The 288,358-nt window shown below is 44.4% G+C and overlaps 1 protein-coding gene across 1 annotated transcript; it reads left to right on the top strand.

Annotated features, from left to right (window-relative positions):
* Positions 1-137,683: 137,683 nt before the first annotated feature.
* On the top strand, positions 137,684-245,668 carry ZNF804A (zinc finger protein 804A). Its single transcript, XM_008146582.3, has 4 exons — positions 137,684-137,794; positions 232,086-232,229; positions 241,524-241,654; positions 242,467-245,668. The coding sequence occupies exons 1-4, from the start codon at positions 137,684-137,686 to the stop codon at positions 245,666-245,668; spliced, it is 3,588 nt and encodes a 1,195-aa protein (XP_008144804.2).
* The last annotated feature ends 42,690 nt before the right edge of the window (positions 245,669-288,358 follow it).

Below are 288,358 nucleotides of genomic sequence, written 5' to 3'. Positions count from 1 at the left end.
TTCCTAGGTTCCTCTGTTCTCCTTAGAATTGCTGCTGGATTGTGGAGTCCATAAATCTAGCCTTCAGTTTTCTAAAATATATTTTAATGATTCATATGTACTTATATGTACTGATTTCTGAGCAGGCTCTTTAGTTAGATCCTTACGTTTACGAGTTTAATCTCAGAGGCCTGTTTTCAACCATTTTTTGACCTTTTGTTTTTTTCTTTGTGAATTTTGGCAATTATACGTATTACCCCTCAAATTATTTCCTTTTCACATAGCAGCGTTTGGGGGGAAACTCAATTTCTGTAGACACGTCTTCTCCGTTGTTTTAAATGTTCTTCAGACTTTTCCCATAGTCCCTCAGTACTTAATTGTCTTCAAGTGGGTTTGGTACCCTTCTTCAGGAGTTGGAGTCTCTTAAATCTGGTTTACTCTTTGGTTTTCTGTTAGGATTTCTATTTGAAGTCCTAAAATGAAGGTTACCTGTAATGTAGTGTGTTTTCTTAGCCAAAATAAGCATCTCTTATCACTTACAGTGAGTATCAATTTTTGTTTAAAGAGCTCTGCTCCTGAAGATTGCATGGGGTATGTGTGGGCATGGGGGTGTGGGTGGTATGGGAATGTGGGTGTTATGGGGTATGTGTGGGAATGGAGGTGTGTGTGGGAATGGAAATGTGTGTGGTATGGGGGGGTGGCATGGTGGGTATGTGGGCATGGGTGTGTGTGTGGGAATGCAGGTGTGTGTGAGAATGGAGGTGTGTGTGGTATGGGGGTGTGAGAATTAAATGGAATTGTGTAGCCCAGTGGGTGTGGCTTGGGCTTGAGCGTTGACCTATGAACCAGGAGGTCACAGTTTGATTCCTGGTCAGGGCACAGGGCCCAGTTGTGGACTCGATCCCAGTGTGGGGTGTGCAGGAGGCAGCCCATCCATGATTCTCTCTCATCATTGTTATTTATATATCTCTCTCCCTCTCCCTTCTTCTTTGAAATAAAAAATAGTAAAAAAAATTTTTTTTAAATGTAATGTGCATGGGACTTAACCCATAAATACTGAAAACATATTTTTGTTATTGTAGATGTAGTTCTTGTGACCATCATATTACATGCTAATATAGGCACAGGGAAAATATTTGTTTCACATACTGCCCTTCAGTAACTGGAGAACAAGTTCTTAGAACACACCTGAAAACAGTACAATCCCAACTGTTAAGTAGCTGCAACCTAAATGATCTAACTTTGGCAAACAACGTAATATTAAGATGTGTTTGAACACATTCACTTTTTGTAAAGAACACTTAACCAGGAAGTTACGTATGATATGGTATGGACATACACCTTAAATTTTTTTGTTTTTTTTTTGTTTTTTTTTGGAACAAAGGTAAGAAAGCAGTCTTTGGTAATGAGAGTTTTTATTCAATAGTCTTTTTTTTTTCTTATTAAAAATAACTTCCATTTGGGGGAGGTTCAGCTTTTGGTTTCATTCTTTTCAGACAGTGTCTGAAGTTTTCATTTTTAAAAGGATATCGATTCCAGGGAAATATATTTTTCTTCCAGGCACTCCGAATGTTTGCTCTTGGTGTATGATTCATATTAATTTTTACTGGAGGCAGAAGCAATAACCAAAGAAGGCATTAGAGAGAAGAAGTCAGCTCAATCTCTATTTTTAGTCTGAACTGCAGCTGTAATGGGGAAAAAAGAAACATAGAAAGAAATGTAACTTGGAAACATTAATGATTAAGCTTCTGAATCTATTTTTTATGCAAAGTACTTTTAGTTAATTGAGCTGATCTTGTCTGTCAACATCTATGCATATAGGAGGTAGGAGAGAACCTAAATTAACTCATCCAAAAATCATCGCTTTTACTAGTTTTATTTCTACTTATGTGAAAGACTGGTAAAAGCAAATGACCATACTAAATAGTGTATGTAAAAAGCCTACCAACAACTGTTCTATATCCCTGCACTTTTTTTTACAGGATAATTGAAGTATAATTTACATTCAATTTAAAAGTCACCAATTTTAAATTTACAGTCCAATGACTTTCAGGAGATTCATAAGGTTGAACAACTATAATCATAACTCTGTTTTAGAATCATTGAATCGATCCTCCAAAGTGTCCTGCCAACCCTTGACTTGAATCTCCAATCCCACCTCCAGCTCCAGAGAAACATTATCTGCTATTGATTTTTAATTGAGCCCTTTTATCAGGTAGGAAGCTTTCATCATGAATGGACGCTGGGCATTGTAAAATGCCTGTTCTCTGTCTATCAAGATTATCATATGGTTTCTGTCTTTATCCTTGAATGTGATGCATTATATTCATTTACTTTTGAGTATTAATGAAAATCGAATTTCTGGGGTAAACTCAGTCGTGATGTGTAATCCCTTCTGTATACGTTTGGATTTTGTTGTCTAGTATTTTGTATACAGTTCTTGCCTCTATGTTTATGAGGAAACTTCTTCGGTTTTATTCTGCTGGGATAATATTTTATCAGGCTTTGGCATCGGGTCATAATGCCTCAATAGGGAGTTGGGATATTTTCTCCCCCTCTCTATTTTCTGGTTGAAAATCATGTCTATGAATTGTATCACTTCTTTTTTAAGTATTTGATAGATTTTACCAGTGAAGGCTTAGGTACCACAACTTGACTTTGTAGTAAGAGTTTGAACGACTCACTGAATTCTGGCTGATGCTAGATATTTATTTGTATTTTTATTTTATCTTGAGTCAGTTTGGGGATTTCCTGTGCATCTTCCTAAGAGTTCGCCTCGTTCACACAGGTTATTATATGTGTTGGCCTCAAGTTGTTCATGATTTTCCCTATGGTTCTTTTCCTTTGCATACAATCAGTAGGGACATCTCTTTTTTCTGATTTTGGTAATTTACTTTTTCATTTTGCCTTGTTCTTTGACTACATGTTCATGAATTTGTAGAAATAACAACTTTTTTAATTTTTTAATTTTCTTTCATTGGTTTCCTATCTGATCTATATTTCCCGCCTTTGTAATTTTTTATATTTTCTTAACTGTTATTTTTGTAACTTCCTAACTTTAGCACAGATTACTGGTTCTTGTCTTTTCTTTCTGAGTGTAAGCATTAAGCTATGACATTTTTCTGTAAATGTTGCCTGAGCTGCGTGTATCCTATGTGTTCAGTTGCAATTTAATTTTTCTGAGCTTCTTTTATCACTCCTCTTATGGTTTCTTTTTTGGCTCAAGATATTTAGAAGTATGCTGCTTAATTTTTACAATTTTGATTTCCATATTTGTTTGTTGTTGATTTATAACTTAATTCCATTGTGTTCAGAGAACATACTTTGTTTAACTTTAACATTTAAAAAATGTATTGAAAGTTGTGAAGGCTTATCATATGGTCTATCCCAGAGAATGTTTTAGGTGCACTTGAAAAGAATGTGTATCCTCTTACTGTTATTTGGAATTTATAATATAGGTCCATTCAGTCAACTTAGTTAATAATGTTGTTTAAGTTTCCCATATTCTACTGGTTTTCTAAATTAAATTTCTGTCATATTCATCACATTATTTGGGAGTGCTGTTGTCTCATTGTCATTAATAAATATCTGTCTTTGTATGTCAGAATATTCTTGTCTTAAGGTCTATATTGTCTGATATTAATACATCCACCCACTTCTTTATTCTTTTCGTTTGGGGAAATTGAAAAGGATTTTGTTTTATTTCTAAATTAAATGGATGGACTGCTGTTGGTTAATACAGGTGTTAGGTGTACATTGCAGAACACATCACCTGCCTGCTGCACTGCGCACCCTCCACCCAAGTTGCTTCCTGCCCCAGTTCCTGTTCTTCCTGATGGGAGTGTGTGTCTTGTCTTCTCTCTGCTTGGACTCAACCTACTTTTACACTGAAATTAGGTTGCTTTTCTGTTTTACAGTAGAGAGTTACATCTTGACCTTTTTATGTAGTCTGACAATCTCTGTCTTATTGGGGGTATTTAGAACATTTACATCCAAGATATATGATAATTTTTACAGTAAGGTTTGCCTTTTTACTCCCATCCTACACGACTCACATCTTTTTTATTCCCTTTTCTTTTATTCCATTTACTGCTTTGTTTTGTGCTAAGCAAATATTTTTAGTATACCACTTAGTTTCCTCTCTTGAGCTTTTAACTATATCTTTGAGCATTTTTTAGTAGTTCATCCAGGAATGGCAATGTGTGTCTTTGATTTAGTTATAGTTTTTAGGTTGATATTCTCTCAATTCTGGTAGCTCTTTTTTGTCCTTATTTCTTTATACTGTTGCTTCATGTATATTGCATCTAAGCATGTTAAAAGCCCAATATTGTTGTGCTACATAATTTTTAAACAATTAAACTTTAAACAATTGTGTTGTCAAAGCAAATTAAGAAATGAAAGCACGCATATATTTTGGGTTGTCTTTGGCATGTTTAATAAATTATGGTTCAAAACTGGTCATTTCAGATACTATATTAGAGCAGCTTTGGATTCTGTTTTATTTTTCTGAGGGTTGCCTTGACTTAAACTATAAAATTATCTCCTTCATAATATTCTGTCACTAACATCTCTGTTCGGTTTTAATAACATTTTTACTTTTAGTCCTAGTTTTCATAAGTTGACACCAGTATCTGTGTGTTTAGTGGTAAACGAATGGTTTGGGAAAATTTAGATAAGACATCTCGTGTCTTAGCTCGGGATACTATAACAAGTGACATAGATGGAGTGTCGCAAACATAGAGACTCATTTCTCACCTTCTGCGGGCTGGGAGCCTCCTTGCTATTCCCTCTTTCTCCTCTTGTGATGATGCTAATCCTATGATGCGGCTCCACTCATGGCCTCATGTCACCCTCATTACCCGCCGAAGTTCCCATCTTCAAATACCACCTCATGGGGATTAGCGCTTCAACATACGAGCTTTGGAGGGACACTCAGTCCATAGTTTCGAGGCTTTCATCCTCTGTCCACTCATCTGTATGAACAGGAAGACATTGATTCAGCGTTGCAACCAGTTCTCAAGTCTCCGTCAGCTCTCTTTATTTAACCAGAATCTCAGTTTCATGCCATGTATGGATAATGGAAGGCAGTTGGGGACATAGGGGACGTTTATTTTAGAACTCCCATGGTGCTCCCATTTCTAGGATCTCTGCATTCCATCTGTAGTTGTTTGGCTGTTTGTCTTGACGTGGAGCAATTGAGCCCCCAGAGCCTGGGTCACCAGCCCCTCTTCTCAGATCACTGCCTCCACCCCCGGGGACGGCTGCTGGTTCACAACCCGCCATGGACTGGGGAGCTGCAGGGTTCCCGGTGAGGACTGCGAGCGAGGAGACTGGGGGTGATGGGCCCAAGAAATAAGGACGCAGAATTCATTCCTGCCTCATGCTGTCACCATCTTTCAAGAGAGAATACTCTGTATTTTTTTTTTTTTTTTGGCCAATCTTTGTTTAAATTCCATAGAAATGGCTATTTTTGACAAGAGCCAAAGTCCATGACGGCATAGGCTGTTCAATAGTGGTCACATACTGTTGTCAAGTTCGCAATGAACCAGAGGCTTGAATCCTAAGGGAAGTAACTCTTAACACAGAGGTAACCTAGGGTCGGGACTCCTGAGAGCTATTACCCTCCTGAGCAACAACAGCAAGGACTCGTTTTGCGGGTAAGTTAAATAGTTATTTGAGGTGACATCAAAATCACCAATGGGTTCACCAGTAAGACAGCTACAAGCAGTATGTGTCAACAAAAATAACTGTAAATTGAATTAGAAAAAAGACTAGACTTTATTATCTAATTAACATAAAAATGAATGTAAATTATTATAATAAGAATGTAAATTCTTACACCGCCATTTATAAGTATAAGGAATTAATTTTAATGATAAAATTTGAAAAACATTTTTGTGAGTTTCAAGTAAAACTACAAAAATCTTAAAAGCTATGCAATTTTAGAGTAGGTGTGGTCTAAGGAAATGAATTAAAAATAATTTTGTAGCAAAAAAACAAAAAAAAACAAAATTAAGGCATTTTTGGTGTTGGTCTCAGCTTGCTTTGAATTAATGCAATGCTGGGGGAAAAGGGATAGAGAGGGTCCAGTGTCTGATGGTTGAGGGAAACGTGGAAGCAGATCAGAGAAAGTCAGTTCTCAGATAAATAATTTACAAGTAAGCTAACTGAAAATATTCAATTTGTCTAATGATCAAAACTTGTCTAAATTGATCAAAACTTTTTATAAAATCCTATTGAGCGTGGCTCCCTGGAGCGTTTTGTGAAACTATAAGACAGTTATAAGCCAATTTTTGGTTAAGACTGATGTACAGTTATTTTGTTGATCATAGTTTGAAGTTAAATCAGACCAAACATCATGTGAACATACGTTTCTCAAAGGAGAGAAGTCACGTTTCCTTAGATGCTGGTTTGGGCAAAGCAGGTGGGCAGTAAGATGAATTTAAGTAGCTGGCTCTCACTCACTCAGTTAAGTGGGATCCATGTTTGCAAGTAAAGTCAGAATTAGCCTAATTACCCCAAAGTATTTTTAAATGGTGTGGTCGTGGCTAGACTGGGACAAAGGAGACCTGGAATAAGCCACAGCTCTGATCATCGGGAACTCTATTTCTCAGCCTTTTATTTGATTTCATTACACCTTAGTTCCCTCATCTATAGACTGTGAATAAGAGTACTTACCTTTGGGATTTTTGTAGCCATTATTGGAATAATGTATTTCGTTCACAAGCTATATTTTCGGGGTTAGTAACTGGTTCACTTTTCCCCTGTTCCCACTAAGAATCCAGCACTATGACAGGGTAGCCCAGTATTTAGCGAGAGGACATATTCCGTTATTAGAAATGCCCAAGGAAGACAAACGAAGTGATCAACAGGCTGCACAGAGTGGCTGGACTTACGGAAAATCCACTTGTACGGAACCGCTTAGACCTGGGATGGAGTTACAGTGATTGACGGTGTGTAAGCAGCTACATGATCCCAGTGCAGGCAGGGGCGTGTCCAACAGACCTCAGCAGGGCGGGTGCACAAAGCCTTTAATGTGAGACTTATTTTACTGACTGGCTGATTGGGGTCCTTCCTTGGCTCCTGGGTAGTTTAGGGCGGCATCAAAACTGCATTAGATCTCTTTAATGTTAAATTATGTGAGGCGATTGAACTGGACAGAAAATGATTGTAAAGACATTGTTATTCACACCTAAGGTTTGTTAAAAACGGATCTATATGTAGCGTTTAAGGAAGGTGCTTGGCACAAAACCAATTCATACTCAATACACTTTAGTTCTCTGTGGTTACTTTAAAGATTCCTATTATCATTCCTCTCTCATGGACGTGTGGGATGATAGGAAAGAGCTGAGGTGACACAGCCAATTCCGATGACCAATTAACGTGACATAAGCTTTTGCTTCCATGGCCTTAGTTCTTTCTCTCTGTCCCTCTCCCCTCCTCTCTGAAATCAATAAAAAAAATATATTAAATAGACTTGCTGCCCGCACTAACATGCAAATGCGTGCACACATAGACAGTCACACAGAGGGAGAAAGTGCTGTATTTGGCCTCCCTTTCTAGTGGAAGAAGGTTTGATCATATGGGAGCAACATTACAGTTATCCATGAAATGAAGTAGAGGGTTGTTGATTATGCTGTGAATCTGATAAATACAAAAATTCAAACCTGATAACCTAATCATTTAAGAAAATAAAACGCCCGGGACAGAGGACTGACATACCTGCCGGTACACCTGGCAGTGTGAAAAGGGCCTCAATGTCTGTCTAACCAGCGTGAGGGAGAGTCTTGGAACCCATTTTCTCCCCACACGGTCGATTACTCGTCAGCACAGACACGCATGCAAAGCTTAGTAACGAGCTGGCAATGGGAGCATAAAAGCTATGGCCCTAACGGTTTTTGAAATCTATTGATGAGGAAGCAGACATACTTGTGTTTTAGAACTGACAGGTAAAACATCACTTTCGGCAGCCACCTCAAGCAACATCAATCAGCCTGGCAAAATGTACTTGGGCTTCATGAAGAATGCAAAAACTATGATTTAAATAAAATAATATATTTGCCACTTATTCTTTCACATAACAGATATTGAGCTATCAATCATGCGGATTTAAACCATAAGTAGTTTTAATTAACCCAGGTTCATGATTCTTTTTAAAGAAAATTCTTCTTAATAAAAGGATGAAGAGATACATATCAATATTTGATTCATTATCTCAGTTTACTGGGGTTTATTTTTTATTAAGTACTATTTGCTTGTCCATTAGGGTAATCTTTATTAAGTATTTTACTGTTTATATTTTATTATTTCTCAACCAATTATATCACCTACATAACACCTGTTCCCCAAAACAAGTCTTATTATCAATTCAGTCGGATGAAAAAGAAATTGCAGTCTAGAAGTGCTGGGATGTTGGAGTAAGATAAATAAGGGTTGGATTTATGCCTTGCTCAGTTACTATCTCTATACTGGTAAAATGACTTAACTTTCCCATCCTCAGTTTTCTCATCTTGAAAATGAGGATGATAACATCATCTCCCTCGGAGGGTTGTAAGAATGATAAAATGTAGTGTCCAGAAAGAACCTGCCCTTGTCTGTAAACAGTAAGCGTAAAATAAACAATTGCTGCTGTCATCATTCTAAAGTTTATGTCGTTATCATATCTGAATATCTGACATTTCATACCAACCGTAAGTCCAAGAGAAGGCAGAGCACTGCCTTTGCTCCCGGCTTTATTCACAAGGTAGGCACACTGTTTTCTTTCACAACACATTAATATTTCACATGAATGTCTCTAGAGATAAGTTTTGATAACAAATAAATATGGCTCTGCGACATATGAAATGTACTGGACAGATTTACCTGTTCCAAGTTTTGTAGTATTAATTATTGGTCGCCTCCAATATGCTGTGTCCAAAATATATTTTATAAAGATTTATAAACCTTTGGAATATTGAATACCTCTCCCAATTAAAGCTGTGATGCATTAGATGAGCATGAGTAATAATCATAAAGATTGAGTTGTGTTGCAAAATGAAAGGGCTTAGCATTATTAGAAAAGTAGTTTGTGAAATTTTTGTCACACTTAAGCTGTTAGCTTTCTCCATTCCTGTAGAGAATTGTCATTAAGGACTTAGTATTCTCTATTATTAACAACAACAACAAAAAAAATTGGCTGTTATGGCAGAAATGCATTGTTCATGAAAAGTATCCATTTCTATATACAGAAATACATTTAGAAATAGATAGATACATACATATGAATCTCTCTTACATATCTGTTGTCTTAATAAGGAGATACGTTTATTGAACAAATTCTTGTTGAGTTTCTTTTTAAATCTAAGATCTTATAATCCTATATAATAAAACCCTAATATGCAAATTGACCAAATGGTGGAACGACCAGTCGCTATGACGCGCACTGACCACCAGGGGGCAGTCGCTCAATGCAGGAGCTACCCCCTGGTGGTCACTGCACTCCCACAGGGGGAGTACCTCTCAGAGGTGGTGGCAGGAGCCTTTTCCACCTCCGCTGCAGGTGGGCGATAAGGAGCAAGGGGTCCTGGACTGTGAGAGAGATATCTGATGGAAGGTGGACATCCCCCAAGGGGTCCCGGACTGCTTGAGGGTGCAGGCCTGGCTGAGGGACTCTCCCCCCACCCCCACCCAGTGCATGAATTTTGTGCTCTGGGCCTCTAGTGCAATATAAAAAGGGAGCTGATAGCTCAGCTGATGTCTCTTTCTTTTCAGATTTAACCCATTGGAATAATAACTATCAAAGTATGTATACAATTTTTGGACACCCTGCATATGATTAATTCCAAACATTCTGTGCAAGAAACTGTTAAAACACTAAGCTAAGGTGCATTTCTCCAGAAAGCACGCCATTGCTCAGGAGCTAGAAGACTGGCAGGTCATCTTATTGAATCAGGACGGGTTCTGGCTTGAGGGGTTCTTGCTCTGGTTCCTGCTTCCTCCTAAGCACAGCTGCGAAGGGTCCTCAAGGTAGCGGGTCACCTGGTGGGACTGAATCTGTAGAGACAATGGTTACTTTGGGCCCTGGCCGGTTTGGCTCAGTGGATAGAGCATTGGCCTGTGGCCGAAGGGTCCTGGGTTCAATTCTGGTCAGGGCACAATCATGGGTTGCAGGCTCCTCCCCAGTAGGGGGTGTGCAGGAGGCAGCCTATCCATGATTCTCTCTCATCATTGATGTTTCTGTCTCTCCCTCTCCCTTCCTCTCTGAAATAAATTTAAAATATATACACTGAGTGGCCAGGTTATTATGACCACCTGACATTTGTAGGCAAATGAGCCGTACACAGCATCGTATGGGATATGGAAGCCGAAGGCCTGTTTGAACACCTTTGCTGTCTGCAGTTACCAAGATAAAATGTCTCCAATTCACACAGGAACACAAGGATTGGACAGTGGAGCATTGGAAAAAAGTCATGTAGTCCGATGAATCACGTTTCCAGTTGCATCATGCAGATGGCAGAGTGAGAATTTGATGGAAACAGCATGAAATCATGCACCCCACATGCATGAGTACAACCCTTCAAGCTGGTGGGGTCAGTGTTATGGTTTGGGACATGTTTTCCTGGCATGATTTGGGCCCTTTAATTCGTGTGGAACAACGTCTGAATAGCACAACATACCCAAGTATCATTGCTGATCAAGTTTATCCTATCATGTTGATGGCGTATCCCAATGGAGATGGCTTCTTCCAACAAGACAATGTGCCATGCCACGGTGCTCGTATTGTGCAGGAGTGGTTTCAAGGACATGAGGGAGACTTTACCTTGCTTAGGTGGCCCCCACAATCACCAGATCTCAATCCAATTGAGCGTTTGTGGGACGAAGTTAAAAGAGCCATCAGGCAGCTGGTTCCACGACCATCAAATCTCACATACTAGACAGTGCTATTCATCAGGCATGGTGTCAGATTCCTCGCATCACCTTTCAACATCTCATGGAGTCAAGGCCAAGAAGAATCACCACAGTATTGAAGGCAAAAGGTGGCCCAATGAAGTACTGATCTTATATTTATCAAGGCTTTAAAATTTGGTGGTCATAATAATCTGGCCTCTCAGTTATATATACTAGAGGCCTGGTGCACAAAATTCGTGTATGGGGGGGGTGTTCCTCAGCCCGGCCTGCACCCTCTCCAATCCGGGACCCCTCAGGGGATGTCCGACTACTTCTTGCAATCCGGGACTGCTGGCTCCTAACCGCCTGCCTGCCTGCCTGCCTGATTGCCCCTAAGCCCTCTGCCTGCCTGCCTGATTGCCCCTAACTGCTCTCCTGCTGGCCTGATTGCCCCTAACCACCTCTGCCTCGCCCCGCACCCAGGACCCAGGCTTCTCTCCCTCTGGCCGGGCGCAGGCACCCAGGATCCGGGCTGGCTTTACCCGGGCTGGTCACATCCACAGGCAACCAGGGGCAGGCAGCTTCACCCTAAGCACAGCTGCGAAGGGTCCTCAAGGCTGCTGGTCACCTGGTGGCATTGAATCAGGCACCCAGGACTGTGGGGTGGGCGGCTTGTCTCTCTCCCAGACCACAGCCTGGCTGGTCCCCATTCCTCTCTCCCCACTGTTGAGTATCTGAGCTATTACAGCATGAGGGCATGAGGTTGTGAGGGCATGATGACCATTTGCATATTAGCTCTTTATTATCCTACCTTATAATAGATAAATATGCAAATTGACCGCACCTTTGCTATGCCCAAGCCACGCCCACCAACCAAACCACGCCCACCAACCAATCAGGATGAGTATGCAAATTACCCAACAAAGATGGCGGCTAATTTGCATATCAAGACAGCGTAGAAAGAAGCCAAGAGCTGCAGAAGGGAGCAAAGCTGCGGAGAAGCAAGCAAGCTGGGGGGAGGAGAAGGGAGGAGCGGAGGCGGGGCTGGGGGAGAAGGAAGGAGAGCGGGGCGGGCTGGTGGAGAAGGCGGGCCGGGGGACAAGGGAGGAGCGGAGGCGGGGCGGGGTAGAGTGCAGCAGGAAACCCTATTGCAGGGTTTTTCCTGCAACGGGAACGCTAGTATAGGATATTTATAAAACATACACAACAACAACAACAACAACAACAACAACACATTGGCTTCTTTGGGTTCACGCCAGTCCCGGAAATACCCCTTGAAGCCTCAGAGGCAGGACTGGTGTTTCCTGCTGCTCGAGTGGAACTGGAGCTCCAGGCCTCTCTTGCTCTCCAGGCTGTTTTGCAGGAAGAGTGGCTGAGGTGCCCTCCGAGCCCACGTGATTATTTGCATCTTAGGTCACAGAATGCGAATGCATAAGGGTTGGCAATCACCCTGACATCACCACAGGCAACGTGCTAAGTGGAATCCTGTGATTTTCTTTTCTCCGAGTTGGTTGCATACTTTGTGCTTTTGCACATAGAACTCTCACTTCTGCCTCTCCCGCCAGCGAACACCGAGCCGCTCTTTCCCAGGGGCCTGGTCCCCAGCTCAGTGCCTGGATGGCCCCGAGGAGACGCTTCAGAAGCCAGTGTTGACCGTGCGTGCCCCCCTCCTCCGAGGATCCAGTCCATTCTGCTTATTGTCTTAGCGGACACCTCCCAGCGGTTCCGTTTGCTTGCCTGGTGGGTTGGTTTTGTATTTTACTGAGACTGTTGTTCTCTCTGGGAGGGTTGCCCTGACACATGGTCATCTTTTATTGCCAGAGACAATTCAGCTTTAAATCTCGCCTTTTACATTGGTCATCAGATCTCTAGTCCACCTTTTTCCAGAGAAATCACTATCGTGGTGTGATGTAGCTCTGCTAGACAGACAATTGGGCATTTAGTCTAAATGTTTTATGGGGTTTTTTTTAATATATTTTATTGATTTTTTACAGAGAGGAAGGGAGAGGGATAGAGAGCTAGAAACATCGATGAGAGAGAATCATCGACCAGCTGCCTCCTGCACACCCCCTACCAGGGATGTGCCCGCAGCCAATGTACATGCCCTTGACCGGAATCGAACCTGGGATCTTTCAGTCCGCAGACCGACGCTCTATCCACTGAGCCAAACCGGTTTCGGCATAGTCTAAATGTTTTAATCCTTTTAAGTTTCATAGTTAAATTCTATAGAGCACGTATTGATACAGTTCTATATTTGTGTTGTTAAATAATCTAATATCATGGTTTTGTCTGATATAAAGCAGATGAATTTTATAGAAAAATAATACTATATACAATTTTAAGTTAGTAGATTTCATCTTATATTTATCAAGGCTTTAAAATTTGGGGGCCTCCTTTTATCCGTACCTTTTATATTTTCCTCCATTTCATTGGTCCAGTTTCTTCATAGAATTTAGGGAAAGAGCTTCCGAACTTGCAGAGTCATTTCCACTCTGTTTCCGCCGAACTTAAAACCACCTCTTACTTCAGAGCACGGACGGGCTTGGGAATGTATCATAACCTTTAGCACGGCTTCCTGCCTGCCGAGGGCCGCTGCTCCGGAGGGAAAGTTGGAGCGCTGAGCAGGGGGCGGGTTGGCTGTGAAAGGAGGTGCCTCTGCAGACCCCAGGACATCAGACACTGCGTCTGTGGGGTCTAACCTGATCCCCGTAATGGAGAAAGTCACGGAAAGGCACCTCCCGCCTCATATGCTTTTCTCATCTTCCGACCTCACTTTTCCCCTGAAACAGAAGAGCATAGAATTTCAGCTGAAGGAGATGTCTTGACTCACTGAGAATGAGTCCAAGTGAATAAGTGTCATGGGAGCTTGGCAGAGGCAGTGCCGATAATGGTTAAGAGCTGGCTGTGAGGTGTGCTGCTTAAATCAAAACCCTCGGTTGGCAACCTGCTCACTCCAGTAACTTAACCAACTTTCCCTCTGAACCTGAACATTCTTCTCTCTGAAGTGGGCATGCAGCAACCTCCGCCCACCAGGTTTTCTACTGTCTAAGCAGGTGAAGTCCTGAACACACCCCTGGCAGGTGATGCACTCTAAGTGGAGGTCAGACCCCATGCCATCTCGTCCTCGATGCCGGGTGCTGGGCACTGCAGGGTAAGTGCAGTGACAGACATCCCCAGTTCTCACAGCCTTCAAGATCCTCTCGCAGGCTCAACTCTTCCTACTTCTGTCCCCAGTCGAGAGCCTTGTTAGCTTTCACTCACATCTCCCCGTCGCTTTGTTTAGTTATCCAGTCAATAGAGGTAACGTTCGGTTTTGCTCACAGATGCCGTCTATTAAAACTCCGCTTTCTCTGTGCTGACGCACTGATCTCAATCATCTTGTCAGACGTCAGGCACGGCCTCGACAGGTGGCCACAGCGCTTCACAAGTTTGAAATAAACCCCATTATTTCTTAGCCAGCCTGGGGTTCTGGCGCTTATAGGCAAGTAGGAGAATCACTTTAAAACTGTCCCCATTTCTTTTTTGCTTCCCCTTTACCTCCTACCTCTGAAGTCATTTCATAAACCACATGTACTACCTGAGCCTCCAACAAAACCAAAAATAGCCAAATAAAGACATAAAAAGTGTAACTGTGACGATCACTTAGATTTATATCCCAGAGCAACTTAAAATTAGTGGGGCACAAAGAAGACGCCTGAGTCTGATTAAAGGAAGAATTGGGGGCCAGTATTTGTTTTAACAAATTTGTAATAACAAATGTTAAGATTCTATTTTAACATTTTGCTTCCTTAGAATTTAATGTATTATTGCAAGTCCAGTATAAAAAGGGTTGTTTTTCTTTTAATCTTTATATTTTCTGACAACTTAATTATGGTAATATTAAGTGTTTGGAAGAAATAATCAACAAATTATAATTTCATTTACCTGTCAAATGGATCCGTTCCTTTATTGGGGGTGTTTAATTATAACGACCAGGCCTAGAGCACAGGCTGCTGGCTGCACGTAGGCGATGCCATTACAGTAGGAGTCCTCTGTGGTCTTTGTGAAACTCGTGATAATTACTCACAACTTTGATGTTGTTGTGTGTGTTTTTAATGAATTGCTTTTGCCCATTCTATTGCTTTCTGAGTTAACACATAATTTACAGGAGTTCATCCTACAACTATTTTTCTGGAAACATAATCTAATTACTAGTGCATTTTATTTCTCCAGTGACCGTTTAACGCACACACCTTGACTGAATCGATTGTTCACATTGGCAACTGTTTCAGATCAATACGTGAGTCGCCTCAGTTTCTTCTTGTGGTTAAATGGCTTTATCACTCGTATGTTTTTGGACATATTGATGAGAAGATGTCCCCTATAGGTAATAAAATATAAAGAACATATTGATGGAGAGATTTAATCTTTTTGAAATAGTCAATGGGTTAAGCTCAATTCTCTGAGAAGTATCCTGGATATTATTAATTATTATTGCAGGGGTCAAATTTTCTTTAATTTTACATGAAATCCCTTATAATGTATATATTGTCAGACAAGAGGGCACTTGACTCTTTGTGGTATCTGAAAATATTCCCTTAAATATCTGCATTTCTAGCAAGTTGACAAAGCAGAGAACAAACCTGAAAAAATGAACCCTTAAGTCAGTTGCTATCTCGGGCTATTCTGACCACTCCAGTGACGTTTTGGTTAATATGGTGTAAGGTCCTCTCATCTAGACTGGATCTGCCCAAAGTGAATGTGGACGTGAGTCACTGGGGGGTTAAATGCAAAGAGCAGTTCCTAATTTAGGTCTGAAGTGGGACCTGAAAGTTGTATTCCTAACAAGTTCTTCAATGACACTGGTGTTGCTGGCCTGTGGGCATGGCTGGCCTGTGGGCATGGCTGGCCTGTGGGCATGGCTGGCCTATGAACATGGCTGGCCTGTGGCCATTGCTGGCCTGTGGGCATCCCCGGCCTGTAGTCATGGCTGGCCTGTGGGCATGGCTGGCCTGTGGGCATGGCTGGCCTATGAACATGGCTGGCCTGTAGTCATGGCTGGCCTGTGGGCATCACTGGCCTGTGGGCATGGCTGGCCTATGAACATGGCTGGCCTGTAGTCATGGCTGGCCTGTGGGCATCACTGGCCTGTGGGCATGGCTGGCCTATGAACATGGCTGGCCTGTAGTCATGGCTGGCCTGTGGGCATGGCTGGCCTCTGGGCATGGCTGGACTATGAACATGGCTGGCCTGTGGCCATTGCTGGCCTGTGGGCATTGCTGGCCTGTGGCATTGCATCTCAGAACCACATGGGGCAGCTCGTGGAGGCCAAGGCTGCTCTAAAAATCTGCCGTGACCTGATGGGCAGCTAAGGGCTGAGGGACGGTCCTGGAGCAGGGCCATGATTTAAAACAGTTCACAGAGCTTCCGAGATCTGATGACTAAACTGGTAAGAGTTCATCTCCTCGGCTCTGGGGCCTGGGACTAAGAAGCCTGCAATGGCTGTTGTGCGAGGAAGAGTCCCTCTAAGCACAAGTGCAGTCTGGAATGAAAACCCACTTTGGGCAAATAATACATTTAATTGAGACAAACGGACCCTCAGGATCAAGTCGCTAATGCTCATTGTCCCTTCTCCGTCGTTAGCAGGCGTCGGGGGCGGATCGGTCTGAGGAGCACATGAGCATTGTGTGGTAATAACGGCACTAACTCTGAGTATTTCTCGAAACCGTTTGCATAATGTTCCTGTGCCGAGTCTCATCATCTCCTCCGAGTGCAGTTTCTGACGGTGGCTCCTCAGTATGAGCCTCCGCGTGGTTATGACCCAGATAGTGTAAATGGATTCTCTCCCTGTGGACCCCGTTAGCAATCATGGTTTTCAGAGCCCAGCGGGAAAGGTGTGTGCTGGTGGTAGAATCAAAGTCATTACATACCAACACACAAAGACAAACAAAAACAAATGAAAAACCAACCAGCGCATCATTAGTCACCTCGGAAAACCTGCTGCAAGCATGTTTAGTTCAAGTTTTCCAACCTTTTGTTTGTTTTTATACAGAAAGTTTATCTATGTTTACAAATTCTGCCCTTGACAATGTGAATAGACAGATGCTAATTCTGTCTTCCATATAAATTCCTCTCCCTTTCTTTTCTTTTTTTTTTTTAAAGAATGTATTTTTATTGATCTCAGAGAGGAAGGGAGAGGGAGATAGAAACATCCATGATGAGAGAGAATCATGGACCGGCTGCCTCCCGCACGCCCCACACTGGGGATGGAGCCCAGAACCTGGGCATGTGCCCTGACCAGGAATCGAACCCTGACCTCCTGTCCATAAGTTGATGCTCAACCCCGAGCCACATCGGCTGGGTTCTCCTTCTTTTAAACCATATTTACCATTAGCATCTGTGCTCACTCCAGGGGTGGTCCTGGTTGCCCTGACTCGGGTCAGAGAACCCACAAGTGCTATCTAGCATCACTGTGTTCACAGACTCTGGTGAGAAGAGGTCAGAGCACCGTCTAGAAGGAAAAAGTCTTTCAATAGATGACATTGGGGTCAGGGGAGGAGACAGGTCGGTCTCAGGTGGGCAGGCTGGTGGCACACTCCACCCAGGAAGGTGCAGGCTGGGCAGGTCCCAGATCACGCTGGTGCCCAGGGACCGTGTGCGGGAAACCCTGCAGGTAGAGGACCTGCTTTGCCAAGTGTTCAGGCAAAGGAAACCTGGGATCTGCCAGCGAGAAAGGAGCAGGCAGAGCAGCGGGAGGGAGCCGGCCTTCCATGAACAGAGAGCGAGAGCTGGTGAGTGAGGCAGAGATGGCTGGTCCTGAGACCAGGAGCTGAGCTGCAGGGGCTGCTGGCCGCAGGCTCCTGAGGAGACTTGAAAGCAAGACATTAGTGAAGCACTTGAGAGAGATATCTGTTCGCAAACACTCTTTTTTCAAAACAGTAATCAGAACAATTTCTTCTAATCTACTAGGCTCTTCTATCTTTTATCCAAAGGTGTGATTTGAAGAGGGAAAAAGATTATACAGTCTCAAAAGGCCATGTGCACATTTTAGACACTTGTTTTACGAAAATAGATTCTCAAACCAAAAAAAAAAAAAAAAAGGAAATATAGGGTGAGACTCTTCTTTCCGTTTGATGGTTTCCCCTGGGGGCCCTGGGGGCCCTGGGGCAGCGTTTGTGTGTTGGGGGGTCTCTCAGCCTGGGCCACAAGGCCGGACAACCCAGGCTCGCAGGAGCTGCCTTCCTTTCTGATGTGTTTCCTCACTCAGCAAGATGCCGCCTCGCTCAAGGAAGAACCTGCCTCACGGCGGTCTGTCTCGGGCACAGACACCTGGTGGGAAAGGCAGAGCACCCATGCCAGCTGATGCCAACGTTAGGGAATCGTAAGGCTTTCGGGCTGGCTCATGACTTGAGGGTTTTCCTAGTCTGGTACCAACAGGCCTCTCCGGTCTGACCACTGGTTATTCATTTAACTAATTCAGCAACGCCCAGTGCTCCTGCCCAAACAAAAGGGACCTTTAGCCCTGTGGCCATTTATGGTGAACATACATGTCGTACCCCACAGCTGGGAAGAAGTTGTGCCCTGTACCCTGCCGTGAACAGAACTCCCAACACCAAACATGAGAAACCTTGGCTTCTTATCACTCCGCTAAAATGGCACCTTGGGTTTAATCACGGGGTGCTGACTCCCCAACAAAATCACATTCATCTCTGAGGTTCAGTTGCTAACACCTAAGGAGAGAGAATGCCATTTGTGGCAAATCCTGTGAGGAAGTTCCTGTTTGCCCAGCATGACTGCAGCTACACTATTGATGGTATTGTGTTTCTTGCCTTTTACCCAACAAGTGTAGATTTTTAAGAAATTATTTGGCAAGTCAATTTCCTCTTGCAAGTTTCTTTATACATGCTTTGTTGTTTCTGATAAAGTTATCGCTGCAGAAGAAGATTCTCATTTTTTCTCTCCTTTCTTCATTTGTGGATGTTTCCATAAGATATTTGCCCAATAGGAAGATTGTCTCATTTAACTCCAATTTAAATGGTTATTGCGCGATTGGCTCTCAAAGTAATTGCTTAAAAAACATTTTTATCGTCAATGTAATGAAAATATCCCCTTTCCTGAATATCATCCAACAATGGCTGCTGTCCTTTTCCTGTTTCTTTGTAAGAAATGATACATCAGTTGTACTTTCAATTAACTAAGCAGTGTGAAATTAAGCATCTTTTGTCATGTTTTGAACTATTGGATTTATGTTTCTCTAAATTGCCTAGTAATCAGCTTTTTCACTTTTTCTAAGTTCTTTGTCTTTTTAAAAATTATCTTTATTGTTGAAAATATTACAGATATCCCCTTTGTTTTATCTTCCCACTAACCCCCTCCACCCCACACCCAGGCCTTCACCAGACGATTGTCTTGTCCATGGGCTGTGCATATATGCATATAAGTTCCCCAGTGAATTTCCCCTACCCCTGCCTTCCAGGGAGACACTTTAGAGAGGAAATTTAGCGGGTCCCACATCAGCCCTGCCACTAAGGATGGTCTCAAGGGTACAAGTGAAATGCTGTCCCCCTTTCCGGTTCCCCTCACCCTCATCTCTGTTCCCAGGGGCATAATCCACATCCACTTTCCTGAAATGCTGAGCCATTATCAGACCTCAAGCAGGTCTGTGTTGCTGCCATTGTCCACATACAGTAGACGCTGGAAAAGTAGGACCACTATGTGCCTGCAGATCCACTGGGTGCTACCAGTCCTGCCGACCCCCATATAAGATAGCGGTCTGACCTCCTTTAATGAGGGGGCAGTTTTCTCCGCCAAGAGGGGCCTTTCTGTCTTGCCTGCTGGCTTCTTGGCATGAGGAGCCTGAAGGACTCATGTCGCTGTTTCGTCTTCAGTTCATAAGACTCTTGCTAGTTCTCTCAGCCGACGTGTTTCTGCTGGAGCAGCCGGAATCTCGAACTCCGCAGAGCCCAGGGTTGCAAGAGCAGAAACGTAAATTCTCCCAAGTAGGTCACTGGTTGTGACGGTTGGGTCAGCAGAACCACTCTTGTATCCATGGTTTGATGGAGGTTCCCGACCTACTGGGGATTCAGCATGCTGGAAGCTTCTTAATCACAGGGCAGACTGCTGTGTCCTGGAGAACGGTGCTGCACCTCACCAGCGTCCCTCAGCAGAGCATTCCATTAACTGTATCGTTCATGCATGCTTGGTGTTACACTAGTATGTGAGGTAAAAGGGAGTTGGGTCTCTTACCCGATGCTGTGTGCAGTCCTGCCTTAAACATTTTATATGCCCTCCGAGACGGACAATCTCTGACAGGCATTCACCTGTGATTCAAACATTTTCACACTAGGTTCCACCCCCCCTGTGCCCACGCACATGTCATTTCCCCTAGATCTCCCTACCTCCAAGCTTCCATCTTTCACTTCCTGCTTCCTGGTCAAGCTGATTGCCTCCGTCCATCACTGAGCATATATTCCAGCTACTTCTCTTCCTACTTGAGGTGGGCCACCTGGTAAAATACTTCAGGTTCTGTTCATTCAGTGAATTTCACTTCACTGATCTCCTCCAAGGCCAGCGCTGAGTAGGGATCAGGGCAGCTATCAGAGATGTCTGCTTTGCACCCACATGCAGTGTTCACTCTCTGTGAAATGCCCTGGCTGTCCTCTTGACTTGTCTGGTCCTAACTGGCCTCCCACTGTGTGCCTGGCTGTGGGAGATGAGAGGTGCTGGCTCTCTGGTGGTGCCGGCGTGGGGTCCGGGCTCCTTGCTATGGCACTTGCTGCTCTCTCTGATCCTCCAGCTATGCAGAGATGGCAGGTCTGGTTAACAAAGGTATTATTCTTTTAAGAATTCATACCAATTGACTGCAACAGAGCTTCCGCCCCCTGGAGAGAGGACCTTGTATACCCATCTACGTCTTTGCCCAGAACAACGTGGTTGTATTAAAAGCAGACAAAAATAAAGGAAAGCAAAAGCCTCACAGGTAACGTGGAGTAGAAAATGGAGAACAGCTGAGTCTCTAAATGGGTGAGAAGGTGCATGGGAAGGAAGAAAACTCTCAAATCATTCTCCCGGGGCCATGCTGTCCATTGTGCCTCTCACTGAAAATCCTGTGTCCTCTCATGCCGTTCCCACTCACTTAAATCAATTTTTTTTTTTCCTTTAAGTTTCCTGCTACGTAACCCTGGGTGGTATTTAAGACCAGTAGACTTTTATTTATATTTTCAAAGCAAACCTAAGCCTTTCAAGCAGCAGAAAGAGCATGAATAAACTGGGAACGTGGCATTTTGTGCCTTTCAGACCTCTAAAGGCTGATAAACAGAAAGCCAAGCATAAACTGTATGACTCTTCTGATCAGAAAGAGAATCAGGGCAGAAGAGAGTTACTATCCAAAAAGGCATCTCTGTTCTTTTAAAATTCTTTAGAGACTCAACACAACCTCTTTCTCACCACAGGAAAGCAGCCTGGTCATATAAACTCCATTTTGTAAATATTCGTAAACTACATTTTTATTATAAACTAGAGGCCTGGTGCATGAAAATTCATGCACTGGAGGGGGGGTCCCTCAGCCCGGCCTGCCTCCTCTCACAGTCTGGGAGCCCTCAGGGGCGGGAGGCGACCTGGCAATCAGGGGAAGGCGACACCTCCATCACACCTCTGCTGCTGCCACTGCTGGCAGTGCAAGCCTCGGCCGGCCCTGGTTACCTGAGCCTCGGGCAGCCCTGGGCAGCTGGGCAGCTGCCATCTGAGGCTTGCCTGTGCCTCGGGCCAGCCCTGGGTGCCTGGGGGGCTGAGGAGACTGGGGGACTCCGGTGGCAGGTGTGTGGAGTGGCCGGACCCGCCTGGGGGCGGGCCTGGCCGTGCCACACCTGCCACCATGGCGGGGCTGAGGGGACTGGGCGCCGCCATCTTGTGGCTGTGGGTGCTGACATCTTTGTGAGGGTGTGGTGGTCAATTAGCATATTCCCTCTTTATTTGATAGGATTATATAAATACTGCATTGGAATGACAGCAACTCTTTTCTTTTTTACCTTGTTAAGGTTCAGGACTGCATGGGGAGTTGGATATGAGTGGAGGTGAGAAATGTTGCAATTGGATGAGAACATGAATACTTCTAACTCAGGAAGGGGCAGCTACATTGGTGTGGAAGCCAAAGGAAACACCTTGCAGAAGGGACCTTTCCTCCAATTGAAAGTCACTTAAAAACATTTCTTCCGCTGTGGGCTATGGTTTGCTCCCTGGAACAGTACTTTTAATAATAACATATTTTATATTAGAAATATTTTGCCTTTCTGGTTAATTCCAGGGCCATAGGGAATTTTTGAATGGACACGTACCAGAGTTTATCTTAGAAGTGCTTCCTAGTTAGAGTTACAATAATCCTCAGCTAGAACGCTGTCAGGGGGCTTTGTGCTCACCAAGAGACTTGCTACAGTAAATAGTTTGAGAATTATCTGTGTCTTGCAGATGCTCGTAAGCCACAGAGAAAATTATCTAATGGGGAATTTCTATCCCATCAAGGATTGAGCAGCTGCAAGACTGGATTGCATGACTGACCACTGACAGAGGCAAAATCCACGCAAAAGCACATCTGTGTGTGACCATTGGCCAACACCCAGGGTCAGTGCATTTCAACAAGGTCGCATCCCTGGGGGTTGTGTGTTCCATGTGACAGACAGCTGAGGGGCCCAGGTGGAGGGAAAGATAAAGACAGAATGAATATCTAAGTTTGGGGAGCATTCTTGAATTGGATCTCTGGCATGTTGGACTAAATGGCTTACCTATTGATCGAGTCAATTATTTCTCAGAAAAATAATCCTTTCTGTTTTTTTCAGAGATTGCTCAAGTTTTAGCAAAGAAAATAATGTGCCCACTCTTAAAGAGGACAGAGAATATTTTCCAAAACTCTATTAAATCTATGTTTTCCCAACTGTGGCCCTTCCTTATAATTAGGGAGTACCGGGTTTTCCACATAATAAAAAATATGCTTTCATTAAAATGGTTGCATATATATTTGAAGACTTAAAAGCATATAACATACACAACAAAACAACTCTTTGTGGTATTTAAGTTAAGATCATCTTGAGAACACTTCGTTTTAAATATGGGAAATTCCAACATAAAACCGACACTGACTTATTTTATGGTGCTGAGACGCAAGGCCACGCCATGGGAAGGGGGACTACAGATAATGCTGTAACATATTTCATGTACTTGACAAGTTACAGTGCAGGAGCCATCACTTACTCATTAGTTTTCACTCTAGTCATTGTTTTATGATTTCATGCAATTAGCTAAAATAGTGTTTTACCATCTTTAAAACCAACTCAGGCATGATAAAAAATATACTGTACAGCACATTCAAGGTCTTATCTCAGGGCGTCAGAAACTCGTGGGAGGAGGAGGAGGAGAGGTGAGGAATAACAGCCTAGAGAAATATGCAATGCAAATTGGAAATTTAATCTGAGCCTAATAAATCAATTAAGTGAGGCAATGTATCAAAGAGAAAAGTGTATTTCCTTCATAAAAGATGAACATGTGTTCCTGATTTTATAAATTCTGCCTTAAACAAGTTTTGTTTCCATTAGTTCCTTTGTTGGCATTATTTTATCCCAAACACAAATATTTGTTTTTATTTTAACGTAATCTTCCATTTATTTTTCATTGATTTGATTAGGTTCTTTCCACTTTGGTCCAAATTACAGAAAATCAGGGCCACGTTCTGCTCCTGGGAGGCACATTCGTGCTGTCACTTCATTGTGCGGTATTTCTCCGTCATCCTTTCAGGAAGATGGGTGCATGTATCAGTCAGGGTCCCAACAGAAGACAGCACCCTCAGTGTGGAATATTAGACGAGAGTTTATTGTTGGATGCGAGTTATTAGATGATCTTTTATTGTCAGGGACCATTTATAGAGGTGTGACCTCAGGGGACCTGAGAGAAAGATCACCCAGAGCTGGTGCTTTCTGGTTCGTCCCCACCCCTACGCCTAGAGGAAAGATTGTCCGAAACTGGAGAGACCTGTGCAGAAAAGGCCACTGTGGTGAACCAATCATTCCGTTCATAAAGCCAGCCCATGGGGACACCACAGGAAGAACAAGATAAATGCAGTGACTTCATTCTCTTTCAGTCTTTCTTCAATCTTCCTTCATTTATTTAATCTCCTTTCTGATCTTTCTCTTAACTTCTTAAGAAAAATTATTCAGTCCTGGCAGGCATGGCTCAGTGGTTGAGCATCGACCTCTGGACCAGGAGGTCCTGAGTTCCATTCCCAGTCAGGGCACATGCCCGGTTGCAGGCTGGATCCCCAGTGTGAGACGTGCAGGAGGCAGCCAATCAATGATTCTCTCTCATCATTGATGTTTCTGTCTCTCTCTCTCTCTCCCTTCCTCTCTGAAATCAATAAAAATATATTTTTGAAAAAGAAAAATTATTCAAAACATAAGAATAAAGCAAGAGAAAGACTGTTGATCTTTTAAATATCATATAGGGGTATTATTTAACAAGCCCTTCAAAGAACTATTTCTTTCTCTAGGATTGCAGATTAGTCTCTGACCTTGCTATGTATTATTAATTACAGGCTGGGACTTTTTGAACTTCCATGTGAAGTTGCAGGTTTTAGTCTTGTAGAAATCAAATTATTTCTGTCTGGTGGAAAAGATCACCTACATTGTATGGCCCTGTAGGACATCCTCATTGACTTTCACTTTAATTAATGAGTTGAAAAATATCATTGAAACCTTTTCAATCTATTGTGTATGAGTCTCACTTTTAACTGGACCTATTGAGAAGTCAGAGGACACCCGAGACTTGTTAATGAAATCCATGCAAGTCAGCTTGGGGCAAAAAAGGAAAGTGGAGAAGGACAGATCATAAATCTCACGGAGCCAATGGAAGGTGTTCTACCCAATTAGAATCTGTGACCTTCTATGGTATCTAATTTCTTTCCCAATATGACTAGTCAAATAATGAGCACATTTTAAATCACTGTGGATATACATGTGTTTTGTTTGTTTGCTTGTTTGTTTGTTTGACCAATGAGGACACTATTGTGCAAAGAAGTCATGGTACAAACCACTAAAGCCCTATGGGACACATATGTGCTAATTGAGGTGGATATAAAATTCTAGATCCAAAGAAGTTTTACTTCACAATTTTTTCATATTATTTATTTTCTTTCTTTATTTCAGTGTCCCTGTTGTGAAGTCTGATCAAATAGATTGTTATTTTTGTAGTGAATACACACTCTCAGACATTTTTTCATTTTCTTCTTGCCTTCTAATGCATTTATATAAGATGCATTGTACACGTTATAGACCTAAAGTTTTAAATTTTGCCTCTCAATTTGGAATTTTATTACTTATTTCATCTGTAGTCAGTCATGATTCTGTTAACTAAGTATTTCGTCCTACCCTCACCTTTTTTCTTCTGTTATAAAGTTACAATTTATTTTTACTCCAGTTCTTTGTATTTATTAATTCCTCTCTTGTCTTTTCTGCCATCTTATTATTCTGTACTGGCTTCTGTTTCCCTAGCGTGGAGTTGGGGGAAAGTGTTGGTCTTTGTTGGTCCACTTGCCCTGCTCTCCGTCCCACAGTGGAAACGACTATGCCTGGCATGTAGATCCGCTCCCTGTCATTCTTGCCAAACTCGTGGCACCTGGCTCTGTTAATTATGAATAAGTTCAGTGACTCCCATCTCCAGTATCCAGGTGAGCCGTGCTTTTCCTCTGATGCGTCACTAACGTGGATTAAGGCTCTAGCTTGCTATTACTCACTAGCTTGTCAGGTTGTTTGGTGTGGGCCTTGAGGTATATGAATATGATTTCTTATTAGAGGTTATTAATTGTTGATAATATTGGAAACATGTGTATTACATAGTAACATACATATTTACTTTGTTATATTTATGACTTGGAAGGGCATGGCTGTAGGTTGCCCATAGAGACGGAGAGGCCTGCATCGCAGTGTGACCGCGAGGACTCCCTTTGCTCCATTCACTGTGGCGCACTCTCCGCCCAGGACGGTGAAGAAGGCAGCATGCATTTTGCTTGCATCCCCACCGTTGTTTTTCGGAAAGGTTTACTTTAAGGCCCTTCGATGGTCTGTCCCACTTGCTCATGTGGGTCTCCTGGTGGGTCTGTGATGCTTTCAATGCCTGTGCACAGTTCAGAGGAGCAGTGAGCACCCCTGCCCCACCTTCACTCCTGGGGACACAGCGTCTCAGGTCTCACAACGCCATCCTTTGAATCATTTGGACCAGACAACATATTGAATTACACAAATATAAATTATTATATTTATGCCCGTGGCCAACCACAGTCCGAAAATATTAAATGAAAAATTCCAGAAATATAGAATTCATAAGTTTTAAATGGAAACAAATCATTATAATCTTTACCCCGATTAGCGGTTCTTTAACATCTACACCCCAGGAAAGGAACCAGAAGAACAGTTGAGTTTTAGTTAATGAGCCGATTTTAAATAGTTGAGGACGGTAGCAGTTTTCCGTAAAGGTGGCAGACTTCCTGTTTCTGCACTGATGGTGTCAGTGTGGATGTGTACAGCATACTATGTATAGGAAAGACTTATTGAAGCAAAGAAATAAATATCAAAGTCAAATTTCCAGAGCTTCATTCACTTATTTATTCGGTCAGTTTCTCAGGTAACATTCATTGAAGTTCGACTATAAAAACAGAGTACTCTCTCTTTTTTAAATATTAGAAACATTCACATTTAAATAAAATGAAATATGAAAATATATGTTTAGCATCTACTACGTAACCAGAAGTTTGGCTTGCATGCTGATTTTTAAAAGGCACTGAGAAATAGTCTTTAAAGTGAAGGAGGTTATCCTGTTTTGGAGAAATATGAAAGAGATGACCCAGGTGGGGAGGATGTGGCCAATGTCAGTCTTTCTTTGTCAGTTTGTAGAGGTTGTTTTGTGAGGAGATGCGATGACATGATGAATTTGGCGGTGTCGCTCTCCGTTTCACATGGAAGGGTACGTGGTGTGGCGTTTTCCTTTTATAATTCTTCTACAAACATTCATATTTTTGCTTTATTAAACAGCAAAGGAACTCTGCTGAAGGCACTGGAGGGGCACTCGGCGCTTGAGCAGCGGGACGTGGTTTGACTCCAGTCCCGTGCCCTTTCAGAAACAAAATGTCAGGGATCTTTTCATTTCTCTCTTTTATTCCCATTGAAGGCAATCGGTAGTCATGACTCGATGACTGTGTGCGTGGGAAGGGCTGTAATCATATGCCTCAGTATTAAGTGATTGCTAAAGTGAAAAAAAAGAACACTCCGTTTCTGTCCCTTTAAATAGTGGTACAAGCTTAACTAGGTTCCTACCTAATCAACAGGAAAATTAGCTTCCCCCCACGAGGTATTAAGCAGAGACGCTGCAAGCTGTTTGCCTGAGATTAAAATGCGGGCGAGCAATCCCGCCTGCGTGACGGCCAAGGACACCTTCTTCCTGGTCGTCGCTGAGACTGTGGCTGCCCTCGCCTGCAGGAGACCGTTCAGGTTTCCATAGTCCACATCGTCCCGCCAATGGCCATTGTGCTTTTACTTTGATTCTTTGCTTAATGTGTGTGTGTATGGGTGTGGTGGGGGGGGGGGGGTATAAAATATACTCGATGCGCTGTGAGTCAGAATTAGACTTACTACTCTACACATTTGAAGACACAGTTTCAAAGAGGGACCCACTCCTGGTTCGCTGCCTGAGACAGCACATGGGTCTCTCCTTATAGGTGGGGACTGGGAAGGGGAAGAGGTGGAACCCGAATTAGGATTTCCTTTTGCGGGGGGTGCAGATGTTGGAGGGTTGACTGGAACTTCTGCTTCTGGGTTTGCAATTGTTTAAAAATCGATAGCAAGCCACCTCTCTTCCTCGTCTGCAAGTGCTTCTAGGATAAAACCACACGGCAAAGAGCAGTTGCTAACTTTAAACTCACGTTCAAGCTGCCATGCAGGGAAGTCTGTTACATCAGGGCTGCCTGCCCTGCTTTTAAACGTCTGTGGTCACAGATCCTTCGACTGTTCCTGTACTGTGTTGACCATTCTTCTCTGTCTTTTTCTGTAACTGCTATTCAAAACTTTATTCTTAACGAATTTTGTTTTCCAGCATATCCCAGGAAGCATTCAGCTACACGCTCCCCAGTGGCGCTGATGTACCCAAACGTGCCTCTCCTCCTCTTATTGTGTCAACAACCTGAAAACCGTTCCACTTATAGATCTCGCTCTCGTTCCAAGATGATCATATTTTAAAATAAATTTCATGCATTCCCTGCCCAACTTGGTTTTATTCTCCAGTTGTCCCAATTAGTTCATTGGTAAATTATTAAAACTTAGAGGTGTTGGCATCCTTTCTCCCTTTCTTTCCTCTCATCTTTCCATGCAGTCCTCTTGGAGAAGAGTACATGATGCTTTTCCTACAGGCATCTCTTGGGTGGGACTTGCGTCTGGGCTGCTGTAAGTACTGATTATACTGACTACTCCCTCTCCAAATCCTCCTTCTCATCTTCACAGCTCCCCCATGTTCTACGTGCTCCCTGATAACATGTTCTTAGGCCAAAGTATCTGAAACCACCTGAAAAATATATTTTTTTTCTTCGTAAGCTTTACCATATCACTTCCTTTTTGAAGATGTAATCAAACCTCCCTATTCCTGGATTCCTGCCTTTTTCTATTACTGGACCCCAGCTACACAAGATACGTTTCGAGGTAATCTCATCCCCCCTGATCTTCAGCCCTTCCACCTACATGCTACCCGCCTGCCTTCTCAGGCGTGTGCTGCTGTACTGGGTCCGTGCTCTATCTGAGTATTCATGGCACATCTGTCTGTGATCCCGTCCAAGTCTTCGGGCTCCGTGACAGGGAACCCAGTCTTTCCACTTGGGTTGGGGTTAGGATTAGGGTTAGGGTCTCAGCTGATAGGGCGTTTCACACCCCTATCACCATGCTTGCTTCATGGATTATTGGGTTTGCTCCTTCCCAGATTGCCTGGTGTGTTAACATGTATTACTTAATACCTGATTCATGATTTCAAATAGGAATTTGCAAAGTATAAAACCGGGTTGAAATATTTACCACCAGAGAATGCCATTTTTTCCCTGACTAAAAATAGTATACTGTGTTCCTATATAAAGACAGACATAGTTACGTTAAGGAGATTCTAACTAAAAGTCTAGATATTCAGTGAGCAATATTGACAGATAATATTGCATTTCCTGATTAGCTTGGTTGCCTTGCTTTGACTCTGAGGCTAACTGCATTTTATTCCTGACATATGATTATTATTAAACAAGCTGTAGACCTGGGATGACAGAATTGTATCGTTTAACAAATTGATGAGGTTATTGAAGGCCTTTTAACTACCTTTTTCCCTTCCATCAAAATAATGTCATTTTCATAATAACTATTAAGTGTACATTACACTGAGGATCAACAAATTTCAATTTTATATCAAATATTTGAATGTCTCTTTAAAGTCTTCTTAGCTGAAAGGTAGCAGATATATTCCCTCCTGCAAGTCACTATCTTTCAAACTGTATTTGCACATTTTCCGTATTAGTCAAAGCCATTTTCTGCCGTAGCCTGTAATCACTGCTTAGCACACTTAGAGAGAGAGCTGTGACCACATGATTTATCTGAAAGCAAGCCTGATTCTTTTCAAGAAAAACACGGCCTCGGAATTTACACAGAGAGCCTTTGCATCTCATTGCGCGCTGGTGAAATAATGAAGCCATTCTTCTCCAACCACTAACTTAAAAATGATAAATTGCCAGGTAGGTTTTTGCAATGTGACAACTTTGAAAAATATGGACTTGGTAATTCAAAGTATATAATATTAAATCATGTACCTCTTTATTGTTGGGTGTTATAGTTTTATTATTATTATTATTATTATTATGCCCAAAGATAAATGGAAGGAAAGGTAGAATTCTACAGATACATTTTCCTTGAATTTGGAGAGGATTATCTTATATTTAATATATGTAAATCAGAGAACACTCAGGCAATGGGCAAATAATTTTTTTTCTAGAAGTAGTTTGTTCAATAATTTTTAAACTTCATAGTTGTCTAAGATTAGCTTAATGGACACAAAAACAAATCTCTCGGGGTGTTTCTTTGTTTACTTATTTTATATGAGATGCCCAATAATCATTTGACACAACCGCCTAGTAATTCATTATCTCCTTCCCATTGTTTAGTTTGCAGTTAAAGTCTACAATAATATGGACTTACATGTAACACACTGGGAGTGATTCAGAGAAATTTAATTTTAGTTAGAAATATTTTAGACAATTAAAAATATGGATACTAACAATTTTGGCGAAATAGATACAGGAAGCCTAAAAGTACCTCATAGAGTAGTTTTGAAGGTTAGTAGAAGGGTAGCTATCTTAAGTAACTATTACACACTGTTAATCCCAAAACTCCAACATACACACATATATACACACTCACATAGTATAATAAGCCGATGAATCACACTTAACCAATTATTTACCTCTTGAAGGCAGATAGCCAACTTGACAGAGTCTTTTTTTTAAATATATTTTTATTGATTTCAGAGAGGAAAGGAGAGGGAGAGAGAGATAAAAACATCAATGATGAGAGAGAATCACTTATTGGCTGCCTCCTGCACGCCCTACACTGGGGATTAAGCCCACAACCTGGGCATGTGCCCTGACCTGGAATCGAACAGTGACCTCCTTATTCATCGGTTGATGCTCAAACACAGAGCCACACTGGCCGGGCTTGACCAAGTCCTAATATTGTCTCAGCAGAAGGTTAATGTGAGAAATTTGTGGATATTTAGGATCTAGCTTTGCGTGGCTTAGTGGGTGTTTCACTGCATGATCTGACCTCATTTGGGCAAATTGTATAAATTCCAGGTTGGAGGAGCCGGAAGCAAATTTAAATAAGTAAAGAGTCACTTAGTAAGCATATGTTTTGCTCAGTTGAGGGAACTAGTGTCTGAGTAGAAGGCTAATATGAACTGTCATTTTCGAAAATTTAATTTTAGAAAATTGCTGACACAATAAAAGTAACTGGTTTACAGAAGTACGTGAATAAAAATATTTTGGATCAAATAGTAATCAGGTTAAAGTAGGTGGTCTTGGTTCTTAGTCCTGATTATTAAGCCAGAAATTTAATGCTTAGTATAGAATGTTTATTTCTTGGTCAGCCATTTGGGGCATAGTTCAGGCTGAACTGGAAGGTAGGTCATTATATCAGGAGGCTTCAAAAACTAGGAAAGGCCTGGAATTTTACCTCAATTGCCATTTTAAATATTCTATTAACCAATACTGTCTTAGTAAAAAGAAAGAGTCAGTTTTTAGGATTTGGCCTCTCTGTAGTTCTCTAAAACAACCACCTCTCATGATTTGAACAGTGGGAGTTTGAAAGAGCAGAGGTTAACCCTTCACCTCTTATCGCACAACCTGAAGTCAGAATATTTGACCATAGCCCATGCCGTGTGGTGCCAAGTTTCATACTTCCTCTCTAACTGAAATAGTTGTAAGACAGAACAAGCTAAGTCCCATGCTAATGCCGATAAAACTCTTTTTACTTCGGATAATCTGAAATCAGGTCCAAGATTCATGTACAATTAAATGGTTAAATGTGTTTGTGGTAAAGGCGCGGGTGGGGAGTCATGAAGATTGTTGACAACTGATCGTGGTTATGAAGGTTTCTCAAAAGAACATTTCAAGATGCAAGTTGTAACAAATCACAATAATGTATGAGTCCAGTCCAACACTCACAGTTGTGGATATTCCAAAGTCCTTGTCAACCGGTTAATGCTAATTTACGTCATTTGAAATCACTCGTGTCTTTTTTGGTCATAGCTCATATACTGTGGAGTAGATAAAATATTTATTAGATATACATTCCAGGAATACTTTCAAATTGAAGATGCTACTTATAGTAAAGCACTTTCAGATGGTAAGAAATGTAAAGTGGTAAATTTCATACTCTTACACTTGCATTTAGTTTTAAATTAAAATTCTACTTGGTGAATTATAGTAAGATCAGAATCATGAACCAAAGAAGGTAGAATTGATGTGATTATTGTATATGCTTCAGCATTTCTTTCTTACACATTCTGTATTTCTCGTCACTGGCAGAACTTCCGATTTTTAAAATATATTTTCTCTGTAATTGCTGCTTTTGAGCTTAACCTTCTACTGATGAATGATCTAATTATGAAAAGACAGAATCACTGACTTCAGGGAGAAATGTTCATTTGCAGACACCACGCAAAGACAAATGAACGCCCAGCAAAAGTCTTTTTCTGAGGATGCTCAGAATCCAGGGGATAAACTTACACTTGTCAGGAAGCCCAACGTGGGCAATCTACCATTTGGCAATCTACCTTTTGGTAAGATGCTATCATTTTTACTTTCATTGATGTTTTAGAAAGCATTTTTCAGGTACTTAAATTTTTTCATTACTATTTTTTGCATCAGGAATTAACAATCAGTTCTTCTATCTATTTGTAGGTTTCTATGTGAAACTTCTTAGTAATTTACTTTTTATTCATTATCCAGCAGTAATTTTTAAAATTATTTTATCAGTTTGTACTTCATGCCATTGAATAGTAACAGAAATTAGTAGCTAAAACAGAAATGTAAGAATAGGTCAAACATATCAACAGTGAGGTAAAAACAGTAATAAGATGGCATTTCTAGTTTTAAATTAGTTTTATTTTCATGATAAAATCAGAGATGGGAACAAGAAAATTGTGAGATACATGTGAGTTTCAGAGAGTTAAATGGATAAGAAAACTAGTTTGATTTTAGAAAACATAAATAAATGTGCTTGCTTTAGAATTTCATCAAAAAACATAATGAGCCCAGCTGAGTGGCTCACTTGGATGAGTGTTGTCCCGAACACCAAAAAGGTTGTGGGTTCAGCTCCCTATCAGGGCCCTGTGCCTGGGTTGCGGGTTCATAACAAGTCAGGTGAGTTGGGAGGCAACTGATGTATGTGTCTCTCTTTCTCTCCCTTCCTCTTTCTCTAAAATCAACAAAAAATCCTCAGGTGAGGATTTAAAAAATAATAATAAGCCCAGCCAGTGTGGCTCAGTGTTTGAGCCTCAACCTATGACCTAGGAGGTCACAGTTCAATTCCCGGTCAGGTCAGGACACATGGCCAGGTTTCGGGCTCAATCTCCAGTAGGGGGTGTGCAGGAGGCAGCCAATCCATGATTCTCATCATTGATGCTTCTATCGCTTCTCCCTCTCCCTCTCTGAAATCAATTCAAATACATTTAAATACTAATAATAATGAATATATTCTAAAGAAACTTATCATTTTTTAAAAAAAATCACCAAGTGATCATGGAAGATGGCACAGTAGGAAGTTCTAGAAATAAATGCCACCTTTGAAACAACTAGTGAGCTGGCAAGAGCTGTTTTATTTGACCATTTAGGAGCTCTGGAGTCTAGCCAATGCTTAGAATGTCCAAGGGAGAACTTGATTTAAAAAAGAGCAGGCGAATTTCAGGGAATCTTGGCATTTCACGTCGTGTCCACAGTGCCCTGCCCCTTCCCCATGGCAGGTGGCAGTAGGGAAGATGGCCAGTTTCCTAGTGCAGTTACTGATGCCGGGATGGGCAATCGGACCTGGTCCTTCAAAAATTGGGATGTGTTTCTGATCTCACTGGGAGTTTATTGAGAGATCAGCATTGGAAGATTCTGTACAAAGAATTTAGAGAGAGAAAACACTTTTTTCCCTCATTTATTGGATTCAGGCACTCACGGAAATCTCTGTGAGGTCACTGACTGGTGTGGACATGATGGAGCGTACAGCCGAGAAAGCAGCCGTGCAGGATCGTTTGCAGAAGTCACTGAATGCATAGACGACTGCAGCCCTCAGCAAGCAACAGCTACATCCAGGGAGGAGAGAGGGTCTTATTTCTAGAAGTTCCACATTGCAGTGTTCAATGTGCAAAGTTCTCCAAAAAAGTTATAAAGCATAGAGAGAAAAAGTATGGCTTATTTATAAGAAAAATTAAATAAAAAGAAGCCATCCCTGAAGAAGCTCAGGAATTGGACTTGTTGGACAAAGACTTTAACTGCCTTAAATATGCTCGAAGCGTCGAAAGACAAAATTAAAAACAATTAGAAGAATGGTGCTACACACATAGGGAATGCCAATAAAAAGATGAAAATTTTGTTAAGTTGGATAGATTCCTTGTGAGACATACACCACCAGTGTTATCTTAAAAAAGAAATATATCACCTGAACAACCCTATATTTATTAAAGAAAATCAATCTGTATTAAAATATTTTCTATTAAAAACACTCTTAGTAGAGATGTTTTTTCCTAATGAATTTTACCAAATGTATAAGGAATAAATAATAGAGATTACGTAATATTTGTCCACAAGAATTAGGGTGAGAAAATGTCCCACCACTAGCTTTATGGGACCAGTGTTATCAAAACAAGAACATTATAAAAATATAAAAGTAGAGAAAAATATACTTATGACATCAATTCAAAATGTCCTAATGGCCAATATCAGAAAAAATCTAGTAATAGATATAATAATCAGTCATGACCAAATGGTTTTATCCAATGAATATAAGTTTGGTATGTATTTGAAAAATTAATCATTATAAAACACCACATTTCTATCCTTAAGAAACAACATACAATCATCTCAATAGATGCAGATAAAACGTTTCACAAATTTAAAGAATCATTTATAACCAAACTCTTAGCACTGTAAGAATGCTAAAAAATTTCCTTGACCTGCTTAAAGGCATTTATGAAAAACATATTATTAAATTATCTATAAATACATATATATAAAAGGCTAAGTGGCCGGCCGACTGGCCAGTAGCTATGACACGTAATAACCACCAGGGGGCGGATGCTCAACACAGGAACTGCCGAGCAACAGCAACTTTGCAGAGTGCCCTCTCACACTCCGGGACCCCTTGGGGGATGTCAGAGAGCCGGTTTCAACCCCATCCCCACAGACCAGGCCGAGGGACCCCACCTGGCGGAGGGACCCCGCTCACTCCACAGATGCCCTGTGAGCCCCGGCACCACCCCAGGTGCAGCCAGGCAGGGAGGGACCCTGGGAGGTTGGCTCCAGGGTGTGTCAGGCCCGACTCGCCCAGTCCTGACCTCCGGACCACCTTCTAAGTAATTTCCTTTCCATGTGTATGAATCCATGCACCGGGCCTCTTGTATTTATATAATAGCAAAAGACTAAAGTATTTCCACCTGAAGTTGTAGAAAAGCCAGGATGCCCATTCTCCTTACCCCTAACTCAACAGAGCAATTCGGTGACCAGGCATCATGGCATCTGTATTTTACCTGGAAGTTTGGAATATGGAAAGAGGGTTCTGGTTGACATGGGTGAGGAGGTATTCGCTTATGTTCTTATGAATCGAGGAGTTGAAAACATTTTTGTGGTTGCCACGTGTCTTTATTTTATCATGTAGAGCCACCGTAGTAATAGAGGAGACTTAGTGAACCGTTGCCATTTTTCTGCAAAAGTTGTTTGTTAATTTGGGAAATTCATAGCCTAACTCAGCTGTCAGCTGCCAGGACTTGTTTACTTTCCCATCAGACAATGATGAGAGTTTGTAAATATCCTCAGACAGTTCTTTGTTTATTTATGGAAACAATAGATGCATATAAATTGTTCAAATTAAATGGACAATTTGACAGAACACTGTACGTTTTTATTTATAATTTGTAGAAAACCCAATATTCTTTGCTAGTAATTTACTAAAAATGTAACCACATAAAACCACAGATTTATTACCATCTTTCTGGCCAAACTCCTGTGTAACGTAATGAAGATGTAACTTGGAATAGCATTTAGGAGGCGTGACCTGTGGTCGTGCACTGGACTTGAGGTGTGGCCTTTAGTGTGTCATTCCTGGGCTCCTCTGCAATGGACTCCAGTGGCATTTCCTAGGCGTCAGAGGGCTGATTCCGGAATCATCACGCTTCTTCACAAACGGTCAACAATCATGGAGCACTTCATGAGTTGATCCTTATTTTAAAGACTCAAAAATTAATCATCTTTTAATAAAAAGAATACATTTGTTACTCCTCTTTAATACAATGCAAATATGGGAACAATTTTTTTCCCAAAATGTAACAAAGCATGAAGCCCATCTATATATATAAAAGCCAAGCGACTGAACGGTGGAATGACCAGAACGACCAGCATGACCGGTGGCTATGACATGCCTGCAGCCGCCAACTGGCCCTGATCAGCCCCTCCCGCCATCACTGAAGTGTGACCTTCAGTGATTCTAAGTAAGCAAACGCTCTCCAGCCTTCATAGACCAGGAACCTGAATGACGAGTGATCAGGAGGAAAACTGCTCATGGTCTGGACCATCAGTCAGGTGTCCAGGAGAGGTGCCCAGCACAACCACCATCTTCCTGCATTCTCTCTCCACTGCATACTACCAAGAGGGAAGCCACATCACACCACGGCCTCTCTTTAGAGCAGCGGTTGCCAACCGGTGGTCCGCGGACTGCTGGTGGTCCATGAAGTCTGAAAGGTTGGACCGCTGCTTTAGAGGGTTTGCCATCAGGGAACTAAACCGCATTACCTGTCTAGGGAGAGGCTTAGAAACGGAAGCTGTAAGTGTTTCTGACACTAAAGCTAAAGAGCCTTTGCAGCGTCAACTCATTTGAAAGCCAACAGCAAACGTGAATACACCCTACAAAGGTCTTTGAACCTAATAACTACCCGTCAGCCCTGCCCTCAATCGCCCCCACCCCGATCGGGGGGTGGGGGGGGCAGACCGCCGGGCCCCACCCGTGCATGAATTTGTGTATCAGGCTTCTAATGTTCTTTATAATCAACTATGATTTTATGCATATCAAGAATATGCGTATGCAATTGTTAATGTTTAAAAATTAGCATCAAAATGTGAATCCCACATTCATTCAGGGAAGTGGAGACAATCAGGAGACAGATAAATATGATAAGCAAGCACTAATTTGCTTGGATTTGTAGTCTGAAAGATAATAGCAATTATCCCACCACTATTAGTAATAGACAACCTAATCCTGGGAGCAGTGGAGGGTGAATGAGGCCTGGCTGGGATGTCATGGAGAGATTATCAGGAGGCTGTTTCATTGAGGCAGAGGATTTAAGCAGAAACATAAATTGAGGTAATGAACAAGAAAGAGAAATGTAAGAAATATGTAGGCAATGGGATCGAGAGAACTTTGCCCCCAAAGATGAACAGATTGAATCTTGAAGACACTGTGCCACGTGAGATAATTCTGTCCCAAAAACAAGCACCGTGTGATTCCACTTCCATCAGGTTTCTACATTCCTATTGACAGAGGTAGAAAGGTGCTTGTCAGCGGTTAGCATGTGGGGGAATGTGGAGTTAGTGTTTTAAGGGTACAGTTTCAGTTCCAGAATATAAAAAGATTTGGATATGGAGTGGGTGATGGTTGTACAACAATATGAATGTATATAACATCAATAAACTGTACATTTAAAATCATTAGGCTGGTGAATTTTATCTGCATTTCACCACAATAAAAATATGGATAAATAGAATCAAATGGAATAGAAATACTTCATATGGAGTTTTTTTTTTAATTGGAATAATCCATTTATCCAATTAACAAGTCTTTATTTAATATTTAGTGAATAATTTAGTTTCAGGGGACAGAGTGCATTTTTGAGGCCATATGTAAGAATGGAAAAACACATAGAAAGGTAAGGAGATGGAGACAGAGAAGTTGCTTCCTGAGGACAGCTTGATCTCTGAAGTTCAAGGGAAATTATTTCTTGCTCTTAGGAGAAAAAAAGTTAAGCATAGAAAAGTCTATAAATTAAATGTGACTACTTATTACAGCAAGTAATAATACTTTTATAAATAAAGTGGTAAGTAACCAGATTAAAAAGTTAAGGCCATCAAAAGCAATTGCATTAGATTTCTTTTTTTTTGTTGGGGGGTGGGGGGGGGGTCCCTCACTTAAAACTGGGAGAGTCCAGGGCTCTGTCTGGAAGAGATGTCCTAGAAGACGTTGATAAGAAAAGTTTCCCCGTCCCCTCCGAGAGAGCCAGAAAGAATGATGACGAGTGAAGAACAATAGTATAGGAAGGACAGGAGGTGGGAGATGAGCAGAGACCCATAATGCTGGTGGGGAGCGAATGAGCTAAGTGACCTGACACTGTGGCAGAGCTGTAACGGGAGAAAACTCGGGGCTGGCCAGAAGCAGCGATTTCTCGTGTCCGGTGGCTCGGTATGGGACTTGAAGCCTGTCGCCAGCTGCGAGGCTCTCTGGCAGTTGGATGAGCTCTGCCCAGATGGCTGTGATGGCTGCCACTCACGCCTCAGGGTAGAGAAGGAAGATGAAGCTTTGAGACCTTGATGAAAAGGGTAAAATGTGGTAAAGCGAACCAGAGGAGATGCTCTGGGGACTAATGGTTAATTTTATGTATCAGCTTCTCTTGGCAATGGCACCCGGTTTCTGGTCAGACACCAGTCTCCAGGCTGCCATGCAGCACTTTATTTTAGATGTGATTAACATCTTAATCAGCTTACTTTAAATATAAACAGATTACCTTCATAATACGGGTGGGTTTGTCCAATCAATCCAAGGCCTGAACCTCTAGGCAGCCTGCTTCAGGCCAGAAATTACAAAATTGACTGTAGCCTGCTGGACTTGTTGGGGTCCTCAAAAGCTTGTGAGCTAATTCCTTAAGTCTCTTTCTCTGTTTCTCTCTCTCCTCTCCCCCCCCCCCGCCCCCCCCTGCCCCGCCAGTGTGTATGTGTGTACGCATGTGCACAGGAGTCTGGAATCCCCCATTGAAATAACCGAACATTAAACATTGTCAAAGATCCAACATCCTCCTCATTTCCACTTTACAAGCCATCCTATAAGGAGGCCTCTGAGCTTCCTATCAGTTTTTGGACTTAAAAGCTCCAAGTTCACAAACTGTTTTTATGTGTGAAATAAATTCTTACTAACTTCTATTTTAGTGACTGGTGGTTTTAATTTTGCTATTTCTGGATTTATGATACTATCTTAAAAATTACTGTAACTTTTACCTTAATGTTAATAGTGATATAACAGGGAGTGCTTAGCATATAAAAGGATTAATCAACCATTTAATTGACAATTATATAAACCAAGTTGCATTTATATTTTACTAGTACCCAGTGCACAGATTCCCACACATTGAAAGGAAATTAATTAGAAGGTGGCTGATGGGGCAGGACTGGGCGAGACAGGCCAGACATGCCCTGGAGCCAACTTCCTGTGGTCCCTCCCCAGCATCTGCAGAATGAGCGGGGTCCCTCCAGCAGGTGGGACCCCTCTGCCTATCCTGTGGGATTCAGGCCAAAACCAGCTCTCTGACATCCCGTGAGGGGTCCCAGGGTGCGAGAGGGCACTCTGCAAAGCTGCTGTGGTACAGGGTGTGGCACACAAACGCACGTGTGCAGTAAACCAGATTCGGGACTGACAGTGCCCCAGCAACAACATAAACCAGGGGAGTCGCATGGCCCTTCGAGGAATCGGGCTCCGTCCTCTCTGATTTTGGGGTGCGTTACCCAAGAACCACTGCTGCCAAGGCACTGCAGCTCAGCAGCTCCTGCGTTGAGTGTCTGCCCCCTGGTGGTCAGTGCGCATCATAGTGACTGGTCGGATGGTAGGAGGGACACTTAGCATATTAGCCTTATATATAGAGAGATCACTTTGTTGTAAGTTGAGGAACAATTTAGAATGAATGAAGAAATGTTCTACCTTTGAAAAAATATGGCTTTCAGAATATGTTCACGTCTACTCAGCTTTTCCTTTGATTTTGTTCTGGTTTCCTCTCCCAGGATGTCTCCTCCTGTGATCTATTTCTGTTGCCCTTTGGGGAAAGCAACATGACCAAGGGAGAAGGTAGACCAAAGTCAGGACTCGAGGATGTCAGATCCATTGTGTCCTGAGATGAGTCTCACACGCTCTGAGCCTCAGTTAGTTATTTTGTCCATGAAATGTCTCAATCTTGTTATGGACCGAGTTGTGTTCCCCTAACATGTATAGGTTGAAACCCTCACTCCCAGTGTGACTCTATTTGGAGGCAGTGCCTTTAGGGAGGTCATTGAGGTTAAAAGAGGATATGAGTGGGTTCTGATCCCATAGGACCACCCAAAACAGCGAGGAGCCCCAGCGTTTGTGTGCGTAGGGAAAGGCCACTGCACACCAAGGACAGAGGCCGCAGGAGATATACGCTGCTAGCACCTTGATCTTGGACTTGCCGCCTCGAGAACTCCGTGAAATCAATGTCCATCGCTCACGCCCCCCAGTTATGGGCTCTCTTATGCAGCCCTCGCCAACTAGGAGCAATTCCTCAGGTGTGTCTACTCAGGAAAGGGTTTCTCCATTAGGGAAGCCCTAAATCTAAGACCACCTAGAGACAGAGATGAACACATCAGCAGTTTCACACAAGCAGTAAGAGAAACATATTTTTAAAAATTTAATATGGAGCTACTATTATTCCCATTAAAATGTTTTAATCAGAAGATGCACATGTCATTTCATTTCAGCTGTGAGGTTTTAAAAAAATATTTCAAACTACAATCATGTTTCGTATTCAAGGTTTTTCTCCTAGCCCAGTGGTCAGCAAACTCATCAGTCAACAGAGCCAAATATCAACAGTACAACGATTGAAATTTCTTTTGAGAGCCAAATTTTTTAAACTTAAACTTCTTCAACGCCACTTCTTCAAAATAGTCTCGCCCAGGCCGTGGTATTTTGTGGAAGAGCCACACTCAGGGGGCCAAAGAGCCGCATGTGGCTCTCAAGCCGCAGTTTGCAGACCACGGCCCTAGACCATTGGAACCATCGCATTGCATCTAGATCATGCACCGGGTGCTGACAATGTTACAAATGAGCTCAGGGGAAATTTCCTTTGGAACGAGATGGTTGCAAGTTAGTGCAAGAGCAAGGAGATTATTGATTCCAAGTTAAAAAGCATATGCAGCACATTAAATGCAGACGAAGATGCAAGAATCCATGCCGTCGCCTCCACATTGAGGGAACTAATTAGAGGCATGAGTTTACAGTCAGAATAAACACTAAAATCATGCTCATTTGTCTCTGAATGGGGAGTAATGGCTTGTAGGAACCTCATGGGCGGGATCCCGATCTCCGTTTCCCGGACTTTCATGTGGTGCAACACACACCTTCCGAGAGGAAGGTCTGAACGAAGCTGCTATTTCAGCATCTCGGTGCTTTGGGGACAATGACCTAAGTGACAAATAGAGGGAACAGCCCAGTGGCTTCCGCTAGTGAGGCCGGAGCTGGTAGCATATCTAGACCCTCACTTAGCTCAGGTGCCGCTCGGTCCAAAGGGAAGCCACCATTCAGGCGAGAAGTGGAATTCATTCATTCATTCATTCATCTTTATTGTTGAAAGTATTACAGATGGCCCCTTTGTTTGTTGGTAGTTTTTCCATTGACCCCCTCCATCCCCTACCCACTTCTCCCAGGCCTTCACCACACTATTGTCTGTGTCCATGGGTTATGCATATTCGCATATCAACTCCTGGTTAATCTGTCCCCTCCCACTCTCCACCCCTTCTTTCCCTCTGAAATGCATCAATCTGTTCCATGCTTCCATGTCTCTGGTCTATTTTGTTCATCAGTTTACTTTGTTCATTAGATTCCACATGAGTGAGATCATGTATTTTTTTTTCACTGACTGGCTTATTTCACTTAGCGTGATACTCTCCAGATCCCTCCATGCTGTTGCAAATGATAAGAATTCCTTCTTTTTTTACAGTTGCATAGTGTTCCATTGTGTAAATGTACCACTGCTTTTTATCCACTCATCTACTGATGGGCACCTGGGCTGTTTCCAGATCTTAGCTATTGTAACTTGTGCTGCTATGAATAAAGGGGTGCATACATTCTTTCTGATTGGTGTTTTTGGTCTCTTTGGATATATTCCCAGAAGTGGGATCACTGGGTCAAATGGGAGTTCCATTTTTAATTTTTTGAGGAAACTCCATAGTGTTTTCCATAATGGCTGCACCACACATCTTCAAAAACACAAGAGATGAATTTTAAATGATCTCAAGTTTCAGGGGAAGTTTGAATGAGAAGACTTTAGTTGGAGTAGCATAGAAAGATAAGTAAAACCATATGATAAGGAGTGTAAAATGATCAAACTTCAAGCATATAAAATAAATCTAAACTCAAGACATTTGTAGCCAACCATAAAGTATAAGGCATATGTTTAGTAACTGTCAGAAGTAGAAGTTAATAAATGTAGAAATTGGTTAATAATTGATTAATAATACAAACTATTTCTCGGTACCATGCAACTCCTGCAAATCCATGCTAATTTGTGACTAGAACTACAAATTGAGTCATCAATAGAAACAGATTCTGTCTGCCATTGAGAAATAATACTTGGTAATGCAAGAAACCATTACATTCTTGCTGAGAATTTGACAATTTAATTAATTTGTCTTCTCATTTACTCAACTCTGCTGCTCAAATCATCTTTCCTTGCATTCCTAAGTTCTGCCTGTTTCAGCATCAGCAAGGACACAGCCCAAAACTGCCCCAGCAACTGAACCCTGTTTCCATGGATACAGGACAAGAGGTGGGAGAAGGTACCAGGGAGGCTGGGGTGCTGGTCAGAGAAGAAGTTGAGGATTACAGGTAGTTTGTGCTGTTCTGAGTACCAGAGCAGAAGCAACAGATGGTCTAATAAATGATACATTTAATTTTTGTGTTTTTGTGATATTGAAAGCCCTACAAAGATGCCAGGGTAGGGGCCTTTCATGTATGCATCTACCATATGATTCTGTGAATTATCACCAGTTATTATTGCAATAGGGTTATTATTTTGTCAACGATGCACCAGTCGTGACTGACATACATCCTGTGTTCTGCAATTTCCTGTCCTGTCACTGAGGGAACAGAACAAATCAGAATGTGGACGTCCAAGCCCAGTTAATAGCATAGCTCTGGCTTTATCTGATTTAGAAAAGGGACTTTTCTTCAAGCTTCCTTTTCTTTGTTTCGTTGTTAAATGATGCTGGTCAAAACTTCTGAAAAATGGCTAGAATCCATCATAGAACACAACTTGAAGAGAATAAATTGAAATGCAAAGAGTAAAATGCATCAAAGAAAATGTCAACTATATATTCATATTGTGTATGATTTTTTCAAAATATTGCATTTATTACTTTAAAACTTTTATAATAGTCAGTTTTTGATGTTGCAGGATTTAGACATAAATTTTAATTACAGCTTGAATAGATAGCACAAGGTATTTAATCACTTATCTCTCCAAGCAGCTCTTCTTTCCTAGTTCTTTGAATGAAATTGACATTCGAATCTGAATAAAAACCATTTTCTCAGCTATTTCCATTATGCTTTGATTTGCTAGGAACCAGTTTTAAATGTAGGTAAGGGAACAAGGTCTAAGTTAACTGAAATTTGTTTAAAGCAAGAAAAAAAAGAAAACAATGTATTACTTATTCATATGAGAATCTGTCAGAAATCAAAAGAAACGCTTAGCTTTTATTGTTTAACTTTTAACTATAGATAGATCCTCAAAAGACTTATTTGAAATCGAGTTTGCTATCTCAATAAATGCTTATAAAAACTGAGGGAACCTTGCAAACAACATGCTTGGGAGCTGTAGCAACAGGACCTAATTAGAAAGAGCCCAAACCCGTGTAAGGGCACTTAGCTAATGAGAGTCTAGTTAATTCTAAAATCCTAAACAATAAAGAGCTAATATGCTAATTAGACCAAACAGCAGAACGACCGTCCGGATGACCTTTCTGGTGAAGCAGGGGCTGTGAGAGCTGGCGAGGGCCGGCCGGGGCTCTGAGGACTGGCCGAGGCAGCCGGGGCTGCGAGGGCTGATCCCGTTGCAGAATTTCGTGCATCGGGCCTCTAGTACATAATAAGGCCACTGATGAATCAGTAAATAACATCTTTCACACACATTGTTATAGCAAATGGTATTTTCAGAGTGAGACTTGAGAATACGGTGAAAAGGGCATAAGAAAATATCTTCTCATGGAAAAGGATCGTCCCTAAGAAAATATTCTTGGCCTATTTCATAATCCAATTTTTTACTGAGTTGTGGATTCTTTGTATGTTTTGATATGAACCTGTTGTTTGACATGTGGTTTGCAAACACGTTCACCCATTCTACAGTCTGCCTTTTGTTTACTTATCATTAAAGTTGTCGGGGTGACGTTGGTTAATAAGGTTACCTAGGTTTCAGGTGGGCATTTCTCTGATACATGATCTGTATGCTACCTTGTGTGCCCACCACGCACAGTCAGATCATCTTCCCTCACCATGTACAATGTTTGACCCCCTTTACCCTTTACTTCTGACCCCCATCCCTCTTCTCTGGTAACCACCACCCTGATGTCTGTGTCTATGCATTTCTGTGTGTTCATTTCTTTCTCTCAGTTTTGTATCCCACATAGGAGTGAAGTCACATGGTTCTGAGCTTTTTCTGTCTGACATATTTGACTTAGCATGATATTCTCAAGGCCCATCCATGTGGTTGCAAATGCCTCTATTTCATCCTTCCTTATGGATGAGTAGTACTCCATTGTGTGTATGTACATCTTCTTGATCCAGCCCTCTATTGTGGGGCACTTTGGTTGTTTCCATGTTTGGGCCATCTACACTAATAAAAGAGAAATATGCAAATTGACTGTACATCCATGACACCCATCAGCCAATCAGGAGCAAGCATGCAAATTGGCCCAACAAAGATGGTGGGTTAATTTGCATACACAGGTGCAAAGCAGCTGGGCAGGGTGGGACGCCTGCTATGAGAGGGAGGGCAGGGGGCGGAGGGAGCTACAGGATAGGCACTCCGCCGGGAGCAAGGACTTGCAGGCTCCCAGGCAGCCGGGAGCAAAGCCAGGGGAAGGAAGGCCTAGTCTTGCACAAATCTTGCAACGGGCCTCTAGTTGTAAATAATGCTGCAATGAACATAGGGGTCCATATACTTTTGCGAATAAATATTTTAATTTTTCGGGTAGATATGCAGATGAGGAGTTGCTGGCATTCTATATAGTTGTAGTCATTCTATTCTTATTTCTGAGGGGCCTCCATACTGTTTTCCACGGTGGTTCTCCCAGTCGACATTCCCTCCAGCAGTGAACGAGGGCTCCTTCTTCTTCACAACTTCCCAACCCTGTCGTCACTTGCCTAGTTGATGATAGCAGTTCTGGCAGGTGGGTGGTGGTGTCTCACTGTAGTTCTGATCTGCATTTCCCTAATAGCTAGAGACGTTGAGCATCTTTTCATAATCTGTTGTCCATTTGTAGGTCTTCTTGAGAGAAGCGTATGTTCAGGTCCGCTGCCTGTTCTTTATTTGGTTATTTGTGTGGTGTTGAGTTGTAGGAGTTCCTTACGTGTTTTAAATACTAACCCCTTGTTGGAGCTGTTGTTTGCAAATATCTCCTCCCAGTCAGCTGGTTGCCTTTTGGTTTTGTTGGCAGCTTCTTTTCCTGGGCAGACGCGTTTAAGTTTGCTATTGTCCCATTCATTTATTTTTGCCTTTACTTATTTTGCCTTTTGCCTTATTTTGTAAAATCTTCTCTAAGTCCAAGGTCTAAAAGTTTAGTGCCTATGTTTGTTTCTTCCTGTGAAATGTATTGTTCCAGGTCTTACATTTAAGTCTTTGAGACATTTTGAGCGAATCTGTGCATGGGGACAAACAGCAGTAGGTTCATTCTTTTGCATGTGACTCTCTAATTGCCCGGCACCATCTATTGCAGAGGCCTTCTTTCTACATTGTATGCTTTAGCTTTGGCAAAAATCACTTGCCCATAGACACGTGGGTTTATTCCTGGGCTCTCACTTCCATTCTATTGGTCTGTGTGTCTGCTTTTCTGCCAGTTTCATGCTGTTTTGCTTATTGTTGCTTTTTGAAGTCATAGCCCGTGACACCTCCAGCTTTGTTCTTTCTTCTCAGGATTGTTTTGCTCTTTGGGGTCTTTTGTGGTTCCATACAAATCTAATAAATTTTGTTCTATTTATTTTTTAAAATGTCATTGGGATTTGGATGGGCATTGCATTTAATATATATATTGACCAAAGCCTTTTATTTTTAGTTATTTTATTATTATTATGTGCAGAAGCTTCTTAATTTGATTTAGTCCCGGTTGATTTTAGTTTTAATGCTTGTGGCGTTTATGTGTGTGTGTGTGTCACATATAAAAAATCATTGCCAAGACCAATGTCAGGGAGCTACTTCCCTATGTTCTTTCCCAGGAGGGTTATGGTATTGGGTCCTATGTTTTAGTCTCTCATTCATGTGAATTTAACTTTTGTGAATGATATAATATGGGTGTCCAATTTCATTTTCCTACATATGATTTTCCAGTTTTCCCAGCACCTTTTATTGCATTGAATGCCCTTGGCTTCCTTGTTAAATATAAGTTGACCATAAATGAGGGGGGGGGGGCATTTCCTATGGTATTACTGTTAGACACAAAGGAATTGATTTGAAAATGATTAATATGGGTTTATTTCTGTCATATGTTAACAGTGTTCAACCCCTACATATAAGTAGTCATAAAATGATCACATTATTTAAAAAATAAAATTGTCAAATATGTCTATGGAAACCAGCCTAGGTTTACTTAGAGTCTCATCTCATATTGGAACAAAAGTTGATAGGAAGAGAGTTTATTGATAAAAAGCTGGGGGTTGAGAGAGGGATAGTACAATATGAAGGGATACTACTTTCTATTCACATGATTTCCTTATTTTTAATGTGAATAAATAATTAAAACTAAATCAGTATAACTAAGTGCCTTGATCCCCAGGCATGTTTCTCTGGGAAGAATTCAATTAGTTTAAATTATAACAAAAGCAAAATCACTGTAGTTGTGTTTCAAGAAAGGCTGTGATACTAACCATCTTTTTAATATCACTAATTAGAATATTATCTCAGAGATATTCATTTAAATGCATTAAAATTTTTAAACAAGCTTTTATTACAGTTATAAAACATCCCATTGTACTGTTACTCTTTTAGAGGAAGATAAAATTCTAAAGAAAAAAATAACTTTTGCTGATACATTGTTTTATCAAACTTTTATAATTTGAACAAATTTACAGGCATTGATATCTTCAAATGATTTATTTCATTAAAAATTATAAACTTTGTTTACTGATTCACTGAAATAAACTTTAAAATTTAGTGTTAGCAACTCTTAAGCACAAAATAGAACAAAGTGTATTTTTATAATAAATTGCTGAGAGCCATGAGCATGCTAAGCAACATTAGTATCTCGTATTAGCTCTGCGTGTATTTGTTTGAACATCCACCTGAAGGGGCCATATGGCCTGTGCATTAGCCATACATTTATTGGTGGTAAGAATCTCAAAAGGAAACGGGATTATACCTGCCTTTTCTACAAGTTAACATGTTTATATTCGAGATGTGTATTCTGCAAATAAAGCCATTTTGTGGTACACGTGGAGGTGTTTTGTCAAAATAGCGCTCTAACCCTATGTCTGGTTGTGCCGCTACTGGCTGCGCTGATGCTCCCCGGTGTTGTGTGTGGAGACAGAGGCGGGTTTCCGTCTCCTGACAGGGCGCTGGCTCTGGCAGTAAACTATCCACTAGGCCAGTGGTTGGCAAACTCACTAGTCAGCAGAGCCAAATATCAACAGTACAACGATTGAAATTTCTTTTGAGAGCCAAATTTTTTAAACTTAAACTTCTTCTAACGCCACTTCTTCAACATAGACTCGCCCAGGCCGTGGTATTTTGTGGGAGAGCCACGCTCAAGGGGCCAAAGAGCCGCATGTGGCTCTCGAGCTGCAGTTTGCCGGACCACGGCACTAGGCTGTTGGGTTTGTCTTTGGTTTGTACCCTGAGGACTAAGGATGGTGATGTATTGCTCTCCCAGCCAGATGTGAACTTGGGGTGGGGGTGGGGAGGGATGTACTGGGTGCTGAGATACTCCCAGACCATTCACTCACTTTGCCTCCAGGGGTAGTCCCAGGAGACCTACGTGCACTGTCTCAACCCCCTCAGCTGCTTTAACAGAGATCGTAGACTATGCCCCTTATAAGTAACAAAACCCTCTCTCTCATAATTGGGGGGACTGGGAGTTCAAGGTTAGGTTTGGTGTCTTATGAGAGCCTACTCGCTAGACAACAGTTTCCACTGTAACTTCACAAGGTGGGAGGACCAAGCTCTCTGGGGCCTCTCTTTTTTTAAAATATATATATTATTTCAGAGAGGAAAAGAGAGGGAGAGAGAGAGGAAACATCAATGGTGAGAGAGAATCATTGATCAGCTGCCCCTGCACACCACCTACTGGGGATGGAGCCCAAAACCGGGGCATGTGCCCTGACCGGGAATTTATCCCTGACCTCCTGGTTCATAGGTCGATGCTCCACCACTGAGCCACGCCAGACCGGCTGAGGTAGGATTATTAACATGTAAATTCGGAGGGGACACAAACAGTCAGTCTATAGCAGGTACTAGTAAAGCATGGAGTGTAAGTGCTGTTAGCTGCTGGTAACATCCAAAGTCTGAGCTGGAGAATTTGTAAGCAGAGCTGCTGAGCCCAACAGGAAGGAATGCGATGTCCTGAGAACTCCATCCTTTTTAAGACCAGAGACCAGAGTCTGGGCTGTCAGACCCAGTTCACGGGAATGTGGATGGGGGGCCTCCCCTCCCAGGGCCTCTGCCCCTGCCCCCATCTTGCCAATTCTGGCAAATGCACTTTCCCATTTATCTCTCTGTATAGTTGGTTCTCTGCCACAGGAAACATGAAATACTTCTGTCTGGGTGAGAAAACTTAGAGAATGTGAGTCTAATACTTTTAAGAATATTGAAATATTTGTCTTCACATTTCTATCCAGATTTATAAAATATGCCCTGCCGGCATGGCTCAGTGGTTGAGCATTGACCTATGAACCAGCAGGTCATGGTTCGATTACGTTTCAAGGCACATGCCTGGGTTGTGGGCTCGATCCCCAGTGGGGGGCGTGCAGGAGTCATCTGATCCATGATTCTGTCTCATCATTGATGTTTCTATCTCTCCCTTCCTCTCTGAAATCAATTTTTAAAAAATTATAAAATAGAGGAAATCTGGCTTCTAAAATTCTCTGTGTTGCCTGAGGAACCCCTTTAATGTGGACTAGTCTCCCATTACAATGTTCCTCAGGGAAGCTAATGGGAAGAGACTTACTGTACAGTGAGGAACGGAAGAATCTGTGCTCTGTGGTCCATCTGTACTCGCCCAGACATCAGCCTTTGTCCAGCACTAAGATACCAGGGATGCCAAGGGAATTGCTGAGGGCCTAGCTTCTAAAGGTGCTCTAATGGGTGTTTCCTGTCACATAAACATTGTGCCCTAATAGGTAAGGCTTTCTTTATAATGAGCTTTTCACATGGAGAAAGCAAAATCACTCATCTAAAAGCAGCAGAGTGACTTAAGAGAGAACTACAAAGCTGAAGCAGCTGGAAGTAGGGATTGCAAGTGAATGTGCTAGGTAGGAACATAATGTTTTCAATGAAAATGTAATTTAAATAATTCTAAAATGGCATGAAAATTCCACATGGCTTTTTGCCCACTTCTATGAGTTAGGACCAGTCAATGTATTCATTTTTTAATACCATTTCAAAAGTGTATAGCTTTATTTTGATTAATTTACCATCCATATGAAAACTATTTCTTAAATTCATTTTATTTAGAAGCTTGCTGATAAAAAATACTCAAATTTATACAGAATTTGTAGCAGTAGTCCATTGAGCATCTGTGTACTTCTCTGTACATTTACCAATTTTCATCATTTTGCCACATTTAGTATCATCATCTATCTCCTTCCACTTATCTCTGATATTTTTTCCTCTTGGCTGAATGTTTAAGAGTAAATTACAGACATCATGATCCATTATCTATAATAATAAAAGCATAATATGCTAATTAGACTGGATGTCCTTCCGGACGACCTTCCGGATGAAGCTGGGGCTGCGAGGGAAGCCCAGGTCCCAAGTGCCTGCTGGCAGCCAAAAGGAAGCCCGGGTCCCGGGTGCCAGAGGGAAGCCGGTGCTGGCAGCTGGGGGAAGGAAGGCCTACTCTTGCACGAATTTCATGCATTGGGTCTCTAGTTCCTTAATAATTCAGCATGAATCTCCTAAGAACAAGGACATTTTCTGACATGTCCATAGTGCAATTAACAGACTCAGGAACTTTAACATTGATCTAGTAATTATATCTAGTGCACTGAACATACTCTAATTTGGCCAATTGTCCCAATAGTGTCTTTTAAACTGCTTTTTCAAGTGAGAATCCAATCCAGGATAATGCATTTTATTACTTGCGTGTCTTTTTAGCAGCCTTTATCCATGAACAATTCCTCAGATTTTCTTTGTATCTCATGACACCTATATTTTTAGTAGAGTGTATGGATTTATCTTATTGCTTTAGCACAATTAGTCTAGACTGTGTATTTTTGGCTAGAATTCTATGTAAGTAATATTTTGTCCTTCCAAATACAACACATTAGGGAGAGATAATGTCAATGACTTCTATTCTTTATGTGTTAATTGGACATATTCAATCAAGGTGGCATCTCTCAGACAAATATCATTAATAGCATGTTTGGAGCTATTTTGAGGTGATGTAAATATTACCTCTTCCCCATAAAATCATAACTGATATTTCCACAGTTACAGAAAATTCTTGCCTGAATCAAGAATGTGAAAATGGTTGCATTGAGATTTTTAAAATCTGTTATTCACATACATGCTTCTGTTTATTTATTAATATATTTAAATAATCACTATAAATTTATATTCAGTAGGATACAACCCACTGTATTTGCTATACTATTTTAACTTGAAATTGTGCCAAAATTGGCCAGTGGGAACAACTTTAAGCTGACTTCTCCCCCTTTCTCCTCGTATTTTTTTTTTTTTACTATTTTCTTACTTTCTGGAATAAAATAATATATTTCTTTAAGTTCCAGGCTTATTCTGTTCTTTCCCTGTGCCAGCCTTAGAATCAACATTTCTTTCAAATTCCCAGTTTCATTAAGTGGGGGATGAGTTTTAAAAAGTAAGATATGATTGCTAGATGTGTTCATTCCTATTGGTTGGCACTGCACTTGGATTCCTTTAATAAAGAGAACTGTGGGCATGCAGGTTTGTAGGAAGGTAGGCAGCTAGATATAGATAGATGATAATAGATAGATGATAGATATAGATAGGTATAGATAGATAATAGATTATAGATTGATGATAGCTTATAGATAGGTAGATGATAGTTTTTATGCAATAATGAGTTTATATTGATATATCTAATTCAAAACCAACACCACACGTTTCATCCTCATCTTATCCATTCTGTTCTGTATTTATATCATGCCCTTCCCATAACATGAATATTGCTCTTCTTAATGTCAATATACTTACTTATTTGCTTAATTCCACAATATGCATGACCCTCCTATGCAGGAAAAAGCCAAATGCAGGCTCATACTGCCAGCCTCGAAAAGACCAGCTCGCAAGGCTTGCCCTTGGCTAGCATCTGTGAACGTGGGCTTTGGAGTTCCCACACCGCCGGCTGATAAGAGTTGCTCGCTGCGCCTGAAGTGTTTGTACAACAATATTATCCATACGGAACACCAACGTCCTTTCTCAGAGTCTGGAATTTTGGTGCATGCCGGGCACATGGTGCCTATGTGACCAGGCCCAATACCATCATGGGTGATAATTATGTCTGAGTTTTCCCACTTCACACGGTTGTCACAACTCCTTGCTGTGTACTTAAGCATGTCCTGTGTGATTCCATGGGGAGAGTAACCTTGGGAGGCTGTTCTTGGTTTCCCAGACTTTGCCCCATTCTCTTTTTCTCTTTGCCGATTTTTCTCTGTATTCTTTTGCTGTTAAATTGTAGCCCTGAGTACAACAATATGCTGAATGCTGTGAGTCCCACTAGGGGATCATTTAACCTAGAAATAGAATTGGGGACCTCCAATACACCTACAAACAGGAAACCTCTAAGTGGAGAGAAATAATTACAATTCTTGCCCCAGCCAGTGTTATTCAGTGGTAAGAGTGCCGAAGGGTCAAGGGTTCCATCCCTGGTCAAGGGCATGAACCTGGGTTGCAGGTTCGATCACCAGCTCCGGTCAGGGTGTCTGTGGGAGGCAACCAATCAATATCTCTCTCACATCCATGTTTCTCTCTCTCTCTCTATTTCCCTTCCACTCTCCAAAAATCAATGGGAAAATATCCTTGGGTGAAGATTAACAACAGCAACAACAAACAAAAACTAGTTGCAATTCTTTTGGTCTTTAGATGGAAGCTACATAATCAAAAACTAATTTTTCTTTCTATTATTTTATTATTTTAAATTATTGTAGATTTATAGAAATGAAAAAAAAATAATAAGAGAGCTCCATGTAGGCATTGCCAAGTTTCCTCCAATAGATATAGAAGAAGAAAATTGGCATGAGCATAATGTGTGTGTACAGTTCTCTGCCATTTTATCACATGTAGATCCATGTAACTACTGCAAAAATGAACATTCAGAAGGATTCTCTCATGAAGCTCTATTTCAGGTCGCTCATTTGTAGTCACATCTGACCCTTCCTTACCACCATCACTGGTGACAGTGATCTATTTTCATCTCTATAATTTGTCATAATAAGAATGGCATATAAATGGATTCATGCAGTATGTGACCTTTGGAGATAGTTTTTTTTTACACTGAGTAATTCTGATAAAATTAATCAAGTCACTGCCTAAGTCAATAACCCATTCCCTTTTTTAAACTAAAAAAAAATTATTTTTAGAGCAGTTTTTAGGTCCAAAGCAAAAATGAGCAAAATACAGAGTTTCTGTCTACTTCAAATGTACAACCTCCCCTGTTATCAACATGCCCCACCAGATGGTGCTTTATTCTGTCATTGTAAGAATGTTCAAACCTGTAGAAAATTTCTATTTAAATTTTTTATTACAAGTTTATTTTCTTTTAAATAAAACAACCAAAATAAAAACAAAACAAAACACCATGATATGCCAGTAAGCAAGTTCTCACAGCTGAGAAAAATGCTTCTTAGACTGGGTTTTGCAGCTTGCTTTGTGCACTTGGGACAGAGGAGGGAATGGAGGAAAGATGGTGTGAATGGGGAGGAAGCAAGGTGGGGTGGATGGTTTCTCTGCGGAGGGGTCTGAAAAGAGGCGTTTCAATCGGGACCTGGAAACAGTGGACAGGACTTGCTTAAGACAAAGATACATCTTTTGCTAAAGAAGTGATATCCCGCCACGTGGCCACACACCAGCCAGGGATTTATGATCAGGCCACCCTGTGAGGTCAATTTCTGTAGAAATCTGACCTATGACTAGTTAGAAGAGTCTATTTACTCGTGCAGTGTTTGGGGACTTTTGCAGCCATTTTCCTGTTATTGATTTGTAGTGTAAATAAATGTGTATCGTTTGTAAGCCATGCAATCCATGGTATTTTTGTTACAGCGGCACAAATGGACTTAGACAGTAGCCAAGCAGATGTCTGAGAACAGTCCTGAAAGAGGGAACAGAAAAGGCAAAGTCTGCAAGGGGCAATGTACCTGCTTTATGAGATACAACAAGCAGGCTAATGTGCTTGGAGCAGGGAAAGCAGAGTCCAATGTAGATAGAACAGCAGATCAAGGGAAAACCAGATTATGTAGGTCCTCGGAGGGCATTTTAAGAACATTTACTTTTTAAAACATATATATTTTTATTGATTTCAGAGAGGAAGGAAGAGGGGGAGAGAGAGAGAAACATCAATGATGAGAGAGAATCATTGATAAGCTGCCTCCTGCAAGCCCCTCACTGGGGATCGAGCCCACAATCTGGGCCTGTGCCCTTGACCAGAATCAAACCTGGGACCTTTCAGTTCGCAGGCCAACACTCTATCCACTGAGCCAAACCGGTTAGGGCAGAACATTCGCTTTTGGTTGTGAATGAAATTGGAAGTCAATTCAGGGTTGTGAGCAGAGAGGTAGCAAGATAAATTTAGATTTAAAAGGATCACTCTGCCCACTATTGAGACTGGATTATGTGTGGACGGGGTGAGGGTAGACAGAGGGAAAAAGAGAAATGTGTTTGAATGCTTGAACTAACACAGGTAAGAGGAGAGAGGATGTGGTCAGAAACTGGATGTATTTCAAAGGCAGGCGAACAGGATGTTTGATAGGTTGGGTGTGTGGAGGGAGATCAGTCAGTATGATTGGGAGGTTTTTAGGAGACAAGGGAGAACAGAATGTGAAGGACAAGGAAGTGACCCGTGTCGGATGCTGGGGGCTGAGGTTAGAAGGTAGGATGAGGACTGTGAACTGATCATAGTCTTATGCTGCCCAACGTTAATACTTACTGTTTTAAACTATTCTAGTTGGAAAAAAGTATTTTAAGCATACTTACTAATTTGAGAATATTTTATCATGCCAAAAAACACACTTGTAGAAAGAAAATATTTTTAGTGACATATTCTGCACAGACAGAATTGTTTTTGAGTCGTCCCCCCTGAAATCCAAAACCTTCAGTAAAGACCAAAGATGAGTAATGTCTAGAGTCACTGACTTCTACTTACGGTAGAAAATATAAATTACATAGTTATTTCTAATAAGACCCTTGCTTGGATTTGGTAGCAAAATATTTATTGTTTTATTAAATATAACATATGGTACATTATGTCTTGTTTTTATAATAAACACATAACTTTCAAACTAAATTTCATGGCTGTAATTCAATACCTTTTTTTGTCCTCAGCAAAAAACACCTCAGCAAAAAAAAAAAAAAAAAAATGTAAAATTGGAATCAAGTTATGCATAGGGAAATATCTTCCTATTAATACTTTTAAAGTAAACTTTTAATAAAGGTCAACTAGAGCATGAGATAAATATAATTCGAGTGGAGTCACTAAATCAATAATATTTCAATGCAAAAAGTAATAATTAGAGGGAATTTTAATGTAATACTCAATCAGGAGAAAGACTTCTTATTTGGGGAACTGGAATACACACATTTAAAATAAGATTTAAAAATACATCAAATGATGGATGGATAATTATGAAAAATGTAGTTATATTTGAATGCATACATTATACATACTGCAGGTGCGAGATTCAGACTCCACTGGAATCATTAAAATAACGTTTCTTTTCTGAGGTTTAGAAAAGGTTATTAAATTTGACAAAAATGTTTACCATACAAAGAACAGTCTGAAACTTGGAAGTACAAGTACATCTCACTCTTTTTGAAGAACAGGTGTGGTTTCCATGTGGCCAGCACACTCAGGAGCCCTGTGACCTTCTGTCCTCTCACCCACATGAAGGTCACGGGCCATGACTCCTGCCAGGCCCTGCCCGTGGGGATTTAGGGTCAGATCGCCCGGGAGGTAATTTTCCTTAGTTGGAAACTATCCTCTCATGTTACAAGGGACTGGTTAATAGTCACGAAATTATAGTAACGTCTCACCCCTCTGTCATAAAAAGCAATGTGACTTCATTTTAGTATAGTTGTTTTAAATATATTTTTATTGATTTCAGAGAGGAAGGGAGAGGGAGAGAGAGATAGAAACATCCATGATGAGAGAGAATCATTGATCAGCTGCCTCCTGCACACCCCCCACTGGGGATGGAGCCTGCAACCTGGGCCTGTGCCCTTGACTGGGATTCAAACCCTGACCTCCTGGTTCATAGGTCGCTGCTCAACCACTGAGCCACGCTGGCTGGGCAAAAATCATTGTGATTTTAGATGAGAGAAGAAAAACTAAAGGGTAATTTATTTTATTTATTATTTATGTATTTATTTGTTTACTAGATGAATGTATTAGGATGACATCCGTTAATAAAATTAAGCAGGTTTCGGGTGTACAGTTCTGCAGCGCATCCTCTATGTAGTGTACTGTTGTCCACCACCCAAGTCAAGTCACTTCGTCACCATTTACCCTCCGTGACCCTCTTCTACCTCCCCACCCCTCCCTCTGCAATGGCGCTCCTGTCTTCTGTGTCCATGAGTCTTTCTTCTTTTCGTTTGCTTCCTCCCTCCCCCTCTCCGCCGGCCCTCAGCCCTCCCCTCCCACAGCCGGCTCTGCTCTCTGCAGCTCCAGGCCTCCTGCAGTTGGTGTGTGTGTTTGTTCATTAGCTCTCACATGTAAGTGAGATCATAGTCCTGTGTGCTCTACGGGCTTATCTCACTCAGCGCTGCATCCCTCAGAAGAGTGTTTCGGTCCCCAGTGGCTCATGTTCTTGCAGAACAAACGTTATTGTTAGAAAGCACGGTCTGCCTAAGGAACACCCAGACCTGAGAGTGTGTATGGCCATGTGTCTGTGCCGGACGGACCGCACGCCAGGAGGCAGGTCTCCCCAGCTCCCGGGAGTGGCCGGTGGCACCTCGTTGGCTTCCTTGCGTTTGGGGTGAAGGAGGGAACGTGAAGAGAACCACGTGGAGGTGGGCGAGAGCAGGGCAAGGACGGGATCGCAGCACAGTTATCAAGGTTATTTGCGCTTCTGGCGGCGGCTGCCCTTCCCCGGGGTGGGGAAAAAGGGTATTTAAAAGGTTTGTAACTTTGCCGTAGATGGGTTGGCTCAGTGGATAGAGCATAGGCCTGTGAACTGAATGGTCCCAGGTTCGATTCCGGTCAAGGGCACATGCCCGGGTTGTGGGCTTGATCCCCAGTGGGGGACTTGCAGGAGGCAACCGATCGATGATTCTCTCTCATCATGGATGTTTCTATCTCTCTCTCCCTCTTCCTTCCTCTCTGAAATCAATAAAAACATATTTTTAAAAAGGAATAAATAAAAAAGGTATGCAACTTAGAACAGTCCACAGGGCTTGCTTAAGGCAGAGAGAAACTTTTCCTGAGAAGGCTACAGGCCTGAGGCGGGATTACTTGCCGTGACCTGCCTGCCTCGTTAGGGATTTAGGAGCTGATTGCCCTGAGAGCTGAGTGTCACTTAGATTTATGTCCTTTTGCATCTACAGATTTTACGCTTGCTGTGTTTATGCTGAATTTTTGGAAAGAAGTTCTTGTTTTAAGGCTTTTCTATTAGGACCTAGCCTTGGTTTTCTCCTGGTCAAAAGTTTGTTAGATTTTTAATTTTTTAAAATATCCTTAGTGCCTTCTATTAGTCCACACTGTTTTTCTCTTTGCAGAACAATCTTTTAAGTGATAACTTATGTCCAGGCCAGTGTAATAGGAGAATGCGTTGTATTCACCTTATAAAATTGCCCATGTTCTTATGTGAAGGTGGTAGGCAATGCTCCGTGTTTCTGTCAGTCAGCAGAGTGTAGGCCTGGCTGGTGTGGCTCAGTGTTTAGAGCGTTGGCTCTCAAACCAAAGGGTGTCAGGTTTGATTCCCAGTCAAGGGCATGTACCTGGGTTGCAGGTTTGATCCCAGGCCTGGTCGATCCCAGGCCTGGGAGGCAGCCAATCACTGTGTCTCACTCACATGGATGTTTCTCTCTCTCTCTCTCTCCTTTCCCTCTCCCTTCCTCCTTCCATCCCGTCCACTCTCTCGAAAAATCAATGGAAAAATATACTTGGGTAAGAATAAACAATAAAAATAAAGATAGCAGAGTATAAATCACATGCTTGAGATTACTATATGTGTTTGAACATATACACATATATACACATATATTTACATGTATATGTGCTTGTATGTATGTCTACTAGTATATATGTATATAATGTACACACATATGTACTCATAAATATGTACTAAGTACATTAGTTGTGTTATATATATATGTATTATATAGAAGTATATGTATATATAATCATAGGTAATGTTCTTACACAGTCCTCAGACTCCATTTTTTATAGCAATAATATATCATCATTTCTTTAATTGACAATATAGATTAGTATCTACTATGGGCTGGGACCTCGTTGTTAAATACATATTTATTACAAGTGTGATTAATGTCTAATTAATGGATTATTTCACCATTCCTATTTGTGCAAATGCAGGTCTATAATATTGAGATATATTCCTATTTCTATTACTATTTGTGTTACAATCATTTATCTGCTGGAACATTTTGTATGTGTGGACTACTAGGTCCTTGCTTATAACATCTTATTTCTTTCTCCATAAATGTTTCAGATGAAAATATTAGAAATATATATATATATATATATATAAATGTACACACACACACACATAAATGTGTATATAGAGAGAGAGACATTAAAGAATTACTGGAGTAGTTCAGCACATTCCTGCTTCAGCAATTTTATTTGAGTCTTTTTTTATATTTGTTGTTTACAGCAACTCTGGATGGAATGTAAATTTTCCCACAGGTTCTTAAAATAGATGTGTTTAAAAAATTCTCCGGAGGAACACGAGTTGAATAAGAAGACGTTTTCCTTTTATAAAGCCTCTTTAGCATATTTTTTCTTGGGGCAGTTCAGGCAGACGAAATAATTTTGACACAAATAAAAGCTACTTAAATTGTAATTTCAAAAGACGTCTTGCAATAGGTATGTCTCCTCTTGAGAAGAATTGATGTGTGTGTAGGATGAAAACTCATTCCCAAAAGATAATTGGAGCATTCTTTTAATCTGTGAGGTGACTCATAGTAATCTGAAAGTGCTTTAATTTTAAAAATGAGGGGAATAAAAAAAATAATGCAAGTGAATTTGAAAAGCAAATGGTAGAATGAGCCGCCAATAGAACTCTCTCTAAAAGTTTTGTTCTGAAAATATGTCTTACTGTGGCCTCTAATATTAGTATTTCTAGTCTCTAAAAGATATAAATAGTCCCTAAAAGATGTCAACAGTTTCTCCACTGTGATATGAAACTTTAAACAAGGAAACATTCTTGGTTTAAAGGTAAATGGACTATGGACTGTATGTTTTAACTCAGTTGCCATAACAAAAGGCCATAGACCCGGTGACAATAATGGAGATGTATTATCTCAGGTTCTGGAGGCTGAGACTAAGAACAAGGTGCAGAGCTGTGGGTTTCTGGTGAGAACGCCCTCAGGGCTGGTCTCTCTGGGGGGGGGGGGGGGGGGGGGGGGAGGGGGGCGGGGAGGACAAGAGAAAGCATGCTCCCTGGTCCCTGGTGTCTCTCCTCCTGAGGGCACTGAGGGCCTGGGGGGCCTTTCTCTAGGAACTTAGCTGAGTCAGTGATCTCCAGAGGCCCCGCCCCTCTGTGCCAGGGGGCTCAGACCTACAACCTGGGAGTGTCCGGGGCACCATTGAACCTTTAGTACATCATTTATGAAAGGGAAAATAACATTGCAACAATAATTTTAAATCTACATAAAAGTAACTAAAGCTCATAGTGAATATTTTGGAAAATAAATTTAAAAAGTGAAAATAAGCCCTGTATAACTTTATCCCCCAAAGAGAACTACTGTTGATATCAATCTGTATATAAATTATACAGTTGTAGGAAAAAAATAAAAAATGCCCAAAATGCCAGTAGTTGATTGGATACTTTCTGGCTGATGGGCCCCTGCGGTAGCTGGATAAATGTGTATGTATGTGTGTTTGTGAGACTGTGTGTGTGTGTGTGTGTGTGTGTGTGTGTGTGTGTGCGCGCGCGCGCGCGCACAAACGTAATTCCTGAAAGGATAATTAATAAATTGGATTTTGTCAACATTGAGCCTAAGAATTCCTTGCCTAGCTGTAGGTCCTGAATATTCTTCTTCTTGTCTTAGACGTTTTGTAATTTTACACTTCACATTTGTCTGTGATTTATTTAAGGTGTTTTTTGGTATAAGATGTTTGGTTTAGATTGAGGTTCATTCTTTAGCCAATGAATGTCCAGTTGCTCCAGAACTAATTGCTGAGAATGTTGTTATTTCTCTATTAAATTACTTTTGCTTCTTTGTCAACAGCAGTTGGAGAAGTAAAATGCTTAGATATAAATTTACTAAAAAAAGTATTGGATCTATATGTTAAAAACTTAAAACACTGATGACAGATATAGAAAAACAAAATTAATGTGGAAGATATTCTGGGTTATCAATGAGAAGACTCAATATTATTAAATGCCAATTCTTTTGAGTTTGCACAATATATTTAATGCAATCCCAATGAAAACCCCAAAAAGCTATTCTGGAGATCTTGACAAACTGATCCTAACATTTATTTTTTGGGGGGAAAACAAGACAAAATGAAACAAAGGAACTAGAATAGCAAGACACTACTGGGGAAGAACAAAGTTCAAGGACTCACATACACAATTTTAAGACTTACTCAAAAGCTATAGTAATAAAAACAGTACAATATTGGCAAGAGAATAGACACATAAATCAGTGGAATGGGATAGAATAGAGAGCCTTGAAATAGACTCACATAAAATAGTCAAGTGATTTTTAACAAAGGCACAAAGGCAATTTAATGGAGAGAGGGTAGTATTTTCAACAAGTGGTGCTAAGGCAATTAGATTTTCATGTACAGAACATGAGCCTAGATTGTCTTCTCATGCATTGCACAAAAATGAACTCAACATGTATTACAGACTTGGTGTGTGTGTGTGAGTGTGTGAGTGTATGTGTGTGTGAGAGAGAGAGGGAGTTGAAGAGAACACACACACACACACACACACACACAATAAAATAAAATTAAAAAGGAAGAAAAGAAACAAAGAACATGGGCAATGAAGAGGAAATAATTGCAAAATGGTCAATATTAATCCAACTATGTTGATAATCATTTTAAACATCAGTGGTCTAAATAGATTGATTAAAAGACAGGGATTCTCAAAGTAAATTAAAAAATAACAAAATGCAAAACTAGGTTATGTATAAGAAACTCACTTTATGTGCCAAGATGCAGACGGATTAAAAAGCAGGGAAAGTACCAGGCGAACACTATTCATAAAAGAGTCAGAATAGCTCTCGTAATTTCATACGAATCTCACTTCCGAGCCGGGGAAGTAATCAGGGGTAAGAGAGGCGTTGCTTAACCAAAAGGTGCCCGTTTTCCAAGAAGATTCAACAGTTCTCAGTGTACGTGCCCAACAACAGATAAATGCTCTCCTATCATTGGCGTCTTCAACACCCTCTATGGGTATTTCATTGACCCAGTGATTGACAGATATCTGAAAACCAGTAAACAACATCATCAGTCACCTGGGCCCATTTCTAGTTATAGGACATTGTATTCATGCTTTTTCCCAGTGCTTAGAACAGTTAGCAAGTGCACTAGTTTGCTGGTGAGGCCGTTAAAGAAAAAGTACCACAGCGGCTTACTTAAACAGCCTACAGTTCCTTTCTCAACGATCCGGAGGCCCGAAGTCCCCGATCGCTGTCTCAGCAGCTCTTTCTCCTGCTGTCTGAGAGGGAGGCTCTGTTGGGGGCACTGTTCTAGCTTCTGGTGGTGGCCGGTGACCTTGGGCGTCTCTGGGTTTCCTCACTCTGGCCTTTGTCTTTATCTTCATGCCACAATCCCCCATGTGTCTGTCTGTCTCCAGTTCCTCCTCAGGACACCAGGCCTCTGGGGTAGCAAGGTACCTTACGTCTTAGCCCGGCCAGTGTGGCTCAGTGGTTGAGCATCAACCTATGAACCAGAGGTCACGGGTTTGATTCCGCTCAGGGCGCATGCCCGGGTTGTGGATTCCATCCCCAGTGTGGGCCGATCAATGATTCTCTCTCATCACTGATGTTTCTCTCTCTCTCTCTTTCTCTCTCCTTTCCTCTCTGAAATGACTAAAAAATAAAAATAAAAAATTATACCTTACATCTTAGGCTCTAGTTTAGGTGAATCTCGGGATCAAGTCGGCTTTGAAATGACTGATTCATACCGTGTGAACGTTTTAAAGATTATAATGTGGGTTCTAAAGTATTTTCCTAAAGCATAACTGTTTATCTACTCACCATTCACATTACAGGGCATCTTACACTCTGAAAGATTATTGTTTCCCAATATTAAAGCCCTTTGTTAAGGTCATGTAACTGATATGCAATAAGCTGACATATTTAGATTATATGATTTTATTAGTTTTGACATATATAAGCCCATGAAATTAAATAGTGAATATAAAATCACATATTCAATGAAATGTTTTCACATGTGAAATATGGATGTATATGTGACATGGCAGCATGATTTATGACTGTATTATTTTTATTTGTTCTGTGTACGCCTTCCAATCTTTTTAGAGATTTGATTCTTTGCCCAGGAGATGTACAAACCCCAAAGCAAGAGCTAAAAAACATCATGCTTTCTTTCTATATAAATGATCATGAAAAAGTCTACATTGGTGGTCTCTTGTGAAATGTGGGTGTGACATGTGGGTTTTGTTTCTTTTTGGTAGTGAAGTGTTGTATTTAGTTATTTTTATTTTAAAAATGTGAACACGTATGAATTCTTCACAGTTTTTACTTCTGAAGGTCTTATACTCGCTGCATCCCACAACAAGGTCCCTTCTGAAAGATGTTTGAGTTTCCAACCCCTGAGGTCGAGGTAGGGACTGGGAAGTGAGGGAAAGGGGAGAGGGAGAGGGAGAGGGAAAGGGAGAGGGAGAGGGAGAGGGGGAGGGAGAGGGAGAGGAAGAGGGAAAGGGAGAGGGAGAGGGGGAGGGGGAGGGAGGGGGAGAGGAGGAAGGGGAGGGGGAGACCGAGAGGAGGGGAGTTAAAGGGGCTGCTGGTCTGTGGGTTGCACAGAATGCTCTCTGTGACCTGATGTGGATCACTCTTCAGGAAGGAGCATGTTTCTGTGGCGGCTGAAAGAGAACAGCGTTTGGGGATGGGGGCATGCTGCTTCCTAGACTGGATCTCAGACACGAGCCCTCAGTCTAGGGAAGGTTTCCTAGAGAGCATTTAGCATCAGGCCCTGGACACACTGGTCACGAGGGGTCTGCCGACTCGGCAGTGGTCAGCGCATCGGACAGTGGTCAGTGCATCGGGCTGTGGTCAGTGCATCGGGCAGTGGTCAGCGTATCGGGCAGTGGTCAGCGCATCGGGCAGTGGTCAGCACATCGGACAGTGGTCAGTGCATCGGGCAGTGGTCAGCGCATCGGGCAGTGGTCAGCGCATCGGGCAGTGGTCAGCACATCGGGCAGTGGTCAGCACATCAGGCAGTGGTCAGCACATCGGGCAGTGGTCAGCGCATCGGGCAGTGGTCAGCACATCAGGCAGTGGTCAGCGCATCGGGCAGTGGTCAGCGCATCGGGCAGTGGTCAGCGCATCGGGCTGTGGTCAGTGCATCGGGCAGTGGTCAGCGCATCGGGCAGTGGTCAGCGCATCGGGCTGTGGTCAATGCATCGGGCAGTGGTCAGCGCATCGGGCAGTGGTCAGCGCATCGGGCAGAAGTCAGCGCATCGGGCAGTGGTCAGTGCATCGGGCAGTGGTCAGCGCATCGGGCAGTGGTCAGCGCATCGGGCAGTGGTCAGCGCATCGGGCAGAAGTCAGCGCATTGGGCAGTGGTCAGCGCATCGGGCAGTGGTCAGCGCATCGGGCAGTGCTCAGAGCATCGGGCAGTGGTCAGAGCATCGGGCAGTGGTCAGTGCATCGGGCAGTGGTCAGTGCATCGGGCAGTGGTCAGCGCATCGGGCAGTGGTCAGCGCATCGGGCAGTGGTCAGCGCATCGGGCAGTGGTCAGCGCATCGGGCAGTGGTCAGCGTATCGGGCAGTGGTCAGTGCATCGGGCAGTGGTCAGCGCATCGGGCTGTGGTCAGTGCATCGGGCAGTGGTCAGCGCATAGGGCAGTGGTCAGCGCATCGGGCAGTGGTCAGAGCATCGGGCAGTGGTCAGCGCATCGGGCAGTGGTCAGCACATCAGGCAGTGGTCAGCGCATCGGGCAGTGGTCAGCGCATCGGGCAGTGGTCATACAGAATTGAAGATGAGAGGCTATTACTTTCCAAACTCCTGGTGTGATGGGAAAACGAAAGAAAGAAGCATTATTCTACATAAAGTTTGAGATGGTTGGCTCTACCAACCTAGAGAATGAAAACTATTTGATGTGCAAAACTAAAATAAAAATTTGTTCACTTCTTATAATCTGACTTTTACAGAAATATTATATACGATATATAATCGGATATTTATACATGTATAGAGAGAAGGCTATAAATACATAGGTCTATTATATATACCTGCATGTGTGAATATAAATATCCGTTCTTTTCATGGAGACGGTATTATTCATATTATATGTGTATATGTATATACATATGCATACATATACATATACACATACAAAAACAAACATTCACTCTCAGGATTGGAATTTTGTGGAGAAGACAAAGAAAAGGACTTTTAAATGTTACCATAGTCTTCTGCATTGCTGTACGTAAGGTAATGAGCCCTTCACTTTGTTATAAATATTAAATAGTATTTCAATAAATGAAATCATTATGACGTTGCCTGCCCCCCTTCTGCCCCCCTCCTGCCCCCGCCTGACCACGTCCTGACCACGTCCTGCGAGCAGGCGCTGTGTTGGGAGCAGCTGCTTCCCTCATGCATCCGTGGCCACGTGGCTCCCTGGTTCCCGTGGCATCAGCCTCAATGCACACATTGAAATGGCAAGTGATAGCCTTGAAATGTGATAAAATGACCATAAATAAGAATATGACAGAGACAAACCTCATGTCAGTTAATTATATCTTCCTTTGAAGAAGGGAATGCATCCCTGGCCGCTGTGGCTCAGTGGATAGAGCGTCGGCCTGCGGACTGAAGGGTCCCCAGTTCGATTCCAGTCAAGGACATGTACCTCAATGTGTCTCTCTCACATCCATGTTTCTCTCTGTCTCGCCCCCTCCCTTCCACTCTCTCTAAAAATCCATGGGGAAGTATCCTGGGTGAGGATTAACAACAACAAAAAGGCACCAGGAGGCGGGCAGCGAGTGCCGTCCCGGGGACGGGGCTCCCGCTCTGAGGCAGCTCGGTCCCCGGTCCCCGTGGGAGTGGGAGCTCTAACGGTTAGTGGGGCCCAGGCCTTGGTTTTTAAGTGGAATCGGCCTCTGGATCGTTACCATCCACGGGAATTTTGTTTGTCTTCTAACGCACACACTGGACTCTAATCCTCCTGGGGCACATCAGATGTTGAATGCACCTCCATATTCCTTAAGTCTTGCCTTAAATCATTGAAGCATCTCATCCTTTCTCTGTGTTTCCTCGTGTCACACGGCTCCCAGGCCTTTTACTCTCAAGGCCAATCTTATGTTTTATGGATACGGATGAGCAGCAGCCTTTAAAATGATGGCAAGGTAACATAAATGAGCCATTCCTCATTTAATTGGGCCACAGAAGAGTACTGTGGAGCTAATGACTATTTAGATCTTTGAACATTATTTTTCTGCTGATCCTGCTTCTTACTAAGTTAGGTTTAGTTTTTACAAGCATATACCACTTTCAAAATCATATACCGCTGAAACATTCCCTTTTTGGTTGTTTTGTTTCCTGTTAATAGATGTCTGTCATACCTTCTAGCTTTGTAGGTGTTTCTTTGAGTATAACTAAATAGCTCAACTCTTGTCCTCGTTAATCTCAAATAACACGCTTGCCACATGGATCCAGCTTCCGAGCGTAAGCACGATCCATCCTTCAGAAGCCTGATTCTGCTGAGTCACACAATGGCTTTCTAGCTAGCTTACAATTCTGAGTGATTCGTCATTGAAGTAAAAATGCCTCTAAAAATTGAGTTTCTGGGCTCCTATTTAGTGAGTATAATCTCACACAGCCATCCTGGTCTTTAAACCCCATCTGCTCTGGTTGATCCGCGTTTGTGTTATGCTTATTATCTTTTTTTTTTTTTTTCAGTATCACTTCTGTTCCATCTAAGCGATTGATTCAGATTTTTTATTTTAATTGGATGAGACTAAGGAAAGAGTTCATCAATACACTTCTAAAAAATGTATAGAAAAACGTGTTTTGAGAGTCATCATAATTATGTCAGCATCTGTGTAGTTTCTCATACACGCTAGTCAACCCCGAACTGTCCTCAAAGGCCGTGGTGAGGAAGAGTGCAGTTAGACTCATTCCTTAAGCTGAATTCCTCTAAAATGGATATTTAATACATTTAACAAGGCAGGTATTTTTGGTATAGTTATACCTCATTCACTCATGCCAAGTCCCCATATAATTAGATCATCCTTTTGTTTTCAGAAACTGTGTTTTAATGCCATCTGAAATTTTGCCAAAATGTATACTTGCATATATAAACATTTATATACACAGAAGATGAACAAACAAAAGATCACAAATAATGAATGGAAATGACTGGAGTGTGGGATTAGTATTTAACCGCCCATCTTCAATTGCTCAGCTGCTGGTGAAGTTCTAGTCCCAGGCGCTTGGCTGGGTGTTCACCTCCGCCCTTGCTTTCTTCGTCTCATCTTGGCTATAGGTCCTCCGAAACAAAGTAAATGCTCACCTTTGTTTTCTCGATACGGATAAACCAATGTCAGGCCGCTTATCTCAAGTCATTCAGAGAATATATTATAACATCCTTGCTGTTTTCCTGCATAGCAGTGAAGAACAGCAAACACATCCTTAGATGCATTGCCTTACTACATAGGGGGCGGGCAGAGAAACTTCTTCAAGAACAAAGCCTTGCAGAAGTGCCTACCCTCATGAAGGCAGATAATTTACCTGGAGGCCATGGGGTCGAGGGGTGAAGTGAAAGGAGTTGTGTTCTGTAGCATGAGCCACATGGGAGCCACAATCACAGTTCAGTTCCCGGCTTTAGAATCTGTCAGTGTTGGGTCTATTGCATGGCCTCAGAGATCCCAAAGCCTCAGAAAGCGTTCTCACTGAATTGTCATTAAACCCTGAGGTGTAAAAATAAGAAGCAAGGAAGAGCATACTGAGTGGAATACACTTTTTCTCTGCAGAAGCTCAGATTTCCTTTACTCTGATTAGACGTCATATCACACTAAGAAATGACCTCAACAGGCATTCAAGACCTGACTATAAGAGCTAAAACTGTGACATTTTTAGAAGAACATGGGTGTAAATGTTCATGACCATGGGTTTTCGGCAATGCCTTTCTAGATATAACACCAAAAGTATAAGACATAAAAAAAATAGATAAACTGGATTTCACAGAAATTAAAAAGCTTTGTCCTTCAAAAATAACTATAAAAAATGTGAAAAGATAACACATAAAAGGGGAGAAAAATCTATATGGAATATATCTGATAAAGGACTTGAATTGGAACTGTATAAAGAATAATAAAAAGACCAATTAAAAATGGGCAAAGGCTTGGAATAAATATTTCTCCAAAGAACATATAGAAATGGTCAGAAAGCACTTGAAAAGATGCTCAACATCATTAGTTATTTTTAAAAAATCAAATTAAAACCACAATGAGATATTACTTCAAACCTGATAGCATGTTTATCCTATAATAAACACACACACACACACACACACACAAAAACAAAAAAAACAAACAAACAAAAAAACTCAGAAAATAACAAGGGTTATGCAGAGAACCCAAACCTTCATACGCCACTGGTGGGTGTGTAAAACAGTGCCACCTTGCTAGATATAATCTGGCAACATTTTTAATAAGTTACACAAAAATGTACACTATGACCCAGAAATTATCTTCCCCCCAAAAAAACTATAAACATAACTCTGCATAAAGATCTGTATGCAAATGCCTATAACAGCAGTTATTCAAAATAGTGAACACAATCGAAATGTCTTCTGCTTTACACAGACAAATGTTACCCTGACGACCACATAAGTGTGATTTCTTTCCAGAAAAGGACCAGGAAAGACCAGGACTTCCTGACAGAAAGTAGCCTGACAACCGTCAGTCCCACAATCCCCGGGTTGTGAAGGGTGGGCTGCAGGGGGCATGGAGGCCTTTCTGAAACGATGACATGAACTAAAACCGGATTGTGATGATAGTTGCGTAACTTTAAATTTACTAAAAATCTTAACTTACACCCTTACAACAGAGGGAGTTTATGGCATGTAATTATACCTTAATAAGATTGTTTTAAAAATTCACATCTTCAACATATTGAGAGCTTTCTTAAATCATGAATGCCGTACTGGGAAATGTGGCAGTCAGAATGAATGAAATATTACCTGCAGATAGCCAATGTTACATGCATACAGCCAATATGCATATAAAAATATTAAATCTCAGTTAAGTAAACTAAAACACAGTTTATTGTATTTTACTTTATATATGCTCTTCTGTCAGATATTTATAAGACTGAGGGGACAAAACTCTAGTGCAGGGGCTGGCAAACTTTTTCTACAAAAGAAAATGGGAAGTAACTGGGACATCGTAAACAGAATGCATGTAATACACAGTCTGGCCATACCTACTGTGACGGAGCAGAAGCAATATTGGAGCAGAGGCGTGTTGCTGGTTCCGGAAGGCAGTTCTTTACAACAAGGGGTGGGGCCAGGTGGGGCCAGGGACCGAGTTTGTGGCACTGACCTCACTAAACTAACGTATGCGGGGTTATAGTCGATGTTCTTTCTGCAGGAAAATTAGCCAAACTTCAAACTTTCTATTTGCCTCTTTTTAATACATAAATTTTAGTTTTAGGTTTTTGTCCTGAGGGAAAACAGAGCAATCTAATACATCTAATTTGTGTTGATTACAAAAATACATACATACAATGAAAATCTATACAGCTAAATGTATATGTAAGCAAATTGACATTTATTGGCATGAAGATATACGAAACATATATTAAAGGAAAAGATACAGTTGCATAGATAATAATGATTTCATTTTGTGTAATCACATGTCTACATGTCTGTGCATGATTTAGGGGCGAATCTAGGAATCTATACTTCCAAATTTTAACGGTATTCTATTTGTTGGTATAATTACTGATAATTAAGTGTTTAAAATATTTTATTTCCCATATTACTTATTTTTCTATAGTGAACATATAGGCCAATGCTTACAAAGAAGTATTAAAATATAAATCTGTATTGGCACATCTTTAATAATTTAAAAACATGAAAAATCTCTTAATGATTTTGAAGTTTTACTTATTTAAATTTCTAGTTAATTAAACTTTTAAAATACTATATCTCTACAAAAAAAGTACCTATCAACTACATAAAATAAAGTGAATAACAAATTAGTTCAAAATCAGTTAATTAAATATTCAAATCCATGTCTCCAGTTGAAATATGACTTATTAGAAGCAATCAATTTTTAATGCAATTTTAAAAGCCCTTTTGGTTGACTCTTTGTAAAAATTGACCTGGATCACTAAGTCCAAGTCTTTTAATTATAGCAACAAACGCGTTTCTGCTACATATTATTCTGCACAATCATTTATTAATTTCCCCCACTATCTTTCAAATGTCATTTGAACTGCTACAGAAGCTGTAGAGTCTAAATCATTTTAATTGCTAAATTTCCTTCTCAGGACTACTTAAAAATAGAAAGGCAATTTAGGTAATTAATCTGTCAGTGAGGAAACAACATCGATAAAAGCCTTGATTAGCTAGAAGGCACCTTATCACACACTTCAGTTAACTATAATTTTGAAAACATAAGTTGAGGAGGAAAAAGTAAAGGGCAAATTTTAGATTTGGTAGCAAAGCAAACAAACAAAATTCCTAAAATCAAAATCAAAGCTTTGGAAAACCATGTGCTCCTCCCCCTCCCCCCTCCCCCGCCCTTAAAAGCAAAGCTCATCATTTAAACCCGTTTTACTTCCTTTCCCAAGAAAGAGAGGAAGGTCACCTTCCCTTCTCCTTCCTCGGCTACTGTCCCAGGTTAACATCCACTTCCTGGCTTTGGTGCTTGCTTTTTTAATTTTTATTTTACTTTTTATTTTTTATTTCAGAGAGGAAGCGGGAGAGAGAGAGAGAAACATCAATGATGAGAGAGAATCATTGATTGGCTGCCTCCTGCACACCCTCCTCTGGGGATCGAGCCCACAACCTGGGCATGTGCCCTGACCGGGATTTGAACTGTGACCTCCTGGTTCATAGGTCAATGCTCACCCACTGAGCCACACCATCTGGGCGTGGCTTTGAGGCTCTTCATCCCATGATGGAGTTTAGGAACTATACCAGGTGCAGAGCATGGCATTGTTTCTTTTATTATTTTCTCCTTTCACTTGTCAACCTAAATAAAGAGGTAAACTGAGGCGAGCTCAAATCCCAGAAATTGCGTTTATTTGGGAATAGCAGAGGGCTTGCCGTTTGGGAAATACATCCTGTATCAAGCTTCAGGCGAGCCTGCTGAGGGTTTGGGGTGGACTTATTCAGGGGCAAGGGGTGCAGAGAGGGGGGAAGCTCAGCCAGAGGTCAAGCGGCCAGAGGTCAACCGGCAGGATGCTCGCTAGTCGGGAGATGAGTCTTGGTCTTCGGTGCAGCAGGCGTTTATGGGAAATCAGGTTATAAGTTTCATGCTCTGAGACTGTGTAGGTGAGATTCTCCATTCCATATCCTGCAATTCTATTTTGTTTTATTTTTAAATGTATCTTTATTGTTAAAACTATCACAGATATCCTCCTTATTCCCCCATTGACCCCCTCCCCAGGCCCTCACCACCCTGTTGTCTGTGTCCATGGGTCATACATGCATACAAATTCTTCAGTTGATCTCTTCCCACCCTCCCTCCCTCCCCGCCTTCCCTCTGAGATTCCATGCTTTTAATTTTCACTCACTCATCGGAGCTGGTCTGGCACTCGCTTTTCCTGTGCACACAGCCTTTCCATGTTTTATTCCTTAGAATGCTCTTTTCTGACCCAATCCTCAGCCTGGTGAACTCCTGTTCCTTCGGATCCTATAGAAGGACACTCACCTCTTTGATCTCATGCTCTCAGAGACTCCCCAACGCTTCCTCATCTCTCTCCTTCATAGCACCTGACAGAGGAACAGTTTGCATCTGTGTTGTGGTTATTTGGTCAATGCTTTTCTCTCCCATCTCATTGCTACCTCCACTAGAAATGGAGCGGTGTCTGTTTTTGCCGTTGCTTTTCCACAATGTATAAAAATTAGGGTTGCCCTATTCAGCTCAGTGATTAGAGCATCAGCCCGTGGACTGAAGGGTCTCGGGTTTGATTCCAGTCAAGGGCACTTTGCCTGGGTTGCAGCTCGAACTCCACCTCCATCGGGGGGCGGGGGAGCATGTGGGAGGCAGCCAATAGATGTGTCTCTCACACCACTGTTTTTCTCTGTCTTCTCCCCCTCCCTCCCACTCTCTAACAGTCAACGGAAAGATAATATCCTCAGGTGAGGATTAACAGCAACAACAACAACAACAAAAAACATATTTAAATAAATAAATAAACAGCGTTGCCTGATTTAACGGATGAGAACTAATTTTACAGGTTGCCTGGTTAATTTGGAATTCAGGAAAAGAATAAATAACAGTGCTTTTATGTAACATGTCTTCAGTGTTGCCGGAGACACATATGTACCAGAAAATCATTTGTCAGAAATTGATTTAGCGGCTGGCCTGTGGCATCTGGCCAACCTGCTGGACGTGGAGCACGTGCGGTCTGGGTGGATGTGCTCCCAGGACAGGGACACGCAGGCCGGCGCAGGGTCTGCTTCCCTCCTCGGGCGTCGGTGTGGCCGTCACCCGGGCCTGTTTCCTCGCCGTCATGGCTTCACACCTGCGTGGTTTCAGAAGCTCCCGTCTAGTGAAGTCTATTTGTTTCTCTGTGACCGTCCTCCTGGGGAGGCCTACGCTCTCTGCTTGCTTTCCACCATCGCCCTCCCCGCCCATCGCGCCGCCCTCCCCGTTCCAGCCTGTCCCTAGCAAGGCCGTCCATGCACTCGGCAGTGTGTGCCCAAACACGTGGCCCATGCCCGGTTCAGAGGACTCCTCAATGTTTATGACTCGAGAAATATGAAAGGAGGAGAGGAATTTTGTAGTCAAAATTAGAAATGATAGAAGTGCTAGTGTTTTAATTTCATTTCTTACTGAATTTAGCATGCACAAGAATGTTGTGACCTTCGAAAACATTGTGCATGAAGGATCATAGTCTTTCATAAATTCTGAAAAGCAGGCAAAAAATAAACACGTTATTTTAGTTTTTACAGTAAAATTTAAATTGGGTGTGGGGTATGGATGGATTTGCTTTATGTTGTGGAATGAAGTCTTTAAAAACCAGAGGGTCTATGAACATCTTCAAGGCCTGTGTCTACAGGTCCAAGCTTGAGAAATTTCAGGAAACTCGTACAAAATAAAGTTCACGAAAATATTTGGGAGGAAAGGTTATGAGCTCTGGTTATGAGTGCGGCCATTCATTGATGCCTTAAAGCAAATGGAACATTTTCATCTCCTGATATAAAATGTCCACTGAATTCTAGTTTTTCTAACTGGATCGCTACTGTCTTTTGTGCCGGAGTAGATTACCAATGGCCTGGCCTCCCATTCCAGTTTTATAAAACAGGCCTTTTGTTTGTTTTTTGCTTATTTTTCTACTTAGGTCCAAAAATGCTGTTCCTGAAACTCTGTCCATTACTGAAATATTTAAATAATACTGAATATCTGCATATAAGCTCTGCTTTCTCAACTATGCTTCCTTCACAAACTTGTGGTAGGCACTTGATGAGTATTTAATCAATGAACAAAGAATATATTTTAATATTAAATTAGTAAGGCAAGATTGATTTATTTTCTTGGTTTAAGTTGAATTTATTGGGGTGACATTGGTTGATAGGATCATAGAGGTTTCAGCTGTGGGTTTCTATGTTACACGATCTGTATATTGCATTGTGTGCCCACCACCCAAAGTCAACCTCCTCCCAAGATGGGCCTCTACGATCTATTGTTTTAACTCGGTGCTTGGAAACCAGCAACATGACTGCAGTTACCGCTTCCCACCTATGGTGGGCTCTCCAGGTGTTGTGCTCTGCCTGCCAAGGTGGGTGGCCCTCAAGGAAACAGCTGCCTACAGGTCACCCTCTGAGTGTGAGCCCCACACCGCCACGCGGGCCCGGTTCCCGATCCTCCTGTCTATACTGAGATGGGTCGCGTCTGGTTGTGTCTCAAGATGTGTCACATTCCGTGGAACTGCAAAAGCATGAACGAAGCCAGAAGACAGTAGGCGATAGGAAGTGTCCATCACGGGAGAATAAATACAGCAGGGTCACTTACATGAGGCATCCAAGAATGGTAGCCCCCACGGCTGGAGGTGGGGGGGGGGGGATGGGAAGTTGCTCATCAATGAGCACAGGTTTCAGTTATGCACAATGAGTAAGTTGTAGAGACCCGCTGTACAAACGGTGCCTATACTCAACCACACTGTACTGTCCACGTAACACCTGCTAAGAAGAGAGATCTCAGTTCAGGTGTTACCACCACAATAAAATCAGATTAAAAAACAAACCTGTAGGTAAACTGACTCTAAAGAGAAAGAGATAATAATTACCCAAATCAGAAAAGAAAAAGGAGCCACCAGCACATCACATCGGTAGGAAAGGAAAAATGCTGTATCACTGCAGGTTACTCAGTTGTTGGAAAGAAACGGTGTGTGTGAACCTCATTCCAATCTGGTCACCAGCTTAGACACAGAGGACAAGTGACGGGGAAGACCCTGCTGTCGCTCTGCGTGTGCTGCATTCTCACGTGTGTCACTTGGAATTCCAGTTTTAGGAAGAGGGTGTCTGTCTCCCCCGTTCACTTCCTCTCAGAGTCAACACACACTCGCAGATGGGTAATGTGCTTGCAGGCAGCTGGGTCATCTATCATCCGGCATCGGGGAGACTCTATATGTAACCAAACATCTGCATTTGCAAAGTAGAGCTGAAAGCTTTCCAAAAAAAAATCCTCCAAGCCCAATTCCCTGCCAATTGAACATCTGAAAAATGTAGGAAAGGTAATCATAAAAACAGCCAGTGGGTTTTTGAGCTTAAAGGGCCCTTAGAGAGAAGGGTTTTCCAACCTGGTAACTTCACAGATGGAGAAACGGAGTGGAGAGGAGTGAAACGTCTCACTTAGCTCCACACACAGAGTCACTGATAAAGGGAGTCGGGAAGGAGTGTCTGTTGCCAGGGCCTGGTCGCCGCCGTGCCGCCCCCTGGCCTGGTCCATTCATTAAATTCAGGGGACATTGTGGATCGGAGACAGAGAGGCTGCCTCTAAGTGTAATACCCAAGTTCTGATCGTTTTTAACCATTTCTGTAATCAGATTGGAGAAATGGCAGAAAAAAATGCTCTCTCAGAGAACCCGGAGAATGCTGTCTCCTGAAGGAAATGCTATCGGATCAGGATAACAAGATCTTTATGAAATGAATGTTTCCATTTGCAGAATTAAATATTTAGAGCTTCCCAGAAATGTGTTGGCGCGAGTTCACGTTGGAATATTTCCTTTCCAGTTTCATATCCTAAGCCATGAGGGCCTGTGGCAGAGGGGTTCCCTGAGCCGTCCCTGGGCACGAGGGTAGATCATTTTCTAAATGACAGAAGCCATGAGGGGTTTTGATAGCTACAGGGTCGATGCGGTTCTAGGCGGCTGATGAATCCTCTTCCCGTGACGGGGCGGCTTACTGATACAGCACGGTGATGGGGGGCCACGGGGGACCCGGGGTAGGTACAGGGGGGAAGGGCTGACAGGAGGACGGTGCATCTGGTTACGGTTCTTTTGTTCCAGTGGTTCCGCACAGGGCATTCCCGTGCGGGGCCTTACTGACCAAAAGGCCCAATGGCCAGCTTGGGCTTGTGCCCAGGATGCTAGAAGCCTTGCCTTGCGGACACAGCCCCGCCCCGAGATCCGCCCCACAGCCTGCCTCCCCCACACTTGGCATGTTTCATGGACTGTTCATGTTGGGGAAACAGGTTTATGAATAGCTAAGGCTGGAACTTTAATCGTAAGTATAAAGTCTTGCTGAATAATTTTAATGCTCAGTACATTTTCCAGTAATGTCATTAGCATATAGATTTTTTTAAAAGAGTCTACCGTTCAGGGGAGAGAATGAGCCGTTTTTCATTTCGGAGAATTGTTTCTTGTGATATTTGGGTGCCCCGTTCTTCTAACTGTTCCACCCACACGTACGGCCATGGCATTTACCGTGGCTCTCCACGCAGATACGAGCATCTGACTCCTTCGATAGTTCTACTGGTGCAGCCATCCTCAAGGTTTTGTCTAAAAAATGTGTTATTTTGTTATAAATTCTTCTTTTTACTTCACCTTTATATTACATTTAGGGCATAGTATTGTTGTGTGTGTGTGTGTGTGTGTGTGTGTATGTTTGACAAGTATGTAGTCATAATTCTGGATTTAATTCAGAATAATCAAGGAGAATTAGAAAATATTTGTTTAAAAAATGGAGTGTTGCCGAAACCAGTTTGGCTCAGTGGATAGAGTGTCGGCCTGCGGACTGAAAGGTCCCAGGTTCGATTCCGGTCAAGGGCATGTACCTTGGTTGCGGGCACATCCCCGGTAGGGGGCGTGCAGGAGGCAGCTGGTCGGTGTTTCTCTCTCATCGATGTTTCTAACTCTCTATCCCTCTCCCTTCCTCTCTGTAAAAAATCAATAAAATATATTTTTAAAAAAGGAGTGTTTGCCCAGACAGCATGGCGCAGTGGTTGAGCATTTGACTATGAACCAGGAGGTCACAGTTCGATTCCCGGTCAGGCACATGCCCGGGTTGTGGTCTCCATCACTGATGTTTCTATCTCTCCCTCTCCCTTCCTTTCTGAAATCAATTACAATATATTTTTAAAAAATAAAACAAAAACGGGGTGTTGTGTGTGACTGTGGGAGCCCCTGCTGTGGTCACTGCCCTGAAGAACGAAAGGTGTGAGTGTCAGGCAGCTCAGGAGCCACCAGCAGCAGGAGATGCTGCTCTGGACCAGGTCTCGCCAAATGCAGGCGGAGGCCACGCGGGTGACGGGGGGTGGAACCTGGGCACGTGGACGGCATTGGAGCTGCTGCCCTGTCACATGGCTCAACCACCCTCTCCAGCAAGCTGTGGCTCTATCGTGTGTTTGTTTATCTTGCTGAACACATGGATGCGTCCCCAAAATACCACCAAAGGGAGGTCTCGGGGGCCCAGAGTGCTTGAAACTACCAACCGCTCCCAGGATCGCCTGTTTCAGAAGCTGCCTCCCACTGTGACCCACCTCAGGCAGCATGTGTTCAATGCCTTTCCAGGCAGAGCATCTGTTCAATGCCTTTCCAGACACGGGGTTGTGCTGGGCCGTGTCAGCTCGAGAGGCCCCGGGGCCCAAGGCCGTCAGTGCATCTCTCTAACGTCTTCCCTCCCAGGGGGATCGATGCTAAGGCACTGCCTCATGAACGTGCTGCCCAATCCACTCAGACTCAGGATCTGCTGCTCCGAGAACCAAACTTGAAATAAAGTGTTAGCCTGTTATGACAATCTATCCATATAAAAGCCTAATATGCAAATTGTCCTCGCAGGAGTTCAACCAGGAGGCTGATCACTCGCTATGATGTGCACTGACCACCAGGGAGTGGCGTGGAATGAAGGAAGGCCCCGGCCAGCAGCCTGCAGTCAGGGAAGGGAGGCCCTGGCCAGCAGCTGGATGGCCCGATAGGCCCTGATTGCTGGCCAGGCCTAGAGACCCTTCCCGTTCACCAATTTTGTGCACCGGGCCTCTAGTTTTAACATAAAGAGTTAGCCTTTCATGATAATTTTAACATTCCGTGTGAGCCTATCATGATAACTGTAACATACAGTGTTAGCCTTTTATGATGATTTTAACACAAAGAGTTAGCCTTTCATGATGATTTCAACATAAAGTGTTAGCTTTTCATGACAATTTTAATATGAAGTGTTAGCCTGTCATCATAATTTTAACATAAAGAGTTAGCCCATCATGACAGTTTTAAAGGGGGACTGGCGATGTGAAATCTTACGTGAACTCCCCTGATTTTTAACTGGTGCAGTTCATTACACACTCTCTGCGTCAGCACTCTGTGGGCTGCATCAGGTCCCGGTTACAAAAACCACCCTATGGGATCAGGGTCAGGCAGCATCCGTCTCCCGAGCCAGCGTGGAGCACGGCTGCTGAGAGGAGGGCCCTGAGGCTGCACGTCTGCGGCTCCTCAGGCCAAACGCCCCGAATCGAAGGCTGTGCAGCTGCCTGGCACGAGGCCCCGGCACATCCCTGTCCTGACACTGCAGTTGGCAGCCGGTGAAATGAGATGGAAAGAAAAACCCATTCCAGTGTCAGAACGCCAGCCAACCAAACCGAGTCTGGCACGGTGTGCTGCCAAAACCACGTTCTCAACAGGAGGAGAACCCGCATGTCCCTCCGGGTTCATTCATGCTCTTGGCCTCCTCGCCAGGCTCCTCGGTCAACGGTAAACCCTTCCCGCTGGACAACGGCTCAGCAACATCGGGATGAAGGAGCTGATGGTCTTCTCAGTCCGGAAAACATGCAACAATGATGGCGTCCTAGACCTCAAAATAGGTCTGCGTAAACACAAAATGAAAAAATCAAGGGAAACGCTTCACTGGCTAAAATATACATATTACAGACACGGTCATAAACCTGTACTTAAGTCAGAACAAGTTGCTTGGTAATTAGTCAGTTGACACAATTTGAAAGAAATAGTTCTAATTAATTTTTGATTCAGAGAACAAGTAAAAGTGTGGTGACAGGATGCCCAGAACATGGGGCTGAGAGCATTTCTGTCACAGAGTGAGGGACGCAGCCAGAGTAGAAATCAGGCCCAGTGCGTGCATCAGCCTTTCATTGTGTTCTTTTAATAAAAATAACGGAGAGATCCACAGAAAAGAAAAGAAGACATTTAAAAATATATAATTTTTTAGCTTCAATAGCTTCTTTTTTTTCTTAATTGATTAAGGTAATATATATGTATCCTTATCCCCCTATTACCCCCCCACCCCCCCACTCACGCCCTCACCCCCCTATTGTCTGCGTTATGCTTGTATGCATGCATACAAGTCCTTTGGTTGATCTCTCCCCTTCCCCCCACCCTCCCCTACCTTTCCTCTGAGGTTTGACGGTCTGATCAATGCTTCTCTGTCTCTGGATCTGTTTTTGTTCATCAGTTTATGTTCATTATATTCCACAAATGAGTGAGATCACGTGATATTTATCTTTCTCTGACTGGCTTATTTCGCTTAGCATAATGCTCTCCAGTTCCATCCATGCTGTTGCAAATGGTAAGAATTCATTTTTTTACTGTAGTGTAGTATTCCATTGTGTAGATGTACCACAGTTTTTAATCCACTCATCTGCTAATGGGCACTTAGGCTGTTTCCAAATCTTAGCTATTATAAATTGTGCCGCTATGAACATAGGGGTGCATATGTCCTTTCTGATTGGTGTTTCTGTTTTCTTGGGATATATTCCTAGAAGTGGGATCACTGGGTCAAATGGAAGTTCCATTTTTAGTTTTTTAAGGAAACGCCATACTGTTCTCCACAGTGGCTGCACCAGTCTGCGTTCCCACCAGCAGTGCATGAGGGTTCCTTTTTCTCCTCATCCTCGCCAGCACTTATCATTTGTTGATTTGTTGATGATAGCCATTCTGACAGGTGTGAGGTGGTACTGCATTGTCGTTTTGATTTTCATCTCTCAGATGATTAGTGCCTTTGAGCATGTTTTCATATGTCTCTTGGCCTTCTGTATGTCCTCTTTTGAAAAGTATCTATTTAGGTCCATTGCCCATTTTTTGATTGGGTTGTTTAATTTCCTTTTGTTAAGTTGTATAAGTTCCCTGTAAATGTTGGAGATTAAACCCTTATTGGGCCCTAACCGGTTTGGTTCAGTGGATAGAGCGTCGGTCTGCGGACTCAAGGGTCCCAGGTTTGATTCCAGTCAAGGGCATGTACCTTGGTTGCGGGCACATCCCCAGTAGGGAGTGTGCAGCAGGCAGCTGATCGATTGTTTCTCTCTCATCAATGTTTCTAACTCTCTATCCCTCTCCTTTCCTCTCTATAAAAAATCAATAAAATATATTTAAAAAAAAAAAAACCCTTATTGGTGATGACATTGGCAAACATGTTCTCCCATGCAGTGGGCTTTCTTGTTGTTTTGTTGATGGTTTCTTTTGCTGTGAAAAAGCTTTTTATTTTGATGTAGTCCCATTTGTTTATTTTCTCTTTAGTTTCCATTGCCTTGGAACTGGGTAGGTGAAGAAATTGCTTCGTCATATGTCTGAGATTTTGCTGCCTGTGGATTCCTCTAATATTTTTATGGTTTCCCGTCTTATGTTTAAGTCCTTTATCCATTTTGAGTTTATTTTTGTGTATGGTGTAAGTTGGTGGTCTAGTTTCATTTTTTTGCATGTATCTATCCAATTTCCCCAACACTATTTATATGAATAGCTTCTTTGAATAAATTAAACACTCATATAATACCTTGAGTAACATGTGTGTGTGTGTGTGTAAGAATGTACTTATTTGTATGTGTACATATGTATATACAGAGTTTCCCAACAATGTGTACACACTTTAACAGCTGACAGCTCAATTTTGAAAAAGAAATGTATTTTAATAAACACTACCTTTATAATTATTCAAAGTATGTGTATAAATTTTTGGGGACACCTTATATTTGCACACATATTTGTACAAGTATATATACATATATATATGTGTGTGTGTGTGTGTGTGTGTGTATGTATATATATATATATATATATATATATATGGATACACACATATATTAGAAAACATGAATATAGTGGGGAGCTGAACTTAATCTAAGGCACATTGAAGGATGTGAAATGTGACTAAACATATGTTCTAATTACACTGTCAGAAGCAACTGAGTCGCTGATAAAGATTGATGACCAGAACGTGAGAGTAAGCCTGGCATAAAGTTATGAAAACCAGGATCTCAGTGTAACTACCTGACACAAATACCTGCTATTTCACTAGACTTGAGATGATGGATGTTAGCTATAGCTTTCATTAAATGGAGCTAAAGATCCCTGTAGTTTTGTAGCTCCTTGTTGGCGACCTGCACCCATTCAGGGTGGCTCTGTAAATTAGCTAAATTCTATACCAGCTAATGATAGAGTTTAAAACAAATGGGCTCAGAGTGCATTTCCCGAATAGGATTTTGTGGAATCATGTATTGTTTTCTTTGAAGTGCCGAGAAAGCGAGAGTCTGGGCTCTGGGTGGAGGATTAGACTTTGTATGGTGGTGCGAGTGCAAGCGGGAAGCGATTAGACACAACTCAGGGATGCATTTTGCCGGTAGCCAGACAGATGAATCCTGGTTTCTGCTATCGCCAAACTCCCATGAAGCAAGCAGTAGATGTTTCAGGAAGAAGGTGCTTAGAAGACCTGTGTTAAGTGTTTTGGGTGGTATATTTTGATTTGCATAGGAAAGTCTGACCAAACAATAAATCAATCAGTTTTTAGTGATTCAGCACTTACCAAGTTCCGGGTAGTGTCCTTGTTATGAAATCACGCTGGCCTGGAAACAAGCAATTAATTAGCCACCTATCCAGGCCACTCTCGGCAGCCTGGCTACATTTATTCTATGCATATTTTTGTATTGCCCATGCCACTATATAGCATTGCTCTGGATCAGGGTGTCTTAAAATCAGTGTCACCTACAATAAATCATAACTTTAACAAATCATTTTTTGAGAGGCTCATCTAGATTTTAGCAAAGCAATAAATATTCTTTGTCTCTTTGTGTGAATGAGTTTTATATAACTTTGCAAATTTTCAGAGTCAGAATTTATACTATCAATATATTTCCAGGGATATAAAAAACTGTACTTTGGGAAGAAGAAAAAACTGTATTTGTACAAGTTTGACATGTCTGACAGTAGCTGAGAGACTCGGGGCCTCGAGAGAAATTATTTAACATTAAACTAATTGAAGGTTTTATTTCAGTGGCACTCTCAGAAGAGTGTTGCAAGAAATTAAAATTCAGGTTTTTTAAAAGGAGAAATGGCTTAAGGCAAATAGTTTTCATTTTTAACCATTGCACCATAACTGAATCATGGGAAATAGAACACTTTCTTTTCTAGGAGTGACCTACAGTTAATACAAACATTTCTTCAACGTGTGCTCAGAGTTGATACTTTTGTCCCTTGTTTATTTATAGTTGTATTAAAATTCTGTGTTGTGCTTTTTTAATCTTTATTCTAAAACACTTAATATGTCTGCCAGCTATAGGTAATCCTATGTCATTTTTTAAAATGGGAAATATTTATTTGGCTAGACATAAAGTATACATTTATATGTATGTAAAAATTCGACAAAAATACAAGAAATATGTTTCTCAAACAAAAACTTTTTAAAAAACCCACAGAATTCATCAAATAACAATTACGTATTGTGATCTAAAATAAAAATAGGATCATTAATGATGTTATTTAAAAATCATGAAATATCTTTAGTAATTTTAATTTTTATGTATTATAATTTCAAACAGAATTGCATAATGATGCATTTTAAAAATTGTTCATATAATCACATGATTAAATTATTAAACAAAAGTGTATATGAATAGTATTACTATCACAGTTTCAACATCATCACTATAAATTTGGCTTTGAGCTTGTTTCAGACAGATGGGGAAACATAATAATCACTTTTTATTTCCTAATTGGAGGAAACATCAGATCATAAAGAAACAGCAAAAGACATGGTTATGTCAAAATGCCAAGCAGGAAAAGGGCTTCAGGAAGTAAGTAGTTAAAGTATTTCCCATCACTTTGGTGGTTTAAGATGAACTCTGTAGGTGGAGCCCCATGACTTGGCAATGTGGACGTCATCGGTGCTTTTCCCGAGAGCTGTCTGGACAGGGGAGAGCAGGAGCCTCGTGGGGTCAGGAGGGATGAAAAGCATATACGGGGCTTAGAGGGGGAAGAGAGGATGCTACTCGGCGAGCGTTGCTGTAAAGGAACAGAGGGGTGAGACGGTCGCTAAAGGAGATGTGGCATCAGGGGAAGACTTTCTTAGGAAAGGCACGGACGTTGCTGTGTGTACACAGATATCACCATCGCTGCAGGAGATGTTGAATGGAAAGGCAAGAAATGGTGATGCAACAGATGGAGGGGACAGTTGTTGGATCAATATTTTTAGGAAGGGAAGGCGGATGTAAAAGTAGAAGGTTGGCCTTAGAGAGAAGCAAGGTCAATTCGCCCATCTCTCACCCTCAAAATACAGTGACTCAGGAGGGCTTGTTCATCAAAGTGTGAATGTAGGAAAACAATAAAAAAAAAATAGCTAAGCTGACATATGTCTTTAATTTTCTATTTCCAGCCCAATTCTGTTATAGTTCAAGAACACAGTTTTCATCTGAACTTTACAATTTTTTTAATTGTAAATTAAATCCAGTATGGACTGGATTCTATCTTAATGGTGACTTGAAATGCATGTTTATTTTACTTTCTGTGTGTGTGTGTGTGTGTGTGTGTGTGTGTGTAGTTCTATAAATGCCAACTAAGTACATACTCTTTGACTCCATTTATATGCAGATCATTTGAGACAAATGGAGTCAGTTATGGAAAGGATCAGCACAGGAGTGAGTTACCTGTAGAGTATGAAGATTTACGGGAAGTTCCCATGAAGAAACTGTCTCGGGGAAGAAATGTTCAGTCCTATGAACTGAGTGCTGTTTAAATGCGTCTATACATTTTCACACTTACCAAACTTTACACTTAAGATATGTGCATTTTTCTGATTTGCAAATATATGCTTGATATTTTTAAAAGCTAAAGGAAGCAAATACAGAAATTTTCTCAGACCTTTTAAGGAGAATATAATTTTAGAGGAATGGTGAGGATTTTCAAGCTCTGTGTACTTACTAATAGTTTAAATCTGTGGTAGCATATCTGCTGCTAAAAAAAAAAAAAAAAAAAATCAGCCCTAGCTGGTTTGGCTCAGTGGACAGAGCATCGCTTGCAGACTTAAGGGTTCCGCATTTGATTCCAGTCAAGGGCACATGCCCAGGGTTGTGGGCTCTATCCCCAGTAGGGGGTGTGCAGGAGGCAGCCAATCAATTATTCTCTCTCATCATTGATGTTTCTATCTCTCTCTTCCTCTCCCTTCCTCTCCCTTCCTCTCTGAAATCAATAAAAATATTTTTAAAAAATAATAATCCTACATAATAAAAGGCTAATATGCAAATCGACCGAACAGCAGAAAAACAGGTCGCTATGACATGCACTGACAACCAGGGGGCAGATGCTCAATGCAGGAGCTGCCCCCTGGTGGTCAGTGTGCTCCCACCGGGGGAGCGCCACTCAGCCAGAAGCCGGGCTCATGGCTGGCGAGCACAGCAGCGGTGGTGGGAGCCTCTCCCGCCTCAGGATGTCCGACTGATGGCTGAGGCCCGCTCCCTCTGTGAGAGGGTGCAGTCCGGGCTGAGGGACCCCCCCGCCCCCGAGTGTCTCTAGTAATAAAATAAAATAAAAATCAATGTTATACCTCCCAGATTTGAAAGCAAAGGTACAATTACCTCTCAAATGTTTGGAAAAGGTACAACTACATTTCAAATTTTCTAAATTTTGATGACATGAATTTGAAGAAAAAATATTGTTGTGTTGTCAGACATAATAATGTCATCAGCATTCCATTGCTACCTGTATTTTCAGAATGTAATAACTTAATCATTTAGATTAAAAGAAGCGTATTGTGTGAATTGTTTTTTAGTTTCAGAGAGTTACCCGTTTTCTTTCTGACTTTGCCGTGTAAGTTCTCTGGGTGCAGGGCTCCAGCAAGACAAATACAATTTTCGTGCCACTGTCTGTCTACCTCTCCATCTCTGAACCCGCCATTAAATTGTATCTAGCTTATTCCTGACAGTGTCCAACATTTAAAAATAGGGTGCCATATTGTTTTTAAATAGTATAGGGACTAATATTTATCAAGAGTCTGTTGCTTTGCTAAAACTGTGGTAAAGCTTTTTAATTTCACTTAATTGTATCCTCACACAATGTATGCGATGTTCCTATTGTCCCACATTATGGATCACAGAGCCGTGGCTCTGGAGACTGGACTGCTGTGTGCGCCCACATCCACAGCCGGGGGTCTGAGGGGCTGACACTGAACGCCAAGCAAGGAAGGCGCTCTTCCCCCGCTTCACCACACGCCGGTGCAGCAGAATATTCCCTTTCTCATCCTGTTCCAGCACACGTCAATGGTATTTTTAATATTTATGTTTATCTAATAAACAAAATGGTTCCTTGATAACCATTAAAATCTCTCTTCTCAGCAACCTTTTCAGTTTTATACATCCCTTAACGCACATTTGCATATATTTGATTTTGAATAGCTCATTAGTCCAGTAAATAATACATGATTGTTTGGCCAGATTTCTGTCCTGCAGAAAGTCACGGTTTTGTTGTGTGCTTAGTGGTTTCAAGTTATAACTGAGGAGCATCATAGACCTGATGTTGCATTTTAAAATGGCTTCTTTCAGAGCAAATGGTCCCAGATCTTCAAATAATTTTATTTTGAGGTTAGCACCAGGCAACATTGAAAAAGACTTAAAATATCTTATTAACATTTCAAATAAAAATTTTATAAGTCCACCAAATATGTGGTTATTCAAAGCTAAAACACACAAAGCATCCTGAGTAAATTTATGCTGTATCTTCATTTCTATCATGTTAATTAAATTAATCCCATCTTGCTTTTTTGTGGGGAGCACACGAGACTTGGTTGGAAAGCTTGTAAGGAGGACATTCTGAGAAAAGGGAAGTGTGCGGAAGGCCGCCTGCCCAGTTTATCAGAATTCTGACTTAGGGGCGACTTAGGGGAGGCGGCACCCCTGATTATTCCTTGACCTTGCCAAACAAGTCTGTGCACATGTAGACGCTGGCGTGTGTACTGGAATCCTTATGCTCAATCCCTGGATACCCTTGCCTAGGGGACAATGTAAACACGTGTGTCCTCCCAAGACTACTCACCCTGCTGATTGTATCTGAAGATAAAAATTCCAATAAAAGCTAACGAGGTGGGCAATCGAGGCAGCCTGGCTCCTTCAGCCGGGCCGTCCCTTAGCCTTCTCTTTCACAGTGAAACTGTGTCGGGATAATCTGTTCATCCTCGTTCAGGGGCTGCTGGTCAGCCCCGGCAAGGTGGTGTCCTGTGTGAGAAGCCCGGCAGTTTTTCAGAGATGAGATTTAAGTTTTCAGTATATGGCTCTATACACATATTAATATGTACTCAATGGAATTTTAAACCTACCAAATAATTATTGGCTAACATAGACCTAACAGCAGAACGACCGGTCGCTATGACACACACTGACAACCAGGGGGCAGATGCTCAATGCAGAAGCTGTCCCCTGGTGGTCAGAACCAAGAAACCTTTTTATTTTTCATTTAATTTACTTAAAGCAGATAGATACAAATTTTATCTATGAAGACATGATCTTTGCTCAAAACTAGATGAATTAATCTGGTGTCTGACATTAAGTTTGCTCTGTTATTAGAAAGCTGTTTTAACCGCTATATTTCTTAAAGTGACTTTAATTCTTTAAAACCATGAATTTTAAGAACAGCTTCAAGTTTTATTCTTTATCATATCTACTGAGCCAAGTGTGTAGTGTACTCATCATTTCTTGAATTTATGATTTTTTTTTTGTATTTGAAACACTGCTTTCAAAGATCTAAATCCATTCTTATCTGTTCAGACACATTTTTTTCAGAGTATCATTCTATTTACAATTGTTTTACCCACCAAAGTTGTATATATTAAAAAAAATGTTTCTAAGTTCACTATGCTGCCCTTGCCAATGTTTCTCTGGCATTTGGGCTTAAAAATCACTTACAACTTGAAAGTACCTATACTCATGGGGATAGGAGGCTTGCCAGGTGTCTCTATAGCATGTTCAATGAGCTGATGTTAAGTAGAAGGTATTTATATATTTGATGGAATTTTATGACATCTTAAGACTTTGCATCTAAGAGACAAAAGAACTCCCATGTAAAGATAGGATGACTGACAAAGGAAAGGGTTAGTAAATTCCCCGGTTGCATGCAAAAAATCCATAGTTCTCTGCACAAGAAACAGGTGCATTGATAGTCCAACAATCTGCGGCAGCTCAAGACTAACTCTCAGGTGACTCACTTTACCTTTAAGCTCTTACAACATTAGCCAAAGGGTATCACTGGATAAGACCAAATAACTGAAAGTATAACAGGAAGGAACAGAATTTCACACATGTCTTCGTCTCCCAGGTAAATAGCCTCTACATATTTGTCCAGACTACAGTTAGGTAATTAAACATGCCCATAGTAAATGCAAAATACACTTTTTGTTTCCCCAACCAGTGATCACAAAATATTAGGTAGGTAGCTACATTCTTAAAAATGTACATTACCTCAAATAGGCATGTATGAATCAGTTTATGAATAGTGATCTTAAGTCTATGAATTGTTATGTTTACTATAAGATTTTCTGCACAATTTGTAGGGATGGTTTTTCTTTAAATATATTTTTGAACATCAGTTTTATTTTAAAGTGAATATTGTTAATCTTAATCTAAGTTAAGTGTTTCAACCTGGAGCTAAGATAGAAATATATATATATATATATATAATGTTTTATATAATTTACATATATAATCAATTTTATAGATAGATTTTTTACAGAGAGGAAGGGAGAGGGATTGAGAGTTAGAAACATTGAGGAGAGAGAAACATCAATCAGCTGCCTCCTGCACACCTCCTACTGAGGATGTACCCGCAACCAAGGTACATGCCCTTGACCAGAATCGAACCTGGGACCTTTCAGTCCTCAGGCTGACACTCTATCCACTGAGCCAAACCGGTTAGGGCAAGACAGAAATGTTTTTAATGCTTTGTAAATTTTTTGTGAAGATGTAAGACTCATACTTGAGTAAAATAAATGTCATTAAAATTTTACAAAGATTTACTTAATTTCCTATGTCAATAAATAGTAAGCAAAAATGGTAAGCATAGGTCAACCATACAATAATTAGCTTCTAAAATATATGAAGTATTGAGAAATCATACCTACCTCTCAGAATACATTAGTCTGGAATTGTGAAGTTAAGATCTGGCAATATTAAAAGAATAATTAAGGCATAAAAACGAGTGGTGGTGTATATGGTGGGGATGGCGATGGAGGGATAACATGAAGGCAGTTGGGAAATTATTATCTGCATTGTACATATTTCATATCTTAAGATGAAGTAATGTATGCCTAATAGATTTGCAGAGTTTTCGTTTTTCCTTGAATCCAATCCAATTTTTATTGAAAGTTCCATTTTTATTTGTTTGAAAAGTTTCTTTCCAACTCAAGGGTGCATGTTCTCCCTCTGCTTCTCCTGCTCCCTCCCCTTTCTGCAGGACACAGAGTCACTGGGGCCATTTATAAACAGGGAGATGTCACCCACAAGGTAAACACCATGCAGCAATTACCACCAATTAGCACGTTGATGTTAATCATTCCCGTCTGTCTCTCAGACTTCATCTCTATGCCTTTCACAGACCTAACTTCACTGTCCTTACAAGATGCCAACTCTTTGAGTCATGAGCATCAGTTAAAAATAAAGGGGGGTAACCTTGAGCTACAAAAATGCAAATCAACTGGAAAAACACCAGCTGGCCTTAATCTTTCCACATTGCAGTTTAGTCTGCCTGGTGTCAGCAGGCTAGCAGGTAAGCTTTTTATAGAAACAGAATTTAGCAAGTGTAGCTGCTGTTCTTTCTTGTCAAAAGTGAATTCTCCTTTCCCCAGCTGGCTGGAAGCACACACACACACACACACACACACACACACACACACACCACATTAATTGCAAGCAAATACAGAGTCCCAAAAATGTATACACACACACATTGAATAATTTGAAAGGCAGTGTTTATTAAAATACATTTCATTTTCAAAAGGGTGTATACCTTTTTGGGGCACACCCTGTGTGTAGTTAGGGAATAGTAGCATGTTAGTGAAAGTTACTAACTAGTACAGATTAAAGACCGACTCTGATTTTACACTAACACGGTTTAGAAGTCAAAATGTGATGCTCTGACTTTTCAACAACTTATCAGTAGCAATAACATAAAACCTAGGAAGACTTTGCTCATGACATGCTCTTTCTGTAAGAGACATGAAAGGGAATGGCCAGGACAGTTAACCTGGGTTACGAATGCTCCAGTTTAAAAATAATTTAGCTGCCGTTTACTCCATAGGCCCCAGTCTGTCCTGATTGTCTCCCCATCCGTTCTTTTGTGCCCTTATTTTTAAACCGTATAATAAGTCACTGTCTCCTTTTCTGTTACTGTGTCCCAAAAAAGAGGTAATATATGCAACCCAAAATAACCATTTCTTATAATAAGGAAAGGTTAAAGCCATTTACGCGGTGACTCATAGAGACATGAGTGCTGCCTGGGAGTCAGGCATGTGACGGCCTCCGCAGGCAGTCCGTGAGGGTCACAGAGAAGGAGCTTCCCGCTCTGGAACTTGGGAATAAACCCACGTTAATTCTTCCCATGGAACGGGACCATATGGAAGTAATCATGGCGGACCCATGAAGCGTATCCCGCCATCCTGAGTCGCTACCTCCATGTCCTATTTGTCCGCTTATCTGCCTTTCTTTTGTTTATACCCTGATTAGATCGCCACACCACTCTTCCTCTCCACCACTGATCTGCAGTTGCCACTTTTACGTTGTAATAACACCCATGGAATATTGGGACTGTTGATCTCTGAATATTTTCTTTAAGAAAGAACAGTCAGAGCCCGGCCGGTGTGGTTCAGTGGTTCAGTGTCAACCTCTGAACCAGGAGGTCAGGATTCAGTTCCCAGTCAGGGCACATGCCTGGGGGTGTGGGCTCGATCCCCAGTGTGGGACATGAAGGAGGCAGCCGATCCATGATTCTCATCATTGATGTTTCTCTCTCTCTCTCCTCTGCCTTCCTCTTTGAAATCAGTAAAAATATATTAAGTAAACAAAAAAAGAACAGTGAGCGGTGCTTTCTGACAGTGAATATCTCTAACAAAACGATGTGTGCCTTTCTGAGATGATGTGAAGTATTATATGTACCTCTCCGCCCGGTTGTATGCCCAGCACAGGTCTAAGTCCAGTGGACAGAACTGGGAAGCAGGCCGCCTCCATTCTGTTTGCAACAGTTTATCTATAAAATATTAGAGCAAAATGTGTTCACAAGTCCAAGATTTTCCTTAAATTTTCATGCAGCTAAGGCTATCAGTCTGCCCTTTTCCGGTATGATATTTTGAGACCCGACCATCTCCTCTTTCTTACATTCTTAGCACAAACACATGGACTGTATTTTTAAGTTTGTTTTTCTCCTTTAGCTCCTCCATCCACGTGCATTCTGTTGATGTGCATGGCATAATAGGGATCTAAATTTCATCTACTTTTCCAACATCACGTCAAGGACATTAATTAAGTGCCCACCACTGGATGCTGTGGAGGACAGAAAAAACATGGATGGAACTGGAGAGCATTATGCTAAGCGAAATAAGTCAGTTGGAGAAAGATATTTATCACAAGATCTCACTCATTTGTGGAATATAATGAACAACAAACTGATGAACAAAAACAAATCCAGAGATAGAGAAGCATCGATCAGACCATCAAACCTCAGAGGGAAGGCAGGGGAGGGTTGGGGGAAGGTGGAGAGATCAACCAAAGGACTTGTATGCATGCATATGAGCCTAACCAATGGACACAGACACCAGGGGGGTGAGGGCATGGGTGGGGGGTGGGGGCAGGGGAGGGATAGGGACACATATGTAATACCTTAATCAATAAAGAAAATTTTTAAAAATCATTTTTAAAAATTTATCTTTGTGGTTGAAAGTATTACAGATGTCCCTCTATTTCCCCTCATTGACCTCCTCTGACCCATGACCCCTCTCGGGATAGCAAATACCCAGGCAGCGTATGTTGAATGGGCCTTTGTTGGGGCTCCTGATACCACATCTATTCTTATCATTTCAGGATTTCCTCTTCCACAGATCATACACGTTTTGATGAAATGATAAATTTGACACCAATTTATAAATTTATACATGTAGTTTATATATTTTTTAGTATTTAGTATGACTATTCTCCAAATCAATATATTTAATTAAAAACAGTTTTTTTTTATGTACTACTCAATGGATTTACAAAGTTTAACTATTTTGAGAATGTACGGATTATTTTTGTTTATATTATAAATAACTTGAATTTTTGCATATATGTCATTTTATGTATATATACATATATACACAATGTATGCATAATATGTAATTTTTGTGTATATATAATATATACAAAAATCAAGGGATATAATTATAATTATATAGATATGACTCTTTGATATATATGAAACATATATAAATCAAATATATAAAACTATAGGTATATAGTATAATGGTTTACCTGGTACAGAATCTCCAAGTGGGAATATCAAGGCAAATGGAACATAACTTTGGATATATTCTGAAATTATTTTCTAAAATGCCTTGGTATTTATAACACTACAAGCAACATTTGTCAGTTTTAGATAACATGCACCAGCATTAATAATAACCATTAAACTGTTTTGAAATGGAATCATCATAGGTTCGACATTGTGTGTGCACCCCACCGCCGCCCTCACGGGACAGTCAGCCTCTGTATCTTCCTCAAAGCCACGGCTGCCTGCAGTGTTGCCTGAGTGGCATTGGATGTGGCTGCTCAAGGTTGAAAGACCAACAAGGAAAAGATGACAGTCGCTCTCCTCTTCCTCCTTGAGCCTCGCTGACTCACAGAAAGTCAGCAGAGGAAGAGCTCAGCCGACGCCCTGCCTGTCCGCAGCCATCACAGCCCTGGCTCCTATTTCCCTGCCTTTTCTACAATTTTTTAAAATAGCATTAAAGTGAGGTCTTGACCATGGGCTCTCTGTGTACGGATGTTCCATCACGTGTAGTCTATCAGGGTTTCGGGGGAAACATGTTAGTATCTTGTTTCCCTGCTCACATAAGGCGCGTGACATCCCTTGACGTTAATTGAGCTGCTCAGTTCTCTGAGGCGTCTCTGCCAAAGCCGGTAATAGTTTCACAGGCACATAATTATATTAAGCTTTTTCTCAATCTAGAGTCTACCAGGCACTTGTTCTTTCTGGGAAAATAAAAGAAAAAGGTGAGGACTCAACTGAGTTTTATTTCCTGTTGTTGTATAATTGCTCCTTAATCTTATCCTCAGCTAGTGGGAAGATCTAGCGACTTAACTTCCTTAGTGAATGATTTGGGGGATCCGACCACATCTACATCTAATAAGAAGAGGAGCCCTAGCTGGTTTGGCTCAGAGGATAGAGAGTTGGCCTGTGGACTGAAGGGTCCAGGGTTCTATTCAGGTCAAGGGCACATGCCGGGTTGTGGGCTCGATCCCCTGTAGGGGGGTGTGCAGGAGGCAGCCAATCAATGATTCTCATCATTGATGTTTCGATCTCTCCCTCTTCCTTCCTCTCTCTCTAAAAATCAATAAAAATATTTAAAAAAAAAAATAAGAGGAGCAGAGCCAGCCTGTGGCTCATGGTGGAGGAGGGAGAAAGAGGACCTGGTGTTAGCTGACCTGCGGTTCCTTTTGAAGTCCTCCCACCTTGGGCTGCGAAGAGTTAATAGCAGAGGCTCCTGGGAGCTCCTCCTCCCGCTGTCTGTAAGGCTGGAATCTGTTCTTAGGCAGCGATACCATCTCTGTTTTGTTCATTTTTAAACTTGTCACCTAACCCAATTATTTTATTTTCTAAGTTTGTGAAAATTTCCTTTTTTAAAAAAGAATCTCCTTGAAATTCCAATATTATTCCAACTAAAATGATAATGAAAGTTAAATGCGTTACTATGATCAATAGTATTATAAAAATAGTAAATTAATGATTACCTAACTTTAGGATTGTTACTTACGTAAAGGAAAAACAAACAAACAAACAAAAACAGCCCTAGCCAGTTTGGCTCAGTGGATAGAGCGTTGGCCTGTGGACTGCAGGGTCCTGGGTTCGATTCCCAGTACTTCACAGTTTGTCCTACGATGAATTCTGTGCTAGGTGTCCATAAAAGTTGGAGGGCCATGCTGGCAGGGTGTGAAGTTAAACAAGGTGTAAACTGAACGCACGAGAACGGTAACCAGGAGGGCAGAGGGCGGACTTCGTGGGAAGCCGTGGATGCTGTAGTTGCTCTTTTCCACTGAGCAGGACCTCACATTCCTCAACTCCCAGAACCGCCTCAGGCTCGCCCAGCTGATGGGGTAATCGCAGGTGCACCCCATAGCACTAGCCCATAACACTAGCCCACAGCACCAGCCTCTCTCATTCTACCCCCAGTGAGCAGGGGACTTACTTCCATGGATACAGCCCACGGGCCTCCCTGAGAACTCGCTGGCCCTAAAGCTCTAATGAACCTACCCAGAGCAGCCGGTGCAGGACACGGGGGAGTTTGTGGGAGGAAGACGATGTCCACACAAAACAGAGCACGCTTTTTGAACACCTGCGGCGAGTGTAAGCAAAGGTGTCTGTCTTTCCTGAAGAGAAGCTGGCTGTCTCTGCCATCAGCCCTCGGGAGGCCGAGAAACTCATGCATTTGAAGACATGAGTTTTGTGCGGCAGAAAGGTGCGCTGGTGTGATGGGAGGCTAAGCAGTGCGCTCCAGCCTGTGTGTGGGGGACGGGGACGGGGTGGGGGGGGAGGGGGGAGAGATGTGACTAGGCCGTGGTTTCCCTCCTGGATCCGGAAGGTGTGGAGGCACCTGGTACAGACGGTCAGCTCTGGACTGACCGGGGCGTGGAGGTGGGAGAGGGCTGACCAGGGGCAGGATGGAGGTGTGGTGGGAGTGACGGATAGAAAGGAGTGTCAGCAGGGACACTTCCTTCTTTTGTACGGTTCTCCCTTTTCAGATGGTTTTGATTTTACTTGTGACTGTCATTAGGTCCTGAGGCAAATGGAAAAGTAGGTAAAATGAAAACACAGGACCAAGGAGTGTGCGCATTTCTGTGAGTGAGGTGCTTTGCACTCAGGCGATGTTCTGCTAGGAACTTCTTTTTCTTTTCGGCTCAGGCCTTCTCTTATTATGATTTTTTAATCTTTGTTGTTGAAAGGATTACAGATGTCCCCTTTTTTCCTCCATTGACCTCTCCCACCCCACCCCCTACCCAAGCCTTCACCACCCCATTGCCTGTGACCATGGGCGACGCATATACGCACAGGAGTGCATTGGTTGATCTCTTTCTCCCCTCTCCACCCTCCCCGCCTTCCCTCTGAGGTTTGACAGCCTGTTCGATGCGTCCATGTCTCGGGGTCTATTTTTGTTCACCAGTTTATTTGGTTCATTAGATTCCACCTAGGAGTGAGATCAGGTGATGCTTGTCTTTCTCCGACGGCTTATTTCGCTCAGCACAGTGCTCTCCAGGCCCCTCGGTGCTGCTGCAAATGCAGGTGTCCTTCTTTCCACAGCTTGGCCATGTTCTTCCCTTTGCTCGGCACACTCTCGCCACGACAATCCCCTTCCAGTTCATTAAAGGCAGCCCTGTCCCCGGCCTCTCCTGCCGATCTAGTGAAATGCTCTTCTCTTTGGCACCCGCCCCTTTTCACCTGTGATTGCCAGAGGTGCTTTAAGTATCGGCTCTAAGAGTCTTTCCTTTGGAGCTCTCTAATCTCCCTGACCATGTCAGGTTCACGGAAGGAAGATTTTATTTCGTAGTGGTAGCCACGTATTGAGTACAGTCGCAATTTACCATTAATTTGCGTGATTCCTACATTAATGGTTGTCTCCCTCACTGGTCTACAAGTTCCAGGAGGTCAGGCATAGTTTTGTCTTGTGTGTTGTTGTTTTTTTTTTTTCTTCTTCCACTTCCTCATTTTTCTCTACGACCTACCCCAGTGGTCGGCAAACCGTGGCTCTCGAGCCACATGGGGCTCTTTGGCCCCTTGAGTGTTCTAATGACACTTCTTCAAAATAGACTCGCCCAGGCCGTGGTATTTTGTGGAAGAGCCACACTCAAGGGGCCAAAGAGCCGCATGTGGCTCGCGAGCCGCGGTTTGCCGACCACGGACCTACGATAATGCCTGGCCCACAGTATATTCTAATTAGTGGTTATTTGAACAAAGCCGTGCGGGGATGCTGAATGTGGAAATCAATAAAAGCTGGCGAGGCAGAACCAGGAAAAGCATCCAGGAAATCAGAGCTGAAGGAGTCCCAGTCGCTTTTCTGGGTGATGACTCAATGTCGGGGATAATACTATGTTTTAAGGAGTCAAGCATGGCACCACTTAAAAGGATCAACCAGAAACACAGAATTTTAAAAAATGGTTCCTACAAAGCCATCTTTTATTACCAAAACACATTCTAAGCTTTTTAGATGAGAAATTTCTGGTTCAGAATCCCCAAAACATTTATCCCTAATCACAATATAATATTCATTCAGCAAAAACTCAAGCCCAGGTCTTCCAAATACAGGTATCAGGTGCTGGATAAACACAGTGCATCAGCAATTGAGCTCAGATAATGTGTTAATGGCACATTACATGTGAGATTTTTAATGAGAACTTGTGGCTTAAATTACACTTTATTTCTCCTCTCTGACCCTGCCAAGTGAAGCTTAACTGATTTTTCACTTTGGTTTCAGAAGGCAATGTGAAAGTGATAAAAATAACTTTAAAATAAGTCACATTTATGATTGTCTCACTTAGTGACATTATGTTAATAGCTGCTTCCATGACATACCACCAGTGATATTTGGTTCACATATTATCATTAACATCAGGTGATATTTTTAAATAATTTATGTTTTCTGAATTCAAACTAAACATTTTTTTTAAATTGGAAAATGTTAGATTCCAGAGGCTAAATAAAAAATAAAAAAATTAATGTTGGTGTCTGCTAGCTAAATTTTAATTCCATGCATAATTACAATATGTGGTAATTGTTTTATATCTTTATTAATATGGGGTCTAATGTATTTCAAGTCTGGTCCAGTGAAGGTATTTATTAAATGTTGATATATAATGCATAACGACTAGGTCTTAAAAAATAAATATCTGTGGAGGCGTGATTGTTTCCTGGTGAAACTGTTACCTATGGAGGAAAAAATCGTTTGAAGAACCCAAGTGACTTTGAACAAACTAGTGTTAGAGTACGTGGGAGACCACTCTGTTCTACTTGCTGATGAGCTAAATATTGGGAGAGAATTGTCCAGTTTTTCAAATAATTTCAACACTGCAAAAGCTAGAAATACTTTTGTAATATTTCTGCAAAGAAAGAATTTCAGAACATTCATTGTACCTACAAATTTAATGTTTAGGAAAATTTCATGTTATCAATATTTAGTTAAAATGCATCCATACTTTCCTATTATCTCCATGCATTCAACTTATATTTTCCACCTCTTTCTTTTTTAAGAAAATCCGAAACGCCAGGCCTTGATTTTGTTTTATATATTCATACTATATTAAATTTCCATCTTCATAATTTATTCAGACCCTACATTTGCCTCATATTCTCTCCACTTTCCCAGTGACTTCACCATATTCATCTGTTTTTATCGCAATAATTCAGTTATAACTAGGGCAGACATTATTCCTTTTACCATTTAGGAAATGAATATTTACAGAGATTAAAAGAGTTTCCAAGATCAGACAGGGTATAAGGTGGGGATCTAAACCTGGAATCCAGTTCTTCTTTTGAATCCAGGGATTTTTGTCTGTTAGTACAGGCTGATTTTTATTAAATTGTGTAAAGTCAAATCTGTCTTAAATCTTACACTTGCAGAAATCCCTTTATCCAAATAAGTACTTAATTTTAATTTGATCATTAATTTAGAGTGTAGGAAATTCTTTTATTAGAAGGGTAGGTCTTCACATAGGTAAGTTATTCACATCATTTTTAGATGCCCACTGAGTGTAGAGGACATACAGGGTAAGCACACTCAATCCATGTACGCAGGCATCAGACAGGCTTAGAAATAGTTCCTATAAGGGCAGGATGTGCAATGTGCATTGGGAACTTGCGCATCATCTAAGACTGTCTGGGGGGTAGCGTCCTCTCAGAGGACGGATAGAGTGGAGATCTGCTCATGAGGGGGTCAAGCAAGGTGAGAAGGTCATGACAGGCAGAACGAACCACCGCTCCCAAAGCATGAGTGGATGGGGGCCAAGGAAACACTGAATTTGGCTTCACCGATATTTAAAGCGAGGGAAAGTGGATATAGCTTGTTGTATTTACTTTATGTCATGTATGCATATTTTTATTTTCTCTCTCTCTCTTTGATTGGAAAGCACATGACCAGTCTCTTTAACATAAGCCCAAGGGCTACATATGCCTTATCAACCTCTTCTATTTTCATGACACCCAACACAATGAGTGTGTAGTGAGCAAATGCTGAAGGAAACAGGTGTTTAGGTTCCTACCAGTACAATCGTGGGTCCCTCTTTTCTGGATATCTCTCCTTCAACTCTTCACTCATTTAATTAACAAATTAATTATGATTTTTATTTCCATTTTTTGTATTGGCATCCTATTTATTTTTTATTTTTTATTGAATGCATTGGAATGACAATGGTTAATAAGTTATGTACACTTTGGGTGTATAATTCTATAATACATCTTCTGTATACTGCATTGGTTTCCTATTAAGTAAAGTACATTTATGTAAAACTAGAGGCCTGGTGCATGAATTTGTGCACCAGTGGGGTCCCTCAGCCTGGCCTGCAGGATCGGGCTGAAACCAGCTCTCCGACATCCCCCGAGGGGTCCCAGATTGCAAGAGGGCTCAAGCCAGGCCGAGGGACCCCACTAGTGCATGATCGGGGCCGGGGAGGGACATGGGAGGTTGGCCAGCTGGGGAGGGACCATGGGAGGGTTCCAGGGCATGTTTGGCCCATCTCGCTCAGTCCCGATCAGCTGGACCCCAGCAGCAAGCTAACCTACAGGTCAGAACATCTGCCCCTGGTGGTCAGTGCACATCATAGTGAGCGGTTGAGCGGCCTTAGCATATCATTAGCATATTATGCTTTGATTGGTTGAACAGATGACTGGACGACCTGACACTTAGCATATTAGGCTTTTATTATATAGGATATCCATACGATGGGTGTGTAGATGATTTTATTTTTTCAATTTGAACTAATATAATCAATCTTTATTGAGTACCTGCCAGAAGGAAAGGAAATATGTTAGTTCCCAGAGATGTTAAGATCGTGGTAGAGAGTAAGAAATAGCTACATATTTACATATATTGTCAAGGTGGAAAAAGAAGAAAATACCTCATGTTTTAGCAAGCAGTGTGGATGAAAGGCATGGGGGCCGCAGGAAATCTTGCTTCATTAGAACTTTTATACGTATTTGTTGTTTCCAAGCACATGATAGCCTCTAAGTCGCTCACCGGAGTAAAACTGTACATTTAAAAAAACGACCATGGGTATAATTGGTTTCATAAACTAACGCACCTTCAATTTTAAATGCTAACCTGTCCATGAGAAACCACAATCAACCCCATGTGAGGGAGTCTGACTCAGAGAGCCCTTTAAATGTCACCATAAAATTTTATTTTCAAGGCAATTGCTTACCTGAGTTGCCAAAAGCAACGTCTCTTTCTAAGGCGGTTTCACAAAACTCTGCATTCTTAGCATGTTTATTTCTGTCATAGACATTCAACAGTGACAACCACTTTCAGGTTCGCTATTACTTGGTTGTTGTTAATGGTTTTAATCTATAAAATTTCACTGGAATTTTTTCCAACTGGGAACATGGCAGTCACTGTGGAGACAGGCCTGGCTGTAGGAGCACCTGTCCACATGGAACAAGGGCCACATGACTTAGATGCACATTAAGAATAGGAACTTGTCTGGAGAAACAGACTGTTCAGGCCAAGAAGGTATCCACTGGGAAGACAATAGCGTCAAAAGAGCGTAATGTAATTGTTCCTAAAGTACGTCCTCTAAATCCACAGGTTCTGTGATTCAGTTCAAAATTCATGTAAGAGGATTAAAAAGTGATAAGATCGTTAATACAAACAAAAAAAGGGACTACACTGTTGGGAAATGCAATAGGTGTTCTAAGTGCACCTATGTGTTGTTAAAATAGGTCATAAAGACAAGTATCACATGATCTCACTCAGATGTGGGATCTAATGAACCAAAGAAACTGAGGATCAAAAATAGATCCAGATAAATAGAAGCATGAACAGACTGTTGAACCTCAGAGGGAAGGCAGGGGAGGGTGGGTGGGAAGAGATCAGCCAATGAACTTGTGTGCATAGACGCATCACCCATGGACACAGACAAGGGATAGGGAGGGCCTGGGGTTGGACAGGAGCAGGTTAGAAGGTGTACCTGGGGGAGGGGAAAGGAGGACATGAAATACTTTTAACAATAAAGATTTTAAAAATAATAATAATAAATAAAAAAAATTAAATTAAGATTTCTAATTGCCTTAAACTCTGGTGTGTAGCTTTGGACTTAATCCTCCTTGCAGGGACCTGGTTCTTGGTCTCTTTCAGGAAAGTCTGGGTGGGACCAGCCCTTGCTAGTCCCAAGGTCAAAAGCAGAAGCAGGGGCAGTAGGAGGGACCCTGTGGACTCAGACTGGGCCTAGATGCCTCACGCATCTGGACTTAGGCCTCAGGGCAAGGGCTTCTCTTTCTTTAGTTCCATTGGCGCATGACTGATTGATTGATTGATTGATTGATTGATTTTAAATATATTTTTAATGATTTCAGAGAAGAAGGGAGAGGAAGAGAGAGAGATAGAAACAGTGATAAGAGAGAATCATTGACCAGCTGCCTCCTTCACACCCCACACTGGGGATCAAGCCCACAACCTGGGCATGTGCCCTGACCAGGAATTGAACCATGACCTTCTGGCTCATAGGTCAACGCTCAACCACTGAGCAACACCAGCCAGGTGGTGCACAACTGACTTTTAAAGAGAAACACACAATTAGAAAATTCCTGTGACTGGTACTTGCCATGGTCATTGTGAGCCAGGCAATCATATGTTTGAAAATTACGTTATACTTCGGAGGTAAACTATAGAGAATAAAGAAAGGCAGTGCCCATGCTCTGAGGTGCAAAGTAGTCAAGATGGGTAGATTCTGAGATCATTTTGTTTGGATACTGAAGAAAAAAAGTTACTAAAGAATGTGGAGTCTCTCAACAAAAATTGTACAGTTTTAATACTTTTTAATCATTTTCTCTTTTCTCTCTGCTCCAGCACTTGTTTTTATTTGGATTCACTCTCTATCACCCCAACCTTTCTCACCCCTGCCCAGATCTATATGGGGAAAAAAAAGACAATGTTTTGTGGAACTTCCCATTTTATTAAAATACAAATCAAACCTCTCATTACAATATGCAACCAGCAGCATAATTCGATGAGTATTCTTTTCATAAAATCACACTTGAATTTTAATTATAAAATTCCAAGTACTAATGGGGCCATGCTAGTTTCCATAAGTATTGACCTACGAAAGGCCAGGTTTAACAGTAATAAATCGTCCTTCTTCCTTTGGCTCATTAGGGGCAGCCTAGATTCAACAGCAGCCTCCACCGGAACCTGTGTCACTGCTATCTGTGGGGATCCCCAGTGCCGTGTGCAGGTTTCCCAGGAACAGAAGTGTCTTCTATTTGGCTTCATATTTCAACACCATCTTTTCTAAATATATTTTTATTGATTTCAGAGAGGAAAGGAGAGGGAGAGATAGAAACATCAATGATGAGAGAGACCCATTGGTCCGCTGCCTCCTGCACACCCACACTGGGGATCAAGCCCACAACCTGGGCACGTGCCCTGACCGGGAACTGAACTGTGACCTCCTGGTTCATCGGTTGATGCTCAACCACTGAGCCACACCGGCTGGGCCAATACTATCTTTTCTTATTCTCTTAATGAGAAGGGAGAAACGAAGGGAGAGTGGAAGAAGAAAGGAAGAGATGAAAGGAGGGGAAGAAAGAGAAAATTCTCATTGAGAAAAGGTATCTTAACAGCTGTCAAGCGCTTCATTGAGATATGTGTTTAAAAAGGTCTTTGGAATTCAATGCAAGAAGAAATGGTAGCACCACCTTTATACTTCTCCATCCCATCCGTCCCGACTTCCTGGAGTCCACGGTGCTTCCCATGCATGACTTGACCAACTCATTGGGTAGAAAGAGGTACCAATTAAGTCTTCAAAAGGGAAACTGCATAATTGCAACAATAATTGTATTTATCCCTAAAACTTAAATCTCTCTGTCTTACAGATCGTAGAAGTACTTTATGAAATCCTAGGCTTTTACTTTATTTAATCTCCTGAGTAGCCGTGTGCCAAGGACTTGTTAATAACAGCAGCTGGTGTGAGTCCAAACGCAATGGACTCTACAGGGCTCTTGATGTTTGTGATTCGCGGTGGCTCCTTCTTTAATAAGGGGAGGTGGCCCTGTTCTTTCCCTGCAGCACAGAGTAAAACTTGGTGCTGCGTCATCTCGGCCGCAGTTCGCGGGGAGAGTGGGAAGCACCTGACGTGATGAACCGCCTTTTCTAATAAATTGTGTTAAAGAAACAGGCATAATTAACTTAGAACAAACATGTCTAAGGAGCAGTGGGTTCTTTTGCAAATTGCTGTGGGGAAAACAACAGCTTTCCACCTTTCACAAAAAGGGCAGCAGAGTGCGTAGAGTTACTTTAGAACCATTCCCACATAAGAGACTAAAGCATTCAATAGAATACATTATCGCTCACTTGCCTGAAAAAAACTAGAATAGAAACCTACCCCAGGCTTGTTTGGTGATAATATAAAAGGTACTCCCCCAAAAGGAATTTCATCTGAGATGTAAAGAACTCTACACCAGTGCTAGAAATCTGATGTTGGATCTAATTTATCCAGTGAGAACCGTGGACTCTTGCCTGGCCAGCATGGGTTAGTGGCTGAGAGTCCACCTAGAACCAAGAGGTCATAGTTTGATTCCGGGTCAGGGCACAGGCCCGGGTTGCGGGCTCGATCCCCAGTGTGGGGCGTGCAGGAGGCAGCCGGTCCATGATTCTCTCTCATCATTGATGTTTCTCTCTCTCTCCCTCTCCCTTCCCCTGTTAAATCAATAAAAATCTACATTTTTATAAAAGAACCCTGGACTCTCCTGCCAGCACATCGCCTCCTCTGTGTTCGTTATGACATGTGTGATGAAGATACATGTTGGGTTAAATGACGCTTGAGATTCTATTCTAACATTTTATAATTGTGGAGTCTTTTGTATGTTTTATATGTAGGTGCGTATATGATATATTTTACTTTTAATTACAATTGAAAGTACATAACATAGTTTTCTATTTTATCCATTACGTGTGCCGTTCAGTAGTGTTACTATGCAAATTGCTGTGTGGCAGGTCACCATCACGCTCATATCTCGCAACACTAACCTTGTATGACCATCAGACAGTAGCTCATTCCCTCCTTTCCTTAAGCCCCTCACAACCGCCATTCTGGATCCTGTTTCTATGAATGTGTCTGGTTGTGATTCGTTTATTAAACTTAGCCTAGTGTTCTCAAGGTTCACCCACATTATAACAGATGACAGGATTTCCTTTTGTTTTAATGCTGAATAATATCCTGTTTTATGTAAATTCCGCGTGTTGTCTGTCGTTGGTTTGTGTGGCGATGGGCATTTGGGTCGCTGCTTTTGTCCCCTGGCTCCTGGGAGTCAGGCCGCTATGAACCTGGTGTGCATACTTCCTGTGACCCGGCTCTCGGCTCTGTTGAGTGTACACTCAGAGGCGGGGTTGCTGGATGGTCAGGTAATTCCATTTGTAATTTTCTGAGAAACTCCCATACTTTTTTTCATAGAGGTTCAAACAATACATACATTGTTTATTTTAAATCTGCTGTGCCACGTGAATTATAGCACAGGGCGTGATTTTATTATTTCCTCAGAGAATGATCTCCATCACCCAATTATGTAATTTTTTAAATTTTTTTACAGAAACAATATGCCTGTGTTATACACAAATGTAGATCCACACAGTTGTAAATAATGTATTCTTAACACGCTTGAAAATGAAATGACCTTGAAGACAAGCAATAGACAAGCAATAGTATTATCGGTTTGGGCAGGGTACTCCCAGCAAGTTTGGAAATATTACTCGATTACCACCTCTGAGTCCTGCACACCCCTTATTCCTAGGCTCCAGGAAACCTGTTAAAGGTAATGAGTCGGGGATTATGTCTATTTTGCTTATCATTACATCCCCATGAGCTCCTGCCTGAGACATAGGAGGTGCCTAATAAATATGTATTGAAGACTTAATAAGATTCTATATATACAAGCAGTGCTCCCACCTTCTCTGTCATTTCAGAAAAACGATCCCTAGTCTAACTTTATAAAAACACTAGAAGCCCAATGCATGAAATTCGTGGGGGGAGGGAGGTCCCTCAGCCTAGCCTGCACCCTCTCCAATCCGGGACCCCTCGGGGGGATGTCCGACTGCCAGTTTGTGCCCGCACTTTTAACAGATGACAGCTCCATTGTTGTTTCTTTGTTTTCATGCTTAAACCCATTGGGATTAGTAGGTATTCAAAGTGTGTATACATTTTGGGGGGGGGGACACCCTGTATATCTCTAGTCAGCGGTGAAAGGAACCAACGGCGGATTTGGAACCCCCAGACAGGGAACCTCGCTCACTCCCTGCATGTCTCCCCACTCCACTTTCCACCTTCATGGGCAGCGGGAGAATCAATGTTTTCTCTCATCAACTCGGAAAAGCACGTCCTGTCACCCGCTGCCCGGCAGGAGTGCGCTAGGCCCCGAGCGAGCGAGGCTCAGTCAGGGTGGCCTTCGCTCCTGGGCGCCGGCACCCAAAGTGCACATTCCTCCTCTGCAGTCGCCCCGACTCTCCCGCCGTTTCACTGAGAGGACGGACCCCCCTCACCTCCTCTAGGTTCCTGATCTCGAACGCTGACCGAAGGCACCGCAGTGAGGGCCGCCCGCGCCCACCAGGTGTGTCTGTCCGCACCTGCTCCCGCCTCAGCACCTGCATTAGCCCCACGGAGGTGATCTTGTCGCTGCACTGGCCTCCGTGGGAACAGGGCGTCACCACTCCGCCCTCTCACTGTCATCTCACAGGCGCCCACCCTCAGCACCCAGAACACCCAGACACCCTCCAAAGGACGTGAGCGTGCTGGAGGGGACGTGCGCATGTTGTGTGGGGGACGTAGGCATGCCAGGGTTGACGGCAGTGTAACGAAGGGGCAGGGGGAACGTGTGTGTGTGCTGTGGTCCGGGACTGTGGCGGGCACGCCTGGGTGACTGCGCTGGGGGATGTTCGCACATGGGGGAGGGGGGGGAGGATGCGCGCACTGCAAACCCGCGCAGCGCGGCCAGGAGGACGTCAGTCTGGCCCACCACGGTGGCTGTCCCTGCGATCGCGCACCTTCTGGGCCAGGAGGCGGGACTGGCACAGCCGCTCCTCGGCACTGATGGCCCGCAGGCGCTGCTTCAGCTCGGCCCGCAGGCTCCGCTTGGTGCCGCTCACAGCCGCCGCCCCCATGTGGGGAGTACAGGCCGCCCTCCACCTGGCCTGCCTCCCCCGCCCCCATCCCCGCTGCCGCAAGTCCCCACCCACTGCGCCTGCTGTGCGCACAGCCTGCTGTTCTGGTCGTTACACGTGAGGGCGTCCCGGACAATTTGCATATCCCTCTGTTATTAGTATAGATGGGTGTGCAGGTTATTTCACACGTAATGTTATTCATTTTACCTGAACACCTTATCCAATCTAGAATTTGATTTTGATGTAGCATTTGAGAAGCAGCCAAGTACTTTTTCTCCAAAAACATAACCAGGACTTCTAGTACTACTTTTTGAAAAACACAGTATATCTCCATTGATTTCAAATAATGCTTCTATTGTATTTAAAGTGGCATGATACAAAACTTATTAATTATTTGCTTCCCTGTCCTAGTGCCAGTATTATACAGAATTAATCATTGTAGTTTTATGAAATGATTTAAGACAATTTCTGCTTTTTTTCATTTAATTTGAAATTACTCTATTGAAATATGAATAAATGTCTAGTATCACAATTCAACTATACAGAAGCATAGAAAATGAAAAAGTATAGACTGATGTATTTGAGGAGTACTCTTTATATGTTTTCCCCCCATAGAATGCTTTCTGATGTGTATTCTATTTTATCCAAAAATCATATTGGTACACTGGTGTGTATTATTTTTATTAGCTATTTCATGGTATATTTTTACCATCTTTTTTCTCCACACTAATGCAAAGGAAAAACTTTCTTTGAATCATAGTTTTTTAAATGTTAAGAGATTAAGTAGTCAGTGCTTTCGTTTATGACCTTAACCTACATCACATTCTACGATGTGGAAGAAGTCATCTTGTGTCTGTTGTGAAACTTGTGACGTCATTTCCTTCTGTCTCCCAGGCCTTCTCTTCATCCTCTGACTATTCCTAAGACGGACAGCTCTTCAGAGATTTCACCTTCAACTTCTTTCTTGGCTTCCTTGAGTGGAAGTCATCCAGGCCAAGAAATTTGCATTTTTATAGAGCAACTACCGCTCTAAAAATATCCTTTCTTAAACCTCCTCTTCTGCCGTAGGCTTCACATCACTTTTACCAACGTCGATTCCACCTTTTGCTGTCTGGGTGGCCATCCGTCTGAGCAGAAAAAGCTGAAAACCTGTGTGACTTTTTGCTCATTTATAAGCAGTAAACTATTATCCTAAAGTAAACGGCTTTGTTTTCAATATTTTTGTTTTATGGTATATATGATCATGCTAGTACTTTATAGCCATTTAATACTTTCCCACATGGATATTTAATGCTGATTTTGCTTTAAAAATTGATCTTACAAGTCAATGTCTATTTGTTATAATTACCTTTGATCATTATACTGTAGTCTGTCCTTTATACATTTTGTTTCAATAACTGAACTCTTCAGATCCCCTTACTATTTTCTTCTCTCTTAGAATAATTTGTGGGTATATCTCCATAATTTAATTCCTGAAGGAAATCCATTATTACCATTACTATTTTCCCCTTTAATGAACCTATATTGCCCTATAAATAATGCTAAAACTCCAATAATTGCTGTTACCTATCTCTTCTCATTAAACATAGAGCTTTCCCTTTGAAGGGAGTACATTGACCAGACGCAAGTAACCAACATGGACAGTAATAAATTCTAAGCGTTCAAATGGAATCTTCTCCAGATTTTCTGTCATTTCCACTTCCCTGCCAGCCAGTTGCTTCTTATTGGTTGGAATTAAGGACAGAATGGCAATTTCTCTCGTCATTCTCTCCAGTTCCTCAGAGATTAAATTGACAGTCAGGCCAGCCAAGTGTTTACCAGACCCAGCTTTTAACAGAATGAGTTTTGTGGAAGGTCGGGAAGATTAAAGCCTACGTTTTTATATTAGCATCAGTCCCTTACACTCTGGGTGTCTGCTTCCTTTGCTATAGTATGAGGTAGTAATACTTATTTTGCTAGTCCATTTTACCTATTTCAAGGACTAAATAAGCCAAAGTATGTTGACATGCTTTTAAAATATTTTTTTAAATGCTCTACAAATGACCTATGGATTTTATTTTATGTATACATTTTGAAAATGGTTTTGCTTGTTGGGGCCACAAATCCTTCAAGATCAGAACTCGCTTCCTTTCTTGCACCATGTGGAACGCACCTACGAGGCAGGATATCCAACAAGTAACTTGCTTTAGCATCTGTCGTACAACTAGCACACATACTTAGACCAATAATAAATAGATGATGGATCCATACACTCAATTCACACGAGCGATTCATTCGGGGTTCAATGGTCCCTGCATTTGGCAGGAACAACAGACATCTCTAATGATGACCTCCTTCTAAGCCCAGGACCTGGGGCGACGGCCGGTTACGGGGCAAAAGGGCATTAGGCGGCCAGTGGTGTCATTTCACTGACTAGCTGAGCTTCCAATGGGGAGATCGCCTGCATTATCCAGGAGGACCCGTGTAATCACAGGGTCCTGAGAGGGAAGAGAGGGGGACGGAGGGGTGGCCTCTGAGTGGGGGGCTGTGAAGCTGCTGCCCGGGCTGGGCTGAGGAGCTGGAGGGGAGGAAGGTGGCTGAGCCAGGGGGTGGGAGGGGGCACAGAGCTGGGAGAGGTCAGGACCTGGAGGCTCCCAGAACCACGAGGAGATACAGCCCCGACACCTGGGTTTGAGCCCCAGGAGACCCTTTTCGGACTCTGTCTTGTGTTAAGCCAGGCCCAGCCCGGGCGGCCTTAGGCTTCAGCAGTCATGGACAGGGACACACCTGCGTCCATTCGCGTTGTTAGCATCAGGACAGCTCGGCCTGTTTCTGAATGAAAGCACTGCGGCCCATGGATGCAGGGCCACGCGGGGGCGGCCACAGGTGCCTCTCACGGTGTGTTCTCGGGGAGTCACCTCCGTCTTTCCCACGGAGTCACTACGGCTTCCTCCTCGCCCAGCTCCTGCTAATGGAGAGGAAGCACTTTGTTGCTCAATGGACATGGCTAACTGTTCAAAAGTTGAATAGTCAAAGTAGGAAAATTCGAGACTTCTGTTCGTTTCCATTAGGTTAATCTTTAAAGCACATTCCTTATGATTATCACTACTAATAAAATAGGACCTATAAATATAAGTTATATTAAATCATAAATTTTTAAATTAACATAAAAATAAGTATTTACATCACAACATTGCATGCATATGCACAAGCACACACACACTTACACAACAAAGATAAATTGAGGCAGTTTCATGGAAGAAAATACTTGGCTATAGATTACATAGCTAAAGAATCGCCAAGAAGTATGATTTAATACAATCAGATAAGCTTTCTTTGAAGACCAGGAAATATATATTTTTTAAAAAAATACATTTTCATCATTTAATCAACTCAGTTTGTTGTTTCTTATATATTCTAAGACAATCTATTGAGAAGCAGAATAAATCAGAGACCAAAATACCCTGGAAATTTAAAAATGGAAGAATTTATTAATACAAACAGAATTCTCCAAGTATGTCCTCATCGTTTGCAATATCTAAGCAGTTCACATCTTTCCAGGATCTAGGTAGTGCTTAATAATGTCGAAGCAGCGAAGGGAATAGTTCACGAGAAAGAAAAATCCTAATTCTGCTTACTTATGGAACCACTTTTGGGCATTTTACCCAACTCATCTTTTTGATGAAAGTTCTGTAAATAAATGTTTTTTTGTTTGTTGTTGTTGTTTTTTACTGAATTTATACTCAGTTGTAATCGGTAAATGCACATAATAATGTATGACTTTATGTAGTAAAATAATAAAAATGTATCTGAAAATTAAAAGGAGGTAGTACACTTATTTTTGTGTTTGTCAAACCAGAATTAGAGGAAGGACTTTAAAACTGATAAAAATGCCTGTGTCTATTAGGAGTAGTTTATGAGATAGGTGCTATTTTTTAAATTAAGTAAATGAAATTCTTTAATTTTGAAGAAATTGTGGAAGGTCTTTCTATACTGATCATGAGGATAAATCTTCACGTGAAATGTGAGGTAATGAGGTAATGTTTACTCTCATGTGGCCATCACTCAGGGTGAGCTATAACATAGATTTAGGTCTCAGCTCAGCTTGGCTGCTAAGCAGGTTTGCAGTCTGAGAAAATTACCCCAGTGGCGTTTGGTGTGAAATGAAGATAATTCTTTTCCTATACATTTTCGGTTATTTTTTATGATATTTGTAAATTGCCTCAAATTATATTTGGTTTGTAACAGAATCATAACATACATAAAATAGACACTTTATTGGTTAGATGTGACTCACTCAAAATTAAACAACATAGATTCCATAACCAATAATGATTTTATAGTTAAATAATGAAGTTGTTTTTGCTTTTTTTTTTTTAAACGGAAAGGGTCTTACACACACACACACACACACACACACACACACACACTTTAAATGTGGTTTTCTTTCAAGGGACATTGGGCTTCATAGCTCTAGAATAAAATTCATCCAGATAAAATATATTCTTACAATCACTGGCCATGAAAGTTTAAAGTTGAATTTTGGTAATCTACTTGGTAAACATAAAATAGGCTGTTAATTCTGTTGATTTTTTCTCAGGAAAAAATAGAAATAAGATTTTCCAGCTCTGACAGCCCTGGCAAATATTTCAATAGGAAACAGCCTTTCTATACAAGTGGAATGAAATAATAATATTGCTTTTGTATCCCTAGAGCAATAAACATGACTCAGAGGCCTTTGGCCTAAACTCAGGTTGAGAATTACTTCATTGTTCAAAAGCAACATTTTGCTTAACTGTCATGATTACTGGGGGGTTGTTATTCAAATGAGAAATACACTTTTAAAAATATAAGGTAATTGATAGTTGGTTCATAATTTTGCATTGTTTCATGCCACTTCCATTTTAGTATGTGAAAGTTGTTATTCTTATCTGTGGGTCTCTTGGGATTTTAGAGTAGATGGTATATGTATACAGTATATATATCTATATATATATATATATATAGATATATATATATGTATATATATGTATATATATATATCTGTATATATATACATATATATAAATATATACATATATATCTGTATATATATATACACATATATATAAATATATACACATATATATCTATATCTATATCTATATCTATATCTATATATATATATATATATATATATCATATTGTAGTCCAGTTTTAGAAAATATCACTTCCTTTTCATTTATGGTGCTTTATAGTTCAGAAAGAAAAATCCAACTAGAGTGTACAAACAACACAGGCCTGGGTCATTCACTTATGCATTGGATTCAAATATCCAAAGTTCTTTTTAAATAGTAATACTTAGGAATATTTGAGAACAGTGTAATGAGTATTCACAGTATATTGGATGTGTTATTGTGCATATTAAGTTTATATATGCAGTTTGTTTATATATTTATAGAGAAATGTAAACATACCTAATACATATATAAAGGTATATTCAATATATTCAATAGATCATTCTATAATATTATCTACTAGAGGCCCGGTGCATGAAAATTCACCCGCCCTGCCCCCTCTCACAGTCCGGGAGCCCTCAGGGGCGGGAGGCGACCCGGCGATCAGGGGAAGGTGACGCCCCCATCACACCTCTGCTGCTACCACTGCCGGCAGTGTAAGCCTCGGCTGGCCCTGGTTACCTGAGCTTTGGGCGGCCCTGGGCAGCTGGGCAGCTGCCATCCAAGGCTTGCCTGTGCCTTGGGCGGCTGGGGGGCTGAGAAGACTGGGGGACTCCGGAGGCAGGCACGTGGAGCGGCTGGACCCGCCTGGGGGTGGGTCTGGCCATGCTGCACGCCTGCCACCCTGGTGGGGCTGAGGGAACTGGGTGCCTCCATCTTGTGGCTGTGGGTGCCACCATCTTTGAGGGCATGGCAGTCAATTAGCATATTCCCTCCTTACTGGGTGTGGGTGCCGCTATTTTTGAGGGCAGGGCAGTCGATTAGCATATTCCCTCCTTATTGGCTGTGGGCGCCACCATCTTTACGATGGTGTGAGGGTCAATTAGCATATTCCCTCTTTATTAGATAGGATAATACATATTTATGTTATAAAATATTTTTATGGTGTTCTTATCATCATACATTAAGAATGGTATGACTCCCAGGGAAAAATGATATGTATAATTTGTTGATGTCTGGGTTAGTCTGCTGAGGATGACTTAACAAAATACTAAAGTCTGAGTGGCTTGAATAAGAAACATGTATTTACTTTCTCACATTCTAGAGGCTGGTTCTCCAAGTTCAAGTTCAAGGTTGGCTTCTGCTGAAACCTCTCTTCCTGGCTCTAGATGGGCACATTCTCACTGTGCTATCTCATGGCTCCCCTCTGAGCATTCAGAGACGGGGGTAGGGAGAGAAAAAGAAGGGGAGAGAGACAGAGAGGGTGGGAGAGAAAAAAAGGGGGGGAGAGAGAGAAAGGGAGAGAGTGAGGGAGAGAGACAGAGAGGGTGGGAGAGAAAAAAAGGGGGGGGGAGAGAGAGAGAGACAGCAGGAGGGAGAGAGAGAGGGAAAGACATCTTTGGTATCTGTTCCTCTGGTGAGGCTACCAGCCCTATTGGATTAAGGCCCCACCCTTATGACCTAATTTAACCTTAATTCCCTACTTAAAGGGCCTATCTGCAAATATAGTCACATTCGGGGAAGGGCTGTAAAACATGAATTTGGGGGAGCACAGTTCACTGCATGACAATGGCATATGCTTTCATTTGTGCATTTACTCGGAGCCAGGCACTCTGCTCCGTGCTGGCGTAGCTCTGACACGCTCCCTCCGACATGGAGCCCACAGCAGGGCCAGGAGCGCTCATATTGAACGCAGTGAGCATTAAAGGGGCCAATGGCGTCCAAAGCAAATGCAGTACAGTGACCGCCAGCGATCATCTCAGCTTCAGAAAGCGTCCGTCCAGAGGAGATACAGAGGCGTCTTGCACATAAACGTGGTGCATGTTGGGATTTCTAAGTTGCACATTACATATGTACGTGTTTCTCTCTGGTGATAATGGTCATACTGACTGAGAGGTGAATCATGCAAACATGCGCTTAGTCTGTGTGAGAATGGACATTTGCTTAAATGTGCAGGCACTTAAAACCACATTATAGTCGGATTTGCACAGAGTATGATGAGGTGAGTGATGGCAGTGATGGTCAAAAGATGTAGGTTTATTTAAATAAAACTGGCTAAGAATAATTGACTTGTGAAAGATAAATGACAATATAATTATTTCAATGTTGATTAATTAACTAAAGTTTAGTTACATATTTTTACATCAAGCTTATTCTCTTTTTCTAATTAAGTGGTTTTTTCCAGGGAACTGAAATGAAAATTGCTAATTTTTATGTTTTATAAATGTATTATTTCATACTTTCTATAAAAGTTTCGAAAATTTTCTCATTTTGATTGAATTTCTTAGAGAAAACATATGGAAGAAAACATATAAATACATAAATCTGAATTTAATTCTAATACTAACTTCTTATATGGAAATAATTTCACCATAAGGCCTTTTATTATTTGAAGAAGAATTAATTATCAGATGCCATTCGCATTGGGTGTCTAAAACATATTCACAATTGCTTACACCCACAGGTCATTACTGCCTTTTTCCCCCCAGAGGGAAACTTACAAAGAGTGCAGAATCAAACAATGACAATGTTTAAATAAACTGTGGTAAATAGTATGGTAAACAGAGTCTATGGGCCTCAATTGATGCATAAAAGAATTATCTCATGTGCTTTTTCAGTGGGTTTAGGAGTTCCATATCTAGAACATTTACCAGGAAAGATAACATTTGCCTGGCTAACGATGAGGTAAACAGAGGAATGATGTTTGCAAAGACCCGCGAATGAGGGGCAGCATGCATTCTACAGAAACTGCAGTGGGTTCTATATGGCTTATAGGAAGGTCAGATGAGGATGATCAGAGAGGACACGGGGGTGATAACAGCTAACGCCTCCCGAGGATCAGTGCCAGCTCTCCTCCAAGCCTTCCTTAGGGATAACCTGAGGTTCTCCCAGAACAACCCGAGAGGCAGTTCAATACATACAACATGCTCAACCATACATGAAGCCGGTCAGACCACGGCACTGAAGGCAGGCTGCTGTCTTTTCTTGGCTGTGCAACTTTGGAGAGATTGTATGTAACTGCTGAGATCACAGGTGAAGGGTTAAGGGCAGAAGAAGGCGGGTGCGTGGTGGACCTTAGACCGTGAAAGACCTTGTCAGCAGCGGAAGGGATTGTACAGTCACATCAGGGCATGGAGGGCCACCACCCCTCGCTCACTGCGCGGCACTTTCTATCATCCCACACACACAGCTTTTCTTGCTTCCACGTCCCCTGCACTGCCTGCGCTCTCTCCCCAGCCCCTTCAGGCTCTGCCCACCCGTCTGCAGACCTCACCTGTGTAAACCACACCCTTTATTTTAAAATACGTTTTTATTGATTTCATATCAATATCCTGGTTCATAGGTGGACGCTCAACTGAAGGTTCCAACCCTCTAATCATGAGGTTGGCTCCACTGGCATCCCTTTATTTTAGAGGAAGGGAGAGGGAGAGAGAGATAGAAACATCAACGATGAGAGAGAATCGTGGATCGGCTGCCTCCTGCACGCCCCACACTGGGGATTGTGCTCACCACCCAGGCATGTGCCCTGACCAGAAATTGAACCGTGACCTCCTAGTTCAGGCGTCCTCAAACTATGGCCCGCGGGCCACATGCGGGTGTTTTTGCCATTTTTTTTTTTTACTTCAAAATAAGATATATGCAGTGTGCATAGGAATATGTTTATAGTTTTTTTTAAAACTATAGTCCGGCCCTCCAACGGCCTGAGGGACAGTGAACTGGCCCCCTGTTTAAAAAGTTTGAGGACCCCTGTCCTAGTTCATAGGTGGACGCCCAACCACTGAGCCATGCTGGTCAGGCAACACACCCTTTCTTTCATTCAGCAAATGTAGAACCTTTACAGTGTCTTCCCTGACATCAGCTACACTCCCTTAGTCGTGATTATGACAATATCCTAAATGGTACATGCTTCTGCTTTGGTGCTTTTCTCATTATTTTACATTTTTGTTTTCATATGTGCCTCCTCTACTGAGCCTCTTGAAACCAGGAATATAACTTAAGTTTATTTCCTGAGCACCCAGCAAGTCGGTTGGCCCACACAATGACTCAATAAATACTCACTGAAGGAATACATGAATTACTATCGGCCACATAGATTTATTTTACTTTGTAACTCTAGTTCTAACACATTCCATTATTGTACCAATCTGTCAGGAACTTCAAGGTATCTGAGGAGAAAAATGGAATCTTACTTCTTAACTTTTAAATGTTATTCTGCTTTAAGTACTCCAGTGGGGCACAGTGATGAAACTGTTCTCTGACACTAATACTGAATCCCTTTAGCATCAATGAAAGCAAATTGTGTTTCTCTTGGAAGCTGAATTCTTGAAAGTTTCTGCTGGGGATGCTTTCTGTAGTTTAATAAGCACTTTATTAATCCTCGTTTTTGAAAAGCGATGTGTCCCTTAGACTATGGAAGTGGATTTATTCGTATCTGCAGTGTGTGTGTGCTGTAAAAAGAGATTCACTGAGGACTGAGATGATGGCAAGCAAAACACCATTATTTGGGGTCATGCTCAATATATTTACTTGGAAGGAATTCCAATATACCTTGTTGGCTATAATTTCTATCTGCTCCCAATAGTATTTAAAAGGGTTATGAACCCAGTTCTACTGAGGGGCATGGGTGTTCCCCCACACCACCAATCAAGTCTCTTTGGCACCAACTGAGTGTCCTACAATTTAACTCAGTTCTGACAGTATCTACGGGAGATGGCATCAGGTTCCACCGGTCAAGGGTTCAGTCCTACAAAACTGCCCCCCGCCTCACATTAGATACTGCAGGCCCAGGTTTTTACCGGCTTCTGACTGGCTGGCTATGTTACCAGCAGTGTTGACTCTTGTTTCTTCAGTTCAGCAAAGAAATTCAGAGCCAAGAACTCTTGCCCAAAAGGAGTTTCTTTAGCATGCAAGGCGAGAAGACTTGAGTGGGCTGCTCAGATGGCTCCTTGGCCTTTGAGAAAGAAAGTCAGAGGCAGAAGTGAGCCAGCTGGGCTGCGTAGCATCAGGGAACAAGTTGCAGAGGTAAAAGAAGGCCCTGAAAGACAGGGGTTAGCCTAGGACAGTGGTCGGCAAACCGCGGCTCAAGAGCCACATGCAGCTCTTTGGCCCCTTGAGTGTGGCTCTTCCACAAAATACCACGGCCTGGGCGAGTCTGTTTTGAAGAAGTGGCGTTAGAAGAAGTTTAAGTTTAAAAAATTTGGCTCTCAAAAGAAATGTCAATCGTTGTCCTGTTGATATTTGGCTCTGTTGACTAATGAGTTTGCCGACCCCTGACCTAGGAGGAGCTGCCAGTGCCCTCTGCTCCCCTGGTTGCAAGTCTCGCGGGGACCCTTAGAGCTCAGGGGGAAGAAAGCAAAGATACACGTCTGAAGAAAGAAGGGCCTGGCGTGCTCTAGGGAGAGAGCATGTGCTGGGTCCATTGTCTTAAGGGATTTTACCGGTTTTCTGAAGGCAGGAATTTTAGGGAGGTCTCAGGGAAGGGTCTCAGTAGAATGAGTATTCATCAGCTTTTTAGGTGTGTCCTTTAATATTCTGATTTATCACAATGAGCTTATAGGGTCAGGGTCATAGTCTCCACTGACTGATCGTTGCTAGAATAGGGGTCAGTGGTCACTGCATCTGGTCTTGATGCCAGCCATGGTGCCCCTTTATCTGGTTTTGCTGCTTTTCTGAGCCTGGAGCTGAAACACAACTGAGGCCTAGATGTCACGTCTAGTTTGACCAAAACTCTGTCTCTGTGGCCAACAGACTCAAGGCTTTGTTCCTAAGACTATTCTATTCTGATCAGAACCTCATTGTCCTGAGGGTTTCATGCTTAAGGGGGTGGTCATGCAAGGGAGATGGAGACAGGTGGGCCAGGTGCTCGATGGGGCCAGTTTGAATCACCTGCCTGCCTCAGTTTCCCCATCCCACTTGCCATGGAATTGTTCTGGCTTCTTACTCTCCTGCCTCAGCTATAGTTTGGGTATCACCATGGCCCCTCCATGGGCTGCACCTGCCAGTCGGAAATCCAGGTTGTTACCTGTACTTCTGACCAACTGACTCTACACCCAGGGCTCCCAAGGGCTCCTCCTGGGGTGCAGTTGATTTGCGAGAGCAGCTCAGAGTGCTCAGAGAAACACTTTATTCACTAGATCAGTAATTTATTATAAAAGGTTATCACTCAGGAGCAGCCAGGTAAAAGAGATGCATAGTGGAAGCCAGGAATGGTGAAATGCATTCACTAACGTGGAAGCTCTTTGAACCCCGTCGTGTTTAGGTTTTTATGGCGATTTTATGACATAGGCAGGATTGATTAAATCTTTGGCCTTTTGGTGATTGAACTCAATTTCCAGCCCCTCTCCCCTCCCAGAACACTAGGGGAAGGGACTGAAGGTTCCAACCTTCTAATCATGAGGTTGGCTCCACTGGCATCCAGCCCCAAATTTAGCTCACCTCAGAGCTTTCCAAAATCACCTCCTTAACATAACAAAAGTCACATGGTCACTGTCCACAGAGGAAATTTCAAGGGTTTTGGGAGCTTTGAGTCAGGAACTGGAATAAAATGACATACATATGAGAAATGTATTTTGGTCATTTGAATGACCAAATAGATGTTTATTTTTATAAATTACTAGAGGCCTGATGCACGGAGATTCGTGCAAGAATGGGCCTTCCTTCCCCTGGCTGCCGGCACCGCCTTCGCTCCGGCCAGAGCTGCCTTTTCGCTCTGGCCCGGAGCCGCCTTTCTGTCTTCCCATGCTGCCCAGAGGCCCAGAGCAGCTGTGGCAGTGCGGAATGCCTGCGTCATTGCCATGGCGACGACGCAAGAGTCTCGCCCCGCCCCCGGCCACTCAACGCCTGCATATGCAAATTAACCCACCATCTTTGTTGGGTTAATTTGCATACTCACTCCTGATTGGCTGGTGGGCCTCACTAAGGTAGTCAATTTGCATCTTACTCTTTTATTAGTGTAGATACTATCCCCTGTTGAAGTCTCACTCTAAACATATTGTTGACCATCACTCTGCTGGATGGGGTGTCTCTGAGAAGAAGGGCACTTACATGCATCTCTGCCCCCTTCACTCCCCAAACCTGGAGAACCCTGGACTCCCCATGTTTTCCCTCTTGAACTGCTCACACTCTTCTTCCCTCCCATCACTTCTTCTCAGGTTCCCGGATTGTTCTGGAAAACTTAAACCCTGTGATTCCCTCAAGGCAAACGCTGCTCCACAGGTTCAGCAGATAAACATATACATCACACCTTCATGAACAGACCAGTGGCCGAGCAGGGAATATCAGGAGGAGAAAGAACAGTGACGTTTATCAGGTGGCGCTTCTTGGTCTTGAGGCATTTGCATTTACATTTTATAAATGTGCCTTCCCCACAAACCTAAGAAATAGGAGACACAGGTATTGTTATCTCCGGTTCACTTATCTAGAAAGTGGGGGTTGATATTGTGTAGATGGCTATTGTGTGCTTCAATGACATGAGCATATATGTTGTTTAGGAGATTTCCTAAAAGAGAGTAAGTGCCTGCTACATGTTGCTATTGTTAGTGTATTTCCCATTCCAAGGCAATAGCTTAAGGCTAAGAAATGTTTATTAATTTGTCCAAGTTAATGGAGGTTAAAGCCAGGATTCAAATTAATGCCTCTGGCTCCAAACATAACAAATGCATTGTGTTTCTCCAAAAAGCGCACGCGCGCGCGCGTGTGTGTGTGTGTGTGTGTGTGTGTGTGTGTGTGCGCGCGCGCGCATGTTTTTAAGGCTTTTGGAAACGCCTCCTTTAAAAATCAAATCCACTAATGATTTCAATGGGCGGACCTGCCATGTGATGGGGGAGGGAGGGTGGCTGGCCACATCCATATCTGATCGGGGCAATGCAGAGGAGACTGAGTCCTAGAGGAATTGATTTCCGTGATCAAGGTTAATTGGAATGAAAATAACTTAGTTGGGACTGCATTTCAATACGTAAATATCAGAATTTTAATTAAAGCACCAGCTCAATATAAACATGATATTATGTTTTCCCCAAAAGGACAGCCTCTTTCACAGAGTACAGATAGTATGATTCATTGAATTCCAGGGATACAGAGTTAGGAACAAATACAGTTATCTAGCCCAGCCAGAGAGGCTCAGTGGTTGAGGGTCAACCTATGAACCAGGAGATCAGAGTTTGATTCCTGGTCAAGGCACATGCCCGTGTTGCCGGCTCGATCCCCAGTGTGGGGCGTGCAGGAGGCAGCTGATCCATGATTCTCTCTCATCATTGATATTTCTATCTCTCCCTCTTCCTTCTTTCTGAAATCAATAAAAATATATTTTTAAAAAATTACAAAAATATATAGTTATCTATATTAGAAAGGCAGGAATGAGGCATGATGGTAACAGGGTGTAATGAAGAGCAGATAAAAGGCTTATAATGCTCTTTCTCAGTGAAAACTTATTTTAACTCATCAACTGTAACTGCATTTTTATATGAAAAAAAAAAGTGTGCTTATATCCTTTTAATTTTTTTAAAATGATCTCAATATACCCATAGATTGTAATGTGCCTGATGGAAATGTACTCATTTAAAAGGAAATTGCTAATCCTGTCATTTCTACAGTAAATATAAAGCTCGCTGGGGAGTGAGTTTTGGCAGCAGCCAAATGGGACATTTTTCAGTTAGTTCTTATTGCCTCGTCTTTAACGTTGACTATCAGAAAACGTGTCGGTCTTAGACAAGGGAAGACAGAGTGTGTGGAGGAGCTAACGAATGAGCGCCTCCAATTCCGGTGAGAAATATGTTAGTCAGCATTACTGCACGGTATGAAGTTTCTCTCCGTGCAACCTTCAAAAGTGGGCGTAAGAAAAAGAAATCCTATTGTGATATTAGTATTATAAGAATAGTTTCTGGATCCTGTTGATGGACTAGAGTTAATATCAGTACTATAGCAAGACCCCAATCCTATATAATAAAAGCCTAATATGCAAATCACCCAAACTGCGGAAGGACCGGTGGAACCACCAGTCCCTATGACGTGCACTGATCACCAGGGGGCAGATGCTCAGCTCAACGCAGGAGCTGCCTCCAGCCTGCAGGCCCCAGGCCAGCCAAGGTGGGTGCGAGTGGGGGGCCCCTGATTGCTCCACCAGTCACCCCAGAGGGAGGCAACTGGTGGCGGCAGTGGGGAGCGGGGCCAGCGAGCCGGCAGAGCCAGGCTGGCCAAGGAGGGTGTGAGTGGGGGACCCCAATCACCCCACCAGGTGCCCCACAGATTGGCCCTGATCACAGGCCAGCCCTAGGGACCCTACCCGTGCACGAATTCTGTGCACCGGGCCTCTAGTGTGATGATAAAGATAAAACAATGGAAAAAATCACATGGTATATAAAAGACTGCCTACAGAAGAGAGAACACAGGTAGGCTTTTGCAAATACATTCCATAATGCTAGAAATCAAGAAACCCATTCTCTTCACTAGAATTCAGGAAAAATGAAAAGTAAAGCACTGCTGACGTGCTATATTTTCCTTTGTCGGATTTTTTTAAAATAAATATCTCTAGCATGAAGGAGCACAGAGAACATGTAGTTACTGTTTCTGCCTATGACAGCAAAGAAATTCTTCTATCATAGTGATAAAATGTTATTTATAAATCCCTTCATTTTATAATTCACTAATATTAAAAAATCCCATCTATCTGTCTGTGATAACCTAAGAGAAATCTGATAAACTGGGAGATGTAGAAGTTGATGTACTAATTACTGAGAGTTATTGAATTTGTTCTGTATTATGGTATATTAGAGGCCTGATGCACGAAATCCGTGCAAGGAGCTCAGCCCTCGCAGCCCAGCTGCCTCTCAGCCCTGGCTGCCTAAGGGCCCCATGGCCCGCCCACTGGTCTGCTGCCATCCGGTCTAATTAGCATATTGGCTCTTTATTAGATAGGATTATAATAATAGATAGGATTAAATAATCCTGTTTGTAAGTATATTGTGATGTTTTTGTTTGAAAAAGGGCTTCATTCCCTGTCATTTGAGACATTCAATGACTGAGAGGTAAAGGTAAACTTTCCTATAAAATGCTGTACATATCTGGTTAGTAAAATGTAAATCATAAAGATAAGTCATACAATTGACTCACCAAAATCAATGAGTACATTTTATAAAGTATTTTATTCAGTATCACTAAATATTTGCTAAAACTGTAGATCATTTATCAAATTTTCTCATCTTTATACATTGAGCAATTTTGCACAACATTTTTGTGCAGATATTTTGACAAAGTTCTATTTTTAATTTTTGTTAAGACTGCTGATGTTGTCAAGGTGGTTCATTTTCCAAAAATGGGTAAATGTTAGCAGCAGTTAGCAGTTGGTAATATAAGTCAAGAACACTGAGGCTGGTTTTTTTAAATCATATTCAGAATATTTAATTTCCCTCCATCTGATATTAATTTTGAGTGTAAAAAATAACACAAAATGATGTCAATTTGAAATAGCCACCCACACACCTTATGGAATTAAAATATTGTGTGGGATTGAAATTATGAGTATGTTCTGTAAGCATGATCTCCAAAACATCTTTTTTCTAAAAAAAAAAAAAAAATTATGAAATGACAGCTGTTTAAACCAAATGACTTGATATTTTACGTCAGGAACTTTCTATCAATAGTCTCTGACTCTTGGTTTATAGTGGTAACCAGCACATTTGGATTTCAAGGACATAAAGTCTCAGGGTAGTAAAATATAGTAACACCAAATTTCAGAATGAAGAGAGAACAGAAAGTCCATTGCATGCTATTTTTTTTTTTTTTTTAGCATTGCATTGAGGGATTTTTTTTAAGTGCATATTTTTGTTGTATATGCTCTCTCCCAATTTAAACAGTGCTTCACCAGCATATGGACACGATCGGAGATATAGGCTAAATATTATCAGGATGCTCTGAGAGCTAGCTTTAGTGTCTGAACAGACTTGGCACAGTACGAACGGGATTTAAAGCATGCTTTACGATTTCACGTAACTGATTGGCACTTAAAACATGACAGAAAACGACTTTGGAGGGAGAAGGGGGACATATGTAATTTCAACAATAAAGATTTTTTTAAAATAATTAAAAAAAAAGAAAATCTTGCCATTTGCAACAACATATGCGATCTTGAGGGCATGATGCTAAGTGGAAAAAATTAGACTGAGAAAGACAAATACCGTATGATCTCACTTTATACGTGAAATTTAAACACAACCCCCCAACCAAACTCACAGATACAGAGAACAGATGGGTGGCTGCCAGGGACGTCTGGGGTGGGGAAGGGAGTTTTGAAATGGGTCAAGGTGGTCCGACTATATAAACTTCTGGCTATAAAATAGGTCTCAGGGATAGAATATACACATGTTGGCTACAGTTAATATTGTATTGCATATTTAAAAGTTCCTAAGGGTGCCTGACTGGCATGAGTTAGTGGTTGAGCGTCAACCTATGAACCAGGAGGTCAGGGTTCAATTCCTGGTTAGGACACATGCCCAGGTTGTGGCCTCGATCTCCATGTGGGGAGTGTAGGAGGCAGCCGATCAATGATTCTCTCTCATCATTGATGTTTCTCTCTCTCCCTCTCCCCTCTTCTCTGAAATCAATAAAAATATATTTTTAAAAATGTGAACTTTTAAACACAACCAATAAAAAAAGGTTGAGAAGAAAATTACAATTAAAACCTGGAGGGTTTTAATTAAAAAGGAACTAAAAAGTTGCCTGAAGAGCACTATGGATTTTCAGTCTAGAAAATATATATTTAATTGTCTATACATAGTTATTTTTTAAATATAGATTAATCATGCATTTTAACTTAAAATACCTTTTAATTTCAAATTTATTATATCCAGAAGTTACAGTATCCATACTTAAATTTTGCATGGGCGTTCTTTTAATAGAATTGTAATATATCAGTAGAGTGATTATTGGGGGATTTGCTGATGTGAGTTTCTTTTGTTCCTAAAATTCTCCCCTGAGGCCTAGCTAGAAAAGAATGTGTCTGAAGCTATTGGTGAGCTACCTGTGAACTGTCCATTTGGCATTCCCTTTTGCCTACTTCCCCATGTAATCTTTGTCCTTCTACCAGATATCAGCAGCTGGCTAATGGTGGAGGGCAGAGCAGATCTCTGTGGGCGACCTACTGCTCTCCCACGCGGCCAGAGGCCCTCAGGAGGAACAGTAGGGTCCTCAGTCGCGATAGAAGTTACTGTCTGCGCAGGTGTGTTCTTCCTCGAAGAAGCCTTGGCTCCACTCTTAAGGCTTCTCACCTGAAAAGGCGGGTCCCAGGTCACCCGCTCTCATCTCCTTTACTGAAAGCCGACTGAGGATAGACAAACCCCCTCTGGTTGTTGGGGACTTCCAGACCCTCCCTCCAGTGCTCCATGGAGTGGGCAGACAGAAAATCAGCAAGGGTGCAGAAGAGCCATCCAGCATTGTCGATCTACCTGAGTTAATTGGCATTTATGGATCAATCCAAGCTATTTGTCCAGTTGATTTGCAAACTTCTGTTCACATAAACACCTGCATGACAATGTTTATGACAGCTTTATTCGTAATTTACAAACACTGCAGACAACAAAGATAACTTTGAGTGGGTGGATGGTAAACAAACTGTAATAATCCAGACAGTGTAATATTATTTAGTGACTAGAGGCCTGGTGCACAAAAATCCGTGCACTGAGGCACTGAGGGGGGGTGTTCCTCAGCCTGGCCTGTGCCCTCTTGCAGTCCAAACCCCTTGGAGGATGTCCGACTGATGGCTTAGGCCTGCTCCCTGGGATATCAGGACTAAGCTGGCAGTCAGACATCCCTCTGGCAGCCTGGGAGCCCTCGGGCCTAAGCCGTTAGTCAGACATCCTTAGTGCTGCCAGGGAGGCAGGAGAGGCTCCTGCCATCACCACTGCACTGGCCAGCCATGAGCCAGCTTCTGGCCGAGCGGTGCTCCCCCTGTGGGAGTGCACTGACCACCAGGGGGAAGCTCCTGCGTTGAGCATCTGCCCCCTGGTGGTCAGTGCACATCATAGTGACCAGTCATTCCTGGTTGTTCTGCCATTAGGGTCAATTTGCATATTAACCTTTTACTATATAGAGTAATAATCCTATTTGCGAGAGGGCGCAGGCCGGGCTAAGGGACCCCCGCCCCCACTGAGTGCACGAATTTTGTGCACCGGGCCTCTAATATAGGATAAGAGAGAATAGACTATCCAGCCATGCAAAAGGCATGGATGAATCCCAAATCCATCTTGCTAAGTGGAATAGGCCAGTCTGAAAAGCTGATATGCTCTCGCCTTCAGTCTGTCTCACATTCTAGAAAAGGTAAAGCTGCGATCACTCGCCGTGTGTCCAGGGGTTGGTGGGAGGAGAGTTGAGTAGCTGAAGCATGGAGGACTTAGGAGATGAAACCATACCTACATTACTCTACTGCTGGGCACATGGCAGTTTTTGTCTCCTAGAACTTCATGGCACAAAGTGTGAACTTTAATCTATGCAATTCATAAACCACGAGGAGGTTGGAGCTCCCAGCATGGAATGCATCATGTGACCAAGGAATATATGTAGATTACAAACGTCTGAAAAGTCCTCTCCAAGTCCTGTGGGGGAATGGGTGCTTCCCTACGTAAATCTGTACATACATGAATTCTCTAAGACTAAAGGTAAAATTAACTGAGCATAAACACTGTACTCTAGATGATGCCCTTGTTCCCCATTGGAGTGAGATTAGCGATTCTGACTCACACTTGTACTGGAACTCAACAACTGAGTACGTGGGTGGCGAGTGGTGAGGACAGTGTTTCTTACTGTGGGAGAGGGAGGTTACGTATAAGCCAAGGGGTCCAGGCAGCAGCAGATGAGAACTGGAGACCTCAGTGTGAACTCGTGTTTAGTTGGATATATACACTGAGTGGCCAGGTTATTATGTTCTCTGAACGCATAAGAATCTGGCCACTCAGTGTATATCCTATATAATAAAAGGCTAATATGCAAATTGTCCCCTCGACTAGGAGTTCGACCAGCAGGCAGGCCGGCCAACTGCCCATGTCCCCTCCCCCTGGCCAGGTTGGCCGGACTCCACCCATGCACGAATTCATGCACGGGGCCTCTAATATATATATACTGAGTGGCCAGGTTATTATGCGTTCAGAGATCATAATAATCTGGCCACTCAGTGTACACTAATGGTTACATCTAGAATGATTCATAGATAATTGTGTATATACATATACAAAAACTGTGCACCAAACAAAATGTGGTTTGTTCTCACATCAAAAATACATTTTTCAGCCTTCCAACAAACTGTATATATTACAGAGCAATTCACCATTAAGTCCTGACAGAACAGCCCCGACTAGCCATTGTAATATAACAGCAATTGTTATTCATAATGATGACTCTAAAGTGATTGACCTAGCAAATTTTATTAGAATACCCTGTTTACTAAGTCAGTGAAGTATGTAACATGGTTAAAATTAATGAGTTTTTAAAATTTTCAACGTATTGAAACTTCACTTAACTAGAACACGTAAATCCCTAATGATGGCAGGTAAATTATTTCTTCACTATATGGTAGGTTATATGTCCTGAATTCCATAACAGCAACTAGATTATGTGTAAAAGATGTTTCCTTAGCACATCTCCTAGGGATGAAGTTGCATTATGTGAAAGGTACATTCTCAATTGACCTTTGGGTGCAATATATTGTGTGATTCCCAAGGTCAAGTATCTTGTATTCCTGGATGAATAAATAGGCTACTATACTCTTGCATAAAGTACAGTGGTTTCTGTTGTCATTGTGCATGAATGCTACTTTGACTTGATGTGGAATATGATGCCAAAATGTTTCCTCTTTTAAGAAAAGGATAACTTCCGCAGATGGTGTGTAGCATTGCAAAGGGAAACTGCAGGAGAAACGTCCCCTCCTTCTGTGTAGAGTGGTGGCTAAAAGATCGTTCTAGATGCTTTCTTTTTTTCATCCTGAAAATCTCAAAATGTCTCTCACCACTAATTGTAGGTTGCTTTATTTAGCCTTTATTACAGCTAACCTAACGGTATATTTTTTGACCCAAATCCAAGGCGGAAAATTGGAGTAAATCAATGCTTAGTCATTCCCTCTTGGTCCCTCAGCTTCATGATTCAGTATTTGGTACATTTGTGGGAGTGCACTGACCACCAGGGGGAAGTTGGAATCAATGTGTTCTTTTTATTATTTATTTATTTATTTATTTATTTATTTATTTATTGCTAATCCTCACCTGAGGATATTTTTCCATTGATTTTTAGAGAGAATGGAAGGCAGAGGGAAAGGTCAAAGAGAAACATTGATGTGAGAGAAACACATCCATTGTTTGCCTCCTGCATGCACTCTGACAAGGGCCCAGGCCCGGGAGAAGCCTGCAACCAAGGTACGTGCCTTTGACCAGAATCGAACCTAGGACCCCTTGGTCTACGGGCCAATTCTCTATCCACTGAGCCACACCAGCCAGGGCGAACGTGTCCCTCATTGTTTTTATTCTGCGCGTTTTAAGGAGAGGTTAAAGGGGAATGCTGAAGCCCTGCTAGTATGCAGATGAGTGTTAATGTGCTGCCTGAATGCCCTCGAGCTATGGTCCTTGTCACCTGGGAGAGCATTGGGGAGCAGCCTGGCCGGTCCTGTCCCCCTGGGAGAGCATTGGGGAGCAGCCTGGCTGGTCCTGTCCCCTGGGAGAGCATTGGGGAGCAGCCTGGCTGGTCCTGTCCCCCTGGGAGAGCATTGGGGAGCAGCCTGGCTGGTCCTGTCCCCCTGGGAGAGCATTGGGGAGCAGCCTGGCTGGTCCTGTCCTGGGAGAGCATTGGGGAGGAGCCTGGCTGGTCCTGTCCCCTGGAAGAGCATTGGGGAGCAGCCTGGCCGGTCCTGTCCCCCTGAGAGAGCATTGGGGAGGAGCCTGGCTGGTCCTGTCCCCTGGGAGAGCATTGGGGAGGAGCCTGGCTGGTCCTGTCCCCTAGGAGAGCATTGGGGAGCAGCCTGGCTGGTCCTGTCCCCCTGGGAGAGCATTGGGGAGCAGCCTGGCTGGTCCTTGTCCCCCTGGGAGAGCATTGGGGAACAGCCTGGCTGGTCCTGTCCTGGGAGAGCATTGGGGAGCAGCCTGGCTGGTCCTGTCCCCTGGGAGAGCATTGGGGAGCAGCCTGGCTGGTCCTGTCCTGGGAGAGCATTGGGGAGCAGCCTGGCCGGTCCTGTCCCCCTGAGAGAGCATTGGGGAGCAGCCTGGCCGGTCCTGTCCCCTGGGAGAGCATTGGGGAGGAGCCTGGCTGGTCCTGTCCCCTAGGAGAGCATTGGGGAGCAGCCTGGCCGGTCCTGTCCCCTAGGAGAGCATTGGGGAGCAGCCTGGATGGTCCTGTCCCCTGGGAGAGCATTGGGGAGCAGCCTGGCTGGTCCTGTCCCCCTGGGAGAGCATTGGGGAGGAGCCTGGCTGGTCCTGTCCCCTGGGAGAGCATTGGGGAGGAGCCTGGATGGTCCTGTCCCCTGGGAGAGCATTGGGGAGGAGCCTGGCCGGTCCTGTCCCCTGGGAGAGCATTGGGGAGCAGCCTGGATGGTCCTGTCCCCTGGGAGAGCATTGGGGAGGAGCCTGGATGGTCCTGTCCCCTGGGAGAGCATTGGGGAGGAGCCTGGCTGGTCCTGTCCCCCTGGGAGAGCATTGGGGAGGAGCCTGGCTGGTCCTTGTCCCCTGGGAGAGCATTGGGGAGCAGCCTGGATGGTCCTGTCCCCTGGGAGAGCATTGGGGAGGAGCCTGGATGGTCCTGTCCCCTGGGAGAGCATTGGGGAGGAGCCTGGCCGGTCCTGTCCCCTAGGAGAGCATTGGGGAGCAGCCTGGATGGTCCTGTCCCCTGGGAGAGCATTGGGGAGCAGCCTGGCTGGTCCTTGTCCCCTGGGAGAGCATTGGGGAGCAGCCTGGCTGGTCCTGTCCCCCTGGGAGAGCATTGGGGAGCAGCCTGGCTGGTCCTGTCCCCCTGGGAGAGCATTGGGGAGCAGCCTGGCTGGTCCTGTCCCCTAGGAGAGCATTGGGGAGCAGCCTGGCCGGTCCTGTCCCCCTGGGAGAGCATTGGGGAGGAGCCTGGCCAGTGTTCAAAGCCCTGCTAGATGGTGTGTCTTCATTGTCAGGGCCTGTGAGGACCCAGCAGCAACTGGGCACAGACCTCCCAGCTGCAGCATGTTTTCTCCAAGCTCCTGCCCCTGCTCCATCTTCCTGGAGAATGCAGGCTGGGCTTCAGCCACTGCTCCTGTCCTGGTTTCATCACATTCCTCCTGCGCTCCCTTCTGACTACGTGTGTGTGTGTGTGTGTGTGTGTGTGTGTGTGATCGGACCCATTAGTTTAATGGTCTTAATTTTTATTTAAATTATCTTAGTTAATATCCTAGAATCGTGGTTGGCAAACTGTGGCTCATGAGCCACATGCGGCTCTTTGGCCCCTTGAGGGTGGCTCTTCCACAAAATACCACGGCCTGGGCGAGTCTATTTTGAAGAAGTGGCGTTAGAAGAAGTTTAAGTTTAAAAAATTTGGCTCTCAAAAGAAATTTCAATCGTTGTCCTGTTGATATTTGGCTCTGTTGACTAAGGAGTTTGCCGACCACTGCCCTAGAACATTTTTACGTACTTCTTTATCTTCTCAATAAACGGTGTGACAACTCAGACAGTGCCGTCCTCCCATCCTTCCTCTTCCTCAGTAACAGCATGTCTGTGCCGTACAGTAACACGTCCGTGCCGTACAGTAACACGCCTGTGCCGTACAGTAACACGCCTGTGCTGTACAGTAACACGTCCGTGCTGTACAGTAACACGTCTGTGCCGTACAGTAACACGTCTGTGCCGTACAGTAACACGTCTGTGCTGTACAGTAACACGTCCGTGCCGTACAGTAACACGTCTGTGCTGTACAGTAACACGTCCGTGCCGTACAGTAACACGTCTGTGCTGTACAGTAACACGCCTGTCTTGTATAACACATGACTAAGCCACAGTCACTAGTGTATCATTACAGGTAACTGTCTTTTTAATTACTATGTTGAAGAATTAAATTTATTTTGACTAAAGTATCTTAATGTAGTCCTATTTTAAAAAAAATATTTTTTATTGATTTCAGAGAGGAAGGGAGATGGAGAGGGAGAGAGAGAAACATCAATGATGAGAGAGACTCATTGGTCGGCTGCCTCCTGCACGCCCCACACTGGGGATGGAGCCCACAACCCGGGCCTGTGCCCTGACCTCATGGTTCATAGGTTGATGCTGAGCCACAAGGGCCGGTGGTCCTCTCTGCGATCACTTGGACCAGTTTCTCAGTCCTTCCTTTCAGCAATATTTTTCTTATAATTTTGAAAATTTTCGAAGGTTCAATATTTCTTTTTTAAAAAACCTGTTTACTATTTCAGGATATTGCTGCCTTAGTTCAGAAAAACATCTGGCTACCAATTTTAAAAGACAATAAGAACTAAACAAAATAGTATAAACAAACAAAAATAACTAGGCTTGTGATGAAAACGTTTTTGACGGAATGTGTTCCTTGTAATGCCTTGTGAATTTCCAGACCTCGTCCGGCACCCGCGTGCGCTTTCGGTTCAGCCGCCGTTCTTGGTGGCTTTGTAGCGGCTTCACCGGGTGTGGACCCTTTGGGTGAGGGGCTGGGTCCTGCCTCCAAGCTTCCACCGGACAGCTGCGTGCACAGGCTTCATCGGAACAAAACGCTTTGCAGCTAAAAATAATGCCTCTCCGATCGTTCTCAAATTGGCAAATGGACAGTGTAAACCCAATACTTGGAAAGTACCTCAGGAGCGTACCGGGCCTGTGGCAAATCAGTCATTTAACTTACCACGTGTCGCCAAGTTACTGGTAAAACGACATTTTTATGCTTCCATATAACACAGACACAGATGGGATGATAAATGACACCCATCACACTCCACTCCCCGAGAACTCCACCCGCGTGAACACACGGGTTATTTCTGCCCCAGATGAGGAAGGAAGTCTCGGGTGTGCAGTTCATCACACTTCCCCTGGGAGCTTGGAGAGTGTACCCAGCTCGCTGGGGTCTAGCACCTCACCTACCCCAGGTTATAAACCTGTGAGGCCTTGATTGCGTTTGCATTTTTAATAACACTGTTCCCACTGCCCCGTCAGCTCTGTTCACCAGAGACAACCATAGCTGATCCTGACACACTTGTCCCTTTCCCTCCCTTCCCTCTCCTACCACCCCCGCCCCCATGGCCATTCTAAACGCCGTCTGCATTCACCTGACTGCACATTCCAGATCTGTTTTCCTCGGCCAGTGCATTTCTAGGCCTTGGATTCAAGCCTCAAGCTGCCCCGCCTTCCTAATGCTGTGGGGCGAATTTCCTGCATTGTCTGGATCTAGGTCTTTGACCTCAAACTCACCGGCCACTTCTATTGGTGACGCCTCATTGGACGGCTCCTGTCCAAACAGCCTCCCCGCTCAGTGTCCGCTGACCTGGCTAATCCTGTCATTACGTGCGACTTGCTCTGAGCGTGCGATTGCATTTCTGTGCTCAGCAGCACAGTGAGGCGCCCTGTTGCCAGCGCAGGCGTTCAGGAGTTCTTCGTGAGGAGCAGCTGGATAGAACTGAGAACCCAGAAAACCTGAAACGGAGACGATGCAGCCCATTGGCCTTTTTGTTTCTGGCCATGCACACATCTTATCCGACTGGAACTACCCCCAATCATGCTTACCGTGTCAACCGGTTTGGTTCCAACCAAATCAACTGAATTGTGTAGCCAGGACAAGCTGTTTTTCTTTGTGTCACTCTGTATTTGAGTGGTATTTCAGATTTCCAATGTATAAAATAGGCTGTCAGACGTACCATTAATTTTATAGGATGTAAAATAAAGACGTTGTTTATTTTACATTGACTAGGGTACTTCGATCTGACTAATTCTTAACTGGATTTTTCATTTTAAATCAATCCTGTTCATTTTTTTTTTTCATCCTCACCCAAGGATATTTTTCCATTGATTTTTTTAAGAAAGAGTGGAAGAGGGAGGGAAAGACAGAGAGAAACATCCATGTGAGAGAAACACATCGATTGTTTGCCTCCTGCATGTACTCCGACCAGGGCCCAGGCTGGGGTTGGAGCCTGCAACAGAGGTACATGCCCTTGACCGGAATCGAACCCAGGACCCTGCAGGCTGATGCTCTATCCACTGAGCCAAACTGGCCAGGACAACCCTTCACCTTTTTTGACATAAACATTCCCCACGTCGTTGTGAATGAGCAGACTAACTGCAGAACCAGGTGGGTTTTCTCACCTTCCCACTGACCTTCCAGATGGACAACTTGAGATCTCAGAGCTGGTCTCCTCGCCTGGGCTGTCGCTGTTCCTCAGACCTGACCACCTCCTAAGCGTGGCCCTGTTCTCCAGAGGAAACAGCCTCCACGCACGCTGTTCTCTCGTCCTGAGCCCTCCGTGGCAGCTCCCTTTCTGTCTTTAGCTGTTTTGCTTGGACTCACCTGGTGTGTCCTGGTGCCCACGACCTACCCATCCTCTGGAGGGACTCCAGGCAGCCCCGTCCGGGCCTGTAAATGACGCCGACGTGCCCATCCCTGCACTCTCCACCTGCACATCCAAACATCATCTCAACCTGATGACCGTTTCACCTGACCTTCAGCCTTCTCCCCCACTTCTTCCCAGCCTCCCCAGCTTCTGCACCAGGAGCTCTTCTAAGGTCAAATTCCCTGCTGTGCTGAGTTTGTCTGTTCCTCACTCCGCATCCAATTGACCAGGAATTCCTGTCCATTCGCGTTCGAAAGCCCTTCCCAATTCGTCTCATAGCCGTCTCTTGTCACCATCGTAGACAAATTGCTCTTATTTTAGTCTCTTCCCAATATTCTCCCTCTTTCACCAATCTCCTACAATTTTCACATCTAATGGTAATATTTGTATCGTCCCCCTCCCTCCATCTCCTTCCTTCTTTCCTTGTTTTGTTTTGTTTGTTCTTGTGTTCTGTGTTTCTACCCAGATTATGTGTCGTTGTATGTATGTATGTCAGTCTTACTTTTCCCATCTCCCTAGCTTTTTCCTTCTTTATTTTTTTTTTTTCTTCTCCCTTATACCTGACATTAAGGTATGTTAACAAACTTCATAGACCCTTACCTATACTTATGCCTGCTTATTCTTTTACCAATAGATACACATGTTCGTGCTTTTTACACAAAACCAGATCCTATTTTGTATTCTTCTTTGGTTCGTCCCTTGCATATCTTATACAATAAAACAACTAGTCAATCCTCCCCAATAAATGGTTATACATACACTTTATTATTTTATTGGATGCAAAGTCTGTGGTATATGTAGCAACTTATGTAACCATTCCTTTATTGATGATAATTTTCTTTATATAAAACATACAATTTCTTTTTTATTTCCCTTTCTTTAACTGTGAACAGTTACACAGTGCAGCATTAAGTATTCTCATGAATATCCTTTTAATCTATTTAGAGAGTCCCAGGAATGCAGTGGCTAGCTCAACAGTTATATGCAATTTTTATGTTAATAGATTTTGCCAGATTGCTTTCCAAAAGGACTGTAAAATGGAGGAATGTAATAATAGTTCATCTCTTTTCTTGACTTATAATAATATATCTTCACTTTATTTCTTTTGGTAAATTAGGTATATAGTGTCCAATTACATTAATTTCTTTGGCAACATATTAGAAATGTGGCTTTGGCTCTTAAATTAGCAGTGTTCTGGCATCTCTCCCAACGCTACTTATTAGAATTGAAAAGGAAGGAGATAAAAAAGATACAAACCCAGTACCAGATAAATAAGTTGTATTGGTCAGTAGGTAACCTACCATTCTTTTAAGACTTTTAAAGAACTGCATAGCATAAACTGTTTAATTTACTTCTTAGGGTTGAACCCAAGCAACAGTGTGAGATTTCTCTCTGGACCTTCTTACATTTGCATTAAATTCCACATTTCTACATTTTCACCATCGATTCAAGACACACATCCTCCAGTGAGAAAATGAACTGGCATTCTGTTCTGTCCGGCCTGACCACTGTCAGCTCTGGGGACGTTGCCAGAGCCTCAGAGTCATTCAAGCTTGAAGGCACGTGAGATGGTGTCTGCTTATTCCCATTCCTTTAGAGGCGAAATAACCGAAGGGAGGGGGCGTCGTCATTTTCCCGGTATTCCACGCTGCTTCTGTTGGACACATCTTACCGTGGCTTCTGGCACCTTGTGGATTGTGGCGGTGTCTGCCCAAATCTAGGGTCTGTATCTCTTTGTTTTTAACGTCTCTGTAATTAAGATGTTGTATAATCAGTGGCTCCTTACAGTTCATTGGCAGTGTGGGTTTTTTAATAGTGGAGATAAAAAGGGTCCACCTTATAATTGATGATATATTAGTTATTTAAAAAATAGAGTCTTTGTTTGTAACTTCCTTTCCCGCCCCCACCCCAACCCCTCCTCCATTTAAACTCAGCAGAATTGCCCTGGCCGGTTTGGCTCAGTGGATAGAGCATCAGCCTGTGGTCCGAAGGGTCCAGGGTTCAATTCTGATCAAGGGCACGTACCTCAGTTGTAGGCTCTTCCTGGCCCGGGCCCTGGTTGGGGCTCATGCAGGAGGCAACCATTCGATATGTTTCTATCACATCGATGTTTCTGTCTTTCCCTCTCTCTTCTACTCTCTCTAAAAATCAATGGAAAAATATCCTGAGGATTAAAAAAAATAATAATAAAAGTAAACTCAGCAGAATTGAAATACAGAAACAGAAATATGGAGGGTAGACCTGCTCGTAGGTAATAGTTAATAATTACCTTAAAAAGTCACCATCTCTTTTCAAATCACACAGTAATAAAACCAGAAGCCGATGAGGTTAATAATGCTTATTCAATGTATATCCCATGACTGGCATGTACTGCTGTTTCTCGTATCTGAATCTTTTCTCCAGACTCCCTGCTGAGATTAGGTTCATTTGTGGCACACTTTTACCTAAACATTCCAACATCAAACTAGTTATAAAAACCCATATGCTTACAGCTCTGATGTAAATACAAAACAAACAAAAATAGAAAACAAATGGAGATCCAGCAGACAAAATACCCAAATGTGCGATCTTAATTTACACAACAGGTGACAGTGCTTTGCAGAAACCAAGCCCTCTCTCAGCCATAGGTGTGTCTGAGCACCGGCGTGCCAATACTGATCTAATTATAAGGGATTGACCTGGTGACCATGCCAGATACGGGTGCTCCCCGGTGATATAATTCCCCACCAACTTTCTCCGATCTGGTGAGGCCTCGCCGTCACACGTGCAGCGTGTCATGCTGCCATTGGGCCGCATCTTAGGGCAAATAAAGCATGGACGTGCTAAGTTCCTCGATGTTTTTCTCATTCCCAAAACAATCAAAGAAGTAACACTGGCCACCAATGTGATCGCAAACATGAATGCCAACAAAAGAGATGGACAGTGACAGGACAGAGTTACAAATTATCATTACGTTATACGGTTTTATAAATGACCAAGCATCTGCCTGTGGTGTTAGGATGATTATAGTAATAAAAACTGAACTCCACCAAGAAGACATCCCAGCCACATTGGTAAATCACCGCAGTAACTGAAATACGGTTTTGTTTTTTCTCTTCAGGATGACACAAGAGCAGGAACTCGGTTGACAGAGCCCAGGGACAGGTCGCCGGGACCCGGAAGGGAAGGGAAGTGGTGCGACGCGCTCACTTTAGTGAGGGGACGGCATCCAGGCCAACAGCGGACAGCATCCCGAGGTTGTGACGATGGGAAGGTGAGTTCAGGCATGCAGCGGGGGCGGCCTGTGGTCAAAGAGCTGTAGGCAAGGTCAGGGGAGATGGATTTCTTCCGGAAGATCTGGTCAGAGAGAATCAGGGCTGAGCCAAGATGCAGGGGCCCCGCCATGGGTCGCCAGAAGGTAGCGGGACCTTGGCTTCCCATGTCACGGCAGCAACTTGTTCTGAGATCTCGTGTCAGGCACGAGTGGGTCAGGAGCCATACTCAGCTGCTGGGCTGAAACCTGGGGCCCAGACTTGGGGTCAGCAAAGCAAGAGGAGGATCAGGGAGTGAGGGGAGTCGGACAAGCTCAGAACACAGGGAGCCGTGACGTGCAAAGCCATTGTGGAAGAGGGGACACATTGGAGGGGAGGTGACACTTGTAGAAAAGGGGGAAATTGAAGTGTGTGGTGGCAAAAACATGAACTGTAATTTAGACTGATGTCACTCACTTAAAACTTTTATATTTAAATTACAGATTGCATTTTTTTTTCAGCTGAAAAGTTGGCAATTAAGCCCCAGTGATCTATAATTGCCCCAGAAACTACTTTGAAATATATTTTCTTATTTAGATATATTGATTCTGCATGTTTACAACAGCAGTTAGATACTTAAACTCATATAAATTTTCCAAGTCATTAAGAGGGGAAAAATATTTTTAAAAATTAGGATGGTATTGACCCGTAGACATAATGCATGTTAAAATGGCTGCTAATGAAAGAAATCAGAATTCTTTAAAATAATGGAAGTAGACCGTGAATATCAAAGAGATTGTAACACAGCAGGGCATTTGAAGATACTCACTTATGTACCTGCTATCTTTGCACGAGGACAAAAGGTAAGAAACGGGACCAGCAAAATGGAAGCACATGGTCATTTGCCAGTGTTTTCTCGTTTTAATGTGTTGCCACGGGAAGGTCTGCTTTCTTCCTGAGATGATGGGGAAGTGCGGATTTCCTTGAGATCTCACTTCATTTGTTTCAAAATTCAAACGCAAGGCCGGCCGTTTGGTGTAAGAACGCCTATCGGCCTAGTAGCTGCTGTGGTAGAGAAACCAGGCTGTCTGTGGTGGTGGCTCCTTGCTCTCCTGGCTCTGAAGGGTGATGGGGTGAGGTCCCGGGGAACGGTGTGGGAACCGTTTTATGTGAAGGACGTTAACAGACGTGGCTATTCCGTCGGGCGCACAAAGGGGACCTGCGCTCTCTTCTGGAAGGCGCCAGGGTGCAGTGCGGCCCCCGGTGGGTGTCCCTCAGTCCTGGGTGAGGTACATTACTTCCTGCGTAGAGAAACGATGAGAAAAAATGTATTCCAGAGGTGTTGTATTTCGTCTTAACTGTGAGCATCCTTCATGCAGCAGCAGCAAACGGAGGGTGTGTTTGCTACAGTGGACGTACAGGTTGAGATGCGCCAGGCCAAAGCCACCTGTCGTACTGGAACCAGAATGTGGGTGTATGAGTCCGAGTTCCTCGTCTCACAAAACGAAGAAGGGATTCACGGAGGAAAGGACGGGTTAACGGAGGCAGTTTGTTGGGAGAAGCCGGTCCTGGAAAAGGTGCTGGGGTTTCCATGTAGCAGCAGGTGCTGCTCAGCACCCAAGGGCATGGACGCTTATGATGAGTCCGCGTGTGGAGGCCCACGTGGCCCTAAGCCCGGGGCTCAGGGAGCAGGTCTCCGACCTTCAGCCCGAGAACCTGCTGGAGAGAGAGAGGGAGAGGGAGCCCAGCTTTTTAATCTGGGGGGTGGATACAGCCTTGCTAGCTCCTGATTGGTCCTTTCAAATAATTCTGCCTTAGCAACATCCTTGGGATTGGTTTATATGCCTCTCTGCCTTGTGATTGGTTATTTGCAAGCTGCTGGTGTTAGCAATATCCATACATTTTTAAAGTTCATGCCTCTGATGGGTGCCCTTCCTTCCCTGCTCAGTTGGGGTGTTGGAGTCACTCCACCTGGTTGGGTTCCCGGTTTTAGTTCCTCTTCCCCCCGTGGTCCCGATTCCTGGCCACCTAGCTTCCCTGTTTCCTCAGGATCACCAAGCATGTACGTGGCAAAAGTAGACTATTCTACCAGCACAGTGACTTTTTTCAGACATCGGAAAGGTATTTCACTAAAGCTTATTTTTATGGTGTTTGTGCCATAAGGTATGTGATACATAAACCTCGCCAGCACATTCCATGTGGGTGATACTCTGTTCCATGGGACACGTCATGTATCCGGGGGTCCTGTTTCATGAGCCAGAGAGTGAGCTTTACCATGTGGATACATATCTGAACATTCTGCCAGAAGTATTTTTAGAGAAAAACATTGCAAAAAACAACACCACCACCACCCCGACACCTAACTTAGACGATTATGACTTCCACACACAAGAAAATGACATTATCTGATCTTCTCATGTTTGGGGCATCTTCTATTTCTTTAAGACAGTGGTCGGCAAACTGCGGCTTGCGAGCCACATGCGGCTCTTTGGCCCCTTGAGTGTGGCTCTTCCACAAAATACCACGGCCTGGGTGAGTCTATTTTGAAGAAGTGGCGTTAGAAGAAGTTTAAGTTTAAAAAATGTGGCTCTCAAAAGCAATTTCAATCGTTGTACCGTTGATATTTGGCTCTGTTGACTGATGAGTTGGGCTCTGTTTGACTGCCTTAAGAGATCCCTGGTTTAGTTCGGTGATCGTGGAGATCTTATCTCCTGTTTCATAACTGGAGTTCCCCAAGCTTCAGAAGACATCACGGACGTCAGACAGGTCATTAGTTGTTCCCAAAGTGACGTGTCCAGAGAACGCCTGCATCCGCGGTGCGTAACCAGAAACAACCGCAATGACAGTGACACCCAAATAGCGTCCAAGTTCTGGGGATCGTGCCTCACCCAGCTGAGGACCGGAAGATTTCAGCAAAAGTGTGGAACTTACTATGAGGGGACACCACCTGCCCAGACCGGGGGCGGGCCCAGAGTGGGCTGCCACCGAGCTTGTCTGTCTGGGAGATGTTGTTTGCTTGGACCCGCTCGTGTCTATTTCTCTCTCTCTCTGACAGCTCCTTCTTCCTTCCCCTGGTGCTTCCCCCTGCTTCTCCCTCCTTCTCCCCCGTCTCTTGCAACTTCCTGCACCTGCAGGATAACGGTCCTTGTGGTTTGTAGCTCGGCCTTGCAGTTATGTGCACACTTTCTCCTTCCACCCCCGTCCTTGCAACCTCTGCATGTGTCAGGTACGTATACTCTTGTCCTGTGGAACCGTTTTCTGTAAGACAGCATCCCGTGGTTATAGCTGGCTCCAGTTATCTCGTTCACACGTCCTCCTTCCTTTCCCCCTTATGCTGCCTGCCTGATCCTGTTCCTACCTCCTCTCAGTGGGAGCCCCCAATACATTTAATTGCCACACGATACTGAGTGGTAATCGCTTTTTCTAAGAGTATCGTGTTCCTCCTGAATTCTAACAAATGGTTAGGTGATCTGACCCCCCAGAGCGGAGAAGCTTCTACATCCTTGCCGGCTCCTTCTCCCAAGACGACCTGACTCCCCCAGGGCTCCCAGTGCCGCTCAGTAGGGCTGGCATTTCCCAGTGAGCGCTCACCAATCTGCACCAACTTCCTGGTTTTGGTTTACCTGGGGCATAGCTCCAGAATGCCCCTCACGTGAATCCAGCACCCCCCCCCCCCCCATCAATTACAACTGACTCACATAAAGATTGCCTCTCTCATAAATACCTTCGTCTCTCTTCCTCTTCTTCTTTCAAAGAGTAACATCAGCGCAGCTGGCGTGGGTCAGTGGTTGAGGGAGGACTTATGACCCAGGAGGTCACGGTTGGATTCCCATCAGGACACATGCCCAGATTGCAGGCTCCATCCCCAGGAGGGGGCGTGCAGGAGGCAGCTGATCAATGATTCTCTCATCACTGATGTTTCTCTCTCTCCCTCTCCCTTCCTCTCTGGAATCAATGCAAATACGTTTTTAAAAAGAGTAAAATCGAACTGGCAGATTCGTTTGAGGACCATATTATGGTTTCCAGTCGCTGCTGTATACGGTCTTGTATAAGGGGCACTGCGGATGGCACATCCTGAAATCTTGACCGCCACGTGGAAAAGACAAGCCCCTCATATCAGAGTGCAGTTTGCTCTGACAGGGACGCATAGGAAGGTGTAGAATCTGCTTTCACCGATTAAGTCCTTCAAGGCACAAGGAGAAAGCCTCCAGCAAATCCCCGAAGGCACCACCTCCCAGCGCACCGCCGCCGGAGGGTCCCTCTGAGCGCAGAGTCCTGTGCACACCCGCCTGGAGGGTGCGCGCACCCCACACCTGGGAGGACGGAAACCTGCAGAGACCGGCTGGGGGAGGGAGGGGGAGGCGCACCCAGGCCCAGGGCTGTGGTCTCGGCCCCGAACAGCCAGGCGAGGGCCCGACCCCATTCCCTTTGGCGTTCGGCGGCCCTGAGCTCCGGTGCAGGTTCCCCCGCAGGTCGCCCCGGCGCCTGTCCATCTGCGGCGGGAGGAGAACGGGGAGACCCGCACCGCCAGCTCCAGCGGCTTCTCTGCGGCAAAGCGCCGCCTTCCTCTCCGATTTAGGGGGAAACCGCGGTTCTGGGAAAGGTGGGCGAGGGGGAGCCCACACACCAGGGCCCGCGTTCTCACCCTCCATCCACTTGCACTCGCATCGCCACGCCCCCCTCCCCCTCCCCCTCCCCCGCACCCCGCTATCCGCGGGCACTCAGGTGTCCACGCTGGGGAGACGGGGTGGCGGGGGCACGTTTTCTCTCCGTGAGATTCGGAGCAGGATCCAACCTCCCAACTAAAAACATACAAAAAACGCATTAAAACAAATAAACCGAGTAAGGCACACCCCATGGGAGCCACTGCCGGAGAGAGGAGGAAGCGGCTCTGGCACCTGCGTGGCCGGAGGCGCCGCGGTGGGCAGGCTTGGCTCCCGGCGCTGAATTATTCATTTCTGTCCCCCTCGCCGCCTCCCCAGCCGGGAACCTGTCCCTGCGTCTCCCCCGCGCCCCACCTGGCGGGGTCTCCCTCGGGGCGGCGCCCTGCCCCTCCCGCGGGGCCTGGGTCCGTCCCTCCGCGCCCTGCGCTCCTCCTGCGTCTGCACCGCGCGGGGAGGCCGGCCGGGCGGGCGCGGGGAGGGAGGGGGCGTGACGGCCGCCTCCTCCGCCGCCCCGGCTCCTGCCCGGCTCCTGCCATTGGCTCCGCGGGGCCGGGACCGCGCGCTATAACAGCCTCCCGCCGCCCGGGCTCCGGCGGGCCGGCCGGGTGCTGCTCCCGCCGCGCCGAGCCTCCTCGCGGCCGCTCCGCCCGCACTGACCCCGCTCGGCCTCCCGCCTGCCGGCCCCCCAGCCCGAGATCCTCGGGGCGCAGCGCCCCTGAGCGATCGGGGAGAAGCCGAGACGGTGGGAGCGCGCGGAGCACGCGGAGGCGGAGGCGGCCGGGCGCGCACGGCCCTGGGGAGTAGGGAGCCGGTCCCCGGAGGCGAAGGGGGAGCAGGGAGGCGGGTGCCCTCCCGCCAGGCGGGTCCCCAGCGGGTCTCCCTGGCGCCTGCCGCTCCCCCCCGGGTCCCCAGCCAGGCTCCGGCTCGGCTCCGGCTGCAGCTCCGGCTCCGGCTGCGGCTCCGGCTGCGGCTCCGGCTCCGGCCCGCGCTGCCCCATGGAGTGTTACTACATCGTCATCAGCTCCACGCGTCTCAGCAACGGGCACTTTCGCAACATCAAGGGAGTCTTCCGGGGCCCCCTGAGCAAGACCGGGACCCGGACTCTGGTGAGGCTTTGGTCCCCCCCCCTTTTCTCTCCCTCCCTCCGGTCCAAGAGGGCATTTGGACCGGGTTCCGGGAGGTTCTGAAGGCGATCCACCCGGCTCCTCTCCGTGGGTGTGGATGTGGGTGTCTGCGCGCGTGGGGGGAGTTGGGGGGGGATGGCCGGCGCCGGTGTGGGCAGCCCGGGACCCAGGGCTGGGCTGACCCTCGGCCGCTCCGGACGGCGCCGCGGGGCGCTAAGAGGACCGGGTCTCCGATCGGAAGCAGGTCGTGTCCGCAGGTCTCCCCTTAAGGAAGAAAAAGGGAAAATAAACCAAGACCCAGGTGCCCCGCAGCGCGTTCCCTGGGGAAGCTTGGGGGACCGAGCCCGTGGGGTCCCTGATGGAGCGGGCGCCGGGGCCTGGATGGAGCGGGCGGGGGGGAGGGGTGGTCTCAGGAGTTCGGACCCGGCGGTTCCGAAGGAAGGACCGGGAGCAAACTTCTCTCCCTGGGGAGGAGCGGTTCGCGCTCACCCAGGGAGGCGGCTCTGGGCTGTTCCCCGCTCGGAAGGGGCTGGAGACCAGGTGAGGGGGGGCGGGTGCTGCCCTCGGAGCCCCGAGAGGCCGGGCCGGGCCGGACCCTGTGGCGCTGGGAGGTCCTCCCTGGACCACGGAGCCGTCCTTCCGCCTCCTCGCAGGGAGGCCGCTCCTGATTGGCGGCTGGAGATGCTGAGCCCGGGATGGTGCAGAGTGAGGACCGCGGTTCCTCGTTCTTCCCAAACCCTCTGAGCAGCACAACCTCCGGCAGAAGGACTGCCAGGTATTGGGATCTCCTGGGGAGTATGCACTTCATTCCGCCCAGAAAAATAAAATAAAATAAATAAAATAAAGTAGCGGGAAGGCTCCTTGGGCAGAGCTCCGAGGAGGGTGCAGCCAGAGGAAGGTGGGCAGATGCAACTGTGCGATCCCTGACGTCCAGGGCCAGGACTTTAGCCAGCAGCACTCCTCCCCCCTCGGTTTTTTATTTTTATTTTGTTTGTTTTGTTTAACAACGTGATTACCTAGCCTCAGTTGGGAGAGTAGTCGTTTATAGACAAATTCGGTTAGTCCAAACGCAAATACAGAGTTGTTCATGCACTTTTCCTTGTGTATATGAGAAAAATGATCCCACACGTTAAATGTGCTGTGATGTGTTTTCCAAAAATAAAAAAAAGTTCTCATTGGAAGTTTTAAGTGAATTCTGGCATTGATTTTTTTCCCCATGAGTCTCTTGGACCACTCCTCTCAGCTCATTTAAGAATCCGAGAGGCAGGGCAGTTGGTTGCCTTTTATTACGGTTCCGGATGAGGTTGTTGGTGGTTGTTATTGAGCAAAAGAAAGTGAAATACCTTCTGTGGTCTTCCTTAGAGCAAAGACTGAGGGAATCGCTACGGTTACTCTAGTTGGATTTAGAAAACTCAACCACGTAAGGTAACTTTTTTGGGGGGGAACCCTTCATTTTAAAGAAAGTATGTTCTGGCTTCTTTCTAAAAATTAAGTTTCACTTATGGGAAAAGGCAAAACTATTGAATAAGATCTCATTTTGTTGGTGATAAAACCTCACAACAGAATCCGTAGACAAAATCTTACTTGGGACATCTCAATTTGTTAATATTATGGTAATCTTGATGCGTAAATCAACCTTGGACGTCTAACAAGGATTGACCTTGCTTTTGCTGATTTGTTTGTTGTGAGTCTGAAATCGATTAGTTCTATATCACTCATATTAGCCAAGAAGAGGTTAAGTTCTAGACTTGCCAGTGTAACTTTGGAACCTTTGTGAGATAAATAAATCTAAATATAAACACGTGTCACAAGCAACAAGCAAACAAAAAGGTTTAGAAATAGCGCCCACCATATTTCTTCTAGTTATAGTGAAGGACTTACAGGGACTTATAGCCAGTCCTTCCAGGATATGTCCGTAAACTGCTCAAGTCTGTATTTCCTGTGTAAGAGATTTACGTGGACAGAAGTGATGTAAGTTTTCATGTATAGTCCAACTATATTCGAAATTTGAGATTTATGCCTATTTTAAAGTATAACAGAAGAGGTTCTAAATATAGTCACAAGTGCATTTATATTAAAGAACATGTATACTTTACAAACCTTCTTTGTTAACATTTATAGTTGCCTAAAGTGTGTTACTTACAGGATGCCATGAGAACTTACTGTAAGGGAAAACTTACTATAAGCTAAAACCAGAAAACTGAAACTTCTCAGAATTAGCGACCTTATAAGAAACACAAATACTAACTCAAAAGTGTGTATGTGCTACATTTTGAATATTTTCAAGTAAGAATTTATGATTATCATGTTTTTAATCCCAGTTTCAGAGAATAATATGGGATCATTTTCACTTTTTGTCTATTTGATGTTGATATATTTTTAATTTTCCCTTTAAAAAACCATCACATTCTTACATTTCAAAATGTGCATTAACTTAACCTTTTGCACTCGGATGTCGAGTGTGACTCGACAAGGTTAGCATTAGAATAAAGGAATCGAGAAAAAAGCAAGCGAGTGCAAAGGGTTAAAAGGGTTTTTAACAATATCTCCAGTGGTCCTATGTGTATGTGTGTGTGTGTGTGTGTGTGTGTGTGTGTGTGCGTGTGTGTGTGTGTTCAGGAAAAGTACAAATTACAACCCAAAACCATTTAGAGAAAATGTATTTTGATTTTTGCAGAGAATTTCCAGTTATTTTCAATCACTGTATAATTAATGGATATTTTGAACATTTAAAAAATTCACACTTAAATAAAATTATTTTACAGTCTTCAAACAAAGTCATTGAATTGGGATAAGTTAGCCCATAACTGTTAATGCAGTGATATTTCGTGCATTAGAAGTTTACTTAGAGAACAAAATTGCTTATAGAATAAAACACAGGTTTCAGTGTCATTGGTGAATTGTTTGTGGTCCGAAATCCAGAATGGAATCCTGCCACTCATATTGAGCACGTCACCTAAACGTACAGTTCGTTCCATAGGTCACAGTATGCCATGCACACATCAAATTTGAAAGGTTTGTACAGATTAAGTCTGTTGTCAATCTTGACCCTATTCCTGAGCTTTTAAATCTATTTCTCTTGACAATTTTAACTGAAAACATACAAATTTCTATTTTGCACTGTCTTCGAAGCAAACAGAAAGGTCACTATGCCGGTCATGAATTCTGGTATAAATAGCATCCGATCTGTGATAGAGTTTTAACTCCATGGAATAAGAAAGAAGCTACTATTTAATTAGTGTTCCAGAATATCATGAATGAGTTATATTGTTTAATGACCATGGATTAAATTTACCTTCATGTCTACTCATTCTTCCCCTTAGACTTCCCCAGCCCCATGTGGTACGTGAGCGTGTATTGGGTGAGCACATTGGGCTATACTTACATCTTGCAACTGATCCACAAAATTCCTTTGCCTTAGTTATATATTTTTAAGCATTTAAATATATGTTATATATTCAATACAAAAGTTAAATAGAATTTAATCATTTTTTTTCTTTTTAAATTAAATTTATTGGGGTGACATTGGTTAATAGGATCATACTAGAGGCCGGATGCATGAAATTCCTGCAAAAGTAGGCCTTCCTTCCCCCGGCTGCTGGCATCGGCTTCCCTCTGGCACCCGGGACCCGGGCTTCCCTCTGGCCAGGTTTGTCCGGAAGGACGCACGGACTCACGTCTGGAATCATGTCCAGTCTAATTAGCACATTATGCTTTTATTATTATAGATAGGTCTCAAGTGTGTATTTCTATGATACGTGATCTGTATAGGGCACAGTGTGCCCGCGACCCAAAGGCAAATCACCTTCCATCACCATATATTTGGCCCCTGTAGCCACCTCCTACCCCCTTCCCTCCGGTAGCCCCCATCCTGTTGTCTGTGTCTGTGGGTTTTCCATACAGAATCTGGGGTTTGCCTTGGGAACTCTGGAAACCGTTACTAATCTATTCACCGCGTCCTGTTAGGTGATGAGTATGCTGGTGTCTCCTGAGATACTCGGGTCTGTTTTACTGACGATGGGATTCAGAAGGAATGAGTGGTGGTTCCAGGCCATAGAGCGAGTCAGTAATGTAATGGGGGCTGCCCTCCTCCAGACATATTTCCCTGGTAACCTGCCTGCTAAGTCGTGGGACCCGTAGGATTGCTGTGATAACAGTCATTCTGGTAAAGGGATGGCATTGGAGCCGTCCGCTGTTGGAAGACGCTTGCCTTGTCCGTGTGGCTCCAGGCATTTAGAAAGGGTGCCGGGTCCACAGAATAATGTGAATTCGAATGCATGTTACTTCTCGTCTTTCACTCTGAACACATCAGTGACATCTGTCTGGCCTGAGCCCTGTTTCTCTAGCTGCCCTCCGTTTCCAATATACCAGGGGCCGGGTTTGGCAAGAAACCCGTTGATTTATGACTGGGTTCCTGCACATGTACTGAGATGCCTCGAGCGCAAACCTCTATTCCAGGCTCCGCAGGCTCTGTGCGCGGCGTCACGCGTCACGTGGGATGTGCTGAGGTGCATCCCGGGATGCTCAGGTTCATTTTCAACGTGTTGGAAAGTACGCACATATTTTGACATGTCCACGGGTTTTCTTGTCACTCAGAATATTTTCACATGCGCTCATTTTGAAAAGTCTGAAAAAATTCTGGGGTTTCCCTTCGGGGATGCAGGACCTCCTGAAGTGAGGTAGGTCTCTGAAACAGGCCACATGGCCTTCGGTTCTAGTTATCATTATCGGATACAGCGTTATGGTTCATGTAATCCCCTTACGCCGTCTGTGTCTCCTAGGAAATGGAATTTGAACGGTTCCTCCACTCACTGAGTCTCTGGTGGGTGGCACATGAAGACTGTGCGTTAAATACACCAATTGCTGATCAGTGCGGATGAGAAAGCCTTGTTGTTAGGTTAATATCTCCAGGAAGGTCAGGGGTGAGGATGGTGAGGGAGATATCTCTATGTATCGTCACACTTTCCTGCTTTGTCGACTTGTTCCCATGACCAGTAGGTATCTGTTCCTCCCAGTTCCTTTGACCTCTTCCACATTCAGTATTAGAGACCACCCCTGGCTTCCCTCTCCCGAAGGCACCGTGTTATATATGCTTTGCTATACTTGCTTTTATTCTGGCGAAACTTTACAACTCACGCATTTTTAGAACACGTTGTTCAAGTGAGGGGCCTAACTTATGATTAAATCATTTATGCCATGACTGACTAAAACATGTAAGCCGTAGTTTAAGGTAAATGCTGTCAGGTGATACCCAAGGCTGCCACATACCTTGTCAGTTCGTGCAACCCTGAGTTATTTTTGAAGCTAGAATTCCAATAGCGACGTCGTATCTGGTCTCCACTTCTCAGTTCTGCACCAGTATTTTCCAGGCTGTTGACGATGGCAGTTCCATTTTTACTGGGAATACAGATGGGCAGGAGCCTCGAGCTCCACCTCACCCAGAACCGCCTGTGTGGTTTGATTATTCAAAAAAATAGGGTTAGGGTTAGGGTTAGGGGTTAGGGTTAGGGTTAGGGTTAGGGTTAGGGTTAGGGCCAGACCATCGGGCAGCAGCTCGCTCGCTGTGCCCAGGTGGCAGTTCAGAAATGGCCGGTGAAGCCGATGGCTCAGAAGCACCGTCTGTCCTCGCTCGGCATTGCCCACAGGTTCTCTGAGACTGCGACTCCAAGCAAAGCGGTGTGTGACGAGTCCGGCATGGCCAGCCTTCCAACAGGCTAGGGCCGTGGTCGGCAAACTCCTTAGTCAACAGAGCCAAATGTCAGCAGGACAACGATTGAAATGTCTTTGGAGAGCCACATTTTTTAAACTTAAACTTCTTCTAACGCCACTTCTTCAAAATAGACTCGCCCAGGCCGTGGTGTTTTGTGGAAGAGCCACACTCAAGGGGCCAAAGAGCCGCGTGTGGCTCGCGAGCCTCGGTTTGCCGACCACTGGGTTAGTGCAACTGGTCACGTTTTGCTGGTGATCCCCAGCGGCGCCCGGGAGAAATGGCCCAGCTCTCGTCAGTCCTGCGCAGTTAGCCCAGGTCACGTGTGTATGGCGACACCGGTTTTGTCGGCGCAGAGACCGCTTCGGGCTGGCCGCCTGTGTGTTTTGTTTTAATGTTTCCCCGTGGCCATTCTCGCAGCAGGCAGGAGAACGCCCAGCCAGAATGGCTTGCTCTCCGTTAGCCCCACCGGTGGAGCTGGGCTAGAGTCACACACATGCTGTGTCCATCAGCTGGGCAGGCAACGGAAGGGACATGTCCTCACCTCTTCAGCGTGTGTGTGGTTGCTGCTTTCATTCCCTTGTCTGATCTTTTATTTTATTTTTTATTAATTAGGATCTTTATTGTTGAAAGTGTTACAGATGGCCCCTTTTATCCCAATTAACCCCCCCTCCCCACTCCTTCCCCGCCCCAGGCCTTCACCCACTATTGTTTTGTGTCCCTGGGTGATGCATAGACGCTTACAAGTTCCTTAATCTCTCCCCACGCCCCCACCCACTCCGCCTTCCCTCTGAGGTTCCACAGTCTGTTCCACGCTTCCATGTCTCTGGATCTATTTTGTTCATCAGTTTATTCGGTTCCTTAGATTCCACATAGGAGTGAGATCACGTGATACTTGTCTTTCTCTGACTGGCTTATTTCACTTAGCACCGTGGTCGGCAAACTGCGGCTCGCGAGCCACATGCGGCTCTTTGGCCCCTTGAGTGTGGCTCTTCCACAAAATACCATGGCCTGGGCGAGTCTATTTTGAAGAAGTTAGAAGAAGTTCAAGTTTAAAAAATTTGGCTCTCAAAAGAAATTTCAGTCGTTGTGCTGTTGATATTTGGCTCTGTTGACTAATGAGTTTGCCGACCACAGACTTGGCATAATACTCTCCAGGTCCCTCCATGTTGTCTCAAAAGGTAAGAGATCTTTCATTTTTACAGCTGCATCATATTCCGTGGTGTAGATGTCCCACAGCCTTTTTATCCACTCACCTGCTGATGCGCACTTGGGCCGTTTCCAGATCTTAGCTATTGTGAATTGTGCTGCTGGGCACATATTCTTTCTGATTGTCTGCCCGTGATGGTGTGAGTGCTTACCAACAAGCATTTAAATCCCTGGAGAGTATACAGCCCAGTGGAGAGGTGAATATTATGACTCTAAGGAGAACCATAACCAAGTATTGACGAATTCCCCAAAGTAGAAATTCCTAGGACCCAAGCTTTCATCAATTCGGTAACTCAAATGGGTTATAATCCGATTCACGTTTTCCCTTTCTCAGTCAGTCAGCCGTGGTTTGGATGATGGACAGGTGGGTTTCCGTCAATTAGGAGTTTACATAATTAGATGGGTCGCAAGCATGCTTCCTCGCGCTTCCTGAGGACGAGTGAGCACAGCGAGGCTGTATTTCAGGAGGCAGGTGAGCTTCGGCCTAATCTAGGCCTCTGTTGGTGTGAGCAATCGGGGGGTAACTTAATGACAGGCATTTCTGTGGAAACAGACCAGAAAGGTTAATCGTGTGAGCGAATTATAAATTCAGTTTCTCCGTTTGGTGATCAGCCAGTTGAGACTATTTTCTGGTTGTGGGTTGGCACGGTTTTCAGGCGGAGTGAGGGAGGAGGGCAGGCGTGGCGTGGGACCGGGGTGTTGGTGTGTAGTGTGAATGTGGCCGGTGATCTGAGTGGCTCCGTAACCACAGGCCTGCAGCCGGTCCACCCGCAGCCGGTCCAGCCACGAGCCGCTGGTGACCTCTCTGAGGTTTACATCCAGGTGCCCAGCCTTAATCTGCGCGGCTTCGAGAAAAGACAACTTGAGTGTCCTAGCAACTCCCCATCCAACTAGTGGGAGAAAACTGGAAATGTTAGTGTGGAGAGTTCTAGCCAAATATTGGAGAATTTAGGATTCAGTCCAGTTTCCAGGTAGAAACAAAAACTTTGGAGACAATGAGCAGCACTGGACTATGCTGTCCATAACGGTGTCTTATGGGCATGTAATTTTTCTCTCTCTAAGGATCCCCATGTCTACCAAAGATAACCATAATCCGATGAACTTGTTTAGTTTTACTGAGTCTAGTTTCACTGAAATTGGTCTGATTATTTACGTAAGTGCAGCAGGAGTAGTGATTGACCGTGAAGGCTGTTTTAAATCTGCTTTGTTGGAGCTTTTCATAAAAAATTTCAGCTTGCCCAGCCGGGTGTGGTTCAGTGGTTGAACATCGACCCCGGAACCAAGAGGTCACAGGTTTGATGCCCAGTCAGGGCATGTGCCCCGGTTGTGAGGTTGTGGGCTTGATCCCCAGTAGAGGGGATGCAGGAAACAGCCAATTGATGCTTCTCTCTCATCATTGATGTTTCTAGCTCTCTCTCCCTCTCCCTTCCTCTCTGAAATCAATAAAAATATATTTAAAAAAAAAGAAATAAAAATGCAATGGGAAATTCAGGTATCGGTCATTTTTCTGACTCGGAGAATCATGGAACTATAATCTGTACCCTAGAAAGCTAACTCTTTGGGAAAGCTTAGAATTCCCATTCCTCTCTTCCCGAATAATCCCGGAGCTGTGATTCCCTCGCAGCTCCTGGTGTCTGCTTCTGATGCTACGACAGGAATATATACACTAGAGGGCGGCCTCGCATTTTCCCGTGCTGTCATGGAGACAGGTGTAGTACATTTCCGTGGAGTAATAAAGTAGTTACCACAGTTGTATGCTTTTTAGCTAAGAATCACTTAAAATGTCACTGGCCAAGAATAAGTCAGTTTGAAAATGTACAGATGTGTCTGCTGTGTCCTTGATTTGCATACTTCACCCAGTAATTGCTCTGAGCCCTTCTGGGCCTCAGTCACGGGTGATGCCTGCAGGAAGGCGCAGCTGATGTGGAGTTGGTGTCCAGCTACACCCTGTTAGACTGTCATGCTTGCCTATACAGTTGTCCGTTTTCACTGTCGACATTGCTCTTTCTAGGTTCTTCTGAGTACTTACACTCTACTGGTTTTATGGATCATAATACCCAATTTTAAGGTCATCATTTGTAGTTGAACCTGATTGACATTTATATGGTCTATATTATTAAGAAAAAAAAAAAAGGTTGACTGTGATGACAATATTTGTTGAAACAAGAATAGCTAAACACAAAATAAAGAATGATGAAATTTTGAAACCCAACCCCATTTTCATGATTACCACAAGTGACAGTACAGAAAAATCTGAGGCTCAATTTCCCAGTTTTATTAAAACTTAGTGAAAAATTTTCCATAGACATTGGGATTAGATTTCTTAGGGAAACGTGCCGATTGAATAAAATAATGCAAACTGTTCTGGTTGTGAAATTATGGATGCAACAAGAAAGATGCAGTTTTTATGGGTCAGGACTTAGAGGAATTGATAATATGATACATGCTGCTACTCAGAAACTCACAAGGCCTTTTTGCAGGTACAATGATGTTAATAAAACTTGAGATGTAGCATACTACATACTGCTGTCCTTTACAGAAACACATATTATTCCTCAGTAAAGAGTTAGTGGAATAAATAATAGTTATCAAAGCCATATTAAGTTTTTATAGTACATGGCAAATGTCAATGGTAAGATGATGAATGACATCTTGTGGGTAAGTTACATTAAAATCACTTTATTAAATAAAATTATAACATTTCGCTAGGCACCAAAATTTAAGTAAATGTTTGATTTTAAATAAAAAGCGTTACCTAGAGGCACTTATAGAGCAGCGTCAAGAAGTCAGTGTTTCTTTGGACAGTCAGCCAGATGGCGGTTATTCGATATGTCCGGCTGTTCCGGGTCTAACAAACACGTCAGGGTTTCCTCATAGTTGATTGATAAGAGCAGTTAAAATGATGCTGGCCCATTGAACCCTTTTTAATTGCCAGTAGAGTTTTTGGCCCCCATTTTATTCAGTTGTTGATTAACAATAATGTAACAATGGGAACACAACAATGTTAATGCACTTCAGAATGATTAAATGGGTACTTTTTATATTATGCATATTTAACCGCAATAAAAAATAGCCCTACAAGTATGTACTATACATTTACAGTGTAGCTGTAAATACAGCACCTCTGTCCTGTGAAAGTTTCTCATCTCACTTTGGTGCACATGCAATCTTAACTACCTAATTCCAGTATTTCCACGAAAATGTACACGCATGTCTGCGTGGGAGGGGTGCAGTGCGTCTGTGTGGGAGGGACGCAGTGCATCTGTGTGGGAGGGATGCAGTGTGTCTGTGTGGGAGGGATGCAATGCGTCTGTGTGGGAGGGGTGCAGTGCATCTGTGTGGGAGGGACGCAGTGCATCTGTGTGGGAGGCGTGCAGTGCGTCTGTGTGGGAGGGGTGCAGTGCATCTGTGTGGGAGGGACGCAGTGCATCTGTGTGGGAGGCGTGCAGTGCGTCTGTGTGGGAGGGGTGCAGTGCGTCTGTGTGGGAGGGGTGCAGTGCGTCTGTGTGGGAGGCGTGCAGTGCGTCTGTGTGGGAGGGACGCAGTGCGTCTGTGGGGGAGGGATGCAGTGCGTCTGTGTGGGAGGGGTGCAGTGTGTCTGTGTGGAGGCGTGCAGTGTGTCTGTGTCGGAGGGGTGCAGTGTGTCTGTGTGGAGGCGTGCAGTGCGTCTGTGTCGGAGGGGTGCAGTGTGTCTGTGTGGAGGTGTGCAGTGTGTCTGTGTGGGAGGCGTGCAGTGTGTCTGTGTGTGAGGGGTACAGTGCGTCTGTGTGGGAGGTGTGCAGTGCGTCTGCCTGGGAGGGGTACAGTGCATCTGCCTGGGAGGGGTGCAGTGCGTCTGTGTGGAGGGATGCAGTACGACTGCGTGGGAGGGGATGGTAGGGTGTCTGCGTGGGAGGGGCGCAGTGTGTCTGATGATCTTTTCTCAGAGCCCTCAGTGAACGTCGAAGACTGCGTTCATGTGCCAACGTGGACTCCTGACAGTCTGGAGAAGACACACTGTCAATGCTGGGAAGTTCTGAGTTATTCATCACGTCTGTTGCAGGTTGTAACTAAGAAAACGTAGCTCCTCTGTGGTGTCCTAGCGACTAGGTCCCTGCAGATTCCCTCCTTTAGGGGGCCCACCGTTGGACCCCACTTTTCTTTCCCTTATTGCTTGGAATTGATTTCTGCGCAGTGTTGTCCTTTATCGCTAGGGAGCAGAGCAGGTGGCTTCAGTAATGATGAGTAAGGCCGCATAATTAAGTTGTGATGTGTGAAAAGTCTGCCGCTTGGTGAGTGGGGGGTGGGATGGCATGCCACCCGCCTCTGCCTTTGGGGTGTCACTGAGTGATACGTGATAGACGGCTCCGTCTGCGCCCGGGATGCTCACCTACTACTGACGGCCGTGAACACACACAGGACAGCCCTACCCGGTGTTGCTCAGTGGTTAGAGCATCGGCCTGCGGACCGAAGGGTCCCGGGTTCGATTCCAGTCAAGGGCACGTACCTCGGTTGCAGGCTCCTCCCCAGCCCCAGCCCTGGTTGGGGCATGTGCAGGAGGCCACCAATCGATGTGTTTCTCTCACATCGATGTTTCTCTCTGTCTTTCCTCTCTCTTCCACTCTCTCTAAAAATCAACAGAAAACTATCCTCAGGTGAGTATTAGCCAACAAACAGAAAACAAGCCAGGATACTTTCAGTACCAAAAAGACGCTCCTGGTGTCATCAGAACAGTTCCCTCTTTCCGATGTCAGAATTTTTAATTCAAGGTCACCTGAATGAAAATATTAAGGTCCAGCCGGTGTGGGTGGAAGGCCAGACATAATAACAGACGTGTGTCTGTCCTCTACTACGAAGCATCAGTTCCAAAGGATACCATGTGAAGGAGATAATTTTAAAATTTAAATTAAAAAAAAAGTTAGTTACCAGATCATTTAAAATTAAACACTTTATTATTGCTTCTCTTTCTATTTTCCACAAAGAATTCTATGTGTTAAAACTCATTGGAAAATTATAGTCAACGTAAACCTTAAAATTTTTATATAATTTTTACATTCAAGTTTATAAAAAACAGGTAACCATTTGGATCTGTACTATGAAAATGATCTGCAGGAATGGCTTAATAGTTTTATTGCATCAAGATTAATTCTATATTATAAAAGCCTAAGTGACTGAACAACCATTCGGCCGGTTTTTATGATGCGCTCTGACCACCAGGGGGCAGACTCTCAATGCAGGAGCTGCCCCCGGGTGGTCAGTGTGCTCCCACAGCCAACCTCCCACGGTCCCTCCCCCGGCCGGCCAGCCCCAATGGCCCTGATTGGCCCCGATCGCCAGCCATGCCGAGGGACCCCACCTGTGCACGAATTCGTGCACCGGGCCGCTAGTATAACATTGTTATTTATAATGAAACTTAGAAGAGAGGCGGATGGAGAGGTGGATAAATAACTAAGTCAAGGTGTGACATTGAGCGTGAACAAATTTTCACAAATCTTGTTTCAAACGATTTTAGCTTTTATACTATAGGGGTGAGTGGAATAAATTAATTTACATTACATTATTCCTTACCACTTTAACAATTAGTAATATGTTATTTCATTAATTCACTTTAAGCAACATTGTTAGTATTTTACAATTAATGTTATTCCTAGAGATGAATTTAAATTAAAAAACTAAAGACGCTCTGGCTGGTGTGGCTCAGTTGGTTGAGCATCCTCGTGTGAACTGAAAGGCCACCAGTTTGATCCGGTCAGAGGACATGTCCTGGCTGTGGGTTCGATTCCAGTCGGGATGCATTGCATACGGGAGGCAACTGATGGATGTCTCTCCCTCTCTCTCCCTCCCCCCTCCCCCCACCCCCTGTCTCCCCCTCCCCGTACCTACCCGGTGGAGTTTGGATCCCTTTCCCTCTCTTTAAAATCGATGAAAATATATTTTAAAAACTTTAAAGACAATTTATTTTACTTGAAAATTCAGAAAATGAAAAATTAACAGACAATGAGGATATCTTAATATCTGATACTTGGAGGGCAGGGTAATTTTTCAGTTTTTTGCTTATAATCTCCTAGTCGGGGTTGTTGTGACTAAGTTGTGTTATACAGTGCATCTTGAGTAGTCTGTCGCCAGCATTGTGGATGGAGTAAGAATGTCCACTTAATAAACCTCTACGCCTTGTTTTAAGTTCTATCAAAAACTACTGAATTTTAAAATCTATTTTGAATATATGCTCCCTGATAGAAGTGAAAATCCACCATTGCATCCTACACTTGAGGAGCTTGGAAAATAGTTTTCCCTTAGCTGTACAAAGGAAGATGTACATTTCATCATCACTCTTTCTGCATCCGAATTACATAGAAGTCACATCCCTCCAGTGTGCAGCACACATGCTCAGTCAGTCAGAAGCGATCATGCTCGTCTGTTCTGGCTGTCCTGCAGGCCGTCTCCTGTAAGAAACGCGTGGATTTGTCATTTCTGTGACTGCAGAGCCCCAGCCTCTCTGTCCAATTACTGAAAGGCCGTGTTTTCAAAAGGTACACAGTGTAACATTAGGCAGCTAGTGTGCCTTAAAATGCTTTGGTAGAATGATATTATAACACCTAAAATGACCCTTTGTGTAACTGAACTTTTGGATGTGTGAAAAATAAGATGAATAGCAGCAGGCAAAAAAATGACATTCAAAGACATTCATATATATATGTTATATAACATCTGAAAAGAAGACTGAAAACTCATTCGCAATTAATGTATTCTTCTTGATAGTTAAAATGATAGGATCTCAGGCGCGTCTCTACCTGTAATTTATCCTAATGTCTAATTTAGCCCCAACGACATACTGTTGAACAGAACACGAGTTTTAAGATGGTGCTTACTGCTAGCAGCTGAGCCTGGTATAATGCCAATGGCAGAGAAGGCTAAATAAGAAATTCATTAATTATGCTCTGTTTACCATTTTATTGTCAACGCTGATTATTAAGATGATCTATCTTGACTAGTCTCATTAGTACATGAAAGTGAATCATAATAGCAGTGAAATCAATCAGTATATCAAAATTTCACATTTGTACTTTTTCCAAGAAGAATAAATATGTTGTGTATTGTTATCTAGAATGAAATGAATTTATATTTTATTTTAATTGCATATCTTTCTACTTTGCTTTTGAGAAGCTGTTTTATTATACACAAATATTTTATTACTTAAACTTTACATTTTTTGCTGAAAACTTTCAAGTTGGTGTTCTATTCTTCCCTAGCCCAATTGTATTATTTCCAGAGATTTCCCCTTGATATCAATTGTATCTGCAATGTGCCCACATGAACCAGTGTAATAATTATATGAGCTAGACATTTTGTTGGATATTATTAAACATAAGCAAATATAAGCAAATATACATGGTAAGTAAATGTACCATGTAAGTTTTACATGTATGAAGAAGGGGAAATGTGCTCTTTAAATAATTTGTCTTAAGTTTTGTTATTTCAAAATGTCCCCTGCTTACTAAGCATCCTTTAAACTGCGGAAGTAACTAGGAGAGATGGAAAATGCATTTCTTCTAGGAACTCTTCAAGTTAACATCTCAGCTACGTGGGAAAACCAAGTCTTGAGAACTGCTGGTCCAGGGATTCTTAATTCGTTAAATCAATAAGGTAGTGACGTGACCCTTTAGGTTTAGAGGGATTTAAAACAGAGAAAGGAGAACTGGTTCATTCCGTATTTATTCAACATCGAGATTCCCCCAGACACCTGTCATCTCTGGGGAAAACCATAAAAATGATGAGCGGATAGACCCAGTTCCTACCCCGTGGAGTTTGGATCCGCTGAGTTAGACAGGCATGAATCTAAACAATTGCAAAAGCAAATCTACCGTCGCTCTGTTGTCGGAGCCCCTGGGAGGAGAGTGTGAGGCCAGGAGAGTCTGTCAGAGGATCTGCTCTCTTCGGAGACCACAGGGCTCTGTCCGCAATGCAGTTCGGATACAGCAGAGGATGGGAGTGGAGTTAACGTCAGGTGGAGGGCGGACTGGGAGATGCGACACTACCAAGTCCTCTGTCCCAGAGAGCAGGTGCACCTGAGGAGCTGAGGAAGACATGTGCCTGACGTAAATAAAGAAGGGGGCACGTTCAATATACCCCCAATAGGTAAGGAACGAACTAGGCGAGTGGTCGGCAAACTCATTAGTCAACAGAGCCAAATATCAACAATACGATTGACATTTCTTTTGAGAGCCAAATTTTTTAAACTTAAACTTCTTCTAACGCCACTTCTTCAAAATAGACTCGCCCAGGCCGTGGTATTTTGTGGAAGAGCCACACTCAGGGGGCCAAAGAGCCGCATGTGGCTCGCGAGCCGCAGTTTGCCGACCACAGGCCTAGGTTGTGGTTGGTTCATACAGTGTTTGTTTGCTTCTGTCTACCAACCTAGGACGATTTTAAGTTAAATTATTTTAAATGCCTTAGTTTTGGGATATGTGCTGTAATGTGAATTTTGGAATTTGGGGAGGATTAAGATGTGAAGTGACACGTGTAGTTTCTATTTTCTGCTGGTACAGTATCAGGACTGATAGCGACAACGGCCAGGTTGTCCGTGTCGTTAGAGGAGGCGTGTGAGGAGGGCTGGGGACCCCGCTGTCCCTTTTCCGTCTGATAGCTCAGAGGGTCCAGGTCTGCTGGGGACTTCTTGTCGGGGTCCCTGCCTTGGGTGCGTCCTGGTAGGTCCCTGACGTCCGTGGTCCATCCCGGTTCAACTCTGTCGCTCAAGACCTTAACTTGTGTGTCACACGAGAATGCTGGCGTCGGTGCCTGCTTACTCCTGTATCTCTGGCTTCCGTTTTGTGAGCTATCCAGTGTGCTTATGTACGTGGCAACTCAGCAAGGCATTTCATTTTTTTCTATTTTTTAAAAAATTTATTCAATGTTTTAGTTATTTCCGTCAGTATTTAACACAAACCTCTAAATCTATAATTTCTTATAAGAATTATAACATCCACTAAATAGGTTTCCTAGAATCTTTCTCTATCAATTATATGTTTGAATTTATTGCATTTCTCAAATCTACAACTACACTTTTAAAAATAGGTAATGTAAACATTTTTATTGAAATTACAGTTTTGAATTTAATCCATTTTCTTGGTAAGATTGATTTCTCTATAAGGACTTACAGAGTGACTTTTGAAGTTTTGCTCCCAGGTCCAGAGAAACATTTGAATTTAAAGAAATGATTTAAGCACTAACTTGAAGTTTGGTTGTGTATTTTATTCTTTTTACTCTACTAATTTTCATTTTATGATCACTATGGCAACAAAGTTCTTAGAAAATTTAAAAACATAAGTTATTGAAGCCACCCACAATAGGTCTTACTCAACAGAATACCCATTTTTATTGTCAAAAAATACAGTATCAACTAAATTGTGAATAAAGTTAATAGCAAAATCAGAACAATTAGTCACAGGCTAAATTGTATGATATTCACAAAATATTTTTCTTATTTAACTGTATGTTTAATTAATGGAAAAATTAAGGGAAATATTTTTTAAATTCTTGATTTTAAATACTTATTAGTTTATGTAAATTAACAGTTTTACAATCTCTGAATCTAAGTACTGCAGTTGTAAGAAATTTTCAGAATTAAAAAATATTAAATTATATGCATATACATAAGCATACCTGAAAAAAAAACCCAAAAGGTATCATTAAGTGACTTTAAAAACATCAATGATTAAAATGTTAATTTAGCCATTAAAATCATATGTATAAAGAATATGAGGCAACTTGAACAATTATACAATATTTATAATAAAGTGTTAAGGAGAACAGCAACATTTAAAGTGCAAACTATGGCCCTGGCCGGTGTGGCCCAGTTGGTTGGAGCATCGTCCTGTACCTCGGGTTCGATTCCCAGTCAGGGCACGTACTCAGGTTGGGGTGCATATCAGAGGCAACAGATCACTGCTTCTCTCTCTCTTTCTCTCCATCTCTTTCTCTCTCTCTACCTCTCTCTCTCCTTTCCCCTCTCTCTAAAATCAATATAAAACATGTCCTTGGGTGATGATTAAAATAACAATATTAAAATAAATAAAGTATATGCTTACATATCATCTGGCAAGAGAAAACAAAAAAGTGAAAACATGGATGTTGGCATGGTGAGGCTGTGCACGCTTTTACGGCATGCTTCATGTATTATGATTCTATCCTTGTAATCAAACAACCTTGATAGAAGTCATGTCTCACTCAAACTTGATCAAGATTTACTGTTGTATTAAAACATCCCTTTGCCATCTAGAACAGTAAACATCTGTTCCAAATTGGGTAGCTTACAAGTGTATGAGATGCTACAGCAGAATCTGACATGCAGGCCGGGGATCATTGCTAGAACACGGGGACTTCAGGCCAACTCAGAAAGTCCGATTTCCAAAAACCACAGGTCTGGGGAGATTTCCCTGCGCCTTTCAAAGCCTTCTGTGGGAACCGAGTGATGCGCTAGGCCAGTGGTCGGCAAACTGCGGCTCTGTTGACTAACGAGTTTGCCGACCACTACGCTCGGGATGCTGAGAGCTGTGAGGTGAGCAAATAATAACAGTTCAATAAAGCTATACAAGTACTTCAACGTACAACTTCCATTTTCTACACCATTGAAATGGAAACCTATTGATGTTAATCATAATGGCTATAAAATAATACCATATTAGCCAAAGCTCCAATGTTAGATATAATACGTTTACAGCATTCATTTCTAATCTGTTTATTGGTAGCAACTGCATTTTGGTATTTCGAAGTTGCCTGTTGGACTGAATACCAAGTGCCTTCACTGAATGTGCATGCTGTTTTAGGCACAGGAGGAAATCGTCCGAGAAGGGGTGCATTGTGTAATTACTTGTTCCGGTTTATGGGATATTTGTGACGCCCCTGGCATGAAGCTAGGTGCTGTGTATAAAGATAGCCCAGCGGTGTGGCCCAGTGGTTGAGTGTTGACTCATGAGCCAAGAGGTCACTGGTTCGATTCCTGGTCAGGGTTGTGGGGCTCCATCCCCAGATCCCCAGCAGGGGGCATGCAAGAGGCAGCTGGTTGATGTTTCTATCTCTCCCTCTCCCTCTCTCTCGAAAAAAATCAATAGAAACATATTTTAAAAAATAAATGATCTCTTAAGGGAACTGCGAATAAAAATTAGTCACAGAATGGGAATAAGCCATGCCTTTGATTTGAAGTGAGCATATTACAATACTATGTTTTCAAGTCATCTCTGGCTAAAGTAATGACTGGAAGGCAGTGGGGAACTTCCGGGACCCCATTTCATCTTTTTTGAGTCATTTCTTTATTGGCGAGCAGTTCTTTCCGTCTCTGACTAACGCTAACCGCCAGGCTGTGCACTGCAGCAGGCTCCCCTGAGCTCCTGCTGGAACATGAGACACTGGGAGGGGCTGGCTGGGCTGCCATCCCTCAGGGAGACTCTGCTTCTCCAGGATTTACATCCTTCACAGCGAGAGGAACCGGAGGCAATGCATGCAGCCTCTGCTCAGAAATGTGAGTGCCCAGGTCCCTCAGCTGTGACCGTCCGAGGTCATCAGCCAGGAGGTCGTAGACCAAGGTCTCCTCCGTTTCCATGGGAACCTGGGGGGGAACCTAGGCTCTCCCCTCGCACACACATTTCCGAGAGCCTGTTGGTGCCAAGTCCCTCCAACTTCTTACTTCCTCAGAGAGCATCGCATAGAAATGTAAGAAGGTCTAAAGCTCGACGTGCGTCGTGGTTACACATTTAAAAAACACAAAGCTACCCAACATGGCTTCATTTATCAAGGAACTGCTTTAGATGCTCTCCTACACAAAAGTAGAATTAAAATAAAATTTGAAAGATATAAAACCCCCAGGTTTAGGCTACTCATTTATCATTTATAATGGAAGCTCTGCAGCTAATGATCCATTCATCATTTTGAAAATCTGGTTTTGGTGAATCAGGCTGCTGAGTCCTAAAAATCCGGGGAAATCGAGTGAGGCTGCGAGATGAGAATAAAGTGCTTCAGAGTTGTGCAGTGGGAAAGAAAATTTTTGTAAATTACCAAGAGCTACCGAAGTACTTATAAAAGCACTTAAATACCCAATACACAAATGAAATAGCTACTTAAAAATAAATTTTAAAACTACTGATTATTCATATTGATTAAAACCTGAAAGAGACGTATTAGATGGCATTTCTGACAGATTAGACTTAACAAATATGTGATACAGTGTTAAGGAAATCTGTTTTTAATCTATTAAAATTTTCCTAATAACTATCTGTTGAACTAAAGCATATTCAAATTTGGTGTAACTTTAGATAACTCTTAAACATATAGTGCTAGGTTATACGTTAATATGTTGTTTATAGATCTTATGAAATATCAGCAGCCATTCTGTTTCCCAGACCCACATGTAAGCCGCACACAGTTCTGGGTTGTTTGAATTCAGTGGGTCTCCAGGCAGTGGAACATGTTAGCATTTACCTGAGCAATGCTCAGACAGCAGTCTGCACCTCCGCCTGCTCCCGAGTCCCCGAAAAACAAAACAGTCCTGGAAAACGAATACCAGGAATCTAGTTCAAACTAAATACAGGAGCTTAGGAGTTGCCTGTTACTGCATTATGTTTTCAAAAAATATTTTTATTGATTTCAGAGAGGAAGGGAGAGGGAGAGAGAGAAACATCAAAGATGAGAGAGAATCGAGCCTGCAACCTGGGCAGGAACTGGGTAGTTTTATGATTGGCTAGCCCAGTGGTCGGCAAACGCATTAGCCAACAGAGCCAAATATCAACAGGACAACGATTGAAATTCCTTTGGAGAGCCACATTTTTTAAACTTAAACTTCTTCTAACGCCACTTCTTCAAAATAGACTCGCCCAGGCCGTGGTATTTTGTGGAAGAGCCACACTCAAGGGGCCAAAGAGCCGCAGGTGGAACCGCGGTTTGCCGACCACGGGATTAGTCAGAGTGAGGATTATACAGCGTTTGTGTAAGGAAGTAAAGTGTCTGTCAGCCTTGTAAGTGCTCATACACGCTCCCTCAGCAGTTTCTATCTGTCACACACTTTGAGTGTTTTTTCCAGGAAATAGGGTTTTTTTTATTCACTCAACACGTTCACCTGCATTCTGCTATGTTCTTATCCGCTCACCTCCAGGGACCCCCGGCAGCTCCTTCTACGTTGGGTCACTTTTATTTATTACACAAAATACAGTTTAGTTTTAATCGGCAATCTCATACCCAAATGAAGTACCAGGCTGGCTTATGTCCCCTCCTTTGAAACCGCAGCAGATCTGGCCACAAGGAGGTAGGAGGAGGGGAAGGGAGGAGGGGAAGAGGTGGACTGCCTTTTCTTGTCTGACTGGAGTTTCGACCTTTTTCTCCCTCTGCCTGGGCCGCCCGGGATGCCCTGGGGGCAGAGGTATGAATTTAGGGCTGAGTTCCTGAGAAGGCAGCCTGTGGCTGTGTTATTGTCGGTGCCCACACGTCTCTGCCTGACCTCAGCTTCGCTTACCAGGAGTCTTCCCAAAACATCTTTCTTCTGGAAGATCATCTTTTTTTCTAAATATGTTTCTTTAAATTGCTTTTAGAGAGAGAGGAAGGGCGAGGGAGAGACAGAAACATCAATGATGAGAGAGAATCACTGATCGGCTGCCTCCTGCATGCCCCCGACTGGGGATGGAGCCCGTAGCCTGGGATGTGCCCTGACCGGGAATCGAACCCTGACCTCCTGGTTTATGAGTCGACACTCCACCTCCCAGCCACGCCATCTGGGCTGGATACGTTTTATGGGTCTCGTGGGCAGAGCACTGGAAGTTGGCTTGAGTCTCCTTTCCATCCATGGTGTCTACTTGGCCAACGGGCAATGTATCCAGCATCGCTGTTCCCACAGCGACTGTGAGCTACACCATCCTGCCCCCCTCTCCTGCCTCCTGTCTTCATTCTCCTTCCTGGGACCAGGGACAGGTAAGCGGGCCTATTGCTCAGGCAGAACTCTCATCGCGGACTAGAATGGTAGTTCTTTCATCCAACAGATCCCCAGGCTTCGGGGGTTTGCCTCCAGGTGCGATGCTGCACAAGAGTGGGTTGGGGAGCCCTCGTGAAGATTGTTACCATTACTTTTCACCTGGCGTAGGAGACCTCAGCATTCCCTCCCTATTTCAGTTCTCCTCTGAGATACACTGGACAAGGGAAGGGGGTCTGAGTCATAGAATAAGTTCATTGAGGCCGTGGTCTCGAAAGGATGGAAGTAGCCCTGCAGGTTGGTTATTCTTCAGATTGTAAGGTTCTTAGGTTTCTTGTTCTGAGGACTAAACATCTTACTCAACCTCCTGATAATAATTCTTGCACCCTAACCTAAATATCTATACTAATAAAAGCAAAATATGCTAATTAGACCGGACGTCCTTCCGGAGGAAGCCGGGGCTGCCAGGGAAGCCCGGGTCCCGGGTGCCAGAGGGAAGCCAGTGCCGGCAGCCAGGGGAAGGAAGGCCTACTCTTGCACACATTTCGTGCATCGGGCCTCTAGTATAATTATAAATGCACACAAAAGTATTGAATTAGAAATCTATACATTTTAGCTTTTTTCTTTTTTTAAAAAAAAAACGGCAAAATAAAATGAAGGAAAAACAACTCAGATGTTTAATGTAAAGAGCAGAGCTTGAATTTACTTAGTTCTACAGCTGGACTTTACGATGACCCCATCCCCATTGAATGAGCCCATCCAAACTCGAGGAGGGACTCTAACAATGTGTTTACACAGACATCTGCTTTTGCAAAATTTCTCAAAGTAAGACATTCCAACTGCAGTTGGTTAAGACTGTTTTTCAGTTCCACTTGTCTAACATACAGGTGGCATCTTAGTGCGTTTGACATTTCCTGTGCAGCATGAAGTCTGCTGGATCCAGAAAGCAACAAGGACAGTCACCACTGACAGCGGAATGGCTGAGGAGAAGCGTGGACGTTATGAAACCGGTAGTCCCCAGATTTCAGGTTCTTCAGTAAGCCAGTCGGTACATCATTAGAGTCAGTCGCTTACAGAAATCGTAGTTCAAGACAATGTAGCAATAATTTACAAACGCATTTTAATTACTGGTCAGGGGCGTGTGGGAGCAACCAATTGATGTGTCGCTCTCACATCGATGTTTCTGTCTCTCCACCTCCCACTCTCTCTAAAAACCAATGGAAAATATATCCTTGGGTGAGGATTAACAACAACAAAAAAATGTGTAAGAGTTTTCTTACTGGGAATCATAATCAATGTCATCCTCTGGGCCTGAATATTTATTTATTTGGTTAGTTAGTTAGTCACACACACGGTGGGATGAGCCTGGAATATTTTATTATGACAGAAAATAACAGCGTGTTCAAAAAAGGTGGCAGAGGCCAGTTTGAAGGCGCGCCCACTGATTAAACCTGTGATAAATTGAACCTCAACATAAAGAAGCATACTGACAATAATGAATTAGTAATAATTAAAAAGTGGAAATTAATGAGTTCCGTGGGTCCCAAAATTCATAGCACATGCCAGTCTCTCCCCTGGTATCAGGAGCAAGTGTTGTTTTTTTTATATAAAATTTATTCCCTAATTATAAGCAATTGGCAACAGAACAATAATATTTGTCTAGAATGTATATGGTGGTGTCTGTTTTTAATGCTGGTCCTGTAAGTAGAGAAAAGGTAGCTTTTTCTAACCTTTTCATTAATAAAATTAGGAAATTGATATCTTCAACATTCATATTATTTGAATAAGATCAAGGAAACATTTAGGGGCAACTTGGAACATTTTCTTAATTCTGAAAGATGACTTGCACCTTGTATCATGTATGTTCGAAGGCCCCGGTGGATTGAAAGAAACCGGATGTGTGCAATGACATGGCACTCGGGGTAAATAATTACCTCCCTTTCAGCCCTTTCTTTCCCCGCATTTGTCCTACTATTTCTACCACTCGAGAGCCTTGAAGTTTAAGTGTTCATGGCATTTCTTTTCATAACGCATTTCTCTGGCACTATTTTGATACGTGAAGGTCGATTTTATAAACAGTGATTCAACTCGAGCTCATTCCATTTTTCACTTATCTTCCCTGACTTATGTTTAACCTCACCCGTGTTTACTAGACATTTTATATCATGTGACTTATTTTATTCCTTAATTAATCACTGAAATTATCTTGTGTTCATGAAAGTATCAGAAAACTGGAGAGGTCTTGACACATGAACAGGATAAATACGTGAATTTTCTCCTTCCCACGACTAAACGTGTGGGCCAGGACTGCCTGGGAGAAGGGCTCCAGAAGCGGTGCGTGTGCGTGTGCGTGTGTGTGTGCGTGTGTGTGTGAGTGTGTGTGCATGTGCGAGTACGTGTGCGAGTGTGTGTGTGTGTGCGTGTGCGTGTGCAAGTGCATGTGTGAGTGCGAGTGTCCCACATCCTAATGCACACTGTTCAAAGCAGTTTTTCTACTTCACCTGTCCTTTGTCTATTATTTTTCAGTATCCTTTTCTGTATTCAATTTATTTAATGCTTCTAGTTATGAAGGCGTTTTAATGATCAAAGTCTGTATTTTCCACGACTTTCCAAATTAAATCCTTAAATTATTTTGGCTATTAGACCAGAAGGAAACAGCTTACATAAAAAATGGGGTTTATTTTCGAGGGTATTACTTTTCTAGAAGTTATTGTACTTCAGGTCAGAGTCCCTTTCTTCCAATGTATGCTGTTTGAATGCAATGGCATTTTAAAAGAATGTGGAGCATTTTAAAGTTGTTTCGTAATGCTGTAACCATGTCCTATCAATAGCTTCTGAAATAATATCAGTTTCTTCACCTGCAAGTTATTTAGGTGTGTCTTGTTTCATTTGTAATTGCAGTGCATGGCATTTACCATTAAAATCTACGTTTAGAATGAGGGGCATTTTTCACTTAGGAGACCAATTTTAATCTACTGTAGGAGGTTCTCTTGGAACTCGTGGTAATTACGTAGTAAATGAGGAGAAGAAAAGATGGGAATTATTGCATAAACTGTTTTCTCAATTTCGCAAGACATTTCAGGAGAAGGGGAGGAAGGACTAAACCAAAAGATGTAGAATGCTTGCAATGACAGCAGGGTCCTCCTGGGGGGAGGGGCTTAGGAGGACGTTTTTAATAAAGTCTGAATACTGACATTTACAACGTTCCCATATTGGCTGAACAGAGATGGTTTATTTTGCCCTAACCGGTTTGGCTCAGTGGATAGAGCGTCGGCCTGCGGACTGAAAGGTCCCAGGTTCGATTCCGGTCAAGGGCATGTACCTTGGTTGCGGGCACATCCCCAGTAGGAGGTGTGCAGGAGGCAGCTGATGGATGTTTCTCTCTCATCGATGTTTCTAACTCTCTGTCCCTCCCCCTTCCTCTCTGTAAAAAATCAATAAAATATATTTAAAAAATATGGTTTATTTTAATAACTAATTAGCATTTTATTACCAAATATTTAAGAAATGGGATAATATAGTATCATCACTTGAAATGAGTTTGGTCAGGGTTCTAATGTGCTGGCGACTCTGAAAGCAGGGACGGTAACAGACGTATGTTGTGTGCACGCCCACCCAGCATTCACATCTTATAAACGCTCTGCAGGCACGTCCATTCCTCTATTTTTGGAAGGTAACGTTTTAATGGATTTCAGCATTGCTGTGCTTACCAATAATATGCCCTTTCTTTGAACTATTTAATCTGATCTTTAAAAAGCTGTGACCATGTTTCTCTGGGACACAGCAGCCAGAGGGCGCAGCAGAACCCTGAAAGCAGGAATCCTGCCCATTTTCCAAGCCAGTGCTCACCAGAGCTTAGAAGCCGTACTCCTCCGTGTTCCTGCGTGTATTCGATGCTGAACCCTGGGAGCCAGGGGACAGGGTCCCTGCTCGCTCCCACCTCCAGCGACGCCACGGTGCCCGGCCCGTGAGGCTTGTGCGGGTGGGAAAGAGCCTGGAAGACGTCCCTCGTCTGACCTTGGCCGCATGGTGTCCCTGGGCCCTCAGAGCCGCCTCTGCTCCCTGGTGCTCATGCCACTGCCACGCCCTGGAGTCAGGTGTTCTCTGATTGTTCCTGTTGACAGTGCGGAGACATTTCAGTGACAGACTCGGTGCTTCAACAATGACCCGCCATCGCCCGGCCGGCGTGGCTCGGGGGTTGAGCGTCAACCTGTGAACCAGGAGGTCACGGTTAGATTCCTGGTCAGGGCACAGGCCCGGGTTGCTGGCTCGATCCCCATTGGGGGGCGTGCAGGAGGCAGCCGATCCATGATTCTCTCTCATCACTGATGTCTCTTTCCCTCTCCCTTCCTCTCTGAAATCAATAAAAATTTTTTTAAAAAAAGAATTATTTAGCTGTACCCTTGGGGGGCAGATGCTTACTGAAGAAGTGACGATCCATGGGGCTCAGGGGACCCCAAGGCTGAGGAGACTGAGTCCTCATTCCTGAAGTGCCCCTGGCTCTGTCAGCTGGGACCACGCTCCTCTGGGGCAGGGCGCTCCACGCCGCTGGAACAGACCCTGGGAGCCCTCGTCTGACACCCTGTAGTTGCTTGCATACCCCATGTTCGCCACGCTACTCTCTTCCTTTCGGCATGTGTGTGTGCTGTTCTTTCTCATGGAAACGCCCTCCCAAGCTTGTTTTTACCTGTTAAGTACTTTTTCAGACGTAGTACAGGCATCACCTCCCCTAGAAGGTTGTTTTCAAACTTTGAAAATTCGAGACGAACCTCCCCAGGGACACAAAAACATCCCTGCAGAACTCTGCCGCTCTTCTTACGGTAACGTTCCTACTTCTCCACGCGCCTGCTCCATTGGTGCCGGGGTTCTCGTCCCAGCATTACGAAGGGTTCGGCAATCTGGAGAAAGGCTGTGCGTGCATGAAGTAGGAGTCCAAGGACGAAAGATAATTTTGAAAGGCATTGGGGGTCAGAGGAGCTTCAGCTAAAGGAGCTAAAGACTCTCCTTGTCTCAGGACCCCGTGCTTTTTGTTAACACAATTTGTCCTAAGGCAAGGTGGAGATAATACACTTCAAAGGGTAGGGTACAGAAGCATTGTCAGATTGGGGAACAGCCTACCGCTGTTCAGGTGTTTGGCCAACAGGAGGCAATAACCTGCAGATTGAGATGCCCTGAGCCATCTGGTACAGACAATCATCCTATTCAGGTTTGGGGGAAGTGCCTTTCCAGCCATTCCAACAGGTAAACTACATGTGACTCAGCCCTTGTTGAGTCCCCAAGTTTCATCAACCTTTTGATAAAACTCTTGTAATTATGACATGCTGGAATTGGCTCCCAGCACATTGGGTACTGGTGTTCTTGACACTATTTGTTGAATTCATTTTTAGATTTCTAGCAACTGTGGTGATGAAGGAATGGCTTTTAAGTGAATGGATGACGAAGAACTAGATAGGACATATTTTATAAATTATCAAGAAGTGTCAGGTTTGACACATTTTAGTAGAGGTCAGTGTTTTGGGTGCTGAAATTGTTAGATTTTTATTTTGGGGGAGGGTTGAAGAGTAGAGATCGGGATAACTGAGTGAGCATGAAACGTCTGCCGTGGTGATTTCATGGATCTGAACTCAGCTGTGTGTCAGCGTAGGAGTGAACAGTGAATGGCCGCGTTCTGGGAAATGGATGCCGTTAACAGCTTCTGCAGGAGAGATGGCAGCCGTTCCTTCATGCCGTCATTAAAAAGTTAAACTTTCGCATGAAGTGCTTTGGTTCAGGATTTTCAACTTTTGAAGTGATTTATCAGGTGGCTCCATTGGTGAGTTCTGCAAACATTTAAGGAAAGAACATTAGCAACAACACAGTTTCTTCCATAAAATAAAAGGAAGAAATGCTTCTCAACTTAGTTTAGGTCATTGTTTCCTTGGTACCAAAATGCGGCACAAGCAGTACAAGGAAACTGTAGACAGATATCTCTCATGAGCCTAGACACAAACATTAGCAAAGTATTAGCAGCTTAATCCACCAAACAATAAAAAGACAGCCGTAGCTGGTGTGGCTCAGTGGATAGAGCATCAGCCTGCAGACCGAAGGGTCCCGGGTTCGATTCCTGTCAAGGGCACATACCACGGTTGCAGGCTCCTCCCCTGGTCAGGGCTCGTGCTGGAGGCAACCAGTCTGTGTTTCTCTCTGTCTTTCCCTCTCTCCTCCACTCTCTCTAAAAATCAATGGGAAAATATCCTCAGGCAAGGATTAAAAAATCCTATATAATAAAAGGCTAGTATGCGAATTGTCCCCTCAGCCGGGAGTTTGACCAGGGGGTGGGGCCAGACAGTCAGCCACCCGTGGCCCCTCCCCCTGGACAGCCCCGCCCCTGATTGCCCCCCATTTCCTCCCCCTGGCCTGCCTGCCCCAATTGGCCCTGATCAGGGAGGGCCAGCTGGACCCTACCTATGCACGAATTTGTGCACCGGGCCTCTAGTTAATGATAAAATAAAAAAATAAAAAAGATAACACACAACGACCAAGGGCTGACTGAACTTGGTTGTTTTAGGGTGTGAGATTGGTTTACCAAATAGAAACCATTTCATTCATTTTATTGGAATAAGGGAGGAAACAACGACCATCCTGACAGGTGGAGAAGGAAGGCTGGACACAGTGCCAGCCTCACTTGTGAGAGTGGCGCTGAGCAGGCCACAGGGAGCCGCTCAGCCGAGGAGGGCATCTGGGGCCGTCCGCACGCAGCAGCAGCAGCAGCGGCCGCACAGGTGAAGGCCTCGTCCCCCGAGGGTGGGGAGAGGAGGACGCGGGCTCTTGCAGCTGCTGCTCAGCACCGTGCCACGTGGCGATGTACAACACAGACAGCAGACACGGGGAGCAGCAAGCGTGCATCTCAACACACGAGGCCGGAAAAGCATCTGGGCACACAAGTGAAATCTACGTGACGGGGCGCTGACCCGGGGTGGCCGTCGGCCAGGGAGGGGACTGCCCAGGAAGAGAAATGACCATGAGGGGCCGTCAGCATCATGGAGATGCCTCCTCTGTTGTTCGTGCTCATCATTAAGCAGGGCCACACGTTAGTTAAAACTCAGACACGCACTTAAAATGTGCATTTTATCATATGTACATGATGCCTCACATGTTTACCTTTAAAAAGAAAGGGCATGGCTTCGTTGTGGTGTCGGAAATACACACATGCACATAGGGATCGCTGCATGTGATTATTTCTGAAGGAGATTCCCAACTGTTTCTTCCATACGAAGGGACTGTCACCCACCACGGAAGCTTCCAGCACGGGCCTTGTCCTTGGTGTTTCACACTTTCTGGATTGTAGTTGCAGCCTATGCAGTCTGAGAATATGCGCCCTCATCATCGAGATGAGCTCTTTATGGGAGGGTGTCTGTGCTTGTTGATCGCCTAGGACCAGACATTAAACATTCCGTGTGAATGTAAGTAGGTCTTTTACCCCAACAGACCTGCCAGGCGTTGACAGAATACGTCAGTCACAGTTCTCTCCGAGTGCCCTCGAATCTGAGATGCCATCTCTTTTAACTGTTAATGTCTGCCTGTCTTCTCAGCATACACACACGTGCACACATGCACACACGCACACACCTATCCCTCCCCCTCTCATGTATCTCCTGTTTACACCCTCTTCCAATGCAAAAGGGCCTCAAACAACCTACAAATTTCAATGTTATGGGGCACGGTGGTTTCTTCTGGATACTAAGATTCATTATATAATTCCATTCTTGGTGTTACTTTTCTCACTCCTGTGTTCTATAGTATTAAATTGTTTTCATGGGTTTTCTAACTTCATTATTTACTAAGAGAAACAGTATTTCCTTTTACTTGTTCTTAGTGTTTTTGTTTCATTTTGTTTTAAATATATTTTTATTGATTTCAGAGAGAAAGGGAGAGGGAGAGAGAGACAGAAACTTCAATGATGAAAGAGAATCATTGATTGGCTGCCTCCTGCACGCCTCCTACTGGGGATCAAGCCCACAACCCAGGCATGTGCCCTGACAGGGAATTAAACCGTGACCTCCTGGTTCATAGGTCAACGCTCAACTACTGAGCCATACCAGCTGGGCTCAATTTCTTTTTTAACCTTATAATATTTGAAAATTTCCGGGAAAGTGTTTAGAAAGCCATTTGTAGAAAATCTGTCTAATATGCATTTTATTAATTTTCTAAACTTTTTTTTGAAGAAATTTGAACTGCATGAGTAGTGCAGTGAACACTCACGTAACTTAGATTCCCCAGTCTGTAACCTTTGCTTTATTTCCCCGTACGTTTGTGTGTATGTCTGCGTGTGCGTAGGCAGAATCATTGGAGAAATACTTGAGACGTCATAGTTCACCTCTGTATTCTTCAGCAGCGCTCTCACAGAAGAAAGGCAGGCACCAGATAACTATAAAGCAACACGCTCAAGATGTGTGTCACCACGTGTGTTAGTGCCTGTAGACACCCCACATGCATCACCACATGTGTTAGTGCCTGTAGACGCCCACATGCATCACCACATGTGTTAGTGCCTATGGACGCCCCACATGCATCACCACATGTGTCAGTGCCTATGGACGCCCCACATGCATCACCACATGTGTTAGTGCCTATGGACGCCCCACATGCATCACCACATGTGTTAGTGCCTGTAGACGCCCACATGCATCACCACATGTGTTAGTGCCTGTAGACGCCCACATGCATCACCACATGTGTCAGTGCCTATGGACGCCCCACATGCATTACCACATGTGTTAGTGCCTATGGACGCCCCACATGCATCACCACATGTGTCAGTGCCTATGGACGCCCCACATGCATCACCACATGTGTTAGTGCCTATGGACGCCCCACATGCATCACCACATGTGTTAGTGCCTGTAGACGCCCACATGTGTTAGTGCCTGTAGACGCCCACATGCATATTTTTGCAGTGGTTCCAAATTGTGCTTTGAATGAGCACATGCTCAGGTGTGGGCTCGATCCCCAGTGGACTGTGTGCAGGAGACAGCCAATCAATGACCTTCTCTCATCATTGATGTTTTTATCTCTCTCTCTCTCTTCCTCTCTGAAATATCTATCATCTATCTATCTATCTATCTATCTACCTACCTACCTATCTATAATCTATCTTATTTATATCTATCATCATCTCTCTATCATCTACCTATCTATCTTATCTATCTGACATCATCTACCATCTATCAATCATCTATCATCTATCTATCTATCTATCTATCTATCTATCATCTATACATCTGTATCTATCTATCATCGTCTACCTATAAGAAAGCACATACAGATGGAAAGTCTACCTTGGAGATACTGTCTTGAGTAACATTCCCGTTTTCCCGTGCTGTGACAGGTTCCTATACACTTAGCAGCTTAAAGCACGTCAGCTCGCACACGTGGGTGGGATGCCGGCTGGCAACTGGCGTGGCTGTGTTCTCTGCTCAGGTCCTCACAGGGCACGGCCAGCCCCAGTGCTGCTGGGCTCTCCTAGAGCCCTGTCCTCGGTCTCACCAGGCTGCTGGCTGCATTCTGCCCTGCTCCTTGCCGTGCAGGACTCAGGCCCCTGTCCTGCCGACCCTCAGCCAGGGGCCTCCTGCTCCTGCCGACCCTCATGCTTTGGGGGTTAGTGACTCCCTGTCTGCCACTCCTCTCTCTCTCTCTCTCTCTCTCTCTCTCTCTCTCTCTCTCTCTCTCTCTCTCTCTCTGGCTTTCTTTCCTGCCTTCCTGTTGCACCAATAGGGGCTCATGTGCTTACCCACCAGGCGATCCGGGATGATCTTGGTGTTCTAAGATCCACTGGTTAGTGTATGTAGTTACACCTGCAAAGTCTGTTTTGCCATAAAACTTAAAATGTCAGCAGTTGGAGATGACTGAGGCAAGAATTCTTCCTCCCACAGTCACTTTCCAAAGGAGGTTTGTACATGATACAAAATGTTTATTTTCACGTTTCCTTTACCGACAACAAACAGGCGTAGAGCAATTTCAGTGAATAGAGGAGTATAATCATAGTATATATACGTTTTATTTATTGCAAATCTTAATATTGCATATCATTAATTGATCTTTTCCAGAAGTCTTTTAAATTAATATAAAACATGTTTTTTACAGAAATTAGGCGAATGGATTCATTCCAAGGCATACACAGAAATACTAAGGAGTGCGTTAAATCCAAAATTACAATATTACAATCTACCACACCAGATTCAAATACAGGTCACCTCATTTCTTACTAATCAAATTCAGTGAAAAGAAAAGTACAAATGGCAAAATGAACACTTCTTCAATATCTAAGATGAAAAATTATAACCATACACTACTAATTTTAATTTTGTTGCAAAACATTGAAACACTGTGGTAAAACGATTGTGTGGTAATGTATTGCAGCAGTTGTATGAATGTTTTTTCATGATCAGCAGAAATTCAAAATTTTCAAATTGTATGCTATTGTGTCCCGCAGATTAGCATAAAACTTAATTTGTGCTAATTAGCCTGAGGCAAAGGAGAGAAATTAACTTGACACATCGATTTTGCATTTAGAGTAGTCTTACAATGTGCATGTGCTGGGGGAGTTTATTACTGATTCTCTTTACATCTGTCTCAGAATTTACTTCTTGGGATATTTTGACTGGAAGAAAGGACTTGTTTTCAAAGGGCTTTGCAGGGAAAGTCGAATTGCAGGAAGCAGGCCATCCAGAAAGTGGTTCCGGGAGATGCATTGAACTTAGACTTTGTCAGCTGCGTATAAGTTTCGTGTTTTTTAAAATATATTTTTATTGATTTCAGAGAGGAAGGGAGAAGGGAGAGAGAGATAGAAACATCAATGATGAGAATCATTGATGGGCTGCCTCCTGCACGCCCCCCACTGGGATCGAGCCTGCAACCCAGGCATGTGTCCTTGACTGGAATCGAACCTGGGACCCTCCAGTCCGCAGGCCAACGCTCTATCCACTGAGCCACACCAGCTAGGGCTAAGTTTCGGTTTTGATCGTAATGATGATGCATTTAACTTTCAAAAGTTTATAACACTGAAGGTCTAGGAAGGCAGCTAATTCAAAGTAAGATAATTCAAAATCTTTTGTGAAATGTGCTTACCTTAAAATGCATAGTTTGAGGTAGGAAATCTAAGAGTATGCCTATAATTTGAATTATAGCACTGCATATTATGTTTTCATTTTAAAATATATTTTTTATTGATTTTAGAGAGAGGAAGGAAGAGGGATAGAGAGACAGAAACATCGATGAGAGAGAAACATTGACCGTCTGCCTCCTGCACGCCCCCGACTGGGGTTCGAGCTCACAACCCGGGCCTGTGCCCTGACCAGGAATTGAACCATGACCTCCTAGTTCATGGGTTGATGCTCAAACACTGAAACACATTGGCAGAGATGTATATTATATTTCCAAGAAATGCAGCCTTTTAAGTCTATCTCACTAATTTATTTTGTATTATTCATCAACCAGAGGCCTGATGCATGAAAATTCATGCAAGAGTAGGCCTTCCTTCCCCCGGCTGCCAGCACCGGCTTCCCTCTGGCACCCGAGGCCCAGGCTTCCCTCCTCCGGCCGCCAGCAGGCACCCAGGACCCAGACTGGCTTCCCTCTGGCCCCGGCTTTGTCAGGAAGGACGTCCGGAATGACGTCCGGAAGATGTCTGGTCTAATTAGCATATTACCCTTTTATTATTATAGATTAGTATCATATTTAGTTGTTAAACAAATACTCTATTTTTTGTCACTTCAAGATTGCGATATATAGTACTGATGTTCGTTAACATTATTTCTTTAACTCAATGGACATTCAGCATTTGTGATCACCAGTGACTAATTATTTTTTAGGCCTCCATTCTTCCTTTGACCCAATTAGCCAGTGTAAGATTTCATGTTAGGGAAAGCTTATCCCCCACATCATGTGATAGAATGACTTACCTCATGACCCACATCATGTGATAGAATGACTTACCTCATGACCCACATCATGTGATAGAATGACTTATCTCACCACCCACATCATGTGATAGAATGACTTATCTCACCACCCACATCATGTGACAGAATGACTTATCTCACCTGAGATTGTGTTTGACAATCTGGTGTGTGCAGGCGCTGTCCTGGGACACAGGCTAGCAGAAAGCTGTGGAGGAGCGTTCCCTGCCAGGAGGGCTGCCTCAGGCAGAGCGCCTGCAAACATTCCTGCAGGAAGTAGAGGAGGAGAAGCCACTCAGGAGTTAAACTCGACAGTTCACTTGTTAGCAGATCCACATAAATTTCAGCATTTTCATACGTGCTACTACTAGCATGTCGATACATAAGTCACATATCAGCAAATTCTTGTGAGGATTAAGTGAAATGTTTTAATGTGAAAATTCTTTAACATTTCTAAAGCGTCATTGTATAATTTATCTGACCAAAATATAAAACACATAGATTTTTCAAGTTATTTAAAATAATCTTTAAAAACGTCAAAGATCAAGCATTCCTAAAATCAGGACTCACTGGCAGTGTGGTCTTCAGAAACGTGTACTAATTTTTGGTGTTATTCAAAAAATTTTAAAAAGGTATAAGAGTCCACTTTGGAAATAAATGGGCTGGGGTTATCTCAGATGTAAATTAAAGATTAATTAAAATATCTATGAGAGCCCATAAAAATGCAAAGATATCATTTTCTATCTGTTCATAATAAATTATTGTGTAAGCAGAATCCAATGACATTTTTTTTATTACATTACATTTAAATAGAACATCGACCGTTAGTTGATTATATAACTGAAATAACATTATCACTTTCTCCACCCAACACTTTTCATTAGAAAACCTGATTTCCTTCTTTTTTACGTGAAAGCTTGGCAGAAATTTAGTTGCTAGAAGCAGCAGGAGCCGCCTTGAACGTTTGGGGAATCACACAATATGCTATCTTGAGTCCTTGGGAAAAGAAGAAATCTCTTGTCAAGAGCTGTTTGGAAAGTCTGCTGTTTGATGGTGGTGATCACAGTTGCCCGAGATCAAAGGTCAAGTGAGCTTCCTGGTTGAAGTTGTCTGTGTTTAAAATAGCTAGAAAGCAAGGCGTCTATAAACTCAGAGAGGACATGGTATGTCAATAGGAATCGTTAATGTAATTTTTTAATTTAACTCCTCATCCTTGCAATTAGGATCGCCCTAGAAGATGACCTGGGGATCCGATTATGGAATTAGTCATTGAGGTGTCTTTCCTGGCTGGCTGGGTGTCTCAGGCACACCGAATACCCCCACCCCCAACCCCACCCCCGGTGCGGTATTTTTCTGGAAATGCAGTCACGAGGGGTTGGGTCTTTGTTGACCAGGTGCCACGCGTCACTTCAGACAAATGGAGCTCTTTCACATCGTGTGAAGGGCGGTGATGGTCTCCTCCCCTTCTCGATCGTGGGTTCTGAAAGAGCGGACACCGTTTCAAATCACACTCTCTTAGTAGCTCTAGTTGCTTAGACAAATGCTGCATTTTTTCTGAGCTTCGGTTTTCCCTCCTATGGGGTGAGATGGATAATGCATATTTTTGATAATATATATTTCTTAAGGTAAACCATGTAAGGTATGACTGAGGAAAAAATTCTAATAATTGCTGATTTCCTTGTTTGCCACCATTCTCCTGTATGAATGCTGATCAGCACGGAAACATTGAACATGGACCCTGAGACCCATGTTCATAATAACGGAATACAGCGCTCACACGGAAATGAAGGGGTTCCTTCGAGCTTTCACAACTCACGGTTTCAACATAATACTCGCTGCCTTGATTGCGTGTCCGCGATCACTCTAGTGAGGGAGTTACTAACCCGAGTTTCCTGGGTCAGAGGGTGCGTGGAAGGAAATGCACACGGTCCTTGTGGAGCGGAAACCAGACACAGTGAGTCACTCTGAACTACAGGGCCGCGCACACACCCAGCTTTCCAGTAACGACGGGCATTGCCCGAGCAGGTGGGGGTAGGAGGCAGCATTGCATGTACGTCACCGTGCTGAGCACACTCGGCCGCAGGAGCTGCTCCAGATGCAGGAACTGTCTGTCTGGAACTCTCAGAGGTGCTGTGGAGAACATTCCAGAATTCATTGCCATCCCACTGATGCTGCATGTTACGCTGACTGATGTCTCGGCTCCCTCTGCTTGTGCAGTGTTTCCCAGGCCGGGGAACGTAAGGCATTGTGTCTGTAACGGGTGGAATAAATGCCTCCCACTCTTTAAAGAGGCCGTTATGGAAATGAGTGTTAAATGAGCGTCTCCGTAGGCTGACACAGGAGAACACAGAACACCTGGGCGGGTGCGGGATCGGTAGTTGTAAAGATAAATACAAGGCTCGTTTTGTGAAAAGCTTGCTTGTTGCATGTCTTTCATGTCCTAGGGCCGTGGTCGGCAAACTCATTAGTCAGCAGAGCCAAGTATCAACAGTACAACGATTGAGATTTCTTTTGAGAGCCACATTTTTTAAACTTAAACTTCTTCTAATGCCACTTCTTCAAAGTAGACTCGCCCAGGCCGTGGTGTTTTGTGGAAGAGCCACACTCAAGGGGCCAAAGAGCCGCATGTGGCTCGCGAGCCGCGGTTTGCCGACCACGGTCCTAGGGTGCTAACAGATTCAGAGCAGAAAACTAGATCCGAGTATGAGGAGCTGGGGATCAATCAAATAATGGCTGCAGATTCAGGTAGAGAGAGACTAGAGAGATGGTTCATCAATCAGCAACTGAGAGGGAGAGAGGGAGGGAAGGGGGAGGGAGGGAGGGAGGTTAAGGAGGAAGGGATGAAAAGGAAGCAAAGGAGAAAAATCACAACTTAATCCTCATGTTTGTACATCCTCCCAAACAAAAAGAAAGGCATTGCTTGTGTTTAGAATTCAAATGCATTTGATAACCCATGTTTATTAACCTATCTGGCCCTTCCCAATGTTTGGACTCTCCATAGCTCCATTGGCTTTGTCTTTAATTCAGGGACCTTTATCACAAAGCTGTGTACACGCTTACTCGCTCCTGATTCTTGGCTTTGCTTAAACCGGATTCAGCTGTGATGAGACCTGTACGAATGAATATTGTCGGGGAAGCAGCTGGTTTTCTCGGCCTGGGAGGTGTGGCAGGACCCTGCTCCCTGATAGACTGCAGGGCCGCGGGAAGGATGGGACGATAAGTATTGATTTCTTTTGTGCATGGAACTCATTTGGCTGCAGCCTGTGAATTGCCTTCATGAGCTGACAATCCATTAAGGATTACTTGGTGTGTCTCTTCCTTCATTATTGCTTCTTTATGGCTTTATGCTTTGCTACCTGCAAAATGGATTGCCAAAGAAGAATGAGTACAGGAAACCTTAGCGGTGGCACCGCCATTGGGAGGGAAATAAATGGCTTTATCGGGTAAAACGGAATCTCTGCCACTACCTCCAAGGACGGGCTGCAAAGAAAATAACTTAAAAGGACGGTATTGAACCATCTCAGAAAAATCGGTAATAGAATGGCTTGAACTCTCTTCTAGAATCAATAGTTTTACTTTGACATATTACTTAAAACAACACAAAATGTCTTACCTGCTGTTGACATTGTTGTAGTTTTATTCAGATCTGAGATTTTTATGTGTAAATGCTAATGAGACAAGTTTAGTTTTAACTCCCACTATCTTAAACATTTTTGTTATAAGCGTGAAGATTTAATATATTTTTATTATTGTTTGTGGTTATTCCCTTAATTTCTTTATATTGTTGCATCTCAGAGCGATGGTTTAAAGATAAAAATGTAGTAAATATTACATCGTCGAATTTTAAGATTTTCATGCCCTTATTACTCTTTGTTTTATTACTGATTTTAGAGAGAGGAAGGGAGAGAGAGAAAGAAACATCAATGAGAGAGAATCATGGATCGGCTGCCTCCTGCTCGCCCCCCACTGGGAATCGAACCTGCAACCTGGGCATGTGCCCTGACTGGGAATCAAACTGTGACCTCCTGATTCATAGGTTGATGCTCAACCACTGAGCCATACCAGCTGGGCCTCAATAAATAATAATTCTATTAGATAAACTAGCCTATAATTTTTCTTTACTGTAGCAAAGACGAGTTCATTTCATCTGTCATGTTGTCATTTCTCACATCGTGTGAGTCATCTCTGTCTTCGCTGATATCTAATCGGGCCTCGTCGCTGTCCTGTGCTCCGGATAACATCCTGTACTCATCGGCTTGGGTGGCACGTGGGATTATTTTCCTTGGTAACCTTTCATCGACTGCCAGGAATGTCTGTTAGCGTGATCGCCTCTTCCTTACTGAGTTAGCTGTTCGTGAAGCATGAGTCTGGCCAGATGTAACCGTACCCGGGCAGATGGCTCTCAAGTGGTTTTTTTGATAAGGAAGCAGCTTCCTCTGCAGACGTGGCTGTGCCACACAACGGACGCTTTGCGAGCTTGTACAGGATGCTGGTTAGTCCCGCAAAGGTAGAAAAAAAATGAACACAAACTCTGATATGTGAGAATAAGGAACCTGCATTTCTATGCGAATTCTGCATTTTCTGAAAGCGTGGGTACATCTTATGGGTAGGGAACTGGGCTTGTGTGAAGGAATAGAATATGGCTAAAAACTATGCCATTAGTCACTTGTGAGAAAATTGAAATTGTAAAACTGAATTTATTTTGTGGCAGGATGAATGAGACTGCATCTGATTTTACTGGGGACCTTTGCTCATGGCCTATAAAGTCTGCAGCCCATTGTACACATGAAGTCTGTCATTTCTTTTATTAGGCACTATTGTGTATTTGCATGACGAGGTGAATGGTTGGTGCATAAATTGCTGGAAGTTGTTCAGGGTCAGTACCTCGCTGCGTCTAATTTATTCAGCATTTGTTATCATTTTTAAAGACCTGTGGAGAGTCAGGTCAGGAGAGCAGGTGTGGCAACAGTGAATGTTGAAAGATGTCAATATGTTGTAATCTTCGAGGAAAGGAAAATAAATATTGTGATTCAGAGGGTTTTTTTTTTTTTAAAGGAATTAACACAAGGACTGAAGCCCTCTACTTTGTGTGTAAGGCATAATTGTAAAATTCAATAGATGAGAGATTACCGGGGGCTGGGCGGAGTGGGAAGTGCTTAATGGTTAAGAGTTTCTGCTATTAGCCAATATAAAACGGTTTTGAAAATAGAGAGTAGTGGTGATTCTATAACATTGTGAATGTAATTAATACCACTGAACGGTATACGTAAAAATAGTTAACATGGTATATTTTAATGTCATGCGTACTTTACCACAATAACAAATATTCAGACAGACATACCAAATGTGAAGACAGCTTTATGAATATATATCCAATAAGCATAAATTCAATAAATGTAAAATATCCTATATAATAAAAGGGTAATATGCAAATTGACTGGACAGCGGAACAACCAGTCGCTATGATGAGCACTGACCACCAGGGGACACTCAACGCAGGAGCTGCCCCCAGCCTGCAGGTCCCAATCAGGTGATTGGGGCCTGCCGACCAACCTTTCGGTCCCTTCCCCCGGCCGGCAGACTCCGATCGCCCGATGGCGAATGGGGAACCGAGGGTGGGTGGTGGCGGACGTGGGCCGTGCCAGGCCATGGCTCCCACCCCACCAGTCACCCCACACACAGAAGGCAAACGGCGGTGGAGGGGCGGAGCAGTGAGCAGGCGGGAATGGCCAACCTCTCAGTCCCTCCCCCGGCCGGCCGACTCCGATCGCCCAATGGCGAGTGGGGAGCTGGGGGTGGGGCTGGCTACCAGCAGCTGGGAAGATAGCCCTGATCCCAGGCCAGGCCTAGGGAGCGTTCGCATGCACGAATTTCGTGCACCGGGCCTCTAGTTTTAATATAATAGTAGGACGAATCATGTACTAACACTTCTCTGTCCAGGATGCTGGGCAGGGTTTGTAGGTAAAGATGATGTGCCGATGGAATAACCCTGTGTCTGTCTGTCTGTCTCGCTGTTTCTCAGTCTCCCCCACAGTAAATTCAAAACGTGTTTTAGTATCTGGTATATTTTTAAAAACATGATTTTTAAGATACTAAATTCATCCCAGGCAGACTTTCTCCTAACCCACCAGCAAAACTCAAGCTGGAAGCTAGGATTACTTTGCTTTCTCATTTATTTCAGTATTTTAATTTTTTTAATATAATTCCATGCTTTGAATTTTCTTAAATACATAATGCTTCAAAACTGTTTTTAATGCTTACTTGCCTAGGGGTATAAAACTGTTTTTGTTCTCTGGAAAAACTCATTTTAATGGATAACGCATCATGAAAAATTAAATAATGATCCTTCTTGTGCTAAAAGGAACATTTTAAAAAGTTAACGGTAAAACACACGTAGTGATACTTTTTAACCTATTTTTAGAAATCTCAACTTGAAGTGCACTACATTCCTACCTATTCTAAGGAAAAGGAGAGAAATGGAGTATAGAACGAAGTGTCTATCTGACACCATTAACACCGTTCTAATTTTTATGAACAAGATCTAGATCTTTATCCCAATAACCAACACATGCATGGAGTTTGTTGGTTCTGTGCCATAACGATCACCGGCATTACATGAACACGGTGTCCCCGAGGCACATGGGAAACGGCCTCCAGCAGGGGCGGGCCTTCCTGTCTGCTGTGAGCCGCCTGCTGCTTTATCCCGTGAACTCCTAGACGTCAGGGCAGCTCTCACTTCAAAGTCCTTACGCCCTGACCGAGACCCAACTGTGACGCCCCGCTCATTGCATTCCAGGTGCCTTGTTTTCACACGGCATTCCGCTGAATGTTCGCACAGTGACATAAAATGAACTTGGAATTGGCATGTGGTACTCACGCGTCAGTCCTACCCTTGAAGGATGTCCCTGGGAATGCCTACAGTCTCTGAGTCACTTCCCCTCATTGAGAGCAGATCGCCTGATTCTAAATTAAAGGTGGTTTGGAAGGTGCGTATTAGATGTGACTTCCTCGAAAAAGGCCATCGACTATATGCCTACTGCAGGTGTTATGTTCAACTAAATGTGTCTTGTCTAGAAAAACTGGATACAAATATATTTTAGGACGCAAAGCTGACAAATAGCAGTTGTTCAATACGTTGTCATACCCACTGACTGGTGTGTGTGTGTGTGCATATGTTTATGTGTGTGTATGTGTGAGTGTGTGTGGTGTGTGTATGTATATGTGTGTGGTGTGTGTATGTATATGTGTGTGTGAGTGGTGTGTGTGGTATGTGTATGTATGTGTGTATACATGTATACATGTGCATGTGTGTACGTATATATGTGTGTGTGTGTGTGTGCAAGTATGTGTGTATGTGAGTGGCATGCATGTATGTGTGTTGTGTGTATATATGTGTGTTGTGTGTATATATGTGTGTATGTATGCATATGTGTGTGAGAGTGGTGTTTGTGTATGTGTGTGTATATGTGTTTGTATGTGTGTCTGAGTGGTGTGTGTATGTATATGTGTGTGTATGTGTGTGTGAGTGGTGTGTGTGTATGTGTATGTATATGTATATGTGAGTGTGTGTATATATGTGTGTGTACGTGTATGTGTGTGAATCCAGGGCCCAGCAGTTGAGGGCAGCGAGACCTCATACACCCTGACCCAGCCGGCATTTGTATGGAACCCTAACTCGTCCCTGCTGGGTGAGGGTACCCACCTTAGGACCCGCACCCGTGTTGAATGCATTCCGGTCCCGCCTGGGATCCCAGGAGAGTGAGCTCACAGATGTGAATTCACTGCCAACCGCCCTGCGGTCTGTGTGGCTTCATCGTGAGCACAGACATGACGCAGGGAGATAACTCAGAGCAGAGCATCGGATGCCGGGATGCTGGGCGCGGTCGTTTCTGACCCCCCCCCCCACCCCCCGGCTCTGCGGCACCTCGGGATTTGTGAGTAAGACCACAGATGCTTCCAATGGCTCCCAGTCGAGGCTGAGTTTCTGCAGCTTCTAAGAAAGCTGAGGATGCTGGTACATAGATCTGCCTTTTTATTGATTTTCCCATAAGTGTGTTTAATTATTCAGCGAAGGACCCATTTAACAAGCCCATCTATTTTTAACCAATTAGGTTCACATTAAAGATTTACCAACACCATCCTAATAATAGAATGTTCTGTGGCTTTCGGCCAGCGAGTACCCATCCTGAGATTCTGTGTCATACTGTGGATATAAAAATCCCAAGTAAGTGTGCTGGAGATAAATAATAAAGTATACACATATCTGTCTCCTTATAATTACCTATAAAGGGTGAATTGTTTACTTATTGAGGTATTGTAAAAATGTATGCCTTTCTGACGTCCATATTAATATTCATAAATGAAAGTATTCCAATGGGAGTAGAAGTCCTCTGATGTGATACAACATGTCTTTTAGAAAGCATGATCATAAAAGATTAATAGAGAAAGTACAATAATAATTCACTGTGGAATCAGAACACATATATTATTTCTGCTTCTCTGGCAAATGTGTTCACTAAAATGCAGGGTTCTTATTTCCTCACATTATTATATTTCTTTTACTGCCAGTGGAAAATCTAGGTTTAAAATAATTTATTAGAATAAGGCATTCTCAACTATTTTTTTAAAAGGTCATAGAATTTATGAGTTGGAGGGTTTTTGGAAACCATATATTATTTATACTTATACACACGTATTATATATAAATAAGTGAATGCCCATAATGGCTTTTCCAAGGTAATTTAATGTTAATAATATGACAGCTACGTTTCACATCTTTTGTCTCTTAGTCCAGAGGTATTCCTACTTATATTGTGTTTATAACCCCACGCTCATAATTTATCTGTGGGTTATGTTGCACTCATATGCTGTTTTCTCTGAAACCTGGTTTCACAATAATTATTCATACAATCAGGGTTTGCTACAATAGACTCCTGTTACTTACCTATATTCCCAGGAGGAAAACTCAACTTGAATTGCTTCATATTGACCTCCAGTGGGTTTGTGCCTTAGCTCTGACATATATTTAATTGTAAATATACCTAAAAAAAGCAATAGTTTCCATCTATGCCTGTACCTTGCCTTTTTCCTTCTTTTTAAAATACTTTTATTGATTTCAGAGAGGAAGGGAGAGGGAGAGAGAGAGATAGAAACATCAATGATGAGAGAGGAACATCGACCAGCTGCCTCCTGCACCCCCCACACTGGGGGTCGAACCCTCAACCTGAGCATGTGCCCTGACCGGGAATCGAACCGTGACCTCCTGGTTCATAGGTCGATGCTCACCCACTGAGCCACACTGGCCGGGCTTATTACTAGACATAACAGAAATTGCAAAGATATGGTAGATTCTGAGGTTTGTTGACTGAGCAGCTCAGGTCTGTCACATATGACCCCAGTTGGTCTGTCGTGGTTGGCAACATCGTTTGCTGGTAATAAGATGTCTGGAGAAGTTCAGTGTGTCACATTCAGACCCAATAATGTCCACAGATAAAGAGAAAAATAGGTATTCTTATGACTTCCTCACAAAAGATAAGAATGTTTTTGTAGAAGCCATTAAGCTGACTGGGAGTCAGATCTGCTAGATTGGAGTTGGCTCGCGTTAAATTCTCATCCCAGTCAGGAGCAAGGAGGATGAGCGGAACCCACTGTGCCCGCCATTGGGACTGGACAGAGGTTCACTTTCCATGAAACACATGATCGTGTGCATGTGGGTGACCCCTGGACACAGTTGGGAAGAGGAATGGGTGATGATTGAGCAAATAGCTGTGTCCACTCCACAGTGCTCACCACAGGGGTTGCATTTGTAATCAGCAATCTGCATGGCAACGAGACCAGACAAAGCAACGCGAATGGGAGTTGGAATAAAGTCCTCAGAATACCGTTCTAGGCGATCCCGCCCACGCGCCCGGCCCTCTCCACCTCTGCTGGGATCAGCTTGCACAGAGCAGAGCAGGTCCCTGCTGGTGCTCTCTGAGTGCTTCCAGGGAGTTAGGGGTTCGGCATCATGATGCTAATGACGCCTTGATTAGAGAGGGAAGTGATGGCTGAATCCAGGAACCAGAGGACCCCAGGGAACTGGCCCAGAGGAGACCAAAGCTGCGCAGACTCCGCGGTTCCAAGTCAGGACAACCAGGAATGCGTCCTGGAAGCCAAGTGACTGTGGCCGTGATCACCCTACAGAGCCATCCCCCTGAGCAGACCGAGGAGAGCGACTGAGACAGGAAACAGAGAGTTAGAGACAGAGGCAGTGGCTCTTCCGTGGATTCCTGTTTACATCTGAATGTACGGCTGTGTGGAGACATACTTTTTAAATGTATTTTATTGATTTTTTACAGAGAGGAAGGGATAGGGATAGAGAGTTAGAAACATCGATGAGAGAGAAATATCCATCAGCTGCCTCCTGCACACTCCCCACTGGGGATGTGCCCGCAACCAAGGTACATGCCCTTGACTGGAATCGAACCTGGGACCCTTGAGTCTGCAGGCCGACGCTCTATCCACTGAGCCACACCGGTTAGGGCACATACTTTTGTTAAAAGGAACTTTTTAGAGTAATTTGGCTCTTCCCCTTCTCCAGCCAGTTTCATAAGCACGTTGGTACCTACCAGCTCTGTGGGCACTGGGTGACTCTCCGGGGTTTTAATCGCGGGGCGTAGGTCATACTGTGCGCCTCCGAGTGTCCTGTTGGTTCCTTTTCTTCCCTGCGGCCCCCATGTGACCAGGAGCGATGAGCGATGAGCCTGCCACATAAACACGATGGCGTGGAGTGACAGCTTCTCTTTTCTTTTATGTTCACGGAGAATTTACCACAGACGCCATTTTAATGGAAAAAGTCTGTTTACTATTAGAGTCTGAGTGTCACATATATATTTTCTCAGAACACAATCGCTGTGGATACAACGTCGTTTTTTTACTGTTCTGTTTACTGTGGGGAACCTGGCTGGTATGAAGGGGATATGTGCATGTTAATGTCTGATTTCAGCAAACAACCACAAACAACGCATTGCTGAAAACTGTTACATAAAATATTTATATTACGCATACACATGGCAGCACAGTTGAAAGTCGTTGGAATTAAAATCTCGTTGCATGAGATATATTGACAGAAGGATCATTTGCAAATAGGAGCTGTGTTAAGTTGAATGTATGGTACAATCTGGAGAGTTCAGGTGTGCATTTAACTTATGAAAGGAAATGCCACTTTTTTGTTTTGTTAATCCTCATCCGAGGATATTTTTCCCATTAATATTTAGAAACAGTGTAAGGGAGGGGGAGAGTGGTTGGGGGGTGCAAGGAGGGAGTGGGGGGAGAGAGACAGAGAGAGAGAGAGAGAGAGAGAGAGAGAGAGAGAGAGAGAAACATCCATGTGAGAGAGACACATGGATTGGTTGCCTCCCACACGAGCCCTGACCAGGGCAGGGGATCGAACCTGCAGTCCAGGTACATGGCCTTGAACAGAAACTGAACCCACAACCCACGGCCAGGGCGGAAATGCCCATTTAAAACAATGTCTGCATGTAATCCAGAATAATACTCTTTGAAGATAAAGTGGTTGATTCTCAGTAAAGTAAGATAATCACCATGATGAAACTCAGAAGCACATGCAAATCTCGAAAGTCACAGAATTTTTAGTATAAACTACTTTATTTCAAAGGTGTGAAAAGTATGAAGTGTGATTCCCCACATTCAAGGTCTCAAAGAGAGATGTAGGATGGCATCTCGAAGTTTAATGCATTTAGGATAAGGTCCTGGCTGGAGAGTCATCGGAAGTAAGTCTGGGGTTTTGAGGAGAAGGGAGAACACGCGGAGTTCCAGGAAGACTCCATGAGGGCAGCCGTGAGCTATTGAAGGGGAGGCGATGTTTCCAAAGGAGAGAGGAGAGAGAGAAAGGGGGGGGGGGGGGCCGGGGGGGGTACAGGCCCACAGAGTGTGTGACAAGATGCTCAGAATAGTAGTTGAGGTTAAGTTCGTGTGGAAAGCTAGTGGAAAAGTAAATCATAAAAGCAGAGAGTCCTCAGTTTGTGAAGCGCTTGGAATGAAAGCATTAAAGAGTTTGAACTTGTATGCATCACCCATGGACACTGACAATAGGATGGTGAAGGGCTGGGGCTAATGGGGGGCAGGGGCTAGAAGGGGGAAGAAGGGGGTATATTTGTAATACTTTCAACAAAAAGTATATTTTTTTAAAAGTTAAGGAGTTTGGACTTTTATTAATAAAGTGTTTTTGAAGAGAGAATGAAAAGCCCAAATCTCATATCTTAGCCTGGGTTGCTGAGAAAAGACAGCCTGAGGCACAAACATTCACCCTATTATTTTCCGGGAGAGTCCATTGGAAGGAACAGAAGCGGGGCACAGGCTGCGGTTGTGAGGCGGGAGGCAGGGGAAGGGCTGAATGGGCTGGTGGGTGCTGAGGGGTGACGACGCTGGGTCTGGGCTAGGGCCCTGCCGCCTGTTGATTTCCTGGCTGTTTGTGACTGAGATCGCCCTTCTCTCCAGGAGCCATCTCTCCTGCTGGTCTAGGGTCACTGCGGCCAGCCTGTCCTCCATACGCTCCACTCGCTTTATATGCGTCTCCTCTCCTGTGTGCTCTCTGGAGCTAACTTAGATGTTGTTTTCTGTCACTTACGCTTAACGGATACAGGATCACCCCATCCTGTGTCCCACAACTTTGTAGGAATGGTTCTTGATGAGCAGTCTCCTCTCAGTATGCCCCCCTGTCTCCTCTGTGCATGAGAGCGGGCTGTGTCCGCGTGGTGCCATTACATTCCGAGCTTCAGTTATGTCAACAAAATACTTCAGTGATGAAAACGATCACTTTTGATCTGTAGATCGCTAACTTTTATGTTACAAATACCTCCGCACGGATAATGAAGGCGAAATTCTGTTTTACCTTTTATAAATGTGATCATTAACTTAACATTGAAATGATACTCGACAAAAATAATTTTGTCCCTAAAGAGGTTTCATCAGAGTACAAAACTTTGTCATTGAGAGAGGCCACCTAATGGTTTCAAAAATGTTCATAACCTTTACCTTCTGGGGGAGTGTCGGCTACCCTTGACGGGGTGCAGCCATTCCGAGCTGCCCGAGTTCCACGGCGATAAAGGAGTCATCCGGCTTAAGAACGGGTGACTGTGACGGCACCATCTGCCATGAACAGCGCTAGGGGCTGGCTTGGTTTCACTGCGAGTTTTTAGAAAAAGTATAAAATAACACGGGTCATGTGTCAGGTAGCCCTGGACAATTGTAACGTGACCGTAAGCCCAGGAGGTAAAGTAGGAACATTGGCACATTAAAGAATATCTCTTCTTTGTACACAGAAGCTCATTCTACAACTGTGTGTGAGGAAATCATACATTTAAGTGGCAAAGGTCTACGTAAAAGGCATTTGTAAAAAGCGCATTTTCTGACGCATGTCAGACACTGAGCAACGTGCCCACGTCGTTAGTTCACTGCGGCTGGCATTTGAGGATGCTCTCCACATGGAGAGAAGGCGTGTACTTGCCAGAAGGATTATCTTGAGGTGGTGATTTTTTAAGAAACAGCAAATGCAGGAGAAGCTCTGAAAACCCAGTGGGTGTTTCCCTTTTGTAAGAGAAATTTGCATTTACTACAAAGAAAATCTCCATTTGCGAGGGCGGCTCCCCTTCTGGACAGGAAGAGGAGGATGTGTAAATGTCTAGAAACGCTCTATCAATGGAGAAGACTTGGGCTTAAACCAGTGGCTTAGCGTCAGCCTGTGAACCTGGAGGTCATGGTTCAATTCCTGGTCAGGGCACAGGCCCGGGTTGTGGGCTCGATTCCCAGTAGGAGGCGTGCAGGAGGCAGCTGATCAATTATTCTCTCATCATTGATGTTTCTATCCCTCTCTCCCTTTCCCTTCCTCTCTAAAATCAATAAAAAATTATTTTTAAAAATAAAGTAAATCAGCATAACAACCATAGTTTTGTTTACATAGTTTCAGTTCACATATTACTTTCCTGATACCTCCCATAACTGGCCCTCAGAATCTCTGTCCTCACCTGGAGGTGGTATTTAAGGCGATGGCTTGGGTCATTCCAGGGAGTATGCAGGAGGTATACCTGTGGATAAACTTCTGTGTGTGTGTTTTCCTGTTAATCTGCCTTTTATTACGCCTGGTGGGGGACTTAAAAGGGTTAAGAAAAGTTATATTTCCTCTCCTACAGATCAAATAATTATTTTGTAGCTCAATATTATCCTGAAATGATTAAAAATAAAACTTTTCTATAAAGAAGTTAAAACAGGTATACTTTGATTAAAAATGCTTTTCATTTTACATAGATCATAAAAGTTAATTTTATGGCATAAGAAAAAAACACTTCATTTTACACAGATGATAAAAGCTAATTTAGGCATAATATATTGACAAATATTGATACTAATTTTTTTGTAGGGAGATGAGTTTCATTAGTTTATTGACGTACCAGTAATACACCTCTCAACATTAAGCTTTAGTATTTTCATGTGAAATTCTGAAATCCCTGATACACTATAATGAGGATACGTCTTTAAGTAAGCTATTTACTTCACATACACCTTATTCACTGCTCTCAGTTCACTATTACTCTGTTAAATGGACACTTTGATCACTATGGAAACCGCCTCCCATGCATGTAAGGGGCAGCATTCTGCAGTGCACTGCAAAATGCAAGATTAGCAATAATGCGGGTAGTGTGTCCAAGACCAAGGTTGGCTTGTAATGGTCTAGAAATCGTCAATAGTCAAAACAAAATTACTTGCTTTTCTTTTCTTTTTTTTCCAAAAATTTTAAGTGACAGATTAGAGGGATGGAAGGGTATCATGGTTAAAGTCTCTTATTCAGCAAAGACTATCATTGGCACGCTTTTGAAAATGAACATAAGTCATTGTGTAGTATTGATGCCAACACATCCGGTTGGGGCCGAGTTTCTTGTGCGCAAAGTCAAAAAATGAGTTTGTGGACAAAAACGCTTAGTGGATGCAATGTTTACTGAGAGACTAGAGGCCTGGTGCACGAAATTCATGCACTGGGGAAGTATCCCTCAGCCCAGCCTGCACCCTCTCCAATCTGGGACCCCTCGGGGGATCAGGCCTAAATGGGCAGTTGGACATCCCTCTCACAATCCGGGACTACTGGCTCCCAACTGCTTGCCTGCCTGCTTGCCTGCCTGCCTGCCTGATTGCCCCTAACCACTCCCCTGCCAGCCTGATCAACACCTAACTGCTCCTCTGCTGGCCATCTTGTGGCAGCCATCTTATAACCACATGGGAGCGGCCATCTTGTGACCACATGGAGGCGGCCATCTTGTGCGAGGGCATGATGGTCAATTTGCATATTACCTCTTTATTATATAGGATAGAGGGACTCCCTGCAGTGGGGAGAGCAGGGAGGGGGCGTTATCGAGTTGCTGGCTGTGTCTCAGGTGCCAATGCCCCCACCACCCCTTAGCCTGTCCTGGGCTCCGGGAGAGGGTCAGGTCCCAGGAGTCCCCAAGGTAGGAGCATCCAGAGCTCCCGCTTCATGTAGCAGCCGGTGTCCTCCAGCATCTGAGCTAATTACAGTCCATTAGTCCACGCGTGGAGTCCCGTGGCCATAAGACACGTGGGTGCAGGGAGGGGAGGCGTCCCATGAAGGTCAGGAGCCTAGTGGCCAGGAGGAGAGGAGACAGTGCGCTGCTTTGTCTAGGGGTAGATATGTGCTTTGCTGGCTCCTGATTGGTTCTTTCAAAGAATTCTACCTTAGCAACATCCTTGGGATTGGTTATCTGCAAGCTGCCTGTCTTAGCAACATCCATCCATTTTCAAGCTCAGGTCTCCCTCCTCGCCCTTCTTTCCCACCCAGCTCACACTTGGTGGTGGTTCCCTGGTTCTAGTCCCCGTCCCCTTCCTGTGGTCCCCTCCCTGACTGCCTAGCTTCCTTCTGTGTCCTCAGTATTAGAAACTCACAAAATTCTTTTATGATGTTGATCATGTGAGGTTCAACATACCTTTGGCAGTTGTTTGATGTCCCTCGTGATTTTTTGTTTATGCTTCTGGTTTTAGCTCTACTTTTCCTCTTTCTCAAAATCTCTCAAGGGCACGGAAAGTAAATTTGCGCTCAGCTGTGGACCAGGAAGGGCTGTTAGGATATTTCCTCGAGCCGCTGGCAGTGAGAGAAACACATCAATAAAACTGCATAAGTTCTTAAAAGATGGAACCAGAAATGACTTAGATGTACACGTACTAACTCGTGTAAGTGAGGTATATGGGACATGTACACGGAACGCGCCATGTGCATTAATTTAAGTTTAAAATGGAGAACAAATTATAGTGGCTGCAACTTAAAAGAGTATGTATGAGTTCGAAATCATGGTATTTCCCCCAGAAAGCAGAGGAGGGCATAGGATGTGCTGGGGTTAGATAATCACGGAAACCGGGCGACTCATCAGAGGATTCCCAGTGTGTGCTACACAGACACCATAGAGAAAAACAAAAAACAGGAAGATGCAAGTTAAAGAAAATTTCTTGGGAAACAACTCAAGTCCAAATAAATAAATAAATAAGTAAATACGTGTACACACACACACACACACAAATACAAATGCTGAAATTGGTCAGTACGTCATTCAGCAAGCTCTTGCTAAATACAAATCCTGTACAGATTCTATAAATATGAATAGGGAATAATTCCACTCTTAGTGAGGCCACAGGAAAAACATATTAAAAGAACAATTGCGTTCATGTAAAATGTGTTCATATAACATAATAGCAGAGATAGAGTGAAATTCACAATTTAGATTCTGTGGCATTACTAACATTGAGGAATTATGTGGAACTAGAAAATTGTTTCCTTGGTAATTTCAAATCTTATCTGTAACTGAAATAGCACAGAAAAACATAACATTTTCTTTGCATTTTCTTAAAAGGAACTTTCTTTTTTAGAACATATGTTAGCATTTCAGCCGAGGTCTTAGTAAAAACGCCCTGGCATTTCTGCTTTGTCTGAATAGAACTGACTACTACCTCACACATCTCAAGCATCATAAAATAATGCATTAACCTTTCCAACGGAGCTTGGCATGACACAGAAGATGTATTTTTCCAGGAGAATGTAACATTCATTAAGTAAATAATAGAAGCAATATGAAAGAATTGTCTCAGTACTAAAATTTAATCAAAGCTATTAAAGTCAAAGGTGTTAATATATTGCTAGATATATTAGTCATTAAATATCATTGGACTTTCCCTTCAGGAATGAAATAGACTCCTACTTTAGGTATTCATCTGAATTTTTATTATGTCTCATAATTTTTTGGACTAATCCACGGTGCTGAATTTATTCTAAGTGCTTGTGCATAAGATACTGTGAGTTTTATATTCTTCTTCTGTAGTGTGTATAGTTGATAAATTATTTCTAATCACTATTTGATACTACTTTATAGATAGACTGTAATAATATACCAGAAAAAATATTTTAAACATAAATAGAAATGATTTCATATACCATAACATTAATCATTATCAGGAAAACAATATTTCATGCCAATGCTTTATGACTTCGTAATGGATATTTGAAAGCCACATGCTGTCTGTGCAATTACACTAAAGACTTTTACTTACAGCCAAATATGATGAGAAGAGTTATCAGTTTGTGAGCATCTACAGTGTGTCGTATCTCACACTAGATACTTTATATTCAAAGTCTCGTTTGGTCTTGTTGTTATTGGCATTTGCAAGTGAAACTCAGAAAATAACCTGCCCAAGAACATAAAGGGAGTAGATGGAAAACAGTCTGTGAACTGAGAACATTTTAAAAATAATGTCAGTTGGTCATCAGCTGTGGAGAACAAATGCTGTGACATGAAGCATAAACAATACACCGTGGTCAGACCACCCCTTCCGCGTGTGTGCTGGTTGAGGAACACGTGTGAATAGAATGCTAAAAGGAAATACTGAGTAGTTGTTGCTTTTTTTAAAAGAGATGAAATTAGCAAAGTATTTAAATACTAGTAGCCCGTTTGCACGAAGATTCGTGCAATAGACCTTCATTCACCTGGCTGCCTGCACCAGTTTTCTGCCGGCACCTGGGACCCAGGCCTTGGCTGTGGCCACCGCCTTCTGCCTTCTTTCCCGGCCTTGGACTCCGCCACACCCCAACGTCCCTGCAACGGTTTCCTGGTGGGCGTGGTTGATGGGCGTGGCTTGGTTGGTGGGCGTGGCTTGGGCGTAGCGAAGGTGCGGTCAATTTGCATATTTCTCTATTATAAGGTAAGATGTTCTTCTCATGGACAGGAAGCACATGATACATGAGGTCACCAGAATAAAAGTCAACGACGTTTTTAATACCGAGTATGAGCAGGCATCTGTGAGTCAACTATGAACATTGGGGGGCATGCGGCACAGAAGGCTGACTCCCCTCTGCCGCCGCACCCTGTGGGTGGGTGGGTGACAGTGATCGGGGACACGGTCACTAAGGGGCGGCGATGGGTCAGTGCAGGACGCAGCTGTGCCCGTGGGACGCGTTCCCAGGAGCCGGCAGGGTGCCCCCTCTGCGTCCAGCTCCCCCTGTGATGTTGGGAAGCGCAGGGTCCCTGCCCAGGGCGCCTCGCCGCCCAGGTGTTCTGGTTTGGCCTCCCAGGCGGGCGGAACCGTTGCTGCCAAGCCATCACGTTGCACACCTGGGGCGTGTGCAGTGTTGGATGTGAATTACATCTCAGTGGCGGGCGGGGCGGTGCCAGGACCTGGGCCTGGTTATTCCTTCCAATCTGACCCACTTCCTTCCCAGGACGGTGGGTCCGGGCCCTTGAGTGCAGACGCGGAGCCCTGGGGCGGCCGTCCCAACTCTTGTTTTTTAATCCTTATTGTTGCAAGTGTTACATGTCCCCTTTCCCCCCGTGGGCCCCTCCAGCCGGCCCCACCCCAGGCCCTCAGCACCCTAGCGTCTGTGTGCCTGGGTGATGCACACCTGCATGCAAGTTCACTGGCTGAGCGCTTCCCACCACCCCTCCCCCCTTCCCTCTTGGGGTTTGACATCTTTCGATGCTTCTCTGTCTCTGGGTCTATTTTTGTTCATCAGTTGACGTTGTTCATTAGATTCCACATGTGAGTGAGATCATGGGATACTTGTCTTTCTCTGACTGCCTTATTTCGTTTAGTGTAATACGCTCCAGGTCCCTCCATGCTGTTGTAAATGGTAAGAGTTCTTTCTTTCTGTCCTCATTCTTTTTAAAAAAATATATTTTATTGATTTTTTACAGAGAGGAAGGGAGAGGGATAGAGAGTCAGAAACATCGATGAGAGAGAAACGTCGATCAGCTGCCTCCTACACACCCCCCACTGGGGATGTGCCCAAAACCAAGGTACATGCCCTTGACCGGAATTGAACCTGGGACCCTTGAGTCCGCAGGCCGACAATCTATCCACTGAGCCACACCGGCTAGGGCTCTGTCCTAATTCGTATTCATCCATGACACAGAGAGGCTTCTTCCTGCTATGCAGTGAAACATGGAAAGTGGACCGGCTTAATTTCCAAAAAGGACGTGAGCCGCCGCCCAGGGGCTGGTGTTTCCTCTGTGCCTCGGAATCTCCGGGAGGCACTGAGCTCTTGCTTAGCTCGCTGAGGAAAAATAGGAACGAACCCCAATGTGTTCATCTCTTTGTGAACCCCTCTGTCCCTTTGGTAGGGCATTATTTTATGGAATTACTAGAGGCCCGGTGCACGAAATCCGTGCAAGGGGCTCAGCCCTCACAGCCCCGGCTGCCTCAGCCCTCACGCCCTGGCTTCGTCCGGAAGGTCGTTCGGGTGTCTGGTCTAATTAGCATATTGCGCTTTTATTATTATACACCGGACCTCAGCCTCGCAGGGACTACAGACAGATGAGTTTATGTCAACCATGAAGTCGTCTATAAAAATAGGACATTCGAAATGGAACGAATCCATGGTTGCAAATTACTCCGTTGGTTCCATTTACCACTCAGCTTTTTTTTTTTTTAAATCATTGTTAAAGCATTTTAGTGTTCTCAGTGTTATCCCTGGTACGTGAGTTGGCAAAGCCCACGTAATCTCAAAACCATGTTGCTCTGCGAATTACTGAATGCAAAACTGGAAAAAGATGGATTTGTGTGATGGAAAGGAGATGCTTGACTCCACGGTGGATCTGGAACAGGCGATGATTCTGTGAGGGGAACACTTTCTCCTCCGCTCTGTGTGTTTACACAGCACTTATCACTGCCGTGTCTAGACACCTTTGCAAATGTGTCATGCCAACATAGACACGATATCTATCCCCAGGCCACGCCTATGGAAACCATATGTCAGACTGAGTTATTCAACAGCAAACACGAATAAATCACTCTGTGTGGCTTTTTTTTTCACTTGTTCGTCTTAAATTACAGCATGAAAATCACAGCCTAGGACAGCAGAGGTGGTTTGGGGTGACCTTGACCTTACCCTAGGGAAGGGGTGGAGCCATCTTTCCCTCTGTTGATAACTTTTTTACCCGATATTTTTTCCTTGCTAGATCTGAACGTAAAATGACTTGGACTTAATATTTTAGCACTAGAATATACTTAATATTATACTTATGGTAGGTAATGTACTTATATGTGTAATAAACATATAGCTTATATTAAACACGCTGACACTCTTAGCACGTGTGTATAAATAATGACACTTAGTATTCTGAGTTTTGCGCTCCTTGACCCACTAAGAATTCATGTTTGCTTTCTGCATTCACTGTCCTCTGTGTGTCTAAAGGACTCGTGATTCCTAGCACCCCATCTTTGGCAGGTACCCCAAAGAACTATCAAATAACATGTGAAGTTCAAAAACAGATTCAATCTAAGGCTTCGATGTACCTGTAAAGTCATTTTTTTCATTAAAAATTTAGCAAACACAATGTCTAGAGCAGGGTAATAAAAAATAAAAAGAGATGGAAGTAACATTTAAAAATCACTGTGGGCAAGAGAGCTGCCTTTGTTTAAATTTTATGTGTGTTTTGTAGATATAACAAAAAGAGACACAGAGAAAGAACAATGAAATGATTAATAATTAAAATTCAATTAACACTTGTGTTATCAAAGCATTTCATTTCTTTATCTTTAATTTGGAGGTACATTAATAAACATTTGCAGATAAATACGTCTGAAGTTCTACACATGATTGTGCAATTTGATTGATGTATAAACAATAAGAATTTTGATCCAGTAAACTTTTTATTGTGCAAAGTTCAAAGCTTGAGATCTTATTTTAGCTAACACGTTGACATGAAATATAGATGCATGAACAGAAAATGCAGGTGCTTCTATCACTTAAATGAGATGACTGTCATTCTTGATTATATATACTACTTAACAGTATAATCCATTATACACTCAGAGAGAACCTATTCTCTCACCAAAACAGAATAACGGTTTCCTCTGTGCGATGGTTACATGCTGATTTGAAAGGCCTGGACACCAAGCACATTCACTATTAACTGCCTGTTGTGTGACCCCAGATAGCCTGCTTTGTAAGTGTCTTGTACCAGGATTGCCGATAGGGAAATACCACAGCCGACGCCTTCGTGGAGGCCCGGGAACGTCATCTCCCTTGCTCACCAGCTCACCAAAGGGCACGTGTCCGCCGTGTGTCCCCGGCCCGTCCTTGGTCTCACTGACCAGATGCTCGCCCTCTGGACGGTGTGCGTGTGGGTGAAGGCGGTGAAGGCGTCCTCCAGCAGCCAGGGCCGCCTGCCCGTGCGGTTTTCCATCTCCTGCAGTTTCCGTTTGTGAGTGAGCCGAATGGGGGGGGGGGGGGGCAGGTCTCCTCTAAGATGCTCTTGCTTTTCCTCTGTGTCGGAGCCAACACTGTTCAACCCCAGCTTTCCCAGGGCTCCTCTCACACTGGCTGCGATGGTGCCACGGTCAGCGCCCGCAGCAACCGGCAGTGGGACGCCTGTGTGTCGGACTCGCTGGGTCACTTCTCTCCGAACAGGCCCGGCACCTGCGGAGACGGCCGCGTGCTGAGAGCCAGGCGGTGGCTAGCGATGCCCAGTGGCGCCATGAGGCCCCAGCGAGGGCGGTGGGGTGACAGGGTGCTGAGCGCCAGCCCTGCCGCTTCGTGTGCTGACACCGCGCTTCCTGCTTCCATACAAAGTCTCCTGGACCTGCCGCTGCCCGGAGGGCGGGGCTCCACGCGGGAGGGCGGGGCTCCACGCGGGGGGGCGGGGCTCCTCGCGGGAGGGCGGGGCTCCTCGCGGGAGGGCGGGGCTCCACGCGGGGGGCGGGGCTCCTCGCGGGAGGGCGGGGCTCCACGCGGGAGGGCGGGGCTCCACGCGGGAGGGCGGGGCTCCACGCATGGAACAGTTCAGGGGCCAGAGCTCTTGCTTCCCGCACACAACACCCAGCCCTGTGCGCCCTCCGAGGCCGTGTCCTGAGGGAGTGAGTCCTCGGAGGCCGAATGGTGGGAGGGCTTGCCGTGGAGGCACGTGCTCCTTGGTTAGGGCAAGGGGCGCGTTTCCCTATCAGAGACTCAGGGTTTTTGTTTGTAAATGTAAAAATTCTGTAGTTCTCCCTGGGGTATATTCTGCTTGTTCCTAGCTTAAGAATGTGTGGCTCAGTGGATGGAGTGCCGGCCTGCAGGCCAAAGGGTCCTGGGTTCGATTCCAGTCAAGGGCATGGAATGCTAGTTATATGTGTAACTAGCATTCCCGTTGCAGGAAAAATCCTGCAATAGGATTTCCTGCTGCACTCTACCCCGCCTCCGTTCCTCCCTTGTCGCCCACCCCGCCTTCTCCTCCAGCCCGCCTGCGTTTTCCTTGGTTGCGGGCTGGGCCCTGGTCAGGGCACGTGCAGGAGGCAGCCAATCCATGTGTTTCTCTCCCGTCGATGTTTCTCTCTGTCTTTCCCTCTCTCTCTGCTCTCCCTAAAAATCAGTGGAAAAATATCCTCGGCTGAGGATCATCAGCAACAACAGAAAGGAGTGTTTGTTGTGTGCAGCGTTAGATAACATCATTCAGTTGCTGTGAACAATAAAACGGCAATAAATACACATCTATTAGAACCTAAAACACAAAGTAACCGAACACGCAGAACAGAAACGGACTCCTCGGGACAGGGGACCTTTGGCCTTTTGCCCGATGGGCGGGCGTCGGGGAGATGGGTGGAAAGGGTACGAGGGTGAAGAAGTACAGACGGTCCGAGGGATGTGAGTGACAGCCGAGGGAACATCGCCAGTAACATCCTACCAAGGACACATGGTGTCCGATGGGTGTGAGACTGACCGGGAAGACCCAATAGTGAGTTATCGAATGTCGAATCGCTGGGCTAGAGCCTGACACTAATCTAATATCGTATGCCGACTGGAACTGAAAAATAAAAAGCGGTTTCAAACAAAAGCATAAAGAAAAAGAAACAGCGCCGTTGGCATAAATGCAAAGTCCTAATTTACATATCCTTTTGAAAGCAGTAACCTTTCTTTTTAATCATGTATATAACTCTACAACAGGTGTGTTGTGCGCTGGTTGTAATCACTGTGATAATAAGCTTAAAGAGATAGAAGCTGTTCTCTTTGTGAGTCTGCATTGTGCCCCCTGTGCCCTGTTTCAATTACCATAATTTCGAAAACATTTTATGGCTTAAGATTCTAAAGTCACATATTCCCTTCCTTGTGTTCAACTCCACGGTTTTGCATTCACGCCGCAATACCTGACAGCTGCCTTTGAACGTGCCGTGGGCATTTGAAAAGAGGAGTGCGGGGAAGGGCTGAACAAAAGCCGGAACAATGTTGCTTCTGACGCCTATCAGCGAGTAAGAAAGAATACGGCATTCTGTGTGTTCCATGGCACTTTGGTAAAAAGAGCACAAATCTGCAGTACAGCTACTGATTTTTTAAGTTTTATTTTGTGGTGGGTGTTTTTTGTGTGTGTTTTTTTTCCACATTGAGTTTAACTGCCTGTGACCCTGTTTGGTAACTACTTGATCGATAGCATTATAACATTTATTGATCAGAATAGACCAGGTCCCGGGACTGCAGTGGCCCGGAGTGTAGACAGAGCTCTCAGCTTCCGAAGGGCCACAGTGCAGGCTGAGCAGTAAACACCCCCAGTTTCTCCTCAATGGCCTAGTACCGTGGTCAGCAAACTGCGGCTTTCGAGCCACATGCGGCTCTTTGGCCCCTCAAGTGTGGCTCTTCCACAAAATACCACGGCCTGGGCAAATCTATTTTGAAGAAGTGGCGTTAGAAGAAGTTTAAGTTTAAAAAATTTGGCTCTCAAAAGAAATTTCAATCGTTGTCCTGTTGATACTTGGCTCTGTTGACTAATGAGTTTGCCGACCACTGCAGTAAGACATTTCTTATAATTTGAAGAGTGGAACACGAAACAACAACAAAAATCAGTCTATTCTGAAATTATATTGAATTTTTATAAGAAAAATGTCCTCCAGAAGTTGCCCTACTTATTCTTTTATTCTTGCCATGCCATGCATTTCAGACTGAGTATTTGTAAAAGTGGAAAAAGAACAAAATATAAACACACACAGAAAGTCTTAGGTAAGCAGAATGAATTTGCTGATCTCTCCAGAGCGTGAATAAACACACCCAGTCTCCTCCTGTTTGGGATTTACATGCTTTTCTTGAAGGAAATTATAGAACTTCAAAACATTTTAAAGACTCTCTTTACCTTGTGGTTTTGTTTTGGTTTTCTTTTATTTGATTGACTCTATTTTAAACATTACAAAGCCTGAAATATAATACTACTTAGCATTATTCAGGAAAGGTTATCGTAATTGGGAATTTTAAAAGAAAGCATTTTAATGAGCCCTTTTAAACACTACTATGCAGAAATTTGAAATCAATTTTTGCATATTGGTACATATTTCAGAGGATTATTAAATAATTTCATGAATGTAAATATTAAGCTTCAGTTAAATATGTCAATTTAATTTGCCTTAGTATTGTGACATAGGACTGAAAAAATAACATATTTGGGATAGCAAATAAGATAATGTGAAAGTATTCTGATGATACAACAGATTGATCACTAATAGCACCCTAACTAATAAAAGAGTAATATACAAATTGACTGTCACTCCAACACACAAGATGGTTGCCCCCATGTGGTCAAAGATGGCTGCCCCTATGTGGACACAAGATGGCCACCACAAGATGGCCAGCAGGGGAGGGCAGTTGGGAGGGACCAGGCCTGCAAGGGAGGGCAGTTAGGAGTGATGAGGCCAGCAGAGGAAGAAAGTTGGGGGCGACTGGGCCTGCAGGGAAAGGCAGTTGGGGGGGACCAGGCCTGTCGGGGAGAACAGTTGGGGGGGGACCAGGCTTGCAGGGGAGGGCAGTTAGGGGTGACCAAGCCTTCAGGGGAGGGCAGTTAGGGGCAATCAGGCTGACAGGGGAGTGGTTAGGGCGTGATCAGGCTGGCAGGCAGAAGCGGTTAAGGGCAATCAGGAAGGCAGGCAGTCGAGCAGTTGGGAGCCAGCACTCCTGAATTGTGAGAGGGATGTCCGACTGCCCTCAAGGGGTCCCAAATTGGAGAGGGTGCAGGCTGGGCTGAGGGACACTCTCCCCCCCATGCACGAATTTCATACACTGGGCCTCTAGTTTATATATAATTGACACACAAAATGCTAACTAATAGTACTTATTCACAAGTCACTATTTTAAGTGTTTTATATGAATTCACTACTTAATCTTTCCAATAACCCTATAAAGTAAATACTATAACTCAGTTTTACAGGTAAGGAGATAAGGGCTAAAGGAGATTAACTGATTTTCCAAGGTTCCCTGTAAATAAAATGCTGGGATTCCAAGCAGACTGTCTGCCTTTGTGTCCATAAACTTGACCACAGAGTTGCAACTAATTATTTTAACCTAATGTAATAGCTTATGAAGAACACCTTTAAGTAATGCTCTCATTTGCTTAAAGTGATTGTGAAAATTAAAAATGGCTTGATACTCATTCACGTGTCTCTTATAGTATGACATTAAACAGTGATATGGTATGATATAGTACTAAAATAGAATATATCTACATTTTACTACATTTTATTGACCACAAACTAAGTGTTTATATTTGCAACTTTCAAAATAGAATTTAGGTAAAATAAATTATGAATTTCACGAAGTTACAAACATGTATTTATTATTTGACTTCTAAGCTTTTGTATTGATGCTTGTTTGTGCTGCATCCATACAAAAAAAATACGGTACATATAACATGTAAGCTATAACTTACTTATACACACTGAGTGGCCAGGTTATTATGATCTCTGAACGCATAAGAATCTGTCCACTCAATGTACATCCTATATAATAAAAGGCTAATATGCAAATTGTCCCCTTGACCAGGAGTTACCCGCGGATGGGCCTCTGGGCCGCTGAGAGCCTCTGGGCAGCAGGGCCAGAGCGGCCAGGCCCTGCAGAGAGCGACTGGCGCACGGATTCGTACGCAGGGCTACCAGTGATGTTATAAACACCCAAGTGGCCCTTGGCAGGAAAAGGTTCCCGCTCTAGAAGAAACGATTTAGCGAGGCCCTGGAAGGGTTTGGGTGCCACTGTTGGGGGGTTGGAGGTGGTTTAGTAGTTTTCTGTCCCGCCCGCCCCCAGCAGGATCCCGCTCCCTGCCTGACCTCTGACCCTGTGGTCCCTCAGAGGTGTGAGCCCTCCACTCCAAGCTGCCGTGTGCTCCCCTGTCCAGGGCTCCCCTCCTCACCTGGCACCTGGTCAATGTGACGGTGTCCACGCGTGCTGTAAAGGCAGCTCGCATTTAAATTATTTCCCCTTTTGGTTCTATAGGCGGAACTGTATTTGTGTTTGTGTGACTATCAAAGCGGCTGTAAGCGTTAGAGAAGCGAAGGATGCTTTGCATTCTGAGTCCTTGCGGGAAATACGTTCCAGAGAAGCTAAATTAGCTTTCCCGCTTCGGCACGTTTTACTAAAGGTGTGTGTGAAAGTCAGCAGAGAAAGCTGGTCTGTGATTTCTATAGAAATTTTGCCAAACATGAAAGTGGCACAAAGCCATTATGCACAGAGCACGCACAGTTGGGATATTTTCAGTCTGTCTCGTTTGCATTTTAAAAATGTCGTAAGGCCTTACGATAAAAAATTGCTTTCCCCCAGTTTTGTTGTCTCTTTCTTTGAATGCCAGGGAACATTTGTAAATCAAATTGTGCTCAGCCTGAAAACGCTTAACCTGGAGGCGTAAGGCTTTAATGAAGGGTGGTGGTGAGGGCCCTGCATGAGTTATAGCTTGATGTGCAGAAAGTGGATAAAACAGCACGGCCAGTGTCCAGGCAACACTAGGAATGCAGTTTGCTCCTAAGTAGATTCAGGTACATATTTTTATTTTTAAAATATATTTCTATTGATTTCAGAGAGGAAGGGAGAGGGAGAGAGAGATAGAAACATCAATGATGAGGAAGAATCATTGATTGGCTGCCTCCTGCACGCCCCACACTGGGGATCGAGCCCGCAACCCGGGCCTGTGCCCTGACCTCCTGGTTCATAGGTTGACGCTCAACCCCTGAGCTATGCTGGCCGGGCATCAGGTACATGTTTTTAAATATAACGGAAAAACCCATCTCCAGTGGTTTGAATCCTTTATGTGCTCATCACTGTGCCAGAGGCTTGGAAGACAAGAAGGAAATGATAAAAAATAACAAAACAAAAACAAGCTCTCAACTCTCCACATGTCACCAGAAATGTTATTCCACTTACTTATGCGTTCATTGGTTGCTTGTATGTGGTCTGACTGGGGATCGAACCTGCAACCACGGAGTATGGGGATGATGCTCTAGCCCCCGTGGTCGGCAAACTGCGGCTCGCGAGCCACATGCGGCTCTTTGGCCCCTTGAGTGTGGCTCTTTCACAAAACACCACGGCCTGGGCGAGTCTATGTTGAAGAAGTGGCGTTAGAAGACGTTTCAGTTTTAAAAATGTGACTCTCAAAAGAAATTTCAATCGTTGTCCTGTTGATATTTGGCTCTGTTGACTAATGAGTTTGCCGACCACTGGCCTAGCCACCTGAGCGACCCCGTCTTCCTGCTGTGTCCACCCCACCGCCTGTCTCAGGCTGACCTCTCTCCCGTGGGTAACCGTGTGTAATGGAACCTTTGCTCATGGCCTCCATTCATTCAGCACATGTTTATTGAGACCCAGCTGTTCCGCGAGCATTGTTCTCGGTGCTAGGACTACGGCAGTGGGAAAAGCATACAGATTAAGTCTGTCTTAGAAGGTAACACAACTTACACAGAAAGTCCAGGAGCAGGCCTGGCATTTTTATCTCTGGCTCATATTTCACAGGGTGCAATTTACTCCTGACGGGTCGGCAGGGCTATATTTTTAAGAGCAATTCATTTACCCAGACACTTATCTGCTCATGTTTTCACTTTGGACTTAGACATGACTACTTAACGGCATAACGACTTAAAAACAGGGCTCCATATTTTGAGTTGCCCAAAGTACTTTGGTAGAGAAATAGGAGAATTAAAAGTGATTGCTCATAAAGCTATAATTTCATCAGGCCTATATTCAGTTACGACGTCAGGCAAGGATGATCAACAGCAAGACTGAATTGGGCTTGAAGACAGGAACATTGTATAAAATTGAGAAATTGGAAAATGTTTAAAATTTTCTGAAATTCTTTTTGCTTTATTTTTATTGTTGACACTATTACAGGTGTCCCCCTCACCCCTTCCTGTCCCCCTCCAGGCGCCACCCTCCCCCCTCTGGCCTCACCACACTGCTGTCTCTGTCCATGGCGATGAGTCCTTGTTCTTGGCTAATCCCGTCACCTTCTTCCATCCAGTCCTCCCACCCCCTCCCCTCTGCTTCATGTCTCCTTCCTGCCTCATGCCTCCGGTTCTATTTTGTTCATCAGTTTATTTTGTTCGTTAAATTCCACATGTAAGTGAGATCGTATGGTGTTTGTCTTTCTCTGACTGGCATATTTCACTTATCACAATAATCTCCAGGCCCTGGAATAATAAATACTGCATGCAGTTAGTATGAGAAGTAGGATGTAGGGTGTACCAAGGAATCAGAATGCAGGGTCTCAATCCAGAGGGAAAAAGGCCAGTGCGAGTAACACTTCCTGATAATCACAGTAAAAATGCTTGCGGGTGTATAGTTGACAAATTGCTTCCCATAACTGAATGCCATTATGAAGCAGAAAATGTCGTAAAATGAAGAACTCACAATTTTAAAAGTACAATAATAAAGTTTCTTTTTATTTTTATGGTCATTTTTATTTAAAAAATATAGCTGTGTATGTTAACTATCCAAAAATAGTATATATAATAACAATTTAATCTATAAACATAAACCTACTACAGGCCTGATGCACGAAGATTCGTGCAAGAACGGGCCTTCCTTCCCCTGGCTGCCGGCACCGCCTTCGCTCTGGCCGAGAGCCGCCTTTCTGCCTTCCCACGCTGCCCAGAGGCCCAGAGCAGCTGGGGCGGTGCGGAACGCCTGCTTCATCGCCATGGCGACGACGCAAGTGTCCGGCCCCACCCCTGGCTGCTCGGCACCTGTGTATGCAAATTAACCTGCCATCTTTGTTGGGTTAATTTGTATACTCAGTCCTGATTGGCTGGTGGGTATCGCAAAGGTACGGTCAATTATCATGTTACTCTTTTATTAGGTAGACTAGAGGCCCGGTGCATGAAATTCGTGCATGGGGCGGGGGTCCCCTCAGCCCAGCCTAGACCCTCTCCAACCCGGCACCCCTCGGGGGATGTCCAACTGCCGGTTTCCTTCTCACAATCTGGGACTGCTGGCTCCTAACTGCTCACCTGCCTGATCACCCCTAACTGCCCACCCCCCGTGCTGGCCTGGTCACCCCTAACTGCCCCCCTCTGCCAGCCTGGTCACCCCCAACTGGCCCCCTGCCGACCTGGTCACCCTCAACTGTCCCCCCCACCGAACTGGTCGCCCCACGCAGCCTGCTGGTCAGTCATTTGGTCATCCCTCGCTAACCCCCCTGCCGGCCTGGTCACCCCATGCAGCCTGCTGTTCGGTTGTTACTGTGAGGGCGTCATGACCAATTTGCATATTACCCTTTTATTAGTATAGATTGTTTATAACCAAAGTAGAAGTTAGCAATATATAGAATGGGTCAATTATAAAATAACATATAACCAAGTTAAACAACTTTCAAGTGAAGTATAAAAAAAAAAGGCAAATTCCTAATCCATGCTTCTATGTATACTTCCTTTCTTAAGATTATGGCTTATTGTTTAAGCCTGCATTCTTATCAGGGCTGGACTGTTAATGAGTGAAAATATGAAAACACAAAGTTCACCACCTGAGTCCATAGCTCAAGTGTCCTATGTGTCGCTCTCACGGGAAACGCGTCTTCTCTAAATAAATATCACTCTGTGACTTCCCATGCTCTCACTCTTGCCAGTCCCTCTAAAACCAGTCTCCCCAGCCAAACCGACCACATACTAAGACCCATCATTCCCTGTCCTAACACTGTCACTTTCTGACACTGTCACTTTCTAACACGGTCACTTCCCTTTTCTCTTCTCGGGTCTTTTGCCCTGAATAGTGTCACTCGCTGGCTCACGCCTGCCCCCCTAGGAGAGAGGGACTTGTTGTTCACTGCTCCACGTCTGTACCCTTGAAACACATCATCAGCACCCAATTATTTTTTAAATGGCTCAAGTCACTGAATCCGTGGTGTAAAGCCCAATTAAATACAGGAGACTTTTGTTAAAAATCAAAACAACTTTTGAATAAATGAAGACATAAAAGCCACATCATTTTCCTTTATATCTGTTAGATCTGTGTGCTAAATGTATCCTCCCTAACATAGTCATTAACCCTCTTTCGTCGAGGTTATGTGAGAGTGCGTGGAAGGCTCATTACCGACAGCCACGGGTTCATGGAAATGGGTGATTCGAATTAAAGACTCATAAAACTAACCAAAGGGAAGTTTAGCATTTTGCCTTTTGTTACTCATTTTCCCATGATGAACCTACAGCTTGTATTTTCTTGAGCCCTTAACCATCAGACATGCTCTTAGGGAAAATTAGGACTTGACTTTTGGGTTCAAACTGGACGTCAGCGACTGACCAGCGACTGGGCCGCACACCTGCTGGGACAGTGAGTGCAGCGCCTGGTGAGCGCTGGCCGTGGGGGCCGCGGGGGCCACGGGGGCCGCATGCACGGCTTCTCACTCCCCTTAGGGGGCCCACAGCACAGCTCACTCAGCTACAGCCCCGTCGCCCTCAGACATGTCACTTCTATAAACAGCTCCGTGCAAGTTAACAGCACAGGCTGATGCAACTGTTCCTCATACCACATCTTCCTCTTGACATTTGTCAATGGCAAATATGACAGTTGAAATGAAAATCAATGCCATAATTTATGAAAAATAATATGTGTATAATTATGCTGTTTCCAATTTCTGAATTGTAGAATTCACATAACTTATGATAGTCACTTTTCATCGGACTGTTCCAAGGATGTTTCAAAGCTGAGAATACATTGGTAAAGTTTTTATTTAGGAAAAATAAAACTATCAAAAAAGATATGATCTTTCCCTGGCTGGTGTGGCTCAGTGGATAGAGCTTCAGCCAGCGGACTGAAGGATTCCAGGTTCAATTCCAGTCAAGGGCTCAATCCCCATAGGGGGCCTGTAGGAGGCAGTCGATCAATGATTCTCTCTCATCGTTGATGTTTCCGTCTTTCTCCCTCTCGCTTCCTCTCTGAAATCAATAAAAATATATATTTTTAAAAAATATGGTTTTGCCTTAAGAAAATATCTTTAATTGTACGTTGAAAGTTAGTGGTTTTGAGTCATTTCAGAATTGTCTATGTTATCAACATATTTGTAACAATATAGTTTTGTGAATGTCATTGCTTTCTGGAAATGTTTGCAGAGAATTATGAAATGCTTGGGCGTTAGTTGACTTGGTCTCTCAGCTCAGGAGCGTGTGCAGAGCTCTCCTGGTTGAACAGGGTTCAGGGTCACTTGGCACGTGATGCTGAGAACCCTGCTGGAGTTGGAGGCCGGCACCCGCGCTGACGAGACCAAAGCGTTCCCCACAACAGGTCTCGCTGCAGGTCCTCGTGAGCTTATCTGTTTCACGCAGTTACAGGTCCATTGCATTTCCTACTGAAGCTCTACTTAGAAAAATCAATAGACCACGTTATTTACCTACAGCTGCAAAGCAAACCCTTCCTCTAGAAATGAAATGCCAGCACATTTCTAATTTAAAGAACAGTGAGCCATGCTTTCATATATATTTATATATATATATCTACATATCATATATGTTTACATATATATACACTGAGTGGCCAGATTATTATGATCTCTGAACACATAATAATCTGGCCACTAAGAGTGTGTGTGTGTGTGTGTGTGTGTGTGTGTGTGTGTGTGTGTGTGTGTATATATTAGAGGCCAGGTGCATGAATTCATGCATGGGTTGGTTCTGGCCACCCTGGCCAGGGGGAGGGGACATGGACGGTTGGCTGGCCTGCCTGCTGATCGAACTCCTGGTTAGCAAATATGCTAATTTGCATATTAGCCTTTTATTATATAGGATATACACTGAGTGGCCAGATTATTATGCTTTCAGAGATCATAATTGGCCACTCAGTGTGTGTGTGTGTGTGTGTGTGTGTGTGTGTGTGTGTGTATCACTTAAAAAGGATTTACATGTTTATACTTGCTTATTAGTTTATTTTTCAGTTTGCTTTACTTGAAACCTACATTGATAACCAAACCAAATAATCCATTGGTTAATCATTGTTGTTACACTTAAATATCAAGTCATCTTTTGGTGATAAGATGGCCAATCAGAGGTATTGAATCTTTGTAGGTAATAGATGTAACATCCTGAGGCCTTTATACAGAATCAGTCCATCACTTAGATGGGCATTCTGAGGTCCCAGAACTAAACATAAACAACCATACATACAGTTAAAAGGTTTTTAAGATTATTTTTTATTAGAAAACCTATACTAGTAAATATTGATCAATAGGCTAATCGAAGCTTCCATTTTGAAGTGATTCCTTAATGTTGTATGTGAGTGCTTGGGAAAGATTAAGTTTATCCAGCAAAATGCATTGCACAGTGCACACACACACAATCAGAAGACACATGACCAGGTAGTATCCTATACTAGAGGCCCGGTGCATGAATTCATGCACTGGTGGGGTCCCTCAGCCTGGCCTGCACCCTCTCACAATCCGGGACCTGTCAGGGGATGTCAGACTGGCGGTTTCGGCCCGATCCCTGGCAGCCCGACATCCCCGAGGGATGTAGTAGTGCGTGAGCAGCAGGTGGCCGGGGAGGAGCCCAAACCCGTGCTGGGCGCCAACCACTCCTGCTCATCCCAGCCCCGCTGCACCTGCCGCCACCGCCACTTGGAAGCGCTGCCACTGAGGCGGGAGAGGCTTGTGCTGCCTCAGCGGTGCTTGCCGGCCATGAGCCCGGCCTCTGATGCCCGTCGGTCAGCTGAGTGGTGCTCCCGCTGTGGGAGTGCACTGACCACCAGGGGGCAGCTCCTACTTTGAGCGTCTGCCCCCTGGTGATCAGAGCACATCATAGCGACTGGTTGTTCCGGTTGCTTAGGCTTTTATATACATTGATAGCTAATAAAAGCCTAATATGCTAAGCATCTGACCATTCAACCAGTTGCTATGATGCGCACTGATCACCAGGGGCAAATGCTCCAACTGGTAGGTTAGCTTGCTGCTGGGGTCCGGCCAATCGGGACTGGGCTAGATGGGCCAGACATGCCCTGGAGCTCTCCCAAGGTCCCTCCCAGGACCCAATCATGCATTGGTGGGGTCCCTAGGCCTGACCTGTGCCTTCTCACAATCCAGGACCCCTAGGGGGATGTCAGAGAGCCAGTTTCAGCCTGATCCCCGCAGGCCAGGCCGAGAGACCCCACTGGTGCACGAACCCATGCACCAGGGCTCTAGTGGCAAAAAAAAGTGAGAAAAATATAAAATTCATTACATGATGCTACTCCTTTTATTTCTCTTCATGATTATCTTTATTGGCTAGCAAAATGAAAAGAAATTCTATTTCTGACTTCTGCCTGTAGCTCCATTTACTGTTACTTTTTTCAAATGAGCACATGAATGGGCCACAACAGCTCACAGAGCCCCCCTACAACTGGCCGTAGACGTTGAGTTTCCAGTAAAAGATTTTCTTTTTTCCCAACTCTTCTCCTCCTCTCTGTTCTTGTTCGCTGACGCTCAGAATAAGCATAAACATTTTGTTTGTGTTGATCACTGTGCCCACATCCCAGCAAGCCTCCCGCCAGCCCCTCTAGCTCATGCTCGGATTGGTAGGGCTGCCTTTTCCCCCAAGTGTGGCTTCGAATTTGTGTTCAAAATGTGTTTTAAGTATATAAGATGGCTTCTATTTTAATATAGAATAGGCACTTCTTTATTCTATTTGTTAAATCTTAAGTACCCTTCAAAATAGAATAATCATGGAAATGAAAGATAATGCATTTCTAGGGAATATTTTTGAAAAAGCAATAGAAGTCTTACAATGCACAGAGTAACCATTATAAAGTGAAGTGTACATTTTGTTATTTTTATATCCCTCCCTTTTAGGACAAAAGGGAAGGAGATAAAATGTTATATAAAAGCCCGTCAATGCAATGACCAGTTTTTCTGCCTCCTGTATCCTTTCTGTTTTTCCTCTTCCGCTTGCTCTCCCTGTGATTTTTGGGTTGATCTCTGACTAGAAACCTTCCTCCGGGCTCAGCTTCTCTAGTTTTTCCTGTAAGTCCATAAGCTCATGCTTAAACACGTTAGCGTCTCTTTCACTCGGACAAGGACCCACCTCCCACAGCCCCTTGGCTGCAGCACGTCTAGGCTCTGGGGGCATTTGTTTCTCCACGATGGTATCGCCACGCGCCTCCTCTGTGTGCACTCGAAGCTGCCCTGTGGGCTGCAGGGTGGTTCCTGAGTTTCAGAAACAGCAGCTTCCTCCTCAGCGCTGCTGGATTGCCCGAATCCGTCATTCTCAGCCCAGCCGCGTGGCTTGGAGGTTAAGCTTTGACCTATAACCAGGAGGTCACAGCTCGATTCCCAGGCAGGGCACAGGCCCGGGTTGTGGGCTCGATCCCCAGTAGGGGATGTGCAGGAGGCAGCCGATCCATGATTCTCTCTCATCATTGATGCTTCTCTCTCCCTTCCTCTCTGAAATCCTATCTAATAAAAGAGTAATATGCAGATTGACCATCACTCCAACACACAAGATGGCTGCCCCATGTGGTCAAAGATCCTGCCCCATGTGGACACAAGATGGCCACCACAAGATGGCCAGCAAGGGGAGGGCAGTTGGGAGGGACCAGGCCTGCAAGGGAGAGCAGTTGGGGGCAATCAAGCCTACAGGGGAGGGCAGTTAGGGGTGACCAGGCCTGCAGGGGAAGGCAGTTAGGGGTGACCAGGCCTGCAGGGGAGGGCAGTTAGGGGCAAACAGGCTGGCAGGGTAGCAGTTAGGCATCAATCAGGCTGGCAGGGAAGTGGTTAGGGGGTGATCAGGCTGGCAGGCAGAAGTGGTTAGAGGCAATCAGGAAGGCAGGCAGGCAAGCAGTTGGGAGCCAGCAGTCCTGGATTGTGAGAGGGATGTCCGACTGTGAGAGGGATCCCTGGTGGGATCGGGCCTAAACAGGCAGTCGGACATCCCTCAAGGGGTCCCAGATTGGAGAGGGTGCAGGCTGGGCTGAGGGACACCACCCCTGCCCCCCCCCCCCCGCCCCATGCACGAATTTTGTGCACTGGGCCTCTAGTGTATACATAAAAGGAGTCATTTTAAAACAATCTCCTCTTTTAGGTGGAACAGAGTTTCGCCTGTTTCACAATGTAGCCAGAACCGCAGCATCATTTTTCCAGTTCTCTTTCAAAGTGTTGCTTTCTAGTGACATTTTTATCATAAAATCATCCATTTTGACTATTAGAAACTTACGATTACAAAGGTTCACCAAGACATACAAATGAACGTATGCTCATTAAAAATCACCGTGCTTCATGCCTCACGTTGGCTCAGTACACTTTGGTGAGGTGAGCTGCATTAACTTCTAAGCATTGGAAGCAGTCTTAATCTGAATGCCTAAAATGGCAATTCTAGAATATTACGTTTCAAGCTTACTTCTAGCAGCAAGACATTTCTGCTGCATGAAATGTTAAGTAGGTGGATGGATACAGGTAGATGATAGATGATAGATAGATATAGATAGATAAATAGATAGATAGATAGATAGATAGATAGATAGATAGATAGATGATAGATAGATAATAGATAGATAGATGATAGATAGATAGATGATAGATAGATAGATAGATAGATAGATAGATAGATAGATAGATAGATGATATAGATAGATAGATGATAGATAGATAGATAGATGATAGATAGATAGATAGATAGATAGATAGATAGATAGATAGATAGATAGACAGACAGGTCCTTCTTGGCAGACAGGTCCTTCTCCTTGTGATCTCTGACACGCTCCTTCCTTTTTAAACCTCTAAGGCCGTGGGAGTAGGGTTACTCTCAGCCACGGAAATGGCTGCAGGAGAATGAATCTGTTCCCCAACATGGTAGCAGGTGTTTGATGCCAAGTTTGGACTCACACGAACTCTAGAGTAAGACTTTCTCTTGCTCTGTTTTTACCATTTTGTGCAAAGCGAATGCCTTTTGTGTAAATTCTGCCGTCCTGAGAGAAGTGTTGTCAGTATATTTTTTTTTCCTCTGAAATGGTTGAAATTTATTTCTGGTTTCTTCACGCTCCACATGACAGAAATGGCTGCTTAATTACGATCCATATCAGGACGGTTTGTCTTTCACAACAGCAACATGGGAAGTTCTGAGAAGTGGGCCTAGGCACTCCATGGGTGGTGGGTGAGCCTGGACCCATGTGGTGAGTCAGCAAAGTCTACAAACCGGGTCCCTGGAGAGTGGGCTCCCTGCCTGTTCCTCATCCCGACCCTCCTCCTCCAGCCCTCCTCCCTGTGTGAGGGTGTTCCTCATCCCGACCCTCCTCCTCCAGCCTCCTCCCTGTGTGAGGGTGTTCCTCATCCCGACCCTCCTCCTCCAGCCTCCTCCCTGTGTGAGGGTGTCCCTGTGTAAACGTTGGTTCTCCTGTGAAGGTTGCTGTTGCTCAGAGAAGCCCATGCATCGTTGGCTGTTTGCCGTCTTGGAGTCTCTGTCGCTGTAAGTAAAACCCGGTGCCTTAGCTCACGCTGCCATAGCCAACATCACGGACGGCGTGGCTTCACCCACAGAGTATTTTTCACAGCTAAGTCCACGGTCAGATGCCAGCAGCGCCCGCGTCAGGTGGGGATCCCTCTTCCTGGCCCCACCTCGCTGCCCTCGGGGTGAGAGGGTCTAGGGTCTCCTCCTGTTTTTACAAAGACATTAGTCCCATCACGAGGGCCCATTGTCATGGTCTGATCTCACCACAGTCACCCCTAAAGGCCTTGCCTCCCGACACCAGCATATTGCGGATCAGAGCTGCAGCTATGAACTTGGGGGGACACCACCATTCAGTCCACAGCACCCCCACATACCAGCAGGTGACCCCCACGCTTCCTTATCTTCACTTTACCCATTCACTTGTCTAAGTTTACCAGGAATACCATTCCTGAACAAGTACGATGTCACAAAGTACTTTATGTACCAATCTGCATAATTTAATAGCAATTCATTTTAAAAATCAAAAGAGCTTTTCAAGTCTGAATACTCATTATTTTAAGTGCGCCTAAGTGCAATTCATGTAACTAAGTACTATTAAAACAGCCACCGCATGTGGATAGCGTCCTGTGTCCCTGATAACAGCTTTTCATCTGTTAAAACCACATTTATCATTCTCATCGTTGGATCCCGTGATATTATTGTGAAGAAGAAAAATATATTAATACTAGCAGCCCGTTTGCATGAAGATTCGTGCAATAGATCTTCATTCACCTGGCTGCCTGCACCAGTTTTCTGCCGGCACCAGGGACCCAGGCCTTGGCTGTGGCCACCGCCTTCTGCCTTCTTTCAGGGTCGGGGCTTGGCCCCGGGCGGCGGCCATGGCTCTGCTGCACCCCAGCCTCCCTGCTACGGATCGTAGGAGCCGACCCCCGTGGTTGCCTGTGATCCATGCAGGCTCCCCGCTGGTGCCCAAGGCTGGGAAAGCCTCCGCCCAAGGCTTTCCTGGCCTTGGGCTCTGCCGCACCCCAATGTCCCTGCAACAGTTTCCGGGTGGGCGTGGCTGGTGGGTGTAGCGAAGGTACGGTCAATTTGCATATTACTCTATTATTAGGTAGGATTTTATGAAATATCAAGTGAAGAAAGCCTACTCTTGTTAAGTTCTCTGTGAACCTTTCAATGGTCAGACCACATGGAAGCTATTAATCATAAATATGTAAATTTAATGTAAACCTGTCTGAACTTGACCAAAAAAAAGGTTGTAAAAGACATATGTAAGCTGCAGAGATAGGTTTAGACATGCATGTGTAAGTGCAAAGAAAGCAGAATTGAGGAACAAATACTTGGTATGTGAGGATCTAGTTGAGGTTAGAGATAGTGTCTTGGAGTCAAAATGTCTGAATATCAGTAAAATGGTGAGGCAGTAAATTAAGAAAAGAGAGAAGCCCAGCCGATGTGGCTCCATGGTTGAGCATCGACCTATGAACCAGGAGGTCACGGTTCGAATCCTGACCGGGTTGGGGTTCAGTCAATGATTCTCTCTCATCATTGATGTGTTTATCTCTCTTCCTCTCCCCTCCTCTCTCTCTCTCAAATCAAGAAAAACATATTTTAAAAAAAAAGAGAGAAGAAAAAACATCTTGTGATCTCCCCAAAAAATGTCTAACTCTAAAGATATTAAAAGAACTAACTCCTTTAAAAGTTGACAGGAGTCAGTACTTTAGCTTTAACTATATTTTCAGCCTTGTGAGGTATATACTTGACAAGTCAAAGTTGTATGTGTTTAGATCATGTTTCTCTGAAAGGGGTAACGCCTGATAATTTAATATGCATAGATCATTAAGGATTACCCCTCCGTCACCTTATGTAGTCACGTGTGTGTGTCGTGGGAACACCTGAGATGGTCTCTCCTAGCCATGTTAGAGTATGCACGGCAGCATTAACTGCGGTTACCATGCTGAACTGTGCATCCCCTGAACTTACTCACCTTGCCATGGACAGGTTGACCCTGGACCAACATGTCGCCATTTCCTCGACCACCCAGCCCCTGACACCAGCTGACTGCTCTGGGCAGGACTCCCAGCACCATCTGGAAAGACGGTGCTGGGAGTGGGAACCTCGTATGGCTCCTGGTCCTAGAACCAGAGCTTTCAGCCTCTCACGGTGGAGCTGGTGCTCGCTGTTTACCGGTCACATCTGGCCTTGATGACGTTGAGGTGCGTTCCTTCTAGACCTAATTTGTTGAGAGTTTTCATAAAAATGTTATATTTTGTCAAATGCTCTTTATGCCCCTATGGAGGTGAGCATATGTGTGTGTGTGTTTTTAATATATGTTACTGATGTGTTTTTTGTTTGTTTGTTTTTACAGAGAGGAAAGGAGAGGGATAGAGAATTAGAAACATCGATGAGAGAGAAACATCGATCAGCTGCCTCCTGCACACTCCCTACTGGGGATGTGCCTGCAACCAAGGTACATGCCCTTGACCGGAATCGAACCTGGGACCCTTCAGTCCGCAGGCCGACGCTCTATCCACTGAGCCACACCGGTTAGGGCGCATATGGTTTTTTTATTCCTTATTTTTTGGTGAGGAGTAGCACAATTATTAAATTGTGTATATTGAGCCATATTTGCATCCCATCTACTTCCAAATCTGGTCATATTTTTAATGTATTTTTTGTCATTAACTATTTTGAGGATATCTTTAAATTTGGAGAGACACTTTAATGTTAGTACAAAGTTCTAACATTCCCCACAACCAGCTTCAGCTATTAATTAACATTAATGAAGCCTATCTGAGCACAGTGAATGAACCAATATCGGTTCACAATTGTTGATGAGAGTCCAGACTTGATCAGGTTTCCTCAGCCTTTATTTAACGTGTTCCTTCTGCTCCCAGACCTCGTCCAGGACGCGGCATCACGTCGATCCACCCCTGTCCCTGGGCTCCTCTGGCTCCAGCTGCTTCTCGGACTTTTCTCGTGTTTTATTACCTGACGGTTTGGGATGTGCTGGTGAAGGATTCACTGGATTCCCCTTACGTTTTCCTTATGATTAGACTGGGGTGATGGGTTTGGGGAGAAATGCCACCAAGCTAAAGTGCTATTTTCATCCCATCGAGGCTACACGCTTCATTACGACTTTCCTCTGTTGATTTTGTCTTTGCTGAACTGGCTGAGGAGGTGAGGGTCAGGTTTCCTCACCTCCTGCCCTTCAACATGGTCCTCTTTGCGGGGAGGGGGAGGGGAAGCTACTAGGCACGGCCTGTACTCACTGGGGGTTGTGCTCTGCCCCCGGTGGGTGGAATGTCTGCCTTTGCTAATTGTTCTGCCCCTGAGATTGGTCTCTTCTCCCGTTTACTCACTGAATCACTTATAGCAGCATAAGCTCATAACACTTACTTTATGCTTTGGGGAAGAACCAGTCTTTCTTTCCTTTTGTTGCTCATATTATTGCACTTTGACCGTCGGTGGCTGTGAATGATTGCATTTTCCGTCGGTTATGTAGTACCTACAGAGGCTTTCCGTCGGTGGCTGTGTCTGTGACCTGCTTCCGTCGTTGTGGGGCCTTTGTGGTCTTCTGAGCACCTGCCCACTTTCTGTCCCTACAACACGCTGCACGCTCTCCTCAGCCTTCTGGGCCAGTAGGTATCGCTGTTGGTCGTCATTGCTTCAGGGCCTTCTCAGAGGACACAGCAAGGAAATGTGTGTGTGCGTGTGCACTCACTTGTCGACACACACATCTACACATGTTTCTGTAAGCGGCCAGCCCTCTGTGGGTTAAGCTAAGCATCGCTCACGCTGCTCTCTCTAACGCCCAGCCATCCCTCACGGTCGTTCAAACTCTTCCATCAGTGGAAACTTGACTTGTATATTTACTCCTTCAACGCCAAGATTTAAGTGTAGTCGAATCAGAGTTGCTAGCCCCGCGCCCAGTAGGAAACACCTTTGTTGTGTAGATTACAGTGTCTGTGTACCACTTCTTTTGCGTTTAGTCTTAAAGGTTGAGCTCCATTCAAAAGCTACCTGGTGCCTTTCCCCTGCCCCTCGCCCCTTCCGTGAGGTGCTTTCACATCCGTGTTACAGTTCGATGGTTTCCCTTCTCACACTTGACGTTCCACACTGTGCTTCTCTCAACCTCCAATTAGATTTTCTGTGCCCACATTGAAAGTCACTCTTTGTGCTGTTCAATTCTGTTGATTCAGATAAATATATGTTGCCACGTATCCACAATGACACTATTGTACAGAATGATTTTACTGTTCTAAAAACCTTTCTAGGGTTCATGTATTAAACCTTCACCCCTTACTCTGAGCAACTGGAAGCCACTGATTTTTCCCCTGTCCCTATAGCGTTGCCATTTCCAAAATGTCATTTAATTGTAACCAAATGGTAAGGACTTTTTTTAAGGAGACATTTTTCTGTTTTAGCAGAGTGTCCTCAAGGTTCCACCGTGATATTTGATGGCTCGATAGCTCCTTTACTTTCAGTGCGGAATTCTATCCCATTGTTCAGGTGCACCACGTTTTTCCATCCGCTCACCTCTTGAAGGCTCTCGCTTGCTTCGGGTTGCAGCTGTTATAAATAAAGTTTCTGTAAGCAGTCAAGTGCAGGGCTTCAGTTGACCTAAGTTTTCAAATCAGTTGGGTAAATGTCTAGGAGTGTGATGTCTGTATCATAATCTTAGGATAAGGTGTGGGTTTGTTCGGGGTCATCGTCTGCCAAACTGGTTTCCAGTTTCTGTGCCATTTATGTTTCCACCTGCAACAGATCCGAGCACCTCGCTCTCTGAATCCTTCCAGCACGTGGTATTGTCTGCGGTTAGGATTCGAGTCATTCTCATGTGTGGTGGTATTTTAAGGTTGTATTACTTTGTAGTTTCCTGTCTTTTAAAAATACATTTAGTGATGGCAGAGAGGAAGAGAGAGGGAGAGAGAGAGAGAGGAGAGAGAGAGAGAGAGAGAGAGAGAGAAATAACAATGACGAGAGAGAATTACTGATCAGCTGCCTCCTATACACCCTCTATTGGGGATGGAGCCCGCAACCCAGCATGTGCCCTGACCAGGAATTGGACTGTGACTTCCTGAGCCACGCCGGCTGGGCCATCACTGACGACTTCTAAAGACACTTAATAGACAGTGCTGGGCACGGAGGCAGGTCCCGAGCAGCTCAGACGAAACCCGCAGTGGGTCTCCAGCGCTTGCGAGGCTGGGCTGCGGGCCGAGGGCCACTCCGTTCACCACGATCCCTCTTCCTAAGCCCATTTCTCTAGTGGGAGAAATGGAAACACTGCATGTGATAGAACTTCAGCGTTAGGATACGTACCCTTTCATTGAAATAATCATGGTTGTGCATTTAATTTGGGTGAAAACATTCCAGCCACATTTTCGAGGGAACCGATTTTTTAAGAATGGTCTTCCTCAGAGAAGCACTTTTAGTGATGGTTCGAAGTGCTCCTAATTGATCATCAGTCTGGATGACGAGCAATCAGTTTCTCAAGCAAGATAAGATACTAGGACAAATGGCCATGGCCTCTATGTAATGATAGGATATGTATTTTAATATGCAATATTTTAATATTAACATAATATTTAGCATCTTTATATTTTAATCATATATTGGCTAACATCTTTTTTTAAAAGAAGTATTTAAAAATAAACATATTGTACTAAGGCTGAGTTCTAAGATGGATTAAGATATATTTTTCTCCATGAAAGATTAAATTTGCCCATAGATTGTTAGTGACTAAAAAGGAAAATAAAGATCAAATAGATTAAAGCCTTTATTTAAATAGAACAGAAATTACATTTTTTCGTTTGGATGAAATTCTAGTGAGTTATCAGACGACATGGAGGAAATGGTGTGTTTGCCGTAGGCTCCTCACCCTTACCCGTCGTCTTGTTTTCTGCCGTTTCAGTTACTCAAAATCACCTGCAGTTCAAAAGTATCAAATGGAAAATTCCAGAAATAAACTACTTATAAGTGTATACTCATAGGCTGCTCTGAGCAGCGGGATGAAATCTCCAGCTGCTCTCTCGCTCCTTCCCGGACTTAAATGGTCCCACACTGGGGACACTGGGCTTCAGCCGGCCTTTTGGTAATCAGATCGGTTATGAGGTATCATGAGCCATGCTGGCCGGCCGAGTTATTGTTTTAATTTCCTACTCTGCCTACCTGGTAAATTAAACTTTAACATAGGTATGTATAGGTATGTGTATGTATATGCATGTATATGTATGTATATGTGTGTATAAGTATGTATAGGCATATGTAAGTATAGGCATATATATGTATAGGCATGTATATGTATATATAGGTGTGTATAAGCATGGATAGGCATGTATGGCATGTGTAGGAAAAAAAACATAGGGACATACCTCCGTGGGTGAAAGGGAACTATTGTGTATGTTCTGCTTCCGGGGATGGAGAATCGGTGTGAGTCGTCTTATAACTCAATGTTACCTGGGTTTTTTCTGGGAAGTTCCTGTCCAATGTCATGTATGCTTTACCTTGAATGTCTTGAGAAAATGTGTGCTACATACGTATATTAGGTCTAGATCAGAGGCAAATAACACGTGGCAGCATCCGCTGTAACCACATTACGATTCCTGGAGTGCAGCAGGAGAACGCCGGAAAGTGAAATCGCAGGACACCGGCCTCAGGTGTCAGCCTGCCGCCATGTCGCAGGAAAGTAGTTATTAAAGTCATTACGCTGTCACTCCTCCAGGGCCGCACCAGTCCCAGCCGCCGGGTAGTCGCCTGCCATTTCACTCCGAGTGAAAGGAAGGGAAGGGGAAACGGGCGGGTAAAGCTGCGTGTTTGAAAGATACATGTTTTGTAAGATTCCTTCGTATCGAAATGTAATAAAAGCCTGGCCAGTGTGCTCAGTGGCTGAGCATCCACCTATGAACCAGGAGGTCAAGGTTAGATTCCTGGTCAGGGCACATGCCAGGGTTTCAGACTTGATCCCCAGTCGGGGGCATGCAGGAGGCAGCTGATTCATGATTCTCTCTCATCATTGATGTTTCTATCTCTCTCCCTCTCCCTTCCTCTCTGTCTCTCTAAAAATTAATGAAGACATATATTTTGAAAATGCAATAATTCTCGGTGTGCATAGTGTATATAAGAAGACTTGTGTGTTGAATTGAGATTTCTTTGTCTTTACAACCAGGAATTTAAAAAGTACCTACTTACCTGCACAGCTTAAGGAAAGGCTTGGAAAGGCTAAATACAAAATACAGAACAGCCAACGTGCTATGAAAATCCCACAGGTTTTTTTAATCTGCTGCAACCATTGACTGATGAGGAGGATTGTCAGTGTGTGCGGCCTGTGGGCCGCGAGTTTGACATGCTTGCTCGCGCATAGCCTGTGTTGTCCGTAATTAAGTGGCCGATAGAGCAGCGTAGCCAGGAAAAGCACTTATTAAATCACTCCGCTTTCGGGCTGCTGCTGCTGGCCTTGCAGATTTGTGCCGAGATCAATACTACGTAATGAGAAACAGCAAAAAATAGACATGAATCCAGCCTTACGGGTAGATTTAGAATGCAAGCGTGAATGTGGAGTTATTAGTGTACTTTGTTTTTAATCACTTTTCATTTTATATTTTTATTTAAAATGGAATTCTATAATTATATGCATATATGTACATTTTTAGTTATATAAAAAATGCATTTCCTTTAAAGTGCAGAATTGTCAATTAAAATGTGACAGACCTAAACTGCATGGGAAGAGTTTAAATCAATATTAATGCTTCCTGATTATATGAGGCTATAGATAGTTCAGTATAGATTTCTTTACTTTTACTAGTAATTTATTCAATACCATAGAGTTAATAATTTGAAAAACTATATGTTATAAGATACATTATATACAGTCTTTTATTTTTTGCCATATTTATAATATAGACTATATTTTTATGTTATACTATGCTTTATAATCAGTTAAATACATATTTTTCCCTCCTCATGAAAAGCTAAAACTGTTGTTTTTTTGAAAAATACATTATATTTTTACCAGAAGTGATTCTAAATAATAAAAATTTGAAGAGAAATTATATTCAGAAAGAAATGTGAAGCCCATATATTTAAAGCAAGATATCATCTTGAAATCTATATTCAGTTTTAGAATAATATAGGTATGAAATCCTGGGTTATATTTTAGTGCTAAAGCACACCTTGTGTGTGTGTTTAAGTTATTTAAGTAGATTCTATTTCAAAACACTCTTAACTTGGCCCTAAGCACACTTTATGGTGAGGAGGGATGAAACACGTAACACCTGGAGCATTAAGTCATAATCAGGTAGGAGCGTGAAGCCACGTTGTTAGTAGAGAACTTGCTTCCGCCCTGGCTGCTGGTGGCGCAGTGGGCTGGAGCGTTGGCCCGACACCGCTGAGGGGGTGCGTTCCGCCCCAGGTCAGGGCACATACCAGTGACTGAACAGGTGGGTGGAGCGAGAAGCCGTGTTTGCCCTGGCCTGCATGGCTCCGGGGTTGAGCTTCGGCCTGAGCACCAGAAGGTCACGGGTTCGATTCCAGGTCACAGGCAGGTACCTGGTCTGTAGGTTCTGTCCCTGCCCCCATCGGGTGGGTGCAGGAGGCAACCAGTCACCCAATGTCTGTCTGTCTGTCTGTCTCTCTCTCTCCCTGGCTCTGTTTATTCATAGACTAGGGGCCCAGTGCACGAATTTGTGCACCTTGAAAGGAACTGTGGACCACGAGGCGGCAGTGGGCACAGGGGCGGTTCTCAGCCCATCCTCCGTGCCCCCCGCCCAGCCCCTCCTGCCACGGCCCCGCTCCCGCTGCCACTGCTCCCACGTGGTGACTGCACTGGCCCCGCTCGCGTCCGCTGACGACATGGAGCGATTGGGGCCGGTGCCAGCAGCGGGTGTGAGCGGCGGCTGCTGCCCCATCGCCTCTCAGGAGCCGGGGGAGGTGGAGAAGCCCTCAGGGGCGATTAGGGCCAGCAGCCGCCGCTTGCACCGCTAATGGCGCCAAGCGATCGGGACCGGCACCAGGCACCAGCAGCGGGTGCAAGCGCCAGGTGGGGCCGGGCGTGCGGGAGCAAAGAATTTTCAGTAACCACCAGAGGCTCGCCCCGATGACAGTGACTGGCGCCTTGCCTTAGTCTGGCGCCCCCGATCATCTGCTCCACCATTCCGCCGCAGCTGACACCCGCCGTGTTCCACGCGCGCCCCCTGGTGGTCAGCGCACGTCATAGCAACCAGTTTTTCGGTACGGTTGTTCTGCTGTTCGGTCTATTTGCATATTAGGGTTTTATATACATAGATACAGTTTAAACTATTCAGTATTTTGGGTTTTTGTGTGTGTTTTTTTTTAATATGTTTTTTATTGATTTCAGAGAGGAAGGAAGAGGGGAGAGAGATAGAAATATCCATGATGAGAGAATCATGGATCGGCTACATCCCACAGGCCCCCACTGGGGATCAAGCCCATAACCCAGGCATGTGCCCTTGACCGGAATCGAACCTGGGACCTTTCAGTTCGCACACGGGCTAGGGCAAACTATTCAGTATTTTGATTCTTCTGTTACTTTCACGTCTTTTGCTTTAGAAGTAGCAGGGGTACTATATAAACTCTTAAAATCCCAAATACCTTTGCAAAATGCGAATATAAATTGGCCCAATATACTAGATTTTGGATGACTCTTCCACTAAATTCCCCTGTGACTTAAAATACTAAAATGAATTAAGGCAATTAATTCTCATAAATGTCCAACTTGGGTCATCTGTTAGGGGAACAGATATTAGTCTTTTGTCCGTCGATCAAGGATGGGCACGCTGTGGCTCAGGAGCCCAGTCTAACCTGCCAGTGGGTGTGGGAAATGGTCTTATTAAAGCACAGCCGTGGCCGTTTATCTCTGTGACGGCCCGTGACTGCTTCCCCGACAGGAACCGCGTGGAGGAGTCCGCTTACTGTCCTCAGCGTCTGCAGCCTCTGCTGTAGACGGTTATTATACCCGGCCATAAGATTCATCTGGATCCCAGCTCCTGAACCAAAATGTTCAGGAACCACCAGAGGCTCACCCCGAGTTATCTGCTCACGGGGGTGCCTTGCCCTCAGCGCCCACATCCACGGGGTAGTCATACAGTCACGTCAGCACAAACAAGCGGCTACACTATTACTGTTGTATTGTTGTTTTTTAATTTGACATGTCATCAGGGCAGCTCCGTAACTGTTCCATTATGGTAATAATCGTTGTCAGTGTTTCCTTCTAAAATTCTAAGTATTGCCCTAACCTGTTTGGCTCAGTGGATAGAGCATCGGCCTGCGGACTGAAGGGTCCCGGGTTCGATTCCAGTCAAGGGCACGTACCTTGGTTGCGGGCACATCTCCAGTAGGGGGTGTGCAGGAGGCAGCTGATCGATGTTTCTCTCTCATCGATGTTTCTAACTCTCTATCCCTCTCTCTTCCTCTCTGTAAAAAGTCAATAAAATATATTTTAAAAAATTGTAAGTATCCCTATTCCCCTAAAATTGGCCCAATATACTAAACACCATTCTACCATGTGGGTTCCTACCAGAATAAGGTATGGGACACGGTGCTTATGTGCAGAAGCCTCTGGAAACGAGTCTTCGTACGGTAAGGAGACTAAGTGTGGAGGTGACCGGTGCCTCCGTGACGCTGCAGGTCCGCCCTCACAGCATCGTTTTGTTCCGACTCCCCCGTCGGAGACGGCGCAGGAGGCGCTGGAGCTGCAGGCGAGGCTCTCGGGGCAGGCACCGCCGGCCGCACATTCGCAGTAAAAACGCTGTTTGCACATTTGTCACTTGTGCCACGTGGGGAGGGCACCTGCGGAGGTGGCCGCTGATGCCTCCAGTTCAATGCCAGGGCTCAGCCAGGCCCCGGGTGAGGAGCACCCCAGGGTGAGGAGCACCCCCGGTGAGGAGCACCCCAGGGTGAGGAGCACCCCCGGTGAGGAGCACCCCCGGGTGAGGAGCACCCCGGGTGAGGAGCACCCCCGGGTGAGGAGCACCCCCGGGTGAGGAGCGCCCCCGGGTGAGGAGCACCCCCGGTGAGGAGCACCCCAGGGTGAGGAGCGCCCCCAGGTGAGGAGCACCCCGGCTGTGGACCAGGAAGGCCCGCGCAGCCGTGCCCAGCAGGCAGGCTCCCGTTCCTCCGGAGGCAGCCCACGCGGTCATCTGCTTTCCCGCTCACAGGGCAGCTCTGCGGTTCCCTTCAGTGGTGAAGTGAGGCAGGAATCAGTGATCCCTGGGGCAGACGAACAGATGTCAGAGAGGAGGGGTGGGAGGGACCGGGTGAGAGAGGGGGAGAGATTAGCCAGAGAGGCCGAGAGAGGGCGGGGAGGGAGGAGAGGGAGGGGTGGAGGTGGAAATGGGCGACATCTGTAACAGTGTCAACAATAAAATAATTAAGTAAAACAATCAATTTTAACAAAAGAATCTCCCCTTTGAAAAAATAATGACCGCTTCTTTTCAGTCGTGGACCACACGGATCAGACATACCCGGACATGTGTGTGTCATGGTCTTCTAGACAGCTGATCTCCAGTCGACTTCCTTTCCTTCCCTTGTCGTGAACCACACGGATCAGACATACCCGGACATGTGTGTGTCATGGTCTTCTAGACAGCTGATCTCCAGTCGACTTCCTTTCCTTCCCTTGCATTTTACTAAAAGTTACAGAGCCGAGTAAGGAGGCAGTGTTCGACCACCGTCATGTTACAGATCAAGCATCCAGTTTAGCATGACTGAATCCACACAGACTCTCAGCCTGTGCCTTCTTATTTTAATAATAAAACAGTTCGCGACACGGCAATCACTGTGTCACTTTAGGAGTTTGCTTCCTCGCTCTGCAGGTTAATGCAGCAGAGGGTCACACACAGAACTGAAATCGGGTTGTGATTCTTTGAGAAGCGTGGAGAACTGCTGCCCACCGCGCCACTGCTGGGGAATCGTGCGGTTGGGGCCGAGCGCTCTGTTCTGTGCAGGTTGAGTCGTTTACAGCGTGCACCGATGTCTCAGTAAGACGCAATCAAGACCCCTGAATTCTGGCGGCGGTGGCAGACTACAGCTGTTCCTTCCATTTCTGTGTGTAAGTTTAGGAGACCTTTTCTGTATTCCTTTTCATACGGATTTGAGGATCAGCTACTGGCCCTGCGGGCTGCAGGACATACATGTCTTTGGCATCCTAAGGCGTTGTTCTTTCTGGAAAAAGAACTGAAACACAGTTAACAAGAAGCCGTGTTTGCCCTGGCCTGCATGGCTCCGGGGTTGAGCTTCGGCCTGAGCACCAGAAGGTCACGGGTTCAGTTCCAGGTCACAGGCAGGTACCCGGATTCTAGGTCCCGTCTCTGCCCCCGTCGGATGGGTGCAGGAGGCAACCAATCACCCAGTCTCTCTCTCTCCCTCCCCGCTCCCTCCCTCCCCGCTCCCTGACTCTGTTTATTTATATGTACAGTTTAAACTATTCAGTGCTTTGATACTTCCACGTCTTTTGCTCTAGAAGCAGCAGGAGTGCGATATAAACTCTTCAAATGCCCAAAACCTTTGCAAAATGTGAGTATAAAACATTGCTGATTCTGAGGCTGTGTCCCTGCCCTGTTTGGGGCTGTTTTGTTGCTGTGGTACCGTCCCTCCCATTCTCCAGAAAATGCAGGCAGTACTGTTCCTCCCATAGGTGTGGCTTCCAGCAGCCCCTGGGGTGGGAGACTTGGAGTGCCAGGGGTCAGAAAGGCTTTATTATGCACAATTAATGGACTGATCTTTAGACTCGTCGACCACACAATACAGAAAGCCAGGCCCTGGCAGCGAATGGCGAGCTGCCGGGTTACCTTTGCCAGGTGAGGAGTGCGATGGGTGCCTGCTCGGCGTCCGTTGTTCTGTGTCCCGCTCGCAGGCCAGGTCGTGGCCCCCGGTCAGTGTTCCTTGTTTCGACACACATAAACACCAGGTGCCCTACATCTCTAAAATGTCATTTTAGGAAACACACAAGTACGGCACATAAGCTGCCATTTGACGAGCAAGTGCGCGGAGAGCAGGGAGCCAGGGACTCACATCGCTCACCACCCCGTTTTCCTCCCGACTGACCCGGGGTCCCGCGGGCAGGGAGACGCTCCAGGGACGCCTGATGGACCGCGGCTGTGGCCACGGCGCTGTTAGCTAAACACAGAGCGGGCGACGCCTCCCGATGGATCAGCAGCCACTTGGCCCGAGTGCTCGGTCCCCAGTGACCATTTGATGTCTCCTCTAACACCTCGTTGCCTTTCGGAGGAAATTGGCCCGTCCTGCCCGTGTGTGTGTTTGGAACACAGTTCTACCCTGGAAAGTCGGAACGAGCACTTGGCACTTCCTCTGGGGCGGAGCGGGAGACTCTGAGAAGGGGCTCTGGTGGTTCCTAAGCACCTGGAAGACGGTGGGAGCACAGCACTGTTCCCTCTAACTAAGTTCGGGAGTTTCTCCTTCCCTGGATTTCGTTTTTCAGTCATTCAGTTTCCAGTGCCTAGTCACTTGTATCTTAGCCAGTGGCCTCCTCTCTCCATCCTTCCTGATTTCTAAAGGGATTCGTTTCTGCCAGATGTAAATGGGCTCCGACCCGCCTTCCTCACCAGCAAGGCCTCCCTCTCTCCCACTGTTACCTGCACCAGTCCTTGACGACGGAACGTTGAGGACGGTGTCTTCCCATGCCGTGCGTGCTGCTCTTTATTTACTTATTTTTGTTTTGTTTAAAAATCTCTCCTTCGTTCCTCTCAGAGGAGGGGCACCTCGGGTGCTTAAATCAGCTGGAGTAACTACACGTCCTTTCTCGTCCGTGGATCCTACGTTGTTAGTGTTTAGAGGGGAGGTTGAGGCCAGGAGGGGTGGGATTATAAAAGGTCTTTATGATAAGCGAATGGTGACTTTGAGTGGTGGGCACACTGTGCAGCATACAGAGGCTGCATCATAGGATTGTACCCTTGAAACCTTCATAATTTTATTAACCAGTGTCATCCTAATACATTTAATTGAAAAGAAAAAAAATCACCTTAAATGGTTTGGATAATTATAAACCTACTAGAGGCCCGGTGCATGAAATCCATGCACAGGTAGGGTCCCTAGGCCTGGCCGGCGATCAGGGCTAATCTGTGGGGTGACTGGTGGAGCGATCAGGGGGCCCCCGCTGGCACCCACCTTGGCTGGCCTGGGGCCTGTGGGCTGGGGGCAGCTCCTGCATTGTCTGCCCCCTGGTGGTCAGTGCACATCACAGTGACCAGTCGTTCCACCAGTCATTCTGCTGTTCGGTTGATTTGCACATTAGGCTTTTATGATACAGGATAGCGGAGCAGTGAATAACTGAGATTTGCAGTGAAGAGGGGGCACTGTCAGCATTGTGAATACTGTTTGTAAGGAAAGGGGAGGTTAGAAGAACTTTAATCCAGTAGAGAAGCGGGAAGTGGCACAGAACGGGGGGAGGGAAAAGGGGGGAAAGTGGATGGGGAGATATTAAGCAGCTTAAATACATGAAATCGGATGTAAGAGGTAAGTGAAGGAGGACTGGTGAGGATTACCATTGATTCCTGGGTAAACTGTTGGGCGGTTTTTAGATTTTCATTGGAAAACCTATTTTAAAGATTTTAGGATAAATTTTTAGCTGAAGGAAGGCAATAAATTCTAGTTAGTGGAAATTATATTTAATAATTCTATGGAAAGCACAAGTCTAAAACGAGCAAGCACCTAGAGGTCAGTTTTTAAATCTACCTGATTTATTTACTGTGAGAAGTCCATCTTGAAGCAAGTCTTAAATTATTACAAACCAGAGCTGGCCGGTGTTGCCCAGTGATTGGCGCATCGGCCTGTGCAGTGAAGGGTCTCAGGTTCCATTCCTGGTCAAGGGCGTGAACCCTGGTGGCAGGTTCCATCCCCAGCCCTGGTAGGCAGGTCAGGAGGCAACCAGTCGATGTGTCTCTCTCACGTTTGACCTCTCTCTCTGTCTCCTCTCAACCCTCCTCCCTTCCATTTTCTCTAAAAATCAATGGAAAAAAATACTCTCGGGTGAGGATTAATGACAACAAAAATTATTATGAGCCCATATTTATCCAGAGAAATATGTGATCTGCTCACAAAACCTATAGTCCCAGGTTTGATAACAGAGATTTTCTTCGGGGGTGAAGCTTGAGGACTTTGGTGACATAGAGTTGGTTCCAATTTATAATCATTACTGTGATTGACTAGAGAAGGGACTGCATTGATGCTACCTGAGTGCGTTGTCATTGGAGACAACTTCTTCCCATCGGAGGTGGTTTAAGCAGCAATGCTGTTGTAGATGCTCAGAGCCACTCCTGTTTCGGCTCATCACTGAGCCACCCAGCAGCTCCCAGTGGTGAGCGGGGTTTAAAGAGAAAACTGTTAGACCCAGCCTGCATGGCTCAGGGGTTGAGCATCTACCTAGGAACCAGGAAGTCAGGTTCGATTCCCAGTCAGGGCACATGCCTGGGTTGCGGGCTGGATCCCAGTAGGAGGCGTGCAGGAGGCAGCTGATCCATGATTCTCTCTCATCATTGATATTTCTCTCTCTCTCCCTCCCTTCCTCTCTCTCTCTCTCTCTCTGAAATCAATAAAAATCCTATATAATAAAAGGCTAATATGAAAATCGTCCCCTCAACCAGGAGTTCAACCAGGGGTTGGGGCCGGCTGGCCAACCACCTGTGGCCCTTCCCACCGGCTAGCCCCGCCTCTGATAAGCCCTCCCAACCCCGATCAGGGGCGGGGCCAGCCGGCCAACTCCCCATGGCCCCTCCCCCTGGCTGACCCGGCCCCATCAGCCCCAATCAGGGTTGGCCGGCTGGACCCTGCCTGTGCATGAATTTGTGCACCGGGCCTCTAGTATATTTATAAACACACACACACACACACACACAGAACTGTTAGTCCACAATTGAGAGCGCCTTGCAATGTCTAGCCACCCGAACTTTAATAGCTCTATCTCATGGCGAGCCAGCTTCCCTTCCCTGCGAAAGGACTAAATTGGTTCTGGGAGCAATGACCGGATTTCGTTGGAGGAAAGCGTTTTCCAGGTGAGGGAATGCAGCCTGGGTGGACGGATGGCTATGAGTGTTACCGGATCCGACTGAAAACTTACCTGAACGACGAAATATAAATTCTCCTTAACTGTAGCCTCCACTCGTGGGCGTAAGTTAGGGGTAAAAAGGCAAAAATATAGTCCTTCTGCTGGAGCAGAGCTCTGCAACAGAGGGGGTTTCATAGTCTCCAGGATACACTGCGAGGGGAAAACGGGTATTTCAGACATTTTTGGAAGCTGCTCTCAGGTGAGAAGGACAGAGGAGGTTTTGTGTTAAACGTTGAGAGGAGACGAGCCAGGTCTCCCTCTGAAGGTACCACGCCTGTGACTCACCTGCCCGTCGCGATGCCCGTTACCCACAGACTTGCATTCAGTTGAAAGGTTCGTGTTGGTGATAGTAACTCCTGGCTGTGGATGCTGAGACTTTGTTGTTAATTTTTTTTTTTCATTTCTTTTTACTGTGCTATACTTTAAAAAATTTTTAGGATAAAAAAATCACCTGATTATTTAATTCCTCTTTCTCTGAGCAGAGCTGATTATTGGCTATGCTATCAGTATTTTTCACCTAAGGAGAAATTGGCATTTTTATCTTCTTTTAAAGCCCTTTTAAAAATTAAAAATATTTGAAACTTTGGATGTTGGAGGGATGTAAATATCTCACTAAAATAGCATTTCGGTGGCATTCGTGTTCCTTGAGAACTTGGGAGAAATTCAGTGTCTCGGGCCCCGGCCCAGACCTCCTGCCTCAGACTCTGCTCAGGGCAGCTGATTTGAATGCAAACTCGGATGGAAACACGCTGACTTCAGCAGCCTCCAGGCGGCTTAATCGCGCTCAGATCTGAAGACGAGGAATCCCCTGTGTGTGAAGTTGGCTCCATTAAACACGAAACAGCAGGACCACCAGGGCAGCGGACAGCCCTGAGGGGGTGGGAGAACAGGGCCTGGGACACAGTCTGCTTTCCACAGTCTGAGTTCACCCCACATGCTGTGCACAGACCCGGAGCCCGGATTTCCTGTTGTAGAAGTCCGTCATTCTTTCCACAATTTATTTAAAAACCTATTTTCACTGATTTCAGAGAGGAAGGGAGAGGGAGAGAGAGAGAGAGAGAGAGAAACATCAGTGAGGAGAGGGAATCATTGATCGGCAACCGGGCCTGTGCCCTGAGCAGGAATGGAACTGTGACCTCCTGGTTCATAGGTCAATGCTCAACCACTGAGCCACACCGGCTGGGCCTCTCTGAACTTTTCACAGACAGCTTCTCTTGACGAAAGAGAAACTCAGTTCCTCAGTCACACCACGTGTGGAAAATAAGCAATTTCCAGGATACAAGGTCATTCAAGGATTCGTTATCCTCCGAAGGGCATTTATGCCGCTTCTCTCATCCCGATGACCTATGAACACATCAGAGGGTATGAGCGCTGCCAGGTAGCTGTGCCGGTTACCCCTCTCCTTGATCCACATTATCATCATGCATCCACCCTTAGCCCACGGCGTTATGGAGAGCCTGTCGCAATGTGGCCCCTTGGCCGGCAGGTGGCCGTGGGTATCCAGGATCTCCTGTCGGGCAATTACTGGCACAGCAGGACTTGGCCGTGTGCTTAACAAGCGCAGCTGTGTGGCTCCGTTAGCACGCAGCCCTCGTTAAGTCTGTCCAGCACCAAAGATCACTGGGAAAACTACAATTAGAACGTCGTTTAGAGAAACGTCCAATTCTTTCCAGAAGTTGTTACTATGCTATGTTGCTTAAATGGTTATTGTTAATGCATATTTCTGTCAGTGAAACAAATACCTTTCCTTCTTTGTAATGTGATCACGAATTACAATATTAGTTCACACACACAGAAATGTGGGTTGTTTAACCTTTAAAACTGCTCTGGCATGAATATCGGGTCTGGTACTTTTCCTGTTTTTTAATTCTGAGACTTAGATGTCAGTAGATGAGTTCCTCTTACTCCTGGTTCGTAGCTCAATGGTACCATCCAGTCATGAAGGCCTCACTCTTGATTTAGCCTTTTTTTTTTTTTAATCTTTGCTCCTCACTCCAAAAAGACATGTATTCTACCTTGTGTAATAAGTGTTCCTAAATGTACACACGCTCTGTATAACACGTAGTTTTCAGTGCTTTAAATATATGTAAATAACATGGTACCACATTCATAGTTTTATACCTTTTCAATGTTCCCGCATGTCTAGCTGCACATTACCAATATCATCCATATTCTACTTACCCTCCCCCAAGAATGTAGATATTTAGATCGCCTCCTAAACCATGCTGCTGCTACTACTACACACACACACACTCACATACACACATACACTCACATACACACACACTCACACACACACATACACACACACTCTCACATACACACACATACACACACATACACACACTCACATACACACACATACACACTCACACACATACACACACACACATACACACACGCACTCACATACACACACATACACACACTCACATACACACTCTCACACATACACACACACTCACATACACATACATACACACTCACACACACATACACACACTCTCACATACACACACATACACATACACACTCACACACACACTAACACACACTAACACACACACATACACACACTCAAGATTTTTATTACAAGTTGTATCAGACTTCAGCAAGAATTCCTCTGAATTATTAGCCCACAGTGGCTAGCCTGATTGTAAGCGTATGGACATAGAGTTTCACTAGATATTCCTGGAAAATTGTTCTTTACTATAACTGGCCAAGCCGCACCCGAGAACTGGGCCACGTTTTCCCCAGAACTGGCATAATCCTGCTGTTGTTATTCTTGGCTGTGTTATTTTCGTCTCACTTCACACTTGTTGGACTACGTGTTAGTTACTGAGGCAACCCTTTTTATGTTGCACCTCGATTTTGTTTTCTATTGGGTTCCCAGGAGGTCCCTGTTCAGTTCCTGCGCATGGGCATATGCCCAGGTTTCAGGCTTGATCCATGAATTCCATGGAAATTTTAGAAAAGAGTCCTCGAAGTGAGATCTGATAAACTAATTCTTGATAACTTATTCTGCTATAAATGTATCATAGAATCATTTGGTGTTAGAATTGAAATACGTTTCCATATAGGTTTATGGTACAGACTCCCCATATCTCCGGCTTGAGCAGTTTTACAAGCACTTCGAGAAGCCCTGTCCCTCACCTCTCTTCTCCTTTATAGTAAACAATCTGAACAACAGCACACTCCTCCGTGGTCAGGCTCTTTAGGACCGGGCATTTGACTGCCTCTCCATCCTTATCTCTTACTCGCTCTGCCTAGTCCGTTAAACCCCAATAATACCACACGGCTTTGTTCCCCGACCTCACCCAGTGTTGTCCAGCTTCTGTGACTACGTACGAGGTATCTCCTCTTGCTGGGACCCGTTCCCACATTTCTTTCTTATATTTTTATAAATGTATTTTTATTGATTTCAGAGAGGAAGGGAGGGGAGAGAGAGAGAAATAGAAACATCAATGATGAGAGAGAGTCACTGATCGGCTGCCTCCTGCACGCCCCACACTGGGGATCAAGCCCACAACCCGGGCATGTGCCCTGACCGGGAATCGAACTGTGACCTCCTAGTTCATGGGTCAACACTCAACCACTGAGCCACACTGGCTGGGCTCACTCTATATTTTGATATAAAAGGTTAAAATAATTTGGGGCACAGACCAATGCAATAAAAGCTAGAATCCTAGCAGTGATTTGTTGAGAGAGAAGGATGAAAGGTTTCTAAGGAAGGTTTAGTTTCTAAATGTCATAAATTGGAAAAACGGAGACGTTGGGAAGAACACAGTGTCTGTCGTTCTCAGTCCGCGTGTACCTGTGCGTCCTCCGTGTCTGAGCGCCACCGCTTCACGTGTCAAAGGCTCCAGGCAGCGCGCCGGGCACAGGTCCTCCTCGCGGGGCAGCAGGCACACTTCGGGGAGCCCCTCCCGCCCTCTGCCCTCAGCTCAGTGTGGCTTCTCCATAGCCTTTGTGTAGCCTTCTGTCAACACTACTGACAATGGCATCTTCCTGCCTGGCCGGCGTGGCTCAGGGGCTGAGAGTCGACCTATGAACCGGGAGGTCAGGGTTCAGTTCCCCCTCAGGGCACAGGCCCGGGTTGCGGGCTGGATCCCCAGTGTGGGGCGTGCAGGAGGCAGCTAGCTGATCAATGGTTCTCTCTCATCATTGATGTTTCTATCTCTCTCCCTCTTCCTTCCTCTCTGCTATCAATAAAAAATATTAAATAAAAAATAATTAAATAAATAAATAAATGGCAACTTTCTGAAATATGCAGGCTGACCAACAATCATACATTTAAATCAAAAGGCAGGTTTGAATGTTTTGCATTATCAGTCTCCTGTATTTAAATTTTAATTAAGTTCATATTTTAACAAAAAAATGCATTATTTTTAAACTTTTAATTGCTTTTAAAATCTGTGCGTGTTTGTTTTCTCTGTGTGAGTTCTTTCAGGCCACCATCGGCTCCTCTGGCAGAGACACTGTCAGGGTTAAGGGGTAACTCAGACCGAGCCCCCCAAAGTCAGACTCACTATACTGGGCGTAAGCCCTCAGGGCAGTTACCTTAGCCCTTCCGGACCTTAGCCCTTCCGGTCTTGCTTTCATCGTCTGTCAAATTGTAAAAGGGCCATCAATGGGTCTGGGCTGCCTGTCAATCAAGCAGAGACAGGATTGAATCCTTATGAGCGTTTATTCCAATCCTGCCAGCAGTATGGGAGAGCAGCAGGTCATCCACAAACATCTGCTCTGCCTCCCCCTCCCCCCGCCCCCCTCCCATACGCCAGCTGCTGATATTGGGTGGAAGGACAAAGATTACATGGGGAAGTAGGCAAAAGGGAATGCCCAATGGGCAGTTCACAGGTAATGGGGCTGGGGATTTGCAAAGGCCTGTGGGTATGAAAAGGCTGGGGGTCTTCGAAGGGCTGGCAGCGCTGGTTTCTGCAGCAAGGTTGTTGGTCTTTCCATGATCATAGGCAACTCCCTGATGGACAGGATGGGCCGCCTTTCCAGGTGAGCTCCCAGGTCCCACGTGCACCTCCCAGCCAGGTGAGCATGTGCCTTCTTTAACCAGAACAAAGCAGTCACGGTTAACAGAGCAAGATGAACATTTCTCACCATTCTGTTGGTCCCCAACCTTGTATTCCTGCCCCGTCACCAGGAGGCTGACCGTGTTCGGTGAGGACGGTGGTGTCCGGGCTGAGATGGCTGAGGGCAGTGCTCCTTGGCGGCCTCAGCGCACGTGAATGCTCCCTCCTTCCGCGTGCTGCCTGCCCCACCCCAATTCTGGTCCTACATTTTTCAAGTTAAAATGTTTCTCTTTGCAAAATACCCTTTTCTTTTGGGTACTTGGAACCTATGATTATTTCCCAATGGGCCTCCCTGCTGGGCTTACCATGTGTCAGATGCACAGCCCAGCAGGCCACTGGAGTGGAAGACAAAGCCCAGCAGGCCACTGGAGTGGAAGACAAAGCAGAATTAGCCCCTGGCAGCGCCTGCTGGCTCCGGGGGAGGGAGCGGTCTCCGCACAGTGTTGCTCCTACGTGGAAGCTGGGGCTGCACTTTCATCTTTGTGGGTTCCCAGGAACCCCTGCGAGGGGACACCTACCGTGTCAGGCTTGCCTCTTTGAGAAAGTATTTTCTAAAAGAGGTAAAAGTTTTAAGGACTGTTATTTTACTTTATTTTCTTCTCAGCAAGACAGTTCCATTTCGTAGCCAGGAAATAAAAAAAGAAAGTCGGAAATGTATGACTTTAGGAAGTAGTAGAACTCCTCTAAAGTTAGTCAGGAATCCATCTTTTCCTCTCATGCATATAAATTACATTCTGAGGTGCTCATCTTGTCGCCCTTGTCCACACGACCCTCCTGTTGAGGGATGGATCTTTTAGTGAATGTGCCACACTTCTTAGGTGCACCCTCCCCAGAGCGCAGTCATACGAAATATCCGTATTTCTCATCTAATTCGAAGCACCAGCGTGGCCTCTCGCTGGCCCTTAATGAACTTCCTCTCGGACCCTTTCATTCCAAGTCGCTGAGGGGCAACGGGCGTCTTTGTTGAAGCGGCCTGACACGCTTCAGGGAGGCGGTTATTTTTGAAGGATGTACTTTGCCTGAGAACATAGGTTTGCTTTATTCAAAGATCGCTCGCTTTTGTACAAAATAGCAGAAAACAATTATTGCTTCTCTGGAGGGATGTCAACATTAGGAAGGAAAATAAACTTGCACCCCGAAAAGCAACAACCAAATATTTAAAGAGAGGAAATAGCTGGACTTAAAGTATAATTAATGGGGGAAATCAACTAGCAAAGAAACTGCTCTTCAAGAGAATATTGTTTGGAGAAGTAATTCAGCTTTGAACCCAAATGTGTTGCTGTTATTACTTACATTGATGGGAATTTTATCTCTGCTTTGCACATGTTAGCCATGAAATCATGGTACTAATTTTTGTTTCATTTAAATTGGCTAATCCACAAAAATAATACTTTAAAGATTTTATAAAATTCAGTAAGCAGTTTACATGTATGTGAGTTATTTTCATATTTTTTAAGCTAACATTTTTTATGTATTGGGGAAGTCATCAAAAAATAGAGTCACCACAAATCTGCCAAGAAATGGTAAATTAATTCTTGAAATCGATATAGTTATGTAACAATTGGAGTGATTTTGCATTTTATCGCCTCTTGCTATGCAGTTGATAAAACTAATAAAATATAACAATGATTATTGTTTTTAAAAGTGAGAAAGTGGGCAGTGTATGTATAGATTATGGCAGATGTATTTATCCGGTACTACAAGGTATACAAACAGATGATGTGAAATTATGATATAGGCTGTGGACCCAAACAGTACAATAATGTAAGGCAAGAATTTGCCATTCACTGAATTATAGTTAGTATACTGCTTTTAAACTTTGTAGAAGTAATTTACCTATTTTTAATATATTTTTATTGATTTCAGGGAGGAAGGAAGAGGGAGAGAGAGATAGAAACATCAGTGATGAGAGAGAATCATCGATGGGCTGCCTCCTGCACGCCCCACTACTGGGGATCGAGCCCCCAACCCGGGCTTGTGCCCTGACTGGGAATCAAACCCTAACCTCCTGGTTCATAGGTCGACGCTCAGCCACTGAGCCACGCCGGCCGGGCTTGTAGAAGTAATTTAAACATTCAAACTGTGTGGCCGCCCCAGTCTCTCTATTCGGTGAAAAGGACAATTGCCATGGCCACAAAGAGGAGTGTGCCACTGAATCTCCGCGTTCGATTCCCCGCGAGTGTTCGAGAGCAGCCTGTCAGGCCCGGGGATATGGTGTTTGGGACTTTAAAGGAATTGAGTCGGAGAGGATCTGTAAATTAGAAGTTCAATACAGAACTTCTAATGTGGTAGAGATTGATGTTTAGGTCTCCATAGCAGCACTTCAGTGAAAGACTTGGACAGGGTTTCCACGCGTGTAAAATGCACTCATGTCTGGCAACGTTAGCGTTTGAGGAGGCATGCATGTCACAGCAAGCACATTTAGAGTTAAGAAACCCTAAAAGCCACGGTCAACATTGTGCTGTTTTGGGGCTTGTAAATGAACGCCGATAACTGGCTGCATTTTCCATCGTTCCCGGGGCTTGGTTATAGAGCCCTCTTTATTTGTGATGAACGCATTCTGCTTAGACAGTTTAATCCTCTCCAGTTTAGGTAAAGAACTGGCAGAAAAGAACCCAACTTCTGGGAGAGTAGAGAATATTTGAATGTTCAACCTAGATTGACTGAGTCGGGTGAACAGATTAGTGAAATGAAATCTAGCTGTGATGGGTATGTTACTCCATGGATATTTAAGGACACAAATAAACACAAATAAAGAAACTTGAATGTTGATGTAATCCATATGGGCTTGATAAAAAAAAAAAACACATTTTAGATTTGTTCAGAATTCAGTTAGATGTTTTCTGTTACCTGACTGTTGAGTCAACATAGCTCTCTAATTGTCACTTGTTTCTATGCTATCATAGCATGGCAACGTGTTCGAGCAGGGGTTCCATTTCTCTCTGTGGTTTATTTTTCTTCTCGGTATTTCTTCTGTTCTTCCCTTCACTATTTTGGCCGCTTCTGTTAACCTTTCACTGTCTTTAACCCATGATTCCTTCTCCTCGGGTTGGTTGGTGTTGGCTGCCTTGTGCTGGTTGCCTGTGAAGTTATGCTTCTTACTCTTCTCAGCTAGTTGGCAACCAGCAGAAGGAAATAAACTCGGGGGAGAGCTGACCGTTCCTCCTTTGGAACCGTGTTTTCCAGGATTATGCGGAGAAGGAGAACGCCATCGCCAAAGCGCTGGGGGACCTGAAGGCCAACTTCTACTGTGAGCTCTGCGACAAGCAGTACCACAAGCACCCGGAGTTCGACAACCACATCAATTCCTACGACCACGCGCACAAGCAGGTGAGGGAGGGCCGGGAGCTGCTGGGCTTTCCTCTGACAGTCTGAATCCTGGGCACTCTGCGGACAGGACATTTTCTATTTATTTTCCTTTGTTATACGGTTTTTAGAGACAGTCTGGGATGATAATTTAATGACATAGTAAAAGACTTAGAAAAGCGCCAAATGTGAAGTCTGAAATAGACTGTTAATACAGAGATTCTATTCAGTTGCCTTTTAGTGATTGGAAGTATTTTCAAAACTTGTATTCTGCAGCTTGGGATCTGTTAAATATATTCAAATGTATAAATGTTTAAATATTTTAATCGGCTAATGATATTTATCAAATATAAATGAATTTACTTCTAGTTCTTTATATAAAGCATTTACTATAAATCATGAAAAAAAATGAGATGCTAAAAATAACCAGGGTGATTGGTTAAATAAGTCCTTAATGGGTGCCTAATTTAGTTTATTTTGATGTTGTTTTATTTCCCTATCAATTGTAAATCCAAGGCGGATTTTTTTTCAATGCTCTGCAAGCATGAGTTCAAAGGCATGACGAGGTCAGCAGTTACTGATGCAGATTGCATTTTCCCATCCCCTTTACGTTTATCAGTGCCCCTATGCAGGCCAGCGCCCTGGTGTGCTGGCGCCTAGCAGTCTCAATTATCACCCGTTAAGGATCTGTTCCTTTATAGCCATCACTCACCAGTATCACCCGTGAATGTCAGTTTAGTGTTGTTGAGCATAAGTAAGAAGAGGGGGGAGAAATGATCACCTAAGTGCTTATGAACCCGATGTATATATTTTCTGTGGTTCCTTTCATTCTCTCATCTCAACAGCTGCGCTCAGGCAGGCCGTGCAGGGACGGAGTTAGCTTCCTTCGTAGGCATCCTGGTTGAGCACATGAAGGGCTGGCCTGGCCTTTCTCCTTCCTGGTAGTAGTTCCGTGGCACACCAGTTGAAGGGAATGTTTTGGTGGAAATAACACTCCTTGTCTTCCTTAAGGCACGCATATGCATACGTTATTGCTTGATTTGAACATTAAAATGCATCAGAAAATAATACTGATTTCATTCTGCATTTCCTGGCATTTGCTTTATGAAATGATTCTGGAATGTTGTTCCCAATGAGGTTGATACATCTGAGAAAATTGTTCCTCCTCCTAAAAACCTAAGATATTTTATTACACACATGCTTCACCGTGTAAACTGGGTATCTGGAAATGTGTGTGCCTTGGTGTGTGTGTTTGGAGAATACCTTACCAGCTATTGCTACCCTCCGCTTCATTCAGCCGTAGGTGCCACAAGATCACACTCGCTGAGGTGATCACAGGACCTTTCCCGTTCCGTTTTTAGTGAAGTTGGGGTACTGTAGACTGTCCAGAGGTGAGCTGGGGGCATCAGGCAGGATCTAGGCTATGAATCTGAAGTCCAGAAGCTCACTTTAAATTAAATAAAATTTATATGTTTTTTATTGATTTCAGAGAGGAAGGGAGAGAGAGAAACATCAATGATGAGAGAGAATCATTGACTAGCTGCCTCCTGCACGCCCCACACTGGGAATCGAGCCCACAACCCAGGCAGGTGCCTTGACCAGAATAGAACCAGAACCGTGACCTCCTGGTTCATAGGTCAACACTCACCACTTAGCAACACAGGCTGGGCCAGAAGGTCACTTTTTATAACGCCCAGGGGCATTGGACCCTAGAGGGAGACACACCTTCTAAATCACCGGAGATGATGCTGTGGTAGCTGGAAATACTTAAAATTGCACACTTAACACGTCCATTTTGAAGCTGTGTAAACGTGCATTTGTATGTGTGTTTGAGTGCATTTGAGTACCGGGGGCTGCTCCATCATGAGCATCTGCTGTGGCAGAAGCGGTGTGTGTGTGTGTGTGTGTGTGTGTGTGTGTGTGTGTTTCAGTATTATTTCTATTGGTTTTAGGTGCACAGCTCCGTGACTAACAAGCATGTGGTTACATAGTGTTCCCCTCGATGTTCCCCGTGCCCAGCTGGCCCGTCCGTGGTCACCGCAATATGAGAGACTGCGCTCCCTGTGCTGCACCTCACACCCCCGGGCTATTCGGTCCCTGCCATTCGGCACCTCTCACTCCCTTCACCCCTGTCACTGCCCCAGCCCCACGCCTCCCTGGAACCGCCGTCCGCTCTCCTCTCCCTATCTTTCAGCTCCGCCTTCCCAGGGCGCCGGGTCTGCATCACAAACGAGGGTTTGGACAGGTGACTTGTATTGGCCTTCCTGGATCTCAGATTCACGAATTCTACATCAGCAAGTGTCATCACACTTAGGGCCTGTCTGCTCACCCATGACGAATCAATTTGAATTTAATTTTCAGTTCCGTATGTTCTAAGTGCTTCTCTCATATAGAATGATTAGACAGAATTGCTCGGCCGACATGGCTCAGTGGTTGAGCGTCGACCTGTGAACCAGGAGGGCACGGTTCAATTCCCGGTCAAGGGCACATGCCTGGGTGGCGGGCTCGATCCCCAGTGTGGGACGTGCAGGAGGCAGATGATCAGTGACTCTCTCTCATCATTGATGTTTCTCTCTCTCTCTCCCTCTCCCTTCCTCCTTCCTCTCTGAGATCAATAAAAATACATTTGTTAAAAAAAAAAAAAAAAAAAAGAATTGTAACCTCGGAGTCTGGTGCGGCCCACAGCAGACGTGTATGTCTCTGTTAGACTATGAGGCCAGGAAAGGAGGTGGAGATCCCGAGGGTCATGAGGTTGGTCCTCATTGCCATCGGATGACGTATGCATTCACCACAGAAGTACATCTCTTCTGATGCCAGAATAATCCTTAAAGAAACATACCAGTAATGAAAAATGGAAAAATACCATATAGTGGAAAATAAAAGTACAATTCTTCTGATTTACCTGACAAAAAGAAATATCACATTTTGTGTATCTTCTAGCATTTTTTTCTATAGATACAGATATACTTGATAATACATCAATGGATGTATTTGTGCATTTATTGCTATAGATGGTGATATAATTGATGATGTAAAATTATCAGCATGCTATTTTTTAAATCACTATCATAATACAACAATATTTCTCATATTTTACAACTGTTAGCATTATTGGTCGCAGCCACGTTAGTATTTCCTTACGAAACTGAATCATAATTCTTAACTGTTCTTCCTTTCCTGGCCACTCAGGTGGTTTTTGTATTTTTTAAAAATACAAGTGTCCGCGTTCTTATACTGGAGCTTGCATGGCTTCCCCTGTGCTCCCAGAGATCGTACTGAGATTTCTGTGAGCAAATGTGTGAAGTCTTCTATCGCGTGAGAAAGTTCATCACCGCCCTCCTGTGCCGATTCACGCCGAGGAGCGTTCCTGGCCCTGACAGCGCACGAGGGGCTCTGACTCAGCACTGAGGAAACGAACCGAGTGGCCGAGAGGTCCGTTCTAGACATAACAGCCTGCAGATACGTTCCTGTTCGAACTAGTATGCGATTTCTGTCCACAAAGAGAAACTCGCGTTAATGGAATTTAAAGAAGGAGCGGTCGCGGGGAGAGAGAGTGTTCGGGTCTGATATGCATTAAGAGATTAGATTCCTTTAAAGCTGCCAGGAGAGAAGTCGGAAGGCTGCACATCCGCGATGGTAATGGGAAAAGAAACGTAGAGAGAGCCCTCCACTCGTTCACTCAGCAGAATAGCATTGATTAAATAATGGCTAGAAGGAAATTACACGGTAAGTGTGATCCATTCACTCGCATACCTTAACCTCCTCTGAAGGAATACATTTGCTGACATTCTAAAGCACTCGCTGAATGCTGTCTTCCAAGAAGGCTAAATTGATTCGGGAAATAGAGTTGGTGATTGAGTTGTAATTCTTTGAGGATATTACTTCTCTGCAAGATAGAAAGCATACTTAGATTTTTTTCAAAAGCCATTGAAAATAGTTCTTGATAGAAGCAACTCTTGGGAATTCAAGGGAAATTTTAAGCCTGTTCAAACAGTAATAGTGGGTAATATATTAACTTACTAAGAAGCATATAACTAGAAACGGAGGTATTGGAACCATTCAAAAGAATAATGAATTTACTTGTAGTAGGAAAAACACTTAACAAGGCCATTCTTATTGCTCTAATCATATTTTATTCAGTACCGACCAATTCCATCCCAGAAGATGGCAATAGAAACATTGAACTAAAAATGTGAAATTAGTAGGAACTTAGGGATCATCAGAGACTTCGAAGGAGGAGAAAGTGGTCTAAGACTATGAAGTGAGTCATCCAGTCCCACATCTCCTAAGTGGGTCTACAAGTTAGGATTATAGTCAGTGCCAGTAAGGGAAAACTCAAGTACAGCTGGCTTACGTTTTATTGTTTTCTCCCAAGTGACATAGGTAGTCAGTCCTAGGATGAAGCAAGTGTCACTGTTCTTGTACTCGAGCTTCCATCGCTTTCCCTGAACTGCCAGGGATCGTGCTGAGATTTCTGTTCTCAGTTGTGTGAAGTCTTCTATTGCATAGGGAAGTTCATCACGCCCTCCTGTGCCGATGCAGTCTGACAAGCATCCATGGGCCCTTACAGTGCACGAGGCGCTTCTGATGCAGGAGCCCAGTCTATCTACATAAAAGGCTAATAGGCAAATTGTCCCCTCGGGAGACCCGGAGTTGGATCGCTCGCTATGACACGTGCTGACCACCAGGGGGCGGCGTGGAATGAAGGAAGGTCGGAAGGCCCCAATCGGCCCTGATCGCTGGCCAGGCCTAGGGACCCTACCTGTGCACGAATTTCTGCACGGGTCTCTAGTTGATGCTATAAGGAGTTTGTTTGTTTTCCTCTGTTACCCTTAACATCCAGGCCTTCTCTGTTAGACAGCAGCCTCGCAGGTGAAAGCTGGCTGCTGCCCACCTAGGTCTCACCATTGCACATCGGTAGGAAAGAAACCTGGTTAAAGAAACAGCAAGGGAATTTCTCTTCTGAGACTTGACTTTGTTTTTTTAGGGATATCCGCCTCAGCAATATTGGCTTATAATTCAGCTAGTGAAAACGGTCACATGGCCACTCTTACAAAGGAGGCTGAGGTCTTTATTATTTTAGTGAGTACCTTTCTCTCCCCGGATATTCGAATTCTGTTAATGAAGTAGAGGGGTGTGTTCAGGGAAGGCAATTGGCAGTGTTCACACACGTCACAGCCAGACCGCCCACCCTTGGGTCAGCGCAGTCGGTGCGTGCGGGACACCCTGACGACGGGTAAGGCATGCCATCTGCACGCTTCTGGATTGCGGTTTTGACAGAAGCATCGCATGGAGGGAAGGCAAGTCTGTATCCAGAGTTGATGTCCATTCCTGGAGGAACAAAACGCTGCCCTGTTCAGGAAGGAAGCTGCCCAGTGCCATCGCCTGCCTCCGGGCGCCTGGCAGACGCCCTCGCTAACGGTGCCGGGTGGGGCTGGGGTGTCTCTGCTGCCGGCAGATGGCACTCAGCGGGTCGCCCCTGGTGAGTGAAGGTCCGTGTTGCTGAGACCGTGAGGAAGGGCCCAGCCTGTTCTCCCACTCGCGTGTGACTCAGGACACGTCTCTGTAATGTCCTTGGCTTCAGCTTTGTCTTCTCTAAATAAGGAAATAAAGCTAGCCGTGGCTGCTCATGTGATCCTTTTTCAATAAAAGTAATGTATATAATATTGCTTAATAAATTCTATCGAACAACAGCAGTTCTAAATAATTACAGATGGCTAATATGTATATAAAATATTCCATCTTGTTAAACACATGAATTATAGGCAAAGTATTCATTATACATCACTTACTTTGTTAACATATTTTTATTGGTTGATTTCAGAGAGGAAGGGAGAAGGAGTGAGTGATAGAAACATCAGTGATGAGAGACAATCATTGATCGGCTGCCTCCTGCACGCCCCACACTGACGATTGAGCGTACAACCTGGGCATGGGCCCTGACCGGGAATGGAACCATGACCTCCTGGTTCATAGGTTGATGCTCAACCACTGAACCACACTGGTCAGGGGATACATCACTTACTGACTATCAATTAAATATAGTAACAGTGATGCTACCCAACATTGGATATGATATCCTATTCAATAAAAGCCTAATATGCTAAGTGTCCGACCAATTGACCATTCGACCAGTCGCTATGACGCACACTGACCACCAGGGGGTAGATGCTCTGACCGGTAGGTTAGCTTGCTGCTGGGGTCTGGCTGATCGGGACTGGGCGAGACAGGCCATACATGCCCTGGAGCCCTCCCGCAGTCCCTCCCTGGCCCCAGTTGTGCACCGGTGGGGTCTCTTGGCCTGGCCTGTGCCTTCTCACCATCTGGGACCCCTTGGGGATGTCGGAGAGCCAGATTTGGCCCGATCCCCGCAGGCCAGGCCAAGGGACCCCACGGGTGCACGACTCTGTGCACCGTGCCTCTAGTGTACTCATATACTGCTGGGAAGCGTTTAAAATGGTGTAAAGTTATAAACAGCATTGTGGAAAACCTAAAAAAGTGCACGTGTGTAACTTTTATTCCAATAGTTCTGTTTGTAGGAACCACCTACCTTTGGGATATAAATAGATGTACAAAACATAGGCATAAGAATGTTTGTGAAATTCTGGTTTGCAGTTGTAAAGCAATGTACTTTACCTAAAAGTTTAAGCACAAACTAATGAGTCAGTGCCTCTCTCCCTGTCTCTCTCTCCCTCTCCTTACGCTGATTAAACCTTTGCGAGGCTCATCTACAGGCAGGGTCATCATAACTTTCCGACACCGTGGACTTCCTGAGACCGTGTTTGAGGTGGATGACCTGTGTTGCCCTGTGGCATTTGGTGCTCTAAAGATCAGTAGACGGAAGTCAGCGGGAAAGTGGAGTGGGCCTTCTGAGATGGCATCATGACCAGAGGTTATTGATTCTTTAGGTTTTTCCTTTCTCTACATGCAGAGCTATTGAATGATATGCCAGTGTGCATTATAATGTGATTTGTGATACAGTAGCTACACCACATCCTCCTCCTAACTCCTTTCAACATTCTAATTTTCTAATTCTTGCTGACTGCCGTTCTGACTTGACATTTATCACTAAGGATTTCTTCTGAGTGATTCTCAATAAATGGTTGCGGAAGCTTTAGAAATAGCGTTGACATTTCCATGAAGCCTCGCAGCTATTATCTTGTATATTTATTTGTGTGGAACTTAAGTTTTCTTTCTGTTTGGCACTCTCTAAAGAATTTACTTGGTTTCTACTATTTACTTTTCAAAATTACTCTCCCAGATATAAAATATGATGTAGGACTTCATTTTTGCTGCAGAAAAAATACAAGAAAGGATACAAAGACTGATAAATGCTAGCCTAAAACTAAACAATGTGTTTGGGCAGGCCTAAAAGCTCAATTGCTGGATATTCCCTAAATACGAGGCAAGCTTCTTCACTTTATCAGGAAGGCTGTCGCTGAGTTGATGGAATTGTGTGTACAGATAGAAAGACTGCAATCAAGAGAACACTTTGTTTTTAAATAATTATTTTAAATAATTATACACATCTTATAGAAACCCCATCAATTAAATCTTAAAGTTTTCGCCGAAACTGGTTTGGCTCAGAGGATAGAGCATTGTCCTGCGGACTGAAGGGTCCCAGGTTCGATTCCGATCAAGGGCACGTACCTTGGTTGTGGGCACATCCCCAGTGGGGGGTGTGCAGGAGGCGGCTGATCGATGTTTCTCTCTCACCGATGTTTCTAGCTCTCTATCCCTCTCCCTTCCTCTTTGTAAAAAATCAATAAAATATATATTTTTTAAAATAAAAATAAATCTTAAAGTTTACTTGAAGCTTAAGCTATGATACTATGCAGGTGGAATTAAGCAGATACAATTCAGGATTCCCAGGAGTCTAATATTATTTCATTAGTATTACTTTAATTTTTGAGGGAGGAAAATTTCTAATTTGAAGGATCTAAAAGGATTCACATATAAATCAACAAATATTTATTAAGCCATCATTTTATACACCAAGCATTGTCCTAAGCCTTGGCACACATCAGCGTATATGTATAAGGCATTTATTAAAACTTTGTTCCATCACTTCCGAATGTGATTAGTATATGTTTTATTCTCTTAGAGCCTTACTCTAAGGCTCACAATTGGATAATGACGTGAGCTTCATGAGGAGGAGATACAGTACCTTCATCATTTTTAGTAACGATACACGCGACGGGGAAAGACGGTAGTGCGATATTCGGGACATGGATCACTTTGGTGTCTCTTAAATACGGCCACATGCTGTTTATCGATTCTGTTCCAGTTGGCATACTCCTTTTCTAGCCTTAAACCCCCAAAATGAGCCCATTAATACAGATGAGAAATACACCTAGTGTGAAAAGAGTTTACACAAAACACTACTAATTGTATTCTCATATCTAGAATTATTTGGGAAATATACCTAATATTTGAGAGGAGGGATTGTTTTAAATGCCCTTAGTAAAGGCCATTTATCTTATGGACTAATGTAAGGCATTTACTCTTCTTAGAACATATGAAAACTGCCAGATGCCTATGTTATGTATAACTGAGGTTCACGAGCTAATTTTGTTTGAAAATTAGGGGTTTGCAGGATTCCCACCGCGTGTCTGAATCAGGCAGAGAAACCTTGGCAGGAAACGGCCAAGGAGCAGCAATGCAAGTGAAGCAGCCATCTGATATAAAAACTGCTGTTTGACATTTTAACCCTGCAATTTGGCTTCTGTAGATGCTTGCTTGCTTAAATAATAAGGAAAATAAGACTACTCCCACCTCAGAGAGGCCATTAAACCTTCCCCGGACGGAGTTATCAGTGCTGGCACCAGGCCAGGCCTTTGGTTGAGGTCTCAAAGCCCCAGCACATAAGGGCTCTTTAAGAACTTGCAAAGGAGGCCGGAAACACCCCATATTTGGGAGACAAAGAAGGTAAAAACATATAAATAGGGAAAGTTCCTCCATGTTGAGGCCCAGAATTTGAGAGACATTTTCCTCTGAGCCCGCACGTAATAAATGTAACTCCATCTCTCTAAGCGTTGCTTGGTTCTTCTCCGGTTTTCGGTAACACAAGTTTTCAATTCCTCTCGCCTCCGGCTTAGGTAGATCTTTTCATATGAGGTAATAGTATGTTTTGGCATTTTCTCAAGCCAAAAGGGTGAGGACATATTATGTTTGAAGTGGGTTGTCACAAACGTTGTGTTTTCCTTAAACGAGGTTAAACAAAGTGACGTATCGGGAAAGTTCAACAATAAAAACGATAGCACCTTGAACATTGCCGTAGACCCACACACTATTCATCTCCCCCTGCTTTTTCAACAGAGACTCAAAGAACTGAAACAAAGGGAATTTGCCCGAAACGTGGCCTCTAAATCCAGGAAGGATGAGAGGAAGCAGGCGAAGGCCCTCCAGCGCCTGCACAGGCTGGCCGAGCTGAGGAAGGAAGGCGCGCGGTGAGTGTGCAGGAGAGGTGGCCCCTTCTGTAATGGAATGACAAAGAAAGGGAGCGGGACATCGACATTAGGGAGACATCTATTTATTCTGTATCAGAATGAGACTCAGGTTTCCGTGGTTCCCTCAGGGTTCAATGACCAGGTACTTCTCATAAACTGTCACAGCACAGGGAAAGAAAGGCCTATTTTGCCCGGCCGGCCAGCATGGCTCAGTGGTTGAGCGTTGACCTATGAACCAGGAGGTCTCGGTTCCATTCCTGGTCAGCGCACATTCCAGGCTGCAGGTTCGATCCCCAGTGGGGGGCGTGCAGGAGGCAGCCAATCAATGATTGTCTCTCATCCCTGATGTTTCTCTCTCTCTCCCCCTCTCCCTTCCTCTCTGAAATCAATAAAAATATATGATGGAGGGTTTTTCTTTAATTCCCTTCCTAATCTCCATATAGTATTACTGATGTTAAATATTTGTGAGTTAAAAGTAATTTTATTTTAGAAAATTCTACAGTACTTCGCAGTGTCACTGAAGAGATGACAGGGGTACACAATCTTGGTCAAGAGCACTGGCTGAGAGCACGCGGCGACCCTGCCTTTGCTGTAAACAGCTGTACAACCAGCTTCCCGCCTGCCGCCGCGGTCGCCCACACGGTGACCCAGGCAGCAGCTGCACCGTGGCAGCCGCCTGAACCCCGGGGCGGTCATTCCTGCAGAGATTCGGGGCGCTGGGGAAATGTCACAGACGTTTCCCAGGGGGATGCGCTTGAGCATTTTCCCGAACGCGCCCCCTCTAATGTGGTCACGTCTGCTACCTTTTGTAGAGCTCCCGGGAGTGGTCCCATGTTCAAGTCCACGACGGTGACTGTGGGAGAAACTCGCCACGGCATCTCGCAGGGACGTGTTGTGGATTCGGTGCCCCGCCGGGAGGATGTCAGGTGTGGTTGGATTCCCGGTGAAGAGCGCGCGTGTGAGGGGACGGCCGGAGCCGCAGACCCGGGAAGTGCCCATCCTTGTGCGCAGACTCGCCAGCTGGGCGAGCAAGCCCAGGGCGCCCACAGACACAAGACCGGCTTTTCCTTCGCGTTTCCCAAGAAAGCCTCCGTGCGGCTGGAGTGCTCGGCCGCAGCCTTCTCTGAGGGCGGCGACGACGCCTCCCTGGCCCGAGGGCTGAGCAGGCGAAGGCGGTTCGTCCCCGGTCCTTGTCACCTTCAGCGGCCTTCGCCGACAGACGAGCTCTGGAGTCCCGAGGAGAAGGCCAGCTCCCTCCGTCCGCCCGAGGGGATGTGCAGCTGCAATGAAACGGCTCCGACGCAGGAGACGAAAGAAGCTGCTTGTGCAAAAGACCCATTTTTATTGCCTTCCTCTCGCCAGTTTCAACTCCCTTTGTCTCCGGAGGCAGGTCATTGTCAAAATCCGGTGGCATCGGCAGACCCAGCACGCCCGGAAGAGGCTGTGAGGAATGAAGACACGTCGGAGAGCTGTGCCGGTTCCGAGTCGCTGGGAAGTAGGGGCGCAGCTCTCGGCAGGGCTGCTGACGGCCCGGCTTTGCCAGCCAGCCCAGCGGAACGGGCGAAGGACGGTGATGCACCCACCATCGAGGCTGAGACGGAACCCCAGGGTCCGGAGAGGTCGGCCCCTTCCATCTCTGAAGAGGATGCTGTAACTTCACGTGAAACTCCAGATTTCTCTAGAAGACCCTGCGAGCCGTTCGTTCCCGTGCTCAACAAAGACGGGTCCACCGTTCTGCAGTGGCCATCGGAAATGCTAGTCTACACAGCTGCTCAGCCACCGGTTTCCTACAGCTGCAACCCTCTCTGTTTTGACTTTAAGTCCACGAAAGTCAGCAACCATCTAGAGAAAAGCAAACCGCCCTTCAGTGGCCTTTGTTCCCAGCAGAAGCGGGGGGACGTCTGCAGGAGGCAGGTTTGGGCGGTCCAGGGCAGCGCCGTCACAGGCCCCACGGATGATGACGGTGGGGGAAGCAGAAACGAATCCGCCCCCGTCCCTCCTCTTTCCGCTGAAGAGTCGCCCTCCGATAGTTGTGATGCTGGAAAAAATGAGACTGTAGATCAGAGGTACAAACATAGTTCCTGTAGGAGCAGAAAAACAAAAAGGTACCATTTTATTCAAAAGCAAGTCAAACAGAATACTCACGAGGAAGGCCACAAAACGAGGTTGAAAGATACGCATGAACACCGGTTCCATAAAAGTCGGAGAAAGAAGAAACGAAGGAAGTTGTGTCACCACCATCGGGGGGACCACGCCGAAGAACCAGTAACCCCCTTCAGGATGGAGACAGGGAACAGTTGCGCCGACACAACGAGGAAACACCCGCTGGGAACGGTTTCAGAAAAGCGGGATTTAGCTGTAGAGCCACCGCTAGACGCACATCAGCTCCCTGATCAAGAGCCCACCTCAGCATTTCTGTTCTCGCGTGAAAACAGAGAAACAGAAACGTGTAAAACGTGGAACGCTGAACACAGTCACAATGACGCCATCAGTTCTCAAAATCACTGTACAGAGAACTCGACTGTTTTAAATGGACAGTCCAGTCCCACAGCGATGCATTCTGGGGAACGTAGTTTAACACACGCCAGAACGTCCTGCAGTTGCAAAGCCGCAGTGCCCAGCTGTGGTCAGGGTCACGGGTGCGTCTTTCTTTCAAAGCGCACGGACTGCGTGCCCCCGAATCAGGCCGTCAAGCGGGGCTATCATTCTCTGGTCAGCGAACCCGAAAGATGTCATCGAAAACGAAGACCACACTCCTCTTCGCACTCGTCGGACGAAAGTCTAAACCCACCGCATGCTTTACCGGGAGGGTTTGGGGCGCCACCCCGAGCGCCTGTGCCGGTCACGCCTAGAAGGAGACGGAGGAGGAAAAGAGGCCGGTTCCGCCCCAGACGTGGAGCCCTGGAGCGCAGGGAGCGTGCAGACCCTCCCGGGAAAGCGGCCGCTTCCGTAGGCCCCCCGGGCGGGTCGATGAGCGCAGACAAAAAAGAGGAACTAAGCCCACAAGACATGGCAAATGTCGACAGGAACTCGGAGCAAACAGACCCAGTAAAAGCCACGCCGACTTCCCGCCCCAGCAGCCCCCTGCCTTCTGGAAGCGACGGGGGAGCTGAGCGTTGGGTCACCGAGGCCACCTCTGGCTCGAGGCCCGAGGTCTCCGCTGAGCCCACCTCTGTCTCCGCAGCTGGCGCCCCAGCAGAGGAGGCAGTGGCCGGCGGCCTGCTGGGGCGCCAGGACAGAAGCCCGACCGCTCGTATCAGGGAAAAGCAGGTGCCTCCCGAGGTGCCTCCTGTGGACCAGACCTTCCAGCAGCCCCCGCCCAAGTCGCTCCTCGGCCACTACGAGCTGGCCGAGGCCCTCCCCCAGGGCAAGGCGGCCGCGGCCGAGGCCTCCCCCGCGTGGCTGCGTCTCCCGTCAGGAATTCTTCACGCTCACCCACCGCTGCCCTTCAAAGAAGCACAGGTCAGCGGCCACGCCTTGGTCACCACGGAGCAAATCCTGGCTCCGTTGGCTCTGCCCGAACAGGCCTTGCTGATCCCAATAGAAACCCCTGACAAATGCAAAGCTCTCCCCTGCGAGGTCTACCAGCACATCCTCCAGCCGGGCCTGCTGGCCCACAAGGTCAAGCTGGCCTTCCCCGCCGCTGCCCTGGCCCCGCCCAGCGTGCCTCTGCAGCCGCCCTTACGCTCTACCTCTGTCACCACCATCCACCACGCCGTCCTGCACCACCAGGCGGGGACCTGGAAAGTGCTCCAGCCGCACCAACGGTTCCTGCCCCAGGGCCCCCCCCTCACCGGGACATCCTTACCTCAAACTCCCATCTCCAGAGGACCCCTGGGCGCCAGGCTCTGTCCCGGGAACCCGCCCACGTTAGTCGCGCCCCCTCCGATGCCCATCATTCCAGCCTCAGTCCTTCATCCCAGCCCCTTGGCCTTCCCCGCTCTGCCCCACGCCCTCTTCCCCTCCCTGCTCGCCCCCCACCCCGCAGTCATCCCACTCCAGCCCCTCTTCTAGCCACACCGTCAAAGGGAAAGAGATCAATGAACACGGTGGCTGTGTGCGTGGGTGCTCACCCAAGGGGGTGTTGCCCCTTGAAAGGTGAGAAGCCAGCCACACCATGCCTCGCTGATAGGAACGCAGCTCCTGTAAGTCTAAGGATGCAAATGAATTCCTAGTTTCTGATATAGAATATTAGTATCAAGGCACTGAATCGTTTCAAAATCAACACAATATATGCTGTATATTAAGTCGATGTCTTAAGAGTATGTATAATGTACATAAAATATATTTATAGGACTGTAATGTATGTTGTAAAGTATGCTCTTTTTTTTTTTAATCTTTGTGTATTTGCACCTACTTAATGTTTAGACAGAGCTGATGGCACTATGTTTTGTACCATGTTCCTTGAAACTGTAAATTCGGTGAAAAATATATCTTGCAATAAATTTTTGTTAAATATTTAAGTAAAACAAACTTTGGTTTTTAGTTGGTTTTACCATTTAGGGAATGTATAGTGACAGATGGTTTCAGACTTAGACGATTTCTCCTATCAGTAGACATCTCTGACCCTCAGAGTTCCACAAAGTATCTCCAGAGTTCTATCAGTACTTCAACTTCAACTTCCTCTTTGTAGCGGATCCATCTGCTTTACTGTTTGTTCTAATGCTGTTATACTCAGAGTTTTCTAAATTTCCTGAACAACTGGCTCTCTAGACAACAAACTATGGAAATTCATGTGAAAATAATGTTGTGTCTGGAGATGGAGTTAACTCAACCTATGCAAAGTACATAGTATTCCAGGAACTGTAAAACTAGTAGACAAATAGTAAGTTCTTATAACATTTTTGTATGTTAAAATTCTCAAATTCGGTATATTTATTTTCCACCGTTGCAGGGAATATACCTATGGAAGGGGTTAGTATGGCTTAAGGAATAGAGTTAATTCAGAAGTCACTCTCCATTCTGTACCATCTGGGGAAGAATGACCTCCACACAGTCTGTATCGAGCTAGACCCGTCATTGAGGATCTGGAGGCGGGAAGGAGCGTCAATAAACAGTGTTTCCTTCTGCAAGGCTTGCTGGTGGTCATGTGTGTGTCCTCTCTCCAAATCGCTGGAACAGTCGAGAAGTCTTCGCCACGCCCTTCCAGATCCCCTGTGTTTCTAGTGACCCCTGCACTGGGTTCACCAAGGGCTCTGTGTGTCCTGGGCATGGTCGTTACTTAATAGGGAACACCACCCTTTTGCCCAGACTTTCCCCATGTGCACCTGCCCCGTCCTTGCCCCTTGGGCAGACCGCGTCGGCCTGCCTGGTAGCGTGGGTTCGCCTCCCCTTGTGCGTAACCTCACAGTTCTCTCTCTAAAGGTTGCTCTTTCTTGCCGTTTCATTATTATTCTATCAAATAGGTTGAATTTGAATTCCCCGATACCCCCTCTCCGCCCACTGCACTGTGGGCTGAATCTCGCATTCTTGTTTCTACTTCCCCCTCTGCTGGCTGCCCGGCTGAGCCACTGTTGGGAGGGCAGGTTGCCACCGGGATGCTGTCCACAGACCGTTTACTTCCTCTCGCAGATGACTTTAGACCAAGGCTGAGGCTCACTGCTGCCATCCGCTGAGGCTCACGGTCCCGCTTAGAGACGGAGGTGACAGCTCCTCCATGTCGTGGGGCGTTGAGCAGCACGGGATCTCGCCCACCACCTTGCCGCCTGCGGTGTGCCCCCCGCCCGGCCTGGCTGCCTCGTACGAGACAGGGCGCAGGTCTCCTGCACACGCAGCCGTCGTCGCTCACCGGCCGAACCCAGGCCAGGCCCGGTTATGAACGCAGAGCCTCTTGCAGACGAGCACCTGCCTGCGCTCCGCCCTGGGGGACATGAGCTGTGGGATCTACTTGAGCCCGGAAGCTCCCAGTAGAAAATGGAGAGTTCTTCAATCATGTAAATCTTACTTTTAATAACCACATTCTTTTTATTAATGACATTTCTGTGGTAATATTTTGGTTATATGTGTATATGAATTGTACTAATATTTTTACTTAGAATTCTGATTTTAACTGCTGCATTTTAATATTTTATTAAATTGTTAGAGTGCCTCCTAACATTTTTATGGAATATATTTTCTATATATTCATTGCTTTCACTCTACGTAGAATATTATATTGTACTAGTAGCTCGCTGCTGCTTGCCTCAGCTGGCCGCCCCGCCCACCGCTGCTCATAGCTCTCTGCCCCACCCTCCTGTAGCTCTCCACCACTTGTAGCTCACTGCCCCGCCCTCCTGCTCATCGGTCCTTATGCATCACAGCATGATGACCATTTGCATATTACCTCTTTATTATATAGGATATTTTAGTTTTTTTTAAAAAATAGATCTCATTTCAGTTGAATTAATCATACGTGTTTAGTGTTGTTATCTTCCATATCACATTTGTATTGATTATGTCTAAGACAATTTTGATTCCTTCACATAATATTAATTTTATTTTACTCTTCATATATTTATGAATAATATAGGCAGGAAGCGTAAGACATTTGGGGCGCACTCACATACTAAAGAAAGGAGTTTTTACGACAGAACTTCTCCAAGTAGGTGCTCCTGTTCTCGTCACCCTTCAGTTCCTGTCACCAAGGTTCCCCTGTTCTCATCACCCTTCAGTTCCCGTCACCAAGGTTCTCCTGTTCTCGTCACCCTTCAGTTCCTGTCACCAAGGTTCCCCTGTTCTCGTCACCCTTCAGTTCCCGTCACCAAGGTTCTCCTGTTCCCGTCACCCTTCAGTTCCCGTCACCAAGGTTCTCCTGTTCTAGTCACTCTTCAGTTCCCATCACCAAGGTTCTCCTGTTCCCGTCACCCTTCAGTTCCCGTCACCAAGGTTCTCCTGTTCTCGTCACCCTTCAGTTCCCGTCACCAAGGTTCTCCTGTTCTTGTCACCCTTCAGTTCCCGTCACCAAGGTTCTCCTGTTCCCGTCACCCTTCAGTTCCCATCACCAAGGTTCTCCTGTTCCCGTCACCCTTCAGTTCCCGTCACCAAGGTTCTCCTGTTCCCGTCACCCTTCAGTTCCCGTCACCAAGGTTCTCCTGTTCTAGTCACCCTTCAGTTCCCGTCACCAAGGTTCTCCTGTTCCCGTCACCCTTCAGTTCCCGTCACCAAGGTTCTCCTGTTCTCGTCACCCTTCAGTTCCCGTCACCAAGGTTCTCCTGTTCTTGTCACCCTTCAGTTCCCGTCACCAAGGTTCTCCTGTTCCCGTCACCCTTCAGTTCCCATCATCAAGGTTCTCCTATTCCCGTCACCCTTCAGTTCCCGTCACCAAGGTTCTCCTGTTCCCGTCACCCTTCAGTTCCCGTCACCAAGGTTCTCCTGTTCCCATCACCCTTCAGTTCCCATCACCAAGGTTCTCCTGTTCTCATCACCCTTCAGTTCCCATCACCAAGGTTCTCCTGTTCCCATCACCCTTCAGTTCCCATCACCAAGGTTCTCCTGTTCTCATCACCCTTCAGTTCCCATCACCAAGGTTCTCCTGTTCCCATCACCCTTCAGTTCCTGTCACCAAGGTTCTCCTGTTCTTGTCACCCTTCAGTTCCCTTCACCAAGGTTCTCCTGTTCTCGTCACCCTTCAGTTCCTGTCACCAAGGTTCTCCTGTTCTTGTCACCCTTCAGTTCCCGTCATCAAGGTTCTCCTGTTCTCGTCACCCTTCAGTTCCCGTCACCAAGGTTCTCCTGTTCTCGTCACCCTTCAGTTCCCGTCACCAAGGTTCTCCTGTTCCCGTCACCCTTCAGTTCCCGTCATCAAGGTTCTCCTGTTCCCGTCACCCTTCAGTTCCCATCATCAAGGTTCTCCTATTCCCGTCACCCTTCAGTTCCCGTCACCAAGGTTCTCCTGTTCCCGTCACCCTTCAGTTCCCGTCACCAATGTTCTCCTGTTCCCGTCACCCTTCAGTTCCTGTCACCAAGGTTCCCCTGTTCTCATCACCCTTCAGTTCCCGTCACCAAGGTTCTCCTGTTCCCGTCACCCTTCAGTTCCCGTCATCAAGGTTCTCCTGTTCCCGTCACCCTTCAGTTCCCGTCACCAAGGTTCTCCTGTTCTTGTCACCCTTCAGTTCCCATCACCAAGGTTCTCCTGTTCTCGTCACCCTTCAGTTCCCGTCATCAAGGTTCTCCTGTTCCCGTCACCCTTCAGTTCCCGTCACCAAGGTTCTCCTGTTCCCGTCACCCTTCAGTTCCCGTCACCAAGGTTCTCCTGTTCTCGTCACCCTTCAGTTCCCGTCACCAAGGTTCTCCTGTTCCCGTCACCCTTCAGTTCCCGTCACCAAGGTTCTCCTGTTCTAGTCACTCTTCAGTTCCCATCACCAAGAACTGTGCCCAGAGCTGAATTCCCATCAGGCCCTTCGAGAGCCAGGACTCGGTGGGTGAGAAGCAGGTTTTTGTGGCTCATGGATGAGACAGCCCAGGTCCCTGCCTCACTGGCCTCACTCCACACGGGGCTTCCACCTGAAACCCCCTCCACGCACAGGCTCCTGGGTCACCTGCTTGGCCCACTGTCTCCTCTAGCAGGAGACGAGGCTCAGGTTCCCTCTGAGCCGCCGTCCCCAGGACACTGTGCTCTGGAAATGGCCTGTGGTTGCCCTTTGTTCTGCCCGATGGACCCAGGCTCTTCTTGTTGCCCAGCCTTGCTAGTGATTGCCCCCTAACTGCCCTCCCCTGCCTGCCTGATCGCCCCCTAACTGCCCTCCCCTGCCTGCCTGATCGCCCCCCTAACTGCCCTCCCCTGCCTGCCTGATCGCCCCCCTAACTGCCCTCCCCTGCCTGCCTGATCGCCCCCCTAACTGCCCTCCCCTGCCTGCCTGATCGCCCCCCTAACTGCCCTCCCCTGCCTGCCTGATCGCCCCCCTAACTGCCCTCCCCTGCCTGCCTGATCGCCCCCCTAACTGCCCTCCCCTGCCTGCCTGATCGCCCCCCTAACTTCCCTCCCCTGCCTGCCTGATTGCCCCCTAGCGGATGCTGTGTCTGACCCTCTGAGTCGTGCTCATCAAAGTTCACCTCTGCGCTTGAGGTCATAGGTCAGTCCCAAATGTGTATTGACTTATGTTACACATGACCCCCTTTTTAACAAATTCCCATCTGGTCTCGGGTTTGAACCTGCCCAGTTATAGCATGGTAAACTCAAGAGGAGTGCGTTTTAAAAAATCTAAGATTTCAGCTGCCTTAATTTTTTATCCCATATTACATTTCCCACACACTTCTCAAAATAACGAAGTTTCAAATGAATGCTTTGAGTTTCAACTAATCTGCTTACTGCTTTAAACTTATTTCTTTTAACCGAAATGATTGTACAAGTGGCTATTACTTTAACTTATGTATATTGGCAGGGAATTCATCTTCCTATTAAAATGATAAGCCTAAAACTGTCATGGGTTATATTGAACGGCTTCCGTCCGCACAGCAGTTGGACTGAAACAAAAGTGAGAGCCATGCTGTGTCCTACTGACGTGAGAAGCCTGCTTTCCCTCCTTACTGCACTGTCCGGACTGACCTCTGAGCAGCCGCACCATCCTCAGGGGCGTGAAGCAGGAGGGAGCACTTTAAATGCCTTTAGACATGAGGGATTTTCATTGCACTTGACACACCCGAGAGCTGCCGGCGTGCTGGCCTACCTGCTCAGCGAACATAGAAGGCTACTTTATTATCCTTTCCAATTGCTGAACAAAGATGGACTTGTAAGATTGAGACTCAGAATGCCTCTCGAGGACTCATAAGATGCACATCATTCTCTCAGGTAGACAGTCTGCCCAGACCTGCCAGCCTGGGAGACTGCCGAAAGGTGTCTGCACACCCAGCGTCGCAGAGTGCGGCAGCTATGACCCTCACTGGTCACACCCTCTGTGCAGCGCTGGCCTGGGCGTTCTGACTGGAAGGCCAGTTTACTAGCTGTAAGGGTGTGTTTTAAAACAGCCATAAATACAGAGTGGCCTGCAAATCTATACTAATAAAAGGGTAATATGCTTATTAGACTGGGCATCTTCCGGACATCCTTCTGGACAAAGCCACCGTGGCAGGGGCCAAGGCAGAGGTGGTTAGGGGCGATCAGGTTGGCAGGGGAGAGCAGTTAGGGGGTGATCAGGCCGTCAGGGGAGGGCACCTAGGGGGCGATCAGGCCGGCAGGGGAGGGCTGTTAGGGAGCGATCAGGCTGGCAAGGGAGGGCAGTTAGGGGGAGATCAGGCTGGCAGGGGAGGGCAGTTAGGGGGCGATCACGCTGGAAGGGGAGGGCAGTTAGAGGGGCGATCAGACAGGCAGGGGAGGGCAGTTAGGGGGCGATCACGCAGGCAGGGGAGGGCAGTTAGGGGGCGATCAGGCAGGCAGAGGAGGGCAGTTAGGGGGCGATCAGGCCAGCAGGGGAGGGCAGTTAAGGGGCGATCAGGCCAGCAGGGTAGCAGTTAGGGGCATCGGCGGTTAGGGGTTATCAGGCAGTCAGGCAGGCAGGTGAGCATTTAGGAGCCAGCAGTCCAGGATTGCAAGAGGGATGTCTGATTGGGTCTAAACCGGCAGTCAGACATCCCCCAAGGGGTCCCAGATTGGAGAGGGTGCAGGCTGGGCTGTGGGACCCTCACCAGGCACGAATTTCGTGCACCGGGCCTCTAGTGGACTATTAAGGGAAATATAGATGGACGATAAACATAAAGCTCTCTCTACATATAAAAATAATACTTTATCATCTGTCCACAGATTTAAATTGAACCCACCTATAAAGCTGGGAGCTTGGGGGTTAGGGAGGGAAAGTGGATTATTATTATTTATTTTAATCTCTCAAGTGGTTCCATGGGAGCATGGATGCTGCTCCACGTGCTGAAAGCTTTCTCCTCCCTCCAGGATCACTGAGCTGCGGACTCGTGGGCCTTGTCCCTTTGACTGAGTCTCTCTCTCTGTAGACTCAACCCAGAGGCTAATGGGACAGACCACACTGCCCTGGGCACCCTGTCCCACCATGCCTTGCAGGAGGAGCACCTGTACCTTTATGAATGGAAGGGTCGGGGCATTGAGAGGATAGGAGGAGTACAGAGGGACAGTGTGCATGTCAGCATCAGGCCCTGAATACAGACGACCGCCCTTGGCAATGCCTCAGCTATTCCCAGGGAGCCCATGTGCTGGCTCCTACCCAGGCTCAGGTGGGCCACCTCCCCCCACAGTCCCTTCACATCTCCATCCTAGTTTGAGATACTGACTGCCGTTCCCGCCTCAGCACACACGACATGTTCTCCGACGGGGGCCGGGCAGTGAGGACTGGCACCGGGGAGGGCACTGGCAGAACAGACCGCTCTTCCAGGTCACCGCTCCAGTTCCACAGGAGCTCCAGGCTGCAGGCATTGGCATTCCAAGGATATGAGACGTGTTTGGTCTTTCCAGAGAAATACACTCACACACACCGCTCCCTGGAACTGTCAGAGGGTCCCTGCCTGGAATTCCTAGATGCTGTTCCCTTCACTGGACACCACCATAGTCCAGAGGTTAGGGTTAGGGTTAGGGTTAGGGTTAGGGTTAGGGTTAGGTTTAGGGTTAGGGTTAGGGTTAGGGTTGAATTAGGGTTACAGTTTGGAATTAGAGTTAGGGTTAGGATTAGGGTTAAGAATTAGGGTTAGGGTTAGGATTAGGGTTAGGAATTTGGGTTAGGGTTAGGGTTGAATTAGGGTTATGGTTTGGAATTAGAGTTAGAATTAGGGTTAGGGTTAAGAATTAGGGTTAGGAATTAGGGTTAGGGTTAGGGTTAAAAACTAGGCTTAGCATTAGGGTTAGGGTTAATAATTAGGGTTAGGGTTAGGAATTAAGTTTAGGGTTACTGTTAGGAATTAGGGTTAGAGTTAAGAATTAGGGTTATGGTTAGAGTTAGGAATTATATTTACGCTTTGGGTTAAGAGTTAGGGTTAGGGGTAGGTTTAGGAATTAGGTTTAGGGTTAGTGTTAGGGTTAAAAATTAGGCTTAGCATTAGGGTTAGGGTTAAGAATTTTAGGGTTAGGGTTAGGAATTAGTGTTAGGGTTAGGGTTAAAAACTAGGCTTAGCATTAGGGTTAGTGTTAATAATTAGGGTTAGGGTTAGGAATTAGGGTTACGGTTAAGAATTAAGTTTAGGGTTATGGTTAGGAATTAAGGTTAGAGTTAAGAATTAGGGTTAGAGTTATGGTTAGAGTTAGGAATTAATGTTAGGGTTAGGGTTAAGAATTAGGGTTAGGTTTAAGAATTAAGGTTAGGGTTCGGGTTAAGAATTAGGGTTTGGGTTATAAATTAGGGTTAGGTTTAGGGTTAGGGTTATGGTTAGGGTTAGGGTTAGGGTTAGGGTTAAAAATTAGGCTTAGCATTAGGGTTAGGGTTAAGAATTTTAGGGTTAGGGTTAGGAATTTAGGTTATGGTTAAGAATTAGGGTTAGGGTTAGGAATTGGGGTTAGGGTTAAAAATTAGGGTTAGGGTTAGGGTTAGGGTTAGGGTTAGGGTTAAGAATTAAGGTTAGGGTTAAGAATTAGGGTTAGAGTTACAGTTAGGAATTAGGGTTAGGGTTAGGGTTAGGGTTAGGGTTAGGGTTAGGGTTAAGAATTAAGGTTAGGGTTAAGAATTAGGGTTAGAGTTACAGTTAGGAATTAGGGTTAGGGTTAGGGTTATGGTTAGGGTTAAGAATAGGTGTTAGCGTTAGGAATTAGGGTTAGAGTTAAGAATTTTAGGGTTAGTGTTAGGAATTAGGGTTAGGGTTAGGAATTAGGGTTAGGGTTAAGGTTAAGAATTATGGTTAGGGTTAGTGTTAGTGTTCGGAATTAGGGTTATGGTTAGGATTAAGAATTAAGGTTAGGGTTAAGAATTAGGGTTAGGGTTACAGTTAGGAATTATGGTTAGGGTTAGGGTTAGTGTTAAGAATAGGTGTTAGGGTTAGGAATTAGGGTTAGGGTTAAGAATTATGTTTAGGGTTAGGGTTAAGATTAGGGTTAGGGTTAGGGTTAGGGTTAGGGTTAGGAATTAGGTTTCGGGTTATGGATTAGGGTTAAGTCTAGATTTGATATTAGGGTTAGGTTTAGGGTTATGAATTAGGGTTATTAATTAGGATTAGCGTTAAGAAGTAAGGTTAGGAATTAGGGTTGGAGTTAAGAATTAGGGTTAGGGTTAGGAATTAGGGTTAGGGTTAGGGTTAGGATTAGCGTTAAGAATTAGGGTTAGTTTTAGTGTTAGAGTGAGGGTAGGTTAACATTATGGTTACAGTTACAGTTATGATTAAATTGAGAGGAAAATAAAAAGGAACAGTGTTTTATGCATGCTACAGAGCGAGAGACAAAGAAATTGTGTACTCTTCTGAAAGAAGTGGATTGGAACAAGTCTAGGCTGGTTCCATATAAAGAAATACTTAAGTTCTGCTCTCCAAGTGTGTTCTAAAACTATCAAAAATAAAGACAGCAACTCATATGATGAACATTTTATTGACAACTTGCCCCAAGGCCACCAGATAAAAGCCCCATTTAAAATATCAAACTAGTCCTATTCAATAACTTAAACCCTAACCCTAATTTCTAATCCTAACTTCTATCCCTAACCCTAACTCTAAACCCTAACCCTAAATTCAAATCCTAACCCCAACTTCTAACCAGAACTGTAACCTTTACTCCTATAGCTAAACTTATTCATAATTCCTAACCCTAATTCCTAACCCTAACCCTAACTCCTAACCCTAACGCTGAATCTTAACTCCTAACCCTAACCTTAATCCTTAACCATAACTCCTAATCCTAACCCTAACCCCTAACCATAACTTCTAACCCTAATCCTAATTCCCAACCCTAAACCTAACCCCAACCCTTATTCCCAACCCTAACCGTAATGCCTAACCCTAACCCTAACCCCATCCCTTTCTTTCCCCAGAGTGCACATTTCTCTCTCTGAAGCACCCCTCACCCTCTGTTCCCTGGCTCATCTCTTGAGGAGCTTGTATCTCACATGTGTATCTCTCTCTCTCCCCCCTAAGCTCCCAGGGCCCTTCTCTGCTGTAACTTGTGCCCTGAGTCCCTTTCTCCTACTGCTCACTCCTTCTACCCTGTGACTTATAAACTTTTTCTTTTAGTTTGTGTCTTAGCCAGAACTCAAGAACCAAGGTTGCTGAGCCCAGGAGAGTGCCTGGAGCTGTTTTTCTGCTGATACCATTTGAATGACAGGTATGTGAAGATGCATGTAATTATACTACTTACGGAGTAATTTCTCTGCTCACATGTAAGGTATGAAGGATGTGAGCCAAGTGGTCATGTGATGGTTAATTGCATGTGTCTACCTGATTGGCCACGTTGCTCCAACATTTGGTCCAACATGATTCTGGATGTTGCTACAAAGGTATTTTTGAATGAGATAAACCCCGAAATCCATGGACTTTGAATAAAGCAGATTATCCCCTGCAATGTGTCAAAGGCCTGAATAGAAGAAAGTCTGACCCAACCGACCAAGAGGGATTTCTGCCTGGAGTTGGGCTGCACCTCGTCCTGGCTCTCAGGACAGTGTCCCCTGAAGTTTTCGGTCTTGCACCTCCAGAGTTGTAAGAATCAATGTTTTAAAAGCTCTCTCTTTAAATTATTTTGACTTTAATCCTGTCTTCTTTTTCATTTTTAAAAAATATATATTTTATTGATTTTTAGAGAGAGAAGAAGGAAGAAGGAGAGAGAAAGAAACATGGATGTGATTGTGTAACATCAATTGGCTGCCTCCTGCAGGCCCCCAACCAGGGATGGAGCCAGCAACCTGGGCATGTGCCCTGACTGGGAATCCAACCAGTAATTACCCTTTCTGTGCAGGGGGCGACATCCAGCCACGGGATCCACACGGACCTGACCTCAGAGTTGCCCTCAAGACCTGAAGAAATGCCTCATTGCCGTTACTTCACATCTCACCAACCTGCTCTCGGCATGATCCTGAAACTATAACCCACGATGCCCTTTGATTTTTGTCCTATATAATCTGTAACCTTCATGCCATCACCTCCGGGACCATTAACTCCCCAGTCTCCTGGATGGTCCCCTTCATCATGAAATAACATTTCTCCACCGTAATCATCCGTGTTTAGTGTTGGTCTCTGCCAGCACCCGGTAGATAAACTTTTCTGTGCTTTAACGAAGTGTTCTTCGAATCACTGCTTCACTCGTATCCCACAATGTGGATGCTCTGTTTTTATTGATGGGTTAAAATGTTTCCTAATTTTCCTGTTTCCTAATTAACCCCAGGAGTTAATCTGTGGGGTATTATCTAGTTTCTAAATGATGCCAGTGTACTAACCTGGTTATTGTGTAAAGGAAAGGAGGGCAGGGAAGACTAGATATAGGCATGCCATTTATACAGCTTGTTCTAAAGCTGCGTTTAGCACTGTTAGATGGGGGGAGAGACTGGACAAAGGCAGTACAGACACATGCCCAGTAAAGTCTGAGTGATGTGGGAAGGTACTTACCCTCAGTCACACCTGGAAACAGGTAATTGGCCAGAATAGGCGTGGCCACGGCAAGCGTGCGAAACCTGAATATACCAGCTTCCAAATAAAGGGGGTTCCCATTCTGCTCTGGCCCCAGGGTGCTGGGCTCCTGGGACTCTTTGTCCAGGGGACAGGGGTCACGGCCCTGTGCCCACCTGGCCACACTACGTGGGCCCCACAGTTGATTAGTGGAATGAACCGGGACTGGATGCTGAGTTACCTCGGCTGCACCACCGAGCAGACACTCTGGACATGGCCTTGCCTCTGGCTCTCCTGGAACCCCGGCTGCACCTCTGCCAGGACTGGCTCAAGGGGGATGGGACTTTGGAACCCAGAAATGCAAAGTCATCAAATAAATCCTCCTTCCACATCTCATCCTCCCCCGGGATCTCAGAAAATTCATTTTCTAAAGATATCGCAAGAACCTCACTCCCAGGTGCACAGCAGACATTTAATTCTCTGGTGACACAAATATTGGGGATTTCCCAGATATCTTTCTATTACTGATTTCTTTTCATTGTGGCCAGAGAAAAGACCTTGTATGATTTTCATTCTCTTAAATGTGTTCAGGTTTGTTTTATGCTTCTGGAGAAAGTTCTGTTTGTACTTGAAGAGCATGTGTATTCCGTTGCCGCTAGAGTATTTTATCCTCTTCAGTTAAAACAAGTTCGTTGATAGTGTCATTTAGGTCGTCTATAGCCTTACTCATATTAGTTTCTTTCCCTCAGTGCACGAGGGACAAATGCTGAAATCACTACGTATAAGTGTGCTTTTAGGTTTTATTATTATTCTCTCCTGGTGAGGCCCACAGACCAGGCCATGCCGAGCTCTGAGGAGAGTTAACACTCCAAGAGCACAGGGAGCATGTGGGCAAGAGCCCTCACGGTGTTTTCTGTGGGAAGGAACGGAGGAGGCAGGGAAACCGGTGTAGGATCTGCCAGTTTGGATGATTTCCGTGGGCGCCTGAGGACAAGGGCTGCCCTGGTTGCCTGGTCCCTGGCTTGAGGGTTGTTAGTGGCTCTGAGTGTCAGAGCCCAGTGACGGCGGCTGTGGAGGCTGTGGGCTCTGGGTGAGCCAGTTTGCATGTGAAAACTGTGCTCAGACACAGTCATTCACCATCTCTGGGAATTGACCGGCCGAGGGACGGTATCACCAGAGCTAGCAAGGCCCCAGATGTCAATGCATCCAAAAACACAGGAAATAAAAAGGCATGATTAATATAGGGTGAGCATTTGCCTAATGCTGCTGTACTCACTTTATGACTATCTTCATCGGGAAGCTCTGGTCTTAGGTACTTACATTGGCGGCTCTGGGAATGGAACCAGGTACTAGGCCCCAGGGGTCAGACTGGACATGGGTTCAGCGACCTCCGTACTTGAATTCTGGCTGGGAAAGAATTCAGAGCCAAGACTCAAACTTTAAGAGAACATTTATTTAGGAAATCACAGGGGTGGGAGAAGTAATTCGTAGAACCAATGGGCATGGGCAACAAATTATAGAGCAAAAGAAGGGCCCTTGGAGCTTAGAAGTGAGTAAAGTAAAAGGGACCTGCCTGGGGAGAAGGGGAGAAAAGGGTGAAGGTGAGGGTCTGCTATAGGGAGGGAAAGAATGCTGGGTCCTCTGGCCTAAGGATTTTAAGGGAGGTCTCAGGGGAGGGTCTCAATAGAATATTCATCAGTTTCCCAGGTGTGTCCTTTAAGAGTTGGGGTCTCCACTGATTGATTGGTCAGCACCAGGGCCAGGGGTCATTATCCAACGCAGCTGGTCCTGAGGTCAGCCATGGGGTCGCTGGTCTGGTTTTGCTGCTTTTCTGGGCCTGGAGCTGAAATACAACTGAGGCCTAGATGGTATCTCCAGGGTGGAAAGGTCAGGGGGCTTAAGCTGAATGACCAGCAATATGAAAGGTCAGGGGGTCCATTTACTGACACATCTCCTAGGACAATGGAAACTAAGGAGAAAATAAAATGGGACTACATCGAAATAAAAAACATCTGCACAGCAAAAGAAACATCAACAAAACAACAAGAAAGCCCATTGCATGGGAGAATTATTTACCAATGTGACATCGGATAAGGGTTTAAACTCCAAAATGTATAGGGAACTCATATAACTTAACAAAAGGAAGATAAACAAGTCAATCAAAAAATGGGTAAAGAGACACTTTTCAAAAGTGGACATACAGAAGGCCAAGAGACATATGAAAACATGCTCAAAGTCACTAATCATCCAAGAGATGCAAATCAAAATGACAATGCGGTACCATCTCACACCTGTCAGAATGGCTATCATTAACAAATCAACAAACAACAAGTGCTGGTGAGGATGAGGAGAAAAAGGAACCCTCTTGCACTGCTGGTGGGAATACAGATTTGTGCAGCCACTATGGAGAACAGTATGGAGTTTCCTCAAAAAGTTAAAAATGGAACTTCCATTTGACCCAGTAATCCCACTTCTAGGAATATATTCCAAGAAATCATAAACACCAATCAGAAGGGTTATATGCACCCCTATGTTCATAGCAGCACAATTCACCATAGCTAAGATGTGGAAACAGCCTAAGTGCCCATCAGCAGATGAGTGGATTAAAAACTATGGTGCAGGGATTTTTCAAAATGGCAGTCTAATAGGCAGAAGTGTTGTGCACCTCCTTCTTGGGCCAGGCTGGAAATGCAACTAAACTGGAGAACATCCACCTGGAATTCACAAATTAGAAACAGCTGAGGAGACAATTTTCAATAAAGAAGAAGAGAGAACACCAAGAGAGCGCCGGTTGCCATAACCTGCGTGGAACCACCACCGTGCCCTGGCAGTGAGTGGCTGCAGTGAGTGACCTCCCACACCAGGCTTCCTCATCAGCCTGCTGGGACTCAGCATCCCAGGATCCAGCTCCAGGACCCCGCACTGAGTGCAAGCCAGGGAACCCTTAGGCTCCGCCCCTGCCTTGGGCTCCAGAATCGAGCTGCCAGTCTGAACCGGAACCAACTGGTGCCTGTTCCACCACGAGCCCTGGGACCTGCTGCCAGGGCAACCTGGGGTAACCCAGTATGTGCCCAACTCAAGGCCACAGGAGAGCTCAGACTGTGCAACCCAGAGTAACCTGCACCTGCTCCACCCCGGCTCCTGGGACAGTCCCTCCAGGTCTACCCAGAGCAACCCAGCATGCACCCCACTCTGGGCCATAGGAGAGCACTGCCAGGATGATGCAGAGCAATCTGGTGTGCCCAACAAGGGGTCACAGGGCTGCACTTCAAGTGTGCTGCCAGAGGGACTTAGGTTAGGGTGCCACCCTGCCACAAGTACTGGGGCCACACAGCGAATTGCATGTCAGAGGGCTCTGGTTCTTCACAGGGAGCCGCACAACAGAGGAATTGGGCACATACTCCTACCACCTCAAGCATCTGAAGCTGACAACTGAGGGACCAGATCCATGGGAGAAGGGGATACAACTCAGGGCAGAGACAATAAAGGCGTGAGACTCAAGGCAGATCCAGCCTCTAGGCAAACAATTTCCAGATCATTGACCTGATAGGATCTTCAACCTCTCAAACCCCAAGCAAGGTGCCCAGGGCCAGAAAGAGACAGCAAAAATGGGGAGACAAAGACACAGCTCCCTAAGAAAAGGAGGAATCGCCAAAAAAAAAAAAAAAGGAACTAAATGAAATAGAGGCAAGCAATATACCAGAGAAAGAATTTAGAGTAATGGTCCTAAAGTTCCAAAACCAGCTGGATAGGAAAATCAACAACATATGTCAGAATCAAGAGGAAATGAAGAATAATATAGTTGCAATAAAAAACACAAGGCTTCAACAGTAGAATAGAAAAAGCAGAGGACCAAATCAGCAAGTTAGAAGACAGGGATGAAAAAACACCCAATCTGAAGAGCAATTGGAAAACAAAATTAAAAAGCAGGAGGAGAGTTTAAGGGAGCTTTGAGACAACATGAAATGAAGCAAAATCCACATAATAGAGGTGCCAGAAGGTCAAGAAGAGGAGCAAGGAATAGAAAACATATTTGAAGAAATAATGACAAAAAACTTCCCTGACTTGGGGAAGAAAAAAATCATACAAGCACAGGGAGTCCCAAACAAGATGAACCCACACGGAGAAACATTGTAATTACAATAGCAAATGTTAATGACAAAGAAAGAATCTTAAGGGCTTCAAAAGAGAGAAAGTTACCTACAAGGAATCTCCCATTAGACTATCAAATGATTTCTCAACAGAAACACATCAGGCCAGAAGAGAATGGAATAAAGTATACAAAGTGATGCAAAGCAAGGGACTGATTTCAATACTCTATCCAGCAAGGTTATCAATCAAAATTGAAGGAGAAATTGGGAGCTTCACAGACAAAAAAAAAAAAAAAAAAGGCTAAGGGAGTTTATTACCACCAAGACAGCAATGCAATAAATGGTAAAGTTACTGTTGTAAAAAGAAGAAATAGAAAGGGAAGAAGGGACACAGGCATAAATAATAAAAATGGCAACAAACAAGTACCTATCAATAGTAAACTTAAAAGTAAATGGATTACATGCTACAATCAAAAGACACAGGGTGGCTGAATGGATAATAAAACATGACCCATATATATGCTGTCCACGGGAGACCCACCTCAGAACAAAGGACTGACACAGACTGAAACTGATAGGCTGGAAAAAATATTTTTTCAGGCAAATGGAAATGAAAAAAAAGCTGGAGTAGCAATAATTATATCTGACAAAATAGACCTCAAACTGAAGTCCATAATAAGAGATAAGGAAAGCCACTTCATAGTACTAAAGGGATTGATACAACAAAAGGATATGACTTTGGAAAACATACATGTACCCAATACAGGAGCATCCAAATACATAAAAAGAACTTCTGGAAGATATCAAGGGAGAGATCAAAAGCAATACAATCATGGTGGGGGACTTTAATACCCCATTGGCATCACTGGGTAAATCTTCTAGACAAAATATCAACAAAGAAATAGTAACCCTAAACCACTCACTAGATCAGATAGAACTAATTAACATGTTCAGAATATTTAACCCCAAAGCAATGGAATGCATTCTTCTCGAGTGCACATGCAACATTTTCAAAGATAAACCACATACTGGGACATGGGCTAAATCTCTTCAAATTCAAGAAGATAGAAATCATATTAAGCATCTTCTCAGATCACAATGGCATATAATTAGAAATCAACTACAATAAAAACTATGAAAAAAAATCAAGCACTTGGAGGCTACATAGCATACAATTAAATGACTGAGTTACCAAAGAGATCAAAGAAGAAATAAAAAACATCCTGTAAACAAATGACAATGAAAATATAACAATCCAAAATCTATGTGACACAGTGAAAGCAGTCCTGAGAGGGAAGTTCATAGCTCTACAGGCCTACTTCAAAAAAAAAAAAAAAGAAAGAAGAAAGAAAGAAAGAAAGAAAGAAAGAAAGAAAGAAAGAAAAAGAGAAAGAAAGAAAAAATGATAATAAATTATCTAACACTACAACTTAAAGAATTAGAAAGAGAGCAACAATAAAAGGCCAGAGTAAGAAGAAGGAAGGAAATTATAAAGATCTGAGTGGAAATAAAGGACATAGAGACCAAAAAGAACAATACAAAAGATCAATAAAACCAAGAGCTAGTTTCTTGAAAGGATAAGATTGATGAACCTCTAGCCAGGCTCACCAAGAAACAAAGAGAGAGGAACCAAATTTAAAAAATCAGAAATGATACAAAGGATTATAAAAAAAAATACTACAAACAACTCTACTTGAACAATCTGGACAACCTAGACAAAATGAACATATTCCTAGAAAAACACAAGCTTCCAAAACTCAATCAGGAAGAATAAAAAACATGAATAGGCTGATAACTACCAAAGAAATTGAAGCAGTAATCAAAAAACTTCCAGAAAACAAAAGCTCTGGACCAGACGGCTTCACAGGGGAGTTTTACCAAACATTCAAAGAAGAACTAAACCCTTCCCTGCTCAGACTATTCCAAAAAATTCAAGCGGAAAGCACACTTCAAAGCTCTTTCTATGAAGCAAGCATTATCCTAATTCCAAAACCAGATAAAGACACTATAAAGAAAGAAAATTATCCCGGATGAACATAGATGCTAAAATCGTTAACAAAATTTTAGCAAATCGCATCCAGCATTACATCAGAAACATCATACACCATGATCAAGTGGGACTTATTCCAGGAATGCAAGGCTGGTACAACATCTGCAAATCAATAAACATGATACATCACATAAACAAACTGAGAGATAAAAATCACATAGTCATATCAATTGATGCAGAAAAAGGATTTGACAAAATCCAACACCCTTTCCTGATAAAAACTCTCAGCAAAGTGGGAATAGAGGGATCATACCTCAACATAATAAAAGCCTAATATGACAAACCTACAGCCAACATCATACTCAATGGGCAAAAACTAAAACCATTTCCCCTAAGAACAGGAAAAGACAGGGATGACATCTTTCACCTCTCCTGTTCGACATAGTACTGAAAGTGCTAGCCATAGTGATCAGATAAGAAGAAAAAATAAAAGGCATCCAAATTGGAAAAGAAGAAGTAAAACTGTCATTATTTGCAGATGACATGGAATTATACATAGAAAACACTGAAGACTCCATCAAAAAACTACTAGACTGAATAAATGAATTCAGCAATGTAGCAAGATTCAAAATTAACACCCAGAAATCTATGGCTTTTTTATAAAATAATAATGAACTCACAGAAAGAGAAACTAAAAAACAATCCCATTTACCATTGCAACAAAAAAAACTTAAGATACCTAGAAATAAACTTAACTAAGGAGGTAAAAGACCTGTACTTAGAAAACTACAGGACATTGAAAAAAGAGAAGAAGACATAAACAAATGGAAAAACATACCATGTTCATGGATTGGTAGAATCAACATCATTAAAATGTCCATACTATCCAAAGCAATCTATAGATTCAGTGCAATCTCCATTAAGATATCAACAGAATATTTCACAGACCTAGAACAAACTGTCCAAAAATTCATCTGGATCTTTAAAAAGGGCCCTGAAGAGCTGCAGCAATCCTGAGAAAGAAAAACAAAGTTGGAGGGATCATAATACCAGATATCAAGCTATATTACAAAGCCACTGTTCTCAAAACAGCCTGGTACTGGCACAAGAACAGACATATAGACCAATGGAACTAAACAGAGAACCCAGAAATCAACCCAAGCCATTATGCTCAATTAATATTTGACAAAGGAGGCAAGAGCATACAGTGGAGTCAAGACAGTCTCCTCAATAAATGGTGTTGGGAAAATTGGACAGATACATACAAAAAAAAAATGAAACTAGACCACCAACTTACACCATACACAAAAATAAACTCAAAATGGTTAAAGGACTTAAACATAAGACGGGAAACGATAAAAATCTTAGAAGAATCCATAGGCCGAAAAATATCAGACATATGTCAGTAGCAGTATCTTTACAAGTACAGCTCCTAGGGCAATGGAAACTAAAGAGAAAATAAACAAATGGGACTACATCAAAATAAAAAAGCTTCTGCACAGCAAAAGAAACTATCAACAAAACAACAAGAAAGCCCACTGCATGGGAGAACATATTTGCCAATGTCATCACCGATAAGGGTTTAATCTCCAACATTTACAGGGAACTCATACAACTTACCAAAAGGAAGATAAACAACCTAATCAAAAAATGGGCAAAGGACCTAAATAGACACTTTTCAAAAGTGGACATACAGAAGACCAAGAGACATATGAAAAACATGCTCAAAGTCACTAATCATCCAAGAGATGCAAATCAAAATGACAATGTGGTACCATCTCACACCTGTCAGAATGGCTATCATCAACAATCAACAAACGACAAGTGCTGGCGAGGATGCGGAGAAAAAGGAACCCTCGTGCACTGCTGGTGGGAATGCAGACTGGTGCAGCCACTACGGAGAACAGTATGGAGTTTCCTCAAAAAACTAAAAATGGAACTCCCATTTGACCCAGTGATCCCACTTCTAGGATTATATCCCAAGAAACCATAAACACCAATCAGAAAGGTTATATGCACCCCTATGTTCATAGCAGCACAATTTACAATAGCTAAGATTTGGAAACAGCCTAAGTGCCCATCAGCAGATGAGTGGATTAAAAACTGTGGTACATCTACACAATGGAATACTACGCTGCTGTAAAAAGGAAGGAACTCTTACCATTGCAACAGTGTGGATGGACCTGGAGAGCATTATGCTAAGCGAAATAAGCCAGGCAGAGAAAGATAATTATCACATGATCTCACTCATTTGTGGAATATAATGAACAACGTAAACTGATGAACAAAAATAGATCCAGAGACAGAGAAACACTGAACAGACCATCCAACCTCAGAGGGAAGACAGGAGTGGGGGCGGGGGTGTCTCTGGGGGTGAGGCCTCTCTGTCACTTTTCCTATGGCTGACCTCCACAATCCTGCCTTGTGTTTCCGCCGGTTTTTGTCGGGGAGACCACTTCTAGGCACTGTCCTGGCGGGACTTTGTTCTCATCTTCCCAGGAGCAGAGACCTTGTTATCTCTATGGGCTCCCTGTGTCCTGGGCCATCAGGACTGGCTCCTCCTCCCTGTGATGCCAGTGCTTCCAGGAGGCACCCCTTTTCCTCTAGGGGGCTGAGCCTTGCCCCTGCCCCTGCCCCCCTAGGGCAGCCCTCGCTGGTGGCCAGCCTGTCTTTAATGTTTGCATGAGCATATAGTGGGGTTCAGAGGGCAGGGGCCGCGAAGGGAGCGAGCCCCTTTCGTCTCATGCCCATGCCTCTGTGCTGTCAAATTAGCCAACATGCAGCCTTTGGGTCCTTGTTAGTCTCCCCTCTGCTCCCATGTTAACCTGCCTCCCCCTCCCCTCCGCCCCCCTCAGCTGAGGAAGTGCAGATTCCTCACAGAAAGGAGCACTTCCCTCCTTGGATTTCAAACGACATGGCTCCCTGCAAACCTGGCTCTCTTAGGGTTTCAGGACCATTTGCCACTTGTTTCTGGTTCATCTCTCATCATTAGGGCAAAGATGATGCTCTTTCCAGGAGCTACACACCGGGCAGAAGTGAGATCAGGCTGTCATATTTCCTCCAACCCATTCACTCACTCATCAGTTCACTCAGAGGGTCAGCAGCTGCTTCCATCACCCCACCTGCAGGCTCAGGAAGGACAGGTGAGCTACGGATGGCCTCAAGGGTCACACCTTCAGGAAAGAATGTTACGTCCGCCGTTCCTACCCCCATCCCGAGTCCCAGAGCCACAGTGAGTCTGGAAATTGAGCTCCCATCATGTGACTCGCTGACTTAAAAAGTCCCTATAAATTCCTAGAAACATCTGGCCTACATTTATATTTGTGATTTTTTTTCAGCTACCACCAAATTAGCTTTCTTCTTTCTGCTTCCACAATCAGAATATCTTTCTCCATCTCCTTTCCCTCCTAAAGACAGAGCTCTCAAGCTTCCTTATCAACTACCCCAGGTCTCTCAGTGTCGATGGCGTACCTCTTTTATAACATTAACACTCGGGACCATACAAATTAGTGCATAATTTATAGAGAGGGTGGGCAGAAGGAGGCTCACAGCTGTTCCTAAGGAAAACAACGCAATCATTAATAAACAATAAGACAAGAATGAACTGCGCTCTGCATGCTCACAAAGCTGAACCTGCTTTTCTTCCTCCAGCTCTTGGCTTCACAGGGGAAGGAAGGCAGCAGTGATCCTCGTGGTCCAACAGAACTTGAATGTCTCCCAGCAAGTTCTGGTCTCCTTTATATTTCTACTAGCGGCCCGGTGCATGAAATTCGTGCACTGGGGGGGGGGGGATGGTGTCCCTCAGCCCAGCCTGCACCCTCTCCAATCTGGGACATCCCTCTCACAATCTGGGACTGCTGGCTCCCAACCACTCGCTTGCCTGCCTGCCTGACCACCCCCTAACCACTCCCTTGCCAGCCTGATTGACACCTAACTGCTCCCCTGCCGGCCCGATTGCCCCCAACTGCCCTCCCCTGCAGGTCCGATCGCCCACAACTGCCCTCCCTGCCAGCCTGGTCTCCCCCAACTGCCCTCCCCTGCAGACCCGGTCGCACCCAACTGCCTTTTCCTGCTGGCCTGGTCGCCCCCAACTGCCCTCCCCTGCAGGCCTGGTCCCCCCCCCAACTGCCCTCCCCTGCTGGCCTGATCACCCACAACTACTCTCCCCTGCCAGCCATCTTGTGGCAGCCATCTTTGATCACATGGGGGCGGCCATCTTGTGCGAGGGCACGAGGGTCAATTTGCATATTACGTCTTTATTATATAGGATTACAAACTAGAATACTTGCAATACATTCATGTGCAAGTCAAAATATGTTTAACAAGTTTACTTGAATAAACATACAAAATGCACTTAAAACATTCTGAGGGGAAATAGGTATTTTCTGACAGGTAGATGTCAGGCAAATATAGTGTGCAGCCTTAAAGTTGCTAAAATGAGGGGAAATGACTTTACGGTAAGATTAATGCTTTTCCCTGCAGCTACATTAATTACTTCTGGGCTTGCCCGAGTGATCATGGTCACAGATGTTGTTATTTCAATGCGTACTCAGGTTATACTGCACGAAGACTTGCTCATCTGGGCAATTTTAAGCTCAGATCTATGTGGTGGTGCTTGTCTCTCTGTTATTTAAGCGCCTGGGTAATCTAATTACACTCATTTTAGTGATCAGTGTGAATAGGGGAGTCACCGAGATTGCACCAATTTCTCTGTTTCCAGAAGGATAACCCTCTCCAAGGAGAAGGTTTGAGCCCTTGTAAGATGGCCCTAATTCTTCACCAGTTCGATCCGTGACACTCTTTCTAAGGAAATACGCCTCCCTCCTCCCTCCTGAAAATAACAATATCCAGGAATAAATGGAAAGTTTAAACACCCCGACTCCTTAGCCAGCAACTTCTCATTGAACGTTAAGGACACAGAGCAGACATGCATATGTATGACCGCGTGGAACCATTTCTATGGGACAGGTGCTGGGGGATTCGTGAATGAACCAGCTTCTAATGTGATGCCTGGTGCCACATGGGACTGTACTGCGAGACCAATCAGTCTCTCTCTCTTTTTTAACTTACGACTTTGTTACCTATAAAGATGTTGAAATGGATTGAGTATTAAGACAATTTATGAATTTAGAATATTCATCTGGGTCCCCATTGCAGAAAGTGAGGGCAGGCTGACAAGACACGAGCGAGTATAAACTCTGCAATTAGGAACATCGGCTGCTGTGTCTGCTGAGGGACCCAGACACCTCCTCGGCGAAGGCCCGCTGGGTCTAGTGATGCGATATGACAGGTGGGCGTCACAGTTTTCCCGACATGTTCACCTTCTGAGCAAGCTGTACCTTTGAGTCAGGCGAAAGGTGCCTGCCCGTGAGTAAATTCCTGCGCCAGTCCCAGAGAATTCTTTCCTGGTTTTGCTCAAACATGTCTAAATCCTTAAGTTTCAGAATCGGATTCCCTGGCTTATAGCTAAACTCCAACTGGTTGTTGCTAGCAGATGCTCAGGGTAATATTTAGTCTCATGAGCGCATTACAAGCCCTTTGATTCCCAAGACAGGAGGGGGTGGGTGGGGGTGCTGGGCAAGGTGAGCAACATGGGAATGAATGTGAGACCTTGATATCTTGTCGCAATGAGCAATTTATCATTTATCACAATAAGCCACTCTGTTTAAGGCCTTAGATGTGCACACTGAGGAAGCAAAGACCAGAAGTCTCTAAATCTTTTTAAAATACCTAAATCACACATTAACACATACGTTGTCTTTGGTTCAAGGTTTGATGTGTTAGCTTTTATTTTGATTTTATCTAAACCCATTTATGTTTTCTAGCCATTATCAGTAACTAGAGGCCCTGTGCGTTCATTCATGGGCTGGTGGGGGCCCTTTGTGTAGCCTGCGGGGATCCAGCCGACACCAGCAGTCCAACACCACCTGCTGCTCCTGCCAGCCGCTCCTGCTCATCCCTGCCCTCTTGCGCCTACCGCCACCGCTCAGTAGGCTCGCTGCGGTCTCCCGGCTGCGGGGACCAGCCGTGAGCCCTGTGTCTGGCGCCAATCAGTTAGCTGAGCAGTGCTCCTGCTGTGGGAGCGCACTGACCCCCAGACATTGAGCGTCTGCCCCCTGGTGGTCAGTGTGCATCACAGCGACCAGACGACCAGTCCTTCAGTCATTTGGTCGCTTAGGCTTTTATATATATAGACAGGCCGCATCTAATAGTGGCTCCCGGTGTTCAGCACTTACCCCTCTTTGCGTAAAGTCTTCCTCTTGCCAAGGGAGAACGCACCACCTGCATGAAGGACAAGCCAGACATTGTGAGAAATAGGAACGTTCCCACCAGCCAACCAGTGAGGGGCGGACCTGGCGCAACGCTCAGGAGCTCCTTCAGTTGGATGATTCTGGGATGTAAGCTTTGTGCTACCTCTACTCTACAATAATAAAAGGGTAATATGCAAATCGACCAAATAGCCGAACAGCAGAACGACTGTCTGGATGACCTTCCGGATGACCTTCGGATGAAGCCGGGGCTGCAAGGGCCTGCCCTTGCACACATTTTGTGCACCGGGCCTCTAATAGAGTATAACTGTCTTGATGATCTGCTCTTTTTAAAATGTATATTTTATTGATTTAAGAGAGGAAGGGAGAAGGAGAGAGATAGAAACATCAATGATTAAAGAATCATTGCACACCTCCTGCACACCCCCTACTGGGGACCAAGCCGGCAACCCGGGCATGTGCCCTGACCAGGAATCGAACCGTGACCTCCTGGTTCCAAGGTTGATGCTCAACCCCTGAGTCACACCTGCCGGGCATGATGACGTACTCTTCAGTGGATTTTCCCCTTCCCATCTCAATTGTACCTAATAACTCAAGTCTATATATTATTACCTATCAAGGTTTCTATGACACTTTATAGAATAACTTCTAGCACTCACCTTCTGGTCTCAGGCTCTGTCCCTGGGGTAACGATTACTGTGGGCTCTGAATGTCCCAGGGCAGTGCCTCGCCCAGATCCACCCGGCACGTCCTTCGTGCCCATCGCCAGTAATGGCACCCCTCCTTCTCAGACCCTAGATCACCTGAAGCCTTGGCCTGGCTCACAGGTCGCAGGTGTTGGCAGAGAAGTCTGAGGTCTGAGGGGCACAGAGGCGGGAGGGAAGGACGGGGCAGGCTGGGTCCAGGAGTGAGTGGGATGCTCCATCCACAGGCAGAACCTTCCACCTGGTTGGGTCGGTGTTGCCGGGTTATCCAGGAGCATCTACACAGTCACCCGAGAGCCACCTCAGTGACACGGCAGCATCCCTTCCCAGCGTGCCCAGGTGACTGCTCCTCTGACCCAGGGGACCGTCGTCCAGTGGCGCCGGCCTTTCACAGAAGCCCCGGCAGAGGGGTCTCCCTGGGGGAGAGGACACCGTGCACCTGCGGGCCGGGCTGGGGAGCCCGCCCACTCCTTCCATCGGCCCTCAATGGCGGTGAATGAGCGCTGCTGGGGTGCAGCTCCCCAGGCAGGCAGCCCGAGGCCCATCCCACGGCCCTGCTCCTGGGGCGGGGAGCTCGAGGGGCCTAAGGTGATACTCGCCTGACAACGGGCTCTGTTTCCTCGCCTTCCTCCTCCTTCGCTGGTTTCCCTGAAGATCGTCTCCAAATAAACCGCTTTCACGGGAAACCTTCCCTTTGGGTTCACGCGGAGGGATGGCAAACGAAGACATCAAGGAAGACATTGTATGTCTAAGCTCAGTCAAAAAAAGGTCATGTTCATTTTATCTTTCCCTACATTGTATTTAATTATTAGCGCCTCTATTAAGTGGGAAAAATAGTTCAGCAATGTAGAAATATCACATAGAAGTTTTTGAAAGGATTTTAAATCAGAATAAGAGGAATGTCTAATTCAAACATAAACATGCTTTCTTCTTTGCCCATCTGTGATCAAACCAAGGACGTGTATGTACATTGACTTTCTGAGCTGCTGTGCTGTGAGTATATTCTTAGTTTGAGAAGAACATATTTATGAGAAATAGAGAGAGTGTAGAAGGCTGAGCCAGACTTTTTATGGCAAATGCCATATTGACATACCTACCTGGCCACTTCAACTTACCAATTCCTGTCACATCTATTGAGATAGCTTTCTATCTGAAACACTGAATTCGGAGTGGATAGAGGGAGGAGTGGAAAGGGATGGGTAATTCGATTTGCCTGGTGAAAAGAAATTGCTTAATTTTCTACTAATCCTACCTAATAAAATGGTAATATGTAAATTATCATCACTCTGCTACGCCCACGATTGGGCCAGCGGGAGGCGCAGGGAGCGGGACTCGGGGTGGCCGGGGTAGCTGATTGGGCCAGCGGCGGCGTGAGCTCAGCGTCTGCGTGAGCTCAGCGTCTGCGCCATGGCTGTGCTGCGGAACAGAAGGGGCCTCTGGGGCAGCGAGCTCACGTCCCGTCGCTGACCATCAAAAGCGGGGGAGCTGGGTGCCTGTCTGCTCCAGCACCAGGCCTTTCGGAAGCCTCTGCCGCGCCGGAGGCTTCTGAAAGGCCTGGTGCACCAGCGGACAGGCACCCAGCTTCCCCGCGATCGAAAGCGAAAGCGTGTAGGGGACCCTACACGTGCATGATTCAATCATGCACTGGGCCTCTAGTAATTAAGATAATTTCTCTAGACACTTGCAAATAACTAATATTCCTTTTGATATTTCAACATGTGATTTTAATCTGTGATGTGGACTTAATATCTAGTGTACCTTTACTAAAAACATTTTAAGTTGCTGAAGATTTCATTGCATTCTAAAGACATTTTTGTTTCTGTACACTTGAAATCCAGTTTTACCTTCTCTGAAAATTGCCCTCATCCCCAATCCATGGCCTTGGATTAAATGCAGGGTATTGCTATGTATGGAGGGAAGACTACAGAAAAATTCAAGACACCTTTTCAATTCCACTCTCATGACTGTGTCTGCTAAAGTAAAACTGAACCAGTATGACTGCAGGTTAGGATACTAAAATAGTGCACGTTCAAACTTACTAAAGTATTTCCAACAAAATGTAGCCGTTTTCCTTGGTAAATTATGGGTTGTTTAATGGATTGTTTCAGAGTAGGAAATAAACCTTATTTCTTGAAGCAATGAAGTTTATGCATTTTTCAGTATTTTTCATGATGACGTATTTAGAAGGGGAAAAAAGTACCTATTAAAGTTAGACAAAAGATACCAAAAACCAGTAGTGAACTAGTATATTTTTTAAAAGCGACTACACAGCCTTTGGCACAATTATTCACATGGCTACATATTTTATTAGAGTAACATCTGCTTCATGGAAACCATAACCCCCGTTTGAAAGTAATCCAATGGGACAGTGTGTCTGAGACTCTGCAGGACACGTGGGGGGTGGCTTCGTCTCCATTCCCTGGAGCTCCGGGAGCACCTGTGGGCGGGAGCTCCTGGGCCCTCGTCAGATGGACATGTGGGCTGTGTCCAGAAGCAACTGAGACGCGAAGCGAGAGCTGCTCGTGACGGTGTCCACATCGAGAAACGAGGTAATTTAGCAGGAGACAGCTTTGCAGGGCAGTTTTGAATTTTAATTAAAAGATAATTCTATCAGCTTATATATTTTTCTCTAGGCGACTGAAATGGGTTTCCACCATAGAAAGGTTTTAAATAAGTAAGCAACAGATTAACGTGTTAATGCTGACTCGTAAACAGACGGCCACCCCAAGAACAGGGGAGTGAGAGGCATCCCGCCGTGTTACACGCACCTTTAAAAAGAAACGGGTGCTTGTTTCAGAGACTGAAACATCTTGGATACCTTATAAGGCGGCTGATGTTTAGAGAACAATGTGAGTGCTTTAGGCAGCATACAATCCTAGATAAATGCAAGCAGTCATTTTTCTCAAGTAGATTTATATTTTGTCAGCTTCTACCACTGTCATCACCTCCTCCCATCCCTCAGAACGCCGCGTTACTGTTGGAAAATGGAGGCTTGGAGACTATTAGGAGAAATCTGAAGAGTCCTAAGCCATCTGTGTCCACGGCCTGTGCATTTATTCATATAAACTGATCTTCTCTCTGCCCCTCCTTCCCTCTGAGGATCCCCAGTCTGTTCCACGCTTCCAGGTCTCTGGATCTATTTTGTTCATCGGTTAATTTTGTTCATTAGATTCCACATAGGAGTGTGATCATGGGATATTTGTCTTTCTCTGACTGGATTATTTCACTCAGTGTGATGCTCTCCAGGCCCCTCCATGTGAGGTGAAGGCCTGGGGAGGGGACAGGCGTGGGGAGGAGAGGGGTCAATGGGGGGAAGAGGGGGAGAGATCTATAATACTTTCAGCAATAAAGGTACATTTACAGAGAGTGCTAAATTATTTTTGTTGTTACTAAGTTTGCCGATTAAATGCCTGGGAAGAAGAAGAAGCCAATGCCAAAAGACGGTAACAAATCTGATTAACGGTGATTAATGAGCAGGTGCAATTAGAAGCCCCCAGGATTCAATCAGTGTGCGTGGTGAGCACCCAGATTGATGCCAGCAGGAAGTGTGATTGACATTGCTCTCTCTTACTCTGTGTTTGTCCAGGGCTGGCTGGAACCATCACAAGAAGATAAGACGATGCCAGGATGTAGATGATACCACCATCGCATAAACATTATTTTGAGCAGAAGACATTTGGACATCAACATGCAGAAAGAGGCCTTTTAAAACATGATCTGCCTAAAATCAGAGCCTTAAACCACACACACACACACACACACACACACACACACACACACACACACACACAGCCATACATCTCCCTTCAAGGCAATGGACTCCTCCCTGAGGAGGAGGAGTGGGCCCTGGAGGAGAGCTCTCCTAAGGAACGGCTCAGCACTGTCCTCCTCCAGCTCCGGACGCCCCATCCCCTTCCCTGAAGGCCCTGCTGCTCCCTGAGCGCCCCCCTCCCTGCCCTGCCCCGCGAAGGTGGGCTATAAACTCAACTCTGGTCACGTCCGTGACCCTCGGAGAATACACTTGTCCTTTCTCCTTTCAATCTGCCTTTTATTCGTTTATTTTAGGGCCCCCATCACTCACGTTAAGGGGGAGAAGAAAAGAAGGGTTTCCACCCTGACAAGGATAATGACAAAGACAATGAAATCATTCACCCCACACAGGACGCTGGATTTGGGCCCTAATTTCTCTCTCACTCTGTGGTCTGTTTCCCAGTGTAATATGCTTGAAGACGGAGACTTTTTAAAAAATTCTTTCTTAACACTTTTCTTGCTTCCTAAAAATTGCCATAGTGCCTGGCTAGGTGGCTCCGTGGATTGAACACCGACCTATGAACTAGGAGGCTGCAGGTTCGATTCTAAGTCAGGGCACATGCCCGGGTTGCAGGCTCCATCCCAGTGTGGGCATGCAGGAGGCAGTCAGTGGATGTTCCTCTTACATAGATGTTTCTCTTGCTCTAAAATCAATAAAAACATATATTTTTTAAATGTCATAGCAGTAATATCAAGAATTCTAAATGGTGGACTTAAGTCATTGTGTGACCTCTGCTAAAAGCGCCACGTGCGCCCTCCTCGAGGGCAGCGGTCGCCAGCCTGTCGGGCCTCATGGGCCACCAGTGGTCCACAGACCCCGACTGGCGACCGCTGCCCTAGGGCACACTCTCATCTCCACACGGACGGGAACGACTTGCGAGCATTTCACAGCTCCTTGAATTTGCATGTGTATTTTGTGTGTGTGCACACAGGTGACATCCACTACTGGGAACAGAGCTGGCGAAGCCATTTCTAAAACGTTAACTGATATTCCCGAACAGACGCGATCTTGAAAATATTATTCTCCATTATGTCAACAACATGCATGTATCGTCTGTTAATATACTTAAGCAGTAACACAAGTAGCGTAAGAAATAGACCTTCGCATTTGGCTTAATCAATCTTTCGGATCTGTTGTCAAGTTATTTGTTTTAAACCCATGGCTAGCTAGTCTATACTTGCAATTCATCCGCACTGAAGTGCCACATCATTGGTACTACAACCCAGGATATGGTAGCCCAGTGGTCGGCAAACTGCGGCTCACGAGCCACATGCGGCTCTTTGGCCCCTTGAGTGTGGCTCTTCCACAAAATACCACGGCCTGGGAGAGTCTGTTTAGAAGAAGTGGCGTTAGAAGAAGTTTAAGTTTAAAAAATTTGGCTCTCAAAAGAAATTTCAATCGTTGTCCAGTTGATATTTGGCTCTGTTGACGAATGAGTTTGCCGACCACTGTGTAGCCTATTATCTAACTTACACGTCACTCAAATCCCCTTTGCTCTCACGTGCCCCGTTTCTTCTGGTGACGGAAGGTGACACGGATGACCGGGATGGGTATAGCTGCTGTACTTATTGCTTAATGTGATAGTCTATTACCTTTGCATTTTCTGTGCGACCAGGTATGAAATTAACCGTTCAGGCTACTTTGGGGGAAATTTTTTTTGTTTTCAATTCACATAAACTGAGTTAGGATATTTATGTAAGATGCTCTCTTTTCTTACCGTGGGGACTTATTCAAATATGCTTCACTTTCAAAACTGCTTTTGCTGCACCTCAGAGGCTTCGTTTGTTGTGTTTCCATTTGCCCCACAAACCTTTCTGTGTTTTCCTTTTGGTTTATTCCCTCTTTGGTTGTTTAGGAGCATGTTGTATAATCTCCACATTTCAGTGAATTTTCCAGTTTTCCTCTTGCAATTGATTTCTAATTTCACTGTGGCCAGAAAGACGTTTGGTTTGAGTCTAATCTTCTTAGATTTGCTAAGACTTGTTTTGTGGCCGAGCACCTCTCTACAGGGATCTTTCACGTGCCCGTGAGAAGGATGCGTGTTCTGCAGCTGTGATGAAATGTTCTAGGCATGTCTGTCAGCTCTCTGGTCTAAGGTGCAGTTTAAGTCAAATATTTCCACATTGATTTTCTGTCTTGAAAATCGTTGTCGAACACGAGGTAATGAAATCTCCACTATTTCTGTATTGGTGTCTTTTTCTCCTTTTATACCTGTTAATATGTACTTTATACGGTCACACACTCCGTGCTGGGGCCATGAACTGACCATTTATCATCCTGTAATCACACCCTTTGTCTCTCGTTACAGTTTTGGGTTAAAGTCTGTTGACTGCTATCAGTGTGCTCCTCCTGCCTTTGTTGTGTTGAAATGTGTAGGGAATATCCTTTTCATCTCTTCCTGCTCAGATTGAGCTCCCGAAGCTGGAGGGAGTGTCTTGTACATAGAGTTGGGTCTTACTTCTTTTCTTTCTTTTTTTTAATCTATGCAGCAGCCCAACCGCATGGCTCAGGGGTTGAGCATTGACCTATGAACCAGGAGGTCACAGTTCCATTCCCGGTCAGGGCACATGCCCAGGTTGTAGGCGCGATCCCCAGTAGAGGGTGTGCAGGAGGCAGCCGATCCATGATTCTCTCTCACCATTGATATTTCTACAGGCCGTCCTCGGGTTCCGTCGGACTCCACGCACGTCGTTTCGTGTTTACGTCGCCATCTCCCATTTATTTATTTAAAAAAAAAAAAGTTCCATCATTTCGACGTCTGTACGTATGTGCTTTATGTTTTTTTATTTATTTACCACAAGTAAAGGTCAGGAATTGTTCTCTTTCTTTTAAATTTTTTCACTGAGTCACGTCATTACTGCTGTGTGTGCTCCATGTGCGTGACGGAGGTGTTCATGGAGGTGGGTTCCGACTTCCGGCGGAAATCGCATTACATGGCCCGTAGGAATGGATCTCTGACGTAACCGAGGACCTACTGTATCTCCTTCTCCCTCTTCCTTCCACTCTGAAATCAACAAAAAATAAAAATAAATAAATCCATGCAGCAATTATATGCCTGATTAGAAAATTTAATCAGTTTATATTTAAAGTGCCTGTTGCTCAGTGTGAGTCTGGAAGGGAGGGCTACGGCACATGCTCACACACTGACACCTGTAGGGTTTTGCTGAGCAGTGTCATCCCAACACAGTCGATAAAAAGAACAAAGACCTGCTTCCTGTTTACTGGGGTCCGTGAGGTGCGGAAATGCCTACCCTGTTGGCCCTTGGAGAGAGCTGGGTAATCTGTGGGTTTGTCCCCTGAGTGTGAACCTCAGAGGTTGGGGTGTTGGATGTCTCATAAACACCCTTCCTTCCTCAGAGGAACTGGGTCCAGGGTCACTCCTGGGGTTCCTGACTGTGCCTCAACCTTTCTCTCCTATTTCAATGTGTTTTCTCAGATGTTCAATATGTCGGAATAACAAGTTTCCGAGTTCCTCTCAGAGGGAACTGATGGGTGTAGAGCTGTATATCCAGTGTCCCCCTGGGAGGAGGGGTCAGGAGCCCATCGAGCCATCTTTGCGATGTCTCCCAAAGCGACATCTTTGAATATTGCCCACATACCTCCACTTCAACCCTGGCTGGTTTGGCTCAGTGGATAGAGCTACGGCCTGCAGACTAAAGGGTCCCAGGTTCAATTCCCGGTCAGGGCACATGCCCAGGTTGTGGGCTCAATCCCCAGTAGAGGGCGTGCAGGAGGCAGCCAATCAATGATTCTCTCTCATCATTGATGTTTCTATCTCTCTCTCTCCCTTTGTCTCGGAAATCAATAAAAATGTATTTTAAAAAATATCTCCACTTCAAAATATGTGGTTCTTGTAAAAAGATACCATAATTTTTGCTGCATTTGCTTTCGAATTTTTTGTTTTTAAAATTTAGTGAGGCGTTTCAATTTAGGAACCTACCCAGGTTCTACTTTTTTTTTAAATTTTGATTTGTCATGCTCCTGGCATTTGACACCTGAATGCAACTTTAATAATTTTATGCATATTCATAACCTGCTTCCTGCCAAAACAAATCATCTCCCAATTCACATCTTTTTTCCCCCACCTGCAAGGCATCATTTTGTTCAGAATCTACAAATGTCATTAAATTTTAAAAATATAGCTTCAGTATATATTTTAAAATCTGTTTCAAAACTTTTCTTCTGATGCTGTGTAAATGGCTGAAATATAAGTTCATTTTGTTTAATATGTTATCACCTGAACAGATGGTGCTCACGGGTGGGCCTCCGAGAGGTCACAGGTGAGAAGTGTGTACTAGTGTGTCCAAGAGGAGAGCGTCAGGCCAAGACTGTGGAGGCCGCTCTCGCTCCCGAATACCTGCCTCAGAGGCAATGCATGTGTCCAATCAGGAGCAGAGGAGAGAGAGACAAAGTCCTTCATGATAATCAGCCCCAAATTTCTGCAACTGATCTCACATGTTCACCGACATACTTTTTTAAAAACAACATTTTGGTAGAAAGACCTCTTTGTAAATGGGGTTTGTTTATATAAGAAAAATGTGTTGAAAAAACTTAACAGTACTTTACATGCGTCATATAAATCTTATAAGAAAATTTTCAAATAATATATGATGTTGATTTTTGTTGCTTGTATATTGGTGAGTTGTGAGCTTTTTAAACAGCAGAAAGAGCATATGTTGAGAATATATTTTCATGAAAATACATATGACTTATTGAACATTGTCAAGCAAGTGCAAAATTAGAACTTTTCAACTTGTGCTCCTACAAAAAAAGCCACCTGACACCCAAGGAAATGCCTCAGGGCTTCCATGAACGGGAGCCATGCGGCTAACACGCGCGTCAGGTCATGTGATCGCACTCCTTAACATAAACCAACATGAAGCAAATAGGACAAATGCTGACACTGATTGCCTTTAGACAGTTCATGCACGCGCATTTTCTCTTTTTCTGGGTTTGTGTACTTTTTGTCTACGTCTGTAACATTTCAAATAAAATATTAAAAATATTACTTACAACCCAGGTGACATATACTCATGCTCATATTTTTAAATGCATATTTGGGATGCTCTTTTGTCTCAGGGATTTTTTATAAAATGTGCCTGAGAAACGTTTTCTCATAAACTTTCTGTGGTCTTTCCGTCTCTACAAAACGTAAGAGGAGCTTTGTGGGGATCCCCTAAGGGCCTCCTGCATTTTCTCCAGGCGCCAGAACCCCTTCCGCCTCCACAGGCGCCCACCCTCCGCTCCGGCCTGTTTCCTGGGACAGTCACTGCAGCAGCATCACTGGCGCAGGGACAGGAAAGGTCCCACTCCACTCCGTAATCAGCTCCTAGGAGAACCGTGCGAGGAGGGATGTGAGTTCTTGTTTAGCTCCAAAGGGCAGAACTGGGGTGCAGGGTTACAAGTTTTCATGGAAACCTTTCTTGCTGTTGCTGTTCATTACGTGAAGGAGACTGTACTTGGCTTCCTGGGAAGTGTTCAGCTCCTGATTGCAGGAGTGAGGACTGTGCGCCCCGCAGACACCCCCCACCCCCCACCCCACAAACACACACACTCAGGAGGAGGCACTCCTGGGAGCTGTGGGAGGTGCTCTGCCAGGTCAGAGCCGGGACATCTCTGAGGCTCTTAAGGAGTCTGTTCTAAGGCACAGACACCAGAAAACAAGGCAGTGGGTCCTTTCCAGGGAGAAAGCAAAGAATCCCAAGTAACAGGATTCACTGCCTTGATTGCATCACGGGAAAATGCCTCATCATTTTGTATTTCTGTAGACTTATTTTTAAACGTTGTAGCTTTAAAAGATAGTGCATCATGAATACCTTTGTTTTTAAAAATAATCTTGGTCTCTTTTAAGTAATCGACAACCCATTATTTAAATTAATTAATATTCTAAATAATCTCTATAAACCAATTCTAAATCAGTGTGTTTGTAACCACATGGGGAAAAAAAGTGTCCCAAGGTTTTGGGGTTTTGTTTGTGTGTTTTTTTGCCCTTTCATGTCATTTTTTAAAAATATGTTTTTATTGATTTTAGAGAGAGAGGAAAGAAGAATGGGAGAAAGAGATAGAAACATCAATGATGAGAAAGAATCATTGATCGGCTGCCTCCTACACACCCCCTATTGAGGATCGAGCCCTCAACCCAAGCATGTGCCCTGACCAGGAATCAAACCGTGGCCTCCTGGTTCATAGGTCAATGCTTAACCACTGAGCCACGCCAGCTGGCCCTCCCTTGTCATTGGACAGTCCGTATTTCTCCTTCTCCAGACTTCGCATTTCTCATAGAAGTGTGTGTTTCCTGTCCACCTGTACACCTTGAGGAAAGCTTGTGTGTGCTGTCACTTGAACCCGAGGAACTACTGTATCTGCCTGTACAGAAGCTGTAGAGCCACACACTGGTCAAAACATTGCACACTGCATCACACTCAACCCATCAGCAGCTCCCTGTGGCCCAAACGTCAGATCGTTTCTGAAATGGACTCATTCAAACGACCTCCTCTGCTGACCTCCTGGCTCGTGCTTTGCCCCACATCGCCCCGGTTCTGAGAGGACTTTTTACCCCACAGTCACTTTAGGACAGTGCCCCAAGCTCTGATACCAACACTGGCTATGGAAACGGAGGGTTACAGTGTAGAAGGCATAGATGTTATGACAAAATCCAACACAATACTCAGTGTCTGCACTTAGTGCTAACCTATATATATAAAAGCCTAAGCGACCGGCCGGCCGGTAGCTATGATGCACAATGACCACCAGGGAGCAGACGCTCAACGCAGAAGCTACTGAGTGACAGCAACTTTGCAGAGTGCCCTCTCGCACTCCGGGACCCCTCAGGGGGTGTCAGAGATCCGGTTTCGGCCCAATCCCCACAGGCCAGGCCCAGGGATCCCATCTGCCGGTGGGACCCCACTCACTCTGCAGATGCCCATGAGCCCCGGTGCTGCCCCCGGTGTGGCTGGCAGGGGAGGGACCGTGGGAGGCTGGCTCCAGGGCGTGTCCGGCATGTGTCACCCAGTCCCGCCCCACCAGACACCTTCTAACTAATTTCCTTTCAATGTGCACAAATCCATGCACCGGGCCTCTATTTTATTATAAAACTGCATGAGGATAGGACCACACACTCTCTCTCTAATACACACACCCTCTCTCTCTCTCTCTCTCTCTCTCTTACACACACACACACACACACACACACACACACACACACACACAGCAACAGTAACGGGTTTACTGGCCTCTCTGTTTCCATGTGAATCACTTTCACCTTTTCCAGAATCTATCACAAACTTATCCCAAAAATTATAAGGAGAATGAGTAAGTGAATGGACAATGTTTTGGTTTGGACAATTCCATTCAAAATGTCAGTATGCTACAATAAGAAATTAATTTTGCTACAAACGTATGAATTAGGATGGTTTTAGTCGCGGCTGCCCTGTTAACTGCACATTCTCAGCCTCATTGGGAACGGCTCCTCTGACGCGGTCTTCTGCTGTTTCCAAGCACCTGTTTTTCTGATGTTCTGGTTATTTTGTGAGTGCAAATGTTCCTGTGCCTGTCATGCTGATGTTAAAATTAGTGTAATCATCAACCTTTATAAAAAAATTCCTTTTCTTGGCATTCTACTCGGTAATTTCCAATGACTTGCACATTTGACTGACAGTAACTATTTAGAGCCATTTATTTATGAGTCATATGAAATTTAATGTTAGAAATTAGTAAAATTCTAATGGTAGAAATGTTATCTTTCCCAGTGTATTTTTAATTAAATATGTTTAATATTTTATATCCAGAAAGCTTGCATGCGATTATTTCTTATTACTTTAGGTCATGCTCTAAAATACATACCAGTGAAGCTTAAATTTTCATGTTACCAAGTCACAGTTTTAACTACGCTGTTATAACTGGGCATTGATAAGCAAGAATGTACATAACATGGCTACATCCATGGGTGGCAAGGTAGGAATGTGAAAAAGAGCAATAGACAATTTTCTAATAATTTCTAAATTTTTATAATTAGCTTTCAACTTGGGCAACTTTCAAGAAAGAGCTATGAAATATTAAGAGTCTCCCAGGACCTTGGAATTAGTTCGGTGAAGCCTGTCCCTACACACAGCTATCTGTTAAATGGTTCTAGCAGTCACCGCACCATTCTCTTCACACAACTTAATCGGTGACCAACTCACTCCTTCCCAGTGCAGTCTAGCCCTCAGAGTGATCCATTCTGATTCTAAGAAGCTATTTGTTTTTGTAACAAGTTGTTCATGTTTTCCTCCTCCTATTTTTTCTTTTCTTCCCCAGCACTAACATTCTCCCTCAGTTCCTCACTTCCTCCCTTCCTCTCTCCTTCCCTCCCTCCCTTTCTTCCTTTCTCCCTCCTTCCTCCTCTTCTTTCCACCTCCCCTCCTTACTTCTTTACTTCTATATTCTCTTGTCTTTCTTCCCAAAATAATTATACATATTATTTTGTCATCACAGATTTCAGGTGGCTCTTTCATGATGACTCCCAGTCATACCCTAGTCTGTTCATGTTCCCACATCTCAGATCACTATTTCATATGTGCTCCAGATTTCCCCACACCTCTGCTCACATGTGGTTTCATTCCACTCTGAAAACAAAGGCAATTAGAAAGGAACTTTGAGTAGCTTCCTCGATCAGGTCTACCAATCCACTAAATCTGGCTTTTTCTTCTATTATTGTGGATGAACTCTGTGCTCAAACTAATGCCAACCTTTCTCTTGGTTACTAGACAGAGAAACCATTCATTATCATTTTCTTAGGGACTTGAACAAAATTCATATGAGCTCTCTCTTGAATCGTCAACTTTTCCTCTCCATCAGAGCTTTCATATCATCGATGGCAAACTCTCAGAGTTCAAATGAAAATCCCCTCGACGCCACCAGCTTCTATAACTCCGCCTTTATTTCTTGATTCTGTTTATGAAAAAATCTCTTCAAGTTGCTTCTATAGTCATACTCATAACTTATTTTCTATGTTCACCTGCACCCACTCCAAAATACATCAACAATCAGGAAGCTGCTGGATGCGTTCCTGATGTCCTTAAAAGTCTCTGTATTTATAACCCTAATTGTCAGTTCACACAATGCCCATCAGTACATCTCACAGCAGCATTTGACACAGTTGATCAATCTCTCTCTCTCTCTCTCTCTCTCTCTCAAACCTTTTCCTTTCTCTTTTTTGCATCCAGAACAAAGTGGTTTTTAATTTGTCTTCTTAGTGAAACGCTTCTTGACCTTCTTTGCTGATTCATCTTTGTCTCTCAGTCCTCTAAGCTCGCACTACCCCGGGGATCTGTCATTAGACCTCTTTTCTTACCTCGCCCCACTTTATCCATGATCTTGTCTCTAAATGACATTCATGTTCTAACAGCTTCCACATGTACCTCTCTAGCCAAGAACAATTCCACTGCCTACTTGATTTCTCACTTGAATATCAAATAGGCGTCTTGAACTTCGAAACAAAAGCCAGCACCTGCTTTTCCTCCCTAAAGCCGGCTCTGCTTATGGCCTCGTGTATCTCTAATTCTAAGATTCTCCTCATTTGCTGTTTCTCTATCAGATTGGTCACCTTGCTATTCTCAAGACAAGCCTGCATGCCGCTGCCTTCTGGCTGGGACACACGTTCTGTAGGTTGGCACTGTCTCGCTGTCTCACATCTCAAGGTCTCCACTCAAACGCCAGCTTCTCAGTGAGAGCCTCCTTTTTTAAAAAAAAAAATTATTGATTTCAGAGAGGAAGGGAGAGGGCGAGAGATTGAGACATCAATAATGATAGAGAGAATCATTGATTAGCTGCATGCTCCTACTGGGAATCGAACCTGCAACCCAGGCATTGCCCTGACTGGGAACTGAACCATGACCTCCTGGTTCATAGGTCGATGCTCAACCACTGAGCCACACTGGCCAGGCGAGACCCTCCTTCTTAACATTCCTACATTTTTTTCTGAATTTTTCTGCATAGCATGTATCATTTTTTTTTAATGTTGTTCATGGAGAAGGACATATAAACATGAGGAGGCACACATGTGTTTCTCTATGTTGCCGATGATGTGTTCTTGGCTAGAACTTGGCTCACAGTGAGTCTGCTGAGTGGTCCCCCCAAACGCTTCTGTCTTCATTCCTGGGCTCGCTGCTAGCGAGTCGCCGACACTGTTTGTCTCAGAACCGTCCATGTTGAACCTGTGCGCCTTGCATTGCTTTTGCTCCTGCACCGATACCCGGGCGAGCACACGTGTCCTTGCCCATGTGCAGGGGTGGTGCGTATAGCTGCTCAGGGCAGAAAGCCAAGATGTTACCTTTCACGCTGCAGAGGCGTCTGTTAATGGGCCAGGTGATGGGAAGGGAGAGTGGACATCTTGTGTTAGAAGAATGGGTTTCATTCTCACGCTCATTTCCTACTTTCTGGCAGAGCACAACTTTAGGAAAAGATAAACGGGATCACTCTGCTGTTTGTCACAAACCTGGTTTCTAAAATGTAGGATGTCTACAATGCAAGGGCTCTCACCACCACCACTGTTCTTTAGAGAGCTGTCCGACTGTGGTAGCTGTTATGTGCAAAACACACCAACAGATGGAGGAACTGCAAGGGAGTTGCTAGCACGGGGTCAGAAGAGCATCATTGAAAAGGTCCTTAGATGTTCATGGGCTCAAGAGGTCTTCTAGGTCAGAAGGTCATGTAGCAGGGTCAAGGGGCAGGGTCTAGGAGGTACCATGTCTGTGAGATGACCGCCACCAGAGAAGCCTGCATGAGACTCTTCTCATCGGACCTTCCCAGACTGGCTGAGGCTTCCCTATTGTGAAGGGGACGGCACTGACTGTTGACTTTGGCCTATGAGACAGACGAACTCTTCCCAGATCCTGAGCTGCCGTCAGCAGTTCACACATGACTTCCTCTACCGCCCAGGTCCCTGCCTCCTGAATACAAAACCTGGAGCCCGAGGAAGAGGATAAAAATAGACGATTTTAACTAGATGGTGACTAATTTGTACTCTCAACTGATTCATTAATGACGGGACTGAACTAAAATTAACTGAAGGAAGTTACCTGTCATTAGAGGGACTGGGGATTCAGAGTCAGAAATGAGAATCAGTTCTAAAAATAAAGAACAGCCCATTTCTAAGTCTGAAATTAGTGAATGGGCACGTTACAGTGCTTTGAGGCAACTGTAGGGAAAGTTCTGAATGGGAAGCAAGGAATAAGGTGTGTCTGTAAGGTAGGCTGGGTTCAGGGTTTGGATCCAGTCACTATTTAATAAAGTTTTATCGGAACATAGGCCTACCATTTGTTTATATATTGTTTTTGGCTAATTTTGCCAGACAACATCAGGGTTAAAAGATAGTTGCAAGACACTCCATGGTTCACATAGCATAAGATATTTACTATTTGGCCCTTTACAAAAAAAAAAAAAAAAAAAGTTTGCTAGTGTGCGTATCATAAACAGGTTTGTGTCACCAGATTTGGAACCTGAATTATGCGTGCACAGGCTTTGGGTAGTTCACAGCTCCTGCGAGTTTGCTTATCCAAACAACATTGGATTGGTCTAGCGATTTTGGATAAATTCAAAATTATGTTCCCAGAATTCACATTCACATAGGATGACGCTGATTACCCACTGGCAGCAATCAATCCTTTTGTGTTTTCGACACAGTTTTGAATACAAGAATTTGAGAGTCATAATTGGAGAAATTAAAAATTCAATAGCAACACAAAATAAGTCAGCATGAATTAGAGTAAAATTAGGTGCTAAAGTATAAAAATATTTTTCGCTGCCTATCTTTGCATCTAAGTTAATGTGCTATTATGTGCTTGATTGTCCTTCAACATTTTTATGTCACTCTTTGAATTAAACTATTAAGTTGCCTAATGTCACTTGCTGAGAAAGTTTGCCTTTGCTGATTAGGTAACATTTCCAAATGCTTGTGAACAATGAGAAAAATAACCAAAACTTAGTTGCCCTGTTTCCTCCCCACAGTGCTTGAGCGTTCTCCTGGGAATTGCTATAACTCTCGGGGCAGCAGCTGTCCCCATCTAAATGCAGTGATTTGAAGTAAGGGACGATCTGCCCAGAAACACGTCCCAACCTTGGGTTTCCAAGTTTCATTCTTGTTAATATTGTTTCATTGTAAGAGAAGGTTAGCTAGACCAGAAAATAGCCTGGGATAAAGAGACGGGACTTGACGGTTTTAACTGAAGTGAGAGTGGGGGAAAAAAGTCTCTGGCTTGAAATAATATGAGAAAGCATAAAATATCTATCACGCGGGCATGGAGGTGAGGAGGGAGACAGTGCAGACAGAGAGACATTGCACAGAGCTCCAACATGGGCTGCTGAGTTGTGATAATACACACGCTCTATGGAGAGAGATGCCTAGGCTATGCCTGGAGTTGCAATTGTGAGATTCCTTTAAGACTCCATGGAACACGATCCAGCAGTAAAAAAGAAGGATCTTTTACCCTTTGAGACAGCATGGAGGGGCCTGGAGAGTATTATGCTGAGTGAAATAAGCCAGACAGAGAAAGACAAGTATCACATGATCTCACTGACATGTGGACTCTAATGAACAACATAAACTGATGAACAAAATAGACCCATAGACATAGAAACATGGAACAGAGTGTGGAATCTCAGAGAGAAGGCGGGGTGGGTGGGAAGAGATCAACTAAGGAACTTATATGAATATATGCATACCCCATGGACACAGACGACAGTGAAGGCCTGGGGGGAGGTGAGGGGAGAGGAGGAAAAAGTTGACATCTGTAAAACTTTTTACAATAAAGATAAATTGAAAACAAATAAGACTTCAACTCTGACTAATCTTTGACTTTATTTCTTTTAAATGGAGTGTACCAAAATATTTTACAACTAGAGACCCGATGCACGAATTCATGCACGGGTGGGGTCGCTGGGCCTGGCCGGCCGATCAGGGCCATGGGAGCTTGGTCACCCCGATTGGGGCCAATGGGGCCAGCTGGCTGGGGGAAGGAGCCACGAGAGGTTGGCCAGTAGGGGGGGAAGGGCCACAGGAGGTTGGCTGTGGGAGCGCACTGACCACCAGGGGGCAGCTCCTGCATTGAGTGTCTGCCTCCTGGTGGTCAGTGCATGTCATAGTGAGTGGTTGACTGGTCACTTGGTTGTTCGGTCACTTAGGCTTTTATATATATAGATAGAAACCCAGAGCACCAAAAATCTCAGATCTAAAACTTCAAAGCCCAATAATCAAGAGATAATTAACCTTTTGCACTCGGATGTCAAGTGTGACTCAACACGGTTAGCATCGGTAGCAGCTCTTTTTATACTCTTTGAATGTATCAATAATTTGAAATATAAAAAAATCCAAATAAATAAGTTTGTATGAAAAGAAACTCCAGTTTTTTATTCTACTGCCATGCTTTGTAAAATCTGGGGTATTTAAAAAATTAAATCCCGAGTAGAATAAAGGAATCGAGAAAAAAGCAAGCAAGTGCAAAGGGTTAATGCTATTATTTGAGATTCTCTATTTTTTAAAAAGGTTTATTCTGTTTTTTGTCATAGTAACATATATGTTATGATTTAAGAGATGATTTCACTCATATGTGGACTTTAATGAACAAACTCAACTACCAAGCAAAATAGAGACAGACTCATAGATAGCAGGTAGACAGCTCTGGTGGGAAGGGGTGTGTTGGGGGAGGTGGAGGGATTGAGAAAAAAAGGAAAAAAAGAGAAAGAACTCGCAGGCATGGACAACAGTGTGGTGATTGCAGGAGGGGGGTGGGTGGAGGTGGAGGAGGGCATGGCAAGGATACATGGTGATGGGTATGGAATGAAAAAAATCCCCTCACTCCATCCTGGTTCATAACCCAGTTATTTTTGTGTGTGTGTGGTTTTTTTTTGTTTTTGTCTTTTTTGAAAAGGTTAAGTCACTGATATAATTTTTTACACTTGACATATAAGTGGCTTGTATACACACTGTTCTTCAATTCATTGTTATCTATTAAAATATGGTTGAAACATATTTGGTTCTGTAAGTGCATGAGTGTTTTCTTTAAAAAGGCCCTTTATTGAGACATGCCTGAGCCTCCTCTCTCAGCATGTCCTCCAAGCTCATCCAGGGTGTCCCCAATGGCAGGACTGACTCCCTTTTAAGGTTCAACATAGGCATCAATGCAGTTACTTTCAAGCCCAGTTATTTTTTTTCTCTGTTGTCTAGCAAGATTCCTTAAACCCTCATCTGTTTTCTGTTCATCTCTGGGCTTCATGAATGGGAACGTCCTCTGGGATCAGAGGAAGAGCCAGCAGTTTCAGTATGATTCTCTCCTGCTAATTAGTGTGGTTTCCCAACCCTGGTCTTATTATCAAGAAAATGTGATAGACAAGGTCAGTGTCTACGTGAGCCGATAACATA

The sequence above is a fragment of the Eptesicus fuscus genome, chromosome 11, assembly GCF_027574615.1.
Source record: "Eptesicus fuscus isolate TK198812 chromosome 11, DD_ASM_mEF_20220401, whole genome shotgun sequence".
NCBI classification, from domain to species: domain Eukaryota; kingdom Metazoa; phylum Chordata; class Mammalia; order Chiroptera; family Vespertilionidae; genus Eptesicus; species Eptesicus fuscus.
This window is presented reverse-complemented; position numbering and strand designations above follow the sequence as displayed.

Coding starts and splice junctions, on each gene's coding strand:
- ZNF804A (XM_008146582.3), top strand. CDS start 137,684: ATGGAGTGTTACTACATCGTCATCAGCTCCACGCGTCTCAGCAACGGG. Junction 137,795..232,085: donor AGACCGGGACCCGGACTCTG/GTGAGGCTTTGG, acceptor CGTGTTTTCCAG/GATTATGCGGAGAAGGAGAA. Junction 232,230..241,523: donor ACGACCACGCGCACAAGCAG/GTGAGGGAGGGC, acceptor CTTTTTCAACAG/AGACTCAAAGAACTGAAACA.